The 288,358-nt window shown below is 40.4% G+C and overlaps 1 pseudogene; it reads right to left on the bottom strand.

Moving 5' to 3' along the window:
- Positions 1-113,309: 113,309 nt before the first annotated feature.
- LOC122238061 lies at positions 113,310-224,822 on the bottom strand (annotated as a pseudogene).
- Positions 224,823-288,358: the final 63,536 nt, after the last annotated feature.

A 288,358-nucleotide genomic window follows, 5' to 3' on the forward strand; every position in this document is an offset into this window, starting at 1 on the left:
GGCTCCGTGAACGTGAAACACAAATTAGAAGTAGGCAGATAATCAGTAATCTCAATAGCAATAATTGGTATTTATTGAGTGCTTACTAGGTGCTGAGCACTATGCCAAGACTTCATTGGCTTCTCTCACTTAACCGTCACAACAACCCTCTGAAGTGATGCTGTTATTATGCCCATTTTGTAGAAACAGCAATTGGGCATACAGGCACAGAGGGACCACACACAGCTAGGCAGTCATGGAGTGGAGATATGAATCCAGGAATGGCGGACTCGGGGAGGAATTGACCCTCACCACAACATCACACTGCCTCGAAGCCACCCAATCCATCTTAAAAAATCTTATTTAAAAGCCAACTGTTTAACTGTGAGGTCATGTGACAAAAATCTAGGGCACGCACTATGCGTTCTTTTGTGGTCTTTTTTCCTCCTTCTATACAAATAAGACATTTTAATATTTTCTCAGATGAACAGTATTTCTTGGTGTGTGACTTTATTAAAGATATTAAAAATGACAACTCTGAATTACTTGTCTTTATTATTTTTTTTCTTCTTGGTTAATTTTCTATGGAATATGAAGGGCCTCTAATTCATTCCAGTTCATGGTCTGTGGGTAATATCCCTAATCATTTTATCTATTATTTTATTTGGTATCTGTCATTCGTATTTACATGAGCTTTTGGTTTAGTTTCTAGGAGGTTTTAATTTGTGCTATACATTAATTTATCATCATTATCACTCATTTACTAACATACCTATATATTTATATACATGCAAATAAAAAAGAAAACAAATGGTCATTAGGTATTCACAATTTTTTGTAGATGTCAAATTCTTTAACCTAAATTTGCTTTGAGATCCAGTAATGAGTACTAGAATCTTGGCAGAAGGAATCGCTTGGCCCACAGTCTTTGTCAGGAAAGGTTTACAACGGGGTGGCTGGCAAGGAAGCAGCTTTTAAGATCTATTAAAACAGGGAACAGATAGCCATGAATAATTTTAAGTGAATCTCTTGATCATCTATTTTATATACAAAAATCAGGGTTATGTGACTGTATTTATATAGGTTGCCTGGAGACAAGTCAGCCTGAATCCATTTTCGTTATTTATGGGATAAAATGCTCTGACTCACCCTATTTTCATTTGTATAAATCTGCTTGGCTTCTGCTTTATCAGATGGGGTCATGGAAGAGAATTGTTTCCCATTTTTCCTGAACAAAAGTTGACCTTGAAACAAAATAGCATTTATCCTGTATTAGTCATTAACAATCTGCTTCTGCATTTGGATTACATACAATTATTAGGAAGTGAATGCCTAATGATGAAAATTCTTAGCCACCGTGAGTCGCTTAATCCAATTTGCTGTTTTCTTTTGCTCCCTGTTAGCCTACATGATCCTTTCCTTCTGTCAGGTTCAGTATACCTTGGAAATTTGATGCCTCCTTGGAAACTCCTAAGAGTGACCCTCGAGTGCATCTTGAACACGAGGCACGTTCATGTCACGAAGCCAGTAGGTATTTATCGAGGCTCCCACATCCCATTAGCGAGAACTTTCTGCTTCTGGGTTTCCAGTGTCCTTTGCTTTCCCGTGATCTAGTCTTAGCGAAACTCCAATTCTCCAAATCCTTTCCAGGTTTTCCAAGTACAAATTCTTCCTCAGAGGCTGAAACTCACTGTTTGTGGTCTAGTTAGGTGCTACCACCTGCTGGACATTTAAATAACGTCTCACCACCGACTAAATTTAAAATTCCAAGTGGCGGCTATCAAGTCTTAACACACAGTTGTGTGTCCCTCAAGTCTTAACGCATAGTTGTGTGTCCCACAGTGTTTTACAGATAGTGAGCACCCGATCGCTAGCTGTTGCCTGAATGAGTAAATGAAGTTCTACCTCTTTCCCTAAAAACTTCCTTTCCACAAACACTAGTCTCGTCAATATCAGGCACCGTACCGGACCCTGGAGAATTCTATGAAAGGTACAGTTCCGGCTCGGATGAATGCAGCTTAATGGAGGATTCGGGCAAGCAAAAACATATTTGCTGTGGGGGAAAGTATGGAGCCAGGATCTCTAGCTGTGTGAGAGATCAAGAAAGTGTGTCACGGGAGCACGGAGGATGAGCAGCTCAACCAATTGGTGATGGGGGTGGAAGCACATCAGGGAGAGCTTTCTGGAGGAGGTGACATGTGAGGTAGGTTTTGAAGTATAATAAGTGGGAGGCGAGCAGGTGACGAAAGGAAGAAAGCAGCCAAAGGCATCGAGGTGAGGGTAGGCACAGTGTGCTCAAAGAGATGCCAAGGACTACAATAAGGGGGGCACGTAGTTCCGGGCTGCAGAGGAGTGTCTGTGGCCCAGGAGGGAGAGACGGAATCACGTAGCATGGGCTGGAGACAGAAGGGTGCACTGGAGAGAGGGGAACATGCGGCTGGGGCTAGAAAAAGGGCCTCCAGGCAGGGTCAGTGAGGTAGGAGACCCGTAACGCATGCTGGAAGTGCGTGCAGAGGACAGATCACGGAAGACGGGACCTTTGCACTCGTCTTGTAGCTGACTAGAGGCCAGTTAAAGCATTTCAGAAAAATTTCCGAAAACTCACATCGGAGGAAGGAAGCAAAATAGTTTGGACGACGAAAGGGATTGGAATCAGGGAGATAAATTCAGAGGTGATGGCAATAATCCAGATGAGACTGTGGGAAGGTGTGAACTCAGAAAGGTGGGTGAGGCCAGGCAGGGACCGCAAGAAGAAAGGACAGGATTTGGAGGAACAGGTGATGTCATCCCTTGTATTTGTTCCCGATGGGATGGCCGCTGTAACCAATTACCACAAGCTTGGAGGCTGAACAGAACACGAATGAATTATCTTACAGTTCTGGAGGTCAGAAGTCTAAAATCAGCCTCGGGCTAAAATCAAGGGAGTGACCCAGCTGCCTTCCTTCTGGAAGCTCTGGTGGAGAATATATTTCCTTGTCTTTTCCAGCTTTCTTGGCACACGGCTCCTTCCTCTATTTGCAAAACCGGCAACGGCACGTCTTTTCTCCTCTCTGACCTCTGCTCTATTTCACGTGTCCTTCTTCTCACGCTCTGACCCTTCTGCCTTCTTCTTTTAAGACCCTTGTGATCACATCCCCCGTAATCCAGGATAATCTCCCCGTGGTAGGGTCTGTTTCAGTCTGCTGGGGCCGCCATAACAAAAACCACAGACTGGGCGGCTTACACGACGGACATTTATTTTCTCCTGGTTCTGGAAGCTGGAAGTCTGAGGTCAAAGTGTTGGCAGGTTTGGTTTCTTCTGAGGCCTCTCTCCTGAGCTTGCCGATGGCTGCCTTCTCCTCGCGTCCTCACATGGCCTTCCCTCTGTGTGTGCACGTGGCTGGTCTGGTGTGCCTTTTCTGTGTGCTCGTCTTCTCTTCTTGCAAGGACACTGGTCAGGTTGCGTTAGGGCCCAGCCTAGCAACCCCATTTATTTGAACTTGGTTACCAATTTAAAGGCCCTATCTTGAGGTACTTGGGGTATGAACTTCCATATACGAATCTGAGGAGGACACAATTCAGTCCATGATAGGGTCCTCAAGTTAATCACGTCTGCAAAGTCTCTTTTGCCGTGGAAGGTGATACAGTCACGGGTGCAGGAAATGGGATGAAAGTATGGGGGGAACACCACGTTTGGGGGTTAGGGGAAGTTGGACCACACTGCACATGTATCTCTGAGTTAACTACATGACGAATCTTCAAGGTGGTTGAGTTTCCTTGTCTAGTGGGGAAGGATCTACCCTATAAGACCCATAAGACACCTATAAGGCAAATAGCCACATCAGGTCTCATTTTCTTCATTTGCAACACAGCGATGATGCTGATACCGATTTTTTAACGCGGTCTCGAGGATGAAATGAAATAGTGTACGTAAAGTGCTCAGTAAGTGATATTACTGCCATCATCATGACCATGACTAACGTCACCTCCGTAATGGTTGGTAGATCCGTGGACATGGGGTGGGTACCCCCCCCATGCGGTGGGAAAGATTAAACACAATTGTGTCCCATAACCCTTCCGCGAGGAGTTCAAAGATGTGTCAGAGAGACAAGAATTTGCCCTGGGTAAAAGAGAAGTAAATTGATGTGCTTTAGCTCACCAGGTTTGGCACTAAAAAAGAACTAAGATGATTATAAATCTATTTAAGCAGAATGTTGTCGGGTGCTTGATTTCAGGCAAATAGTTCAATGTCAAGATAACAGAAAAAAAATTATTTTTCCAAATGACTGAGTATGTGGCTGGGTGTAACAAGACATCCCTCCCGCTCCCCAACAACATTTCCTTGCTTAAGGACATGACAGAAAGAGAAAATCGCCTGATTGGGGCAACAGACATAATAAATCATACAGAGGTGATGAGTCTCACGTTGTTCTCTTGGCTTCCACTTCTTATTACTAGTTTTGGGAGCTATGTCTCGACTGTAACTTTGTGAATATGCATGTAGCCTTTAATACAAATTAAATCTTTTTTTTTTTATTACGTTTTTATCTTAATTCCAGTATACTTAACATACAGTGTTATATTCATTTCCGATGTACAATACTATAGTGATTCAATACTTCCATTCATCACCCACCCACCTGCCCTCTGGTACCATCACCTTGCTTTCTATAGTTTTTATAGTTTATTTTATCCTTCGCTTATGTGTTTTGTTTCCTAAATTCCACCTATGGGCGAAATCATTTGGTGTTTGTCTTTCTCTGACTGACTTATTTTGCTTAACGTTACCCTCTCTAGCTCCACCCACGTCCTTGCAAATGGCAAGATTTCATTCTTTTTTATGGCTGAATGATATTGCAAATATCACCTTCTTTACAAATCAAATCTTTTATCTCAGGGCCACCAATGATGTATCTGGCAAAGCGCAAATCAGAAGTTCCATCAATGCAGGTACAGGAGAGGAAGGCTTTTTGTGGGATGAGTTAGGAGAGCCTGGTACTTACCTATAAAACCTAGAGAATCTGGATCTCTGAGTTCAAATCCTACTTTCACCAGTTCCCAGCTGTGTGGATTTAAACATAGCCACAAATTCCTTACATTCATCAGTTTCTTTCTTTTTTTTTTTTTTTTTTAAATTTTTTTTCACGTTTATTTACTTTTGAGACAGAGAGAGACAGAGCATGAACGGGGGCGGGTCAGAGAGAGGGAGACACAGAATCTGAAACAGGCTCCAGGCTCTGAGCTGTCAGCACAGAGCCCGACGCGGGGCTCGAACTCACGGACCTCGAGATCATGACCTGAGCCGAAGTCGGCCGCTTAACCGACCGAGCCACCCAGGCGCCCCTTCATCAGTTTCTTTATCTGTACCGTGGTAGGGATAATACTGGTGTGATCTCACAGAGTTGTCTTAGAGCAGTGTTCAATAAATGGTAGCTACTTTAGATTTGCCCATTCTCCATAGTTAAACTTTAAAAACTTAGGAAGCATTTATTGAGCTCCCATTGGATGCTGGTCATATTTCCATAAACATCTTACTTAATATTCACATCAGCCAGGTGAAATGATACTATACTTTTCTTTTTAAAAACAGGTGAATGAGGGGCCCCCGGGTGGTTCAGTCTGTTAAGTGGCCAACTCTTGGTTTCAGCTCAGGTCATGATCTCACGGTTCATGAGTTCAAGCCCCGTGTCGGCTCTGCACTGGCCTGAGGTGGAGTCTGCTTGGGAGTCTCTGTCTCTCTCTCTCTCTCTCTGCCCCTCCCCTGCTTGTGCTCTCTCTCTCTCTCAAAAATAAAGAAACATTAACAAAACAAAACAAAACAAAACAAAACAGGAGACTGAGACACAGAGAACAGAACCCCCGACTGAGGTCTTTTAGGTGGTGTAGTGAAAAGAATGTCATAGGAGTCTTGTGCTCTTTTCACATCAATCACAGGTGTTGGGTATAATCCATGAAATTTTTTTCAATAGCCCTAAACGCTAATTTCCTTGTTAATACAACAGTTGGATTTTTATCCATTTAGGGTGTTTAAGTTTATGCCTTTCAAGTCTTTTATTTATAGGCAGATCCTATGAATAGGTGGGAATCAGAGAAAGCTTATAAATACATTTGAGCAAAAATAATGTGGGGTGAAAACAGTTATTTATCACAGCATGCTTCATATTAAAATATCTGACAGACAGCTTATTATTTTCTTGGCAAACTGCTAAGCCTCCAGAAAAGGATTAGAGAGTCCTCTTTCCCAAAGTCATTTGTCTAAAATATTAATTGTCAGAACACTCAAAAACCTGTGCTTCCCAGCGTTTTTTTTTTAAATTTTTATAATCAGAAAAAAATACTGTAACGTGCAAATCTGAATGCAAATTGCCTCCTGTTTAATTACATTAAGGGTGTAAATTACCCCCAGTGCCAAACATTTCTGCCCTGGATTCCAGAACTCTGTGTTGCAATTATATCTTCCGGTGCTCCTTGCAATTTTACAGTGGCAACAAATGTATAATAGCAACAATTATGAAAACCACTTGCAGCGTGCAGCTTAATATAAAATCAAGTTTCGTGATTCTATATTTGAAATGTAATATTCAACCCTGTCAAATTTCATCAACATCTAAATCTAGACGATTCTTGTGCTCACAACTTCAGGAATGAGAAGTGACAAAATTGTTACATGCAGAGACTAGGGCTCCGGAATCCGTGGCAGGAGAGCATTGACAGGTCAGGTGACCTTGAACTTGGCTTTAGTTTGCTCATCCGCCAAATGCGGATAATATCTGCTCCACCTGAAAGAGACTATTGTTTCAAAGGATAAATGAAATCTTGCATAAGTTAGGTGAAAAGGCTAAGCTGATGTAACAAGACACCCAATATGAGAGAGACTAAAACAACAGAGAAACTTATTCGTCTTTTCTGTACTCACCTTGGAGGGTAGGTGGCCGGCTCTGCTCCATGTAGTTATTGGGGGGGGGGGGTTCTAGAATTTTTTTTAAATTAGAAACATGGGGCGCCTGGGTGGCTCAGTTGGTTTGACTGTCCGACTTCGGCTCAGGTCATAATCTCACAGTCCGTGAGTTCGAGCTCCGCATCGGGGTCTGTGCTGACAGCTCAGAGCCTGGAGCCTGTTTCGGATTCTGTGTCTCCCTCTCTCTCTGAACCTCCCCCGTTCATGCTCTCTCTCTCTGTCTCAAAAATCAATAAAGGTTAAAAAAATTTAAAAAAATAAAATAAAATTAGAAACAGACTTAATTATTATTATTTTAAGTTTATTTAAATGTTTTTGAAAAAAGAGAGCACAAGTAGGGGAGGGGCAGAGAGAGGGAGAGAGAGAGAGAGAGAGAGAGAGAGAATCCCAAGCAGGCTTTGCACAGTCAGCACAAAGCCCGATGTGAGGCTAGATCTCACGGACTGTGAGATCATGACCAGGCTGAAATCAAGAGTGGGACGGTTTAACCGACTGAGGCACCCAGGTGCCCTGGGGGCGGGTGGGGGGGTGGTTCTAGATTTTTTGTGACTTGTTTCTTTGCTGCACTCCAAGGCAATGCCCTCATCTACCTGGTGGGAGTTGGGTTTCAGGCAAATGTATGTTCCTCCTCCCAGGAAGAAGAAAAAGTGAGAGGCTCTTTTCAAGTCCAGGACCAGAAGAGACACACATCACTCCTGCTTATACGCCACCGGCAGGAACAAAGACACAGACATCAAACAGCTGCCAGGGTTCTGGCAAGTGCAGGCTCTGACTGGCAGCCACGGGCCCAGGTACAACTCTATTACCATAGGAGGAGAGGATACATTTTTGCAAATGAGCAGCAGTCTGCTACAGAGATGACGGACAGATATATTAACGTGCTTCTAAGGTGAAAGTAAACAAATGTTATTTGAGTTTCTTCTAGGAGCTAGCTCTGTGCACACCTTGTTTTATTATCTTGATAGACTTACAAAATGGATAATACTCTCCCCCATGAGAAAATAGAGAAAATAAGTTTTGCAATTTAGCTCAATTCAGAAGGTTCATGGTGGCTGAGCTGGGATTGGAAGTACACCTACCTGATGCCAAAGCAAGGTATTTTCCACCACGTCAGGGTTCCGACTCGTTTTAATGCATTGGGTGGGCCAGAGGGCACAACGGTTGGAATTCTCATATTACAGCATTCTCTTCTTGCTGGATTCGTCATCCATGGTTCAGCTCCTATCCAAATTCTGTCTACCGGACCACAGCTCAATCTCTCCCTTCTCATGACGACTCTGCTGTTCCTTCTCTCCTCTTTAAGTCCCTCCGGCCCTATGGTCGGGATCACAGAATTTAGTGATTATCCTGGCTCCTACTGTTTTATACCGCACATGTGAATAAATTTTGTTCCTGCAGCAGAACTTTCCACTCATTAAAGGCAAAGACCTCTCCTTAATTCTGCTTTGTCCTCCCCATGCCCTCCTTTACCCCTTGCTAGTGCACAAAACAATAGTAGGTGACAGTAACTGCTTTGGAAATAGACAGACTGGATTAAATGAAATCAGAGAGAGTGTCAGAGTTGAGATTTCCTAGACTCCGAGGAGGCAGGGTTTGGACTCTTGTCTTTTTCTGGCCTTTTGATTGGCAAGTTGGTTAAAAGTTTGCTTACATTTAGATTTTGGCTTCTTAATCTTTGGCCATTCACTTGAGAACTCCTTCTTAAAGCCAAGTGTATAGGTCAAGCAAAGTCAAACCAAGTGGGCAAGAGCCAAGAATTATGGCCATTTCAAGATGTCTGGTTTGCGCTAATGACAACTGACAGCAATGGAGCTCCTGGCTTGTCTTCATACTTCTGTTTATCTCCCATATTTATAAGAATGGCATACAGCCACGTCACCCTTCTAAAGGAAATTTTTAAATGAGAACAATGACAGGAATAATCACGCCCTTCAAAATTTTATACACGAAGTAATTGGCCAACGAAGGTTGGTGATCGGGTGGTAAACTGGAAGGTGAGAGGAGAAAAAAAATTCTTCCCCCACTGATCTCTTTTAATCAATGGGTAGAAAATAGTTGATGTTGACCTTTTGGATCCCGAAGGAGAATCCTTTCCTTGAGGTGCCAGATATCCCCCATGCTGGGCACTATCGGCCCATCAATTTCATCGATTGCCCTTTGGATTTTTGCTTGCTGCTGAGTTTCAGTAACAGTCCTGTGCTGAATCTAAGAGGATTTGCACAGAGGAGGAGAAAAGGGAAGAAGAACCCTTTGGTGACTGTCGATGGTGCTCGCTGGGAATAGTTGCTGGGAGCCTGAACCTCTTTCTTCAGAGGAAGGCTAAGAGGAGAGTTCTTCGAAACTAATGTTGTCATTGTTGCTTTTAAAGAAATCTGCTCTATCCCTGAGTGGCAAGGACCATTGTGTTGGGTCCAAATATGTATCGCCTCAGAAATGAAAGCATAGCATTCAACATCTTGGTTTTGATTGCTTCTTGGCTTCCAACTCAGTTATTTCTTAAAAAAAAAAAATGTGTGTGGGTTCTTGTCAGGCAGGTAGTAAAAATAGCAAATGTGTCATGTGTCGTTTTAATAAATTAAGCAATATACCACATTTTCGTTTTCCAAAAGTGATTTGGGAGCACCCAGATTTCGTTGTCAGCGGCAATGCTTCCGTGAGCCCTATTTGTGAAAGTATGGAACTTTGCCTTAGGAGGAAGGGGGTTATTAAATAGTATTTTAAGTGTTGGTGAACAAAGGGCCGGAAATCATTCCTAGGTGCTACTTTTTGTTAGTACCTGATCTGTGGTGATCTCACTGATGGAACAAAATGGTACGATCTGGGGACTGAAAGGTTTTTGAAAGATTCCTTGTCTGGGTCTAATTGCAACAAAATGGTCTTAGGTAAGTGGAAATTAGCTTGCTCTAAAAAACCCTACCAAGAGGAAAGTCCACATTTGAGTTAAAACGAAGTAATTTCTTAAGTGGGTGGATAAAGGCTACTAAACATGTAGGAGCATCTTTTGGGGTCATGCTAAACACCCCATTAAAATTCATAACATAGGAGAGTCATTTCCAGAAATACTGATTTCTTTCTGCCTGGAATGGAATGAAAGGTCCAGAAACACTGTGTAATTTGTTATTTATCCCATTATTTTCCGCCCCGTTTGTAAGAGAATTGTGTACTGCCCTCGTCCCCCCTTTTGGTAATTGTTCACCACATTCACCATATTCTGGGGTAACATGTACTACTTACGATAAAAAATCTCCCTTCTTCCAGATCCCTAGACTCATTCTTTGCCTGACACTAATTAAGTCACTAAAGTAAAGAAAAAATCATCTCTTCAATCCATGGTTATTGGCAATTTGAGCCACATTATTGCTCAAATCATTTCTTAAATGATTTTTTATTAATTTCACCTTCATAAACTGTCTCACAGAGATAGGTTCATTCATTCATTCATTCATTCGACCAGTCAGTTTATCATACACTGGGGTCCTCCAGTGACTAAAATATTGGGCCAGGATCTATGAGTTTTCCCACTGGCCTGAGGGCATAGAACTAGAAATGTGTCCAGCATAGAGCTGAATATTGTCAGACAAATTTCTGATGATAAATGAAGGCTTGCCTCAGAATGTAATAGCGACTAAAAATAGAGTCCTCCCACAGTTCAACTGTGAATCCCATTTTCATTTACAATGTGCCAGACACCGTGGTCTTACTTGGAAAATAAGAAACTTAGGCCCGTGTTCCGAGGCAGTCATAGAGGAGACGTACATTGGAACGATGGCAAACGGAGTTCTCTGTACGCGGAAGGGATCGTGTACAAGGTCAGTCGTACTACGTACATTATGTACATTAGCTTTCATCCTCCAAATGACCCGATACGGTCAGTATTGTTCTCACTGTATGGATTAGGAAAAAACTGAAGCTCTAGGAAGTGTGTGACAGCTAGCAAAGCAAAGAGCTGGAATTGGAACACATGGTCTCTCCAGAACACCTTTTTCCTCAGGGCAGATTCCTCGGGTCCTACCGATCTGGGTGGTACTATCTATCGAGTTCATGAGACAGACAGTAAACAGGGTTGGGATTTTCCCGGAGCCCGAATATGGCTCCAGTAGACGGCTGCGGCCTCAGTCACCTCTTAAGTCTTTCTATCTGGATCAAGTTGGGACTGTGTGTGCTTGGCAAGGGGTGGGTGCGTGGGTGGGTTGGGAAGTGTGTGGGGACTTTACCTGGTTAGTGAACTACGACCTTCACTCATTCCCTTCTCGAAGAATGTTCTTTGCTCTTTTGATGAGGTCGTTTACCTCATCAATCTTTTGTAAAGAATTTTTACCTCTACAGTCTCTGTGCTGCGGTAGGTGGGTAGAAGTATCCTTTGCTTGTTAAGGCGAGAAGCTCAAGTGTAATTTGGCCACCAACCCACGTTGCTTTGTATCTCCAGGTTTGTTCGGGAAATCTGATGGAGTGGTCTTTTACCTGCTGCTTGTGTTGTTATAGGATTATGCCATTTGCCTGAAGGCCACTAGTCCGGGTCATGTGAGAATGCCCAGAGCAAAATAACAATCATTTGATTTTTTTTTTAATTTTTTTTAACGTTTATTTATTTATTTATTTATTTATTTAAAAAAAAATTTTTTTAACGTTTATTTATTTTTGAGACAGAGAGAGACAGAGCATGGACGGGGGAGGAGCAGAGAGAGGGAGACACAGAATCGGAAGCAGGCTCCAGGCTCCGAGCCATCAGCCCAGAGCCCGACGCGGGGCTCGAACTCACCGACCGCGAGATCGTGACCTGAGCCGAAGTCGGTCGCCCAACTGACTGAGCCACTCAGGCGCCCCTACATCGTTATTTTTAATGTCACCATCATTTCCCCAATCTGAGTGTCCTATTCGATGCTTCACTTCCTATTTTTTCCTAATGCCAAATTTGTGGTCTAGTTCTGCCTTAGTTTAGACGAATGAGAGTTCTTCCTGGACTTCACTAAAGACATATTTGTCAGTTCATAAAAACTTCCTCGGCCTCAAGGCAGATTTGAGACCAGCACACTGTGTATAAAGTCCACTCCCTGGCATCTGTGTCTGCAAGGGCAAAGAATGACCTGCCAAGTTCTAGTCTCCTCATTCAAAAGAGAGCCTGACTTCCTGACATTTTTTCTCAGTTGCAGAGTTGGTCGTTTATTGGGGGAAAAAAAACACAACCCCTCAAATTTGTGAAGTTAGCACGACTTCTTCCATTTATGTATTTGATCTCCCTAGAATGTTAGATGCGAGACATAAAAATGGTGGCCAACAAGAAAGCTGTGGTTAGCTTTGTTTTGCCTGGTCATCACATCACAGGTTCTTGGCACTAGAAAAAAAAAACAACAAACGATTGAAGGTCATCTGATCTCAGTTTATACATATGAAAATGCAAAAGTCAAACGACTTTTAAAGAAGTAAACAGGAGGGGCGCCTGGGTGGCTCAGTCGGTTAAGCGTCCGACTTCGGCTCAGGTCATGATCTCACGGTCCGAGAGTTCGAGCCCCGCATCGGGTTCTGTGCTGATGGCTCAGAGCCTGGAGCCTGCTTCCGATTCTGTGTCTCCCTCTCTCTCTGGCCCTCCCCCGTTCATGCTCTGTCTCTCTCTGTCTCAAAAATAAATAAACGTTAAAAAAAAAATTAAAAAAAAAAAAAGAAGGAAACAGGTGATGTAGGCCTCCAATACTTGCCTTCTAACTCCGGAGCTGGGAGGGTTTTGTCTCTTTTACACGGCACTTTTGTCTGCCTTCTGAGTTGTAGTGTAGAAACACGACGGAACGAAGAGTGCCTGCATAAATGTGGTGGGGTAAAAGACAGAAAAAAGACAGCAGGGGTATGGAATTATACTCATCTATTATGTATACTCATCTGTAACACATGTAAATGTAACCTCAAATACCCAATTTGCTCATTTGCAAAAAAAAAAAAAAAAAAAAAGGGGAAAAGAGCCAGGCTTTCTCATAGTAACCCCTGCAGCCATCAATTATTTATTGGCTCAGCTCAGTGCCAAGGCACTGTGGTAAGCACTCAGCTGGAGATGAAACCTTGAGTACAGTTGAGTCTCCACCCTAGGGAGGTCTAAGTCTATTCCACATTCAGACTCATTCAGGAAAGACGAATCTGAAGTTGTAAAAAGACTGATTTATTGAAAAGGATAGTTGGGGCACCTAGGTGGCTCAGTCGGTTAAGGGTCTGACTCCTGGTGTTGACTCAGGTGACAATCTGGCAGTTTCGGGAGTTTGAGCCCCGCATCGGGTTCTGCACCGACAGTGTGGAGCCTGCTTGGGATTCTCTCTCTCTCCCTCTCTCTCTGCCCCTATCTCCCTCTCTCTGCTCTCTCTCGAAACAAATAAACTTAAAAAAAAAAAGAATAGTAAAAATTAAGTGCTGTAGGGGGCCTTAATAAATATGATTTAGACCAACCTTCCTAATTCAGAGATAAGGAAATGGGGCCTAGCAATGTTCTGGCCTTCCAGAAGTTACTTTGCCTCATAGTATTTGAGCCCACACGAGAATCCAGATCCTGATCCCTAGCCATTATTCTTCTGCCACACTCTGCTTGCCTTTAAGTTGGCTGAAAACATTGCCGAATAGTTGCTCTCAGAACCAGGTGGGAACCTTTAAAAAGTGTCTACGCCCGGACCCTAATAGGCAGTGTTAGTTATGGGCACAGCCATCAGTTTCATTTTACTTTTAAAACTTTACCAGAAATTCTACTGCGGGGCATAAGGGTGAGTAAGACATCTCTTGATCTCAAGTGGTTCCATTCTAATTGGTGAAGGGAGATGCCCTTGACAGACTATGGCTATACCATGGCTCTAAAGAAAACGTGTCTTAATGTGTAATTGAGTTGGATCTTATTTATATGCCGATATTACGTCTCAGTATTATTAGTAGACTTAATTAGCTTTCAAGGATATGGTATATTCTGTTTTCCAAATGGATTTACTCTTTTCAGTGTAATTGGAATGTTGGAAAGTTGGATGGCTCTGGGTGAGTATACTTTTCCAATTAAACAAACACCCATATCTCCAAACTATGGGGAAACCAAATCCTAAACACAATTGAGAGCAAACATCTCTCAACCTGATCCACTCATCCCACCTGAACTTAGATAATTTATTCCTTGCAGATAGACCGTGAGTTCAGATTTTGGTGGTTGAGACAGGGTGTTACTTGCTTCACTGTAAGACTCCATCAACTATGTAACGCATGAGGGCGCCTGGGTGGCTCAGTTGGTTAAACATCTGACTTTGGCTCAGGTCATGATCTCAGGGTTTGTGAGTTCGAGCCCAGCGCTGGGTGAGCTGGAGTCCCCCTTTGGGCTCCATGCCGACAGTGCAGAGCCTGCGTGGGATTCTCTCTCTGCCCCTCACTCACTCGCACTCTCTCTCTCTCTCTCTCTCCCAAAAATAAATAAATAAACTTAAAAAAATGTAATGCATGAGCCCCCCTTTCCTGTCATCAACAACCTGACTCCTTCCATTCAGAGTAAGATTTCTCTTTATCGCCCGTATTTCAGACTGTGACCAGCTGCCTTCTGGCTCTTCATTATACTTCTATAGTTTATGTAATTTTATGATCTGTCACAAAAGAAAGCAGTGGTCAAAAAGGTCACCTACGAAGAGTCACAATTTAGAAACTAAAGCCTGTAAGACCTGTGTAAACACTGCAGGGCTGCTTTCGTTAGTTTCTAGGTTAATTGCAGTCTTAACCTCAAATCTGGTCGACTTGTTTAGACAAGCCCGCCCGTGGGCTCAGTGGTAAGCCTGTGCTATTCAGAATTTCTTAGGCTAACAGTTCTGCATGTGGTTTGCTGTCCCCAAATGGCATGGTTTGTGAAACTTAGAGCGGATTCTTACTCGGGAACCCGTCCCTGATGCCTGAAATTGAACCCTGGGTCTTCAAAAGCCTACTGTTAGAAGAAAGCACTTCGGTTAGCTTTAGCACCTTATTAACAGAAAATATTACGAAAGGAAAACAAGGGGAGTTTGTGATGATGTAAAACGACTGAATGAAATAGTGGTGAGAGATATTCTGTCTTGTCAGTAATCTAGCGTCAGTGACTTCTGTAACGGAGTTGGGAACGCATTGGCTCGGTAGGAAAGAGATGAGTTAAACTTTGGGAGCCTGGCAGGAGGCTTGAAACGCAAAAAAGTGGGAACCGTCTGACAGGTGCCATGATATGGAGTCAATGGCAGGACTAAATTCGTTTTAAAAATTACCTAAAATATATTTCTCTGGCATTTCCTTATAGTGATCATTCGCAGTTGCACCATCGTTTATAATTTACAAATAACTCGCGCCATTATTTCACTTCTGGGGGCCATTTCTATGATGTAAGTATTCCTCTTTCATAGATAAGGCGACTGAACCTCAGGCACCTTAAGTGATTCGTCAATTGATACATCTAGATCACTGTCTCCTGAACTGGGGCCAGGGCTGTTCTCTGCAGTCTTTACACTTGGCCACTTCAGGTGGGGCAACTGTGTGCCAGTCTCACTGTGTTCCCTGTAAGGTTGGAAGGTACTGGGGACGGGGGCTATGCTGCCTCTGGAGTCTGGTTCTTGTGCAAGTGTCTCCAGCAGCGGATCTCAGTTGGGGCTGCACAGTAAACTCCCTGAGGCCCCGGCTTCATTCTGAAAAATTCTGATTTAATTTGTCTGCGGCTTGGCCTGGGCATCCATATAATTTGTACAGATCACCTGAGTGACTTTGACGTGCATCCAAGGTGTAGGACGACTGGTCTACAAGAAAGACGCTCGGCGTGCCAGGGGTGGGATCAGGTGTGTGCCAGTGTGCACGTGCGTGTGGGGATGTGGATGTGCGTGCTCATGCCCACCAGGATCATCGGTAGGACTCGTGAATAATCCAAACAAGGCCCACTTCCCCTGCGTGCACCGGAGAGATCTTTGCTTGTTAGGATGCGGCCGAGGGAGTGGAGAAGAGTGTGGGGTACGCGTTTGTGTTACAAAAAAAAATTCTAGGTGGTTTGGCTAACTGTGTCCCTTCTGCATTATAAAAATACTTAGGTTATAGGAGCGTAATGTACTTTCAGTGGCTAATCAACAAACTGACTGACTTCTTTGTTCAGGCGAACCTAGCTAGTGTTCAAAGCGTGTTCAGTTGTCCATAATAAAAGCCAGGAGATGGGGCTGCAGAGAGAGCACAGGTGCCCTATGTCAGGGGCAGAATGAGCAGCAGAATGAATCCTGAGGGAAGGACTCCGTTTCAGGGACCAAAGAGAGGTGATTGCTCCTGTCAAGCCACTCTGGTTCCCTAAACCTTTCAGGAAGGTTGTCTGGTCCAATCATTCATGCAATAATACTTCTCACCTGTCCGGTCTGTGCCAAGCACCTGGCTAGACGCTGAAGAGGCAATGGTGAGCAAAGGCCACAAATCTTAACTTGTGGTTCCAGAAAGCTTGTCTTATGGAGAAAAATGCTGCGGATGGCCTTGCGTGCTTGCAGGTGGCTCAGAGCCCCTCAGCATCTGCGGAGGCAAGATCGAGGTTGAAGATGGCTGGCTGAAGTCAGAAAAGCTAGTAACTAGGTTAGCAGAACAAGGCCAGTTACAGGGGGGCCGTAGCCCGAAAGGCGAGGCAGTGGGACTGAAGGGCAGTGCCTAATTTCTGTGGTTAGCTTGGCCACTTGGCTTTTTTAGCTCAGTGCCAGGGAGACTAAGGCTTAACTATGCAGAGAGTTCCCTCTACTGGGCAGATGCCATTAGTGCAGAGCAAGAGCCAGGAGCCAGGGGACCACCAAGGTGGAAAGGAAGAGGCGCCACTCAACTGTGCTTTCTTACTATTTAGCGGCAGTGTGCGCGCACAGTTGGCGCTTAATAAGTGTTCTGATAGAAATTTATCGACAAAGATGTTTATTGCAGAATTATTTAGAATTTATTTAAAAATGAAAATGAAACATGTTCAGGCCGAGAAATAGGTAAGTAAATAAGGTCATCTCCAGGGTACAGCCCGTTGGATAGTCAAGGAAATTAGGCTTTCGGGGGTTTTCAAACTCACCATGAAAGATTTATCATGTGATGGCAAATTTTAAAAAGGAAGCTGTTTAAAATTTGATCGAATCTGTGCAAAAGAGGGACAGAAAAGGGTATCGGGAGGAAATACTGAAAAAATGTTAACAGTGGATATGTAATTTCCTGTAGGTCTTTTTCCTCTCTATAATGAGAATAGTTTACATCTACTGTCAGAAAAATAGCTAAATTCCGTGATACAATCATTCTGCTTCCAGTTTTCAAGGTCTTTAGAATTCCCTGTTGCATATGGGATGACAACTAAATGGCTTTGTTTGGCAAATGAGAACGGGCTCAGTATTGCCATTTAGCTTTATCTTTCTTTAGCCTTCTCTTTCAGCACACCCCATATTCTGCCCACGTTACATTTCTGAATCCAGCTTGTCTTTTAAAAAAAATATTATGAAAAAAATCCCGTGTACTCAATTGTGGAAAATTTGAAAAACTCAGCAAAGCGTAATAAAACAAAAGTGGCCATCGGGTAGCCAGTCTCGGTATTTGTCAATTTTCTTTCTTTGTGTGTGTGTGTGTGTGTGTGTGTATATATAAATAAATATTAATAAAATATTAATATATTAATATTAATAGAATAATATACACACATATAAATAAATATAAATAAATATTAATATATTAATATTAATAGAATTAGTATATAATATATATTATATATATTGTGTATACACACATAAATAAAATATTAATATATTAATAGAATTAGTATATAATATATATTATATTATATATACATAAATATATATTTATATAAATGAGCTTGTCTTCATGTTTATATTCCCAGATTTTTATATAAAAAATAATTGGCCACATATAGGATATACAGGGCTGTACATTTCTTCTTTCACTCAACAAGCATGTTTTCTGATGCTGTTTCAAATTTGTGGAAAAATTTTTTTGCTGATAATGCTGCATTATTACAGTCTCTTCTTTTTTTAAAATTATTTTTTTAATGTTTATTTATTTTTAAGACGGAGAGAGACAGAGCATGAACGGGGGAGGGGCAGAGAGAGAGGGAGACACAGAATCCGAAGCAGGCGTCAGGCTCCGAGCCATCAGCACAGAGCCCGACGCGGGGCTCGAACTCACGGACCGTGAGATCATGACCTGAGCTGAAGTCGGACGCTCAACCGACTGAGCCACCCAGGCTCCCCCTTTTTTTTTTTAATTATTTTTTTAATGTTTATTTATTTTTGAGACAGAGAGAGACAGAGCATGAACGGGGGAGGGTCAGAGAGAGAGGGGGACACAGAATCCGAAGCAGGCGTATTACAGTCTCTTCTTGACAATCTTATTGATTCCTTTTGAATTTAAGTATTTATTTCTATCCCAAACTTCTCTGCTTCATCCCTTCATATCAGTCATCAACTTGACATCTGCACTCATTGGTATTCTCTAGGTAACATTCTCTAAACTGGACCCAAACTTGCTTCTCCTTCATTCTTTCCAGTTGAGTTGAGTGCCTCCATTGACTAAACTGCTCCTGATAGAAACTCAGAAGTTACACCTGACATCTTTACTGCCTGTAGTGGGTTGGGTTGTGTCCCCCCCACCCCCCGCTCCCGCCGCCCCCAGAAGATAAGTTCAAGTTCTAACCCCCGATACCTATCAATGTGACCTTCTTCAGAAATAGTATCTTCGCTAACATAACCAAGTTAAGATGAGGTCATAATGGGTTCGGGTGGACCTAAATCCAACGACTCGTGTCTCTGTAAGACAAAGAAAGGCAGACTTGGACACAGAGACTCAGAGGGAGACAAAAAGGGAAGAAGGAGACAGAGAATGGAGTGACTCTTCTACACCCGGGGAATGCTGGGGCTATCAGAAGCTACGAAGAGGGAACATCCCTTCCTAGAAACTTTGCAGGGGCCATAGACCCACTGACACATTTTGCAAGGCTAGCCTCCCGAACTGTGAAAGAAACAACTGCTGTTGTGGTAAGCCACCAGGGTTTGGTAATTTATTATGGAAGCCCCAGGAAAAGTATGCACGTCCTTTCCTTCCATGGAACCAAATAGAGTAGGTTTTGATCTCTTCATTTTCACCATCTCCAGTCCAAACGCCCACCAAGTAGGTCTCTGTTACATGACTGCGATAGCCTCTTAATGACCCTTGGCTCAGTCCCACCCCTTAGAGCAACCCCTGTGAGCTTTTAACAAGGCACACACTACCAGTGTCTTTCCCACACCAGGACTTTTCAAGAGCTTTCTATTCCCTCCGGGAGGATACCAAGAATCCCATAAGACCCCAAGGGATCCGTCCTTGCTCTCTCCCCAGTCACACCGACTGCCATTCTCCCTACTCTCTTTCATTATGCGCCAGCCACATGGACCTTCTTTCGGTTCTTTGAATGCCCTGCTCTCCTCAGACCCTCCATGCATGCTGTTCCCTTCCTCCTGCCCTTCCGGGTTAACTCCTAACTCCTGCCGATCGATCGTACATTTCTCAGAGAGACCTCTCTGTCTCCCCTCTCCTTCATATCAATTACATCCCTGTTACAGCCCTTCATGGGCATTCAGTATGTGTCTTCCACAGCCCTATCCCAATTTGCCTTATTTTTGTGACAACTGATCTATTGCCCGTCTCCTCACTGCCCTAGTGCCCTTGCTCCCTATTTCCATTGCATATGCCACAACACAGTTCCTGACACGGAGTAGATGCTTTGTAATTGCATACTGACCGAGATAACGTTCCTTCTGGCTGTGTCTCACGTCTGCCGAGAGGACTCACTAACACACAGCACTAAGCTCCCCTGCGGGCCTCAAGGTGCAGGAGGATGCCTGTGCTTAGAAGAACTTGGCTGTGAGCAAAAGCAAAGCAGGCCAAGTATGGCCCCTCAGAGGTCAATGGCTTAAGAATGAGGGCTTGGAATCCATTGCACTTGGATTTGAATCCCCGTGCTGCCATTTGTAAGGGCATGACCCAGGGCAAACTAACCCCCTCCTTGGAGATTGCGGGTCCTAGCGCGTCTACCTCCTCGAGTTGTGCTAAGGAGCCAATGAGGGGTCAGGTGCTCACAGCCAGTGCTCAGTAGAGCATAGCTGCTTTCATCCTCCTCACCTTTGTCATCAGTACCCTCATTACTAGGGCTGCGCTTTCGCATTTGAAGAGTCGGAAAGGTACCGGGGGAATCCCTTGTCTCGAGCGAGGGTACTGCTGTGCGGGCCTGAACCATTTCCAGCTACGCCACGCCTTTGTCCCACCCACCTGCCCCAGACTGTCTCTGCAGCCAGGTTTCCCCCGCTGTTCCTACCCTCAGCTGCCCGTCTCACCCGGCCAGCTTTTGTGCTGCCGCCGGGACCCTGCGTGTGTCCTGCTTTAGCCTGCTCACCTGAGGGTGGGGACCCCCGGTGAAACACTGGTGATGGGACGGGGTGGGCTTATGGGGAGAGGTGGGGGTGGAGCTCAGATAAGGAGGAGTTAAATCCCCCCCCCCCCCCCCCCCCCGTTCGACTTTATAAAAATTTCCTGCAGGAGGAGGAGCCAGAGGATGGGTTCCCAGAACGACACCGTGGGCTTAATTCCCGCAGAAATAAACTAGAGGGGAGGCAAAATGAATAAAAGCCAGCTCCCGGGCGGGAGTCTGCCCATCACATCCTTCCTTTTCACATTTCATGTTCCTATTGAAAGTTTCCATTCCAAAGACTCATAAAACAACAGTCCCCGCCGGTAATGATTTCCTGCAGGCCCCCTGGAAAGCATTAGAAAAATGTTTCCCTTTAATAGGCTATTCGGGGAAGGCAAAATCAATAATTTCTAGGCAGACATTTTGCAGATGAGAATTTATATTGTCTAAATACTCCTGGTTACTGCCCCATCTCTTCCAAAAAATAGCCACACGGTAATGTTGCATTCTGTAAAGACAGATACCGGTTTGCATTTCTCAATGTGCCTGCAATGAAAGCAAGGCTCCTAGTAATAGCTATCTGGCAAAGACTTTTAATATGGTCTCAGTTGCGTCTAGCTGCCTTTCCTTCTTGCGAGTAAATTCCATCATGTGATTTACAAATGGAATATCTAATAGAATTACTCCTTTTTAAGACCCTGCCAGATTAAACCAGGACCGAATGTGGATGGCTGTACTGCTAATTGAGGCTTGACTAATGGGTCCAAAAAAAAAAAAAAAAAAAAAAAAAAAAAAAAAAAAAAAAAAAACCAAACAAAAAAACCCCGCTATATTTCAAGGATCTGGGGATTGATATGTAATCAGCAAATCAGTTTTCTAAGAATGCTGTTCTTCCATCAAGTTGTGAGTTGCTTTGAATAATTAAATTCATTAGTCGTCGGCCATTGTTCCACGACCTTCTGATGGGGGTGTGGGGGGGGGGTGAAGGGGGGGTTCTTTTCTTGATCTCTGAATGTATTACTCTAATGGGGCTCCATCTGTTCTTTGTCCGGACAAATGGACTCAGCGTCAGAGAATGCAAACCAGAGACAATTGTAAAACAAAGGTGTCTTTCCTTTTTTAACCCTCTCTCCATTTTTTCCTTAATCCTGACCACACCTTGCATCATTAGCCTTTTGTTTCCCCCAGCAGTTTTGAGAAGATCTTGTGTCTTAACGAATGGAAATGTTTTCTGTAAGGTGGAGAATGGGCATTCTGTTGGGGCAATGTGGGGAAGTAAAAAACACCACTGCACCAAAAGTGAAGGGGTCTGACATTTAGTCCTTCCTTTGTTGCTAATCTGCGCGTAATATTGGGCAAGTCACTTAGCCTTCCTAGGCCCTTTGTATTTGTTATCTATTGCTGGGTGACATATGGTCTCAAATTAAGCAGCTTACAACAACAAACATTTATTATCTCACCTAATTTCTGAGGGTGAAGAATCTAGAAGCAGCTTTGCTGTCCGGTTCTGGCTCAGAGTCTCTAATTGCCTTTCCCACTGGTCTGCTGGCCATTCATGTCACTGGCCATTATTTTTAATGATGGCATGGAAAGCTGCTGGAAGGTGAATACATCTTTGGGAGAGGTATTTCGAAGAGGAAGAGGTAACACAATGTATCATTAGCTACCGGCACTCCCTTCCAGACCAGGGAACATGTTTTGACTCCTTCATATGTTTGGCAAAGTAAATGGAACGCACCTGGAATTTGGTGATACACATCCTGACTCCTTCAGTCACCTTGAGAGCTTGACTAAGTTACCCACTGTCTTGGAGCCTCAGTCCCTTATGCATTAAATGGGAGAAGCATCACTTAGTCCACAGAGTTGCTGTGACAATCGAATGAGAGAATTCCTCTTAGGCCTTTAGTACTCTGCTTTCTCTAGCAGGTGCTCGGTCTTTCTGAGCCTTCCTCCTCCCCCCCCCCCCTTTGAAAATAGAGTCTGGAGAAAATTGACTGATAATTGGAAAATCAAAGAAGCATGCCAGAAGAAGAGATGCGATCAGTGACGGTACTGAATGTGCCATTTATGTGATTTTGTTCATTACGGCATCATCAAAGCTTCACATATCAGAGCTGAAAGGCAACCGACCTAGTCCATTTTAGAAATGTTAGACCAGCACCCCAAATGACCTGTCACGGTGGGTCAGGGCGCTCTTCATTTGCTGGGAGGACACAGAGCAGATAGTTTGGGTTTTGCCATTAGCAAGGGCTCTTTCCCCACGAGCCTATGACATCTCACGCGCTTGGCACCTGCAGTCAGATTTTCTTAGTACTGACAGCATGTGTGGTTGGAATGAACGTTGGATTTGGCGTCAGAAGATCTAGGTCAGGGGCACCTTGGGTGGCTCAGTTGGTCAAGCGTCCGACTTCTGCTCAGGTCATGATCTCACGGTTTGTGAGTTCGAGCCCCCACGTCGGGCTCTGGGCTGACAGCTCAGAGCCCGGAGCCTGCTTCAGATTCTGTGTCTCCTTCTCTCTCTGCCCCTCCCCTGCTCATGCTCTGTCTCTCAAAAATAAATAAACATTAAAAAAGAAATTAAAAAAAAAAAGATCTAGGTCAGTATTCTTGCCCCTGTCATATAGTTGATGTTTGTCTTTGGATGAGTCACTGTACCTCTCTGAATAGACTTCTGTCATCTGTACAATAGATGTCCTAAGAATATTCCCTAAATACTTAGGTTGACAAGGTATTGTGAGGATCAAGAGACATAAATAAAGAATGAGGAAAGTTTTTTTTATTAATTTTTTAATGTTTATTCATTTTTTTGAGAGACAGAGCACAAGCAGGGGAGGGGCAGAGACAGAGGGAGACACAGAATCCGAAGCAGGCTCCAGGCTCTGAGCTGTCAGCACAGAGCTGGATATGGGGCTCGAATTCATGAACCGTGAGATCATGACCTGAGCCGAAGTTGGACGCTTAACCGACTGAGCCACCCAGGCGCCCCAAGAATGAGGGAAGTTTATAAACTGATGTCATACCACTGCTATTATTCCTGTAAGCTACGATCCCCCGGGAGAAGGCATCAGCTTTTATCACATAAGTGTGGGATGGTGAGATGCTGGGCATTTCATAGCCTACCAGGCATGATCTAGAACAGGTGGTGTTCTTGGCACCATTTTTGAGTTGACCTTGCTGATCTAATCACACCATGTTAAATAGCCCCTTGCTCAATTAGAAGAGCAATATTGATACTCAGGACAATGCTCACCGGCACTGAGAACTTGACATACATTGTTTCATGACCAAGAGTGCCATGTGAACAATTCCAGGTCCATGCTAATGGTGTCCTCTGGAGTTATGCAGTGCGCAACCTGCTTGGCTGCCCATGGAAGCCCCAATCACAAAAACCCTATGAGGTCTATTTGCGCAGGTTTTTGGAATAACCTCGGTTATGCTAATTTGTGGATAAAAAATATGGTATTTGGAGAAATTAAGTACCATTTTCAAGGTAATAAAGCTAACAAACAAGCAGTTCTGGTCTATGATTTTCTCACTATGCTGAATGTTATTTCATGAGTTTCATGGAATTGGCAATGTCCTCCAGCAAAGGACCACCAGAAGCCGACCTGTAGTGGAACAAGTTGGGATGTTTGCTATTTTGTGATTTGGAAAATATTCATGTATTGTGGGGGATAAGCTTAGGAATCCCCTGGGCTTACACCAATGGGTTAACAAGGCATAAAGAAATACAAAGTCATAAAATGCTCACACTCGAGTTTGGGTAAACCAGATGGGCACTCCAAGAATAGGGGGGTGCAAAGACACCCCGAGAATAGGGAGGAACAAAGGTTCCAGAAATAGGGAGGTGCAAAGGCACCCCAAAATAAAGGGGGTGCAGAGCCTCCAGAATAGAGAGGGAGAGGCACAGGCCTAAAATAGAAACGGTTCAAAGATGCCCAATACCTAGGTATATGAAATAAACAAGATTAGATGTTCAGGGTGAAAGCACCCCAAATTTAGTACTATAGCAGAAAAGCTGCTTTCACAGGAGAATAGGGCCCGGTTAGGTAAATTGGTAAATTGGACTATGGACCACTGTGCTGCAGGCAAAGCAGCCCAGAATGGAGATGGTTAACAAAAGAAGAGGTGCCTTATTAACCCTGAGGTCATTCCCCCTATCGGTCTCATCCCCTAGGCTAGCTGAGATAAACAGGCACGGCGCCTCCTGTCTGCTGTTAACAACCATCTACCCATCTGCCTGGAGCTCGGATTTTTACATTGACCCAAACCTCAAACCCTGTATATCTTCAAAGCCCCCCTTTTCCCTCACGTCCCCAAGTTAATAGTCCCAGTTTCTTTGCCTCTTTGTACACGCCCATCACGTCTGCAAGCCCTCTGAACCGAATAAACATGGGGCGAGGACCCTTATTAGGGGTCTTGTCTTCTTCCCGGACATTAGCCATCTCTCGCCTTAATCCTGCGTCTGCTCTTTGGCTGGCCAAAAGAGAACTTTAGACTTAACGATCTACGGCAAGGTATTGTCCGTATTCAGACATCACCATGGAGTGGTCTTGTTTGTGTCTTCATCTATCACAGTCACAGAACGGCCTGTCTGATGTTGACATTCCGAGAAGTCGTTTATACGCAACAGGGGAACACCGCGGCCTACCTTACGAATGCCCGGCCAGCTCCCAGTGCTGTTTCCTTCCTCGAGGGAAAAGGTCTGGAAGGTCCTGGGGTATATACTGTTTGATACGTGATAAGCCTTCGCTGTGTGGCTCAAAATCGCAGGCCGACGTTTCACAATGGAAGAAGTAGAAGAGAATAGAGTGTGCAGAGGCCATGTAGAGGCATCGCATGTCACCTTACCAAGAGAATGCCTGCTGGTTGGAGGTATTTTTAGCACAGTTTTGTGTAGTTTATTATAACTAATGCTTTTTAATGGTCTGGCCCATATGGCAGTTCCTGTGATAAGGTGCTACGTAATTTCTCTTGAATCATTCAAGTCAACCTTGATGAAAAAAGGCAGCACAATGTGGTGGGAAAAGCATGTATGTTGGTGGGGTCTTGCAGACATAGGGTTGACATCCACCTGTAACCTAAAGGGACTTTGCTGTAACCTAAAGGGACTTTGCTGGGGTCTTGCAGACATAGGGTTGACATCCACCTGTAACCTAAAGGGACTTTGCTGGATTCCTTCCTCTGCTGCTGTAACCTAAAGGGACTTTGCTGGAAATGTGTGGGAGCACTGCAGTGCACTTAACTTTAGAAGGTCGAGAATCAATGACACATCCATACAGACAGGTTGATAAAGCAAGCACTTTTGAGCAGAGAAGCACATTCTAGTGACATACAAAAGTGGCCACAGTGGGGGGCACATGGGTGGCTCAGGCAGTTAAGCATCCTACTCTTGATTTCGGCTCAGGCCATGATCTCATGGTTTGTGGGTTCGAACCCTGAGTTGGGCTCCGTGCTCAGCACTTAGCCTGCCTGGGCTGGGATTCTCTCTCTCCCTCTCTCTCTCTCTCTGCCCCTCACCTTGCTCGTGCGTGCGCGCGCTCTCTGTCTCAAAAATAAATAAATAAACTTTAAAACTAAGCAGCCCCAGTGGTTTCCAAAGTTTGGTTATCATGAAAGCTAAAATATATCTGAAAGAAAGGTGAACCATCTGAGCAAGGGTCTGTCCTATTATGCTGGGGGTTGTGGATGAGACAGAGAGAAATTTTTACAGATGGAGTGGGCAGTAAACTGTGGGCGTAATTTATCTGTGGTTTCAAGACAGTTTGTCTTAGGGAAATGGAGGCAGGCCAGTATCAGTCATGAAATAAATTAAGTGAACTAGGTGAACTCTTGAAATGTGGCAGTCAGACAGGAGTAAGTTTAGGTAGGACTTCACTCTCAAATACTTATCTAGTCTGCTGCTGTGGACACTAAATCCCTAGGGTAATTGTCAGGATTCATCTTGCTGTAAAATATAATTATAGTGATATTTGAAGATTTCTTAAAATTCAGAACTTCAGAAAGATGACAGGAGACACCATGGAAGAAGTTAACAGACAGGTGACAGAATGGGAGAAGATATTCACAGTGTTTGAAACTGACAAGGCATTAATATCTAGAACATAAAGGAACTCCAGACAAATCAGGAAGAAAAGGACAGAAACTCCCCCCCAGGTCAAAGAACACCAGGTAATTCCAAGAACAATATGAATTTGGCTCACAAGCCTGGGAGGAAAAGATCAGTCTCATGAGTACTCAGGTCACCGCAAATGGAAATGATGAAATAATACACAAGATACAAAAGCTAGGCCAAAGTGGACAAATCACACAATACAAAGAGTCGATGAGATGTAGGGAAACAAGAAAAGAAGCACTTCTGGTGGGAGTGCAAATTGAATCAGCCGTTTGGAAGGTGCTCTGGCAGGACTCACGGAAAGGCCGTAGGAATATACTGGAAGATCCGAAATACCCCTGCTCGGTGTTTGCTCCAGAAACACTCACAGGTTCACAGGAGAGCTGTATAAAGATATTAGTGGAAGTGAGCCATCTGATTGTTCATCACTAGTGGGGTGGGTGAGTGAAAAGAGGAGAATGCCTCTTGTAGGATCCTATGCCTTACTCAGAGATAGTGAAATCATCAGCTATGTGGTTACATACACAGATCTTAGAAGCAGTGCTTAGTAAAAAAAAAGAAAAAAGAAAGAAACAAAGAAGAAATGGCAAATAGCAGAACAAGTTACAAAACATAATACCATTTCTTTTTTTTAGTATTTTTTTTTTTTGATGTGTATTTATTTTTGAGAGAGAGACAGACGGAGCGTAAGCAGGAGGGGGGCAGAGAGAGAGGGAGACACAGAATCTGAAACAGGGTCCAGGCTCTGAGCTGTCAGCACAGAGCCCGATGCGGGGCTTGAACTCGCGAATCGTGAGATCATGACCTGAGCCGAAATCAAGAGCCGGGCGCTCAAATGACGGAGCCACCCAGGCGCCCCAGAAGCGCTTACCTTTAAGTAATTAGTGAATACGTTTAATCATATCTGACTGAGGGTCTCACTGGACTCTGTTTCTCTTCCTTTGTTGTCTATGTTCTGTTGATTCCTCCTCTGTGTTTCCATTGCTGTTGTGTGACTTCTGCCCTGATGTTGGGATGATTGCAGAGAACACGGAATGGTCTGAACTTGCAGAGTCCGGTATTCACAGCGTGTGTATCCACTCCACTGTAAAAGGCTTACTTCTTCCCCTCTGTTGTGCAAGACTTCTTCACTCAGGAACTTACCAGATACACGAGAGAGGCATCTATGCATTGCTCAGTACCGTGGGTCTTCCTTGTCGCCAGCGAATTGCTGAAGCTCTGGGAAGGTTTAGTGCCTATTTTTCGAAGGAAGAGGACCTTCTGGATGGGGTCTGAACGCAGAGCTCTCCATTTGTGTAGACTTGCTTTGACTTTCTTCTGTTCTCTGTGACTCTTCTCAACCGCTGTTGTTGGCTCTCGCATCGTGAGGTTACACTGTTTAACTTGATCTGTTCATTATCCCTTAAATTAGTCCTGCATATTTTACCTCGGGGGAAGTGCAAGGCATTCCTGTCTGCTAGGTCTCAGCTACCTGCAGAAAATGAGATTAGCGGGCTTCTTTGGATTGGAGTTTTAGTTTGCCCGATCTGCCTTTTACCATAGGTCTCAGAATGGTGGGCAGGTAGTTTAGAGGGTGTAATCTTAGGTGAATTACTCGCTTGGGGTGCAGGTTACCTGTCAATAAAGTTGGAAAGTGCATAGCACATGAAAGAATAGGAAATTCTCTATTAACGAGCATCAGAGCTAATAGATGCAGCACACTCGTTACATTGTAGACACTTGACAAACGACAGCCAGTGCCGGTATTGGCCAAAACCATGCTTGGCTTTCCCTAATACAACTAACTCAGCTCCATCAGCAGACTGATGCATTTCTTGACAAAGTACAGAAAACACAATACCTGAGTCACTCTTTCTCACCCACTCTGCGGATGGCTTTCATTCTGTGAGTCTTTCTCCGCTTCCAGGGAAAAGCCTATCATTACCGTGGGAGGTGGTGATTTGTTCCCGCCTCAAGAAGCAGCACCGCATTCCCCCCCCCCCCCCCCAACTTGTCAAGGACATCAAACTTTCGTAACTTTCTCTCTGGGGAGAAGATTCTAGATGCAATGGAGGAGTTCCCCCGCTATGAATTTCTATTGTTCCACTCCCGGCCTTGTAGTTCTTACTTGAAATGAGGGGGAGGTTGATGCTTGCACTCTGGGCTGAGGACTCCTTTGAAGAGTTCACCCCCGTGAGGGGTGGGGCAGTCAGGATTGCAGTGATCGTGTAGCGGAATGACTATGGAAAAACAGCCGCTGGTCTCTGAGTGGAGGTATGGGGATATTTCAATTTCACTTATTCAGTGCTCCCTGGTAGATTAAAGAGGGCATGTGATTTGCAACATGGAAAGAATAATTCTCCATCTCTCCCCTGTTCTTGTATTCTTTTCACACCTCACTTTTTTTTTTTTTTTTATTAAATCTGTAAGCTTTCATATGCAAGTTTTCCAGAACAACAGATGCAAGTTCATGATTCACCCTACTGGCCTGCCCAGAGCCACCTGTTTGGAGACAGGCCCCTCCCCCCAGTGTCGACCTCCCTCCGTCTCCAAGTGGACCTCACCAGCTGCCCACAGCATGTGCCTTCTGCCTGGCACAGGTCCCATGTTCATGATATAGAACGCCCCTGAAATAGGAGACAAGGACTTATTCACAGTTAGAGGCACGTCATTCTCTCCGAGACACACAATGTGGGGCTAACGGCCTGCTTCTTTCTTCAGACTGTTATTTACTCCAGTCTGCATTTCTTTAGCACATCGGGATAAGAAATCATGGAGGGCAGAAGGGGGAACAGCCGGGAGGAAACATGGTCAGTAGTGAGTTATAGCTGTAGGAAGACCAAGGAAACAGAATGTCCGGAGAGGAGATCACCTGCAGGCGGGTAATTTACATCAACTCTGTAAGAAATTCATGGGTGATTGTTCTGAGGCAAGAATTCTTAGTTTGTAAGTTTCTCAATAAACCCATCCTCCAGCTTCCCGAGGACAGACATCCAGATTCCCAAACTTGCTGACTGTGGAAAAATACAGAAATGTCTGCAAGCTAGTTGCCTTGCCTTTTTAATGTGCCACTTGCAGTCATTAAGTGCTGTTGGAAGAAGATTAGCATGCAATTTGGGGAGATGCTTGCATCTAACTACTAGTTTAATTAATATGGAGGGACTATAGCAGTAAAAAGATTTATTTCTTCCTCGGCTTGCTCAGGTGAATTGTTGTTTCCTCTTCTCCAAGCTCCGGGAGCTGGGCTTTCAAAGGTAAGCAGGGGGTAAGGTGGGCATGGCTGTCACACGGGAGTTATTCCACTGTGCCCCTTAGAGGTCCCAGGCCATCCCTCTTTCCTGGAGATCTGCCTCTGTTTTTACCCCTTTTGGGCTTATGGGCCTGTCACTTCTCATTGGTGTGCTTCTCAACCCAATTCTGCCTCCTAGGCTTCTGGATTCACTTGCCTTATCCCTCGGCTTCTGTATCTTTCTGTTACTTATGCATTTTCCCTGGTGCTGTGACCATCAGTTCCAGCTCCCAGCCTGATGAGATGTTCAAAAGAGTTGGAGGTCCCTCCTTGATAGGATATGTTATCACATGACTGCCACTGAGAACTTGCAAATGATCTTGGCAGATGAGAACATATTCTAGAAGGATTGGCCTTGAGTCCAGTTGTATACGGGTAATGGTCACCCCTGTGTTGACTGTGTTCCCGTTTCGTCCCTCCCAGCCTTTGGCTTCCCTACTGTGGTTCCCCACTACACTTCTGGGATTTTCTGATTTATCTTTCTTTTTTGTAAAATAAACTTTATTTTTTTAGAGCAGTTTTGGGTCCACAGCAAAACTGAGCAGGGGGTATGGGGAATTACCATAGATTCCCTGCCCCTATGCTTGCGTTGTCCCCCCCACTATCAACATATCCCACCAGCTGCGCATCTGCTAAAACTGATGAACCCGTGCTGACACATCATAATCACCCAAAGATGTAGTTTATATTAGGGTTCATTCTTGGTGTTGTACACTTGCAATCTGGTGACTTGTTGACTGAGGAGAGATAGTCAATAAATGAGAAATGATATACTGTCTCTTATAATTACAAATGCTATTAAAAATGACAGTGAGGATATGATACAGGATGACAGAGGGACTACTTTAGAATAGGATTTCTCAGAAGAGGTGACATTTGAGCTGAGATCTGAAAGACCAAAAGGAGCCATCAAAGACCTAGGGGCAGAAGAAGCAAGTACAAGGGTCCTGCAGTTGGAAGGAACCTGTTGTGCCCAAGGACAGGAAAGAATCCTGGTGTGGGCATGGCTGGAGCTGAGCAAGGGAAGGTATAGTGATATGAGGGGAGGTTAGATGTGGGGCAGGGACCAGATTATGCAGCACCTTGCACACCAAGGTAGGAACCTTAAGAGGGCTTTGAGGCAGAGTATTAACTGATCCAATGTGTACTTTTGGAAGACCAGTCTGTTTTCTGTGTGAAGATCAGAAGATACAGGTGTGAGAGTAGAAGCCAGAGTGCCAGCTGGGAAGCTGTTGTAGTACGTGGTCAAGGTGTAGGATGTTGGTGGGTTGGGATAGGGTATTACCGATGCATAGAAGGGATACACTCTAGGATATATTTCAGAGATAGAGGGGAGAGGATTGATGATAGAGTAGATGTAGAGAATAATGGAAGGAAGGATCAAGGATGACTGTTAGTCGTAGAGCTTGAAGGCTCGGATGCAGGGGGATGGGGAGAATCGGAGTTTTACTTGGCCCCTGAGGTGGGCTTCTGCCATGTTTTAGCCACTCAGCACCGCTGAACATCCTTCCTATGTTTGAGGATTCCCTCTATTTATATATCCATGTTTCTCTAAGATAGAAGTCAGGAACTTGCTTTACCAATAGCCCTTATGCCTGGGCCGAAGCTTGTGACCCTGGCTTAGCCAGACACACATGTCAAACTCCAAATTGGCATCTATTCTGGCCATGGAGTCGGCAACCTTATCCAGTTTCTAGAAGCAGCAGTAGCAGGGATGCGAGGCATAATGTCTGAGCCCAGGGTCAATGGCATGGGCTCGGGTGTCTGTGCCCAGCAATGGTCACAGCAGCATCTCTCTTCAGCAGTGCCACGGTGTGATCTGGGAGTTGTCCCTCAAGGGCTGTGAGCCCTCCGAAGTGGCTCTGTTGTTCTCTCAGAAATTTTCCTCTTGATTCTGGTTCTCTTGCTCTCCTTAATACGCTTTCAAACACTGCAGGTACCTAAATTGTCAGCATAAGATTTTGCTTATTTTCAAGAAGGACCTTGAATGGCGCGGTCATGTTGTATTAACAGTTTCGTACACGATAAGGTAGGATATGGGCTTAGAGGCAGTCACACCTGGGAGTGGGTTACAGTGCTATGATTTACAAATAGCATGACTTGGTGCAACTTCTTTTGTCTGAGGCTGGGCGTTTACATTTGAAAGCGAGAATAATACCGGCTTCAAAAATTGGAGGTAAGAATGAAATCGTTATGCGTTGAATCATGCCTCCAAAAGATGTGTTGGTATCCTAATTTCAGGTACCTGTGGATGCGACCTTATTTGCAAATGGGGTCTTTATGGATTTAATCAAGTTAAGATGAGGTCATCTGGGGGGGCTAATATAATTATGATTGGTGTCCTTATAAAGAGAGGGATATTCGGACACAGACATAGACAGAATACCATGTAGAGACATAGAGTCACTTGGACACGGAGAGAAAATGGCCACGAAGAGATAGAGGCAGAGATTGTCATGATGTTGCCTCAAGCCAAGTAATGCCTGATGGGCCCAGAAGGTGGAAGGAGCAAGGACAGATAGTTCCAGAAGGTGCATGGCCCTGCCAGCCCCCTGACTTTGGATTTCTTGCCTCCAAGATTGTGAGGGAATAAATTTGTGTTGCTTTAAGTCACCCAGTTTGCAATATTTCGTTCGGGAAGCCTGAGGAAACCAATACAGATTTCCATATCGGGAAGTATAGGGCTGCTGTAACCAATGCTTAAAAATGTGGAAGTAGCTTTGGAATTGGGTAATGAGCATACGCTAGAAGAATTTTGAGGTGCTCGATTATAAAAATCCAGGTTGCTCTGAAGAGATTGTTGGTAGAAATATGAACATTAAGGGCAATTCTGGTGTGGGCTCCGGAGAAAGAGAAAGAGAGAGAAAAAGCTGTAGGGAAAGCTTCTATGGTCTTAGATAATACATACATACATACATACATACATACATGTATATATATAATTATGGACAGAATGTGGCTAGAAATATGAATATTAAAGCGTTTCTGATGAGGTCTCAGAGGAAGTGAGGAACCCGTCATTGGACACCAGGGGAAAAGGCAATCCTTCCTGTAAATCGGCAGAGAACATGTTTGACTTATGTTCTGTTGTTGGATGGAAAGTGAAAGACAAATACGGATATTTAGCTGAAGAGATTTTCAAACAAAATGTGGAAAGTGTGGCTTGGTTTGTCCTTGTTACAGATAGTGAAATTCTAGAGGAGAAAGACTGAAGAAGAAATTCTCCCTCAAGACTGTAACATAGAAATCCTGTCTGAGTTCCCAGCCTAACAGGCTGTCCTACTGACTTTGAACTTGTCAGTCACTATGATCACGTAAGCCAATTTCTTAAAATAAATCTCTTTATTATATATATATGTGTATTATGCATGTATATGTATAATAGGCTTCTCATATATATATGTATATGTATATACATATGTATATATGTATATGTATATACATATATATATACGTATATGTATATACGTATATGTATGTATATACATATGTATGATATATGTATATCATATGTATATAAAGAATACATATATATAGGGGCGCCTGGGTGGGTCAGTCGGTTAAGCGGCCGACTTCGGCTCAGGTCATGATCTCGCGGTCCGTGAGTTCGAGCCCCGCGTCAGGCTCTATGCTGACAGCTCAGAGCCTGGAGCCTGCTTCCGATTCTGTGTCTCTCTCTCTCTCTGCCCCTCCCCCGTTCATGCTCTGTCTCTCTCTGTCTCAAAAAATAAATAAACGTTTAAAAAAAATTAAAGAATACATATATATAGACATACACATACATATCCTTTACATATATATCTTATATATACATATATATATCCTACACACACATATATGTATCTTATACACACATATATGTCCCACCCACACACATACTCATATATCCTGTACACACATACATATATATATTCTATCTATCTTTTGGGTTCCGTTGTCTGGAGAAAGCTGATTGATAAAACATTAAATGAGACAATGCATGCAAAACAGCATGGTTCCTGCACTTACCAAGAGGTCCACAAATGATAGTTGGACTTTGTAAGTTATTCAAAAACAAGAAATGAGAGTTGGGCTCCAACTTTCCAGAAAGGCTATGGACTAATTGAACAGCAACCTGCACTCTCAGAAGCCAAACAAAAGAAACCAAATGGAACAAAGGAAAAACATGACAAAAATAACTGTGCAATGTCCATTAACCATTCTTGTCAGGGTTATACAAAGTTTTCTTCCTGCAGGTCAACGGTGGAATGAAAGATAAATCTGAAGCGGGACGAGAAGCTTAGCAGCTCTTATATATTTCATTTGGGGAAGCTAAGTTATTATTTTCTGTTTCTGAGAGACTATCAAAGCCTTTAGGATAGAAAAGACCACTTAGATAGATTAGGTTCTGTTTAGGTTCTGTTTTTTTTTTTTTTTTTCCTGTAAATAGTTTTATTTCTTAGTACTGTATTAAGCCTTCCTTAAGTAATTTTTACCCTAAAATATTAATAACATCTAGGTAGTAAGAGACATTCCCAGGGATATCTGACATCACCACCATGTTTGTTATTCTCAGAAGGTGTAGCCTTCTGTGCTCTACTGTGCACAGTAACGCAAGTAACAGAAATGAGAACTACAAAATTTTCAGAGCAAGAGCTAAACGTATGATTTGCAGATGATACAATTTCCCTTCTAGGTCTAATGCAATAGCAGTAAAACACCAGAGTAAGTTTATAAAGAGTTAACCAAAAAATCTAACAGACTAAACATGAGAAAATGGTAGTAATGGGTGGGAGGGTGTGTCTTATTAGCTATTAAAATGTAGCATAAAACCATAATACATTAAAATAACGTGATACTGGTGTAAGGCTAAGCAGATACGGCTTGAGCAAAATGGAATCAGGAAATAGATCCTAGTGCATGTCACGTTAAGTATATCATAAAGGTAGAATTACGAATCAGTGAGGAAAAGAGAGGTTCAGTTATTCCAAAGAACATTTCCGAGTCACTTCCTTCTGTCTGACACTGTGCGAAGTTTAGGAGATACAGAGATGAATAGGGTAAATCCCAAGATGTCAAGATGCTTATCGTCTCTAGGAAAGCCAGATAGGATAAACTATAAAAATTTGAATCATCCTGTTGGTATAATGGAGCCATCACAAGGAACAAGAAGAAAGATTCTTAACTCGGCCTTGAGGGTTAAGGACGATTTTTGTTGTGGGAGTGGTATCTAAACTGGAGCCCGGAGGTAGGGTAACCTAGGGTAACTAAGTGAAGGGATTGTGAAGGGCGTTGTGGAAGGAGCCAGTAACAGGTGCAGAGGCCTAGGGTCCAGGAAGGGCATAGCAGCAGGAAGGGGGAGCCGGAAGGAGTTCAATCTGGCCCAAATTGGTATTAGAGAGAAAGGTGAAAGAGTGTGGGAAGACAGGCTTGGAGACTAAGGAAGGGCTAAAGTCAGGTCTTTTGCTTGTGAGAAGATTTTAAGGATGGTCCAGAGCACTGGGAAATGGGAGGGTAACCTCTAGAATTCTGACTTGGGTCACTGAGTGGATGCTGATGGGGAGGAGTATGTTTGGAGAGGTAGAAGGAGGTGATGAATTGACTTGAATACATGTTCAGTGTTGAGCTGATATTTGTATATTTTATTATTCGATAAATGTTGCCAGTGAACTATTTGCAAGAATTCATTGGGTGAATACAAAAATGAATCCCCGATGGCCCGGAAAACAAAATAAAACTGAAAGAGCTAGAAAAGAAAACAAAACACAAAACATGTACTGAAATGTGAATATTTACTGCTGCTGGGTGATAACTTATGAAATGACCTTTGTATTTTTTCTTATGTATGGGCCAAATTGTCTACAGAGCACATAGCGCTTATTTCTTTAGAAAAGAAGCTGAGTGGGGCGCCTGGGTGGCTCAGTTGGTTAAGCGGCCGACTTCAGCTCAGGTCATGATCTCACGGTCCGTGAGTTCGAGCCCCGCGTCGGGCTCTGTGCTGACAGCTCAGAGCCTGGAGCCTGTTTCAGATTCTGTGTCTCTCTCTCTCTCTGACCCTCCCCCATTCATGCTCTGTCTCTCTCTGTCTCAAAAATAAATAAACGTTAAAAAAAAATTTAAAAAAAGAAAAGAAGCTGAGTAACAAAAGGCCTTATTTGGCAGTTTCCTATTAATAACAACATACCTTAATATAGTGACATACCTTCCAAGCTGTTCTTAGCGTGTCTGCGAATACAAAAGGGGCTTAGTTTAATATTGTGAGCTGGAAGTCTGGCTTCTCAGGAGACAGATTCATTCATGCATTCCAGAAATACATATGGTATACTGGACACTTTCTAGATACTGGTGATCCCAGCTAGAACTCAAAGGTCCTTGCTGTTTTGGGATTACATGCAAGGTCGGAGGCACCTTCGAGTAGCATGACGGAAAAATAGGTTGAATTGGTGAGCCAAGATAATATACACACTCATATCTCCAAGCTGACAGGGGCCTCGGAATCCATTGTGTTTTATTTTATTTTTTTATTAACAAGTTTTTTTAAATGTTTAATTATTTTTGAAATAAATAAAGAGGGAAGAGAGAAAGAGCGAGAGCGAGAGAGAGAGAGAGAGCGAGCAGGAGTGGGGAAAGGGCAGAGACAGAAGGAGACACAGAATCCGAAGCAGGCTCCAGGCCCCGAGCTGTCAGCACGGAGCCGACGTGGGGTTGGGAACTCATGGGGTTCGAACCACGAGACCATGAGCCAAAGTAAGCCACTTAACCAACTGAGAAGGGTGAGGGCCCTTGTCCACGTCGCTGACTTCTTGCTGGGTCCTCACATGGCAGAATGGGCTAGGTTGCTCTGTAGGGTGGCTTTTATAAGGACACGATTCTCAATCATGAGGGCTCTATCCTCATGACCTAATCACCTCCCCAAGGCCCCACCTTCTTTTACCATTACCTTGGGCGTTAGGTTTTCAACGTATGGATTTGGGAGGGACACAAACATTCAGAGCACAGCAATCAGCATTTGCTAAGAAGGCCAAAAATTTTTACCAAGTTTGTATGTCACGGGGAGATCGAGAGTCCTGGCTTTGCAGGAAAAGGTGCTGAAAGGATACGTCCTTCCTGCTAGAAGATGCTACCCATTTCCACTCACGCAAATCAAAAGCATTCTCAAACTTCTGCTATGTACAAGGCCCTGTACCGGGAATACAGCTGTAATTAAGACGCTGTTTCTGCCCTTTTGGAGTTTACATTCTGTTGAAAGAGAGAAGAAGGGGCGCCTGGGTGCCTCAGTCAGTTAAGCGTCCGACTCCCGATTTCCACTCAAGTCATGATCCCAGGGTCGCGGAACTGAGCCCCAGGCTGGGCTCCGTGCTGAGTGTGGAGCCTGCTTGAGATTCTCTCTCTCTTTCTCTCTCTCCCTCTGCCCCTCTCCCTCCCTCTCTCTCTCTCTCTAAATAAATAAATAAGTAAATAAATAAAGAAAGAATAAAAAGAAAGATTAAAAAAACCCGTAATTGCTGCAGGTTCTTGTTTGCCATGGTAGTTCTGTCCCATGAAGTTGCTGGGAACACTGAATTAATGAAAACTGAATCGTGCTCCTAGGGGAAGTATAGGCTTAGATTCCTGCGAGCCTTTGGTCACAACATTCCAAAAAAAAAAAATGTTTATTTATTTTTGAGAGAGGGACGGCAAGCAGGGGAGGGGCAGAGAGGGGGGGATACAGAAAATCTAAAGGAGGCTCCATGCTGTCGGGGCAGAGCCCGACACAGGGCTCAAACTCGTGCACCGTGAGATTATGACTTGAGCGGAAGTCAGAAGCTTCACCAACTGAGCCACCCAGGTGCCCCACAACATTTTTGTCATAAGTCAATACTCGACCTTATTTCATGCGTGTTTCCATTTGGAGGTACCTTGTTTAATATACAGTGTTGACTCATCCATACTGAACTCATGGCCAGCAATGCCAGAGCTCAGGACTACATGGAACTTACCAGTCACATGGGTTTTCTCTGTAAGGACGTCACAGCCTTTCTGCATGTAGGAACGTTAACATTAGCATTCGACAGTGCTTCGGTGCTGCACAGGGGCCCCTACAACATAGTGAAATCACCAGCACCAAAAAAGTACAAAAATGTGAAAAAAACCGTCAGGAAGTAGACACAAAAAGGACACATTTACGGTATGAGAGCTGAAACAAGAAGGCGGAGCGTCATCTCGTTTGACCCTGGGTGGAAAAAATACGTGTAGGGTGACTCAGATCTTTCTCCACTCTGTGCATGTCCAGGAATGACTGCAATAGCTCTGTGAGTATTGACTTTCAGATACAGCATTGTTACACAGACAATCTGGGGGATCAGAGAAGCTCCCCTGAGAAGACGACATGAACGCTGTGTCCTGAGGATGGGTGTTGGCTGCGCCGAGTGGGGAAGAGGGTAGACCATTTCAGGAAGGGAAAAAAAGCATATGCAAGGTTCCTGAGGTGGGAAGGAGCATTACCTATTTCTAGGACCCTAATGATGTCCTATGTAGGCAGTTCTGGGACTGGTGGGATATGGGGACCGGATCATGGAGCGAAGAGGGATTTGGGGAGGCCAGTTAGAAGCCTATGGGGAGGGGAGACAGGGTGAGGATGAGGGTAAGGGCAAAAGGAGGGCAAAAGCAGGCTTAGGATCCCCAGTGGGTTTCTGGGGTGTGCCACTGAATGAAGGGCGTCCTTCTTCCAGGCAGTCAACAGATAGCTACCAGCTGTCAGTGACTTCAAGGTCTGCTCAACATGTGAGATCTGCCTTATCGGAGGTCATGCACCTCCTGGGGCAGTCCCCATCAGGTGAATAAGTGAGGTGGGGTACTCCGACGAGCAGCGCTTGTTCCAGAGCCCCCTGCTCAGGTGACCCAGGGGACCCTAAAGGCATTTGACTTCTTCCTCAGAGCAGTCTTTCCTCATTCCCTGCAAACGAGTTGACCTCTCAAGAATATCTCACACCCCCACCTCTATGTCTGTGGATGCTTCTAGAGACTCCACCCGGCTGCAGATAGCCCAGTGGAGATGGCAAGTGCGTGGTCTAGAGATGCACATTCACACGCGGTCACTGCACGGGACCTGTGAATGGCTGACTTTGTGGAGACAAGAGAATGGAGAAGAGCGGGAGCCCAGGACTGAGTCTTGACAAACTTTGACTTTTAAGTGTGAGTCAGGGAAGGATACACTAAAAGATGGTTCAGAAAGGCAGGAGGATACCCCAGAGTGGGACTGACCACAGAGGACAAGAGAACAAAGAGCTTGACTCCATAAAATGCTACTGAGAGGCTAGGTGAGTCGAGGTCCAAAAAATATTTGTTAGGAGGCATCGGCCACTTGAGCTCAGTAGTTTGGCTGGCTGATGAGGGCGGAAGCTGGGTTTCAGTGAGTTATGAAAGATGAGGAAATAGACAGTGCTTGCAGACAATTCTTTTCAGAAATGTGGTGGAAGAAAGGAAAGACGGGGTAGAGCTGCAATCAAAAGGTTGCAATCAAAATCAAGATGAAGATCTTCTCAAATAGGATCGGGCATATTTGAATGAGTTGAGAGGACCAAGCGGACATGATGTTAGAAGACATAGAAGAGAGTAGAGATAATTGATAGGATGCAATTCTTGAGGGAATGGGCTGCAGAACAGAGAGGATTGGATCTCAACCGGGAAGAAGAAAGCCGCTTTTAATAAGAATTGAGAAAGAGGGGGTGGGGGGGGGGAGATGTAGACGGGTCGTGCATTTGAAAGCAGGTGGTGGGGCGCTGAGAGCTCCTCTCTGATGGCTTCCCGTTTCTGTGCGAGGTTGGAGGTGAGGCTGTCTGCTGGGGATGAGGGGGCTCTTGGAGGCGGTGGTTTCGTGAGAGATAATCCAGAAGCCTTAATACAATCACCATGGAGAGTGAGAAAATGAGAGGACGAAAGAAATGTGGCAGTAGAATTGTAGACGAGTGTGAAAAGCCCAGTTGAAATTCTGGAGGTAGACCTGAATTCTGGAGGTAGACACCCAGTGAGGTGTCATTTGCGCATTTTGTAATTTAGGAGCACAGAGTTAAAAAAATTTAGGAGCACAGAGTTAAAAACCCATGTTCCTCCTGATTTATTTTCGAGGAATGCAGAAAGCTGAGGTAAAAGTGCTCTGTCACAGAAGTCGATGTTCCTAGACATGTAGAAATCTTTCACCCTTTTCCCCCGTGATACTCCCACTTCCTGGTTTTCAGCTATTTCTTTGATACATTCTTACAATAGATATGTAATCGTATTTGCTGAGTAAGTTATAGGATACGAAAGATGTGGACATTACCTTTTCTCATGTAATCCTCTAACATCCTTCTAAGGTAGATAGTGTTGTGCTCATTTGAGGAAACCAAGCGTTTGCATAGTTATGGGGATGCTCATGGTCACGTGTCGAAACAGGGACACGGGCACAGTTCTTCTCCGTCCAGGGTGCGTGATCTTACCCTGGTTCACATTACTGGATCTCAGACACGGACTCGATTTAGGCTCATTTTTACGGATGTATTTAATTGGTCAGAGATAATTTAATTTCTTATTCTGTTTCGTCCTGTTTCCTTTATAGAACATGTCCCCCTGAGTTTGAGTTTGTGATCCATTATGACAAATTCTTTCTCCCCCCGACCTCCTTAGCAATAGCAGGCTTGGAGGAATAAAGGAAACAAGTGCCTTAAAATAGTTTGCGAATGATAAACCATTTTTCCATGAAGTCATTCTCGTCTGTGCTTTGCCTGAGTTATGGCTACGGTAATGTGGTAACTGGCACAATTTCAGCAGCAAGAATATCATTCAATTACAGCCGCCTGAAAGTTACTTAAAGTTTTAAATGCTTGATGCAGCGAGATCAGGCTGTGGGGAAGAGAGATCAGTCGTATGTATGCTTGTGTTTTAGGGAAGAGGAATTTCCTCGTGCCACTGAAAACTTCAAGAATAGCTGGGGTCACTGTCAAGGCCAAAGAAAGATGAATAGGATTACTTGAAATTGATGATTTGGAACAAATCATGTATTTCAGAGAGTTTTTCAGATCATTAATTTGAAGTCGATGGTTTGGAAACACAATAAAGTGGTCTTGATGGAGTAGTTCGTTCGTTCGTTTATTTAACACACGTTTATTGAACAGCTATTATGGCCTAGTGATTGTGCTTGACATTGGAGGTAAAAAGGGAAATAAGGCACCATCTCCATAGTCAAGGTCAATGTCTTCTAGTGGGTTAGATACACACACTCACACACACACACACACACACACACACACACACACACACACACAATTATAACATCAGTGCAAAGATAAGATGCAAAGGCCAACAGGGACATCTGTTCTCTCATATCCCTCTACGTGTAGCATGGAAGAATATGTTGGAAATAAAAACATGTAAAACTGAAAAATAACTTAAAATTCATTCCTTCTAGGCTATGACTGGGGGGACCTTCACTCTTACTCTATTGCACAGAAATATTTATTTCAATAATGACATAGAGAGACGTCTACTGTATGATTCCACTTTTATGACATACCCAGATTAGTTAGATTCATAGATACAGAAAGTAAAATGGTGGTTGCTAGGGGCTGGGGGTGGGGGGGGGTAATGGGAATTTGTTGTTTGATAGGTACAGAGTTTCAGGGTTTTTTAAAAAAATTTTTTAATGTTTATTTTTGAGAGAGAGAGAGAGAGAGAGAGCGTGCATGAATGGGGGAGGGACAGAGAGAGAGAGAGGGAGACACAGAATCCAAAGCAGGCTCCAGGCTCTGAGCTGTCTGCGCAGGGCGCGACGCGGGGCTCGAACTCCTGAACCGTGAGATCGATGACCTGAGCTGAAGTCAGACGCTTCACTGACTGAGCCACCCAGGCGCCCCTAGAGTTTCAGTTTTGCAAGATGAAAAGAGTTCTGTGAGTGGTGATGATGGTAGCAGCCAACGGTGTCATTGTACTCAAAGCCACTGGAGCGTATGCTTAAAAATGGCTAAGATGGTAAATTTCAGGTTGTGTAGATTTCACCATAACTAAAACAAAACAAAGAAATTGAGAAGCTAGTAAACGAGATCGCTACGTTCCTACCATTGAATGGAAACACGTACAGATGTTTTGTTAGATCCTTTTAAACTTCTCGCTATTAAAAGACATAAAACATTGAGATACATCTAGTGTGTCCCTCCTCTCTGCCTCAGACCTTCCTTTTCTTCGACTGCTTTAGGTATACGTACTTTCCAAAAGTTTGGGTGTTTCGTGCTTACTAAACTACTCTTGGTAGGTTCTCCTTCCAAAGACCACCGGGAGCACATTTACAGTTGAAGGCACACCGTGAGAAAGGTAGGTTAGAGTAGGGATAGAAAGGACTCGGTATAGGATTTAGGTCTTTGTTAGGTGATTCTGGGAAAGATTTAGAGGAGCAGCCTTTGCTCTGGGTTGGATGCTGTCAGGGAGTGGGGGTAATTCCATCTTAGTAAATCTCATCTAGAAGGAGGGAAGCCTTGGAGCAACGTTAGAGTTGTAATTGGTTGAGGAGCCGCAGCCTCTTATATTCGCCAAGATAGGGGAATATTTGGTCATTGGTTAAGGATAACGTGTTCCATGTTTGTTATTCTTCAGATATGACTGTGGAGTAGTCTTACGTTGGTTTTGGTCTACCGTGGTCACAGAATGGCCTTGTCTGACGCTGGTGCTCTGTACAATTGGTGATGCTCAACAGAACATCACAACATAGCTGTGAGTGCAGGACTCTCCCGGATATCAGAAGCTGTTTTCTTTTTCGTCAGTTCACATGTGTGTGTTCCTAAGTGAAATCTGTTATTGTGTGGTGGGTCTTACGTATTTGAATGAACGATAGCCTACCGTATGTATCATTCTGCAACTAGCATTTTTTAGCTCAGTTTTATAGCTTGAGATTAAGTTGATACTGGTAGATCTAGTTCGTGTCTTTTATAGATCATTTTGTATCCAACTGAAGGACAGTCGAATTGCTTTTGTATTTGCTTGTGAAAAAAATAGTACTGATACACCCAGCACACGGATCTAAGTTTCTAAATATCATTCTCCAATGAGAGCAGCCCGGTCTCAAAAAAATGAGGGGGCGGATTAAAAGACACAGAGGCCAGCTGGAAAGGGCTGTCACAACATAATCTGGGACAATTTGAGCAATAACCTAAATAATGGTAATAACGAACTATGATCTGTTGAATTAAAAAAAAAAATCTGGACATTATACTGCTGTAGATAGTACTCAGTTTTCCACTCAGTTTGTGGTTTGCCTTTTTTACTTTGCTTGTGGTATGTACAGTTATGCTTTAAGTTCTAGTTTTAATGTGTCCGTTTTTGTCAAACTTTTCCTTTATAGTTATGTCTCTGTGACATAGCTAAGAAATAGTTCCTTATTCAGAGCATATAACGAAATTTTCCTCCATAGGTTCTAAAGTTTTGTTTTACCCATTTTGGCCTCTAATAAATCTGTAATTTGTTTTTGTGTACGAGGAAGGGAGGAGGGGAATCTCGTGATATCTTTTCTACAAAGACAATTGCCTGTCCCAGCCTCATATACAGCCACCACCATATTAAAAAAATCGGTTGCTGGATTCTTTACTCTGATTTATTGACCCATTTGTTTCTCTGTTGATTAATATCACCTTTTATTAAGATATCTAGTTGGTCAAGCTTCATCAATGTAATTTTTCTCCAATATTATCTTGGCTCCTTTTGGCCCATTATTCTTTCATATGTACTTAAGTTTCCTGTTAAGTTCCATGAAAAATCTTACTGGAGTTTTGATTGGAAATGCATGGAATTTATACATTTTAATTGCCATAGCATCAAGTCACTTCCCCATAATTTTGCAATATCTCTCCATTTATTTGGGTTGTATTATATTTCTTAAATCTATAATTTCCCCATAAATATTTCATACAGCCCTGTATATAAAACACTTGGAACTCACCACTCTGTCCTAACAAGTAAAAAGATGAAGAAACTGGAAAATCAACAATTCTCCTTAGATCCATAAGAGAAGTGAGGTCACAGGGAAAACCCCCAAACTGGAGAGTGACAGGAGACTACAGAGAATCACAACTTACTTGAGTAGAAGTCTGCAGTCATCAACCACCATGGGGGTAACTGAAATGTAGTTAATGCCTTGCTGCTGGCTTGGTGTGGACAAGTCTGAAGGTCAAAAACTCCGGAAGGACCCAGTCATTGGAGAGTCCCCACACTTTTGTAAATTCTACCTCTTGAAGCTCTACCAGGTTCTCACGGTAAATATCAGAGGGAAAAAACATCCCCTCTTGCTTCCAGCACAGAGGAGGGGAAGAGGAAACATTTTGAAATATAACAGAGCATCCTGTCCTTCATAACAGAGTCTGCCTTCAGGAGAAATTGTTTAATCAGAGCCTAACCTGCAGGGGTTTCATCCAAGCCCTGCTGACCTGACAGAAGGGAAATACCCAGCCCCAACCTCCTCTAGTCCTCCTGTTCCATCTAAGAGGGGAGATACTGAGGAGTATGTGTGAAGTTCACAGTTCAGAGATAAAGGGCCACTGTTGTGTTAGATGTATCCCTAGGTGTCCATATTAATTGGGGATTGCCTCGCTGCCCCAAATGTATTTAGCCATGTGTGTCTTAGACATATTAGGGCTCGATCTCTTAAATAATAGAAGCCCTTAGGTAGGTAGTTCCTCTTGTTCTAATAACACAGAATGTTAAGGTTAAGGTCTTTGCACTTCTTTATTCTTTTTTGCATGCTACCCAAATGGTGCATCAAAAGCTACAGTGTCTGATTCTATGCAGTGGGGAAGAGGAAGTAAAAGGGATTCCTAGGAGATTCTGCCTGACATTTTTTGCTCACATATAATTGGCAATCTGTAGATTCAAGGGAAGCTCGAAAACACAGTTTTTCAGATGTGTCTAATGTCACCCTGAAGGTAATCAGTGTTGTCTTACTAAGGAAGAAAAGAAAAAAAAATCAATACAGGGGCAGGGAGCAACGAGCAGTTGCCATCCCAAGACCTTTTCATGTTTGTTAAGTATCTCTTAAAGATTGCAAATTTCAGTTGTTTATTGATATTCCTAAGACTATATTCATTTAAAAAAATTAAAGTATCATTTATATGCAGGAAAATCTGCTCCTTTTAGTGTACATTTCTGCAAGTTTTGACAAACGCGTGCAGTCATTATCTTGTTTGACGAACACATCCAACAGTAAGAAACAGAGTATTACGAGGTTTGGTTCAAGAAGCAGGCAGAAGCGTGCTCCCATGGGGCATTTTAGGTGGTGATACCATATCTGGATTTTAATCCAAGTGCATTAGTAAGTCACCGGAGACAGTGAAGCAGGGCAGGGATGTGATATAATTTATGTTGGAAAGCGCACTCTGTATTTTCTCTGGAGAATGGGTTGTGAGCTGCATGCCGGGGAGAAAAGAGTCCAATTACAAGGCGGTCGCAGGGTCCAGGCAAGTGTTTATGGCTGTTGGGACAGGGTGGTGCAATGTGGATGGAATTGAGACACATTTAGTATTACATGCTAGAATCCACAGGCTTTGCTCTGGGATTTTCATCTTCAACCATTTCTATTACTTGGATGTGATTCCCTTTGGAATCAGATGTTCAGAATAATCACTGTAATTTGTGAATTTCTTTGCATACATACACTGCTAATTTGGCAAAGCTGTTATTTTTTTTTTTTTTTTCTCATTCCCCATTCATGTGCACAAGTGTGATTCACAAGCTGAATGATGTAATTACTTTTCTGGATTAGGCAAAAGAAGGAAGAAAATATTCTTTTTAATAAAAGAATTTCAAACATGCTCAGATGATCGAGTTTTTCCATTCGGGTTTAGAAGCACGTGGAAAAAACTACTGGATGGAGATCTTATCTCTGGAGTTTGGGGAAGGTACTGGCTTCCGGAATCTCTTCCATAAATCGCTTAACTCCGATGAACAATGTTCTTAATTTTGTGCGTGTGTGTGCTAGGCTCCCTGAGAAACTTGGTATATTAAATTCCGAAAGCTGTATTATGTATTCTTCTGTTAATCCACTTTCCTCTTCAATCATTCTTGACCAACTATAGAAGTGGGTGTTTGTAACAACCAGCTTCAATAATTTAAAGTCTTCAATAGGTGAGAAGGGATTGAATCTATTTTATGGCATAAGTTCGTCAATGGAGAAATAGGTGAATAAATGCAATGAACAGACCCAAGGGCCAGTCACTGGGTTGTGGAGTTAAATAAGAACACGTGACACAGAACAGTCATGGGCTGTGCAAAGAAACTGAGAAATAATATAAGGAAAATACAAATAAAAAATGGAAAACCATGATCACATTTAGAAAAAAGGAACATAGGGGCCCCTGGGTGGCTCAATCGGCTAAGCGTCCCACTTTGGCTCAGGTCATGATCTTGTGGTTCGTGAGTTCAAGCCCCATGTCGGGCTCTGTGCTGACGGCTTGGAGATTGGAGCCTGCTTCAGATTCTGTGCTTCCCTCTCTCTGTGTCCTTTCTCCGCTCGCACTCTGTCTCTCTCTCAAAAATAAACATTAAATAAAATTAAAAAAACAAAAAAAGAAGAAAGGAACATAACTTTGAACCATGAAAGACAGCATAGCTAATGTATTTGGACTATCAATTTGGGTTTGGGCTTCCTGGAACCAACGAGAAAAGAGAGACACAATAATTTGCCCGGTTCCCATTATCAGGATAGCAGGATGCCCATGTTGGGCGTAAGAAGGGTTTACCCTAGAAGTGAAGTTTGTCTGGGTCCACAGTGTTTCCCAGTCACATGGTAGCATGAGGCCCTGTGGTGCCTTCTGGAAAAAAGACACCTAAAGGAAGTGTCATATAGTTGATCTGTCTTTAGGGACACCCACTGATGGATGGCGCCACGATGGGGCTTATTCGCGTGTGTAGTCACCCCATAGTCTTCTGGGCCAGTGATCGTATTGGAAACCTAGAGTGCGGATAGAAGTGATGCCAGCTGCAAATGCCAGAGTTGGAAGTCAAACGCCATAGCAGTTTTCCAAACCGGTATATCCTGGAACATTTTCCCGCAGGATGTTAACGGGCATTTTGAAAAACAAATGTCCTGTGGTCCGCTGTGACGTGTTATGTTCAACGTGTTTAAATGGGATCCAGTCTGGCATTTGGGTGCGATTAACAGGGTTACATGAACAGGTGTGAGGCAGATCTCGGTGGCTCTTACTCAACCCTGCTTGGGCTTTCAACAGTCTGCATTCTTTCAAATACTTCTGGGTGTCCCCAGGAGGTTCTGGAGGACTTCCCTGTGACTTCGTTGAGCAGGGCTGTCCATTCTCTTGACTGCCATTGCCTCTGGGGTACACCGCTACCCCGTATTGTTCACACGTTCCCCGCTGGCCCACAATCTCCTGCCGGGGTCGATGGTAGCATATGAGGCCACACATTACTGTTATCCTCGTCAGACATTTCAGTGCCTTCTAGCACCTCCCTGGATACTGCTTCTGCTTTTGCTATTTCCTACTGGACGGGGGTCTTTGGCTAAGAGCTGTTATTCCTTTCACCGCTTCCTCTTGGGCACTGGCATCCTTCCGTCACCTTCTGCCACCAATGCCCTAGAAATTTTAGTGTGCCAAGTTGCTTGCTTAATAATGAAGTGGGGACAGATGTCAACCAAAATGCTAGTATGTCAGCGTGTTACAGGATTTTCATTGGGGCTATTTTAGATGAAGAGAAAAAGTAGAAAGCGAAGCCACATGCTTCAGAGCAACTCCTCAGAAAAGCTCTGTAATTTGTTGAGCACAAGGTACATTGTTTGCCTGGTTGCTGTTTTCCATTTGTCTGTTGTCCGTCCCTTATAGGAAACCCATGGAACTAGAACCCAATGCAAATTATGATTGTCTAGTATGAACCCTGATTATCACAAGCATATGATAAACGAAGAAATGCAAACCAATGGGGAAGGAATGCGTTTTTTAGAATGGGTGACTGGGAAAACGTACTCCCTGCCACAAACTCCGATTACACAAAATCTCACACCAGTATAGACAAAAAGAGAGCAATGTAAAAGGTGAAGTCGCAAAGCTATAAGAATATTTAGGTGACTACTTCATTTGTATTGGGATGGAGAAGGATGTTCTTTGCCTAAACGCCATAAAGGACGCCGGAAAGAGCAAGATCAATAGATTCAGCCACATAAAATATTAGAGGTCTTGTTAAGCCAAAATATACTACGGTGTCTCGAAGGCAGGTTGAACGGTAACTAAGATCACAGATGCCTACGTATTCTCAGAATCTGTTTCGGAAAACAAGAGTTGATGAAATCAATCAATGGCCATTTGGTGATACCTATCAAAGTAAGAAGTGTATCAATCTCTTGACCCAGAAGTTCCACTGTTATGAATTGATTGTACATATAATCAATATGTATTGTAAATGCACAGCAAAAATGCTAATTGCTGCATTGTATGACAATTCCCAAAACTGAAAATAACCCATTTTTCCATCGGCAGTGGCCCTATTTATTATATTTTGTTACATCTATACAAGAAAATGGGATGCAGCTACTAAAAAGAATGAGGTAGCTATGTAAATGTATCTAAAAAGATTTCAAGAGCCACCAGGTGGAAAAATATGAAAGCCTGCTTGCTTTTTGTTTAAAAAAAAAATCTATGTATTGTTATTTGTGTAACTTTTTCTTTTTCTAAGATAACATAAGAAGCCATTGGCAGAGGCTCCTGTTAGGGAATGATAGGATTGGTGTTTGTTGTGAGAGAGAGTTTTATAATTTTATGTTAATTTTTTCACATTTCTCACTATTACCATTATTTAAAACATAAAGGGAAATCCTTTTATATATTTTTTTAAAAACTCATACTGTAGTCTGACAGCCCCTGGGGTAATCCTGTCATAAATCTGGAAAAATCACTTAATTTCTGAGTCTTATTTTGCTCATTTGTAAAGTGAGAAAACTAACAGTATTGACTTCATAGGATTTTTTGGGAGATGAAATGAGGTAGTGTCCCATAGAAAGCACTTGATACATGTTTGTTATTCTTATTATTAATGATCAAAATGTAAGTTGAAATTATCCACGGGTTCTTAAACTATTTTTCTTGGCACTATGATTATTATTTTGAGTGGTATCTCTAGGCATTATTAAAATGCAATTCTTAGTTTTTTAGTAGCCTACTTAGCATTAATATTGTACCGAATCATTGGGGCGCCTGGGTGGCTCAGCTGGTTAAGCATTTGACTTCAGCTCAGGTCATGATCCCACGGTTCATTTCAAGCCTTGCATCAGGCTCTGCACTGACAGCTCAGAGCCTGGAGCTTGCTTCGGATTCTGTGCCTCTCTCTCTCAAAAATAAATAAACATTAAAAAAAACCAGGGCGCCCGGGTGGCTCAGTCGGTTAAGCGTCCGACTACGGCTCAGGTCATGATCTCACAGTTTGTGAGCTCAAGCCCCGCGTTGGGCTCTGTGCTGACAGCTCAGAGCCTGGAGCCTGCTTTGGATTCTGGGTCTCCCTCTCTCTCTGGCCCTTCCCCTCTCGAGCTCTGTCTCTCTCTGTCTCTCTCTCAAAAGTAAATAAACATTAAAAAAAATAAAAAAAAACCCCACATTGTACCAAATCACATAAAACACAGAAACTTTATAACTGTCGGACCTGTTTATCCTTTTTGTCATGTCCTTTATGCAAATGTTGTCGTATATATTAAATCTACACATAAAGCCAACAAGATGATATTGAGATGATATTAAGGTGATATAAACCATGTGAATGTATACAAACATGAAAATGTATGTTTCAACATGTAATGTAGAGCGTGGTGGCTAAATTTTTTTTTTCATTATGTAAAATGATGACCTTCAGATAACATAAAACCAAAAAAAAAAAATGGCACCTTGTTTTAAAGACTCGTGTATATTTTATTTTGTTTATTTATTTTTGAGTCAGGTCTATTTTGAAGAAATTAACAGGAAAATAGTCTTTTCTACTTGACCAGGTATTTATACTCCTGATGCTCTTCGTGTTTTGGTTAAGGTCCATATTTCTATCTGTTACCATTTGCCTTCAGACTAAAGAAAAACTCTTTGCATTTCTTACTATGCAGGTCTGCTTTATTGATCTTTACATATGCACGCGTTGTGCGTATTCAAACATTTTCTTGCATAAACATTGACGTGTCTGATCACGGAGTCTATGGTAGATCCTGCTCGAGGTATGATATTGTGTAACTTGGATATATTCTACGGAAACTAAGGTGCTGACTCAGCAAAACCTGGTGATAGCTTATGGGGTGGGGTTAGTTAGGGAGGAAGAAAGGAGGCAAGACGATTCCCGGGTTTTTGGTTTTTTTGTTTTTGTTTTTTCTGCTTGGGCAGCAAGTATGGGGCCATCTCATGAAAGGTGTAGCAAAATAACCAGTGGGCTGGGAGATTGGGGTGGGGTGAGGGGAGATGCCGTGTTCAGCTTTGTGCAAGGGGTAGTGGCATATCCAAGCATTGCATCTATGTCCAGGGTAGAGGGATACACAGGTCTGGAGCTCAGAAAGAAAGTCTGCGTTAGAGATGTCAAAACAGCAAAAACAGAGGGGAAACCGGTGAATCACCAATGAATCACTGAAGCAGAATTAGTAAAAGTTTATTGTGCACACACCAAAAAGACAGTTTCCAAACCTGGAGCACTCAAACCAAAGCATGGGATGAGGCTCAGGTATGCACCGTAAAGCAGCTTGTATACTGAGAAATCAGGGATTGCTTATTCTTCTCAGTGGTTGGTTATAACTTTAGAATTTTCTTACGCAATCGGGAACCCATCAGTGGTTGTTACCTCATGTCAACCACGGGAACCAGTTTAAGGTTGGCTTCTAATTTTCAGCGGCATAAGAAAGGGCCATGAGAAAGGACCCAGATGAAGTTAGTCTTGCAAAATAAGTTCAATCAAGCTTTAGTTTATATGATTAAGCTAGTTTTACCTGCTCCGGGAATTTTCAAGGCTGGTTTCTGTTTCTGTTTGTTTGTTTTAACAAATGGTTATAATCAAAAAAATTTTTTTTTACATAGGCACAGTATGATATATTAGCGATCACGTGTCTTCGTGATAACTTCAGGACAGGAGAAATAGGATATTTTATTTCAAGAGGCACTGTTGCAGGTAAGCTTTCCCCTAAATTAGGTTCTATGCGATAGGAGGAATCCGGTGATTTAATGAGATGCATTTCTAAGGGGAAAAAAACCCTCCAAAGGTTAATAGTTTGAGAAAATTAGAAATTCGCTTTCTGAGTTTGGAAAGCAACCAGTCGAGGAGCTATCTAGGGGTCGGGTCTAAACATCTTCAGATGGAGCGAAGGCAGGCAGTGGCACTTTGACATATTTCCCTGGTGTGCAGTTTCAGTGTCTCTGGTGACCTTCCGGAGTGGCCACATGGCAATAGGCATGAAGACTGTCCACCTGCGAGCTTCTGTGGTGATTTCTCTGAAATTTACATCAAGCTGTCCAGCTTTCGCTTGCATGGCTTCAGAGGAAAGGGGCAGTTTGAGTTTCATAGTGGTTGGAAGTCAAAAAAGTGGGAGAAAATTGGAAATGTTCATTTGGAGAGTTCTAGCCAAATATTGGGGGGAACTAGAATAATTCAGGATCCAGTCCAGTCTCCGGTAGAAAATGAGACCTCAAAGGCAATTAGCAGCACTAGAATCTGATATCTGCAAAGGTGCATTGCTGAAACATAATTTTTCTCTGTAGAATCAACCCCACGTCTATCAAAGATAATGTCTCTGAGACTAATTTGTTTGCAGGTTAAGCCTAGTTTGGAAAAACTTGGCCCGATTGTTTATGTAAATGCAGCAAGAACGGTGACTGACCATATAGGCTTTTACTTTTTTATTTTGTTGAGTTTTTATTTAAATTCCAGTTAGTTAACATACAGTATAATATTAGCTTCCAGGGTACGATACAGTGATTCAACAACTGCATACATCACCCAGTACTCATCGTGACAAGTGCGCCCCTTAATCCCCATCACTTATTTCACCCACCCCCCATCCCCGCTTCCCCTCTGACAACCATCAGTGTGTTCTCTAGAATTAAGAGTCCGTTTCTTGGCTTGCCTCTTTCTCTCTTTTTTCTCTTTGCTCATTTGTTTCGTTTCTTAAAATCCACATGCGCGCGGAATCATATGGTATTAGTCTTTCCCTGACTTATTTTGCTTAGCATAATACTCTCTAGTAACATCCACACTGTTGCAAATGGCAAGATTTCATTCTTTTTTTATGACTGACTATATCCATTGCAGATATATATACCACAACTTATCCATTGATCGGTTGACGGACCCCTGAGCCGTTTCCATAATTTGGATGTTGTAGATAATGCTGCTATAAACATCGGGGTACATGGATCCCTTTGAATTAATATTTTTGCATTCTTTAGTTAAAAATAGAACTACCCTATGATCTAGCAATTGCACTAGTAGGTATTTACCCAAAGAACACAAAAGACCACACAGGCTTTTAAAAATCTACTTTGCTGGGGTGCCTGGGTGGCTCAGTGGGTTGAGCATCCGACTTCGGCTCAGGTCATGATCTCACCGTCCGTGGGTTCGAGCCCCGTGTCGGGCTCCGTGCTGACAGCTCAGAGCCTGGAGCCTGTTTCAGATTCTGTGTCTCCCTCTCTCTCTGACCCATCCCCGTTCATAAGGAATTTTCATAAGGAATTTCAGATTGGCCTTTCAAAAAGCCTCTTGAGAATCGAAAGCCAAGCCAAGGACTTGTCCAGTTGTGTCCTTTTACAAAGAGAACAGATTCTTATTGAATTTATGGAAATACATATACCGTCATGAAAAGTAAGAATATTTTTAACTCTTTAATAAGAGTTTCTAAATTCTGGAGGTATCAGGGAGAAAAACATAAATATTTCAACGTTTGTTGCAACGATACATTTTACCAAATTGCTGTGAGTTGTAGGTAGCTTAAAAGAGAGAGGAAAAAGAGATCCTTTAAATCTCACAAACAAAATATTGAAGAACCAGGAATGTTTTAAATTTAGTCATAAAAATTCCAATCATCTTCATCAGTTCATTTAGTGCTATGTGATTAATCCTTATTTTGCTTCGTTTTGGGTAGGCAGTTTTATAAATTAATCGGTTTTCCATTATCCGCAGTAGAAATTCTTACCTCCAGTTCCGTGTTACTTGTCAGGGTCTTTTCCATGAATTTCTTTGAGGATGAAGTACTTTCATAGGAACACTTCTTCAAAAGCATCAGAGTAAAATAATTACTGTCCGTGAAGGACAAACAGCTTAAAAATAGCCGTGGTTAGGGGCGTCTGGGTGGCTCGGTCAGTTAAGCGTCTGACTTCGGCCCAGGTCACGATCTCACAGTCCGTGAGTTCGAGCCCCACGTCGGGCTCTGTGCTGACAGCTCAGAGCCTGGAGCCTGTTTCAGATTCTGTGTCTCCCTCTCTCTGACCCTCCCCCGTTCATGCTCTGTCTCTCTCTGTCTCAAAAATAAATAAACGTTAAAAAAAATTAAAAAAAAAATAGCCCTGGTTAAAGATCTGGTGAGAATGTATTGCAATGCAATTGGCAAGTAAATTTCTTTAGCTTATTTTTTCTTTTTGTAAACAATTTAAAAAGTCAAAAAGTAGTCAAACTAATGTCTAGCATTTAATGTTTATCCTATTTGGAAATGATTTAGATACTCAATAAATATCCATTGCTTAGCTTAACTTAGTAAATGCTTAGTTTCCTTTAAACCAGTTAAACAGGGACTCTGAAGACATTTATTTTGATAATATTATCTAGAGGCAGAAGAGCATCACATATTTATAACATACATGCATAAACATACCACCAGACACAGAGATTTCACAGCTTTTGCTTAAAACATTTTAGCCGCATCTCTGGTGCAAGACTCAACATCATGTTGGATCTAAATTGTATTTCTGGCAAATAGACTAAAGTTAAGGGTACCTACTTTGATGCTCCAATTTTTTCTACAGATTTTTTTTGTTTGCTACTTACTCTGAGGATTCTTCCAGAGATGTTTTTAGTCACGTTGTCTTCCAAATCTTTTGCGTGTCAGTGAAAGAATGCATTTCACTGTATCTGAGAGGTGTGGAATCCTCTTTTAAGAGTGCCCCTTAAGGTGGACTTATCTAAGTTAAACGTTCTCCGATGTTGCCACTGCAAGTCCAAAGCTTTACCCATTTTCCAGAAGAAACACAAGATCCTGGTCCCTAGGCTAGAGAGAACCAGGTTCCTTAAGATGTTGTGATTATGAGGGCCGCTGTTTTCCATAGCTATTGGAAAGCACAAGGGACCACATGTTTTCCCCTCTTTTACAGAACAGGGTGACTTATCAAGAAGTTTAAACAAAATGCAGGCATGCAAAATAAAGTTCGAGCACTCAAAACACAAGGAGTGAGGGAGACTTACCCTCAGAAAGTCTTAGTAAGAAAGCAGTGAGTTCAATGGACTCTGGGTACCTAAGCACCTGTTTGTTCAACGCCTTGGGAGTCATGGAGGGTCTTGTCTGGATCCTGCTTCTGACATCAAGAAATGTCAAAAGTTCCAGAATAACAGAGTTAAAGGCAACAAATCACTGAAGTAGTAAATAGTAAAAGGTTAGGTGCACACATCAAAAACACAGTTTGGAAACAGGAAGCACTCAAGCCAAAGCATAGAGTAAGGTTCACGGGGTATATATATATATATATATAAATATATATAAATATATTTATATATAAATATATTTATATTTATAAATATATTTAAGTAAGGTTCACGGGGTATATATATATATATATATATATATATATAAATATATATAAATATATTTATATATATATTTATTTTTAAAGGTTTATTTATTTATTTTGAGAGAGAGAGGGAAATGAAAGAGAGAGCGAAAGAGAGAGAAAGAGAGAGATAGAATGAGTGGGGGAGGGCAGAGAGAGAGAGAGAGGGAGAAAAAGAGAGAGAATCCCAAGCGAACTCCGCACTGTCAGCACAGAGCTGGATACGGGGCTCGACCCACAAACTGTGAGATTATGACCTGAGCCGAAATCAAGAGCCAGATGCTTAATCAACTGAGCCACCCAGGCGCCCCTCACAGATATATTGTTGTAGAGGGAGAAATCAGTCAATCTTCACAGTGATTGGCTGTAATAGTAGGATTTTCTTCAATGATTAGGAAGGAATTAGCCAGCCGTTGCTACCTCGTATCAACCTTGGGAAAAAGTTTAAGTTTTGCTTATGATTTCAGAGACATAATCAGGAAATGACCCAGGTCAAGTTTGCCTCGCAAAATAAGCAAAATTAAGCTTTGTTTGTGACTAAACTGGTTTTGTCTGTTCAGGGAATTTTCAAGGCTGGCTTCCATTTGTGGTTGCTTTGAACAGAGATTAGAGAGACTTGTGTGTCATCAGCAAATAGGTGAACATCAAGGCAATAAGATTGCTTGAGTGTATTTTAAGAAAATGTGGCGAATGAAGAGAGTCAGACCCGGGGCAATACTTAGCATCAGCAGTTTCAGTAGGGTACCGGGGAGAAGACAGATTTCAGTGAGATAAGGAGCTAAGGGAAGGCGACAGTGAGACGACAGAGGCTGCGTCGTGAACAGTTTTGTGGTTTTTCTGCTTTTGCTTTTCTGTGTGTCCAGTATGTGTGCAAAGTGAGCATGTTTTCTTCCTGTTGAGTGGGAAGAGGCCAACAGAAAAAGAGATATAAGGATATTTGATGAAGGAGGGGGTCAGATCTGGAGTACGGGGGAGAAGTGAGCGTTAGGCAGGGAACAGAGCAGCTCTCGCACTGTAAGGAGAAGAAGAGGGACGGGATGGAGATCGGGACCCAACTACAGATGGGGCCGTGCACGGCTGAGAGAATTCCTGCCTGCAGGCTCCCATTTTCTCCGGTGAAATGGAAGATGGCTGTGACAATGAAGTGGACAGATGATTTAAAGAGAGTAGATAAGTATTGAAATAGCCATTGTGGAGACTTAGAGGGAGAGCTACTTAGGGAATGAGGGGATGTGGAGGTGGCTGGTGACTGCGGTCATGACGGTCAGCAGCTTCCTTGCTCACTATGAAAACCAAGGGCATGAGGCATCTGGGTGGCTCAGTCAGTTCAGCCTCTGACTCTGGGTTTCAGCCCAGGGCATGATCTCAAGCTTTGTGAAATCGAGCCCTGAAGGACCCAGGCATTTTCCCAACCATTTTGGCCTTAAACTTTTCCTCTTGAGTCTTGACTCATCAATGGTCACGTGAATACAGCATTATGCAGATCGGAGCATATTCCTATCCGAGAGGTCTAAATATCAGCTGCAGCACACAATGCAAGCAAAGTCATTGTTTGAAAGAAAAATACCCTCCACTCTGGGAACTGTCCCCATGAGACTCACAGCCAAAGCCCATGAGCTCCCCAAAGGTTTCTGCCAAGACTAGCAATGCTTCATTCAGGGATTTCATGCGGGATATTTTTAGTAGCCATTGATTTCCTATAGAAACTATTCACCGTGCTCCCCCGTCCCTTTCATTCAGGTGCTCCTGAAAGCATTTTTGCTGAGCCTTCAGAGGAAAAAAAGTACCACAGGAGGCTCTGAAAGGATATGAAGTTTGAGATCTGTTTGAGTTTTATGGGAATCCCAAAGCACTGTCAGAAAAGGTCTGAATTCTGAATCTACTCCTGGGGTGTAGGTGCCATCAGCGGGAGATCACACTGGGGCAAGCTGTTTGGTAAGACTAGGAAAGGTGTGTTGGAGAGATTGGAGGCATGAGGGCAGCTGGACAAGTGGTGGAGACGTCACCTGACAGAGACCAAAGGTCTGAGTCAAGGGAGTGATCACGGGACTGGAAGGGAGGGGAAACATCGAGCAGTTGCTAAGTGTAGTGATAGCATTTGACAATGACAATAGGTAGGATAGGAGCTATAAGGGACAAAGGGCTCGAGGTTACAAACCCTGGGAACAGGGAGGGTGGTGGTGCACCATCCACCTCGACTAAAAATGGTGCCCAGCCATTTGCCAACACAAATGGCAGAGCGCTTAGTACTGTTCGATCTTTCCTTGGTTTTTAAATCTGCTTTGTTTTGTCTGTCTTTCCCACTAGAAAGTATGTTTCCTGAGAGTAGAGAGATTACCTGTCTTCACCAATGTACTTCTGCCTCCTAGAGCTGGTCCTGTCAAATAATAGCTGCCCAACAAATATTTGTCAAATGACTACAGAATGGTTCCTTTCATAGAAATAGGAAAGGGGGTAGGAAGAATAAGAAGTCTAAGAGAGAAAATAGTTTCAGAAGTTACAATAAATGCTCTAGCCTGGCTCTGTCACTAACCAGCCATGTGAACTTTGGGGCATCCCGTGGTGCCCCTTGCCTCACCTAATAAAATACGGATAATATTCCTTTTCCTCTATTCTGTGACTTGAACATAAAGTGATACAATGGGTTATGAAAGCATTTTGGAACACTAAAAGAGACAATTCGAATATGAGATATTGTGAGGAGAGAAAGCAGAGTTATTGTTTTTAATATCTTCTCCAAAAGAGAATAAAGTTGTTTTGTACTGAATTATCTGTAGAAATTATAAAAGACACTATATTCTTGTTTTCTTCCCTTTTTTTTCTCCCTTGACGTGATATTGTGACTAAGCATTCGTGGGCTGCAGCTGTGATGGGTGAGTCTCAGGAGGCACCCGATAAGCCTTTCGCCAGTTAAATTTTCTTGAGGTAAGCCCTGGATAATTTTTAAATGAGCGCAGCACAATAATAAAAGGTATAATTTCCTGAAAAATGAATCTAACTTTTGTCCGGGAGAAAGTTAAGTAGTCCTGTGCCTCAGGATTTTCATGGAGAGAGAGAGGGTTTCCGCAGAGTTCTAACTAAATATATTATGGTGTTTCTGAAGTCCCTGGGTGACTGCAATTCCCAGCATGATGTGAATCACTGCTTGAGGATTTTTGATGAAAGGAAAAAAAACCCCTTTGCTCTCCAGGGGTCTTTGCACTGCTCTCTCACTGAGAACTTCTTGCAGAGACACTGCTATCCTTTCTGACTTTGGGAAAAGCTGTCTTTCCATCCTGGCTGTGGGTTGTGAGTCAGAGTTGAGTGGTCCTATGGGAATGACCAAGAAGGAAAGGATTTAGAGTAAGAATGCCAAGTAGACGGGCCTTGACAAGGTGGACGTGGATGGAAGGTGAAGGTGATGCTCTACATCTTGTGTGCAGAGGACCCATTCAGATGACCAGGGTGAGAGCCACTAAGGAATCCAAGTGGCAGAGGGCAGGGGGAAGAGCAGAGGGTGATAATGCTAACTATGTACTGCTGCACAACATCCAATGGAAAGGCTATGTAACAAAGAAAAGCAAAGCTTGTACAGTATAATTTTTTAGTGAATAATCACTTTTTTTTTTAAATCATACCCATCCCTTTGGAAGAACACATTTTGTTACAGTGTTGATACCACCCAAAGCAAGCTACATATTCAATGCACTCCCTATCAAAAAAGCACCAGCATTCTCCACAGAGCTAGAACAAACAATCCTAAAAGTTATATGGAACCAGAAAAGACCCCGAATAGCCAAAGCAATCCTGAAAAAGAAAACCAAAGCTGGAGGCATCATAATCCCAGACTTCAAGATGTATTAAAAAGCTGTAATCATCAAGACAGTATGGTACTGCCACAAAAAAAAGACACACAGATCAATGGAAAAGCATAGAGAACCCAGAAATAGACCCACAAGTGCATGTCCATAATCTTTGGCAAAGCAGGAAAGAATATCCCGTGGAATAAAGACAGTCTCTTCAGCAAATGGTGTCGGGAAAACTGGGCAGCGACATGCAGAAGAATGAACCTAGGCCACTTTTTTACACCATACACAAAAATAAACTCCAAAGGGATAAAAGGCCTAGATGTAAGACGGTGAGCCATTGGAATCCTAGAGGAGAAAGCAAGCAAAACCTCTTTGATCTCGGTCACGGCAACTTCTTACTCAACACGTCTCCGGAGGCAAGGGAAGCAAAAGCAAAATTGAACTATTGGGACCTCATCAAGATAAAAAGCTTCTGCACGGGGGGAAGGAAACAATCAACAAAGCTAAAAGGCAACTGACAGAATGGGAGAAGATATTTGGAAATGACATATCATATAAAAGGTTAGTATCCAAAATCTATAAAGAACTTATCAAACTCAACACCCAAAAAACAAATAATCCAGTGAAGAAATGGGCAAAAGACATGAATAGACACTTCTCCAAAGAAGACATCCAGAGGGCCAACCGACACATGAAAAAATGCTCAACATCACTCATCGTCAGGGAAATACAAATCAAAACCACAGTGAGATACCACCTTACACCCGTCAGAATGGCTAAAATTTACAACTCAGACAACAACAGATGTTGGCGAGGATGCAGAGAAAGAGGAACCCTTTGCACTGCTGGTGGGCATACAAACTGGTGTAATCACTCTGGAAAACAGTGTGGGTGGTCCCTCCAATAATTAAAAATAGAACTTCCCTGTGACCCAGCAATCACAGTACTAGGTATTTATCCAAAGGATACAGGTGTGCTGTTTTGAAAGGGCATGTACACCCCAATGTTTATAGAAGCGCTATTGACAATAGCCAAAGTATGGAAAGAGCCCAAATGTCCATCGATGGATGAATGAATAAAGAAAGTGTGGTATATATATACAATGGAGTATTACTCGGCAATCAAAAAGAATGAAATCTTACCATTTGCAAATACGTGGGTGGAACTAGAGGGTATTACGCTAAGCGAAATTAGTCAGAGAAAGACAAATATCCTATGATTTCACTCATATGTGGAATTTAAGATACAAAATGGATGAACATAAGGGAAGGGAAGCAAAAACCATATAAAAACAGGGAAGGGGTCAAAACACAGGAGACTCTTAAATATAGAGAACAAACTGAGGGTTGCTGGAGGAGTTGTGGGTGGGGAGATGGGCTAAATGGGCAAGGGGCATTAAAGAGGGCACTCACTGGGATGGGCACTGCGTGTTATATGTAGGGGATTAATCACTGGATTCTACTCCTGAAATCATTACTGCACTAGATGCTAACTAACTTGGATGTAAATTAAAAAGTAAATAAGAAAAAATCATAGCCATCCTTGAAGTTGCTGGTTGTCTTTCTGTGAAACTGCCCAGGATGGTGATTCCTTTTCTCCTGGTGTGGTGGAAATCACCTGGGCTTTGGAGTCGGACGGTCTTGGGTCCAAATCCTGGCTCTGCCTCTTTAACAGCTGTGTGACCTTGGGCACATTACCTACCCCCTGCCCGCAATGGTTTCTTCTTCTGCAAAATGGTGAATGGCATCCTCCTTAAGAGCTGGTGGAAGGATTCAAATGATCCAGCAAAGCATGTGGCTCATGCCTTGTATGCAACATATAATTGTTATTACTCTCCCCCTCTCCCTTACCTCTGATGGTTCTCTGCTCATTTATTATTTCATTGATCATGTCAATATTTGATGATGACTTTTAGTGTAATTCAACTGTATGAAGTCTTGGAAGCGAAGTAAGGGGTTGGAGAGCTTCCTGGGGGGGGGGGGAAATGTCCCAAATCCAGCGTCTGTTCTCTCTGTGACGTGATTTACTTCTTGCAACTATTAATAAGGAGTCAGCAACAACCCCCGTGCTTGAGAATAAATGAGACAATTCTTATTGTTATTAGCATGTGGGTTTTCTAACAATGAAAGTCGCAGGGGACTCTGCTGTGATTTTCTGTTGCACACCAGCTGTTAAAGAAAGACTTCTCAATCACATTATATTCCAGCTGCATGATTTGTATTCCTTGTACAACTTAAAACAGTGCCTGTTTCCTCCAGGATGACATTACAAAATACCCACTGGCCGCCAGAAAGTGTTGACGTTTGATGCCCAGTTTCTTTACAAATTAGCTCCTTTAATTCCCACAACTAACACATGCTGAGGATACGTTATTATTATTATTATTTTTTTTTTTTTGTAAATGAGGAAATGGACGTTTAGAGAATTCCAGTGCTCTGACTCATGGATACATAATGCACAGGGAACAGCTGGCATTTGCATTTACACCGGTTTGACTCTAAAATCTATGCTCTGTTCAATAAAACTGTTAAAGAAGTCTAACGTGAGTAGGGCTGCTTCCTTTGAGAAGGTTGTTTTTTGTTTTTGTTTTTGTTTTTTTAATTTTTTGTTCATTTTTAGCTCGGTGATAACTGGAAAAAGCACTCGCACAGAATCGTGATTCCTCAGTGATGCTGGATAAATTGAGCCTTTGCTCTGTTCTGCTTGTACACTGTCCTCTTTCTTTGGGCTGCACTGATTTTCACCTTGTTACTTCAGATGCCACTGACCTGGCAAGGAAACCCAGGGCATGCTGTCCCAGTTTCCGAGGCAAGAAAAAAAAAAAAGAAGCTGCTTTATTAAAAAAAAAAAAATCCTGCTGTCTGGAGTTTTCCTAGGGAGTTTCAGCACTCATGAGAGGCGACTGCATGGAATTTCAAACTATGCCTTAGACATAGATATTTACCAAATAAGCGCAAGCATTTGAAGTTTCCATGGGCTTGAAGGCCATCTTCTCTGTAGCAAGTCCTAGAACAAAAGGCATAGGTGACCAAGTCCATATAAAAGCCTCAGACTTCCTTTCTCAGTTCTACCCAGTCCCATTGTTTAAAAAAAAAGAAAAAGAATTCTTTTTTTAAGGTTTATTTATTTTTGAGAGAGAAAGAGACAGAGAGCATGTGGGGAAGGGCAGAGAGAGGGAGACACAGAATCCGAAGCAGGCTCCAGGGTCTGAGCTGTCAGCACAGAGCCTGACTCGGGGCTCAAACCCATGAACCGTGGGATCATCACCTGAGCCGAAGTCAGATGCTTAACTGACTGAGCCACCCAGGTGCCCCACCCAGTCACATCCTGAACTCAATCTGTCCACACCATCTCAAACCACATAATCCGGGCCCTGCTTCAGCCTCCAGTTTCCCCAAAACTAATATGATCTAATGCCACTGTAATTCTGAGTCCCTTGATCAGGATAAGTTTATTTTTCTTGCTTTAAGATCTGTGCATAAGGGATTCCCTCTGTTCTTCTTCCCTTGACCATATTAGCGTCTTAGGTCTTAGCTTAATTGCTCTTTTTCAGAGTGTCTTTCCCCCATCATCTTTAAAGCAGCCATCATGTCACTTTCTACCTCACCTGTCTACTTCCCTCCGCCGTATTTATTATAACTGATTGTTTTGTGTATTTTCTGGTTTGCTATTTCTTGGTTTTCGCCATAACAGAAATAACCTTTTAACTTGTTTCCTCAGCATCTTCAGTACCTTGGATAGTGCCACACACCTAGGGAGACCTGTTACACGTTTGCTGAGTAAACTATATTGACCTTCCCACTTACGTTAAATAGGATTGTTACTCTGAAAGACAAGGAGACAAATAATCAGAAGCGTTTTTTATGAAAAAGATAGATGTGTGTGTGTGTATAAAGCCATATTTATCTATCCATCATCATCACCACCACCATTATTAGCATCATCAGCATCATCCTTGTCTAACTGTAGTTCACAGATCAGATTGGCTCTCTGAAAACATAATCCAGATCCTATCACTCTTATTCTGAAAACCTTTCAAGGCTTAAAAGGCTGTAAATGATTTGCTTCTCCTGCATGCCAGGTACATTATTATCTCTTTTTATTTTCTCTCCTACTCACTCCCTTCCAGCCATCCTGGCCTCCGTGCTGTTTCTCAAACATGCCGGGTACACTTCTATTTTAGCATCCGGCTCTTCATTCTGTGTGTAATGCTCCTCCCTTGCCTCTATCCCTTACCTTCTTCCAGTTTTTCTCAAACATCACCTTTTCAGGCAATATCCCTGCTTTTCAGAAGTTTGCATTATACCACTTTGCCTTTTCCAAAAGACCTACATTAGTATCTGTTTTCACGAACCAAGAGAAATCTGACGAGGATTTTGGCTTTTATGAAAAAAGGCGAAAAGCAAAATTAGCATTCAGCACTTGTGAGTCATTATAGAGGTAGCACACCCCCTGGCAGCGAAGGGGGCACCGCCAAGCTCCCTCCCTGGGAACCACACTCCCTCCCTGGAACCATCGCTTGGAATTTTGTCTGTGAGCATCTGTGTTATAGCGTGACTTATCTTGTGCACCTGTTAGCAAGATCAAGACTAAGAGAGGTTATTTTTAGGATCTGGGAGTGCTCAAAAACGTTTCCATGTAAATGAATGGTAATTGCTTCTTTACTTTATATCAGTCAGGCTTATGAAAGTTTTCATAGGAACATTCTACTTTCGGATAGTGGGGGAAACCCGTAATGCTAATCCCCCACTTGGCAATTTCCATCCACGCTATTGCAGATCATTCATATTCCCAATCTCTCATCATCTGCCCATTATTCTCCACAGCGTTTATCAATTTCTGATATGCTCCACATTTACTTATTTCATATTTTATGCATTTACCCATTTTTATTGTATTTATAATTTATTGTCTGTCTCTCTCTACCGGAATATAAATTTGGGGTTGGGAAGGGCAACTGTCAGATTGTTCCACATCCCTACCAACATGTATCAACTGCTGTTAATTAACCAACATCCAACATTTAGCGCACTTTCAGAACAACGGGTGTTAGTCTTTAATTTTAGCTATTCTAGTAAGTTTGTAGTAGTATTTCACCACGGTTTTAATTTGAATTTCCTTCGTGATTAATGACGTTGAGCGCTTCTTCATGTGCTTATTGGCTGTTTTCATATCTTTCTTTTGGAAATGTCTATTCAAATTTTTTGACCACTTAAAAAATCAGGTTGTCTTTTCACTATTAAGCATAGAGATTCTTAACATATTCTGGAAAATAGTTCTTTATCAGACATATATATATATATTGTGAAAATTGACTGTTTGAGGTTTAAGTGTTCATTCTATTATAGGTGTTTGGTGAGCAGAAGAATTTAATTTTGATGAAGCTGAATATATCAATATTATTTTTATGATTAGTGCTTTCTGTACCCCAAGAAATCTTTGCTTATCCCAAGGTCATGAAGGTATTCTCCCATGTTTTCTTTTCTCAAAAATAATTGTTATTATTGAAGTATAATCGACACACAATGTTATATTAGTTTCAGCTGTTCATAGTGATTTGACAATTTGATACATTATATAATGCTCACAATGATAAGTGTAGTTACCATCCATCACCATACAATGTTATTACAATATTATTGACAATATTTTCTAATCATGATGTACTCTTTATACTCCTGACTTATCTATTTTACAACTGGAAGTTTGTGCCTCTTAATTCCTTATTTTGCCTATACCCCCCCCCCCCCACACCCCCACCCTTCTGGTAACTACTAGTTTGTTCTCTGTATTGATAAGACTGTTTCTATTTGTTTTTTGTTTGTTTGTTTATTTGTTTTGATTTTTAGTTTTTACATATAAGTGAAACCTTGTAATATTTGTTTTTAATTGTCTTACTTATTTCACTTAGCATAATACTCACTAGATCCATCCATATTATCACAAATGGTAAGATCTCATTCCTTCTTATAGCTGAGTAATATTCCATTGTATATGTATACCATATCTTTATTCATTCACTTATCTATGGACACTTCCATGTTTTCTTATAGAAGCTTCACAGTTTTTGCTTTTTCACATGGTCTGTGATCCATCTGAAACTAATTTTTGTATATGGTGTGAGACAGGGATTGAGTTTCAATCATATAGATACCTAGTTTTTTCAGTACAATTTGTTGAAGAACTTTTCTTTCCCCACTGAATTGTTTTTGTGCCTTTACAAATGTGAGTGCATTTTTGTACTTTCTTTTCTGTTCCCTTGATCTATTTTTCAGCCTTCTGCCAATGCCATACTATTTTAATTATTGTGGCTTCATCTTAAGTATTTAGATTTCTTTTTTTTTTTTTTTTAATTCATGTGGGGGCGCCTGGGTTGCTCAGTTGGTTGAACGTTCAACTTCAGCTCAGGTCATGATCTTGCGGTCTGTGGGTTCGAGCCCCATGTCAGGCTCTGTGCTGATAGCTCAGAGCCTGGAGCCTGCTTCAGATTCTGTGTCTCCCTCTCTCTCTGCCCTTCCCCGCTCGTGCTCTGTCTCTCTCTCTCTCTGTCAAAAATAAATAAACATTAAAAAAATAAAAAAAAAATAAAGTCATGTTAAGTATCTAGACATAAGAATGCAAATCTTACAACTAGAAACTTCAATTCCAAGATTGTTTTAACCGTTCTAGGTCCTTTCATTTGCATATCCATTTTATAATCAGCTTGTCAATTTCTATAAAAAGCTTACTGGGATTTTACTGAAAATGTGTTGAATCTAGATATCAATCTGGAGAGAACTGACATCTTAACAATACTGAATCTTCCAAAAGCTAAATCTTTTAAATTTCTCTCAGCAATGTGATATAGTTTTTGATGTAGAAGAATTAGGTATCTTTTATTATATTAGGTCCAAGTATTTTATATTTTTAAATATGTTTTTAAATTAAAAAAATGCTATTTTAAAGTTTCTTTGCCCAATTGTTCTTTGTTTGTTTTACAAACAAATGTTTTTTTTTAATATTATTCAAATATTAAGTCTTTTATGATCTTACTAAATTTATTTGCTAGCCTTATTTTCTACATTTTTAATGATTTTCTACATATCCAATTATGTTGTCTACAAATAAAGCTAGTTTTACTTTTCACTTTCTATCCTGTATGGCTTATGTGTCTTTTTCTTCTTTTAGTGCTAGCTAGGATCTTCAGTATAATATCGAATAGAATTGTAAGAGTAAATATCCTTGCTTTCTTCCTGAGTTTAGGTGGAGAGTATTTAACTTTTTCATTATTAAGCAAGGTGTTAGAGGTAGATTTTTCATGATTTAGGTAATTTTTTAGCATTTTCATTTCACTCTTAAAAAATAGTTTTCAACCTTTTTTGTCAATTCCCCATATATTCATGAATATTTACACCTATTTTTCTAGATACTTTAATACATTCTTCGTTGTTATTTTAAAGAGCCTGTATGATAATTCTAACATCTGGTTGTGTATGTTTTTGTTGCCATTCTTTATCTCTTAAAAATGGGTCATAATATATTTATACATATATGAACTTATGTATAAATATAAATAAAAGTTATTTATACATACACACATATGTAAATACTATATAATATATCGATTTTTTGATGTGTTCTATAATTTTTGATTGAATGCTGGTTATATATGAAAGAACAGGAGAGCGTAATAGAGTGTGCATAGTACTTACCCTCCAAAATAGGCATGTCTTTTCTTTTGTTAGCCCATTAGTGGGGCTGGTTGGGTGGGTCTAGCATGTAGCTAACCTTCGTTTGGCTTTTTCTTTTACTATATAGTACCTCCAATGGATTACGGATGTCAAATTCCTCCAAATTGTGAGCCACTTTGCGTTTAGTGTGTGCCTTGAAATGATAGGGAGTGTTCCTCAATGGTTCCATTCTATCCTCAGATTTTAGCAGATCCAGAAGGCCTATGTCATAGAGAGTGTACCTCCCGAGGCTCTTGTCCCTTACCCAGCAAGAGACTGGAATTGCTTGCTACTGAGTGCGAAATTCATTGTAGTAAACTGGACCTTTCCTTAGATCTCCTGCTCTATCCCTTTTCTTAGGCAGGCACCATGTGTCTAACCGTTAGGGTTGGGACTTTCTCCCACGTCCTGTCCTCTCTTTCCACTCTTCCGTTTGGCAGTCAAATGTCAGTGGGATGTCTTAGAGGAAAACACTTTTTCTCCTTTCACCAATGATAACAGATCTTAACTATGTATTAGGGCAAGATCTCGGGTCCATGGGGTTTTATGGCCCTCCTCCATTGGCAGAGGCTTTTGCTTCTAGGCTTTCTTTCGAGACAGGTGTACCCTTATCTGGGACTGGGGAGAGTGGGTTTCCAACCCACTTCCCAGTGGCAGTTAGCTTTTGCTTCTACCCCTTCCCCAGGGGCAAGGGATCTTTCCTTGATGAGAGGCTTTTCAATTGCTCCCCCAATAACTCAAATGTTTTGTATGAGAGAAGGATCCAGGAAAAGGATGAGATTTGTGCCTGTGCACAATAAGGGGACTCTCTGAGGTCCCACTCTGCCCTCATGTTTCCTGCGAGCACCTAGTAGAAGCCCAAGGAAAAGACCTGGCTAGTGACCATGACTCCTTTTGTAACTGTGAAGGTCTTAGGGATTATAACCATCATGCTACGTCTAACCTTTAAGAACTTGGGAAACTTTCAGTTGTTTTCCTCTTACTTTCTTCATGGTAGGTGCCTCTTCTTGTAGACCGCAAAAAGTCAAGCAGTTCAGGTAAGAGTGTTTCTTAAAGGGCTTGCTAACCCTCTGGAGCTGAGAAGTTGTGTTAAGACTTCACTGCTTTAATAGTTTCAGTAAAAGATATGATTTTGCGGATTGCCTTAATATATTTTTTTTACTGCTAGGGAGTGGCATTCTAATATACTACTTTCTCAGTCGAAATAGGTTACGGTTTTTACCTTTTAAATTGAAGGGCAGCCTCCATTCTGCTTATTTTTTAATGTAATTATTGATGTGGTTAGGTTTAAGTCTACCGTGTTGCTATTTGTTTTCAATTTGTTCCACCTATTCCTTGAGAAATGGGAGTATGACGCACACTCAAGAAAAACAAGTCAATAGAAACAGACCTAGAGATGACCGATTTGGAATTAATGGACAAAGACTTCTAAACAGCTATTATTGTGTCCAAGGACTCACAGGAAAATATTCACAAAATGAGAGAAGAGATGGAGAATCCCAATAAAAAAAAAAAACTATAAAAAAGAATGAAGTAGGGATTTTTGAATTAAAAAATACAATATCTGAAATGAAAATTTTGCTGATGGGCTTAGTGGAAGATTAAAAACTGACTGAGGAAAATGTCACTGATCTTGAGGATAGAATCTGAATCTGAAACATGTGGAGAAAAATACCAACAGGTAAGGTGAACTGAACCAACATCAAGTGAAATATCATGTGGCATAACATGTAATTTTATCTCAAAAGGAGGAAAGACAGAAACAATTAGAAAATATTGACTTCAAAACTTCCATTTAATGAAAAATGTCAACCCTAAGTAGCATATACACACAAAAAAGCCACAACAGGTTAAACTATAGTAAAATATCTGGAAACCAAGGATAAAGAGAAAATCTTAAAAGCCATGTTTCTTATAGGGGAACAATGCCAAAATTACCATCAATGTCTCATCAGAAATAATGCACTGGAAAGCCATAGAATAACATTTTTAAATTGCTTGAAAGAGGAACCAAACTGTCACCTTTGAGTTCTGTATCCATGAAAAAAAATTTTTTTTCAAAAATGAAGGTAGATACTTTCAGATAAATGAAAGCCTAGAGGTTCTATCACCATAGGCTTTCACTACAAGAAATGTGAAGAGAATTGTTTTCAAAATGAAGGAAATTTTATGAGAGGGTATTTGGACCTGCATGAGACAACAAAGAGAAGCCATGACGGTAAATACGTAAGCAAATATAAATGAATTTTAAAATGTATTAATTTATTTAAAAGATGCTTGGTGGTTTGGAGGAAATAAATGGTATTGTAGGGTTTCTAACATATGGAGAAGTAAAATGTATGGCAATGACATTAGTGCAGAGGCAGAAATGGAATTCGCTGTCTGAAAGTTACAACATTATACATGAGGTCGTGCAGAATATGTTTAAGTTAACAGTGCATGTCGTAATCCTTAGAGCAATTAATAAATAATTATATACTACATGATAGCTAAAAGAGCCAACAAAGGAGACAAAATAAAATTATAAAACATGATTAGCTACTGTAAAAAAGAGGGCAGATGAGGAGGGCAAGGGATTTTTGTTCACTTGTTGCCGTAGGAGTACATATCATTTTTTTATTTTGTATTTAAAAATTTTTTTTTGAGTATATTCATTTATTTTGAGAGAGAGAAAGAGAGAAAGTGCCAGCAGCAGAGGGGCAGAGAGTGAGGGAGGGAGAGAATCCCAAGCAGGCTCCATGCTGTCAGTGCAGAGGCCGATGTGGGACTCCCAACTCACGTACCGTGAGACCACGACCTGAGCTGAGGGCCAGAATCAGAGTCTTAATGAACTGAACCACCCAGATACCCCAACACATCCTTTTTTTTTTAAATAGGCCTAATAATAGCTTAAAATTTCTAATGTCTGTTTATTGCTTCTTACTTTTTAGGTGTCAATATGTAGCAAATGCATTTTATTCTCTTTAATTTTTAATTAAAGAATTAAATTTCTTTAATTTTTAAAGAATTAAATTCTCTTTAATTAAAATTTTTTCAAATGTTTATTTATTTTTAAGAGAGAGACAGTGTGTGAGAGAGGGGGAGACACAGAATCTGAAGCAGGCTGCAGGCTCCGAGCTGTCAGCACAGAGCCCGACGCGGGGCTCGAACTCACGGACAGCGAGATCCTGACCTGAGCTGAAGTCGGATGCTCAATCGACTGAGCCACCCAAGTGCCCCATAAATTCTCTTTAATTTTTAAAGAATTAAATTCTCTTTAATTTTCAATCAAAGCATCTTTAATTATCTAAAATAATTTCCATTTTTTCAACTGAAGAACAAGTGGTTAGGTGACTTGATATATGAGCCCAATGATATTTACGTTTCTAGCTTTAAGCCTTTTTCTCTCTAATTCAGATTATTATTTGAGCAGAACTCCAACCTGTCCTTTCTCCCATGAGCAGAACAGGAGCTGGTATAACCCATGTTGTCTGCGTATAATCAGATTTATGTGGGTTCAAGAAAATAGGGACACCTGAGGTTTCATTGGTAGCCTCGTATTGATGAGAATCTGCTTTAATGGTTTCCCTAATTGAGCCACAGAGTGCAGGAATGATAGTTTCCTTCTTCTGAGAGCATCTTGTGATCTCAGTGCCGTTTGTGGCTTCCTGAATAATTAAGCTCGGACTAGGATAAAATTTCTTACTGTAACCTGGTAAGTCCCCTGCGTTACTACTCCGTGGCCACAAAATAGGTTATACTTCCTCTTCTATACCTCTTTTTCCAGCACGGGCCCCCAACAATTTGCTGGAATTATCCCCTACCTGAGCCTGGTGATTTCTGCAAGTCAGGGTGCATCTCAGATATCTTTCTGTTCCTCTCACTTTGTCAACATGTGCTTCTGAAAGCTTTTAATATGGCTGACCTGGTGCTCTCTCTCTCTCTCTCACTCTCTCATTCTGTTTCTCTCTTGCCCTCTTTCCCTCTCACTCTTGCCTTCTCTTGGCCATGAAAGGGATGGAATAGTATTCCTAATCCCCTCAGCATAGCTGAGACCATGACTATGACTTTTCACAAGGCTTAGCGGAAGGTGTGGGGCAATAGAGACGTGCCACAAAGATACAAAGGTGCTGTATGTGAACAATAAAACCACAAGACAGATCTGGCCAAAGTTCCTTAGCAGGTGGGCCACCTATTTACTTCTAGGCCTGCTTTCCCTTGGAAGGGGCACAGTTACCTCCACACCTGGGAATGCTCCAAACATTTCCATTCCTTGGAGTCCAGCTTTCTTTCTTCTCCAGGGTTATTATTATTATTATTATTTGAATTCAGATTATTATTTACATTTTCATTATGCGTCACTAACTATTTAAATTTCACTATAGGATTCATTTGTTTATTTGTTACCGTTTATTTCCTCTCAAGCCCAATTATCCTCTTTTTTAATGACTTTTTCTTTCTTTCTGTTTTTGTTTTTGCTGCACTATGTCTAAGTCATTCTTTTAAGGATGGTGCATGAATGGTCAATTTCTAAATCTCTATAAATCTGAAACTATATTACTCCTTGAATGTTAGTTTGACTGAGTCTAAGATTCTAGCCTCACGTAATTTTCCTGAAGACTTAAGAGTGACACCAATATCTTCTGGCATTCAATGTCACCATATTAATACCTCATGATAGTCTGTTTCTTTTTTTTTAGTGACTAACTTGTCTGTTTGCTTTCTTTTCTTTGGTTTTCTCTTTATCTTTTGGGTTTAGAAATTTTGTTTCTAGGTATCTAATTATGGGGCGTGGGCCCTTTTACATTAATTGCCTGACATTCTTTAAAATAAAGATTCTTCAGCTCTGAGAAATTTTATTCTAGTAGATGTTTAAAAATTTCTTCTTTTCCAACATTTCTATTCTTCTCTTTTGGAATTCCTTTTAGGTAGATTCTGGGACTTCGTCTTTCTTTTATGTCATTTAACTTTTTGGTCATACTGAATCTGTTTTAGCTCTGTTGGATTTGCTCTTGGAATATTCCTCAGCTCAATCATCCAACCTACTAGTTTATTCTTCCGTTGTGTCTCTTGTGTAATTCATCCCCTTTGTACTTTTTCAATTTCTTTTTCTTTTTTTCCACCTATACGTATATTTAAAGTTTGAAAATCATATTTTAAAATTATAAACTCTCTAGTTATTTCTTTTCACTGGTTTGCTCTCCTCTCAAATATGAAGTTGTCAATTATGCTTATTAAAAGTATTGTTTTATCTGCCACATTCATTTTCCCTCACTTTTCGTCCTGCAAGTTGTCGAAGCAGGTTGACTCTAGTTTATAGCACTGTTTTTGCTCAAGATGGCAGTGATTGTTGGCTGTCTGTTCGTCTTTTTTTTTTTAATTTTTTTTTCAACTTTTTAAAATTTATTTTTGGGATAAATAAATAAAGATGGCAGTGATTGTTGGCCGTCTGTTCGTCTTTTTGTTTGGGAACACCCGTCTGCCCATCTAAGGATGAAATCTGGGTCATAGGATGTTATTTGTAGTGATTGTTTCGGAAGGGTCATAGGTTGTTATTTGTAGTGATTGTTTCAGAAGGGTGGGGTTATTATTCTGGTGGAATAGATTAGTAGCTTGTGTTTCTAATATAGGGACTTCTGTTTCCATTATCCGTTGTGCAGGGGGGCAGTGGACAGGTTTCCCAACCACGTTTTAGTTGCTGTTGTAGTGGGGGAATCAATACCTTTGCGGCTAGCTGCTTAGCACAAGCTCAGGACGAGGTAGGAAACATCCTGCTTGCCAACTCTCTTCTTCTAGAACTTCTGCCTCCAACTGCTCCCATCTCCACTCTTGCCTCTGCTACATGTTTTTGGCAATAGTTTTCTTTGTCAGTGTTGTCCTGTGTCTGATTTCTATTTTTCAAGAAGTTTACAGAATTTCTACTTCGCTGATGGTACTCTTTCTTTTTTCCTGGTGTTATACGTTTCTTCTTTTTACAAGTATTTTATTCTATTTCTAAGAATTTAGGATTGGGGGGAATTAGGTTTCTGTGTTCAATTGAGCTCACTCTGTTACTCTTCTGCTCAAACTCATCCAAAGTCTTCCCATCTCCTGTACGGTAAAAATCTCAAGTCCTATCCATGGCCTATTTTGCCCTTCATGATCTGCCCCTCATCTACCCTTCTGGCCTTGTCTCCTACCAATCTTCCATTTGTTCATATGGTTCCAGCCTTGTCATCCTTGAGCTGGTTTACAAAAAGGAGCTATGCTCCTCTGTAGCTCCTTTGCTGAGCACTGAGTGCTTTCTCTGCCTAGAATGCTCTTCCCGCAGAGTTACTTGTCCTCCACAATTTTGACAGGTGCCTCCTCAAACATCACTTTATCAGAGAAAACAGTCCTCACTACCCCCTTAAATATAACACCCCTTTCCTCTCAAACCCATAATTCTCTATCCTTCCTACCTTCCTTGTTTTTCTTTTTTTTTTAAATTTTTTTTTTAACGTTTATTTATTTTTGAGACAGAGAGAGACAGAGCGTGAACAGGGGAGGGGCAGAGAGAGAGGGAGACACAGAATCTGAAACAGGCTCCAGGCTCTGAGCCGTCAGCACAGAGCCCGACGCGGGGCTCGAACTCACGGACCGCGAGATCGTGACCTGAGCCAAAGTCGGCCGCTTAACCGACTGAGCCACCCAGGCGCCCCATCCTTGTTTTTCTTTATAGCACTATCACCTCCTGTGATATTATCCAAATATTCTTTTTGTTTTTTTAATTTCCTCCACTGGAACGATAGCTCCAAAAGGGCCCGTTTTGGTCACCTCTGTGGCACCCAGCACCCCACCAGGGCCTGTCAGAGATGAGGCACTGAATACATACTTGCTGGATGAATCAATAAAATTCATTTTGGTCCATTAAAATCCCCCTGAATTATAGGCAAAGGAAGTATCAGTTCCCTTTCTGAGAATATTTCCAGCCCATTCCACAGGATGCAGCCTGATTACCACGGTAACTTGACTTATTCTTATCACCCATCATGGAAACCTATGTGGCCGGTACTGTTTGCTTTTTGCCCAGCCAGAAACTTATCACGCTCTTTTTCTGGCCCAAGAGAAGAAAAACAGCCCTGGTTGGCCTTCCTATTGTAGCTCCGCTTTAGCGCCAGATCTCCCATTAATAATGGCCTAGATACGGACACAAATACATCTTTTAAAAACAAAAACATAATTTTCATATCAGGTCGAAACCAGGTGTATAGAAAAGACCATATCAGAAAGTGTCTAATCAGTAAGGAAAACTATTAATGCAATCACTTTATTAAAGAGAAAACTCGGGGCGCCTGGGTGGCTCAGTCGGTTAAGCGTCCGACTTCAGCTCAGGTCATGATCTCACGGTCCGTGAGTTCGAGCCCCGCGTCAGGCTCTGGGCTGATGGCTCAGAGCCTGGAGCCTGCTTCCGATTCTGTGTCTCCCTCTCTCTCTGCCCCTCCCCCGTTCATGCTTTGTCTCTCTCTGTCTCAAAAATAAATAAATGTTAAAAAAAAAAGTAAAAAAAAATAAAGAGAAAACTCTATGTATCAATATGAAATTTCTGCGTTGAGACTATTTTTCTGCATTCAGGAAATCTTCCTTGGAACTGTGGGTTAGCACTTTTCTTCTACCTTCTCATCTAAATCATATCCTCATGGCAGTTATTTACTGTTCCAGGGAAGTATGTCCCAGGGACAAATTACAATCCTAATCCTGTGAGGCAGAAACTATTTACAAACCTTCCGAATGGCAGTTGCTCCTATTGAAAATGGACAACGGAAATGAAAATCCTTAAAATCTATAACTTATTGGGTACTCCATCAAATGAGGTTATAAATATTTATTGGTAAATTGTTATCTAGTTAGCTGCTTCTATGGATGTCTTTAGGTTTTCAACTCAAAATATCTGTAGAGACATGGCTGTCCTCTAAGTGTAATAGACAAATTTCATAAAATAGAACGCTGATGGAACTGAATTTAAAAACTCCAACAACTTGGGATCCACATCATGAAACAGAGTCTGAGCTAATGTAGGGATACTTCCAACCCTCATCCCCGCTGTCTGGCCCCTGGTTCAGCCATAAGGGCTTGTACCGGAGAGAAAAGTAATTATGTTATTCCTAGGTTCTGCCCCCGGAGTCTCTGACAATGGGGATAGACGACACCTTTGTTTATGAAAGGGGCACCTAGTAAAAGCCCGCCAGAAATCAAACACTTGACTTGGAATGCAACACAACCACTTGCTTTCCAGTGATGGTTTGACGAAGGTACTCAACAGTTGGTGAAGGAAGGGATAATGGACACAAAGACCAATTCAAATAGTGTCTCTGTTGCTAGCAGTAAATAGGAAAAATTTGTCTCTACTTGAGGGAGAGAATAAACAAAAAGAAAAAAGATCCCAACAACTTTATTCTTATTAAAAATATTTCAGGGGCGGCTGGTGGCTCAGTCCTTTAAACGTCCGACTCTTGATCTCTGCTCAGGTCATGACCTTACAGTCTATGGGATCGAACCCCAACTGGGGCTCTGTGCTGCCAGCCTGGAGCCTGCTTGGGATTCTCTCTCTACCCCCCACTCTCTGCCACTCCCCCCTCAAAATAAATAAATAAACTTAAAAAATTTAAATAAATGAATACAACTAACACCAAGAAGAGGAAGAACATACCTGTGAACATAATTGGCTCTCTGATTTTCAAAAGTATTCAAAAATTATCCCCCTCAACAAAAAATGACCTTTGGAATGGCCTCTCTTGGAAAGGAGAAGTACATTTTGTTGATCTGAGGTGTGGTCTTCAGTCCTGCTACTCTGACCTCTTTGTTCATAAGCACTGAAGGCCGGGATCATGGTTAATATCCACAAAACCAGCCAAGATTAATTTTACATAAACTTTGCATCTAATTATTGAGAACTATTGGCCTGCTTGATGTTATGGCTTGGTTGAAACATTTTTTGTTTGTTTGTTTGTTTGTTTTTTGTTTTTTTAATTTTAATTTTAATTTTTTTCAATATATGAAATTTATTGTCAAATTGGTTTCCATACAGCACCCAGTGCTCATCCCAAAAGATGCCCTCCTCAATACCCATCACCCACCCTCCCCTCCCTCCCACCCCCCATCAACCCTCAGTTTGTTCTCAGTTTTTAAGAGTCTCTTATGCTTTGGCTCTCTCCCACTCTAACCTCTTTTTTTTTCTTTCCCTCCCCCATGGGTTTCTGTTACGTTTCTCAGGATCTACATAAGAGTGAAACCATATGGTATCTGTCTTTCTCTGTATGGCTTATTTCACTTCGCATCACACTCTCCAGTTCCATCCACGTTGCTACAAAGGGCCATATTTCATTCTTTCTCATTGCCACGTAGTACTCCATTGTGTATATAAACCACAATTTCTTTATACATTCATCAGTGGATGGACATTTAGGCTCTTTCCATAATTTGGCTATTGTTTATATTGCTGCTATAAACATGGTTGAAACATTTTTGAATGTATCTTATTCAACGATGCACCTGATACATTGTGAAATAAAAATAGGATGGGCCAAATGTCAAATAATTCCACCATGAAATGGAATAAGGTCAAAACTCCTTTTAGCACTTAAATCCTAAAAGCCCTCACTAAAACTGGTGGGTCACAGTGGTCTTTTGGGTTCCTGGGGAATTAACGCTATCTTAGGACCATCAGCTAACTTCTCAGTGAAGTTAGAAATAGCTAGCCCGCCCCTATAATCTTAATAGTCTTAACTATTTCACTGTTTATGGCAGCTCACATTTGGTCTAAGTCCTGACCTCAAAATACCTGCAATTCAGGGGGCCATGATGGGTAACTATTTAAATTATTATTTGACCCCCTTTTGAAATCTAAACTTAATTTTTTTTTTTTAACGTTTATTCATTTTTTGAGAGACAGAGAGAGACAGAGCATGAGGCGGGAGGGGCATAGAGAGAGGGAGACACAGAATCCGAAGCAGCCTCCAGGCTCCGAGCTGTCAGCACAGAGCCAGATGCGGGGCTCAAACTCACAAACCGTGAGATCATGACCTGAGCCAAAGTTGGATGCTTAACTGACTGAGCCACCCAGGTGCCCCTGAAACCCAAACTTTAAAGCCTTCATTTCAAGAAAGGTGGAAAATAGTTCCAGATTCCTGTCCGTGTTCTGTTGATGGTCATTTTCTCTGGTGCCAAGTTCCTTCTCAGCCCCAGTTCTCTTGCACATAACAGAAACCAGTATTTTACTTATATATAAGGCGCTTAGTGTATTAGGTACTCTAAAAATTGGGGGAAGGGCTGGAGGAGCCGCCTTTATAGAGAGCTTCCAGGAATGAATCCTAGAACAACACTGGGAAAGTGGCTAATTAAGGGAGCTATTGCCTTTTCCAAGTTCAGGATACAAGAATGGTTAGAAAGATGGGTAATTAGGGGGCTGTTAACCCAACTGCTGGGTCCAAGAAACAGGAGGAAGACATTACCAGAATGGTTGACTCCTGGACCACACGATCTGAGCTGTAACCCGTTCTAGAAAAGCGGAAGGTGCATGGTACGTGCTATCCACGTGTGTGAGTTTAGGACCTTGACACTGTGTCCTTTTCTACCACTGGCACAGGAATCTCACAGCTGAGCTTTCCCAAAGAAACAACAGAAATAGGAGTGCTGCTTCTGCCTCACTTTTTCTTCCAAATCCCATAAATATGTAAATGCTTAGTGGTCGCCAGGTAGTGTATCAAACCCAAACTGTACAGGAGACTGGAAAATGCAATCTTAGCTTTCCTGTCTGTGATGTGACTAAGGGACTCTAAGGGACTGTAATGGAGTTGAACAAGCTAATCTATCATGGTCACACCGGTTGTTCTTTTCTTTGTAACGTTTTGTTACCAAAGTGGCAGATTCTTTTCCTACTCCATACTGTTCACCAAATAACCATATGGTATTTGATGGCAATCAGGTAATGTATTTAATGGCCAGAGCATGGAGAAGGGGAGCTCATACTCTGAAGTCATCTTCTCTCTGGTTAGGGTTCCTGGTCAGGCTTTTATGGCGTTAGGGTAATTAAGGGGCTGGTAAGCAAGCTGACTGGAGGAGATTTTGGGAAGTGGGAGGGGTTTTCAGAATCAGAGGGCCATCTCTGTTCTTCCCTCCAACGGGCAGAGTTGGAACAGTCATGGCGCTGGTAAGTATGTTTTTTGTTTCGACATTAGCTGGTATTGATCCGGAGGTCATCCGGAAGGTTAGTACATTTGAGCTGGATCAGACTGGTCAAAAACCGGGTTTGTTTGGAGCTTGTGGTTTCTGGCCTCGGGCTTAGCGTCTTGTGCCAAGCAGCATACATAAGCAGGGCTAGAAAACTGGGCTCTTGTAGCTTGTTTAGAGCTTGTCAGAGACAAGAGTCCTTGGTGGCAATTTGCTGAAAACGCTTTATGTGTGCTTTATGTCTTTTTTATGAAGTTATTTGCAGGGATATTTGAATTTTGATATGGCCAGGTTAGCAACGTTAATCTATAAATTCTGTTTATGTCTTGTTTATGAAGACCTTTTTCTATTTTACCAGAAAACGATATATTCTGTGTTTTCCTTCTAATTCTTTTTATTTATTTATTTTGTGTGTGTCTATGATGTGAGTTAGGACCTAACTTTAAAAAAAATTGGTTTTCAACATTTATTTATTTTTGAGAGACAGAGAGAGACAGAGTATGAGCAGGGGAGGGGCAGAGAGAGAGAGGGAGACACAGAATCCAAAGCAGGCTCCAGGCTCTGAGCTGTCAGCACAGAGCCTGACACGGGGTTCGAACTCACAGACCGAGAGATCATGACCTGAGCCGAAGTCGGATGCTGAACCAACTGAGCCACCCAGGCGCCCCTAACTTTACTTTTAAAGAAGATAATCACTTGTACCAACGCTACTTGGTTAATTCTTCCCTAGTAACTGGAAATGTCACATTTCTAGTATACTAATGTTCCATATACTTACGAACTTATTTCTGGACTCTTTATTCTATTTCAAAAATTTATTTGTCTAGTCCTATGCATTAACTACCATAATATTATAATTGATCTTAATATTTGGTAGGACAAATCAGTCCTCCTTGTTTTCCTTCTTCATAATTATCTTGGCCATTCTTACACGTTTACTTTTCGATATTAATTTTAGAATTAGCTTGTCAAGTTCTATTAAAAAAATTCCTTTGAGACTTTTATTAGAATTGAATTAACTTTATAGATTAGTTTGGAAAGTTTGATGTCTTTATAATGCTGAATCTTCCTACCCAGTAGCATATAATGTCTCTCCATTTATTCTGTACTCCTTTTATGTCCTTCCATAAAGTTTTATAGTACTTTCCATAAAGGTCCTGCATACTTCTTGTAAAGTTCATTTCTAGAAACTTTATAGTGTATGTTCCTTTTATGGTAAATAGGATATTTTTATAGGAAATATATTGATTGTGATATATTACTCCTGTACCTGGTTTTCTTGCTGAAGGTCTTTCTTACTGGTTGAATAGAGTTTATATGAGTTTTACGTGAGGAAAGATTTCTACTAAGACAGTAAGGCAGAAATCATACATGAAAATTTTTGCTGGTTTTGTCTGTATAAAAGGAAATAATTAAGGTGAAAAATCATAAACATAATTGGAAAATAATCTGAGACAATATTTGAAAGGCTAAGACAGAAAAATATGAAGATTATTTACACAAAGAGCTTTATTAGTAAAGGAAAACACAATCACTGTAATAGAAAAATAAACAAAGTTCATGAAAATAGGCAATTTGCACAAAAAAGGAAATATACATCACCAATGAATGTCGAAGAAAGGTCAAGCTCATTAACAAATAGAAAATATTCATTAAAATGTTACAGTTGTCCACCTTTCAAACTGACAAAGGTAAACAAATGACGATCCTCTTTGCTGTCATTAGTCTGGAGAAAGGGACAGTCTTTAACACTGTGGGTCCCTTAGAGAAGACTAAGGGCCCTAAGTAATAGATATCATGAGCTTTTAATTTTTTTTTAATTTATTAAAAAAATATTTATTTAAATTCAAGTTAATTAACCTACAGTATAGTATTTGTTTCAGGAGTAGAGCCCAGTGATTCATCACTTACATACAATACCCAGCGCTCAACCCAACAAGTGCCCTCCTTAACGCCCATCACCCATCTAGCCCATCCCGCCAGCCACCTCCCCACCCTGAGTTTTAAAATGGTCTCACCCTTAAACCGAACAATTTCACTGTGAGGAATTGTAAGATATCCATTTCTGAAGTATATTAACAGCTGCACCTGAATATGAAGGGTTTTCTGTGGCTTAAACAAACAATTTGGCTGGCTTATAAAAGCTTTATAGCTTTTAAGCAAGAGGATTGCTCATAATTTTATTTTATTGTTTATTTTTTTAAGTAGGCTCCATACCCAGCACAGAGTCCGACGTGGGCCTTGAACTCACAACCCTGAGATCAGGACCTGAACTGAGTGGCACTTTGGTGGCTTCGCTGGTTAAGACACCGACTCTTGAGTTTGGCTCAGGTCATGATCTCATGATTCGTGGGACTGAGCCCCACATCGGGCTCTGCACCGACCGTGTGGAGCCTGTTCGGGATTCTCTCTCTTTCTCTCTGTCAAAAATAAATTAATTAAACTTAAAAAAAAAAAAAAAAAGAAAAGATCTGAGCTGAGATCAAGAGTTGGCTGCTGAAACCAGCTGAGCCACCCAGACACCCCAAGCATTTCTCTGTATTTTAAAGTACACTATAACTTCAAGAGAATATCAAAAAAAGTTCTCGTCTAAACTTATTTGACCACAGAACCATTTTAGAAGGCACGGACGTGGAGGGAATAGACCACCACACATATGGTTCGAGAGATATTGACTTAATGACATTATCACGGAAGTTTTGTTTTTTTTTTTTAACTTTTTTAACGTTTATTTATTTTTGAGACAGAGAGACAGAGCATGAACGGGGGAGGGGCAGAGAGAGAGGGAGACACAGAATCGGAAGCAGGCTCCAGGCTCTGAGCCATCAGCCCAGAGCCCGACGCGGGGCTCGAACTCATGGACCGCGAGATCGTGACCTGAGCTGAAGTTGGATGCCCAACCGACTGAGCCACCCAGGCACCCCTATCACGGAAGTTTAAAACTGAACTCTAAGGATGTGCATAACAACATGGGATATGGTAATAAAAGTGGCTAACTCTCTATGAATGTTTGAGAATAGGTACTTTTTAGATAAAGCAAACTACCTCTATTTAATTAAATACCGTAGTCATAAAATAATCTGTAGGAGAATAATTAATGGAGAGAATGTTCCTGGTACTTTAAAATGTAAAAAAATCAGGCCACCAAGCGTTAAGTATAGTATGTAAGCTACTTTGGGCACATAGATGCATAGAAAGAATGTGTGGAAGGAGAATTATCAAAATGTTAATAGGTATAATTGCTATCTCCCATGATACTTAGCTACTCTAATTTTCTTCTTTTTCTCATTTGTTTTTCTTACAATGAACATAAATTACCTCTATTCTAAGAAAAATGTTATTTTTTTCATGTTACTGCCGAAGAAGCGTATTTTATAGCTCCATAAATTAATGTCGATTCTGCCTTTCCTCCCCCCCCCCACACCCCCCCCTCACCTCCGCTACTTTTTTGTGTTTTGTTTTGGTCTCTGTTGAATTCCATTCACAGTGCAAATTGTTTCTCCTCGTGACTGCATAGAATAGTGTGTGCAGCTGTCCTTATGCTTTCAAGGTGACATTTAATACATGAATTCTTAAGTCAGACTTTATCTTTGGTGCAGGAAATAATACCCTTTTAAAGCATCTGTTGCATTTTAAAAGTGTATTCAGATAATATCTTTCCTATGAATTATTAACCTCATAACTGAATAGGTTATATGAAATTTGAACCCTTCCCAGTTCTGAGGACATTATGTCGTACGATGAGCAAGCCAACGAGGGCTTTGACTCTTGGGCAAGACGTATGTTTTGTAATTCTCTTGGCTTCCCAACGTGGTTCACCAAAGTGTGGACATCACTGTGCCACTCTTTGAAGGGATCACCGATCTTATTCTCTCCTTGAACTAGACTCACTTTGCAAAGCCTGTGGTCACTGTGCACTTCTGGTTTCAGACTTCTTGCCCTCATTCTCATCCCAGTTCCTTGTACTTTCCCCATATCCTCATCAGGAGCAACTTCAATTTCAGCCCTCTCCTGCCACGTTTCTCTTCTCTACCTGCGGTTCTGTTCTTTCCCTCGTTATCGTGAAGACTTTCCCTCAATTCTCCCACCCTTCGGGAACCAATCTCATAAGCTTCTCCGTGTTCTAGTCTTAATAAATTATAATGTATAATCTTACTAACTGATAGCTGTCAGGGTAACTGTAAGATTTACTGGTTAGCGTCAGGGCGAAAGGACTGGCCTTCTCCACAGTCATTGAGGATCCAGGCTGCTTCTCTCTCTTTCTTAGTGACCATTAACACTAACCAGGGTGTCGTCACTCCTTAGAACCGAGATGCAGGTGGCAGAGAGGATTTTCCAAGTACAAAGAGTGGCAGGGACAGAGGCACAGAAGAGAGAAACAGCATGGCATTAAAAACATCTGGTTATGGCTGAAGGAAAAATCTAATTTGATTGGTGGTAGGGTATTGCAGTCAAAGGCCCCAGTCAGGAAGAATCCTGTGGCCCATATGGGGAAGTTTGGATCCTAGAAGGATCTTTTACGCTTCTTTATTTTTGAGAGACAGAGAGACAGAGCACAAGGGGGAGGGGCAGAGAGAGAGGAAGACACAGAACCTGAAGAAGGCTCCAGGCTCTGAACTGTCAGCACAGAGCCCGACGTGGGGCTCAAACCCACAAACCGTAAGATCATGACCTGAAGTCAGAAGTCGGATGCTTAATCGACTGAGCCACCCAGGCGCCTCTCGAATGACATTTAAAATGGTCAAATAACTTCGTTGTATTTATATATCGGGACAATCTGGTGAAAGATAATGAAATAAAGGAGATTGAAGACTGAGTGTGAGTGGTACGAAATGGGAGGAAACTGATTAGAAGGATAATAAAGACCTGATGTTTGGACAGAGGAGTGTTAGAGACAAAAAATATTGGTAGGGGGCTAGAGAAATGAGTTGGCAAGGGACAGAAACCCAAATCAAAGTTGCCTAGGCCAAAGAAAAAGGTCACCGGTTCATGGAAACGAATCGATTTTGGATTCCCCATAAATGATTATTGTGTCCTTATATATAATCATTACATAATATTGCATGAGTACTTCCTTAGGATTCTCAAAGTTGTGTCTCAATTTATAAATGTAAAGTTATGTAAAGTTATAAATATTTCAAACTTTTATTATTCAAGATTAGAAATTAGATCATCCTTATCTTCTATATATTAATACTCCAGGGTTCTCCCTTAATTTAAGGGCAGATGGATATGTGTTAAAAACTCCCACTGCTCTGTACTGTTCTGGTTCATCTTGTGTTTGCTTTATATATTTTGGTATTGTTATTCAACTTGCAATATTTCAGCAGTCTTTGCTTTCATCAAACAGAGCAGAAAGACAAATCATAAACAATAGTTTCTTCCGTTTTTCCTCCTCCTTGACGATTCTGCATCCTAAAGGCAACCCACGTTTAACGATTTCTTTTGTTTCGCTTTGAGTTTTGTTGCTTAAACCCGTCTTCTGTCCAATTTGCAGGCGCCTCAAGCTTGCTCTTTCTCCAGATCTCTGTGTTTGTTCACCCTCTGGCTGGAACCCTTCAGCTCAGATCCCCCTTTGGCTGCCTCTTGGTTTTAGTGTCACTCGTTTCTTTAAAGACGCTTCCTTGGGCCCCTCACTCTGAAACGGCCCCTGCTTCTGACCTCCCTTTCTCCTTCTGCCTTGGTTTATTTTCCTTATAGACTATACCATGATCCCAATCACCTTGTTTATCTCCTCATTGGCTTGGCTCTTTGACGTGTATCCCATGAGCGTGTGAGCTTCCGGAGAACTCATACCTTGCCTCTTGTTATGACATCCTGGATCCTCAGACCTAGAAGAATGATAGGAACATTAGTGGTGGTGCTCCGTAGAAATCTGTTGAATGAATGAAATGTTACCCTACACTTATCTCGATCATATGCTGAAGGTGAATGGTCATTTTTAGGTTCTATGTTCAGGTGTGTTTCCATCATTGGACGTTTGCCCTGGCGACTCTCCTCCTTGGAATACTTTTTTTTTTTTTAATTTTTTTTTAACGTTTGTTTATTTATTTTTGAGACAGAGAGAGACAGAGCATGAACGGGGGAGGGTCACAGAGAGAGGGAGACACAGAATCTGAAACAGGCTCCAGGCTCTGAGCTGTCAGCACAGAGCCCGACGCGGGGCTCGAACCTACGGACCGTGAGATCATGACCTGAGCCGAAATCGGACGCCTAACCGACTGAGCCACCCAGGCGCCCCATCCTTGGAATACTTTTGCACTAGATACCCACAAGGCTCACGCAGGCCTCCCTTCAAGCATTTCCCGAAATAAGATCTTCTCAATGAGATATGTCGGAGCACTTCTATCTACATCTATCTAGATGTCCCCTCCTACATCTTGTCATTTCTGATCCAGTCCACCACGTATGCCCTTCTCTCGGAGCTTGTATCATACTTACTTAAATAGCTTAAATAACGTACTTACTTAAATAGCTTAAATAACGTACTTACTATGTTGCCTTAAGTGTCTTTTGCTTGGCCCTCCAGATACACTCCTTGCCTTATATATACCTCTCTACTCTGTACCCCAAAGACTGACTTGCAACGACCTGAGCCCTTTGTGGAGTCATCACACACTGGCCACGTGCCTTGACCCAGGTTCAGCGCTCCTGTAAGGTGACCCTACCCCGTCTCCGAGAGGTTTCTGTGATGTCTCCCCTTATGAATTATTGTCTGTTTCTCTACTCTGTCATGGAGGCATCAGGAGGGCAAGCAGTCAGGTGCGCATTGATGGATCTCGTGTGTCTGGAACAGTGGTTGATACATGATAGGTGTTCAATAAATATTTGTTGAATGTTTAATGATTGTTGACTCTGGGCTCAGAAAGATAAGGATTTAGCCCACCTACGTTACCCCTCACCTCTCCATTCCCCGCCCCCCCTGCCGCCAGGTTTTGATTATATTATTTATTCTCACGGCTGCCTTTATAACTTTAAATAACATTCTTAAATCTTTATGCTCTGTTCTATAATGTTTAGATAGTGTTTTGATTTCCTGCTCTCTAAAGTGGGATCAGAGTTTCTACCAGCTCTCCTCCACCTCTCCTTCCACCTGTTTTATCTCTTTAATTTTTAACAGCAAGCTCAATAATCCATCCCTCGGGTTTTTTTTAAGTTTATTTATTTTGAGAGAGACAGAGACAGCACAAGTCGGGGAGGGAAAGAGAGATTGGGAAAGAGAGAATCCCAAGCAGGCTCTGCGCTACCAACGCAGCGCCTGATGCTGGGCTCAAACTCACGACACCGAGAGATCACGACCTGAGCCTGAGCTGAAACCAAGAGTCGATGCTTAGCCCATTGAGCCACCCAGGCGTCCCTCCATCCTAAATACCATAGGCTGGGAGTGGGGGGATGCTAAACAGCATGAATTTATTTTCTCACCGTTCTGGAGGTTAGAAGTCCAAGATCAGGGTCTCTGCAGGCTTGGTTTCCTCTGAGGCTTCTCTCCCTGGCTTGCTGATGGCTGTCTTCTCAATGTCACATGGCCTTCCCTCTGTGTTTGTGAGTCCCTGGTGTCTGTCTCATGTGTCTGAATCACCTCATCTTACAAGGACACCAGTAATTGGATTAGGACCCACACCGATGACCTCATTTTAACTTAATCCTCCCTTTTAAGGCTCCATCTCCAAATGTAGTGACATTCAGAGGTGCTGGGGGTTAAGGCTTCAACATAGGAACAGGGGGATACAATTCAGTCTGTGATAAGCCCCAATTAATTCTTCTGTATTTTGCATACAGTTTGCTTCTAATAGCTTATGGCCGAACACACGTGGAATTAGATTACAGAGTACGTATTGAATATTTAAATGTATTCTAGGCTTTATCAAGTTGTGTGTTGGAATTACCGTCCCTTCATGTAACCTCTATATTAACGGAAGGGGAATATTCTTAGAGTCATGCTAAAATGGACTGTTTCCTCACATTCCACAATCATGCCATATTTTCGTTCACCTCATGTTTGAAATGACTTTTCTATTCAGTTTTCTGATTTACGTGGAATATAGGATGTATTGCATTCAAAATGCTTTTCCTTCGGTACCTTGTGAGCACGACCCATTGTTTTCTAGTATCCCATTGAGTTTAGGTGGGTTTGCCTTTTGTTGTGAGTGACTGCTTTCTTTTCTCTCTAGAGCTTTAGGATAGTTTGTTCATCTTTGTAGTTCTGAAATTTCTCAAGGTCTTTTTTTCAGTCTTTGTAAAGCCTTGTGTCTTTCGTTAGGAAATTTTATTCCATTCTATTCTCTATTTTTTTCTTGTTAGACACATGTTGCCTTAATGGCCTTTGGCCTTTCCATGTCTTTTTACTTTCTCTCATATTTCATACCACTTTGTGTTTTCACTTTATGTCTTGGTGGATTTTCTTGACTTTATTTGCCAATCTTTCTACTGAATTTTCTATTTTAGATACGACATTTTAAATTTTAAAGAGCTTTTCATACATGGCTGTATCAGTTTGTGGTTACTTTTTTTAATGTTTTATTTATTTTTGAGAGAGCACAAGCAGAGGAGGGGCAGAGAGAGAAGGACAGAGGATCTGAAGTGGGCTCTGTGCTGATAGCAGTGAGCCCAATGTGGGGCTTGAACTCATGAACCACAAGATCATGACCTGAGCCGAAGTCGGACGCTCAACTGACTGAGTCACCCAGGTGCCCTCTGTAGTTACCTTTTTTAAAAGAAAAATATAATTTACATTCTACTACTCTAGCAATATCAAAATCAAATTCCTTGTTTTTTTACGAATATAATTTATTGTCAAATTGGCTTACATACAATACCCAGTGCTCATCCCAACAAGTGCCCTCCTCAATGCCCATTGCCCATTTTCCCTCTCCCCCACTCCCCATCCACCCTCAGTTTGTTCTCTGTATTTAATAGTCCCTTGTGGTTTGCCTCCCTCCCTCTCTGTTTGTATCTATATTTTCCCCCCTTACCTTCCTCCATGGTCTTCAAATTCCTTCTTTTATCACAAAAGTCAATGAGTAAACTACTACCTCTAAGTTTTTCAAATTTATTCTTTTTGATGTCAGAAAAATTTAGAAATTTGGACTGGTTTATTAATATTGCTTTAAAATATTTTTTTAAAAAATGAATACAAGGTCAGCTATTTTCTTCAAATAATATTTATGATACACACAATAAAACACATATATGAGATTTTTGGATTTATTCTATATTTTACCATTTTCAATCTCACTGCCAGTCCTTATAATAGTAAATATTTCCTGATTTTTAGTTTTTCTGTTGGCTTTTTTTCTATTACTTTGAGAATAGATCTTCTTTTTCTCTTTCTTTCTTTCTCTTTGGAAAAATTGTATATAGAGGTTATTTTTCTGTATATAAAGGTAATTGTATATAGAGGTTATGCAGAATACTTGCATATGTGAGTGCCTTCCTCTTGCTTGCACATGTAAATAAGGTGTCTATCTTTAGAATTCTTGGTCATGGTATTTTCACTCACAGCTCTAAAGACGTTAGTATCTTGTTCTTTGTCAATCAGATTTGTTAAAGAGAATTGGGAGTCCAGCTTTCTCTCTCTCTCTCTCTCTCTAATAGCTGCCTGGATGCTTATACCATTATTTCTTCATCCTTGAATTTGACCAAATCACTGGAATAAATCCAAATGTTAGTTTCTTCTATGAGCGTTATTTTTTTAATCATCTGTCCTACAGATTTGCAGGTATAGGTCATAAGCATAAGAAAATTTTTGATGCAGTTAATTTTTGCTTTGTGATATTGATTCCAATGTCACTGAAACACTGTCCGTATTTTAAATTATAAACTATTTTTCATAATCTATTTTCTTCTTTCTGATTGCTTTCATAACATATTTTCTTCCGCATTTTGAAAGCATTTCTCAAGTCCATTTAGGCTGCTATAACAAAATATCATAAACTGACTGGCTTATAAATAACAAATGTATTTCTCAGATTCCTGAAGGCTGGGAATTCCAAGCTAAAGGTACATCTTAGCAGATGTGGTGTCTGGTGAGGAACTGCTTCCAAGATGACCCTTACATGGCCCTTACATGGCCCAAAGGACAAGAGCTGAGGTATGTTTTATAAGAAAACTAATCCCAATCATGAGGGCTCTGCTCTGCCTTTCTGACTTAATCACCTCCCAAAGGCCCTTCCTCTTAATACCATCACCTTGGGAGCTAGATTTTTTTTTAATGTTTATTTATTTTTGAGACAGAGAGAGAGACAGAGCATGAACAGGGGAGGGTCAGAGAGAGAGGGAGACACTGAATCTGAAACAGGCTCCGGGCTCTGAGCTGTCAGCACAGAGCCTGACGCGGGGCTTGAACTCACGAATCGCGAGATCATGACCTGAGCCAAAGTCAGATGCTCAACCGACTGAGCCACTCAGGCACCCCAGGAGCTACATTTTTAACATATGAATTTGGGAAGGGGACACAAGCATTCAGATCACAGCAGGAAATTTACAACTACAACAGAATACAGGCATATGTTGGAAATGCCTGGTCAGTTCCAGACCACCAAAATAAAGTGAATACCGCGATGACTTGAGCTGGAATCAGGACAGACTGCTCTTCATTGCGTCCAGTGTCACCTTAAATCTCATTATGTCGTAGTTTCCCTCTATTCCTGCCTTATAACGCGCTCTCAGTTTTCATTTCAGCCTCTTTGTGTTTCGGATCTTTCATCCTTGGCTTTATGTTCAGTAGTTCTTTACTTTCACTGACAGTATAAAACAGATGTTTGCGAGAGTAAATAATTTAAAAAAAAAAAGTTCTTTCTGTGCCTCGTCTGCTGTGTCCTTCCCTTTTACTCCCCTCCTCTTCTTTTTCAGGCTTCGTTGTTATTTCTGACTTACTCACCTTCCAGTGTGTAAATGTCTGTTCTTGTCTGATATTTGTGCCCGTGTAAGTGAATCTCTTTGGGTTCCAGAAGCGGTCAGATAGAAATTGTTAATGCTATTCTATGCTTTGCTCTGCTGCAAAACTGTGACTCATCTTCCGCGGGGGTCATGGAAGGACCCCGCCTGTGGACAGTTCAGTGGGGAGCTCCATGCTTGCAAATATTCTCCTCCAGGGTGTTGAAATGGCTCTCCCAGGGTTTACGGTTAACCCTGGGGGTAGTTGATTCCGACATTTTATGAGGCAAATTATGAAGCCTCCTCCCCATCTCCCTTCACTCCAGGAGAGGGAGAAGGGAATCTTTTTTTTTTTTTTTCCTCCTTCCTGCTTTCTGGACACTGCAAATATTTCTCAGGAAAAGGAACTACGAATTACCCCATTGGCAATGTCTGTAAGGTTTTCTGCAAGTGGCCAAGAGCTCTCCCCATAGCCTCCACCCCTTGTTTCTGGGGCTGATGCCTGTTTTCCTTACTGCCGTGTTTGTCTTACAAGGAACTAAGGATACGTTTCCAAACTCTTATGAGTCTATGAGTCTTATGAGTCTTTCCAGACTCTTACGAGTCTTACTGATGCTAAGGTCATCAGTAAGTTCTCACCTCTTAAAAGTGGAACTGATTCCGGGATACCTAGACCCGGGAGAAATGTACAATTTATTTATAACTGGGAAAATAACAGTATGCCTCGGAGGTTTGTTGCGACAATCAAATGCGTTAGTCCAGTGTGGCACATGATAACTCCCAGGAAATTCCAGCTCTTACCCACAGGGGGTCCTGTTAATGTTTATTTTTATAGCATTGCAGCCAGCTATATTTAGGGTGAAATGCATGTTAAGGGCGTCTATGTGACATGCTGGAATGTTGCCGGCATTGTGGACAGACCTCTTCTAAATTCATATGTTTTCTAAATAAAGCTTCAAAAACATTGCAAGATTATTTTGGATAGCATGGCCTTCATGAAGGAAGCCAGTGTATTCTTTTATCCACAACTGTCCTGTCCTCCCTGTTTCACATCAGTGACTAATCAATTAAGAGGACTGATGACTACAAATTTATTAAATGACATGCTGCCAACCTCAAGTGCAGCATAAGAGATTCGGAATCTAAACTAAAACTGCTTTCATGTCAGATGGTGATGTTCTGTTTCAATCTTTTTGTTTTCAATCTTTTTGTCTAATAATTTATTAGTTAAAAATATTTTTATGAGTAGATGTTTCTCTGACGTACTCTTTGGTTACCCAGGGTTTGTGTGGAAAAGGCAGGATCAATGCTTGCTTCTTTCCCTTTACCAGTTTTTAAATTTTTTTTTTAACGTTTATTTTATTTTATTTATTTATTTTTTATTTATTTATTTTTGGGACAGAGAGAGACAGAGCATGAACGGGAGAGGGGCAGAGAGAGGGAGACACAGAATTGGAAACAGGCTCCAGGCTTGGAGCCATCAGCCCAGAGCCTGACGCGGGGCTCGAACTCACGGACCGCGAGATCGTGACCTGGCTGAAGTCGGACGCTTAACCGACTGCACCACCCAGGTGCCCCTAACGTTTATTTTATTTTTGAGACAGAAAGAGACAAAGCATGAATGGGGGAGGGTCAGAGAGAGGGAGACACAGAATCTGAAACAGGCTCCAGGCTCTGAGCGGTCAGCACAGAGCCCGACGCGGGGCTCGAACTCACAGACCGCAAGATCATGACCTGGGCCGAAGTGCGCCGCTTAACAGACTGAGCCACCCAGGCGCCCCCTCTCTTTACCAGTTTTTTAAGCTAATGAGTTGGTTCCCTGTCTTCCTCCAAGGGTGACCAATTGATTTTTTCCAATTGATTTTTTTATATCATTATAAACTTCTGGTTTTAAATATAATTTTATGGGCTTAAATGCATTGTTTTGTTTTTTTTTTTAATTTTTATTGATGCTCAAATGGAAAGAACATACCGTGTACCTGAAGATATAGATCTGGAATGATAATTCCAAGACTTATTCTAGTAAAATTACTGGACGTTAGAGATAAACAAACAAAAATCCTGAGGGGATTTAAGAGATCTTAAGAGATCTGTGGAGATCTAAGTAAATAATCTGTGGAGAACTAAGCAAAGGAGCATATGATATTTAAGGAGACTCTTTAGACTTTGTCAGACTTTTCCATTGTGATCTTTTATGCCAGGAGAAAATGGAGTAATATATTTAAGATATTCAAAGAAGAAAAATGTGAGTTAAGGATTTTATATCCAGGGAACCTCAGTTTTCAGTTATAAAGGACACACTGTAATTAACATGCAAACACTAAAGAAACATTGTTTCCATGAGCTTTTTTCTGAGGAATCTACTGGAAATGGTCTGGATGAAAACAAATAATGTCAACTTTAGGACTAAACATCTAGTTGTTTTATGCTTATCGTTAATCATTTGACATATTGCCCTTAGAAAGAAGCCTAAATGAGTAAAAGAGAGAGAGCTTATCATATAATGGCTACATGCTCTGATAATGTTGATAAATTACAACTTTGAAAAATGAAAGGAGTAGGGAAGGAATATGCAAAAAAATTTAATTGGTTTAAATAACGACAATACTAACATTAGTATTATCTTTCTGAGATCATTTTTGCATAATGTGGGGTGGGACAAAGAACTGTGGGGTATTTCTAATTCTATCATGTTCTGTGCCTTGAAGTCCAAGATTCTTATTGTGAATGAAAGAAAATACAGAAGCAATATAAGACAAGGCAAGGAAAATCCCTGCAATATTCATTTGGCAAGGATTCATCAATATGAACTTACTTAAAAAAAACCCTCTCTCTCTGTCCCTCTCTTTGACACCCCCCCCCCCGCCACCCCATCCTTCTACCTAGCTCTGTCCTAGCTCTGTCCTCTGTAAAGGCCCGTAAAACAATGTCCAGCCCAATCAAATTCAGTGTCTCTAGTGCTAGGATTGTTGTCTTGAAATATTGTTTCCTACTAAATTGTCTGTTTTTAGGTCGGGACAAGAAATAAACAAGATGAACCTGAAAACATCTTGTCTTAACAAATAGCAAACAAGCTATTGGAGGCACTAGGTTCATGTCAAAAGGACTCAGGAGCCAAACTGAGGAGATTCACATAGGCCTACAGTTTTTCCAATATTTTATTAGGAAAGGTTTCATACCCACAGCAAAGTATATACACCTTTCCTCCCATCCTTGGATTCTACTGTTAACATTTGGCTGTTACTGGCTTTATCACACATCTATCCAGCTATTCATCCCTCCACCCATACATTAATCTTGTGTTTTGGATGCTTTTTAAAGCAAATTGCATCCTTTTGCACCCCGACTTCTAGATACTTCAGCATGAAAATATCCAGTTTTAACATGTAAAACTGGGAATGAGGCATAAAGGTGACCCTGATAAAGGTCTGAGAGCACCGAGGTAGAGAGATAGAGCTGGGGTAGAAAAGGAAAAGGAAATCTAACAAAGGCAGAGATTAAGGGCAGCTGGAAACAAATTTTTTAACTGTGACCGTTTTGCCTGGGGCCATTCATGGGTGAATGTTTTTCTTCCTTCCCCAATCTAAGCCATTTATCTTCATACACACACTTCTTTCCCTCTGTTACCTCTGACTTTATTGGTATTGGATCCTATGCATAACTGAGTAGGAAATTCTCAATATTGCATTTTTACCTAGGATAAAGTAGCTGCTGTGATGTTAGGCTGTGAGCTTACAACAATGGGAGGAAAAATGATCAGCCAGTGATTCACTGCAACCCATTACGTTCACTTGGGTATGTGGAAGTCACCAGCTTTGTCTCCCACGTTTTAGATACTCAGTACCATTAGAAGCTTCCTCCGTGGATTGTGTTTAGTGCTTTTTTACCTAAGGAACTCGGAGCATGCTGCTACCCGTGCCTGAAAAGTCTGCTCTCTCAGAATCACCTTTGGTTGGCTGATCACCTCAAAGTGTGTATATATAGAGCTATGTGTATGTCAGTTACACGCGTGATGCATTTTATATATACGTAAAATATCCTCTCTGTATATTCTATGTTTAATATAATACACATATATTTATGTATACATATACGCTCACCATATGCATTAACTGTCCATCTACCTAAGCCATTTTCCAGAGCAGCCACAGCTGAAGGGTAGATCGCTTTGAACTGGTCCCTATGTATCTCCTTGTAGATACGGGTTCTTCCAGTTTTGCTGTTGCCTGGATCAAGGATATGAAATGGTGCCTTCTCAATAATTCCGCATTAAGGCAGGGACAATGTTGAGACACTAGCCTATTGTCACTAGCCTACTGTCAGACAGTAGCCATAGCCACTGTCTATTACTATAAAGTAATGTAAACTAACCGCAATTTCGGGGAATCATTATAAGTTTTACTTTACAAGGGACGTACAAAATTCATAAAGCTGAATTGTGTACTTCAGTCTGTGGACTTACTTGTGTACGTCAGTCATGATTGAAATCCTGCCTTCAGAGGTGGGTACCAGTTTCTGGAGCACAGCATGCTAGTGATACTTTTCAACGTTCAAATACGCTTATTATTGAAGGTAATGTTATTATGTATGTCCACAGTAATGGACACTGTGGAGTTAACCATTAGACAAGACTTAGCCCTTGTCATCACTGGCACTTATTTCTGGGGTCCAGAATATTCTGACTTAGCCCTTTTAGTGCAAGCACTTTGGTCACAATGATGCCACAGATAAATTTTTAAGACACTAGTAAATTGTATTAAATCAATTTAATCCAGTGGCTGAGTTTTTTTTTTAAAAGAGCAGTGACACCACTTCCAATGTTCCCATTTTCATTTTTATTTCGGAAATTCAATTTTTTCAAGATCAATTCTCTCCAATTAAAATTTTAAGACTAATATCTGATTCATCAATCAGATGCTATTCACCCTGGCCTTCTGCCACTGCGGGTTTTCTTCGATGGCAATGATTTTTCTCTCAAGTCCCCTACTCTGGTTAGGTTTTGTGGATATAAGTTCACCACGAATATATGATTCTTTGATTCATTTTTACTCAGTTTCCTATATGCAAGTTATAACAGTTAATAACTTTATTTTGGATTTATTTCTGCAGTAATGCTCGCCATGGATTAGTGATGAAATCGACTTATAGGTGGGTGCATATATTAGCTAATTGAAGACAAAATGGGAAGCAATTTTGAGATAGACAGGGAGAGAAACACACGCAAAGAGGTATGGGGAAGTCTAGGGAAAGGGAAGTAGGAAGGAAGAGAGAGAAGAAAGTTGCAGGGAAGGGAAAGGGAGAGGAAAAGAGAGGTGTGAGAGAAGTTAATTTTGGTGTATTGAGGACAAAGCAATGAATCCGAGTGTGGTATGTATGTCGTATAAGGTATTCAAAATACCCTTGGGGCAAGTGTTTTACAGTTTAACCAGTCAATGCAAATGATTTTTGTAAAGATCATCTTTGGACAAAGCTCCTTTTATCCCCAGAAGCTTGCCATCGGGGAAGGGGGAACTGGGCTTGCCCACCTCGGTTTGGGAACAGATGAATTTCTATAGCATAGAATACTTTCGTGGTCTTTTTTAATTAAATTTTTAACGTTTTATTTTATTTTTTGAGAGTCAGAGAGAGACAGAGCGTCAGCAGGGGAGGGGCAGGGAGAGAGGGAGACATAGAATCCAAAGCAGGTTCCAGGCTCTGAGCTGTCAGCACAGAGCTGATGCAGGGCTCAAACCCACGAATGTAAGATCAAGACCTGCGTGGCAGTCGGATGCCCAGCCACTCCACTGACTGAGCCACCCCGGGCCTCCAATATTTTTATGTTCTTGAGACATGTGAGAAGCAGTAACATGGCACAGGGAATAATAAACCATTCAGAGCAAAAGTTTAACATGTTAATCACTTGAAAACTATCGCAAGTAAATCTTCAGTTGAGGTTGCTTATGAATCTCCTCTCTTTCGTGGGGAGGATGGAAGGAACACGTCCTTGATATCCATAACATATTTTATAGGCGGTGCCCTTTCAGATGACCCCTCGCTGGACCCAGCTACAGTTTTGCTAGGAAGTCCTCTGAAATGGGGCGGTGCATGGCACAGGTCGTCGTACCACAGTCTGGACCTACAGTAAGTGGTCTCTCCTCTCTGGGCCCCAGCTTCCTCACGTGCATCCAAGGGATTTGAACTCTGAGGTTTTTGTAGCTCTGGTAAGACAAGATTTCTGTCTTTGGGATGTGTATATCTGTCCCTCTGGACATTCGGTGAGTGACCAGAGCAGTGTCAACACAGCTTTGCCTTTCTACGTGCGTTCTGATGACTGGGACACTGTCATTATCGAGCAGTTGCCGTCCCTTGTTCCATTATCGACCCAGCTTGTGGTAGGTCGGGGCCTGACCCAGCCAGCCCAGGCTGACCCCCGGTTAATGGGAACTGAGCGTAATCACATTAGCTCAGTTGGGAGTTTTGAAAATTACATTAGCTCATCTAGCAAAAGAGAAACTGCCAATAATTTGTGTGATGGATTTGCAATTAGAATGCAGGGTTCTTTTTCCTCTGCCTTCTTTGTGTCTCTTTGGTAAAGACACAAAAAATAAAACCACCCGAAAGAAATGAAAATTCCCAACAGCTTATAGGTTATATTTTAATAGCGCTTCATCCCCCAGCTACTGAACTGGTCCTTTAGGTGAAGGATCATTTTATGGATGATTTTGTTGTCGGTCATTTTACGTCATCTACAGAGGGTTCTTGGTAAAGATCATAGGTAAATAAGTTTGAATAGTTATTAAAAATATTTTTCAGGGCTAAACATTTCAGGAATATTGGTTTGGTTCAAAATTCCCAGAGGAGTATTTCTTCAGAGTATCTTTACATCCCACTTTTTAAAAAAAATTTTTTTTAATGTTTTTATTTATTTTTGAGACAGAGACAGAGCGTGAGCAGGGGAGGGGCAGAGAGAGGGGGAGACGCAGAATCCGAAGCAGGCTCCAGGCTCTGAGCTGTCAGCACAGAGCCCGACGCGGGGCTTGAACTCACGGACCGCGAGATGATGACCTGAGCCGAAGTTGGACGCTCAACCGACTGAGCCACCCAGGCGCCCCTTTACATCCCACTTTATATGAAAAGTATCATAATTGAGAGTATGAGATACTTACATTTGGGAGCCTTTGACTCTGAGTGAGGGGGGTGTTGAAGGTAGAACAGACAGGGTGAGTAAGCATTTCTTTGCAATGATAGAATTTGCTGAGAATCAAATATTAATTTTACGCCAAATATGGTGCTAAATGTTTTACGTGCATCATAGTAATTCGTGTCATCACATTCAGCTCATAGGCGAGAAACTGAAACCCACATTTCCTTAAGCAACTTGCCACATCACACTACTAAATATATATTGAACGAGACTTCCGAGCTTCCAGCGTTGTTCTCAATTCCAGCCTTAGATAAAAAAAATCAGCGAGCTCAGAAACACCTACATCCACAACGGCAATAACTTACTGTTCCTTACTTACTGAATCAGAATCCGTGGGAGAAGGGCCATCTTTAGTTATAAGAAACTCCACAGGTAATTCTTATGTACAGCCAGGACCGTGAGGTGTGGATGAGGCACTTTAGACAGGCCCTAGTTTTAGAAGAACCCTAGCGTATAGGTGGTCATCATAAAACACCGCAACTTTCAGCGGCCTTCCGGAGATATGCTAAACTTGTCTTCTGGGGTAGAGAATTCATGATCAGCTGTATGCGCATGAATTACAAGCTAGTCACCACACTCAGAAAGCTGGGGAAACATCTCCATTGAAGTTTACTGGAAAAACTGGAGTTACCCTCTTCCTTCCCCAAAGGAGAAAGACAGGCGGCAGGAACTGGAACATTGGAGTTCCGTGAAAGGAGAGAGAAGCTCGTCCCCGGTAGGATGAGTTCCAGCCACGTAGGGAAGAGAAAGCATTGCAGCCTCTGGAAAACGATGAGGGTACAAAGGGAGCAAGACGCAGGAGGCAGCAGGAGGGGGGAGAAGTGGGCTGAGAGGCTGCCCCTGAAACCCAGACGATCTTACTCCTTCTCCTCTCAGGAGTTGTAGCTAATACAAGTCCTCGTCCTGCATATCACACCTGAAGAGGCACACGGAAGAACCGGACAGTGTTTTGAGAGAGTGGCAGGAGTGTTAGGAATTCAAAAAAGTCATTTTATAAATTTCTGAAGGGATTTGGATTGCTCTGTATCTCAGAAGGGGGAGCAGTGGATTTAGAGGGAGGGAATGAATTGTAAAATCTTTTAGAATATTTGAAGGTGTAGGGGCACCTGGGTGGCTCAGGCGGTTGAGCGTCCGACTTCGGCTCAGGTCACCATCTCACGGTTCGTGAGTTCAAGCCCCGAGCCGGGCTCTGTGCTGACAGCTCAGAGCCTGGAGCCTGCTTTGGATTCTGTGTCTCCCTTTCTCCCTCTGCCCTTCCTCTGCCTGTGCACGGTCTCTCTCTCTCTCTCTCTCTCTCAAATAAATAAATAAACATTTGAGGGCACCTGGGTGGTTCAGTCAGTTAAGCGGCCGACTTCACCTTGGGTCATGATCCCACGGTTCGTGGGTTCGAGCCCCGCATCGGGCTCTGTGCTGACAGTTCGGGGCCAGGAGCCTGCTTCGGATTCTGTGTCTCCGTCTCTCTGCCCCTCCCCCACTCAGTCTGTCTCTGTCTCTCAAAAATGAATACATGTTAAATAAAGAATAAGTAAACATTTGAAAATAAAATAAAATAAAATAAAATAAAATAAAATAAAATAAAATAAAATATTTGAAGGTACCACGTAGAAGATGGAACAGGCAAATTCTGTTTTGTTCCAAGGGACACAAACACAGGTTATTTAAACATGAGAAAATATTCTCGAACAGCTACCAATAGCCAGTCTAGTTACAAGATGCTGGGCTATGACGCTATTATTGACGATTTAGGGTAAAATTGGACACTGTAGTCTTTTTTAAAGCTTACTTATCTATTTTTGAGAGAAAGAGAGAGAGAGAGAGGATCCCAGGCAGGCTCTACACTGTCAGTGTGGAGCTGGATATGAGGCTCGAACTCAAAAACCTTGAGATCATGACCTGAGCCGAAACCAAGAGTTGGGACGCTTACCCCACGGAGCCACCCAGGCACCCTGACGTTGGTTGTATTTTCAAACTGGGTCACCTTTAATGTGTCTTCTAACATTGTCAGCAACCTCTGGCAGCCCTGGAAGAGGGGTGATCAGTCCCAGGTAACCCAAGCGTGCGTGGCCTCTTATCCGTGTGGCCCACGGGCTTACAGAGCAAATAACAAAATCATATTGTGGGACATGAACGGGGTGGGAATGATACGCTGCAGTAAAGGCGGGATTTGCTAGTTAACCACAGATGCTAGATAAGTAAGCTATAGAGCCAACGGGAGGGGTAATGGAGTAATCAGGAAAACCAGGAGTAAGGAGCAGTTGGGAGTCAGAGATGGCTAGGCGAGTTCCTGTGATAGTGTAGTGCTCATGGCTGTGACAGCCTTTACTCTGACCCAAGGTGCTTTTATGGACGGATGTGGGCTCTTTGAAACTCAGTGGGGTTTAATTTTAATGAGTTTTAATTTAAGTGTCATTCTGCCTTTTCAAGTTGCAGATTTTATGTTGTCAAATGACCACACAGCACTTCGCTCTCAAAACTGTTGTATCCATGGCATCTGGATTAATAAAAATTAGATCAGCGTGGCAAATTAGAAGTCAGGAAACAGAGTTCCGCTAGAAAAATCTGTTTGACCTGACACAGAAAATAAAAATTTGGTTGTGCTTCAATTTTATCATTGGCAAAAGGTCCAGATTAAATCCAACGTCACGGCCAGTTCTTCAGGTTTCAAATGACATGGTTCTATTGTGTACTTACATCCTTTAAACTTTATTGCTATGACCATCACTCGTGTTACTGTCTCAAATGTCATCTCTCAAACAGCCTATGACTCAGGCTTTGCTTCATGAAACTGCCATGGACTAGGATTATAAATCTTGGGTAGAGACAACCTGTCTGAGCCAATTAGATTTGTGACAGTCTAAAAAAAATAGAGCTATGAGCTCAGTGACCCCTGTATTTCTTTGAAGTCCTGCCATAAGATACTTTGCCATTGGTCTTAAAGAGCATGGTGTCTGGAAGAATTTATCATCCTCGTCAACAGACTGCATCGATTGTGTTACCTATCTGTTACCCTGCCATGTGTCTTCCTTTCTAATCAATTATATTATTATGGTAAAATATACCTAACATAATAGGTATCATTTTCACCATTTGTCATTGTACAGTCAATACATTCACAGTGCTGTGTACCCCTCAACATTAATCTCTACCCTTACTTGTTATTTTTTTGGTTTTGTTTTTTTTCTTAATTACAGCCATCGTAATGCCCATGACGTGGTATCTCACCGTAGATTTGATTTGCACTGCTCTAATGGCCAATGATGAGGAACATCTTTTCGTGTGTTTTTTTTTGGCCATTTGTATGTCTTCTTTGAAGAAATGTCTATTCGAATTCTTACGAATTTTTGAATAGCGTTGTTTGATTTTTGTCGTTCAGTTTTAGGAGTTACTTATTCTGGATACTAATCCCTTGTCATATAGATTATATGTGAACATTTTCACCCTTTCAGTAGGTTGTCGTTTCACTTTCTTAATAGTGTCCTTTGAGGAACAAAAGTTCTTAATTTCAATACAGCCCAATCTTTGTGTTTTGAATAGAGAATTTAATTTATTTACATTTATGCAATTACTGGTAAGGGAGGGACTTATTTTTGCCATATGCTCTTTATTTTCTGTATGTTTTAGAGCTTTTTTTGTCCCTCATTTTATTCATTTCTGTCTTCTTTTGTGTTAAGTAATTTTTTCTGTTGTGAAACATTTTGATTCCCTTCTCATTTTCTTCTGCAGAGATTCATATTTTCTTTGTGGTTACCACGAGAATTATATTTAAAGTCTGTTATGGATTGAATTATGTCCCCCCTAAGTTTGCATGTTGGAGATTTAATCTCTAGTGTAACTGTATTTGAAGATAGGGCCCTTTGGGAGGTAATTAAGGTTAAATGAGGTCATTAGGATGGGGCCCTACTCTGATAAAACTGATGTTTTTATAAGAGGAGGAAAAGACACCAGAGATCTCTTTTAGCCTATACAGAGGAGAGGTCATGTGGAGATTCAGCAAGAAAGTAATCTATAAGCCAGGAATAGAAGTCTCACTAGAAACCAAGTCTGATGGCACCTTGATTTTGAACTTCCAGGCTCCAGAAATTAAGAAATTAAATTTCTGTTATTTAATCATCCAGGCTGCGGCATTTTGTTATGGCATGCTGAGCAAGCTAATACAACATCTTAAAGTTATAATAATATAATTTAAATTTTTACCAACATAACTTCAGTAACATACAAAAACTTTGTATAGCTCCATTCTCCTTTGTTGTCGATGTCACAGAGTTTATCTTAATACACTGTGTGCCCGGTAAAATAGATTAATAATGCTTTTTTATGCATTTGTTTTCTAAATCATGTAGAAAATAAAAAGTGGAGTTACAGAGCAATATTGCAATAATACTAACTTCCATAGTTGCTCATGCATTTACCCTTACTGGAGATCTTTATTCTTCTACATAGCTTTGAGTTATAGCACCAAATTTTTATTTCAACTGGGAGGATTCCCTTTAGCATTTCTTGTAGGAGAGGTCTACTGGCAACAAATGTCTTTAGTGTTAACTTTTGTTTCTCTGGGAATATCCCAATTTCTCCCTCATTTTTGAAAGTCACTTTGCCAGATGTAAGATTCTTGGTTGACAGGTGTTTTTCTTTCAGATATTTGAATATATCACCATGCTACTTCTGGCCTCCAAGGTTTCTGTTGAGATATCTGCTGACAGTCTTGTTAAGAATCATTTATATATGGTGATTCATTTCTTACTGTTTTCAAGATTTTCTCTTTGCCTTTATTTTGACAATTTGATCATAATGTGTCATGGTGTGAGTCTCTGGCTTTATTTTACTTGGAATTGAACTTCTTGGATTTGTATCAACTTTGGGAATTTTTTCAGCCATTTTCTTAAAAAAGTCTTCCTGCTCATTTCTCTCTCTTCTCTTTCTTGTATTCCCACCGTGCCTATGTTAGTTGGCTTGATGGTATCTGAAGGTCTCTTAAGCTCTGTTCACTTTTCTTCATTGTTTTTTCTTTGTGTTCCTCAAGCTCAATAATTTCAATTGTCCTATCTTCATGTTTGTGGATTCTTTCTTCTGTTTGCTCAAATTAGCTCTTGAGTCCCTCTAGTGTATTTTTCATTTCAATTAATGTGTTTTCAGTACCATAATTTCTTCTTGGCTCCATTTTATAATCTCTGTCTTTATTGATGTAATTTTGTTCATACATTATCTTTCTGTCTTTGTCCATATCTTTCTTTAGTAACTTGAACATTGTTTTTTAACGTTTATTTATTTTTGAGACAGAGAGAGACAGAGCATGAATGGGGGAGGGTCAGAGAGAGGGAGACACAGAATCGGAAATAGGCTCCAGGCTCTGAGCTGTCAGCACAGAGCCCGACGCGGGGCTCGAACTCACAGACCGCGAGATCATGACCTGAGCTGAAGTCGGCCGCTTAACCGACTGAGCCACCCAGGCGCCCCAACAATTTGAACATTTTTAAGACAATTGTTATGGAGCCTTTGTCCAGGAAGACTACCATTTGGTTTTCCTCAGGTACACATTCTGTTGATTTACCAATTTATTTATTTTATTTCGAATGGGCAATTCTTTCCTGCAAGCCTTCTGATTTTTTTTCCTGAAACTGAAATTTGAATCCTATAATGTTATAATTCTGGAAATCAGATTAATGTAGAATCCTGAAGACTCTGCCAGGTAACTCTGTGTTTGCTTATTTCTTGGTACAGCACAGGTAACAGAACTGCATTTCCTTTAATAAATTATTCTATTAGTGAGACATTTTACAATGTCATAAGACTTTTTTTCCTAAAAAGGAATAAGACAATCTTATTCTTAGGCAAAATTACACAGCCAAAGTGTGAATTTGAAATGACCGTTAAATCGTTAAACAATTGCTTTTGTATAAATTATTCTTCATTATATTAACTTACAAATTTCTTTACTAATGATGTGCATAGCTTACTTTTATTTATTTTTTAAAAAATGTTTATGTTGAGAGAGAGAGAGAGCGTGAGTTGGCGGTGGGGGCAGAGAGAGAGACAGGAGAGAGAGAATCCCAGGCACGCTCCACACTGTCAGTGCAGAGCCTGATGTGGGGCTCGATCTCATAAACCACGAGATCATGACCTGAGCCAAAATCAAGATTTGGATGCTTGACTGACCAGGCCACCCAGGTGTCCCCATAGGTTACTTTTTGTATATACAACATTTACATGTCATTGGCTGATATGTGTTGGCATTCTGGGGCATCCCCATCCCTACTTCCCATCATCCAACCATGGAAGTAATGTGTCTGGTCCAGTAGGTGGCACTGGGATCCTCTTCCTGTGTAGAAGTGTAGGTTTGTGTCTTGGTTGCTGCCTTTACTCTTCTTTAAGTGGAATATTTAAAATGTTCCTCCTTTACATTAATTGGCATGATTTATAATTATTCCATACGTATAAAAGATTGTATGTAGTATGTATGTAGGATATAAAGTATATAAAATAACAGGCATGTACCCAACACTCAGGTTAAGAGGTAAAATAGCACTAGTAACGGAAGCAATTGAATCCTTTTTGCTTGTTCTCTATGCTATTCCTATCGTCTCTCAAAATAATCCTTATTATACATTTTGTATTTATTGTTTGTCTGCTTATTAAATATTAGTGTTATTATATACATGATATATAATATACATTATATAATATATAATAACATACACAATAGATTATTTGTACTATAATCTGTATATTGTGGATAATTAGATAATATGTAATATAACAATATCATATAATATTATAACATATATCATATCATATATATTATATACATATTCTCTAAATCACACATTGATTAGTTTTGATTATCTTTGAATTTTGTAATAGTCTTAGAGTTTTGTTGTTAATACTGTTGAATCTTAGTTTTACACACATGGTATATGTAATCTGTGGACAGCCTTTATCACACAGCGTCGTGTGTCTGAGATTCAACAGTCTTGTTGATTTCATGTATTTTTTATGCAGTGTAGTATTCCACTACGTGAATATTGACACCATTTACTTATTTTCTCCGCTCTGGGTAGGCGTTTCCTATCGATATGGTTTCCTAGTTTTGCTACGATAAACAGTGCTGCAACGAAAGTGTTGTTTTCTGTTGTTAATGAGGGAACACTGGGTTAACAAGAGGGAATGTAATTGTTAGATAATACAATTTGCACATATTCAGTTTTATAATGTAACGTCAAGTGACTTTTCCAAAAGGCTGGTCACGTTATGAGCCCTACACCCTCGTCAACTTTGGGGACACTCAAACTTGTTCATTTTTGCCAATACAGAGATCTAGAATAGTATCTCTTGTAATGCTAATTTTCTTTCCTTGATTACTAACAGATTTGAGCATCGTTTATACGATTCTTGGTAATTTTTATTTCCTTTGCTGTTAAATGCTATTTCTTTCTTTCAGCACTCTTCAGATGTGGTTCCATTGTATTCTGGCCTTTGATGTTTCTGGTGAAAAGTCTCATTCTCTCCTCCTTCTCAGACTCCTATCATATATATGTTTGCCTGTCTGATATTGTCCCACAAGTCTCTGAAGCTTTTCTATTTTTCTGCCATCTTTTTTTTTCAGTTTTTCAGACTGGTTAATTTCTATTGCTGTATCTACAAGAACATTGACTCTTCTGCCATCTCACATATATTGGTAACTCAATCTAGCGATTTCTCAGTTCAGTTGTTGAATTTTGCAGTTCAAAAATGTCTGTTTTTGTAGTTTCTATTTTGAGATATCTCATGTCTTTTCTCATTGAAACTATATTTTAAAATAATGAGGGGAAAATATTTTTCTTTAGTCTTTTGGACACATTTAAAATATCTGCTTTAAAATGTTTCTCTGATAAATTCAACGTCTGGACTCCTAGAGGATCAGTTTATTGACTGCATTTTCCTGGACTTGGATCATATTCTCCTGTTGTTGTTTGTAAAAATTTTTTTTAATGTTTATTCATTTTTGAGAGGCAGAGAGAGACAGAGTGTGGGTGAGGGAGGGGCAGAGAGAGAGGGAAACACAGAATTGGAAGCTGGCTCCAGGCTCTGAGCAGTCAGCACAGAGCCCGACGCGGGGCTTGAACTCATGAATCGTGAGCTCATGACCTGAGTCGAAGTTGGACGCTTAACCAACTGACTCACCCAGGCACTCCTTTCCTGTTTTTTTTTTTACAAAGTTATTTTAAAATTATTTTTCATATGTCTAATAGTTTTTAACGAAGTATCATTGATGTTACCTTATAGAACCTCTGGGGATTCTGTTACTTTCTTCTGAAACATGTCGATTTTTATCAAGCTCATCACCCTGAAATTGTGTGTTTGGCTTTACACTTTCTTAGGACAGCTCTATTCTGTGCGAAAGTTGTTTTCCAAGCCCCTCCAAACTTTGTCTTTTCAATGGGTGTGTCAGCGCTTGGCTTTTGATTTTGCAGAGGCAGGTCTGGATTGGATTTACTCTAGGTGCGCTCTCTGGTTTCTCAGCTGGAATCCTGGGGGGCTGTCAAGTAGAAGTGAAGGTCTCCTCATTCTGCCAGAAGTGTTTCGTCTTTGTGTTCTGTTTAGAACCCGAAAAAGCCACTCTCTGGCAGAGAGTCTATAGACTCTAAGCTGTCTATAGTCTTAGAGTCTAGCGTCTATGGTCTTAGAGTCTAGCGTCTATGGTCTTAGAGTCTAGCGTCTATGGTCTTAGAGTCTAGCGTCTATGGTCTTAGAGTCTAGCGTCTATAGTCTTAGAGTCTAGGACAGTCAAGGACTTACAGGAACCCCAAACAGGGACTTCTCAGATCTCATCTACACAACTCCCTCCCCTCTTCACCCAGTGCCTTGTCCTGAAGATCCTGACCATGTGGGCTTCCCTGAATTCTGACCTCTGCTCAGTGAGGTTGCCATGCTCTGCTTGGACTCCAGCTAACCGTGGCTGGCTTAAGAAATTGTTCCCAGGTCCGGCCAAGTGAGATCCTGCCATGCAATTCACAAGTTACCTTTCTCTCATGAGAATAGTCTTTCATTACCCAGTTTCCATGTTTGAAAACAGTATCTCACATATATTGTTCATGTTTATCTTTATGTTGTTTCAGTTGTAAGAGGGTTAGTTCGATACCACTCTGTCTGTTGGGAGGGAAACTTTCATACCATATTTTTGTATCCCTCTAAATACAGTGAGACCCTGATTCCCTGCAACATGAATATATGTGCTTATCTGCTTTATCTGGTAATACACCAAAAAAAAAAAAAAAAGGTTCAGGATTGACATACTAATACACTATCAGTCCCAACCCTGACAGATAAAGTTAAGATTCCCTTAGAGTTCTTTTGCCTTAGGATATATCCCACAAAAATTATATAGGATACTGTGTTTAAAATTATTATTTAATTTTTTATGTGTTTTTGTTATTAATTTTATACAGATTTACATTATATTTCTTTCTATTTATGGTCAAGTTTTAGATTTTCTTATTTGTTCTTCATGCTTTAATTTTGAGCAGATAAAATATTTATAGGTTTCAAGACTTAAAATATGTCACTCTCATATTTATCCCTTTCAAGGTATCCTTAGTCACATTTATAAATAACTTTTCCCCTTAATTTCTGATTTATCCTGTTTCTTTTTGCAAGCATAAGCAAATGCGTATTTTCTTTTTTTTTCCAGCATGAAACTTTAGATCGTATTTACTTTTCTTTTTCTCTATTTGGTCTATGTTCTTTGCTTAAATTTTTTTTTTTTGCTTAAATTTTTTTTTTCTGAATGTTGGATGGCTTTGTTTTTGTTCTAGTCTTCACTTTTTTTTTAAAAAATTTTTTTACACTTATTTATTTTTGAGAAACAGTGAGACAAAACGTGAGCGGGGGAGGGGCAGAGAGAGAAGGAGACACAGAATCTGAAGCAGGCTCCAGGCAAGAGGTCAGCACAGAACCTGATGCGGGACTAGAACCCACAAACCGTGAGATCATGACCTGAGCCGAAGTCGGAGGCTCAACCACCTGAGCCACCCAGGCACCCCTCTTCACTTTTCTTTATCATGACATCCATTCTTACTTAGGTTGTTACTATTTGGCTTTTCAGCTTTAGGTAATATTTGCTAATTCTCACTGATAATCTAGGGCTAATAAATGAGTTGATTGTACTCTTTTCTTTCTTCTCCCATTATTTTGTTGCATTATTCCCACTTTGTTAGAACATGTCCGTTAAATGCCATTTTTCACTTGTGCTCACCTTGTCTTAATCTTAGATACCCAGTTTTATATATTAGCACTCACTCTCGGTCTTTTCACCAAAAAAGCCTCAAACCCTTGGTGGAATGAAAGTGGTCATGTACAAAATTCCCCAGGAAACGTTTGTAAACAAAATCTTCTCTGAGCTCTTAAACTTAGCGAGTGTTTTTTTTTTTTTTTTACCTTTGATATTTAAAGGACTACTTAACCATATCTAAAGGTATTTCACACTTTTTTCTCCCTTGACATTGAAAAATACTTTCTTCATTTTAGTCTTGTGTGGTGTTATCAAGTTGTCTGACAAGTTAATTCTATTTCCTTTGTCAGTAACTTGGTCTTTTACCTGAAGGCTTGGATTATATTTTTAATTTATTTTTAAGATCTAGTAGTTTCTATTTGGGTGATCACTTTTCATGCTACCCTTTTCTCGTTGATTTCAATATTGAGATTTTGAATATTTGCCTCAAAGAATTATTTTATTTGAAAATTTTTTGAAAAACGTATTTAGCTGAGGGTTGCCTGGGTGGCTCAGTCAGCTCAGCGACTGACTCTTGGTTTCGACTTGGGTCGTGAGCCCAGGGTCATGGGACTGAGCCCCGTGTTTTGCTCCATACTCAGCCTGGAGCCCGTTTGGGATTCTTTCTCTCCCCCTCTCTCTTTGACCTTCTCCCTCACTAGTGCTCTCTCTGTCTCTCAGATAAATAAATACATAAATAAATAAACAGAAGGTATTTAGTGGGTATTGGAGTGTTTGTTACAGTTTTTCTCTGCTTTATGGTTGATTTTTAAGGGGAGACTTGACATTAACTGCCATTTTTTTTTCTCATTTAAAGTTTTCTTCATATAGTGACTTTGCAAGTACTTTTATATCATCTTATTTATTTATTTATTTATTTATTTATTTAAGGTTTATTTATTTTGAGACAGAAAGACAGAGAGAGAGCAAAGTGGAGGAGGAACAAAGAGGGAGGGAGAGAGAATCCCAAGAAGGCTGCCCAGAGCCTGACGTGGGGCTCCAACTCATGAACCCTGAGATCATGACCTGAGCCAGACTCACGAGTCGGGTGCTTACCCGACTGAACCACCCAAGCGCCCCTTTCTCTGCGTCATTAAATGTCTTCTATTTTTCTTAAACAGCGGTAATGGGTGGATGTAAACAGGACTTAGGGGTTTCGTTGTGTTCTACGTTTCTTATATCAGAAGAACCGGCTTCCGTTGGTAAGGTCCAGTTTCTTTAATCAGTGATAACTGGTGTGAACTGATGTGTTTTCTCGTTTGTGATTCTGATGATTGTCAAACATTTTCAACTATTATTCTCTTTCTTGGTCTCCATCTTGCAGCTTCCAAGGTATGTTTCTCCATTCCACATTACTCATCTCTTCCCCGGAAATAATATCCTCCCAAGCCCGCCACGACTTCCATTCACTTAAAGCCCTTGCCTTCCAAAGGTGATTAAAGCGACCTGGCAACTAAATGCAACGTCTAATCCAAAAAACAGCTAGATATTGTCTCGGGGGCAATTGGCGAAACCTGATTATGGCCTGTGGACTATAGCATGGTGTTGTATGGGATAGCAGTGTTACATCTCCTGAGTTTGCAAATCATAATGTGGTTATGTAAGATAATTTTTTCCAAGGTGACACACAGAGATAAAGGAACATGGTGTGTCCCGCTTCTTCTCAAGTGATCCAGAAAAAAAAAATTATATATATCAACCTAAATGTTAACAATTGATTAATTTGGAAGACTGTATGTGAGCACTCCTTGTACCCTCTCTGCCATATTTCTATAAGTTTTTGCTTAGAAGACACAAAAAGTTGAAATAAGAAAACCTCTGCCTTTCAAGTTTTCAGGAGACAGGACTATCATGCCTCAGACCTATCGTTAGTGTTTCATTACACCCAGTGGGATTCTTCACTCCAGGTTTACTGTGTTTGTTTCCAACACCACTGGGCCCCTGCTGTCTTTATCTCTTTTGCCACAAGCCAGTAGGACACTTAAGTGACTATGATGACGAACTGATGGAAGCTGAGGGTGGACTAACATAAGAGAGAGAGAGATAATGCTGGGGGCAACATCCTCAGAGAGTCTCCCACACTTTTGTGGGCCTTACCTCCATGAAGCCTACCAGGTTCTCCTCCTCAATATCTGAGGAAGATATTCTCCAAGGTCTGGCTGGGGGAAGAGAATAATAATCCTTATGAAACACACACACACACAGCCTTCTCCATAACAAATGCCTGCTTTCCAGACTCTTAACTTTAGAGAGCAACCTGATGGTTACCAGAGGGGAAGGAGGGAGGGAAGGGGTGAAACAGGCAATGGGGATTAAGGAGTGTACTTGTGATGGCCCATGAACTCACTTTATTGTATACCTCAACCTAATATAACACCGTATGTTCACTCACTGGAATTAAAATACAAACTTAAAGAAAAAAAAAAAAGCCTGTTCCCCAGAGGAAGACCTTGCCAGAAGCTTATCTTAGTTGGATGAGGGTGTTCCCCCTACTTTAGCCACTCTAGAACTCATTTCTCAGTTATAGGAGAAAAAACAAACAAACAAACATAGTAAACAAAGATCAGGACTTTAAAGAAAATGATTGGGAATGTAGTCGCCTGGGAACAGAATGGGGAACAGGGAGGAAGAAAAGCTGTATCGTATCACTGAAGAGCCACTTGTAAAGTCCACAAACTGGAGACACAGGCCCGCTAAGAGACTGAGACCTAACTATAAGACTGTAGAATGGGGGCGCCTGGGTGGCTCAGTCGGTTAAACGTCCGACTTCAGCTCAGGTCATGATCTCGCGGTCCGTGAGTTCGAGCCCGCATCGGGCTCTGGGCTGATGGCTCAGAGCCTGGAGCCTGCTTCCGATTCTGTGTCTCCCTCTCTCTCTACCCCTCCTCCATTCATGCTCTGTCTCTCTCTGTCTCAAAAATAAATAAAACGTCAAAAAAAAAAAAAAAAAGACTGTAGAATGTTTCTCTCACCCCCACAGCTCATCACCGCGGTAACAGAGCTCTAGTATTACGTTAAATTATAGCGGAAAGGGCTGTAAGACTTAGATTCTCCCCGAGGAGAAGTACTTAGGGAAATCCGAAGTCAACAGGGAGGCAAAAACAAGAACACTAGAGAAAGTTGATGCCTTTGGCTATGAAAAATGTGAAATACAACTAAGGTTAGCCAAATTAATATAAATCCTCACATAGACCAAAGGTCTATTTGCCTCAGTTTCTATTACCTAACATATGAAGTCCAGCTTTCAAGAGAAAATTATAATATTTGCCAAAGGCAGGAAAAATGGCCTCAAAATACAAAGAAATCATCAGGACCGGACTCAGGTTACAAAGATGTTGTAAATATCAGAAATGAAATTTAAAATAACTATGAGGGGCGCCTGGGTGGCTCAGACGGTTGAGCGTCTGACTTCAGCTCAGGTCATGATCTCATGGTTTGTGAGTTCGAGCCCCACGTCGGGCTCTGTGCTGACAGCTCGGAGCCTGGAGCCCGCTTCAAATTCTATGTCTCCTCCTTTCTCTGCCCCTCCCATGCTCATGCTCTGTCTCTGTCTCTCAATAATAAATAAATGTTAAATAATTTAAAATAACTATGAGTAATATGTTAAGGATTCCACTGGTACACGTAGACAACACAAAAGAACAGATGAGTAATGTAAACAGAGATGGAAACTCTAAGAAAAAAGCAAAAGAAAATGTTAGATCAAAAGCATTGTAACCCAACTGAAGAACGTTTTTGAAGGACTCATCAGTGGATTCAACACAATTAAAGAAAGAATCAACGATCTCAGGGCACCTGGGTGGCTCAGTTGGTTAAGCATCCGACTTCGGCTCAGGTCGTGATCTCACGGTTTGTGGGTTCGAGCCCTGCGTCAGGCTTGGTGCTGACAGCTCAGAGCCTGGAGCCTGCTTTGGATTATATGTCTCTCTCTCAATCTGCCCCTTCCCCCATGATGCTCTGTCTCTCTCTGTTTCCAAAATAAATAAACATTAAAATAATTTTTTTTTTAAAAAAAGGAACGAATCAATGATCTTAAAGATAGGTCAATAGAAACTTCCCAAACCAAAATTCAGAAAGAACAGAGAATAAAGAAAAAGATAAAACCAGAATAGAGCACCCAAGGAATGTAGGACCATTTCAAAAGGTGTAACTTAGGCATGATTGGAATACCCAATGGAGAAGAGAGAATGTGGCTGCTGGCTTTCCAAAATATAGACAACAAATCAAAGATCCAAGAAACCCAGAGTATGCTAAGCAGGATAAGTGCCAAAAATAAAGCACTCCTAGGCATGTCATATTCAAGCTGCAGAAGAGGAAAGACAAAGGAACATCTTGAAAGAAACCAGGGGGGGACAACCTCTTACATATGGAGAAGCACGGACAAGAATTACACCAAACTTATCAGAAACTATGCAAGGTAGGAGGGAGTTGTGTGAAATATTTAAAGGGTCGAAAGAGAAGAACTACCTAGGATTCTCCATCCAACACATTCTTCTTCAAAAGTGAGGAAGAAATAAGGACTCCGAAAATTTAAAAAGATGAGAGAATTCGTCACCAGCAGGCTTTCATTGCAAGCGATGTTAAAAGTTCTTCAAGTAGAAGAAAAATGATGTAGGTCAGAAAATTGGATCTACATGAAAAGAAAAAAAAAAAAACATCAGAGAAGAAATAAGCGAAGGCAGAACAAAATCCTTTTTTTAAAATTCCCCATTGATCTAAGTGATAATTATTTATTTAAGTAAATGAGTAACAGTACATTAGGTGAGTATATCATATTGATAAGTGAAATGAATGACAATAATTTCCGAAGGGATAGAAAGGAGGTATTTGGGTTACTTTTTATATGTGAGGGGTATGTGTTATAGTGCTATTTGAAGGAAGACTTAGACTAAAAATTTAGGGGCGCCTGGTTGCCTCAGTTGGTTGAGCGTCCGACTTTGGCTCAGGTCATGAACTCACGGTTTGTGAGTTCGAGCCCCGTGGTGGGCTCTGTGCTGACGGCTTGGAGCCTGGAGCCTGCTTCAGACTCTGTGTCTCCCTCTCTCTCTGCCCCTTCCCCGCTCATGCTCTGTCTCTCAGAAATGAATAAACGTTTAAAAAAATTAAAACATTTATATTGGTAACTCTAGAGCATCACTAGAAACAGCTAAAAAGAGGAGGGTAAGTAACATACTAAGATAAGAGATGGATGGAGTCACACAAAAATGCTTAATACCAGAAAAGTCAGAAAAAGAAGCCATAAAACAAAGAACAAATGCATGAATAGAAAACAGTTACAAACATAGACATTAATCCAATTATATCAATAATCACTTATTTTTTTAATGTGTATTTATTTTTGAGAGAGACAGAGACAGAATGCGAGTGGGTTAGGGGTAGAGAGAGAGGGAGACACAGAATCCAAAGCAGGCTCCAGGTTCTGAGCTGTCAGCACAGAGCCCGACATGGGGCTCGAACTCATGAGCTGTGAGATCATGACCTGAGCCAAAGTCGGGCACTCAACTGACTGACCCACCCAGGTGCTCCTCATTAATCACTTTAAATGTAAATGGTCTAACCACACCTTTTACGATACAGAGGTAAAGGGAATTAAAAAATTATATGTTGTTAATAAGAGACTCACTTTGAATATAAAGTTGAAAATAAAGGAAATGGAGAAAGCTATATCATGCTAATGAAAACCTCAGTAACTACGTTAATTTCAGAGGAAATGCACTTCCGGACCAGGAGGATTATCAGGGAAGCAGAGTGTCCTTACACAGTGATAAAGGAGTCAATTTTTAAAGACATACCAGTCCAAAGTGTTCATGTGACTAACAACACAGCGTCAAAACACGAGGCGAAAACTGATAGAAGTAAAAGGAGAACTAGACAAATGCTCCACTGTTGTTGAAGTTTTCAATATTCTTCTATCAGTGATTGACAGATCCAGTAGGCTGAATGTCAGTAAGGAGACAGATGACCTGAAAAGCACTATTTAATCACATTGACTTAATTGATACTTATAGAATACTCCATCAAATAATGCAAGACTACACATTTCTCTCAAACTCATATGATTCACCAAGATAGACTGCATTCTGGGCTGTAAAACATACCAAATTTAAAGAATAGAGATCATGTAAAATAGGCTTTCGGACTGCAGTGGAATTAAGCTAAAAGTCCATAACAGAAAGATAGCTGGGAAATTCCCAAAATACTTCGGAATTGCCAACACACTTTTATGTAAACATGGGTCAAAGAAGAAGACTCAAAATAAAATTTAAAATATTTTTACTAAAGCAAAATAAAAACATAAGATCAAAATGTGTAGGATATAGCTAAAGAAGTGGTTAGAAATTTATAATTTTATCAAACACATATATTAGAAAACAATACAGGTCTAAGTTTAGGAATCTGATTTTCTACTTTAAGAAATGAAAGAAATCCGGGGTGACTAGGTGGCTCAATCCGGGGCGCCTGGCTGGCTGGTTAAGTGACCGACATCAGCCCAGGTCATGATTTCACGGTTCGTGGGTTTGAGCCCCACATCGGTCTCTGTGCTGATGGCTCAGAGCCTGGAGCCTGCTTCGGATTCTGTGTCTCCCTCTCTCTCTGCCCCTCCCCCACTCATGCTCTGTCTCTCTCTCCTTCAAAAATAAATGTTAAAAAAAATTAAATTCTGGAAATGAAAGAAATCCACAGCAAGCAGCAGAAAAAATATATATAAAAAGTTAGATCAGAAATCAATGAAATTGAAAACAGGAAAACAATAAAAATTACTGGATCAAAACTAGTTATTGAAAAAGATCAAGATGATAAGCTTACAGTGAGACTAATGAAGAAAAAAGAGAAAGAAAGGGCACAAATTACCAATAACAAAACTGAAACAGAGGTCATCACTACTCTTTCGTGGAGATAAAAAGAGTGATATAGGAATATAATGAACAAGTCTATGACTACAAACTGATAACTTAGAGAACATAGACTAATTCATTGAAAGAAATAAACTACCAAAACTCACACAAGGAGAAATAAATAACCTGAGTTATGTTTATGTTTATGTATTTTTTGTTGAGATATTATTAACATATAACATTATGTTAGTTTCAGGTATGCAACATAATGAGTCGTTATTTGTACGTATTGTGAAATAATCACCACAGTAAGTCTAGCTAATATTCATCACCATGCCCAGTTACAAAACTTTTTTTCTTGTGATGAGAACTTCTTTTTATTAAAAAAAAAATTTTTTTTTACATTTATTTATTTTTGAGAAACAGAGTGAGACAAAGTGTGAGCGGGGGAGGGGCAGAGAGAGAAGGAGACACAGAATCTGAAGCAGGCTCCAGGCTCTGAGCCAGCGGTCAGCACAGAGCCTGATGCGGGGCTGATGCGGGGCTTGAACTGTGAGATCATGACCTGAGCCGAAGTCGGACACTCAACCGACTGAGCCACCCAGGCGCCCCTCTTGTGATGAGAAATTTTAAGATCGATAGGCATACCTTGGAGATAGGGCAGGTTCAAATGCAGACCATTACATTAAAGTTAATATCGCAATAAAGTGAGTCAAATGAATTTTTTTAATTTCCCAGTGCATATCAAAGTTATGTTTATAGTATACTATAGTCTATTAAGTGTGTAAAGCATATATGTAACAAGAGTACAGACCTGAATTAAAAATATTTTACTGCAAGGGCGCCTAGGTGGCTCAGTCACTTAAGCGCCGAACTTCAGCCCAGGTCATGATCTCACGGTTTGTGGGTTTGAGCCCCACGTTGGGCTCCGGGCTGACAGCTCAGAGCCTGGAGCCTTCTTCAGATTCTGTGTCTCCCTTTCTCGCTGTCCCTCCACCCCCTCTCAAAAATTATAAATAAACATTACAAAAAATTAAAAAAATATTTTATTGCTAGAAAATGCTAGCCATCCTCTGAACTTTCAGTGAGTTGTGATCTTTCTGCTGGTGGGTCTTGCCTCGATGTCGATGGTTGCTGATTGATCAGGGTGGTGGCTACTGAAGGTTGGGGTGGCTGTGGCAATTTCTTAAAATAACACAACCATGATTTTCTTTTGGTTGAGTATAGCGGGCACACAATGGAACATTAGTTTCAGGTGTACAACTTAGCGATCGGACAAGTTCATAGAGTTGCGATATTCACCATCTGCCCCATTACATTGCTATTACGATATTATTGACCGTATTCCTTATGCTCTACTTTTTATCCCCATGTCTTACTCAATTCTATACCTGGAGACCTGTATCTCCCTCTCCCTTCACCTATTTTGCCCAACTCCCGCTCCTCTCCCCTCTGGCAACCATCAGTCTGTTGTCTGTATTTATAGTTCTGATACAGCTTTTCGTTTGGTCATTTTTAAAAAATTTGAGTGAATCATATGGTATTTGTCTTTTTCGGTCTGAATTATTTCATTTAGCATAATACCATCCAGATCTATCCATGTTGTCTCAAATGGCACGGCCTCATTTTTTAATGACTATGTAATATTCCATTGTGTATATACATACCACAGTTTCCTTATCCATCTGTCTATTGATAGACACGTATATTGCTTCCATAGCTTGGCTATTGTAAATGAAGCTACAATAAACATAGGTGTGGGTATATCTTTTTCAGTTAGTGTCTTCATTTTCCCTAGGTGAATATCCAACAGTGGAATTATTGCATCATATGGTATTTCTATTTTGGATTTTTTGAGGAACTTCCAACGTGGTTTCCATAGTGGTATACCAATTTACATTCCCACCAATGGTGCACGAGGGTTCCTTTTTCTCTACACCCTCGCCAACGCTTGTTTCTTGTATTTTTTAAAAAAAATTTTTAAAAAATGTTTTATTTATTTTTGAGACAGAGAGAGACAGAGCATGAGCAGGGGAGGGGCAGAGAGAGAGGGAGACACAGAATCCGAAGCAGGTTCCAGGCTCTGAGCTGTCAGCATAGAACCTGACATGGGGCTCGAGCTCACGAACTGCGAGATGACCTGAACAGAAGTCGGATGCTTAATCGACTGAGCCACCCAGGTGCCCCTCTTGTCTTAATTTTAGCCATTCCAACAGATATGAGGTGACATCTCATTGTGGTTTTGATTTATATTCCCTGATGATTAGTGATAACGAGCATCTTCTCATGTGTCTGTGTCTTTTCTTTACACAACAATGAATTTTGCTGCATCCCTTGACTCTTCCTTTCATGAACGATTTCTCCCTCGTATGCAGTTCTGTTTAGTAGGATTTTACCCACAGTAGAACTTCTTTCAAAATTAGATTCAATCTTCTTATACCTGCTGCTGCCTTATCAACTAAGTTTATACAATCTTCTAAATCCTTTGTGGTCATTTCAACCATCTTCACAATATCTTCGTCAGGAATAGAACCTATCTCAAGAAACCACTTTCTTTGCTCAGCCATAAGAAGCAAGGCTTCATCCATCAGAGTTTTACTGTGAGACTGCAACAATTCAGTCACATCGTCATGCTGCACTTGTAATTGTAGTTTTCCTGCTATTTCTGCCACATCTGCAATCACTTCTTCTATTGAATTTTTGTACCCCCTAAAGTCAGCCATGAGGGTTGGAGTCAATTTCTTCCAAACTCCTGTTCACGTTGATATTTTGACCTCTTATGGTGAATCATGAATGGTGTAATGGCATCGAGAATGGTGATTCTTTTCCAGAAGATTTTCACTTTACTTTGCCCAACTCCACGAAAAGAATCACTTCAAGAACTGTTCCTTTGCATTCATGACATGGCTAGTTGTTGGGTGCAAGAGGCTTAGCTCTTGGTTTATCTCTGTTTTCAATATGTCTTCCTCACTAAGCTTAATTGTTTCTAGCTTTTGATTTAAAATGAGAGGTATGTGACTCTTCCTTTCATTTGAACGTTTAGAGGCCTTATGTTTATTAAATAATTAAATCAGTTATTAATATTTCAACAAAGAAAGAACCTGGCCTAGATGATTTCACTGGTGATTTCCACCATAAATTAAAAGAAGAAATAATGGCACTCCTCCATAATCCTTCCAGAAAATAGAAGCAGAGGGAACAGCTATTAGAATAGCATTATATTGGCCAACACCAAAATCAAGTACAGAAGACACATCAACAGCAAACTATAAACCTAGATGCAAAAATCTTTCACAAACTGTTAAGGATTGGCAAATTAAAGCCAAAATGTATAAAAAGAATTTTATACCGTGACTCTGTGGGATTTATTCTAGGTATTCAGGCCAGTGTCGTATTTGAAAATTGATGTAATCTATCTTATTTAAAAAAAAACTAAAGAAGAAAAATAACATGAGCAATGACGCAAATAAAGATCAGTGATACAAAGGGCACCTGGGTGGCTCAGTCAGTTAAGTGTGTGACTTCGGCCCAGGTCATGATCTCACGGTTTGTGAGTTCGAGCCTCACATCAGGGTCTGTGCTGACAGCTCAGAGCCTGGAGCCTACTTCAGATTCTGGGTCTCCCTCTCTCTCTCTGCCCCTCCCCCATTGGTGCATGCGCCTGTGTGCTCTCTCTCTCTCTTTCCCTCTCTTAAAAATAAATAAAACACACATACAAAAGATCAATGATACAAAATAAAGCATTTCAAAACTTCTAACACTTGTTAATGATAAAAAACTGTTATCTAAGAGTAGAGGGATAATTCCTAAAGTTGAAAAGAAATATCTGGGAAAATAAAAATCAATAGCTAACCTACTAGTTACTGGTGGTGATACAGAGACCAGACTCTTGGCCTCTTAGATCAAGATCAAGACAAGGATGTCTCCTCCTATCACTCCTTTTCAACATACCTGGAAGTCCTAGGGATTGCAAAGGATAAAAAAAAAAAAATGAAATAAATGACTTAAAGATCAGAAGGGAAGAAATAAAAGCCATCTTTATTCATAGAAAATATGACTGTCTATGTAGAAAATCCCAAAAAGTGACAAAAAAATTCTGAAACTAATAAGCAAGTATGTCGAGATGATCAGATTCAAGGCTATATCCAAAGTCAGTTGCTTTCCTACATACTAGCAATGAGCAATTGTAAATTGAATTCAAAAACCTAATAATACTTACATTAGCATAAAAATGGAGATGTTTAGTTATAAATCTAAAAAAAATATGTAGGACTTTAATGGGAGAACTATAAAATACTGGTAAAAGAAATTAAATAAATGGAAATATATTTTGTGTTCATAGATGAGAAGAATGGATATAGACTGTCAGTTCTTTCTAGTTTGATCCATTGATTCATTGTGATTCTAATCAAAATCTCAACAAACTCTTTTGTAGAAACCAATAACTCATTCTAAAGTTTATGTGGAAAGACAAAATTTACATGGGAAGGTAACAAAATACTGGAGAACAACATTGGAGGACATATACCACCCAATTTTGAGACTTCATATAAAGTTACAGTAATCAAGTGATTTGGTCTTTCTGTAGGATAGATTTCTTGAGGTGAAATAAATTGATGAAATAAAAAACATGGAAATCCAAATTTTGACAGGTTGTGTTAATTTCTATTGTGGCTGTAAACAAATTACCAGAGGTAACCAGACCCCCAAATTTGGGGGCTTAAACAATTCAAATATATTATCTTACAGTTATGGAGATTAGAAATATTAAATCAATTTTACTGGGCTAAAATCAAGGTGTTGGCAGGCATGCGTTTCTTTTGGAGGCTCTAGGGGACAACCCACTTCTTCACCTTGCTCAGTTTCTAGAGGCTGCTTACATTCCTAGCCTCTGACCCCTTCTTGCCTCCTCAAAGCCAGTAGTCTCTTCCTTAATCTTTGTTTCTGCCCTTACATATTCTCTCTCTGACTGTGATCCTCCTTCCTCCATCTTATATGAACCCTTGATTACATTGGAGGCACTCAGAAAATCTGGGATTGTCTCTGGATTGTGTTTGGCATATTTTTACATACAAAGTACACAGTTATGAAAAATACAGGTGAGGTCCATCAAAGAGGACCAAATGTACAGCCTACATTCCATCAAAGAGTTCGATAGAGGTGGGATGGGTTGAAGAGAGGTAAGTAACAAATAAAAGAATGAGATAACTGTCCAAACTTATACGTGGTATTAAAAAAAGATTATGTGACAAAGAGTGATTATAATCTAGTTATTTTAGATTACATAATCAGAGAAAGTTTTACTGGGAAGGTATGGTTTAAGCTTAGAGAAGAAATTTTAAACAACCCATAAAATGAAAGCCCAAATCCAGTGAGCCTAGTACAGATCTGGAAGCAGAGTGAAAAAGGAAAAGAATGACACACCGATAGTCCTAAGATATTTGGTGTATTCAAGGAGACCTAGATCTGTGTGGCTGGAGACGATTGAAAATAATAAATTTGAAGATATAGGCTGGAGCCAGATGAATGGAAAGCTTCTTTGCTCTAAATCCAATGCAAGGCCATGATAAGGTTTTTAGATATAGGTAGGTGAGGACGGCATGTGTGTGTGTGTGTGTGTGTGTGTGTGTGTGTGTGTGTGTGTGTTGGTGGGTGGGAATCTGATTTATGCTTTAGAAAGATGTGGCTGCTCTGTGGAGAATGGGTTTCAAATGAGCAAGAGAAGAGACCAATAATCCACCCTAATCATGGGAGAAAGGAGAGTGGCTTGACAAGGGTTAGCAGTGAAGTGCAAACATTATATAGATTAGGAATATGTGCATGAATTTTATTTTTTATTTTTAAAAATTTACATCCAAATTAGTTAACATATAGTGCAACAATGATTTCAGGAGTAGATTCCTTAGTGCCCCTTACCTATTTAGCCCATCCCCCCTCCCACAACTCTCCAGCCACCCTCAGTTTGTTCTCCATATTTATGAGGCTCTTCTGTTTTGTCCCCCTCCCTGCTTTTATATTATTTTTGTTTCCCTTCCCTTATGTTCATCTGTTTTGTCTCTTAAAGTCCTCATATGAGTGAAGTCATATGATTTTTGTCTTTCTCTGACTGACTAATTTCACTTAGCATAATAGCCTCCAGTTCCATTCACGTGGTTGTAAATGGCAAGATTTCATTCTTCTGATTGCCGAATGATACTCCATTGTATATATATATACCACATCTTTATCCATTCATCCATTGATGGACATTTGGGCTCTTTCCATACTTTGGCTATTGTTGATAGCGCTGCTATAAACATGGGGGTGCATGTGTCCCTTTGAAACAGCACACCTGTATCCCGTGGATAAATGCCTCGTAGTGCAATTGCTGGGTCATGGGGTAGTTCTGTTTTTAGTTTTTTGAGGAACCTCCATAATGTTTTCCAGAGTGGCTGCACCAGCTTGCATTCCCAAGGAATACATTTTAGAGATGAAGTTGCCAAGACTTGCTGATTAATTTAATTTTTGATAGGAGTATTAGGATAAATAAAGACTAACTTCTAGAATTTGGTATTGGGCCACTGTTCATTAGTGATGCCATTTACTAAGATAGGGAAGATGAGAAAAAAACATAACCTTGGATATGGACAGGTGTGTTAAGAATTCTGCTTTGGTTTTATTAATTTTGTAACAACCTTTAGGCTCCGATGAGGAGGTGCAAGAAAGATCTTAGATATACAAAGAGTTGAGTAAATGTGAGGAGAGAAATGCGAACTTGGAAGTTACCAGAGTATATATGGTATTTAAGGACACAGGAATGGAAAAGATCTCTTAAGGCGAGAGTGTCGACAGAGGAGTGGAAGACACAGAACAGAGTCTTGAATCATTTCATGTATCAATGTCAAGCAAAAAAGGAGAAATAAGTGCACAGTAGGGAATCCAGTAGGGAGAATGTAACAGTTTTAGGGTAACAGAATCCAAGAGTAGAGATTATCTTAAGTAGGCAGATGAGGTGAACTCTTGACGGCTGCTGAGCGTTCAAATAAGATGAGGACAGCAAAGCCATTGGCAGAATGGAGTTCATCTATCACTTTAATTTTCATTATCTCAGCCCAGTGGTGGACATGGAAGCATAATGCCTCATAGTTGCTATAAGGAACTAGGTAGCTCATAGGAGTGGGTGTTTTGCTGAGAAAAAGAGCACAGAAATGGGGCGTTAATTGGAGGAGGACATAGGTTTATGGTGTGGGTGTGTCTGTGTTAAAATGGCGGACGCTAGATTAGGTTGGTACCCTAATGAAATGGATCCAACGGAAGGAGAAATCGGTGATGAGAAATTCAGGAGTTAGGTCGTTAAAAACAAAACAAAACACGTGGTGCGGTCCATATTCAAGACTGGCCTTAGATGGGGCTAGGGACACTTTATCCATAGTAACAAAAGGCAAAACGATGGTATAGACGAAGATGCAAATAGGGTGGTTGACGTAGTGGTGCGAACATAGGAATTACTGCCTAACTGCCCATAATTTCTTCATGAAAGGTGAGACGAGATTAGCTATGAAAGAAGTGATTGTAAAGGAGGGTTGGAAAGATCAAAGTTCTGAGAGAAAAGAAACACAAAGCAAATGATATTTTTGGAGCGTGGAAAGGGCAGTGAGATCTTTCGGGCAGTGCTGTGTGCCTCAGAGATTTAGGATCATGAGTCTGAAGTTCGACTTTCAGGGTGATTGTGTATTTTTCTCCTCCAGATCTTTCCACCTGCATACAAGCAGCCAAAGAGCAAGCCGGAAGATGAGTTTAACCAGGATAGACAAATGTGCAAGAAATCCCTTTCTCCACAGTCTCAGTAATTGTAGCTACTACCAGTGTTTAAATTTTGTCATATGGGAGCTAAAAAAACAAAATCTCATTTTGTTTTAGCTTGTATTTCTCTTACCTCTAGTGAGACTGAACATCCTTTTCATATGTATAGCAGTCATTGTATTTCTTCCTCCATAAATTATTGGTTCATATTCTCTACTCTTTTTCTGTTATTTGTTTTTCTTCTTATTGATTTTTAAGATTTGTATAATGAACACAAACATTTTGTTACATATCTTGCATTATTTTCTCTCAGGTTATGATTTTTTTCTTGATTTAGTGTCTTTCACTATATTGACTATATTGACTATATTGACTATATTTCATAGTCAAATATATTCATATTTTCCTTTGGAGTTTCTGGGTTTATGGATTGCTTAGTCTTCTTTTCTTCCACCCCACTCAAAGCTTATAATGTTAGTCCCCTGTATTTTATTATAGTATTTTCCAAACTTTTAAAATATTCGATCATTTCATAATTTGAGTTCAATTTTGTATACAGCATGCGGTAGGGACTCTATTATTTTGATGGATAACCAATGGTCCGATAAATTTTCCCACTGCTTTAAAATGTCAACTTTTCATATTTGATATTTATATATATGCATATATACGTATGCAAATACATAGTCATGTATCTGGATTTTCTTCTCTGTCCCATTGCTTTTTCCTGCTGACACCTGTTACTGTTAGAACTAATATAGTTCCGCATCATGTCTTGATATTTTTTGGACAAGTCCCTCCCTTATTCTTCCTTTAAAACTTCTGTTGGTTATTCTTGCGTATCTCTGGATAAATTTTACAATTTGCTTATCAATGCCAATGGGCCTCACTAGTGTTGAATTTACATATTAGTTTGGGGAAACATTTAAAATTTGCTTTGGGAGAGGAAGAGGAAAGCAGAGAGGAAGACACCCTACGCAGGCTAAGATGAGCTGATCCTGGGGTTCCAAGACACGATTACAGACCCTGTGGGCAGAAGATATCCAAAGGCGGGAGAGGTGGTCAGATAGGGTCAGCTTCATTCTCACCATGTACTGACCAAATGTTAGTCTTGAAGATTCTAAACAGATCAGTTTTGTTTACAACTATCTGCTGAAATGATGTCCAGGAAGCTGTATCACGGCCACTTGTTTTTCCAAACTGATGTGTCTGTCTGTTGAAATAAACTAATATTCTCAAATTACTCGGCTATTTGGTAGGTACAAGTTAAAAAGAAAACAGGAACAGAAAATTGGGGAAAAGAGGCTAGAACTGATGATATGTAGGAGAGGAGCTTGCAATTTATCAAAGTAAGAATACCGCAAAATTAAAAACCAGTTCTATTAGGTGAATGTCTTGGATAGAAGAAACTTCATAAGGGAGTTTATTCAATAAAGGGAAAGATACTAAGTTACGATAATAGTCCCTTCTTCACGGACTAAATGAGAAGCAGGCATCAGAGGCCAAGTCTGAAAATATCACAACCAATCTCCTTCCTACCTAGTTTAACACGAAGAACATTGTATGTGTTATTTTCCTATCTGCAGGAGTTTAAGGAGTGTTCCTATGAAAAAGAAGCATTGCACTCTTGAGCTATCAACTTTTCTTTCATTTTCTTTCCTGTGCTACTTATGTTTCTTTTTTGCTTTCTGCAGAAAGAAAGGAAGGAAGAAGGAAAGCCATAGTTAGAATGAAATTTCCTTCAACAGCAGGCAGAACTGCAGTGTTCTGCAGAACCTCATTCCTGATGGGGCTAATGGCAGGGAGCTATTTATAGACAGGCTCTGAAATTTCCTTGGTAACAAGGGGTGGGGAGAACTCTGTCCCCGCGGCTGCTGGAAATATCCCGGGCCAGTCAGTGGCCTTGCCCCTGATTTCTGAAACTGTGGAGTTCTTCTCAAGTGTTCCAAGGTCCAGGATTATTTTCATTCACATTAACACATATTTCGTGGTTGGAGACTTTTCATGAATATTTACCGATCCAACTGTGTATTATATTTTGCCTTGATGATAATGTGTTCTCTTGAAGGGGAGATATTTCATTTTGATGGCTAAGCTTTGTACTGCAGCAGCTAATGTCTATGCTTAGGCTTCTTATGCTTTGAGATTTATAAGCTTTTTATTATATTTCACTTTTCTGGGTATTGGCCAGAATCTGAACATTTTCTTCCTTCCCTTTATGTTTGTTCTCTTTTTCCTTCCCTCCAGCTTGACCATCTGTCTCCCTACTTTTGCTTCTGTAGAACCACAGACTATGTACCTAGAGGTTAAACAACACATGCCATCAAAGGATTCAGTTTTTGGAAGTCATTTCTGATCTACGTAAGTACAGAGTGACTTCTGCAAAGAGTTTTACATCTTGTTACCATCTGGGCCTATTACCTCACCTAGAGGACCGCTAACAAGGCCAAGGTCATGGATTCAGACCCTGTATGGTCCAGTTTACTTTACACAGGAAAGAACTCTCCTTTGTGAATAGAGTCATCCAGTGCTAGTGCTGGTGGGTTCTTCTTGAAAATGAGCCCACACTGGAGGACCTGGTGAGAGTTGGGTCGGAGCCAGGCACTTACCATTATTCCAGAAAACTTCAAAGCGTATGTTCTACAGCCAGACAATCAGCAGGTCTCCTGTTTCAATGCACTCTTTATATCGAGCTTTAGAATAGATGGGTCGTGAGCAGTGATCTGTTTCTGACATCTGATGTCACACAGAGAAAGACAAGAACCTAAAGCTTAGTCCAGCCCTTTATGTCATTCTGTCCTTCTATTCATTTTCCCCAGTCACCTTCCTATAAAGTGCATCTCCTTGGAGTTAAAATCCTGGCAGTGGAGATTCACGGACTGGCACCATTAAATCTGGTGAGGTGAACTGCCATGCGTAACTGGGAGGAGAGTTGCCATTAGATGCACATGATTTTTGAGGATATTAAAGAGCAGAAAATCTGAGCATCTTCTCCATTTGGGTTTCGTAATACTAGTAAAATATTTCTTGGATGTCTTGAAATTACAAACCATTTCCACATCTTCATTTGGTCCATCACGTGTGAGATTGGCTTGACAGGCATCGTTACATCTTTCAGATCAGATGAATCATACAGAGAAAGGTTGAATGGCTTGCCCAAGGTCACACTGTCTGTAAGGTCTTTGGACACCGATCCAGGGAGCTTTCTATGATATCACTCACACTATATTTTATTTCTTGGCTTGCAGATGCATAAACATCTTAACAGAAATTGATTGTGTTATTGAAACCATTTCTATTTTTGAGTTGATCAGGGAGGGCAGATTTCATACACCTTCTAGAGTCACAATAACATACCTCACCGGATTTATGGAACATTGGATATGGCCTCAAAGGAGATTGAATAGATAATTCCAAAAATCATTGAGAGCCTTCTTAGGGAGACTATGCCAATGTGGAAGTTGATACAGTTGCCAAAATTAGAAAGACTTGCTTTGAAATCCTGGCTCTGCCTTCTTTATTGTTCAAACAATCCTACCCTACATGATTAGGAAATAACCTTGGCAACGGTCTTTCTGAAACTAATTTGCCAAATTGTGTAATAGCCTTGCTCAGAACTGAAATCCAAATGTAAGAAAATTATTAAAGGGATTTCAATTCAGAATCCTGGGAGGAGGAGGAAGCAGGATGCTCTTCATCTTTATACCCCCAAGACCAGGCACTTCAGTTGTGTGACATTTCTCTTCTAATTAAAGGCATGTCTTGTATCCAAAGGGTCTCATTTACATTTTGCTGCTTTGCAAACGCTAGCATCATCTTACCTTATTTTTTTTTTTACTATATTACATAATGCATTATGTCTTGATGCAATTTAATGCCTCCCGCTGACTACTTAAAATTACTAAACAGAAGGTCAGACTAGATCAGTGAACAGCTATTAAAATGCACAGGCAGCAACACAAACAGTAGATAATTAGTACTCAGTGCAAACCAAAGCCATGAGAAATGCGAAGTAAAAAATATAAACATGATGTTCTCTTAATTTTTGACCGTATCTGTCTTCTGTTCACATTGATGTTTGTGGATTTAGTTCCATCATCGATTTGCCTTTTTGAAATTTGCTTTTCTTCTTGTGAAATATGTTATACACCGAGAAGAGTGAATAACACATATATACAGTTTCGAGGGCAATTATAATATCTTATACATAGAGAAGAGTGCGTAACATGTATGTACAGTTTAAAAAACAATTATAGGGGCCCCTGGGTGGCTCAGTCGGTTAAGCATCCGACTTCAGCTCAGGTCACGATCTCGCGGTCCGTGAGTTCGAGCCCCGCGTCGGGCTCTGGGCTGATGGCTCAGAGCCTGGAGCCTGCTTCCGATTCTGTGTCTCCCTCTCTCTCTGCCCCTCCCCCGTTCATGCTCTGTCTCTCTCTGTCCCAAAAATAAATAAAAACGTTAAAAAAATAAAAATAAAAAACAATTATAAAGCAACATCTGTGAACCACTCAGACCAAGCAAAGAATTGCCACATGCCTCTCCATAGTCCAAACAGAATCTCCCTTCACCAGACACAGCAACCAAAGAAATGTTACCATCTGTCTGTCTTGTCTCTATAGATTTATCTTCTTATAGTTTATCCTCTGAGAACTTTAGTTTGATTGTGTTTGGTTTTGAAATTTATGCAAGTGAATTACAGTTTTTTTCTTTTGTGGCTGCTTCTTTTGCTCAATAGCGTATTTGTAAGGCTCATCCACGTCGATGGATGTATGTAAAGTTTATATATTTCTATCGTTGTGTAGTATAGTATTATATTCATAGTTAACAGTTTTTGTACTGATTCTATCCTGATGCACCTTGGATCATTTCCTGTTTGGGAATATTTTGTACAATGTTGCTCTGAATGCCACTGTATCGATCTCCCGGCTATGTACCACAATTTCTCCGTAGCGTATACTTAGGGGTATACATCACTACATCACAGGGAGGGCATACGTACCTCCCACTTTGACAGTGGTAAATTACCTCCAAAGTATTTGTATCATGTTTCACTTCTGAGAGTTCCTATCATTCTACCTCGTGCTAACATTTCAAATTATCCGATAGCTTAACTTTGGCCGAAATAATAAGTATGTAATGGTTTTCTACCACGGTCTTAATGTGCATTTCCTTTTTTACTAATGAGTTGATCATCAATTCTCGGTTTGGCATCCGGTTCCTTTAATGTTTTTAACTTTATTCATTCTGAAGACAGAGGGAGAGCATGAACAGGGGAGGGACAGAGGGAGAGAGAGGGAGAGAATGAACACTGACAGTGCAGAGCCCCATGTGGAGCTAGAACTCATGAAACCGTAAGATCATGACCTGATCCGAGATCCAGAGTCGGTTGCTTCACCGACTGAGCCACCCAGGTGCCCCGATTTTGTTTTTGTTGTTTTTTTTTAGCATTTAACTTTAGTATCATTTGAAAGTTAGGGTTCAACTCTCAAGCGATACTATACTTCACATATAGTGTAAAAATGTACAGAATACACTCACTTCTTTCCTCCTGGACTTTGAGCTCTTTTCAGACATTTTACTTCCGCAAAGGCAACGAGCCTCGCAACACATTGTCATTATTTTCACTTTAAACAGTCAAATACCTTTTACTGAGATTAAAAATGATAAAATTGGGTTTTAAACCCCTTCACACATTTTTTTTCCCTTTCAGCGTTCTTCTTTACGCAGAGCCAACATCTAACTGTTAACGCTTTCCATATTTCTTGAATATTTCTTATAGTGCAGGTCTGATGCTGATGGATTTTCTCATATTCTTGTTTGTTCGAAAAAGTATGTATTTCTCGTTGACTTTTCATTGCAGTGAAACATAGATGACGCACCATTTGCCATTTAAACCACTTTTATGGGTAGAGTTCTATGGCTTTAAGTACATTCATGCTGTCGTATACCTTCCACCTCTATACATCTCCAGATTTTCTGTCTTTGCCGACTGCAAATCTGTACCCATTTAAACACTAACTCCCCATTCTTCTCTCCCCCGCTGCCCCGGTCCCTGGCAACCACATTCTGTTCTGTAACTGTGAATTTGTTCCATGAGCCTCGTGTAAGTGGAATCATACATTATTTGTCTTTTTTTGTGGCTGGCTTATTTCACTTAGTATAATTAATGTCTTTAATGTCCATCCTTGTTGCAGCATGTGTTGAAATCTCTTTCCTTTTTAAGGTCAAATAATATTCCACTTTATGTATATACCACATTTTATTTATCCATGCACCCATCAACCTGTTTTCAACTTTCAACTATTGTGAATAATGCTTCTATGATGAACATGGATGTAACAAATATCTGTTCAGGTACTTGTTTTCATTTCTTTTGGGTATATGTTTAGACGTAGAATTACTAGATCATATAGTGTATTAGTTTTCTAAGGTGGCCATACCACAGCACCACAGGCTGGGTGGCTTCAACAACACATATTTATATTTGTACAATTTGGGGGGCTGGAAGTCTAAGATCAAGGTGTCCGCAAGGTTAGTTTCTTCTGAGGCTCCTCTCCTTGGCTTGTAGAGTGCAGTTTTCTCTCTGTATCTTTCCTTTGTGCCTTTCCATGGCCAACTTTCCTCTTCTTCCAAGGCCGCTGGTCATCCTGGACTAGGGCCACCCTAATGACCTCATTTTAACGCAACTACCCCTTTAAAGACCTATGTCCAAAAGTAATCATACTCTGAGATGCTGGGGGTTAGGACTTCAACTTAGGAATTTTGAAGGAACACAGATTCAACTCACAATACTCTGTCCTCTGGCTCCTCCCAAATTCATTTTCTTCTTGCACACAAAGTACATTCACTCCATCCCAACAACCATTTCCACACCTCCCCGCCCCCCTTCAGTCTCGGACCATTCCTGCAGCAACTCTAGAGTCCAGAATCTCATCTAAATGCCATGCAAATGAGGTATGTGCGAGACTTGAGGTATGATTCTTCCTGAATTCCTCTCCAGTCACGGAAGTGTGAAACCAGACAGCAGACGGCAGGTTGTATACTTCCCAGATACAATGATGGAATCGGCATAGGATAGACATTCCCATTCCAAAAGGAATAAATTATAAAAGGCAAAAGGGTTAAAAAGTTAAAAAGTTATAAAAGAATCTAAAGAGAACCAGAGGGGCGCCTGGGTGGTCCAGTTGATTAAGCGTCCAACTTTGGCTCAGGTCACGATCTTGCCTTTTGTGGGTTCGAGCCCCGCATTGGGCTCTCTGCTGTCAGCACAGATCCTGCTTTGGATCCTCTATCCCCCTCTCTCTCAGCCCCTCACCTGTTTTGTGCACTCTCTCTCTCTCTCTCTGTCTCAAAAATAAATAAATATTGAAAAAAAAATAAAGAGAACCAGAGTTTATTTGCCAAATCCAATGACGTGAAATCTTGGCTAGGACTTTCAATACCATGTTGGATAGAAATGGTGAAAGCAGACATCTTTGTCTTATTTCTGATCTTAAAAAAATGCTTTCAGTCTTTTACTATTGAATACAAGGTTGTATATGGGTTTTTTTTACATAAACCTTTTATTATGTCAAATTAATTTCTTTCTGCTTCTGCTTTTTTAAGTGTTTTGTCATGAAACGATATTAAGTTTTGTTGCATACTTTTCCTGCATCTGTTGAGATCATCATTGGTTTATTCCCCTTTATTCTGTTAATATGGTTTGTTATATTGAGTGATTTTTTTTTTAAGTTGAATCATCTCCTTCATATTTTGAAAGATACATTCATTGGGAATTCATTCCAAGTTAACAAGTTTTTTCCTCCTTTTAGCTCTTTATGCCTGCCATCCCGTTGTCTTCTGGTTTAATAGTTTCTTTTTTTAAATTGAAATGTATCTGACATGTCACATGGTATAAACTTAAGGTGTGCGTGTTGATTTCATACACATATATTGTCATATGATTGTCATTGTAGCAATAATTAGCACCTCTATCAATCACATAATTGCCATTTCCTTTTAGTTTGGGGAATAATTAAGACCTAATCTCATGGCAAGTTTGATGATTATAATCTAATATTGTTGTCTATATTTACTACACTGTGCATTAAATCTCTAGTACTTATTTACCACTTATGTCAAATTTGTACCCTTAAACAACATGTATCCCATCCTCCTGCCATTCCCCTGTAGGAGGAACTCTCTGTTTTTATGAGTTTAGTGTTTTTAGATTCCATGTATAGTTGAGATCATACAATATTTCCCCTTCTCTGTCGGATTTATCTCACTCAGCATAACGTCCTCAAGTTCCCTCCATGCTGTCACAAATGGAAGGATGTCCTTCTTCCTCATGGCTGCATAATTCTGTATCCATTCACCCACTGACAGAAATTTAGGTTGTCTCCATCTCTTGGCTATTGTGAATAATGGTGCCAGGAACAAGGGGGTGTAGATATCTCTTCAAAATGATTTCATTTCCTTTGGGTATATATCCTGAAGTGGAATTGATGAATCATATGGTAGATATAATTTTTTTCGTTTTGGAGGAAACTTCCTATTTTTTTTTTCCCAGAGTAGATGAACCCATTTCCATTTCCATCAGCAGTATACAAGTATTCTCTTTTCTCCACATTCTTGCCAACACTTATCTTTTGTCTTCCTGATGATGGCCATTCTAACAGGTGGGAGGTGATATCTCATTTTGGTTTTGATTTGCATTTCTTGATGATTAATAATATAGAGCTGCTTTCCATGTACCTGTTGGTCATTCAGATGTCTTCTTTGGGAAAATGTCTATTTAGTTCCTCTGCCCATTTTCCAAATCAAATGCTTGGGTTTTGCTGGTTTTCTTGTTTTTGTTTGTTTGTTTTTAATTGTAGGAGTTCTTTACATATTTTGGGTATTAACTCCCTATCTGGTATACGGTTTGCCATGATTTTCTCCATTTCAGGAGGTTGCCTTTTTGTGATTTTTGGTGATTGTTTCTTTTGCTGTGCAGCAGCTTTAAGTTTGATGTAATTCTACTTGTTGATTTTTGCTTTTGTTGTTTTTAATAATTTCTAAGGGGAAATTAACGGTCAGCTTCACATTTATTCCTCTGTATATAATGTATCCTTTTTTGTGTCTGCTTTAAAAATTTTATATTTATCACTGGTTTTTGGAAATTTATGTATCATCTACCCTTGTATCTTTTTCTTTAGGTTTATTCTAAAGGTTATTTCTTGTGGCTCATTGAGGATTATTGGATCTATGGAGTTATAGTTTTGTGATACTTTGTTCTTTAATTCTTCTGTGCTTCATTTTAAATCTTTTGTATTGTTTTCTTTTCAAATTTACTACTCTGTGTGCCTAATCTGTGATTGATCTCACTCATTTTATTTCACATATGTATATTTTTATATTTTCTACAAGTTCATTTTTGGTTTTCTTTAAAAAGTGTATTTTTCTTTCTCCATCATAACTTATGTTTTTTTGCTTTTCTTTTGAATATATGCAGGAAATTTTTAAAGTCTACTTATTTTCAAAGAAAATTCATGTATGCATGAGAGAAAATTGAGAGGAATGAAGACTCATTCATTTATTTATTTTTTAAAGTTTACTTGTTTATTTATTTAGAGAGAGACAGAACAAGAGTTGGGGGGTGCAGCAAGAGGGGGAGAGAGAGAATCCCAACCAGGCCTGTGCTATCAGCATGGAGCCTGATGTGGGGCTCGAACTCAGAAACTATGAAATCATGACCTGAGCTGAAACCAAGAGTCGGCTGATGAACAGACTGAGACACCCAGGCAGTTAAAGGCTCATTAATTTAAAAGCTGAGTTCCATTCCGTGATTACTCTTCTTGTAGTATAGAAGAAGTTACTTTTTAAATAATATATATATTTTTGTTATTAGCTCATTACATTATATTCAATTTTATATGTATTATATTGAATCACATGAAATTATACACACACACACATACTATGTATATTATTTTTAGATAATTGTAGATTCAGTTAGTTGCACAAATAGCACAGAGAAATCCTTTCTCCTCTTTGTCCAGTTTTCTTCAATGGTTATATCTTACATAACTATAGTCCAATATAAAAACTAGGAAACTGAGTGGCGCCTGGGTGGCTCAGTCAGTTAAGCCTCCGACTTCAGCTCAGGTCATGATCTCACAGTTCATGGGTTTGAACCCCATATAGGTCTGTGCTGACAGCTCAGACCCTGGAGCCTGCTTCGGATTCTGTGTCTCCCCCTCTCTCTGCCCCTCCCCCACATGCTCTCTGTGTCTCTCTTAAAACAATAAACATTAAAAAAAATTCATAAAAATTACTAGGAAATTGACATTTATACAATGTGTATGTCATTTCATTACATGTATACATTCATGTAACCACCGCAATCAAGATCCAGAACTATTCCGTTATTACAGAGATCTCCCTTACGTTCTCCCTTTGCACTCACGCTGATCCTCATCTCTCTGCTTTCCCTAATCCCTGGCAACTTCTCATCTGTTCTAGAATTTCACCATTTGAGATAGTTATATAAATAAAATCATAAAGTGTGTGCTCATTTTATTGGCTGTTTTTTTTTCACTCAGCAAAATGCCCTTGAGACTCATCTGTGTTGTTGTATGCATCAATAATCCATTTATCTTTATTACTGAGTAGTATTTCACAGTGTAGATGTCCAACAGTTCAATCATTCATCTATTGAAGGACGTATGGTTGCTTTTAGTTTTTGGCTATTGCAAATAATGCTGCTATGAGATTTGTGTACAGGTTTTTATGTAAAAGCAAGTTTTCCAGATCATATGGTAAGTATGTGTTGACCTTTTAAAAGAAACTTCATAGTTTTTGAGATTGACTCTACTAGCATTTTACGTGAACACAGAAATGTACAAGAATGTATGTATTCTTTCCATTATCTCTCCGTGACCTTAAGCTACGTTTCCTTAATGGGCAATGATATCAAACACCTTTTCCTGTGCTCATTTTCCACTTTGTATACCATTTTAGGAAAGTGCCTATATCTTTTTTTAATTTTCTAATTGGATTGATTGCTTTTTTTCCTGCTGAGCTTTGAGAATTAAAAAAAAAATTTCCAGATAGGGATCCTCGGTCAGAAATGTGGTTTGTAAATGTTTCTTCCAAGTCTGTTACTTCCCATTTCATCATCTAAACAAGGTTTTTCTCACATAAAAAGTTAATTTGGATGAAGTCCATTTTATCGATTTTTTTTTTCTGTTGTGGATCATGCTTTTGGTGTCCTATCTCTTGGTAAAGAACTCTTTGCCAAGCTCTGGGTCCCCAAGGTTTTTTGCTGGGTTTTCCTCTAAAAGTTCTATAGCTCGATGTTTTACATTTAAATGTATGATTCATTTTCAGTTAATTTTGGTATAATGTTTGAAATTTAGATTAATGTTCATTATTTTTGCCTGTGGATGTCCATTCACTCTGTTGAAAATACCCTCCTTCCTCCATTGCTTTTTGCCCCTTTACCAAGACAACTGGTTACACTTGTGTGGTTTTATGCCCGAGTTCTCTATTCTGTTTCTTTTTCGTATCTCTACACAGTCTTGATTATTGTAGCTATAAAGTCTTAAAGTTGAGTAAAATGATTATTTCCACTTCTTCTTCTTAAAAAGGATTTTTAGCTATTCTAGGTCCTTTGTTTTCCCATTTAAATTTTGGAATAATCTTGTCTCTGTAAACACATGGCTGAGATTTTGATAAGATGACAGCTATTTCACTATGTTTTCCTTTTGTTCCATCATCCGTGTCATTCTGGGGTATTTTCTGTACATTTCTTTCTTTTTTTTAGTTTGTGTTCTGCTTTTTTTTGACTTGTTCATATCTGATAATTTTTTTGTTGATGGTTGAATATCGTGAATTTTCCATTATTGGTTGCTACCTTTTATTGTTTCTTTTCAAAGTGTTTACTCTCTCCCTCTCTCTCTACCCCTCCCCTGTTCATGCTCTCTCTCTCTTTCTCTCTCAAAATAAATATACTTTCAATATGTATATATTCAAGTGTTTAATTTTCTTCTGTAACTTAATTAAGTTCCTTGAAGATGGTTTGAAGCTTTTGGGAGCTAGCTTTACACTCTGTTAGGACATGTCCACAGCAGCCTTTAGCGTAGGCATAATTTAGGCCCATTAGTAACATGACAGCCTTCTGAGGATTCGACCTGATGTTCCATATATTATGAAGTCTTTCCACTCTGGGTGATGGAAAATCCAACTATTCCCTATCCTGTGTGAACTTCCCAGGTTGTTCTGCTGACTCCCTCCTGCTGGTAGTTTCCTCTCATCCATGCACAGGGCAGGTCACAGCAAAAGACCTCAGGGACCCTCTACAGGTCTCCAGAGCTCTCTCACTGGTCAGCTCGTCCCTCTGTAGTGCTATGCCCCCCAATTTCCAGATGCCTCAGCTGGCTTAAATCCCAAATTCTGTCTTGTGAACTTGGTGAGAATCCTGGGCCATTTGAGATATCACTCTGCATGCTAAGGGTTGGAAACTCTCCTCCGATTTGACACTGGGTCAGGCATAAACTTCACCTTGTTTTTTTCTCTCCTTCTTTTGGGATTCCCAGGCCTGGACTGACTGTTTCCAATTCTTTAAAAACACTACTTCATGTATGTCTTGTTTTCCAGTTGTCTATGATGGGTGGGTCAATATCATCTCCATTACTTCAACTGGCCGGATGTAAAAGTCTCCCAAGTTCTATGTTTTCTAATTTTCATTACGGTTTCTCCTTTGGCTCAGGGTTTATTTAGACGTATGTGTCATGGTTTTTTGGTTTTTGTTTGTTCATGGTTTTTAACATGAAATTTTAAGTGCACACTACAATACCACTAATTGTGGGCATAATGTATAGTAGATCTCTGTATGGAGGTATATTTCTTAATTTTCAAGCATGTGGTGATTTTGTAGATATGCGTTTAAAATCGCATAACTACATATTTTAATTAGACTTTGACTAAAGCATGTGGTTTTAATGCTTTAAAATGTGTGGAGACTTTCTCTGGGGTCTGTTAGACCACGCATGTCATATTCATTTTCCTAGAGTTTGTTATTTTTTTTCTCTATACTTCTTCTATAACCAAGAGAGGAATGTTGAAATCTTCAAATACAATTATGGGGTTGTCTTTTCCCCCTTTTAATTCTATCAGCTTTTGCTTCATGTATTTTAAAGCTCTGTTATTAGATACAAATTCAGCTGAAACTGTCATGTCTCCTCAATAAATTGGCTGTTTATAAATAAAATTGACTTTCATCCCTGCTAATAGTTCTTCTTCTAAAGTCTGCTTTTTACATATCGAGTCCAATTTTATTTTAATTAGTATTTACATAATCTATATATTCTCCAGTCTTCCACCCATCACTTTTCACTTTCTAAAAAATTTTGAAGACCGTATATAGTTGGATCTTGTTTTTATAATTTAATTCAATTTTTAATTTTTTTTAAGTTTATTTATTTATTTTAGAGAGGGGGAGAAAGAGAGAGAGAGAGAGAGGATCCCGAGCAGGCTCCATGTGGTCAGTCGGGAGCCCAAGGTAGGGCCTGAACTCACACACTGTAAGATCTTGACCTGAGCTGAGACCAGGAGTTGGAGGTTTAACCAACAAAGCCACTCAGGAGCTCCTAATCTTGTTTTGTTTTGTTTGTTTTTAAATCCACTGTGATAAAGTCTTCCTTGTAATGGGAGTGTTTCAAACACTTATATCTCATGTTCATTATAGATTTGTTGCGATTAAATCTACTATTTTGCTATTTTTCTACTAGTGGCATATTTTCTTTGTTTATTTTTGCCCCCTTGTCCTATACTTTGAATAAATGCATTCTTGGAGATACTATTTTATCTTCTCTTGGCTTATTTTAGATCCTTTCTTTTGTTATAGTGTTTAGCGGTTGCTGTAGGACTTGTAATATACATTTTAACTCATCAGTCTACCTTCAAATAATATCGGAAAACGTCATATAAATGTAAGAACAATTACAACATTCCTTCCAATTCCCAAGGGTGATGAAATGTGCCCTGTTTGTCATATACTTTACCTCAACTTTGTATAAACCTACAACACACATTTATTATTTTGCTTTAATCAAGTGTCGAGTAAAATTATAAACTGGGAAAAATATTTTATATTTGCCCACATATATACCATTTCCAGCACTCTTAATTTTTTGTGCAGGTACAATTTCCATTAGTGTTATCTTCCTATGCATGAAGAATTTTGTTTAACCTCTTTTATATTACGGATTTACTGGCAGTTAATTTTATCAGCATTTTATAGGTTTCTAGTTTGGCATGTTCCCTTTGGGTACTTTAAAGATCAATTCAATATCTCCCGGTTTACAAAGTGGCTGAGAATATAACTGCTCCATTCTTATTTTTTATTCTTACTTTTGGGAGTACATCACATACCTTTTCTTCCTTCTAATTTCTCTTAAGATTTTATCTCAACCACTGGGTTTTAGCAATTTCGTTATGATGTTCATTGATGTGATTCTTTTTTAAAATTTTTTGATGTAATTCTTTTAATGTTTATTCTGTTCGGGGTTGGTTGAGCTTCTTGGAACTGTGGTTTTAAAATTTTCACCAAATTTGGAAAAATTTAGTCATTTATCTAAATATTTTTGTGTTCTTCCCTTTCTCTCTGATTCTAATTTCATCTATATGAAGCCACATGATATTGTCCCATGGATCACCCAGGCTTTATTTATTTATTAAAAAAAAATTTTTTTTTTTAACGTTTATTTATTTTTGAGACAGAGAGAGACAGAGCATGAACGGGGGAGGGTCAGAGAGAGGGAGACACAGAATCTGAAACCGGCTCCAGGCTCTGAGCTGTCAGCACAGAGCCCGACGCGGGGCTCGAACTCACAGACCGCGAGATCATGACCTGAGCCGAAGTTGGCCGCTTAACCGACTGAGCCACCCAGCGCCCCTTCCCCAGGCTTTATCTTAAAGTATATTTCCTGACTGTGTTTTCATTTAGATAATTTCTATCACTGTCTTCAAGTTCTTTGATTTTTCTTCTTATACAGTGTATAATTAGTTGTCAATCCTTTCTAAGGTAGTTTGATTTTAGAGTTTACTTTTCATTAACATAAATTTGATTTGGATGTTTTCTACAACTTCTATATTTATAATATTCATGGGGTTTTTTAAACCTTCTTAAGTATATGGAACATATTTATAATTAGTACTTTAATGTATTGTTCTGCCTGTTCCATCACCCTATTATTTCTGGGTCTGTTTCTGTTGACTATGGGACATTTTTTCTGTTTTCCATAAAGATAGTTACTTTTGATTGACTGCTGTATATTTTACATTGCTTAGTGCTGGATTTTGTTTCTTTAAAGAAGATTGACCTTTTATATTGTCAGAGGCAGCTAAATTAAAACATTAAAAGATTTGGTTTGAATCTTTTGGAATTTATTTTTAGCATCTTTTAGGGTAGGTTTAGAGCAGCCATTATTGCAGAGCTAATTTAGCTCCCTTTTCTTTTCTTTTCTTCTTTTCTTTTCTTTTCTTTTCCCTTTCCTTTCCTTTCCTTTTCTTTCTTTTCCTCTTTTCCTCTTTTCTTTTCTTCCCTTTTCTCTTTTCTTTATTTGGGCCTTAATGAGTCTCTACTGAATAGTCCTTATGTTCAATAGAATCTCACCATGTCTCTTAGAGGAAACTCAGATGACTCAATCTCAGGTCTCTAGTCTTCTCAGTAATAGTTCTTCCCTTGAAAGTTGTTTTCCTCCATCCTTATTGGGTTTTACCTTAGGCATGTATACAATGATATTCAACAAAAGACTTAAGGGGACCCCTATGCATTTTTTGGAGCTATTTCTCTGTGTAACTTCCTCTGTTCAGAAATTTTCTTTTGCAACTATACCTGCTTCAGCCTTACCAAACTCCAATTTCTAGATCTCAGGCAAGTTTAGTGAATTGTTTTCCCTCTGCTTGGCCCACATCCAGGATTGCCTTAGGCAGAAAATGTTTTCCTGCCTTTTTAGAAGCACAATCTTGAACTGTCTCTTGTTCAATGTCTAAAAATGGGTATTTTCTATGTTTTGTTAAGTTTTCTAATTGATTTTAGCAGGAGGGAAATTCTTATTTTCTTATATTTGGAAATGCAAGTATCCTGGGTGTTTTTCATTTTTCTCTTCTCTTTTCTTCTTATGAATTACTAATTCGAGCTTCTCTTATTCTGTTCTTTGGCAACAATGTTTTTTCAACAATAGCCAGATTACAGAGAGAGCTTAAATGTTCATCAACTGATGAATGGATAAAGAAGATGTGGTTTATATAGACAAAGGAATACTACTTGGCAATGAGAAAGAATGAAATCTGGCCATTTGCAGCAATGTGGATGGAACTGGAGGGTATTATGCTAAGTGAAATAAGTCAGTCAGAGAAAGACAGATATATGTTTTCACTCATATGTGGAACTTGAGAAACTTAACAGAAGACCATGGGGGAATGGAAGGGGAAAAAATAGAAACAGAGAGGGAGGGAGGCAAACCATAAGAGACTTTTAAATATAGAGAACAAACTTCGGGTTGATGGGGGAGGGGCAGGGGAGAGGGAAAAATGGGAGATGGGCATTGAGGGGGGCACTTGTTGGGATGAGCACTAGGTGTTGTATGTAAGCAATGAATCACGGGAGTCTACCGCCCAAACCAAGAGCACACTGTATACACTGTATGTTAGCCAATTTGACAATAAATTGTATTAAAAACAAACTAACATTTAGGACTTCCAATATATTTCTATGAATGTTTTGTTAGTTTTAAAACATTCTTCTAGCCTGTTGAATTCTTTCTGATTTTGTTATCCATGATGTTAATTTTTTTTTTTTCAGAAATTTTCATCCTCAAACTCTTTTGTTTTTCTAATAATTCAAGTAGTGGCCATAGTGCTATTGAACAATTGCAGAGTCATGAAGTGTAGTGTTTTGGGTAACTGATAGATCAGTAAAATATTTTGTACCTGGTTTAACTACAAATTATCATGTGGTGAAGCAGTTCCCAAACAGCAGGCAGTTACTAGGCTTTCTTGCCACATTTCCATAAATTTCATTGGTAAGAAGGAAGTGAGCCCTAATGGATTTTATATGGTTTATTACCCATGGCCCAGTAGGCAGCATGAGCTTTATCTCCACATCAGTTCTCCCATTAGGAGTGACATAGATTGGGGCCCGGTGAAATGCTATATACTGTGGACCTGTGTCAGACCTGGGGAGCACCCAGTTTAGGAAATTCCTCATGTTACGAGGGACTTCTGGCAAATCTGCCCATTACCACCTCCAGAGACATTATCTTTATTACCCTGGAATATCAATAAATCTACACTAGGGAGAGGGGGAGTGCTTTATTACTCTGGAACATTGCCTTATACAATCATTATTAAATTTACTGCGAATCCCTTTGCTCAAAAGACTTAGAATAGGTAGAGATGCCAGGGACACAGGAAGAATTGTGTCCTAATAGAAACAGAAACCTTTTGTTAACTGCAGTATACCTTATACTCTGTAATGTTAGGACAAAAATCACATAGACTCAAAAGTATTCCTGAATAGTCCTTAAATAATGCGAAAGCATCATTTATAGGGAATTGTATCTAAAAGCCCACATTGCAATGTGGAAGCCAAATATGATGAATGGTGAGACCAGGAGGATGACTCCCGTACATTGTCTGATAATTGGTATTCCTTTCCTTCGATTCCTATCAAATCTATTTTTCTCTTTTGCCTGGCACTGAGTGTGAATAAATTAATTACGCATATGATAAAACTTTGGTGTGTTACATATGTTTTCCTTTTTTTTTTCCTGTAAAGATATCACAAAGGAACAGGCCAATGCTTTTTCTAAAAATCATTTTCTACCACGCCTATCGCATTTCCTGACTTTGCAGTTTGGAGGTCAATAATCAGAATATGCACTTCGTTTTACACGTCTTTGACTTATTTAATTCACGATAATTCCTAAGGGCGATTATTCTTTTCTATAAATACTTAAAAACTGAAAACTTAAGCTATTATCTTTCATATTTTGTGGGACATCTGCTTTAACTTCTTTGACATTTGATTTCTGAGTGTCAAAGGTTTTGTGCCAAAGAGATTGGATTCTGTGCCAGCCAGGTTCCAAAGCAAAAATCCTTAGTAAGACAGTAGGGGTTCCTCCGTTTTCCTACTTCATGCCAAACTGGCAAAAGGGTGCTGGTCACAGGATGAATTTGTGAATAAGAACCAACTATCCTCCGGGTTTTTGAGAAGGTCTAGCCCTGACATCAAATTTTCTTGATTTTTTTCTCCAGTTAATTTTGGAGACATCGAAGAAGAGAAGTAGTAAAAACTCACACGGAAAACTTATTTATGTGATACTAATGCTGCTTCGTATTCTAGTCAAGTAACTTACCTTTTAAACAATTATCATGGCCTTTATATCGTTGCGTATTCGGTGAAAGCCTACTATATTTAAAGGCTAAGTGCTGAGGCATTTAAAAAAAAAAGGAAAATACATGGCAAGTTAAGCAACAGTAAAGTGTTTGAATAATTCAAGACAACAATAAAAGAAATGTCACGATGCATAATAGTCAATGAATTGCTCAGCCAATAATTTCTGCCAGAGCTCAGATGCTTAATGGCTCTGATTTCAGGCAAGAATGGGTTGGGGAGATGTTTACAGAAACAGAGTATGATGAACACAGCATGGGTAGGGGAGGTGTGGAAGGACCTTACTTGTGGGTGCACCATTGTTCATAAAAATATAGAAGGAGGGAAGAACAGGGGCGCCTGGGTGGCTCAGTCCGTTAAGTGTCTGACTTTGGCTCGGGTCATGATCTCACGGTTTGTGAGTTCGAGCCCCGCTCCGGGCTCTGTGCTGACAGCTAGGAGCCTGGAGCCTGCTTCGGATTCTGTTTCTGTCTCTCTGCCCCTCCCCTACTTGCTCTCTGTCTCTCTCTCTCAAATATAAAACATAAGAAAAAAATTTAAAAAAAAAAAAAAGAGGGAAGAACAAAGGGATAGTGACTGAACCCATGTGAGGGACACACGACTCTAGAAGGCAAAACGGGAAGAAAACTTGGAGTCAAATTATTCAGGGCCTTAAAAACTAAACTAGGGAGCAGGAACAAGCAGGTCAACACAGGAGTCTTACCAGGCAGTGGGAAGAGGAGAAAAACTGTGAGAAATCAAGGACAATGACTTTCGTCCTGTCACACAAGCAGCAGAAAAGCCCAGTGTAGTAAAGTGAACATTGTCACAATGGAATCCCCCAAAGCACACTGTTTACCCTCAAGCTTAGGGAGCATTTTTTTTTTAACATTTCTTCTTTTTTTTTTTTTAACGTTTTTTTTTTTATTTTTATTTTTTTAATTTATTTTTGAGACAGAGAGAGACAGAGCATGAACAGGGGAGGGGCAGAGAGAGAGGGAGACACAGAATCGGAAGCAGGCTCCAGGCTCCGAGCCATCAGCCCAGAGCCCGGCGCGGGGCTCGAACTCACGGACCGCGAGATCGTGACTTGGGCTGAAGTCAGACGCTTAACAGACTGAGCCACCCAGGTGCCCCAAACATTTATTCTTTTTTGAGAGAGAGAGAGACACATAGAGTGTGAGTGGGAGAGGAGCAGAGAGAGAGAGAGAGAGACCCAGAACTTGAAGCAGCCTCGGAGCTGTCAGCACAGAGCCCCAGATGTGGGACTTGAACTCAGGAACCGTGAGATCATGACCTGAGCTGAAGTCGGACACTTAACCCACGGAGGCACGCAGGCGCCCCGGGCCCGGTTCTTTATTCCACCCACTAACTTTTGCCAAATTTCCTGAATGCTAGGCTCTTAGGAGCCTGGAGGGAAAGGCGCACAGCTTGAAAACTTAGCCAATAATACTGTTTTGAGTCATTGAGATCTCCCGTTCATTAGTCTTCTGGAAGTCACGACTCAGGTTTAGAAAGCTGTATTGTAGTTGGAGGAGGAGAGCAATAACCATGTCAGAGTGAAGTCTATGTTCAAAAACAGAAGAGCATGAGAAGGTGTTGCCATTTCGGATAAGGCAGTTAGGAAAGCCCTCCCTGAGAAGGGGGCGCTTGAGGAAAGACAAGAACGTGAGAGAGGAAATGGGAGCCCCCCGGAGAATTTCAAGCAGGAAGTTCCTAATTTACCCTACTGTATACTTCACTGCATCTAAGACCTTTCTTTTTTTTTTTTTTTTATAATTCAACTCTTTTGTTATTAATTTTATTTTTTAATTTACATCCAAATTAGTTAGCATAGAGTGCAACAGTGATTTCAGGGGTAGATTCCTTAGTGCCCCTGACCCATTTAGCCCATCCCCCCTCCCACAACCCATCCAGCCACCCTCAGTTTGTTCTCCATATTTAAGAGTCTCTTCTGTTTTGTCCCCCTGCCTGTTTTTATATTCTTTTTGCTTCCCTTCCCTTCTGTTCATCTGTTCTGTGTCTTAAAGTCCTCATATGAGTGAAATCATGAGATATTTGTCTTTCTCTGACTAATTTCGCTTAGCGTAATACCCTCCAGTTCCATCCACGTAGTTGCGAATGGCAAGATTTCTTTCTTTTTGATTGCCGAGTAATACTCCAATGTATATATAGACCACATCTTCTTTATCCACTCATCCATCGATGGACATTTGGGCTCTTTCCATACTTTGGTTATTGTTGATAGTGCTGCTATAAACATCGGGGTGCATGTGTCCCTTCAAAACAGCGCACCTGTATCCCATGGATAAATACCTCGTAGTGCAATTGCTAGGTAAGACCTTTAATTTTAAGACACATCCTTATTTTATGTACTACTCAAAGGAAAAAAAAAGTAGCCACTTAAATGATGGCACAAAGATTTCTTTTTGTTGATTGTAGCCTTCACCCTGATTTCAGAAATCTTCAGAGGGAAAAAAAGAGGTTTTGGAAATATGTAATGCAATACATTTTCAAAATTTCGTTCTGCTTGCCTAATTGGGAAGAGGTTATAGGAGGGGCTATTGTCACAAAACAGGGAAGTAATAATGGTGCTTTGACCAGGTGGATGTATGAGAAATGGCCAGAGTTCAGATATACATGGAGAGAGAGAGAAAGAAGCTGTATAGTTTTCAGTCATGACAACAAGTTATCATTTACTGAGATGGAGGAAACTAGGGAATAGATTTTGTGGGGAACAATCAGAATTTCGTTTTGGACATAGTAAAATTGAGAGTCCTTTTAAAGATCCAAAGGGAGAGGAAAAAAAAAACATCCAGAGGGAGATATTGAGTAAGTAGTTATAATACAAACACACACACACACACACACACACATACACACGCACACACACACACACACACACAGTCAGTCCTAATTATTACTGAATTCTGTATTTTTAAATTTGCCTACTCATTAAAATTTATTTGTAACCCCCAAATTAACGCTCTCTGTGTATTCGTTTTCATGGGCATTTATGGACACGTTGGGAACAGTGGAGAATTTGAGTTGCCTAATGTGCACATTCCAAGCAAAGGTTGAACAAGACAACACTCTGCCTTCTTGTTTCAGCTCTCATACTGTAAACAAATATTTATTTGGATCTATGTAGTGCTACAATTTTTGCATATATGTGTTTTTTGTTGGTGATTTTGCTGTTTTAAAGTTGCTCTCAAGTGTAGTGCTGAAATGTTAAGTATAAGAAGGCTGCAAAGTGCCTTCTGGAGAAAATTCATGTGGTAGGTAGAGAAGCTTGTTCAGACAGGAATGATAATGCTTTTGGTCATTTAACAATATGTGTTAAACAAAGAAACATAAACATGTATAAAACAAGGTTAAGTACTGATCAGTGATTAAAATGCTGTGACCAGAAATTCATAGGAACCTAACTGTGGATTTCTGCTAGGAGCAATGGTTCAGTATTTGCTAATTCAGTGGTTGTGGTGATTTTACAGAACATAATTACCATAAATAATAAGAACTGATTCTTATCTATCTATCTATTTATCTATCTATCATCTCTCTCTCTCTCTCTCTCTCTCTCTCTCTCTCTGTCACTAGGAATTCAAGATGATATTAAGGCTAGATTGGAAATCATTACAATATATCCTTTAAAAAATCCCATTATACCATAATAAACAGATTTTAAAGAAATAATTCACTATCATCTAGATCAGTTTTTCCTAAAATGTGGTCCATGACTGTTCATAGCAATAAGTAAAGAGATACTCACAGAAATTGGGAGGAAGGAGGGCACCTGGGTGGCTCAGTGGGTTAAGCATCCGACTCTTGATTTCAGCTCAGGTCATGATCTCACAGTTTGGGGGATTGAGCCCTGCGTTAGGCTCCATGCTGAGAGTGTGGAGCCTAAATTTTCTCTGTCTCTTGAAATAAATGAGCTTAAAAAAAATTAAGACTAAACTTTTAGAAACTTGTATGGAGACTTGACAAAGCAATGTTGACTACTGGGGGGGAAAATAGTCCTACACCACATACACTTTGAGGAACACTGCCCAGGAAAATGGTTCTGTCTACCCTAGCCCACTTTACTAAATGTCGAGTAGCTCTGAACCAAAGATTAGCATGAGACTTTTTTAAACAATAAATAAAAAGTAAGTTTAGAATAGAAAACTGAAAACCAGTGAGATAAAAGATGAAGCCACGTAAACTAAGATTTACTCTTCAAAATATGGTCTGTAGGCCAGCGGAACTGACATAATCTGGGATGGGAGACTGATGGAAATGCAGAATATCAGTGCTCCCCACCCAGGCCCAGATCTACTGAGTCACAGTGTGTGTCTTAGCAAGATCACTAAGTGATCCACATGCACATTCAATGTGTGGGAGGTGCTGAGTTCGGGGTGTAAGATTACGATCAAGTATAAAACTTACACAGTTCTGTGGAATTTAAGAAGCAAAACAGATGAACACGGGGAGCTTGGGCGGGGGGGAAGTGAGGGAGGCCAAACAAAAGAGACTGTTAACTATAGAGAACAAATTTGCTGGGGAGGTGGGCAGGGGATGGGCTAAACGGGTGATGGGCACTAAGGAGGGCTCTTGTTGGGATGAGACTGAGTGTTATACATAAGTGATCATTATGTATTTCTATACATATAATATGTATTTCATTCTATGCATAGAATCATTAAATTCTACTCCTGAAACCAATATCACACTCTATGTTAACTGACAAGAATTTAAATAAAAACTTGACGCACACGAAAACAAATTACATGGATGTTAGTGGGTCTTAGAAATTTAGAGAAGAGAAAAATGCTCCGTGGCGATCAGGGTGGCAGGTGGCAAGACGTCAAAACACCAGCAAGATCAGAAAAAAAGGGGAGTCACGCGGGTGTTGATGCCTGGCAGCAGTTACATGACTTGTTTTGCTGGTCGGGAACAAGGTGATGATCGCTCAGTCCTCTACGTGTGCAGGGCTGGCCAGACAGACAGCCGCTAAGTTCTCATTGGAACTTCCCTGCCCCGAGCTAAAGGGAAGGGTCTGTGTTCTTTTCATGCTCCAGAGACACCTGGATTTTGTTGGCTGGTAGGATCTTCTTCAGCTTATTCAATGATGCAGCATCTTACCCATCTTATTCACAGGTTTCTTAATACCTCGCCAGAGAGAAAGAAAAATATTCAGATCCTATTAACTTTCTCGTTATGAAAAAACGTGTAGGATTCCTCGTAGCTGGAAACTAAAAATTCTCCTTTTACGTTTTATCTGATACGTTTTATCTTTTTGTCCCACATACCGTTCACTAGAAATAGCCCATTCAGTTCCTGACACAAGACAAAAGGCCTGTGTGTGTGTGTGTGTGTATGTGTGTGTGTGTTTTACAAAACTTTAAAATGATGGTGTGGAAAGAAAAGCATTAGAATGTGGGTCATAAAATAGTGAACTCTGGGTACTACTGTCGGCTAACTGGCTTTGTAGCTGCTAGTCACCTTTATTTTTAACACCTGGAAGACTAAGTGTTGGACCAAATAATCTCTGAAATTTGTGCTGACCTGCTGGGACGTGCTCTCAGGCCACGATCACCGTCTCCTTCTGTTGTGTGTAGAGATGCTCATCTCGTTCCATCCTCAGAATAAAAAGTATTGTTGAATGACCAGGGGATATATAGGACTTAGAGACAATGATATTTAATTTCTGAGACGGGCAAAAAGGGGCAAGTTTCCACTGAAGAACGGTTAGTGATCGTGGTGGTTGGTTTTGAAGAAAGCCTTTCACAGGAGGCCAACACATCTCTGTTCCCAAGGCAGTGGGAAAACAGTTTCAGGACAACTTCTATCATCTATTCTAATCAAGTCTTTGTTGTCTTTGGACAAACATTCTGTCTCAGAGGATCCTGGTTTCTGTCTCCGAGGGGGTGGTGTTATGGGCAATTAAATTACATTCAAATGTACTTATTAAATAATAATACATGCCCGCGGCATCATCTTTTACAATAGTACCTCCTTCACAAGAGTTAAGAAAATCAGAGTGTCTCTGTCAGCAGAATGGTCAAGTTGGATTTACTCAATGTGACATTGATTATCTTAATCAGAAGAAATATATGTTGGCTGAATTCTGGGAAGGATGGCAGGGGGAGCTCAAATGGTCAGACCCCACTCCTCCCCTCCCACCAGAAGTGACTGAAACGAACAAAGAAATACAAAAATAGAAGAAAAGCAGGGTCGGTGAGGTAAACTGAGAGGGGGTGTCATTCATCACCACAAACGACAAAGAGTCTCTGCGGCTTCTCAGGCAAATGGAATCAGGATGAAAGCAGTCGGGTGTTTAATTCACAAGTCTCCTCCATGGAAAATGTTGGAAAGTCACAAGGAGCTAAAGTAGACATAAGACATGGACGTGGGTGGGGAAGGTATGGGAGAGAGAGAGGGAGGGAAGAAGGCAGGGTGGGTGGGGGTGACAGGGAGAGAGAGAGAGAGAGAGAGAGAGACAGACAGACAGACAGACAGAGAGAGAGAGATATTGTTCCATGTGAACATGTTTCCCATCTAGAGATTGCAACACTGGGACCCTTCAGGTGAGGCTGCCAAGCCAAACAGAACTTGTAGAATTCCTCCGGACCCAGTTTCTTCCAGAATGTTTCAGGGCTCAATCTCATGCTGTAGGGGACATTCTTGGATACTGCATGCTATCTCCTGATGAGACAGGCAGTGGTACCAGTCAAGCCACAGAGTGTATCTCAGATGGAGGCTTGGTTTGAAGACCAAAAAACAGACGGAACAACACTCCCTGGTACAATACTTTCAGTAAAACATAGAGAAGAAGCTATGCGGAGACGACGTTTACTTACCGGGGTGATCCCCAGCATCAGGTCCCTCTCTATCCTTCTTGTACTGCTAGGTCATGGATCAGAAGAATTTGAGTAAGCTGACATCATGCGACCTCCAGACAAAGACATGGGGGAATTATAATACAAGATTGGAGGAATAATATGGAGAGACAGAGAGAAACTACCAACCCTTCTTTGAGATAAAAGCCAAGGCAGGCCACACCTAGTTTTATTCCATCATGAAAAGTAGATGCTTATATTTAAAAAATGCATAGTTCAGTAATCCCAGATACTACTTTTTTTAATGTTTATTATATCTGAGAGAGAGAAAGAGAGAGAGAGAGAGAGAGTGAAAGAGAGGAGAGAGAGGCAGAGAGAGAGGGAGACAGAGGATACAAAGCAGGCTCTGTGCTAATAGGAGGGCTTGAACTCACAAACTGTGAGATCGTGACCTGGGCAGAAGACAGACTGCGTCACCCAGGTGCCCCCGCGCCCCCGATACTATTTTTAAAAGAGGTGTTTCTGTGTATGTATGTGCATGCCGGGGGAAGAAGGAGCAGAGTTTGGACAATAGGATAGAAGTAAAAGAATGACGTAAGGGGATGGGAATCGTAACTGGGGTAAGAGGGGAGAAATTGGGAGAGCTAATGATCACAGAAGTGTTGATGGCATTTTTTTCCCCCATGAAGTGCTCAGTGGCAGTAGACAAAAGTGGAAAAGATAATGACATCAACAAGAGAATGAAAGAGAAGCTCTTGGAGTAAGCCTGACCTCCCCCTGGGAGAAGAGCCTTCTAGAAGTGCTGGGTCCCTCATGCATGGAGAGATGGTCAAGACCAAAGTGGTCACTCTTTATCTTGTGCCGGGAGGTGATTGCATCCACCAGCCTCCTAGGCAGCTTTATTGTGAAGCTTGCCTATTGAATCCAGGGAATCCTGGATTGGATTGAATCCTAAGGCAAACAAACAGCCATAGGATTGGAGGATGGAAGCTGGGGGTGAAAGAATGGAGGAGGGAATGTGATGGTGATTACAGGTTGGATGTGCCTTCCAGGTGAGGACACAGTAACAGAGATCCATCAAAATAAAAAAAAACAAAAACAAACGAAAAAGAAGGCAAACAAACAGGTAAACAAACAGAGAATGTTGGACTTGAAAACGTAATTTGTCACGAAATTACAGAAGAATGAAAACAACGAAACCGAAGCAAGTGTAACTTTTGGAATATCAACCTGCTTGAGAGACACCATGATTAGGCAGTTCTTTGACCTGGTTTCACCGAACTATGTGCCTCCTTTGTTAGAACAAGCCCAGAAGAGAAAGAAAGAAAGAAAATGCCTTGGTGTGAATGCGAAACTACAGGAAATCGATTCTTACATGGTGCCCTGTTTATATACCATGACAGTATGCAGTCACTTATCATGGTGTGGAAGAATAGTTAATAAGGGACATTCCACATCGAGTGGAAAGGCACATTATAAAACAATATGCAGTTTTGTGCATGAAAGCTTCACCTGCTCACCCCCTACTCAGTCCTATCCACCTCTACCGACTATCTTTCTCTATCAGGAGAGATACATAGCGTAACATCCAAGGTCTGTTTTAGAGAAATTTCTTAAGCGCTCTGCTTCCGTTGTTTCTTTTTAACATGGAAACATTAATAATATATCCTCGTATGGTTGTTGTAAAGTGGAAATTATTTACCCCGTGTAAACCCTTAGCACAGTACCTAGATATTACACGTGCATATTAAATTAAATATAAATTATAAATTTAATTATATATTACACAAAAATGCATAGAAAGAATTGAATATATGTATGTACATATATATAGTGATTGTATATTGGGGGTGATATTATATGAGTACAATGAATTACGAATACATGAGTTCCTTGATACTTTTTATATTTCCTAAGCTTTCTACAATAAACATGCATTTCTTTATACTAACAAAAGAAAATAGGATGCTAGATGTGGAGAAAAAGGGAAGGATGCCTCACAGATTCTTAGATTCGGTCAAAAATATTATTTATAAGCATACTATTTATAAGAGTCTAAAATTATTGACTCCAAAAGGTTGATTAAAAGTAAAACTTGTAAAAGGACGTATAAACCCAAGGTAGTAAAAAATGCAGTGGTTGCCGCACCAATATCATAACTTTCAAAGATAGGGACGTAGAAAATCTTTTTTTATTTTTAAGTTTTAATTCCAGTATAGCTAATATATAGTGTGATATTAGTTTCAGGCGTACAATATAATGACTCAACAATTCCATACATTACATCATGTATCAAAGTGCTCATCAAGACACGTGCACTATTTAACCCCTATCACCTATTTGACCCATATGCTCACCCACCTCTCCTTTGGTGGCCTTCAGTTTGTTCTTAATAGTGAAGAGTCTATTTCTTATCTTCTCTCTCTCTCTCTCTCTCTCTCTCTCTCGCTCTCTGTGTTCCCTTTGCTCATTTGTTTTCTTTTTTAAAATTCCACATATGAATGAGATCATATGGTATTTGTCTTTCTCTGAGTGATTTATTTCACTTAGCATTATACTCTCAGCAACATTCATGTCCTGGCAACAAGATTTTGTTCCTTTTTATAACTGAGTTCTCTATCAGACTGTCTATTTATCTATCTATCTATCTATCTATCAATCAATCATCTATAAGATAGAGATCTATAGATCTAGATTGATCTATCTTCTATCTATCTATCTATCTATCTATCATCTATCTATCATCTATAAGATAGAGATCTATAGATCTAGATTGATCTATCTTCTATCTATCTATCTATCTATCTATCATCTATCATCTATCTAATCTATCTATCATCTATTTCTACAAATGGATAAAGAAGGAGTGGTATGAATGTATATACACATACATATATACATTCATCTATCAGTGGACACTTGGGCTGCTTTCATAATTCGGCTGTTATAAGTAATGCTGCTATAAACATAGGGGTGCATGTGTCTCTTTGAATTAGTGTTTTGTGTTTTTGGAGATAAATACCCAGTAGGACAATTACTGGATCATAGGGTAGCTCTATTTTTAACTTTGGAGTAACCTCCATACTGTTTTCCACAGTGGCTGTACTAGTTTGCATTCCCACCAACAGTGCAAGAGGGTTCCTTTTTCTCTACATCTTCTCCAACACTTGTTGTTACTTATGTTTTTAATTTCAGCCACTCTGACGGGTATGAGGTGATATCTCATTGTAGTTTTGATTTACATTTCCCTGATGATGAGTGACGTTGAGTATCCTTTCATGTGTCTGTCGGTCATCTGGATATCTTCTTTGGAGAAATGTCTCTTCGTGTCTTCTATCCATTTTTTAATTGGGTTAGTTGTTTTTGGTGCATTTAGTTGCATAAGTTCTTTATTTATTTTTGATGCTAACCCTTTATCAAATATGTCATTTGCAGACATCTTCTCCTGTCTTTTAGTTTTGTTCATTGTTTTCTTCACTGGGCAGAAGCTTTGTATTTTAACATAATCCCCATAGTTTATTTTTGCTTTTGTTTCCCTTGTCTCAGGAGACATAGCTAGAAAAATGTTGCTATGGCAGATGTCAGAAAAATTACTGTCTGTATTCTCTTTTAGGATTTTTATGGTTTCAAGTCCCACATTTAGGTCTTCCATCCATTTTGATTTATTTTTGTGTATAGTGTAGGAAAGTGGTCCAGGTTCATTCTTCTGCATGTAGCTGTCCAGTTTTCCCATCACCATTTGCGGAAGAGGGTGCTTTTTTTCCATTGGATATTCTTTCCTCCTTTGTCAAAGATTGACTGGCCATATATTTGTGGGTCCATTTCTGGGTTCTCTACTCTGTTCCACTGATCTATGTGCCCATTTTTGTGTCAGTTCCATACTGTTTTGATTAGAGCAGACTTGTGATATAATTTGAAGTCTGGAATTGTGATACTTACAGTTTTGCTTTTATTTTTCAAAACTTCCTTGGTTATTTGTAGTCTTTGTAGTTCCATATACATTTTAGGATTATTTGTTCTAGTTCGTTGAAAAAATGCTATTGGTATTTAGGGATTGGATGAGATTGCTTTGGGTAGTATAGACATTTTAACGATATTTGTCCTTCCAATCCGTGAGTATGTAATGACTTTCCATTTCTTTGTATCATCTTCAATTTCTTTCATCAGTCTTTCAGATCATGGCCTTTCACTTCTTTGGTTAGGTTTCACTTCTTTGGTTGATCCTATGGATCTTTTTTGGGGGGGGGTGTAATTGTACATGGAATTATTTTCTTAACGTCTCTTTTGCTCCTTCATTATAAATGTATAGAAGTGCGACAGATTTCTGTATATTGATTTTGTATCCTGGGACTTTATAGAATTCGTTTATCAGTTCTAGTGGCTTTTTGGAGTCTTTAGGGTTTTCTATATAGAGTATTACGTCGTCTGCAAATAGTGAAAGTTTTACTTCTTCCCTATGAATTTGGATGCCTTTTATATCCTTTTGTTGTTTAATTGCTGGGACTAGTATTTTCAGTACTATGTTGAATAAAAGTGGTAAGAGGGGATATCCTTGTCTTGTTCCTGACCTTAGGGAGAAAGCTGCGTTTTTCTCCATTGGGTATGATGTTCGCGGTGGGTTTTTCATATTCAACCTTTATCAGGTTGAAGTATGTTCCCTCTAAACCTGTTTCGTTGAGGGCTTTTATCATGAATGGCTGTTGTGCTTTGTCAAATGCTTTTTCTTCATTTATTGCAATGATCATATGATTTTCATCCTTTCTCTTATTGACGTGATGTAGCATGCCGATTGATTTGCAAATCTTGAACCACTTTTGGTCATGATGAATGGTTTTTTAAAAATGTATTGGTGGATTTGATTGGGTAATATTTGGTTGAGAATTTTTGCATTGATATTCATCAGAGATATTGGCCTATAGTTCTCTTTTTTTTTGTGGTGTCTTTATCTGGTTTTGGTATCAGGGTAATGTTGGCCTCATAGGATGAATTTGGAAGTTTTCTTTCTTCTTCTACTTTTTGCGATAGTTTGAGAATAGATGTTAACTCTTCTTTTAGTGTTGGGTAGAATTTGCCTGTGACACCGTCTGGTCGTGGACTTTTGTTCTTTGGGAGCTTTTTGATTACTAATTCAATCTCCTTGCTGGTAATCAGTCTATTCACAATTTCAATTTTTCCTGCTTCAGTTTTTAAAAAAATTTTTTTTAATGTTTATTTATTTTTGAGAAAGAGAGAGAGAGAGAGAGGGAGAGAATGTGAGCAGGGGAGGACCAGAGAAAGAGGGAGTCCAAAACAGGTTCCAGGCTCTGAGCTGTCAGCACAGAGCCCAAAGCGGGGCTCGAACTCACAAACCATGAGATCATGGCCTGAGCTGAAGCTGGACGCTCAACCGACTGAACCACCCAGGCGCCCCGATTCCTGCTTCAGTTTTGATAGGTTATTATATTTCTAGGAATTTATCGATTTGTTCTAGGTTGTCCAATTTGTTGGTATATAGTTTTTCATATTTTCCCTTACATTTGTTTGTATTTCTATGGTGTTGGTTGTTATTTCATCTGTAATTTTATTTGTTTTAGTCCTTTCTTTGTTTTCTGATGATTCTGGTTAAAGGTTTGTCAACTTTGTTTATCTTTTCAAAGAACCAGTTTCTGGTTTCATTTTTTTTTTAGATGCTGTATAATTTATTTCTGCTCTAATCTTTATTATTTCCTTCCTCCTGCTGGTTTTGGAGTTGTTTTTTTGTTTGTTTATTTGTTTGGTTGTTGTTCTGTTCTTTTTCTACCTTCTTCAGGTGTAAGTTTAGGTTGTTTACTTGAGATTTTTCTGGCTTCTTGGGTTATGCCCGTATTACAATAAACTTCCTTCTCAGAGCTGCTTTTGCTGCAGGAGGCTCTTTTTTCTTATAACAGCTGCAAATATGTCACAATAGTCTTGAAACTTTGTATTTTAGATAACATCATTAGACTATATATAAAATAAACCCTTCCTATATAGAAATACATAAAGAAATCAAATGGCAGGCAAGAGTAGTTGGAGATTTTAACATAGCCATCTCAGCCGTTGATTAAATGATTATGCAAAATATTACTAATAAAGAGGTTCTAGTCTTGGGTTTAGAAATCCAGGCATAAAATTTTGACACGACCACAAATTTGCTACTTTCAGGTCGTTGGTTGTTAACTTCCTAAAACCTCAATTACCCGATTTGTCAAATGAGATTAATATATGTCCTTACATCGCAAAGCTGTTTGCTCTAAGGGTACATGAGAGAACACTGAGTGGGTGTATTACAGTAAGTTGAAGAAATGACCATTAGAGGATTTGTACCTCGAAAAGATACTAGGATTATTCCATGAACATCAGGAGGAAGAAATTCCCTTAGCATAAGAAAAGCTAGCATATGAGAGGCACAGAGTCATGGAAAAGCTGGGTGATATTTGTTGCTGTCATGTTTTCTTTATTATTATTTTTTAGGAGAAAACCCAGCATGTTGCAGATTGGTATAGCTGGAACATACCGACTAGAGTAGGGGGAGAACCTGCTGGGGAGATTCATGGGAGCATCTATAGTGGCTTCCGGTCCTAGACTTGAAGACACCTTCAGGCTTCAAATCCTGTCTTTACCACCAAATACTTGTCTGTCTTTGAAGATGATTACTCAACTCCCACCTACCTCAGTTTTCTTGCTTGCAGAATGGGGTTCTGAATGAAAATTAACCACGTACCATAGATCCTTGAAAATTTTTAAGGAGGAAGTATAACAAGCTCAGAGCGGTCTTCCGTGAGTGTCATTTAGCTGTTATTATTCACTGCTGTTGTTTTTCCTCGAAACAAGAAGCTATGGGCTTATCTTGTAGGTTAAAGGAGCCATTAAAGATGTTGCAAGGCAACACCAGATCAACTGAGTGTTTCACGGAAACAACTCTGGTAACTGTGATGAATGGGTCCCAGGGATATAAGACAGGAGAGCCACTTAGGAGTCAGTTTCCTTTGTGTTTCCTCATGATGGATAATGAGAATTGGGCCCATCTGAGATTTGATTTTGTGTCATTAATTTTCCATCATGGATATGCTGCCTCAGAGTGGCATGAGGGGCCTAATGACTCAGGAGATTTCGAAAAGGCAGGTGAATACCTTGTAGCCTGGTTGAAGTGTTGATATCCCCATTTTTCTTGTCACTACGTTCTCTAGGGAGTGCTCCTGATGAATGCAAACCATCAGCGTTATTTCTGGAAGCTTGGTAAACATTTAAATCTTTGTGGCCTGATCTTGATGGAGCACAGATAAACCAAGTCTCCCAGTCTGCCTGCTAAAAATCAATACCACAGAAGGAAATGAAAAGCACTTAAGTCATGCTTCCTGAATGGATACTCCCAAGCAACGCAGGAATGATTTCTGTCTTCAGAAAGGTTATCTTGGGAATTTGAATCTTTTGTATCGCCGTGACAAATGGTTCAGGAAGGGGGGATTAGCAGAGTCTCTGGGAACGATAAAGATTATAAGGTCACTGCTGAGGCTGACAAAAATAAAAACGTTTCCTTAGAAAAATGTACGTCAGTAAACACATTGTTATTGGTGAAGTATCCAGGCCAGCAGGATTAGGATATTTTATTTGTAATGCAGAGGAGGGAGTTCTTTATTTGATACTCGTGTTTGAATCCCTGACAATACCTCCTCAACTCCTCTCAAATCAGGTGTTAAGAGGGTTATCCGAACCCATAATAAGGCATTTCATTCATTCAGTCAGAACACTGGGCAGGAGTCACTGATATCTCCTTGTTACTAAAACCTGCTTGCACTTTTCGTCCTCACCTTCCTTCACCTACCTTTAGCTTATTTTCAGAGACACGTGACTACCTCCTCCCACCCTCCGAAGCTGGACCATAGGTCCTTATTATGTGCCCCCACAGAACTCTCTACTCCCTACTTTTGAAATTTTATGACACCGTATTGTAATTATCTATTACAAAAAATCCTTCCAAAGGGATGAGCTCCTTGAAGACAGATACTGTTGCCACTAGATTCGCAGCTCTTAGAACAGTTCCAGGCGTATAGCAGGTGCACAAAAAAAATATTTCTGAAAGGGAGAGAGAGAGAGAGAGAGAGAGAGGGAGAGAGGGAGTTTGTGACATTAAAAGGTTTATTAAGTCCTGAGTAATTGAATTTTCAGAGAAGATGGCATTAAGTACATCCTACTGGAGTCTCCAACTGTGCTTAGTCTCTTCTGTGCTATGTTTAGCCCAGAATTAAACACATTAATTATATAAATAAGATTGTTTTAAAAGATATGAGTGAGTCTAAATCTTCTTTGCTATCTGAAAGGGAAAAAGCCTCATCAACCTCAACATATCTAAACCAAACTCTTGTTTCACCCCCGCCCCCCCACTCCCCCAAGATCATTTTACTGCTGTGTCCTCTGGCCCAGAGCAGGCGTTAGCTCCCTGCAGGTACAGAAGAATCACACTCGATCTTCCTCTTCCTCTATGTTTATCACCAACTCCTACTGATTATATCTTCTAAGTATCCACTTGACCTTATACCCACCACAGGATCTTTGTACCTACTGTTCCCCGTTGTTTGGAAAGCATCCCCTCCCCAACTTCTGCTTAACTCCCATGTATCCTTCAATTCTCAGCTCCAGATCTCAGCCTCCTTAGGAGGTTTCATCGAGGTAGAGGTTTCCTCTACCATATGCTCCTACATTTTTTATGAGGATTTTTTAAAGTATAGAAATGTTAGCACACCTATCTGGTCAACCTTCATCTCTTCCACTGTGCTGTAGGTTGTATGAACGTAGAGAATATGTCTCCTGTTCCCCAACAGGTTACCAGTATCTAGAGTATTGCCTAGATCGATATTGCCTAGTATTGCCTGGTATCGATATTTTTTTGAACAGTGAATATGGCCTTAGAGATGAAAACAGGTATGATGATGCAGCTATCAGGGATGCAGAGGGACGTTGCTGTGGCAGTGCATATAGATAATTGATTTAGAATGATGTATCAGTGAATGCTTCCTTGAGGAAGTGACCTCACCCAAGTCAAATCACCCAAGTCTGATTATCCAGAAACGTCAACCCCCCATCCCCCTAATGGAACTCCATCGTGCTATGAGCAATCCTCTTTCTTATTGTGGTTAACATGTCCCTTAGCATCTAGTTGGACGCCAAGATGTTTCAAATATGTTCAGTTATTGGAATGGTTTCAATCTAATGTTTATTACTTGTCTTGCTCATGAGAGAACGCAGTAGCAAACTTGACTCAAAGCTCATTTCTTCCAAGTCCTGCCCACGTCACACAAGGCAGACTAAGCCTATCTCTAACTCCCTTGGTTCGGGGGTGCTGAAGCATGGTGTTTTCTAAGGCTGATTTGGCCAGAAACACCATGCGAATGCAGGAATCTGAGGTAGATCTTAGACTGTGTTTGGTATGCCATTAACAGGGGATTTCAGGTCTCTCCTTTACAAGTTGTCCTTGTTTTTCTGTCCAACGTTATCTGATTGTCCTACCTTCATAAGAGGTGGCATTCAAATGCTGGCATATGTGAGGGTCTTTCAGAGATTCCTTTTATAAATTTTTTTAACGTTTTTCTATTTATTTTTGAGACAGAGAGAGACAGAGCATGAACAGGGGAGGGGCAGAGAGAGAGAGCGAGACACAGAATCGGAAGCAGGCTCCAGGCTCTGAGCCATCAGCCTAGAGCCTGACGCGGGGCTCGAACTCACGGACCGCGAGATCGTGACCTGAGCCAAAGTGGGACGCTCAACCGACTGAGCCACCCAGGCGCCCCCAGAGATTCCTTTTATACATAATTCTGTAATGTGAGAGATTCGGTTCTGGCTCAACCTCTTATACACCTTCTCTAGCTCCTTCCGCCACTAAACAGAGGCATTTGCTGGTGGTGTCTCCTTACTCCGCAAAGTACCAGCAAAAGAATTCAAGCTCAGCTACTTTCTTGGGTGTCCACTCAACCCTGAGGTAACTCTTGTGTTCTCTCCAAACGAAACACTGGACTTGCAGGCTGCTTCATCGTAGACCCTTCTCCTCCTCCCTCCATTTCTCTCCAATTCCCTTTTTGTCTGTTTAAGTAGCACAGGAGCACATTGAAAGGATTGCTGGGTAATTGAATATTTAAAGAAGAAACAAAATCCACATAGTCCTTCTTGCAGGAGATCCTACTCTTCTCAATTTTCTAGGATGTTCCCTTCCTTAGCTTCTCATGGAAATGGAGGGAATAGCGTCTCTCAAGGGACAGTGTTCTTCCCCCAAAGGCTGGCAACCCACTCCTGCCCCTAAACCCTCTTCTTCTATTGGCTAGTGGCGGAAAGCTCTTTCTGTACTGGCGCCTCTCAGTAAACTTTGCTAGGAAGTGGCTGACTCCAGCTGCTGGTAGGTCCTGATCTCAAAATATGAGATCCGTTGTGTCCTTTGATTCCTCAGATCTGGGTCTTAGTCATAATTTAGGGGCCTAGAAATAATTTGTCTCAAGAACGTCTCCGCCCAACATAAATCTCCTTTGGACTATTCAGGACAAGTCTTCAACGTTAAACTTCATATTAATGAAGCCACATTATGGCCTGAGAAACGAATTGGAAAACTGAAGGAGATATATATCATATTTGTATTCCAAGCCAATGAAGTTAATTATATCAGTGATAAATGACTTTTCAGAAGATAATGAGATAAAGGATGACTGAATTCAAAGAGGAACAAAAATAAATGATTTGGCTTCTAAGATATGGCTTGTTGTATTTACTTCTTATGGGAACCAAAGGAAGGAGAGTGGACAGGGGTTGATTTATCTATGGTTGATGTCACTCTACGTTCTTCCTCTCCCATGTGCCACTATTTTTTGGCCCGAATTTCCCATCTCTTTTAATTTTAACTCAAAGTGTCCTGAAAACATCACTGCCTATCACATTCTTTTTTAAAAATTGTTTTATTATTATTATTTTATATATAGAGAGAGCGTGAGCAGGAGTGGGAGAGAGAAAGAGAGAATCTCAAACAGTCTTTGTGCTTAGCATGGACCCAGACATGGGGCTAGACCCCACAACCCTGGGATCATGACCTGAGCTGAAATCAAGAGTCAGACGCTCAACTGACTGAGCCAGCCAGGGGTCCTACTGCCTATCACATTCTTAAATTTGCTAAGACATTTCATTGGGAAATCAAGCTATGGTTGATCCAACGCTGAGCACTAACACTTGAGATTAAAGTTCCTCATGTTCCTAACCACATAAGAAGCCTGATGTACTTTGAACAAAGACTTGGTCCTCTTCAAGGAACAAATGATGCCAGGCAGTCCTATGCTGTTACCAGATGTTGGCTCTTGACGACTGTCTATTCCAAGAAAGTAAGGAAGCACTCCTGATTCTCTTGCCAAGGTCCTGATAGCCTCTCTCCTGTATCTCAGATATCTATGGTCATATAAACCCTTTGTCTGGGACAGTCAAGAGGTATGATGTACTTAACTGGATTTCTTCTTTTACAGGAGGTCAATTTAAAGGGAAAGCAGGGTCCCATACTAAAGAATAAGTGTCCAATAGTATCAGACCTATTTCAAGTGACCTGTAACTTCAGTCTATGCTTAAAGAACGGATCAGGGCTTTGCAACTCCCATCTTGTCCTAAGGGAACTATTTTCTTCCTAACGATTTTGCCTCTAGTAATTCTCAATGGCTTCTACTGTGGCATGGATATTCTAAGTAGGATTCCATTTTCTGGGCTGAACGTCAACAATGTAAGCAAGTTAAATGCTCCAATGGCACTGGAGTTGTTGACCTAATATGGGAAAGACATTGGGGCATTCCTCAGCCCAAAGGGAAAACGTTACAATCTAACAATAGCAAACATGTATTGATTTTGTACTGAATGCCAGGAACTGAACATTTTATAAGCACTGTATTGATTACTTTTCAGAGTCATCCCTATGAGGTGAATTCTATTATTATCTCCATTTCATACATGGAAAAATTGAGAGTAAGAGACACAGTTGCACAAAGTCACACGGTGAGTAGATGTCAGACGTAGGACTGGATTTAGGTCTGTCTGATGCTGAAATTTATGCTCTTACCCACCGTACTGCATTTCCCCCTGGAATCCTGAGAAAGCTGTCTCTGGCTTGACCTCTCTTCTGGAGCCACTTCTAAGTGGCAGTACCTCCAACAGGTCTGGGTATAAAATAACTCTCGCAGAACCTAATCACACCTGCAGGTTATCTGTTTGGGGTATTAAATCAGCATCCGGAGACCCAGGCTCCCCCATCCTCCCTCTTAACTGTGGCAACATAATCCCTGCATCTAGAATAGAGAAGGATCTATCTGAGGAGGAGGTTCCTTCTGTCAACTTTGTAGTAGACTGTCTTAATTTATCCTGATTCCCAAGGGAGTTTTGTAAACATTGAGAGGAATTTTAGCTTTTGTCGCTTTGAACGTCTGTGATCACGGCACGTGGACTGGGAAAGAACTTCCTTTTATGTGGAGTCGGAATCTCTATTTTCTGTTCTAGCTCTCTGAAGTCAAAGATCTCTGCAATTAGCATGACCTTCCTTAGGACAGCAGGGTTCCAGTGTTTTCCTATGGCCTTTTTGTGGCCTGGCTACGACATGAGTTACTTGGTGTGATACGTTATTTCACTTTCTTATGGAAACTTATTTTATTTTTCTTGTGTCAGAGACGAATCAGATTGTCACAAACCAGACACGCGTAAAACTGAAACGCCATTTTTCCTTTATTTCTAATTTCCTTTACTAGCATCCATTCCCGCTCAGAAAAAGAAATTTTAGCTGTCATTACTTACTTTCCATTGAGAAGTCTCTTTTGGATAATATTCCCGTTCAAGCATTATCGTCCTAATTGCTATTCACAGCTCTTTTTATGAGTGTCCTTTTTTTTTCTTATGGTCTCTCTTGTTTTTTTTTTTTCTTCTTCTTGTTTTATTTTTTTAATTTAATAGCAGAATAAAGGGCTTCTCCCTTTGATACCCTTGTTTTATATTGTTATGCTGTTATTGAGTCCATATTCTAAAAATGCTATATTTTACTGCCCCAGAGAAGTAAATAGGACATGATTAGGCCACTCTCTAAAATAAATTTCATAATGTTTACTGTAGCTGCACAGGGACATAGGATAACAGAGTAGCCACCTCCTTGAATGATGGCCCCAGACATATCCCAGAGGGAAAGAACAGGCAAAGCATGCACTGGTTCTTGAAGCTTCTAATAGGGGTGAGTCTCTCATTTTAAATTCAACCACATGACCACTCCCTAGGTAAGCGGATGAAGACAAGCTCTTTGGTGTGCCCAGGAGAAGGACCAGGAATATTTGGGAGAAGAACACTTGATGCTAGGTTGTATGTTTTCTCTTAAGATTGTTGATTCAGCTTCTACTATAGTGTCAGTTTCACAGGGAGGAGGGACAAAGGGAAAATGGGCCTAAATTTTGGATTCAGACTCCCTTACAGTTGATAGGTAGGACTATATCACTTGTGAACTCTGTGAAAAGTTCTTTTAGATCTCTGGCTTAATGCCCCTCCCAGAGGGAGTCCACGAGAGACTCTTTCCCCCATTTCCCTGGCTTGTTTTGTCTCGCTTCATGGGAACACAAGGGAATCTGAGCCCAAGACAGTGCTACAAGAGAATGCCTTTCTTCCTGCAGTCTGGTTTAGAGCTGTTAGAAGCGTCTACAGTTAGGCCTCTGCTTGGTAGGAAGCCAACCAGCATCCCAGCTAGATGGGTGCATACAGATAGAAGACGATCTGAAGACCAAACAATTATGCCACAAGCCATGGTTTTAAGACGCTTTGTTGTAACTCTAAAGATGTCCAAATATGGCCTAAAGGAAAAGATCTTTGTGTCTCTCCTCCTCAAAGCTGGAGCAAAAGGTGAGCGTGGGCTGGAATCCCTCTAAGAGACAACAGTGACTTCAGGTAAGGATCTAGAGCTTCTCCAGTACAGGGAACAACTGGCTTTGTTGCTGGAGAACACTGGCTTTCTGTCTCCCTCACTATTGATTAAAACACAAACCCCTGCCGTGACTCCATTTTCTCAGGAACCCTGATCTCCTCGGCAGTGCTCTCAAGGGTGGCTTGGCCTCCATAAGGGATTACCCACTGGGCAGCCTCCTCTCCCAGTACTGGGTGCTGTGGTGGAGTTACCACCTCCAACCCCCAATCAAGAAGTTCTGGTGTCTGTCAAGATCTGATTTTGCGTCTGTGTGTTTTTAAGTTTCCTTATTTATTTTTGAGAAAGGTAGAGAGAGTGCAGGGGAGGGGCAGAGAGAGGAGCGGGGGGGAGAGAGAAGCCCAAGCATGCTGTCAGCACAGAACCCAACGTGGGGCTTGATCCCACAAGCCATGAGATTATGATTTGAAGCAAAAATCAAGAGTCAAATGCTCAGTCAACTAAGCCACCCAGGTGCCCAAGATCTTGTCTTTTAGACAGATTTTATCATTAAAACGACACAATTAAGCATGATAGTCTGGTAAATTACTGACTACGGCTTGACTGTTAATTTTCATATTCCTCATTAAAATAGCATTATATTCTGTCCGTGTTCATAGCAGGAACTTTCCACTTGAAGGGGGCCACAAGACCTCAAGCTTGGACCCTAATACCCAAGATTTCCTATTTATCACTTAACTAGCAAACTTACCTAACACTGCTGGTTCAAAGGGTCATAGCTCCTTGTTTAACACTTTGTTAAAAACTTTGAGCCAATTTTTGGGAACTATTTAAACTTTGCTCTTTGGTCTATTAGACTCCAGGGCCACACTTAATTCCTGATTCTGTTCAGTCTCATGATATTGATGTCCCTTGGTATCTCCTGGAGGCCACTGCCTAGGCTGATGAAACATGGGGCTGGAGGGAAGGGTTAGAACGATCTGTGCCCTAGGAGGATTTGAAAAAACATAACCATGTCAACTCATTGGCATTACCAGTTTTGGTCCCCGTGGCGGACAAACTATGCCCCCTACCCCCCACCCCCCGCCATTTCCCTGCCTTTCAGTTCACGCTTCTGTTCTTGTGTTTGGGTATGACCTACGACTTGCTTCTAGCCAAAAAAATATGACACCGGTGATCCATGACTAAGTTACTTTTCATAAACCTTTGGCTTGCTAACAGATTCAAGTTTCTCTCTCTCTCTCTCTCTCTCTCTCTCTCTCTCTCTCTCTCTTGCCCCTTGCTAGCTTTGAAGAAGCAAGGTGCCATGGATCACACAGCTGTAAGGAACTGAATGTTGCAAACAACCACACGAACGGGGAAGTGGATGCTTCCCTGGTTGAGCCTCCAGATAAGACCTTTCCTGGCAGACACCTTGTAGGTTTGTGAGAACCTAAGCTGAAGACCCAGCTGAGCCATATCCAGATTCCTGACCTCCCCCCCCCAAACGGTTCGATAATATATGTATATTGTTTTATGCTGTAATTTGTCATGCAGCAACTGAAAACCATTACAGTCCCTGAACGCTCATGAAGACTTTTAAGGGGGCCCCAAATGTGTCTGGCCAGGAGCATCTGTTCTCAGCAGAGTGACAGAGACTGTTATTAAGGAAAGCAAACCCTTGAAGAATCATTCTGAGCCCTGAGGTATATAGATCACTCCCATAAACAACTTTCAAACCCGTATCCACTCCCCGCATTTCAACGTGGGTGACGGATGTAAGAATTAGAGACCATATTCCGTTTTAGGATGAGAACCACTCAAGCAGCCCTTGTGTCTTCTGTGGGCATGAACGTACTTTAGTGGACAGCCTAGAGGGACTCTTTACGCCTGAAAACTTGCTCGCACAACACCGTGCTCCTTATTCTCAGGAGGGTCCTCACTGGGTCGGGGGTGAGCACAGATGCTTGTGGTGATTGCTGGTGGACAGATCTCTCTCTCCCACATACCCTCAAGCTGGACCTTCCGGTCTAACGTACCTCTTCATGTCTCCTGTTTATTCTGAACGGTGTTCGAATTTCCTTTCGATGAAGTCTTGTATTTCTTACAGCTTCCCCCCCCCCCATATAATATACATACATTCAATTTGCCTTGGCTTCCAAGGCTTTTAACATTATACCGATTTTTCGTGCCCCTCTTTCAAGAGTTCCTGTTCTCCCCCTGACAATACTTAGCACAGAATGAGAACTCAGTAGGCACATTGACTGATTGACACATTTTCTCCTTCCTTCACCTCACTGCTGCTGTCCAGCCGGTCAGGGTAGGAGAGGGCAGGAAAGGAAGAATATAGCAGTTAGAATGTGGAAGTTATTGAGGGAAGGGAGGCAGGTTGCTGGATTCGGAGGGTTATTGTACCTGTGGGATAGACAATACTTAACTAAGAGTGGCTCATTGATAAAAGGTGCATCGTTTTGCTCTTTTGGGGTGAATTCAGTGGCGTGACCGTGTACTCAAACACTCAGGTTTCTGGTTTTCTACCCTGCCGCTCTTGGTACATGGATGGCATTTCTCCTCATAGTCACCGTATGGCTGCAACAGCTCTGAATATCAATTATGTCCTCACAGAGAAGGTTCAAATACAGGGAGGGGCAAGTCCCCATCTGTGTTCTTTTCCCCCTAGTGAGGAAACCATCCTCAGAGGTCTTCTGCAGTCTTTTGTCTCGTTGGCCAGATTCCTTGGCATCCACGCATCCACTAGTCACAGTGAGGAGAATGGAAGTATGATACTCGATATTCACCCCTTGAGGCTGGGAAGCAGCCATCTCCCTCGATCTCAGGGGAGACTGACTAGCCAAACGAAACGGGGGTTCTGCCAGCGTGAAGTATGCGGAGGGAATGATATGGCTCTTGGCAGCCGATGATGTCTGCCTCTGAATTCAGACGCGGAGAGGCGACGCGGTCCTTTCTCAGGACGTGGGAAGCTGGTGGCGGGGCTAGGGCTAGGACACCGGCCTCCGTGATGTCTCTCCTGTGTCTTTGTCTCCTCCCTTAGCAAAGCGATTGGGATGGTGCTTGCCTGAGTCCCATGATGATGTATACGCATCATCATAGAAATCCAGAGAAGAAAACCTGCCTCAGGGATTACTTCCATGTGGGACAATGAAATGATCGCCTACAAACCCACGGCTCAGTTTCGCAGATGCTGCCGCCTGGACACAGGGAACACTGCTGAGTTGGCGCACAGCGCTGCTGGGGCTGTTTCCCTGCCCACCTCTGACCAGCTGGTACACCTTGTCCCAAACCTTTCCTCGTGTTTGCTGGCTCTGATGTACATTCCCTGCAGGACAGTGGAAAAAACAAAATCCCTCCCGGGGTTTGTCCTGCAGACCAGTCATTCAGCTCTTTGGCTCCAATACTTGAGCCGAGATGACACCCGCAGTCCGCCCCCCTGCAGGAGGAGGCGGGCACCAAGCGTCTCCCTAGTGCGCTGGGCTCTGAGAAAGGGCCGGGCCGCTCTGGCCTCAAGAATCATCCATCAAAGCAGCTTGACATTCTCCTCTGCCTCTTGCCTTCTAGAAGCTTGTGTGCATATTTTTTAACTCCTTGGGGATTGTAAGAGACAGAAGAGGAGATAGGCACGCAGCCTTTGGTTGGCTCTGGGTAGCCTGACATCATCGGACCAAGCAAATGGGGGAGGAGGATTCACAAAGGAAAAGATGGTCTGCAGTTAAGGCAATGACTGCAGAGCTCTGAGTCAGCACATCTCCTCCTGGACAGCGCTCAGGTGATTCCCGGCCAAGGACACGGCAGGAAGGGCAGTGCCTGTGGTCAGGCGGGAAAATAGATGCGTTGGAAGCAGACCGACATTTGCTTTTTAATTATCTCCTCTTGGCTTCTGGAGGTGATTTTTTTTTTTTTCATAGCAAAGAGCCGGGGAGAGAAGCAAATGTTCTTTCTCATTTCCGCAGAACTAACCATGTCTGTACATTCACCTTTAAGATTAAGATAAATGCCATTTCAACCCTGATGCTTGTCGGTAAGAATTGAGTTCAGCTGTCTGGCTCTCGGCAAGCTTGCCTCAGCTTCTCTTTTACATCCTCAGTCATCTCAGGTGGTCAGAGGAGGCGACAAGGTCCAGTCACCTAGCGTTAGTGTGACCAAGACAAAGGAAGGCTCTGGGGCTCGGGATCTCAGCCCAGTCTCCTGGGTAGTTACTCAGAAACCCCCTGGGAAGGTGTCGTGCTCCGAAGTAGCTGTCAGGCTGTCCATGCAGCAAACCACATGGGTGGGACTGGTCATAAATCTTCCTGCAATTCAGAGTAAAGATTCCCTTCTGCTGAGGTTATCATGGAAGAAATGGACTATTGGACTGGGGAGGTGACGATGTCTAAAATACAATCAAATCCACATGTGGGGGGGGGAGGTGAAAAATGAATAATTCATACAGCTTATTTACTTTAAAAAATGTACAGGAAAAAGCCGCCTCACCCTCCCTGCGGGGCTTTTCTGGGCTCCGAGAGACGGTCCCTTGCTGTCCCCAGATGGGTGGCCCTGGCCAACTGTCTTTCATGAGGGCAGGTGAACAGACGGGCCCACCGGGGAAGAGTTCATTCCTATAGACTCCGACTTTATCTGCTGTTTGTAGAAGTAGTTTTCTGCAGCTGTTAGTAGCTTGAGTTTCTCCTGAGGGTATAGGAAGGGTGACCAAAACTCGCTTGCTCCTGGATTTAATTCTGTCGGGTGTTGGGGGCGTTATGTATTAGTTACTGATGATTTAGCTCATAGCATTAGCACGACATACACTCCTGCGTGAAAGCAACCAAGCTAAAAGGGAAAAGCACAGAGTGCAGGAGAGAGGCAGAGGTCAATGGAGCTGTGTGCTCCCGAGCTGAAATCCCAGACAGGCTCTCTCCCCCTCCTGCATCTGAGGATGCAATCAGTACTCGGCTTTCTTTGCTTCCCAGTCTCCTGCTCCTCCCGGGGGAAGTGTAGGTTTGCATTAAAGGCCAGAGCAGTTGGCTGGGAGGGAGGAAATGAGCAGGATGCTTTTTCACAGGAGCTGGGAGGGACCTGGAGAGGTCGTGGCTCTCCAGTCCCCTTCAGGGTGGATCACGGGGAAATCAGGTCGGGCGGCTGACCTCTCTCGGACTCTTAGAGGACTTTTATCAGAGACCAAGGGGCATCTTTGATGACACCTTGCAGAGAACATTTCATACTCTGAGGGCAGATGTACTTTATTGTTCGTTCACGTTCTGAGGCCAGGGGAAAGCTGGTTCTCACAGACTGCGGCAGTAGTCAGACCAACGGTTGCCTCTCCAGAGGCTCCAAGGTCATCACAGAATAAACAAGAGAGTGCATCTTCAAGGGACAAGCCCTGGATAAAAACTGACTCCCTTGAGACTATGGGGCCAAATGTTCCTCCTCTTTCACTCCTCTTCCTCCCCATTGCTTTGTCTCTTTCATATGGCTTAGCCCCCTCCCTCTTCGTGACTTCTCCTGCTGGCACAGATTCAAGTAACCCCTCATAGGGACTGATGGGGTTTTGGGGTGATGGGATGGGGTCCAGAGGCTACGGCCATGAAAGAATTCTTGAAGACATCTTTGCAAAAAGGTGATTTCATTAAAGCACGGGGACAGGACCCATGGGTAGAAAGAGCCCTGCTGAGGTTATAAAGAGTGACTAAATTATATACTATGGAATTGGGGGAGGTAAAGACAAAAGAGAATTCTGGGTGGGGGGGAGGACTTTGATATGCTACAGAGGATTCCTAACATAAACTGAGGCCTTACTATTGTCAGACTAAGGCTGTTTTTCCTCTACTAAGGCATTAACATTAGGACAGTAGGGGGTCCCTGGAGAAATGTTATACTCTGTATTTGCCACAAGCATTTGTCGATGGGCTGCAGGTTATAAGGAAATTGAATTTTACCTGCCATTTCCTTCTTGCCTTTGTTCCCAAATCACCGTGGAGGTGAAGGGGATACGATGGGCTCCAGGAAATTGAGTCTATAGGTTTCTGGAGATTAGGCTATTGATAAGATTGCCTTTTTTCTTGTAATTTACTAAGATATCTGTAAACTGATGGAGACTCCTGTGTTGTAAGACTGTGATCTCTATCAGTTAACCATTTGTTTTCTTTCCTTTCCTTTGTCTTTGGGCAGCCAGGAGTGCCTGAGGAGTATCACACATATGCCACCTGGAGGGTAGGGTGTGTGCTAGCTTGTACTTTGCCTTCAGCTTGCCTTATGCTCCCTCATCAGGGACTGAGTTTACTTTCCTTCCTGGGGAGTGTGCCTTATTTTCCACTGGAAATGTGAAGATAGCTACTTTTTTCTTCCTGCATTGGAATTACTTCTAACATGACTTTGACTCCCAGCAAGCCTTTTCCAGCCCTGCACAAACTCAGTTTAGCAAATTCTGCTTAAACACACACCCAAGACATGAAACCACATCAAAACCTTTTCTAATTAAGACAATAATGCCCAAACGCCATCTAAGTTGCCTTCAGAAGAAAATCCATCCGAACATCAAAGGTAATATTGCTTTGAATTATTTACACCAATTCAGTTACATAAACATTTACAAATGTAGCAGTGCTGAGGTTTAGTGATGGTGGATGAAAGAGGAATTAACACTGGCTGGAAACATCCTTAATGTGAATGTCTTCTTATACTTGAGCATTAATCTTTCTGCTGATGTTTATCTCTGTCACTTTTACATCTCAGATCCATATTGTCTCTATACACAGAGGAAGATGGCTTGGATGTCTTCAAAAGCATTAGTATGATATTGCATGTTATATAAGTTTAATAATGCATATTGGGTCAGACCCTTAATTTGAGGGCATACTCCCGGGTATCAGTCTAGCAAAGAAAGATCCTGTGAGTTTGTAAAACTAATTATTAAACATGAAATTTCAGAGAGCTTGACATTTTAGATGTTACTATTTTTTAGTTTTTATTTTTATTTTTATTTTTATTTTTTTTAAGTTCATTTCTTTTTGAGAGAGACAGAGACAGTGTAAGTGGGGGAGGAGTAGAGAGGGAGACACAGAATTCCAAGCAGGCTCTGCGCTGTCAGCACAGAGCCCAATGTGGGGCTTGAACTCACAAACCATGAGATTATGACCTGAGCAGAAATCAAGAGTGAACTCCTTAACTGACTGAGCCACCCAGATGCCCCTCCTTTTTAAAATTTATTTATTTATTTTTAGAGACAGAGAGAAAGAGAGAGAGAGAGAGAGAACATGAGCAGGAAAGGGGCAGAGAAAGAATGGGGAGAATCGCAAGCATGGTCCATGCTCTTAACGCAAAGCCCAACGTAGATGTTACCATTTGTTTGTGTCTTGAAAATGAGATGAAACTAAAATAAAGAATAGGAAATTCCAGGAGCTTAGAGTAAGTTTAAAGAAGGAGCAGCTGTCCTCAGCACTCCAGATCATTCTTCAGTTGCCTTATTGGCCTCGCTCCTGGTTACAGGAAAAGCCAGTGCCTTCAACTCAGTGCACCTGCCCAGAGACTTGGACCAGGGTGTCTTTACTACAGTAGCACACCCTGACATTTCCCACCCTACCCCCATCACCTGACTAGGATATATGTTGTGCATTCCAGTCCTTCTGAGCCAAGCCCTAGTGAATTCATCCCGTAGACAAACACACTCAGGGTGTTTGCTAGAAATGCGTGGAGCCACAATGGGACTTTCCCTTTGACACACCTGGGGAGGGAGAACAGAATGTGGATTCTGCAGAATGTGGATTTTGGTAGATAGGAAAGAAAAAAATAAAAGCCGATGTGCTCCTTAGAGTCCCTATCTACTTCCCAATGACTGGCGTCTGGCACACAAATGGGAACTGGCTTTTCAGTTCCCTGGCTTTCTTCTTAAAAGAAGAAAGGTGATTTGTAGGACCATTATACCTAGACAATATGTTAAATTTGCCACTATGCTGAAGATCTTATGCTACTTAACCAGCCAGGTGTTAGAAATGCAAAGATAAATAGATTTGATAGTCTATCATAATTGGAAAGTAGGCGGGTAGCAGGATTTCAGTGATAAGAAAGATATTACTCCCTAAGTAGAGTAGAGATAATAGGCAAATGACAAATTCTGAATCAAGAAGAAGAAACAAAGAAACTATTATGAAAAATAGACAACCATTAAGAAGTTTACAAAGAAGACAAAAACCCTACTAAGAAAAGTAGACAAGCATGAACTGGCAATTCGCAACAGAAAGAATAAATGCTGAATAAGTGTGAAAAGTAATCAAAATACCAGAGGACGAAGCGTGATCATTTTTCTCTTGCAATTTTGGCAGTTGTTTTTTCTTTTTTTAGAGATGACCAATATTGATGAGGATATGACAAAAAGATAAACCCATTTTGTAGTGATAAGCACATATATCTGCACAAATTTCTTAGAGAATAGTTTGGAGCTTTCATTAAAACTGTAAATAATGCTCAGTTCATATTTTTTAGCAACACAATTCAACTTCCAAAAATAATTCCCATGGAATAATTAAAGTTTCATATAAAGGTTTAATATAAATATGTTAAGTGCACATGCACATGCCCACATGTGCATGAGTGGAGAAGGGACAGAGAGAGAGGGAGAAAAGAGAGACTTCCAAGAAGGCTGGGTGCCAGTCTCCAGATGGAACTCATGAACTGTGAGATCATGACCTGAGCTGATATCTAGAGTCTGATGCTTAACCGACTGAGCTACCTAGGTGTCCCCACGCTCCCAAAAATCTTTAAATGGTGGTTATGTTATATTTTTTAGAATCACAAAAATCATTTTCCACTTCCAGTATGATGACATGACTGATAACAATCTTTTTCTCAAAAACCGGAAAATTGAGCATATACACGCAACAGCTATTTGAAGACATTGGAAGGCAAGCAGCACAAGACCGAGATCTTTGAGAGAAGAATAAAAAAACAAGATGAGGCAGAAAATCACCCTGGCTTTCTGTTTGAAAGTACCTTCTGCATTGCAGGTAAGGGGAACCGAAATGGAGGAACGTGATATTCCGGAGGTGAGAGCACAGAGTTTAGAGTTCAGGCAGCCTGAAGCAGCTGGATTATGTGGGAAAGAATGTGGGAGGGTGGGAGTTATGCAAAGAATGAACCCCAGAAATCTGTACAGGGATCCCACAGAGACTTTGTCTGAACACTAGGGTGGGCCCTGTGGACAGAGATTCCATGAGCTCCCAAAGTAGTAGGGTGTATTTCACTTCTGATGGGCCACAGTGGAGATATCTCAAGGAACACTCGAGGAATTCTCTAGATGCCTCAGAAGGATCATGCCTTAGTAGTAGATCTGAGCCCACCCTGGGGTAAAGCCTGCTCCAGATATACCCTAACAAAACTTAAAAGCACAACTTAAAAAGATCAAGCAGACCCGCATATGTCTTTACTTCCTGTGAAAACAAAAGTTGACATATCTTAATTTTTTATTCATTTTTATTTATTTTTTCCTAAATGTTTATTTATTTATTTTGAGAGGGGGTGGAGGGCAGAGAGAGAAGGATAGGGAGACTCCCAAGCAGAGCCTGACATGGGGCTCGATCCCATGAACCGCGAGATCGTGACCAGAGCCAAAATCAAGAGTCAGATGCTTAACCAACTGAGACACCCAGGCGCCCCCAAAACTGACATCTTTTAAACGGAGCCAATAAAAATCCAGAGACTCAGTCACTTTTAGAAATTCTAGCATCCTAAAAAAGACACTAGATATGAAAAGGATTGTGCCAGTGACCAGGAAAAAAACAGGCAGTGAAAATAGGCAAACGTTGTAGAGCTGGTATACAAGAGATTTTAAATGTAGATCTTTTTTTTTTTAATTTTTTTAACGTTTATTTATTTTTGAAACAGAGAGAGACAGAGCATGAACGGGGAAGGGGCAGAGAGAGAGGGAGACACAGAACCGGAAGCAGGCTCCAGGCTCCGAGCCGTCAGCCCAGAGCCCGACGCGGGGCTCGAACTCACGGACCGTGAGATCGTGACCTGAGCTGAAGTCGGACGCTTAACCGACTGAGCCACCCAAGCGCCCCTACAAGAGATTTTAAAAGGGCTATCGTTAAGTATGTTCAAGGATTTAAAGAAAAATGACATAATGAGGAGGGAAAAGAAAGGTACAAAACTAGCTTTAGGTTTGGAAAAGGCAATATCTGAAATTAAAATTTCACTAGATTGGCTTAACAGATTAGGCCCTGAGAAAGAAAAAAACAAATCAGAGAATTTGAAGGCAGTGCAATAAATTTGCCCAACCTGAAACATAGAGATGATACAAGTCTGAAAAATGAAAAGACTCGTTGATCTGGGAAACAATATCAAACCATAACACAGGTAATGACAGAATTGAGGAAGAAGTCAGGCAAAAAGAAAGATTGAAGAAAGAGTACCTGGTCTTTTCTCAAATGTGATGAAAAATATAAACTACAGATCCATGAATCTTTCTCTGTCATAAGCAGGACAAACAGAGAGAAAAACCACAGCAAGGCGCATCATAAGCAAACTGCTGAAAACCAGTGACAAAGCAGAAATCTGAAAAGCGGCCAGAGAAACTGCTTTTCATTTGATTCCATTCAGGACCACAAAGCTAAGAATGGTTCAGAGACAATGCAAGCCAGAAGACAACGAAGCTAACTGCCAACTTAAAGTTGTAGAAGTCAAAATATTTCTCAAAAATGAAGGCAAAGTGAAGGTAACTTTTTTTTTTTCCCCAGACAAAAACAGAGAGAGTTTAATGCTGCGAGATTGGCGACACCCAAGAAAAATTACAAGATGTTCTTTGGGATGACAGAATGTGCAACCAGATGGAAACTCAGGTCTATACACAAAAAAATGAAGACCGCAGCAAATGTGGGGCATGTTAGTAACTGTTCATATTTAAAATATACACATCACAGATCATATAGGATAGACATCAAAATATAATTGACAGATTAAAATAAAAATGATCACAAATGTATTCTGAGAAATAATTTCTATAAAATAAAATAAAATGCATAGCAATACAAGAGACGGGAGAGGAGAAATGGAAGTGTTTTATTGTGTGTAATGTTTTTACATTGTATGTGAAGTGAATTTAGTGGAAAGGAGGACATGAGAAATTAAAGATGCTTATTGTAGACTCCAGAGCAGCCACTGAAAAAGAAGCGAGGGTGGGGCGCCTGAGTGGCTCAATCGGTTAAGCTCCCGTCTCTTGATCTTGGCTCAGGTCAAGATCTCACGGGTAGTGGGATCAAGCCCTGTGTCCAGCTCTGTGCTGACAGTGCAGAGCCTGCTTAGGATTCTCTCCCTCTCTCTTTCTGTCTCTCCCTTTCCCTCTGCCCCTCCCCCCCATGCTCTTTCTCTCTCAAAATAAATAAATAGTTTTTTTATATGAAATTTATTGTCAAATTGGTTTCCATACAACACCCTGTGCTCCTCCCAACAGGTGCCCTCCTCAATACCCATCACCCACCCTCCCCTCCCTCCCACCCCCCATCAACCCTCAGTTTGTTCTCAGTTTTTAACAGTCTCTTATGCTTTGGCTCTCTCCCGCTCTAACCTCTTTTTTTTTTTTTTTTTCCCTTCCCCTCCCCCATGGTCTTCTGTTAAGTTTCTCAGGATCCACATAAGAGTGAAACCATATGGTATCTGTCTTTCTCTGTATGATTTATTTCACTTAGCATCACACTCTCCAGTTCCATCCACGTTGCTACAAAGGGCCATATTTCATCCTTTCTCATTGCCACGTAGTATTCCATTGTGTATATAAACCACAATTTATTTTTTTTGCAATATATGAAATTTATTGTCAAATTGGTTTCCCTACAACACCCAGTGCTCATCCCGAAAGGTGCCCTCCTCAATACCCATCACCCACCCTCCCCTCCCTCCCACCCCCATCAACCCTCAGTTTGTTCTCAGTTTTTAACAGTCTCTTATGCTTTGGCTCTCTCCCACTCTAACCTCTTTTTTTTTTTTCTTCCCCTCCCCCATGGGTTTCTGTTAAGTTTCTCAGGACCCACCTAAGAGTGAAAACATATGGTATCTGTCTTTCTCAATATGGCTTATCTCACTTAGCATCACACTCTCCAGTTCCATCCACGTTGCTACAAAGGGCCATATTTCATTCTTTCTCATTGCCACGTAGCACTCCATTGTGTATATAAACCACAATTTCTTTATCCATTCATCAGTGGATGGACATTTAGGCTCTTTCCAGAATTTGGCTATTGTTGAGAGTGCTGCTATAAACATTGGGGTACAAGTGCCCCTATGCATCAGCACTCCTGTATCCCTTGGGTAAATTCCTAGCAGTGCTACTGCTGGGTCATAGGGTAGGTCTATTTTTAATTTTCTGAGGAAACTCCACACTGCTTTCCAGAGTGGCTGCACCAATTTGCATTCCCACCAACAGTGCAAGAGGGTTCCCGTTTCTCCACATCCTCTCCAGCATCTATAGTCTCCTGATTTGTTCATTTTGGCCACTCTGACTGGCGTGAGATGATATCTGAGTGTGGTTTTGATTTGTATTTCCCTGATGAGGAGCAACGTTGAACATCTTTTCATGTTTCATGTTGGCCATCCGGATGTCTTCTTTAGAGAAGTGTCTATTCATGTTTTCTGCCCATTTTTTCACTGGGTTATTTGTTTTTCGGGTGTGGAGTTTGGCGAGCTCTTTATAGATTTTGGATACTAGCCCTTTGTCCGATAGGTCATTTGCAAATATCTTTTCCCATTCCGTTGGTTGCCTTTTAGTTTTGTTGGTTGTTTCCTTTGCTGTGCAGAAGCTTTTTATCTTCATAAGGTCCCAGTAGTTCATTTTTGCTTTTAATTCCCTTGTCTTTGGGGATGTGTTGAGTAAGAGATTGCTATGGCTGAGGTCAGAGAGGTCTTTTCCTGCTTTCTCCTCTAGGGTTTTGATGGTTTCCTGTCTCACATTCAGGTCCTTTATCCATTTTGAGTTTATATTTGTGAATGGTGCGAGAAAGTGGTCTAGTTTCAATCTTCTGCATGTTGCTGTCCAGTTCTCCCAGCACCATTTGTTAAAGAGACTGTCTTTTTTCCATTAGATGTTCTTTCCTGCTTTGTCAAAGATGAGTTGGCCATATGTTTGTGGGTCCAGTTCTGGGGTTTCTATTCTATTCCATTGGCCTATGTGTCTGTTTTTGTGCCAATACCATGCTGTCTTGATGATTACAGCTTTGTAGTAGAGGCTAAAGTCTGGGATTGTGATGCCTCCTGCTTTGGTCTTCTTCTTCAAAATTACTTTGGCTATTCGGGGCCTTTTGTGGTTCCATAGGAATTTCAGGATTGCTTGTTCTAGTTTCGAGAAGAATGCTGGTGCAATTTTGATTGGGATTGCATTGAATGTGTAGATAGCTTTGGGTAGTATTGACATTTTGACAATATTTATTCTTCCAATCCATGAGCACAGAATGTTTTTCCATTTCTTTATATCTTCTTCAATTTCCTTCATAAGCTTTCTATAGTTTTCAGCATACAGATCTTTTACATCTTTGGTTAGATTTATCCCTAGGTATTTTATGCTTCTTGGTGCAATTGTGAATGGGATCAGTTTCTTTGTTTGTCTTTCTGTTGCTTCATTATTAGTGTATAAGAATGCAACTGATTTCTGTACATTGATTTTGTATCCTGCAACTTTGCTGAATTCATGTATCGGTTCTAGCAGACTTTTGGTGGAGTCTATCGGATTTTCCATGTATAGTATCATGTCATCTGCAAAAAGGAAAACTTGACTTCATCTTTGCCAATTTTGATGCCTTTGATTTCCTTTTGTTGTCTGATTGCTGATGCTAGAACTTCCAGCACTATGTTAAACAACAGCCGTGAGAGTGGACATCCCTGTCGTGTTCTTGATCTCAGGGGAAAAGCTGTCAGTTTTTCCCCATTGAGGATGATGTTAGCTGTGGGCTTTTCATAAATGGCTTTTATGATGTTTAAGTATGTTCCTTCTATCCCGACTTTCTGAAGGGTTTATATTAAGAAAGGGTGCTGAATTTTGTCAAATGCCTTTTCTGCATCGATTGACAGGATCATATGGTTCTTATCTTTTTTTTTTATTAATGTGATGTATCACGTTGGTTGATTTGCGAACCAGCCCTGCATCCCAGGAATGAATCCCACTTGATCATGGTGAATAATTCTTTTTATATGCTGTTGAATTCGATTTGCTAGTACCTTATTGAGAATTTTTGCATCCATATTCATCAGAGATATTGGCCTGTAGTTCTCTTTTTTTACTGGGTCTCTGTCTGGTTTAGGAATCAAAGTAATACTGGCTTCATAGAATGAGTCTGGAAGTTTTCCTTCCCTTTCTATTTCTTGGAATAGCTTGAGAAGGATAGGTATTATGTCTGCTTTAAACGTCTGGTAGAACTCCCCTGGGAAGTCATCTGGTCCTGGACCCTTATTTGTTGGGAGATTTTTGATAACCGTTTCAATTTCTTCGCTGGTTATGGGTCTGTTCAAGCTTTCTATTTCCTCCTGATTGAGTTTTGGAAGTGTGTGGGTGTTTAGGAATTTGTCCATTTCTTCCAGGTTGTCCAGTTTGTTGGCATACAATTTTTCATAGTATTCCCTGATAATTGCTTGTATCTCTGAGGGATTGGTTTAATAATTCCATTTTCATTCATGATTTTATCTATTTGGGTCATCTCCCTTTTCTTTTTGAGAAGCCTGGCTAGAGGTTTATCAATTTTGTTTATTTTTTCAAAAAACCAACTCTTGGTTTCATTGATCTGCTCTACAGTTTTTTATATGCTATATTATTTATTTCTGCTCTGATCTTTATTATTTCTCTTCTTCTGCTGGTTTTAGGCTGTCTTTGCTGTTCTGCTTCTATTTCCTTTACGTGTGCTGTTAGATTTTGTATTTGGGATTTTTCTTGTTTCTTGAGATAGGCCTGGATTACAATGTATTTTCCTCTCAGGACTGCCTTCGCTGCATCCTAGAGCTTTTGGATTGTTGTATTTTCATTTTCGTTTGTTTCCATATATATTTTAATTTCTTCTCTAATTGCCTGGTTGACCCACTCATTCTTTAGTAGGGTGTTCTTTAACCTCCATGCTTTCGGAGGTTTTCCAGACTTTTTCCTGTGGTTGATTTCAAGCTTCATAGCTTTGCAGTCTGAAAGTATGCATGGTATGATTTCAATTCTTGTATACTTATGAAGGGCTGTTTTGTGACCCAGTATGTGATCTATCTTGGAGAATGTTCCATGTGCCCTCGAGAAGAAAGTATATTCTGTTGCTTTGGGATGCAGAGTTCCAAATATATCTGTCAAGTCCATCTGATTCAATGTATCATTCAGGGCCCTTGTTTCTTTATTGACCGTGTGTCTAGATGATCTATCCATTTCTGTAAGTGGGGTCTTAAAGTCCCCTGCAATGACCACATTCTTATCAAAAGGTTGCTTATGTTTGTGAGTAATTGTTTTATATATTTGGGGGCTCCCGTATTCGGCGCATAGACATTTATAATTGTTAGCTTTTCCTGATGGATAGACCCTGTGATTATTATATAATGGCCTTCTTCATCTCTTATTACAGCCTTTAATTTAAAGTCTAGTTTGTCTGATATAAGTATGGCTACTCCAGCTTTCTTTTGACTTCCAGTGGCATGATAAATAGTTCTCCATCCCCTCACTCTCAATCTGAAGGTGTCCTCAGGTCTAAAATGAGTCTCTTGTAGACAGCAAATAGATGGGTCTTGTTTATTTATCCATTCTGATAGCCTATGTCTTTTCGTTGGCGCATTTAGTCCATTTACATTCAGTATTATTACAGAAAGATATGGGTTTAGAGTCATTGTGATGTCTGTATGTTTTATGCTTGTAGCGATGTCTCTGGTACTTTGTCTCACAGGAGCCCCCTTAGGATCTCTCGTAGGGCTGATTTAGTGGTGACGAATTCCTTCAGTTTTTGTTTGTTTGGGAAGACCTTTATCTCTCCTTCTATTCTAAATGACAGACTTTCTGGATAAAGGATTCTCAGCTGCATCTTTTTTCTGTTCATCACATTGAAGATCTCCTGCCATTCCTTTCTGGCCTGCCAAGTTTCAGAAGAGAGATCAGTCACGAGTCTTATAGGTCTCCCTTTATATGTGAGGGCACGTTTATCCCTTGCTGCTTTCAGAATTTTCTCTTTATCCTTGTATTTTGCCAGTTTCACTATGATATGTCATGCAGAAGATCGATTCAAGTTACGTCCGAAGGGAGTTCTCTGTGCCTCTTGGATTTCAATGCTTTTTTCCTTCCCCAGTTCAGGGAAGTTCTTAGCTATTATTTCTTCAAGTACACCTTCAGCACCTTTCACTGTCTCTAAACCACAATTTCTTTATCCATTCATCAGTTAATGGACTTTTAGGCTCTTTCCAGAATTTGGCAATTGTTGAAACTGCTGCTATAAACATTGGGGTACAAGGGCCCCTCTGAAACTTAAAGTGTTTTTAAAAAGAAACAAAATGGCATAGATAATAACCAGGAAAGGAGATAAAAAGAAACACTAAAAAACACTCATTTAATTCCAAAGGTGGCAGGGAAAGAAAGAAGGACAGAATGAGATGAATAGTAAACTAACAGTTTGGTGGCAAAAGCATAGGAAAGGATATGCCAATGGTAATATAAAAAATCTGGAACAGACATATTAATTCAGACAATGTAGACTGCAAGACAAGGACTATTGTTGGATAAATGGCTAATGAAATCATAAGACATAAATGTCCCAAGTGTTTATTACAAATATGAAACTACTGAAAGCAGAATAGACAAATGCACAATTGTAGCTTATATTTATTATATTATATATATATAATATATATTATGTATATTATATTATATATTATATATATATTATAATTATATTTATTTTTGAGACAGAGACAGACAGAGCATGAGCAGGGAAGGGGCAGAGAGAGAGAGGGAGACACAGAATCTGAAGCAGGCTCCAGGCTCTGAGCTGTCAGCACAGAGCCTGAGGCAGGGCTTGAACCCACGAACTGTGAGATCATGACCTGAGCCAAAGTCAGATGCTCAACCGACTGAGCCACCCAGGCGCCCTAAGATTTTACCACTTCTAAGTAGTTGATATGGTAATTGGACAGAAAATCCATAAGTCCATAGAAGGCAGGAACAGCACCACACAGACATGACCTAATTGGCATTTTGAGAACACTACACTCAAAGATAAAAAAACAAACAAAAAAAGTTTTATTTGTAAGTGCACAAAGACCACTCACAAAGATGAAACATATTCTGGTCCATAAAACAGATTTCAATAAAATAAAAAAAAAAACATATCTACAGAACATGCTCTCTCAGTACAACAGAATTAAATTAAGACTCGGTAACAACGATCTACCTAGAAGAACACCAAATATTTGGAAATTAACATAATTCAGAATAACCCACCTGTCAAAACATTAGGAAATATTTTGTACTGTGTGATAGTGAAGACACAACATATTGAAATTTGTAGCATGCACTTTAAAAAAAAAAATTATAACATAGGAAAAAGATCCAGGTGACCATAGGTTTGGTGATGACTTTTTATCTACAGTACCAAAAGAACAATGCGTGAAATAGATGAACAAGTTGGATGTCATTAAAATTAAAAAATTCTGCTCTGTGAAGGTTATCATCTAGAGAACAAAACAGGCCATAAACTGGGAGAAAATATTTCTGAAACACACAGCTGATAAAGGATTGGTATCCAAAACATAGGAAGAACTCTTAAAACTCAACAATATTTTGGGTTTCACCCAATGAAAGCAAAAAGACTTAATTTGAAAAGGTATATGCACCTTTATGTTAATTGCAGTATTATTTACTGTAGCCAAGATAGGAAAGCAACCTGTGTTCATCAATAGATATATGGATAATGAAGATTGGTATATACACAGTGGAATATTACTCAGCCATAAAAAAACCATGAAATCTAGCCATTTAGGAGAGCATGGATGGATCTCGAAGGTATTATCCTAAGTGAAGTAAGTCAGAGAGAGAAAGATAAATAGCATATTCTGTCACTTATATGTGGAATCTAAAAATGAAACAAAGCAAATAAAAAGTAAATATAAAACAAAACAAATGAACAAACAAAACAAAACAGACTCAGAAACACAGAGAGCAAACTGGTGTTGCCACAATTTAAGGGGATTAAAAGGTACAAACTTCCAGTTATAAAGAAGTCGCAGGGATAGAAAGCATGACATAGTAAATATAGTCAATAATATTGTAGTAACTTTGTATGAGGACAGATGGTGACTACCCATATACCATGGTGAGCACTGCGTAATATGTAGAATTGTCAAATTACTATGTTATACACCAGAAATCAATATAACATTGTGTAAAAAAGAAATGCAACAATAAGAAAACAAAATACCCAGTTAAAAAAAATGGGTGAAAGACCTGAACAGACAACTCACCAAAGAAGATATATAGACAGCGAATAAGCATATGAAAAGGTGCTCACCATCACACGTCATTTGGAATTTCAAATTATAACAGCAACGAAATATGACTATACACCTATTAGAAAGGCTAAAATCCAAAGCACGGACAACATCAAATGTCGTATGTGGAAGAAGAGGAACTCTCATTGACTTGCTGGTGGGAATCCTTAATGGTCCAGCCACTTTGAAAGACAGTTTGGCAGTTTCTTACAAAACTACATGTACCATTAGTATGTGATCTATCGATTATGTTTCTAGTTATTTAGCCATATGAGTTGCAAACGTACATCTACATAAAAACCTGCACATATATGTTTATAGTCACTTATTCATAATAAACAAAATTTGAAAGCATCCAAGATGTCCTTCAGCAGAGGAATGGATAAACTGTAATATACCCACACAATGGAATATTTTTCAGTGATTAAAAAAAAAAAAGTTATGTCACAAAAGACAGGGAGAAAACTTAAATACATTTTTCTAAGTGAAAGAAGCCAAAATGAAAAGGCTACCTACTATATGATTCCAATTACACCGAATCCTAAAAAGGGCAACACTACAGAGTAAAAAGATCAGTGGTTACCAGGTGCTTTGAAAGGGACAGGCGTGGGATGAAAAGACAGAGCACAGGGGATGTTTAGGGCAGTGAAATTATTCTCTACGATACTCTAGTGGTGGATACATGCCGTTGAGCGTTTGTCAATACCCACAGAATATACAACACAAAAAGTGAAACCTAATGCAAACTGTGGACTCTAATGAACAATAGTGTGTTAATATTGGTTCATCAATTGTAACATATGTACCACACTAATGCAATATGTTAGTAATAGGGCAAAATAGGGAGGAGGTGATAAGGGCATATATGAGAACTCTGTATTTTCTGTTCATACTGATGTAAACCCAAAATTAATCTAAAAACTAAGTCTATTAGTTTAAAAAAATGCTAAGAGAAAAAATAAATACTTCTATTAGAAAAGAGGAAAGGTCACAAAACAGTGATCTAAACTTCGATCTTGAGACCCCAGGAAGGAAAAGCAAAGTAAACCCAAAATTCATAGAGGAAAGGGAATAATAAAGATAACAGCAGAAATCAGTGAAACGTATAAGAATCAAATAAAGAAGATAAATGAAAGCAAAATGCTTTCTTTTAAGACATTCTGATTGATAAACCTCAAGCTAGACTAATCAGGAAAGGAAGAAGGAAATAATACGTTATCATTATCAAAAGTGATTGAGAGAACATCATTTGATACACTATGGAATTGAAATGCAATTAAGGGAATATTATGAATTGCTTCATGCCAACAGATCTGAAATTCAGTTGAAATTGGAAAATTCTCTGAAAGAGACAAATTGACAAAACAAATACTTTCTAAATTAAAGTGAATAAATTTGTAAGCACAGGCCTTCCTCCAAAGAGTTTTTTAGTTCAGATGATTTCACTGGTGAAAACTTGCAAGGTTTTAAAGGAGAAATAATATAAATTTTACATACACTCTTTAAAAAAAAAGAGGGTAAGAAAAAGTGTCCAACCAATTTCATGAGACCAGCATTATCTTGATATTCAAATCAGACAAAGTAACTGCAAAAAAAAAAACCCCATAAACAAACCATTAGCAAATCAACTCCAGAAATACATAAAAAGTAAGGCACATTATGAGTAGGTAGACTTCATCCCAGGAATGTAAGTTTGGTTTAAAATTCAAAAGGCAGTTAATGTCATTTACCATATTAACAGGATAAATGGGAAAAGAAATAAAAGCATGTCAACAGATGCGGATAAAGCATTTGACAAAATTCAGTATCTATTCCTCATCAAAATTTTTGCACAATTAGAGATAGATAAGAATTTTCTCAACGTGAGACAGGGCATCCATGAAAAACCCACAGCTAACATCATATCATACGTCTAGATCTGGAATTAGCAAGGATATCTTTCAGCACTTTTATTTAAAATTGTACTGGAGATCTAAGCCATTGCAATGAGCCAAGAAAGAGAAATAAAGGGCTCACAGATTGTAAAAGACCGAGTCAAACAGTCTCTACAGTCAACGTGATATTTTTTACCACGGAAAATCCCAAGGCATCTAAAAACTATTATCAGATCTAATAAGTGAATTTATCAAGGTTGAGGAATATAAGATCAACATTCAAAAATTAATTGCTTCTCTGTGTGCCAGCAGTAAACAATTTGAAATCAGTTACAATAGAATAAAATATGCAAATTTTTTAAAAATATGCAATAATTAAGAATAAGTTGAATAGGGGCACCTGGTCGGTTAAGCTCAGTCGGTTAAGCATCCAACTTTGGCTCAGGTCATGATCTCATGGTGGGGTGGGTTCAAACCCCGAGTCAGGCTCTGTGCTGACAGCTCAGAGCCTGGAGCCTGCTTCGGATTCTATGTCTCCCTCACTCTCTCTGCCCCTCTCCCACTTGTGCTCACTCTATCTCTCAAAAATAAATAAATAAACACTTAAAAAAGTTCCATTTAAAAAAAAAAAGAGTTAGTTGAACATAAGATGTTCAAGACTGTCATGCTGAACTATCTAATATTACTGAGTGGAATTAAGTATTGCCAACGTCAATAAATGGAATGATATATGATGTTCAAGAATTGGAAGTCTCAATATTGTTAAATGTCCATTATTCCAAAACTGATCTCTGGATTTCAGTGCAAGTCCAATCAAATTCTCTGCAGGCTTAGTTGTAAAAATGAACAAGCTGATTCCATAATTTATATTAAAATGTAAAAATCGATTAGAATCCCAAAATTTTGAAAAAGGAGGAGTTCCAGTATCCTACAGTCAACTGTATATAGTTATGCAACTATAAAATTGTAGTTTGATAGTGTGACATTAACATATGCCCAGACATATATATCAATGGAATATAACAATCTATAAATAGTTCTTCATGTATATGGTCTATAGGTTTTCATCAAAGGTAATTTAATGGGGGTGGATGGAAAGGAATGGAAAGATTTTTCGAAAATAGTAATAGAACACCTTGATATCTATATGGAAAAAGAATAATCCTTAACCCCCACCTCATACCATTTGTAAAAAGTAACTTGAAAGGCAACAGAGAACCGGATGTAAGATCCAAAGCTGTTTAACTTCTAGATGAATAAACTTTAAGATTGTATTCTGTTTAGCTACTGCTATGTAACAAACCACCCACAAACAGTGGCTTCAAACAATTTTCCACTGTGCCCACAAGTTTGCAGTTCGGGCAGGATGGCTCATCTCTCCTTCACACATCAGGCTGGGATCACTGAACTGGACTAGAGTATCCCATGGCCAGTTGATGGTAACTATCAGTGAAGAACTCAACCACAGGTGACATTTAGTGGCCTCTGTCCCAACCCAGGGGTTTCTCCAAGGGCTGCTTCAGCTTTCTTCCATGGTGAGTGGATTTCAAAAGCCATTATTCAAAGAGACATGAGGTGGATATTTGCTAGCCCCTTAAGGCCTGAGCCGCGCAGAACTTCTGACATACTGTATGGGCCAAGCAGTAATAGAGCCAGTGCAGATTCAAGGAGAGGAAATATAGGCTCTGCCTGTTGATCGGAGGGAAGTCAAAGAATTCGCTCACATTTATACTACTGCAAATGAGCACAAATGTCTCATATAAGACACAAAAGGCACTAATGGTATAAAGGCAATTTGATAAATTGTACCTTCTTGAAGTTAAAAATGTCCTCACTTCCCGCAAGGTCATTAAGAAAATCAAAGGGAGTGACATCTCCAACATGGTGAAATAGGTCGTTCCTGGGTTCAGTCTCCTTCACGAGAACAAGTAACAACTATTCAAGAATAAGACACCACTGACAGAACCCTTGAACATGGGAATGAGGCTAAAGCACCCCCCCTGCATCACAGAGGCCAAGACAAGACTGCACTGGGAGGGTACAGAAGTGACTACGTTGACCACATTCCCCTCCCCCAGACGAGCATAACACTGCACCTTAGAGAGAGGTCTACCCTGAACCTCCAGTTCCTCCAGTGGGAAAAGAGAACCCAGCAGGGGAGATCAACCAGCATCTCCTGCATTGGCATTACTCTGTGGGAGTCCCCATTCTGACCTCACGACATGGGGTTTGCAGGGAATCTGTGGGGGCTCACCACTGGGAGTCCGACTCTCACAGAAAAGGGAGGAAGGGCTTGCCGAAACCAGCACATGGATCTTAGCAGACTGAGTTCACACACGCAACGCCCAAGTGGTGATCCCAATCAGCAGTTTTGCTCATCTACAAGAACCAAATTAGGGACATATTCTGGCCAGGAAACTTAGTGGGGTGCAGATATGCCTGATTTAGATCCCCTAACCAGGAGTTCTGCAGGCCCAAGTGCCTGGTTTCCCATGCCCCCCCACCCCCCAAATGCTGAATTACACTCTACCAATGGAGTATCTCCTGGGCCGATCTCACCAGAAGGGCTGGTGACAACTCCTGAAATCTGTGTGGCCCAGCAGCCCTCCAATGGTCTTTTTTACAGTAGTAGAAAAACCGATCCTGCACTTTCTGTAAAAACACAAAGGTCCCGAATAACCAGAAATCCAGAGAAATAAATACAAAGCAGGAGGTATTATACTTCCTGATTTCAAGCTATACTATATAGCTATAGTCATCCAAAGTAACATGTGGGCCTATCAAACTAAAATACTTGTGCATGGCAAAAACTAAATGATCAACAAGGTGAAAAGACAACCTTTGGATTGGGAACAAACCGTGAAAGCACTCATACAACTCAATAGCAAAAAACCCAAACAACCTAATTAAAAATGGGCAAAGGACCTGAATAGACATTTCGCTAAAGAAAATATATAAAAGTGAACAAGTCAATGTAAAGATGCCTAATATCATTAATCATCAGGGAAATGCAAATTGAAACCACAGTGAGATGCCACCTCTCACCTGTTTGGAACACACATCATCAAAAAGACAAAAGATCACAAATGCCTGCATGGATTTAGAGAAAAAAGGAATCCTTGTACACTGTTGGTCGGCATGTAAATTGGTACGGCCACTGGGGGAAACAGTATGGAGGATCCTCAAAAATGAAAAATAGAGCTACCATAGGATCCAGCCATTTTACTTCTGAGAATATATCTGAAAAAAATGAAGACACTAGCTCAAAAAGATGCTTGGCCCCCATGTTCACAGCAGCATTATTTGCAATAGCCAAGCCATGGTGAACTGATAAAGTTGGTATATATATCCATAATGGCTGCATAATATTTCATTGTATATTAGCCATAAAATAATCAAGAAGTCCTACCATCTGTGATAACATGGACCTTGATGGCGTTATTCTAAGTGCAGTAAGTCAGACAATGACAGACACTATGTGATCTCACTTTTATGTAGAACCTAAAATCGAACAAACACCCAATCCTGAAAAGAAAGCCAAAAAAAACAGCAGGAGGAACAACAACAAGAACAACACAAACTCACACAAAAAAAGGAGATCTGACTTGTGATTATCAGAAATGGAGGGTTGGGGATGGGTGAGAGAATTTGTAGGAAGTTGGCCAAAATGTACAAACTTCCAGGTATCAGATGAGTAAGTCCTAGCGACGTAACGTAGCACATGACGACTACAGCTAAGACTGCTGTATGATAGGATGGTTGTTAAGAAAGTAAATCCTAAGGGTTCTCGTCACAGGGAGAATTGTTCGATTTTTTTTCTTTTCATTGTATTTATATGAGAAGGTAGAAATTAGCTGAATCTGTCGTGATCATTTCACAATATATGTGCAGCAAACCATCATGCTATATGCCTTACAACTTATACAGTGATGTATGCCAATAATTTTTCAAAAATAAAAATAAAGAAATAAATTAATTTCTCAAAAAAAGAAAATATACAAGCATTATACTCAGATTTTTTTTTTTTGGTTAAAAAAAGAAAGAAAAAAAAGGGTAAATGAAAATCTGGGTGTAAACATTCAAAATACATATATCCAATGAAGGACTTGTATCTGGAATATATAAAGAACGTTTACAATTCAATAATATGATGCTAAATAATAACAGATTCTTCACAAAAGAATATGTATGAATGGCCAATGAGTACGTGGAATGAAGCTCTAAATCACTAGCAATCAGGGAAATAAGAATTAAAACCACAATGAAATAGCATTGCACATTCACTAGAATGGGTAGAATTTAAAATACTGGCAATAATAATTGTTGGTGAAGAGGGGCAGTGACAGGAACGCTCACGCATCCCTAGTGGAAGTGTATAATATGATAGCTGTTTCTAAAAATTATAAAAATGCATGTGTATAAAAGATAAAATCCATGTAATATCCCATTAAAAATAATTTTTAGAAGTAGAAGAGAATATATGATGGGAGAACTGGAAGACAAGAAAACTAATATGTACTTATCTGCAAAGAATTTTGTAGGAAGTTTAGGAGGAGATAAACCCAGCACCCATTGTAAGAACCTATTGTCAGGCAAGTAGTATCCAAAGAATATCATCCCCAATCCCTGTGTGCACAGGGACTTCTCTCTCCCATTGCTTTCTTTTCCTGTCTCTAGCCTGACTCAGTGACTCAGCGAAACAGTGTTTCCAAAATCTTACCTCCTTCTGTGCCATTGGTGTATCATATATTGATGCACCATATGACAGCATATAACACATATGACATATAATATGCTAATGGTTGGTGATGGCTACTTGTGTTCCTTGTCCCAGGACTGTTTGCATTTTAACAAACAATGCCATGGGCATTAAAACAAATAACAACATATGTGTTTCAAAAGAAATTTTCCATTATTTTCGTAAATCCACGGGGATGACATCTTGGCATTGATTATGGGGGTGGTTGTAAAACCTTCCTGACATTTCTTTTGTGTGCTATGAAAGTGATCAGATATTCTAACTATGAGCATGACTTCACTTGCTTGAGAGAATTATAAATCTCACAGTGAGAAAGGACCATCAAGAGATGGTCCAGAGATGGACTTTGAGAAAAGTAGGAGGATATGATAAGGTTCTAGAGCCTAGGACTAACTCTAGTAAAGAAATACATTTTAGGTCCATTCTAGCCCATTCAAGACAACTAGTGTTAAAACCACATTCACAGGAAAAAATAAACCATTTGGAGCACTATTTCTTCTTAGTCTATCCTATATTATTTAGTCCTTGTTCGAAAGTCACCTAGCTTCGTGAATTTTGCAGTTTTAAACTTTTAAATAAGTGTTGATGGTCTTCCCAACCTCGCTATTGTTTTGGAGAAAGATGGGGAACCAATGCACATAATTTATTGGCACAGAAATGCATGCATGATTCTAGGATGCTGACCATAATATTTCAAAAGACATCGAGGTAGCTAAAACTTCTGCCATTATATAGATGATCTCATCACAATTTATGCACTTGTCATTTCTTCTTTACCATTCTACGATACGCCCGTGCCAGGCACTGTGGTAAGCACCGGAAATATAGGTGGATAAGGTAAGATCTCTGTCTTCAGTGAGTTGACATGTAATGCATGGCAATGTCAATGTTATCATTGGAATAGGCACAAACTGAACACAACGGATGTGAGGTACCCAGTGGAAGGTTTTGCAGCGAAGATGTTTAAAGTATAAGCTAGAGAACTTCAAACAGAAAAGGAAAGAGGAGGATTTTCAGTGCAAGAGTAGAGCAGGTCAGGTTTAGTTTCTGACAATTTCCGTGTCAACCATTAAGAATGGCTTATGTGTTCACTCGCAAAACGGGTGAAGATTTGCTGGCATTGAAAAAAGATACAGTTTTTATAAAGTTACAGTTTTTACATTTCCATCTGTAGGATTACGTTACGTAGGGCAAATAACATTTGGGGGTCTCAGTTTTTTCATATTTCAGTCACTAGGGCAGATACATTTTTAGCACAGAGTGATTGGTGCTCAGTAGGTGGTGAATATGGAATGTGTCTATCACCTTTTCAGGTGAAAACAACAACAACAACAACAACAACCATCTCCTAACTATTTAAAACATGGTAAGCAATTTCCTCTAAGATGGAAACTTTAGAGAAGACTGCCGTACTGATTTGGGGGAAAAAAAAAACCAAACCTAACCCTTGAAATAACTCTTTCACTTAGGCAAATAAAAACAAAGTTCCCACTTGTTCTCATAGAAGACCTGACTCAATGAAATACTCCAAATATTAATGATTCATTCTGAAAAGGGGAGCATTTTGTAAAGAAACACAAAATGCGTATCTCTTTTAATTTATCCACATTTTTGTAGGTCATATTCGTACTGGGATACTTTCCCCTACATTGAGTTTTGTAAGTTCCTTAAGGAACATGTGGTTCACCATAACCAGTCTTAGTGCCATTTTGTTTCAGAGGACATACAAGCAGGGATGGAGAAAATTCTGAGAAGGACTTGAACGGGTTGACAACACAAGAGATGAAGGAAGACTTCTAAAAGGGAACTGATCTAGAATTTTCTCGGCATAATGTGGAATGCATTGTGAAATTACAGACTTGGTTTCATTTGTGATTCAGCAACTACAACCTTGTAGCAGGGAGTCTGGGGCAACTGGAGGAATCTGGTTCTCCAGTTCTCCCAAAATACGACAGTGGCCTTCAGTGGTTCATTTTCATTTGAAACGAGAGAAAAGGATTTATACTTACAACCTTAAACAATAACTAATTTTGAAAGGATGAAATTGGTCAAACTCTGCGTTAAACACGCGGGGGGGCCTTGGACCACCATGACTTGGTCATTAAAGTGAAGTCAGACCCCACAGACTGGTTAAATTTGTGCTATCTTTACTGTAGCTGAAAAGAGCACTAATTACGTATATTATACATAATATGTAAATAATGGATTATTATTTGATATGGAATATACTGTGAACTATCATTTTATATATGATGGTGAGTAAATGTCATTTTAATGATGATAAGGTAAAATTAGTTAAAACTTGGAGAAATCCAATGTTATTGGCAAAGACATTAGGTGTACTTTATTGTGTAAATCATTTAAAATTTTTAGTTGACAAAATGATATCATTTTTGTGAGGACAGGCCAGATATTTTACCTTAATCGTCGAAAAGGCAAAGCATTTGCTCGTGACACTATCCCCTTATTCATGAGGCAAGTTAACCTCAATTCTAAAACACTGAAGAAAGGGCAAAAGTACATGGAACCCTATTGAAATTCATGCTTAATCTATTTATAAATTCAGTGCAAAATTCAGCATAGACACCTACTTAGACTTCAGATGCATTTATTTCATCCAACTTAGGCGTGGTTAGTAAGATAAAAATAAAAAGTGATATAATAATGTTAGCAACAGCTGTGGGTTCTGAGTTTTATATCCAATTGACTTTGGATGGGATACCAGGAAGCATACATAACACTGAGATCATATAAAAATACACAGGATTAAGATCCTGAACAACGAAGTCCTATTCCAAGTTCCTGTGGTAATGTGTTTTATTGTCAACATTCATCTCTTCATCTTCCTCTTCCTTTTCCGTCGTCATCCATCCCAATACGTTAGCGGGTAACGTCATTTGCAGCAGCCCATGGCTTCTACATTGACATTAACAACAGCACTTTGCAGTTGTCAAGCAGAACTCCAACCTCAATTTATATACTTGGAAAGAGAGAAAGAATGAAACATTTAGCACTTATTAGGTGGCAGATTTTACAGCTTGTAAAAAACATATTTTCCCATTTGACACAGAAGTCTTCGGAGAGGTTCAGTTGTCCAATGACACAGGGCTGGTAAGTGCTGATAAATCAGAGATTTTAAAAAAGTCGTTTAGCCGGGGTGCCTGGGTGGCTCAGCCAGTTGAGCACCCGACTCTTGATTTTGGCTCAGGTCATGATCCCAGGGTGGTGCTGAGCTTGGAGCCTGCTTAAGATTCTCCCTCACACACACTCTCTCTCTCCCCTTCTCTCTGCCTCTCTTCCCTTCTCTCTCTCTCTCTTTTAAATAAATTAAAAAAAAAAGAACGGAAAAAAGTCATCTGCCTAATTCTACAACCTGGGCATTGTCTTTTATATTACCCAGATTTCCATGTGATTTCAATGGCTAGATCAATCTGCATACTCTCCTACATCTCTACATCTGTCTATAGTGGCGAACAACGTTAGTCAGAAAGAAACTACAATAGTCCCCTCATCTGCGATTATGACCCATGGTCAACCAGGGCCGGAAGCAGATGATCCTTCTGACGTACTTTCAAAAGGTCAACGGCAGCCTAACACTATGTCACAATGCCTACATCGTTCACCTCACTTCACTTAATCATGTAGCCAGCTTATCATCTCACATCATCACGAGAAAAAGGAGGAGGACAGTACAACGGGCTGTTTTGAAAGACCACATTCATATAACTTGTTTATGGTATTCTGTTATAGTATTTTATTACTAGGTATTGTTCATCTCTTGCTGTGCCTGACTGATAAATTCAACGTCCTCATAAGTGTTCATAATTAAGAAAATACATGGTCCAGGGAAAATACAAGTACCAGGGTTTGGTACTATTGACACCTTCAGACATCCACATGGGGGTTTTGGAATTTATGTCCTGTGGATAAGGGGGGGATCACTGTATGTGAACTAGCTTCAGCGCCTGCTGCAAACTCATATGCTCAGAACTGCTTTGAAATGCAAGGAAGGACTATGCATTGTTGGAAGCAGAGTATGAAGAGGGTCATGTCTCACATTGTAGACTGGCTCTGAGAGCAAATTCAATACTATAGATTAAGACTCAATGTACCAGGTGGGTTTTCGGTAGAGTAATGCAACTTTCCAGAGCATTTTCACCTATGTTATGTTTTAGTTCTCATAACAATCATGAGACCTAGGTAGGGCAGTTTATTCGTTTCATTTCACCACTGACAATACCAGAATTCAGTATTGTCTGACTTTGGGTATCAGGAGAATGCAGGCCTCATAAAATTGGTTGGAGAGTTTTTCTTCCCCACGTTTTTAAGAGTATATGTAAAATTTATATTATTTCTTCTTTAAAACCTTGCTGGTTTCCCCCAGTGAGGTCATCTGAACTGAGGCACACTTTGAAATCCAGAAGGTTATACATCCAATTAGTTAGCAGCTTTTCTCATATTTCCATACACGTTATTTCTATTACATTATAGAATTCTCATATTTATGGTTTGGGCATTAAATGGGAATAGGATTTTTTGCTCTTTGCCCACCTTGTTGAAGAGAGATGGGAAGTTGGCGAAGATATGTTTGAACTGAGTAAACCTTTTTAGTTAACACAGAATTCTTTATCTTTATCCTTTTTTTTTTTTTTTTTTAATCCCCACTGCCAAAAGAAGCTGACTGGTTGGCACTGGGTATTTCTCTTAGCTAGCATTACCAGATCCTAATTTTGATCAGGAAGCATATATACCAGTCTACTAAAATGAACCTAATAGAAGTATTACAGGAAGAAGGCACTGACATGATGTAACTTATGTTACCTTTCTACCCTCCTTCCCTACTCTCCCATTCATGAATCTGGCATTCAGTTCACATGCCCCCAATGCCCTGAAACTGCTTTGGACTTTCTCGCCTTTCTATGGTCATATTTTGTTGCCCTGAAATAGACTTCTTGCTTCTCGCTGCCTGTTGAAATCTGTCTTTGAGGTCCAGCTGAAATTTCATCTCTCTGAGAAAAACCTGGAGGCAACTAAAGCCGGGAGTGAGTTTTGCCTCCTCTCGGCTGTCGGAGACCTTGGTTGTGCCGTCTGATGGTCACGTGTTGTCTGTTGCTGTTCATTATGTTTTCATTTTTAGTTCGTTTTTGAGGGCAGGGATCATACCTATTAAATTTTATCTCAGTGATAAGCAGAGTGGCACAGAGTGGAGGTTCAATAAACTCTGTTCAAACTCTAGAGGAGAGTGATTAGTGAACAGCTAATTTGGCCCAGATACATACAAGACCGGATTTCACCGATAAGCAGTGTTACCTCGATTTAAGTATGGACAGCACCAGCTGAACTAACAATGTTGCCGAACGGAAGTTCTTCCTGTCCTGCTTGAGTACCATAATACTGACGGTTTGTTTTAGTCCAGTCATTGTATTCCACATGTGGGTATTTATAAAGCCCTCAAGATTTCCATTTTTAAAAAGTAAGGTAAACTTTTCTCCTTTCTGTTTTTGTTAACACTATTTCTTTGCTCACTACCTTTTTATTTCTTTTCCATCGAGTACTAAAGCAATTGCCAGTTGAGCTCCTTGTCAAAACAATCACAAGTGGACTCAGTCTGAACTGATGAGCTTTTATGGGTTTTTTTGCAAATCCTCCTGGTGCGGATTTAAGACATGAATATTTGAGGCTTTGTTTCACAGGAAATCGAAAAACTTGTCTCATGAACCTAGGGCTGAAAATTGAATTTACTGCCAGTAAATAAAGGTAAACTCCCCACCTTCGCCTTATGGCCACCTCCCAGAATGTGAAATACAATATGTGTTTAAGATATGTTTGTTAGGTGAAGTGTAGAAACCTGAGATTTTTTTTTTTTTTTTTAAATGGCAAGATGCCAATCTTTTTTTTTTTTTTTTAATTTTTTTTTTCAACGTTTTTTATTTATTTTTGGGACAGAGAGAGACATAGCATGAACGGGGGAGGGGCAGAGAGAGAGGGAGACACAGAATCGGAAACAGGCTCCAGGCTCCGAGCCATCAGCCCAGAGCCTGACGCGGGGCTCGAACTCACGGACCGCGAGATCGTGACCTGGCTGAAGTCGGATGCTTAACCGACTGCGCCACCCAGGCGCCCCAAACCTGAGATTTTGTAAGTGATTTATCGAACGTCACATCTGCGGAAGATGTGACGTGCTCTCAAAATTCTTTTTCTTCGTTCTTATCTCTTTGTAGGTATATCTTAATAATGAAGCTTAGGCTGGAGGATAACAACCCACTTTTGACAGGTCATTCTAGGCATATGGAATGAAGCCAGTGGTTCAATTACCGAAGTGGAGATGTGTCTAATTAGACTCATTTCGTCTTCAAGGTCCTCAATCATCTTAGATGACTTATGACGTATTGCAGTTGGAACCTCAGAGTTTCCAAAGGTTAAAAGCACTGATGATGTTCAATTAAAACTTCTCATGTTTTAAAAATTGAATAATACACAAATTAAGCTTCTTACAATAATGTGGTAGCACTGCTGAGGAAGCTAATTTAAGCTTCCCAATAATCTTAAAAAAATTTTTTTTAACGTTTATTTATTTTTGAGACAGAGAGAGACAGAGCATGAACGGGGGAGGGGCAGAGAGAGAGGGAGACACAGAATCGGAAACAGGCTCCAGGCTCTGAGCCATCAGCCCGGAGCCTGGCGCGGGGCTCGAACTCACGGACCGCGAGATCGTGACCTGAGCCGAAGTCGGACGCTTAACCGACTGAGCCACCCAGGCGCCCCAAAGCTTCCCAATAATCTTGAATCGGCTGCCTATTGGGGAAGAACCTGAAATTTACAAGTTCGATTAACAAATTAATACAAAGAAATTCGGAATTGTTTCTAATTCACCCTTGTTCCTAAGAAAAGCTAATTATTATGTGACACTTAGAGGACCTCTTTATTTTTGGAAAGCACTTTTATATGCCTTATCTCACTCAACACATCGTAATTGAATGTGGGTCTTATGTATTAAAGTGGAAATGAAATAAGAACATTTTCTTTAGATTTGTAAGACCAAATGTTAAGCAACTCATCAACTGGAAAGGATCTAACACGTTGCTGTGGTGAAATTCTATGTGGATCCTCTCCTTTCATAAAGCAGAAGTTCACATAGGCAATAGTCCGACACAAAGTTAATTTATCCAAAACATGTTTAGAGGGATCTTCTTTCATCGTTTAATTTAAGTAGGATTGATTAGTTTGCTGTAATGTGAATTCTAATGTCTTAGTAGCTTGGCATATTGCCACCCATGAAGTGGTTCCTGATCAGCTGCCCTTCTTTTGGGTCAGTCATTCAAGGATCCAGTTTCCTTCCACCTGTGGCTTTGCCATCCTCTAAGGCCTCAGATCACTTTGGTGTATGGGTGTAAAAGAAGGCAAAGAAAGCCCGTCTACTTCTTAACCGCATTGGCCTCATCATTTCTTCTCCCAGCCCATTATCAAGAACTAGAACATGTAGACATTCTGGGTATCCCAGAAGAAATCAGACTTGGTCAACAGCTAGCCCACATATGCCATATATTATATTATATTATATTATATTATATTATATTATATTATTTTATTTTACTTTATTTTATTTTATTATTTTTAAAAAATATTTATTTTTGAGAGAGAGAGAGAGAGAGAGAGAGAGAGAGAGAGAGACAGAGTCTGAGCAGGGGAGGGGCAGAGAGAGAGGGAGACATAGAATCCGAAGCAGGCTCCAGGCTCTGAGCCGTCAGCACACAGCCTGATGCGGGGTTCGAACTCACGGACAGTGAGATCGTGACCTGAGCTGAAGTCAGATGCTTAAGTGACTGAGCCACCCAGGTGCCCCTGCCATATTTTATTTTGGAGTTACTCAAAAAATATTTTTTATTCCACATAAACCTCTTTTATGTACCATCAGATATCTGAAACTTTCTCAAGTAGAATCAATTTTTGAAAATTTGACTTGAAATTATGGTTGGCAATGAGAACTACAGTCACAGAGGAAGATCAGAGACAGACATGATGCTAGGGGTGTATTGACATAATGAAATATAAGACTATGACTTTGGCTCAACAAGGCAGGCCGACCCCCAAAGTTATTAAAGTGCTACTAAAAAATTAGGACAAACCAACAAACAGCAAACAAGAACAAAACAAAACAAAGCCAAATGGAATTATCTAACAAAGGGCTTGGGTGGTGGACTGTTAGTCGAGAAGATATTTCAACAGTTTTGTGGAAGATGGAAAGAAGGTGGAGGACACATGGCTGATAAAGTAGGGTGAAAAAATTGGGGTCTGAAATATTATGGACGTGATGGGGTCAGTGGAGGCAGGAGCAGCTCTCCTTTGCAGAGCTGTTGAACAGTGATTTTCAAAGTGAGGTTCTCATACCCTCAGCATTATTGTCATATGAGCACTTGCTATAGCAATGCTAACTCTCAGGCTCTGCTTAGACCTATTGAATCAGAAGCTCCGGGGGGGCGGGGGCAGTCTGACTTGCAGCACTGCTTAATAAAGAATTACACACTCTGACACTTATGAGTCCTGGCCACCTGCTAATGGCTCTAAAGTGAAGTCTGATGGTGGATTTTCTGCTTATGTAAACAGATCAATTAGCATGAGGTAAGCTTGGAATATTACAGGTAAAAGGCAAAGAAAAACTTATACAAAAAACTGACCCTAGCAGAAATTAAGATAATTCAACTCTCGATCCGTGAAATAACTCAGTGCTCTCAGAGAGATTTAAGAAGATATCCTTTCTAACAAATAATATCAGATGAACCTTGAAAAATTAGTAAGAGACAAAGAATTAGAGTTTTGCAATTAAAAACAGTAAAAGTGTATCAATTCCAATTTGTAATTGGAATATAAGTTTTGTGAAATTTTACTAGCTACGGAAAAATAGACACGTAGAAAGAGAACATGCATGAAAAAAAAAATGAGAGACATAAAGGATGGAAACCGGAGGTAAACATTTGACTAAGAGGACATACAGAGAAAATAGAAGGGAACTATAGAATAAATACTGAAAGAAATGTAAAGAGCTGAAGTTTAAGAGCCTTCAGATGAAAAGGGTTCAGTGGGGAATGTAGAACAGCACAAATTACAAAAAGATCTACACCTAGACAAATCACTTTGAAATTTTAGAACGCTGAGGTAAAGGAAAGATTCCAGAAGCTCCCAGACGGGGCGCCTGGGTGGCGCAGTCGGTTGGGCGTCCGACTTCAGCCAGGTCACGATCTCGCAGTCCGTGAGTTCGAGCCCCGCGTCAGGCTCTGGGCTGATGGCTCGGAGCCTGGAGCCTGTTTCCGATTCTGTGTCTCCCTCTCTCTCTGCCCCTCCCCCGTTCATGCTCTGTCTCTCTCTGTCCCAAAAATAAATAAATGTTGAAAAAAAAAAATTAAAAAAAAAAAAAAAAGAAGCTCCCAGAGAGGAAAAACCAGATCACAATACAAAAGAATGTTAACTTCACATCTGCAATACTGAATACTACAAGGAAGTGGAGAAGTGCTTTCAAAGCTCTGAGAGAAAATCATTTTCAAAGATGTTTTCAAAATACCAAGTCAGATTCAATCTGGATAAGTAAAAAATAAAGGCATTTATAGAAACTAAGGACTTTACTTCCAAGGCAATGTTTCTTAGGTCGTTACTTCTTGAGGATTTACTTTAGCAAAATGAGGAGAGTACGTATGAGTCAGAAGACATGGAATCCAAGGAAAGGCAGCTTCTGGGTAGGTGAGAAAGGCACGAGTCCCAAGATGGCGGCTTGGCAGCAGTCTGGAGAATGATAATCCGGACAAAAGTAAGAGAACAGAGGCCCCAGGAGGAAAGCATCTAGCAAAAAATGGCATACCATAGATTTGATATTATCCTCAAGAAGACAGAACTACTTAAGAATGTAATAAAGGCAAGCAATGTAAAAGGATAAGAAGACAATTAAAAACTCTGGAAAAATGAAAAGTTACACAAAAGAGCAAAACAAAGCATAATCAATTATTGACTCTGCAGTGAATCGTACCTAGAGAGGAATAACAAACAAAACATGACTCCCTGACTTTCTGCTTCTATAATGAAACTATAAATAAAGCACAGAAAACAGTTATGGCCTTGGAAAGAACGAAAATATTATCAAACTTGACAGCTTAAAGGCAAGAGATGTTGCTACAAAAAGAAATATAATGGTGAACATTTATTTCAAGTTACAAATGCAATTTTAACAGAAAGCCAAAAAGCAGGAAAAGAATCATATTAGCAGGAAGCAGGGAAGGCCTGGGATGAGAAAAGAGAATTAAATCTCATGTCAGCATAAGAAGTCAACAGATGCTATGTCAAATTAATGTATCAAGAAATATAGTAAAAAAGTAGATTATTTAGACTGAAAGTGATCATCACAAATATAATTTTAGAAATAGTAGTGTGCTCCCTGTAAGAAAAACTAGAGACTGAGAGGCATGGGGCAAGAGAGTTTTGTCTTCCATTTGAATCTATTTGATTTGATTTTTCAGGTCATATGAATGCACCCATTTGGTAAAAAATTTAAAACGTGGAAACACTGATTTTTTCTTAGTTTGTGTAAGGGATGCTGTTGGTTGTATACTCACTATTTATTCCCCCACCTTCCTGTAGGTAGAGCTCCAGATTTGTTTGTACAGCTGTTTCCTCCATGCATCTGTGGCTGTAGGAGAGGTGACTTTATCTCCAATCGTAAGGCACATTCTTATTCACCTAAATTACAGCAATTCCATTTCTCTAGTTAGATGACTGGATTGAGGTTATTCATGTGATCTAGTTCTGGCCGAAGAGATAAGAGGTATATATGTTGGCTGCTTTTGCGAAAAGATTCCTTGTCTTCTAAAGGTACAAGGGAAAAAGTATTTTTATTCCTAGATGTGAGCCCTGAAACTGTGCAGGTGAATCTGGAAGCCCCGAGGGCAGCTAGCCTGGAAACGAAACAGAGGTGCTGAGGATGTTCCAACAGAATGACGGAAAGGACCTGGGTCTTTGATGAAATTCCTGAAATAATGAAACCATCTACTCAGCAATTCTCTGAAATTATGGAGCCATTCCTTCCAAGGACTCCTTATCGGATGTAATAATTTTCCTTGTGTTAAGCTATCTTGAATGTGATATTCTGTTAAAGGCCTCCTCCTACATATACCTAGTAGATGCACACTATTAAGACTGGATCTCTTCCTGAGCTATGAAGTTTGGAGATTATATAAGGTGTAGGGGTATGGTTAGTGTATCCATGGATTTTTAGGATGATAAAATAAGAATAAATGTCAAAATGTCCATAAACTCAGAACATCATAGATTTAACGTATCTGCATTTACCATAAACTACATATCCATTATAATTTAAAATGTGCTCAACAAGAATCCTTAGAATTTAACATCTGGGAGAAAGGAAATGATCAATCATTGCCACCTAATATGATTGAAACACCGTAAATTACTTCTGCACACATTATCTCCTTAAAATCCCCATAACAATCCTAGGAATTGGAGTTTTGGTTTAAAACAGCTGACACCCTTTCATATCCATGGCTAAGCTAACGTAATGGAACAGAGAGCATCTGATAGCCAGATGTCAAATTTTATAGGCCTACCTGGGAATCAGGGCATTTGGCTAAGCCACAACTGACTTTGAGACAAGTTTTCTCAAAGATTTCATAAGCTTCAAAACCCACAATACCTTTTCAAGTTCTCTTCTGATTCTTTTACCACCATACGAAATAGGTAATCATCCACATTTTTTAAAAATTTTTTACATTTTATTTATTTTTCATAGGCAGAGAGAGACAGAACACGGGTGGGGGAGGGGCGGAGAGAGAGGGAGACGCGGAATCCGAAGCAGGTTCCAGGTTGTGAGCGGCCAGCACAGAGCCCCACGCGGGACTCGGACTCCCAAACCACGAGATCATGACCTGAGCCACAAGTCGGACGCTTAACCGACTGAGCCACCCAGGTGCCCCGGAAATCATCCACATTTGCATGCAAGGGTAGGAGTGTGTGACACAGAAGAACCTTGCCAGAAAGAAGAGTTTGCTGCTGAAACGTTTCACAGCAGTTCTGAGAAGTTTCTGACCTCTTCTTATTCAATGGCCTCGGCTGGTACTTTGATATCCTCAATGGGCCATGGCCACCATCGTCGGTGTCCTAGGCAAAACTTCAAAAACCCTGGGTGTAGGTAAATTAGCTGTTGAAAGCGTACAGCTGTTCTGGGCATTCAAAGCCCTCCTGCCTTTAGTGAGAGCAAATTAGAGGATAAGATTTTCCTGAATGCTCAGTCCACTTATAAGTATTATCAAACTTGTAACGTGTAAGGTGATAGTGGCCTTGTACTTTTGCACTTTGTAGTTGAAAGTGGGAATAAAGAATTAGCTCCAGTTTAGGAATCAAACCCAAGTTTCCTTACCACCGAAATCCACGTGCTTGCCAGTATCCCACTTTGTGCAAAGTTTCCGTGTGATGAAACCAAACCAGACAAATCGTTTTCGAGGTTTTCGAGGGAGGGAGGAGGCGTGGAGGCTTTCAGGCACAGGTCCCAAGAACGTGCTTTTTCAAGATGTTTTGGAAGAGGTTCAAGAACACGTGGATTGGAATTGGGTTCTAGGGCCTCCCCTAACAATGTGATTGGACGCTTTTAAATGAGGGCCATATTAAAAACACTCTTGGGATTATCAAGGAGGCGACAAGCTCAAATTTTTGCACCCTCTCTTACTGAAAAAACTCAACTTGAACCCAAATTTTGTAGGTCACAGACTTGAGTCTTCATATTAACTCATGCCGACTCCCTAGCAGATTAGCTGCTCCCAAGTATGTTGGTGCTGATGGTTCCGCCATTGTAGGAACAGGGATACTTACCTCTTCCAATGAAAAGTTAGGATCAAAACTGATGACTCAGGAACTTTCAGAAATTCTTTCTTTCTTTCTTGACTTTTTATTGCCTAGGCTGTCACAAAATATTCTCCTCTTCCTACATAGCTAATAGGAACCTGAATAGAAGCCATCTTCCAGATAACAGCCAGAGGAGAGAATTGTAATTTGGCACCAGCATTGATGGAGATAGTCTGAGATTTATGGTTTTGGCAAGTGGAGGCCAAGGAAAAATTAAGATATTTCAGTTTGGGGAAAACAGATTTTTTGGTAAGTTTCCTCAGGCAGTTAATTTGTGTTTGACAGATTGTTCTCAAAGTGATGGAGACGAATAGAAATAACTTTACCCAGAATGGCCTTTTTTTCTGAGGTGTGTTCTTTTTAATGTCTCAGTTTATAGGGCCTGGAATCTTTAGAATTTGGTAAAAGACCTAAGCAGAGATGTTCTGCTGAGTATTCAAGACTCTTGTTTTTACATAGGGTGTCACTTTTCTTGAAGTCAAAGTGCTATCAAATCTCCGGTGTAATGAGTTTTCATAGGCAAGAAATCAATTCCTTGCATAGAGGTGAAAGTATCAATAGGTTTCTTAATTTTTGGATGGGCAAACTGAAGTACCATAACTCAATATCTCACTAATTGTAAGAATTAGAGCCATGTGTAAGATCCCAGTCTCCTCAATTCTGGCTCATACGTGGTTACCCAAGATGGCCGTTTCTTTGTATTTCCAAATCAGACAAGGTCATTGAGCTGCTATATCTAAGGTCACTGCTTCAGCATTCTTTGGAAGACAGGCTTCAGTTATTTGCCATAATGTGTCGAGCCAGGTAGATCTGCGTGTTCAGCCTAATTTTGAAGCTTTCAACCAGAGTGAGAAATTTACCAAAGGGGATTCTCAGGTGTTTTTTACTTCCTACTGGTATCTCCACATTTTCGTTAACCCTCTGTTCTCCAAGTTACTGCCAGCATGGTGGTGGGCACCAAGGTAGGAAAAATAATAAGAGTAACGACATTTGCTCTTGACAACTTTTCTGTTTTTCCGGAACTCTGGCCAGCTGATTTAAATGGAATCTCCTTCTTTTTCTTAGTATTTCTACTACCCCTCTGACTCCCCTTATGTTCTCTGATTGACACACTATGGGTACTAATAGAAAGTGTGAGATGTTTATTTAAAAAACATCTGAAGCTTCTGATTTTTTTTTTTTTGGTTGTTATTTTCCCTTATTCCTCATGTGGCTAGGAAGTCGGAAGGGAAGAAGGATGTTTTCATGGACAGAGAGAATTCCAGTGATGACGCCAAAGCTTACAGCTTATCAGTGAGGCTTACTCTCATACTAATTTTCTCACCTTTGTAGACTGAATTATTGCCTTTTAGCTTGCGCTCTTTAAGAAAATGCTATCTAAGAAGATAACGAATAAATTAAGAGTGGTAGTGGTAATTTGTATTTGGTATGGGCTGCTGTTTGTGTTCCCTCACTATTTGTATGTTGAAATTCTATCCCCTAAGAAGATGGTATTAGGAGGTGGGGGTCTTTGGGAGGTGATTAGGTCATGAGGACAGAGCCCTTATGAATAGGATTAGTAGTGCCCTTCTTAGAAAAGAGGACCCACACAATTTGGGCACCCCTTCCACCACTTAAGGACATAGAGAGTGAGAATGTGCCATCTATGAAGCAGAAAGTTGCTCTCATAGAATCTGCTGGAAACTTGATCTTGGACTTTCTAGCTCCAGAACAGTTGAAAATAAATTTATGTTGTTTATAAGCTACCCAGTCTATGGTATTTTTTAATAGTAGCACAAACGGATTAAGTCAGTATTGTAAAAGACTAAATTTTTTAAGACTAAGACTTGGGCAGAAACAGATAGACAATGAATAAATTTGTTTTCCAAGATGAGGTTGTGTTAGTTCTTAAATAATTAAATATTTAGGAAGACAAGAGTGAGTAGATAATGAAGAATGGTAATATGGCTAAAAAAAACATAGCCAAAAGAAGTGATGAGCTAAGAAAAATCATACCCTTTAAGATAAAGTTTCTTTAAAAAGATAATATAGATTTCCAATAACAACAGCTTTTAACAAATTATTTATTGTTTAATTTACATCCAAGTTAGTTAGCATACGGTGCAACGATGATTTCAGGAGTAGATTCCTTAATGCCCCTTGCCCATTTAGCCCATTCCCCCTCCCACACCCCCTCCAACCACCCTCTTTTTGTTCTCCATATTTAAGAGTCTTCTATGAAAATAACACAGCATTTAAGGACACATTTTAACTAATGAATCAACTGCATATGTTTAGTAAATGTCAATCATGATTTTGCTTTGTGCTGTTCCATGTATTGAGAAGAACACAAAGTAAATGCAAGTTATCAAGCCTTTGAGAAACTTCCATTCTAGCTGAGGAGGCGTGATATTATACAAGCAACAATTAAGGCAAAACAATTAAGGCTGAAGTCCAGGGCTCCATTGTGTAAAACAATTCCCAAGCGCTGTTAGTGTTTCATACATGAAAAGATTAAATCAGTAAGGATCCATTCGAGCATGACAGCCCCATGGAAGAAATAGGAATAAGTTCTTACATTTATTTTAAACTTTGATATTTTAAGGTCAACCAAATCAAGCGAATGGAAACTGTGGATTTCTTTTTTTTTAATTTTATTTATTACTTTTTTAATATACTTTGTTGTCAAATTGGTTTCCATACAACACCCAGTGCTCATCCCAACAGGTGCCCTCCTCAGTGCCCATCACCCACTTTCCCCTCTCTCCCACCCCCCATCAACCCTCAGTTTGTTCTCTGTATTTAAGAGTCTCTTACGGTTGGCCTCCCTCCCTCTCGGTTTTTTTTATTCCCTTCCCCTCCCCCATGGTCTTCTGTTAAATTTCCCAAGATCTACGTATGAGTGAAAACATATGGTCATTGTCTTTCTCTGACTGACTTATTTCACCTAGCATAATACCCTCCAGTCCCATCCACATTGCTGCAAATGGCAGGATTTCATTTTTTCTCATTGCCGAGTAGTATTGAATGGAAACTGGATTTCTATGATAGATGTTCAAATACATGAAGTGAAATGATTTTGTACAGTCTCCTCTTACTTTCGTAGTACGCTTCTTTAGTTTTCGTTTAAAGCGTAGAGGAGAAAGAACCAGATGGGAGATCCGGAGGAATGGAGGAAGAAAGGCCTTTTAAACATCCTGGAGGAATTGTCTATTCGCCTTCAATAATGATCAGACAGAATATACTCTAACGGCAAATCAAAGGATAATTTTCACTCTGTCATTTCCATAAACTCTACTATGTAATTATCTTGCATTCCTTCTGCATATTAAAGTCAAATTTGATTAAAAGAGGAGGCATCAACTGGTTCACAGAGACTGTCCAAGGTATTTTAATGAGGGTTTTTCACAGCTTCCCTCCAATACTTCCTCCTATTATGTATCCCTACTTGACTTCCAAGGAGAGAAAGAAAGAAAGAAAGAAAGAAAGAGGAAAGGAAAGGAAAGAAGGAAAGGAAAGGAAAGAAGGAAAGGAAAGGAAAGGGAAGGGAAGGGAAGGGAAGGGAAGGGAAGGGAAGGGAAGGGAAGGAAAGGAAAAGAAAGGGAAGGAAAGGAAAAGAAAGGAAAGGGAAGGGAAGGAAAGAAAAGAAAGAAATCAGGCTTTTTGGTTTCTTTCTGATCTATCAAAGGCCAACAATGAAACATCAGGACTCTCTGGATGCTATTAACTTTAGAAGGCTTTTGTATGAGGTCATCAGGGATTGATTTTCCTTTTTTGTAAGGTTAGCTCTTACCCAAGGTTTTCTTTACTTCCCACCACACTGTGTTCCTTAAGTCTTTCCATGCACTGGTCTTATCTTCCCTACCAAATTATGAGTGCTTTTAGGGCAGGGACACTTTTCATGTAATTCTCTACCTCCTTTCCTCAGCATCTCAGGGATGGCCCTGTTCATCATAGATACTCGATGGACCTTTGTTAAAGTAATGGGTGATATGAAAGCCAGCTCATATGCCTTCAGGGAGATGTCTAACTAAAATGTAGTTAATGGAGTACAAATAATCGATCATAAGTGAGACACAATAAGTTAGTAATTCCCACCTAAAAACATGTTCCCAAGTCTTATGATTTTGTGATTAATTTTTAGAGCCCTGAGGCATGGCCCTACCCTTGTAAGTGGTGGAGTTTTCTTTCCCCTGAAGGAACAGGGCATTCCCACTGGCTGTCATTCTAAAAATAAGGCAAGAGATGAGGCAAGCCTGGAGATTGAAAGAGGTAAAGAGCTTCCTACACAACTTCTTGGTCCTGGCTCTCTGGTGGAAAGGCCTGGAATCGGTCCTGTGGTAGGAGCTTGCTACCTACCCCTCACCAGAGGGAGGAGAGAAGCATGGCCAAGTCTCCACTGGCGGCAATGATGGTGGTAGTAGAAGCTGTAGTAGCAAGTAGTAAATAGATCTTTTGGAAGCATCAGGAAGCAATGTAGTCCTACAGGAAACTCTGAAGAAACAGGAAGGAGGACCGAACCTCTCAGCTGAAGAGCCGTGTCCTTCCAGGGGGAATGAAAAGACAGCTGGTTTCTGAGCACAGCATTTGGACCTGGGTGTTGACATTGTGTCTTAGGGAAAATGGCCCTGTGCATTTTTGCTTAAGAATGGAATGCTGTGAGGGGTGCCTGGGTGGCTCAGTCGGTTAAACGTCCGACTTCGGCTCAGGTCACGATCGCGGGGTCCGTGAGTTCCAGCCCCGCGCCGGGCTCTGGGCTGATGGCTCAGAGCCTGGAGCCTGCTTCCGATTCTGTGTCTCCCTCTCTCTCTCTGCCCCTCCCCCATTCATGCTCTGTCTCCCTCTGTCTCAAAAAGAAATAAAACGTTAAAAAAAAAAATTAAAAAAAAAAAGAATGGAATGCTGTGATGATTCAGTTTTGTGTCAGCCTGATGGGCTAAGAGATGCCTAGAGAGCTGGTAAAACATTATTTTGGGTGTGTCTGTGAGGGTGTCTCCAGAAGAAATTAACATTTGAATTTCTTAGCAGACTGAATGAAAAAGGTCATCAGCCTGAGTGGACATCATTCAATTCATTGAGGACCCAAATAGAATAAGAAAGTGGAAGGAGGGAAGATTTGCCATCTTTCCTTGATCTTGGAGAGCTACTTTCTCCTGCCTTGGACACCAGAGCTTCTGGATCTCTGGCCTTCAGCCTCGGATTGGGAGTTGGGAGTTACACCATCAGCTTCCCTGTTCTCCAGCTTGCAGACAGCATCTTGTGACGTCTCTCAGCCTTCATAATTGTGTGAGCTGATTCCCATAATAAAGCGCCTGTGATATATATCCTATCGGTTCTGTTTCCCTGGAGAACCCTGACTAATACAGACTAATCCAAATACTAAGAGCTGGATCTCTTAGCCCCTTACCATTTTTCACCTATGATATTTAAGGTGACACAGAAAAGGCCGTTGCTCTTTGTTCCCTGAGGGACTATGGGAGCATTGCAGATTGGGAGATCCTATACGGGCAGTTATAGGAGCAGTGAATGAGGCACAGGGACAGCAGTCAAGGTGCTGGAAATGATCGGAATCATTTCATCAGATGTTCTGGACCGTTTGGATTTCCCAGGCCACATATCTTCAGTAAATCTACTTGAGCTCTAGAATCTGTACTTCATTAAAGTGGTGTTGCTTCCCTAGCATTCACTTGCTTAGGAGCGATTCATTTCATATACACCTGTTATTATTCTGTCAGTCCCTACCTCGCTGAATGAAAAAGTATTTTTTTCACACATGACTCCGGATTCTGTATTCCCTGTGCATGCTGAAGCTCACACTACGCTTTTTCTGAACATGCTATTTCGGGCCTTTGCCACCATGACTTTTCTTGAGGTAAAATGTTCACTGAGCGGGTAAGCATTTTACTTGCGGGTTCATGTGCAGTGGAACATATCCCAATGGCATGGACAGCCCAGGTTCCATTTTGCAGAATCCGAAGCAATTCATTTAGAGCAGTGACTTACTCGTGTGTGGAGCATTTGACTTTTAAAACCATCTGGCTTATAGTTGCAGATATAATGCAGCAGCCTTTCGATTCCCTCATCTCCCATTCTTGGAGAGGCCATGCCATTTAAATTTTTTTTTTTAACGTTTATTTATTTTTGAGACAGAGAGAGACAGAGCATGAACAGGGGAGGGGCAGAGAGAGAGGGAGACACAGAATCTGAAACAGTCTCCAGGCTCTGAGCGGTCAGCACAGAGCCCGACGTGGGGCTCGAACTCACGGACCACGAGATCGTGACCTGAGCCGAAGTCGGCCGCTCAACCGACTGAGCCACCCAGGCGCCCCGAGGCCATGCCATTTAATTTCAGAAATGGAGCGATCTTGACTGACTGCCAAGTATCAGCTTTCAGTGAACTTTTTATAATTCCACACACCTTCCCAGAGATCAGGGTTGCACGGCAAGGTTTACAGTCTTTTTGCTCTGGCTTTGGTGGTAAAACAAAAGAAACAATAGAAACATATCTGCCTAGCTTTGGTCGCTACAGTACTTTTTCTTCCAATTTTCAAAACAGGGCAAAACACAGTGTAAACCAGAAATTCTTCAGATAACTTGGCTCCTAGATCGATACGGATTTCGTTCTCTTTTTACTGCATCTGTGCTTATTTTTCTAATTAGCTTTTGCTATTTGCTCTGACCTAGGGTATGTATTTTTTAATGGGATGGGAAAATTATGTCAACTTATCATCTAAATATCTATGCAGAGGAAAACTTTGGATTGCTTTTTGGAATTATACACAGGAAAGTATTGGGAATACAGCAGAACATATTCTTGTTTTTTAAAATGTTCTGGTGTTTGTTTCGTATTGTTTTCACAGTCCTAGCTAGTTTATGTAGAAAGTTTAGGATCAGTTACACTAAAACTTAATGGGCAAGAGACATCAAATATCTGTTTAATTTCAAATTTGTTTGGTGCTGGGTTCCCATGTAATTTTCCACCTCTGGGAGGCAAGTTGCCTTGACTTACATTGTTAATCTTGCTTCTTGTATTTTCCACATTGTCTCTGTGCTCCCAACAAATGGAACCACTTCCTTTTTCCTATTTTCACACTTTTCCGTTTTGCAAACTTTCCTGCTTTTTTCGCTCCTTCTCACTTCCTCTAGCCCCTCTAAAACAGCACTTCTCACCACCTCGTTTCCACACTCCTTCTTCTTACCCCTTTTGGGATCTTAAACCACAACCTCCCCCTGGTGGCCAAGGAAATTTCTCCCTTGATGACCCATAGCATTTACTTTCCATCTTTTAAATTTTCTTTTCTTTGCTCTTGCATTATATGGTCTCTCTTTTTCTTTGTCATCTATGTATCTATCTGTCTATCTACCATCTACTATCTATATATCCATCTATCTAGGTTCATTGTTTTATCTTCTTTAATAGCTCTCGACTTTTTTACACCCTGAATCATCCTTGTATTCTCTCACTATATCTAACATGCCTTACTTATAACACCTATTCATTAAATATTTAGTGATAAGTCAATGAATGAAAATCCCTGCAGGTCATTGCTGCATAATAAATTTTTTTTCCAATACTTACGAGTTCCTGAACAGGATGCTTATAGCTGCTTCAAATTTTGCCCTTGGTTCAGGTTTTTATTCAATTATTTTCATTATATAAAGTAGGTGGGGAGTGGACTGGAAATAGTTAAGACTGGAGATATAGATGCAGAAAACACCTCTCCTTGCTCTCTCCATTTTCTTCCTTTTCATATTTATTTTATTTCTTTAACAGAACTGAAGACAGAAAATAAACTATTTTTCTGGTGCATTACAAAACTCACATTTTCTTTGCAATGGGATGAGGGTTTTCTTATATTCTAGGTCTTTCTTGAAATTTAAACATAAGACCAGTTTTCTTTGCAGCCGTTGAGCTTCTTTTAAACAAAGTTGTAACTTTGCCAAATTGCCTTAAAACATAATTTGCTTTGTATCTTTTACCACACACCACTGTGTTTGGAAAGGAAATTAGAGGTTTCAAGAGTTATTGTAAATTCTTTTGTCATAGGCGCTGAGGGATATTTTGTAGGAGAACAAGGCGGCATTGGCTTCAGAAGTGTAGGGCAGCATCATGAAATACCACAGTTTCTATTATACAGATATTATATATCAACCACTGGGAATGTCGACAATCATCGCAAAAGAAATTGTATTTTCAGTTGGCACAATCTTCAAAGAAATGAGAGTTATTATTTTAGGATTCACTATATAAGTCTATCTGATGGAAGTTGGTTATGTAGGTTGTATCATTCCAGTTAAAGCTTCATGGGCATCTTGAGGGGTTGTCTATGTACTTATGCTGAACTTTGATTCCAATAGAGGTATGAGAGTCCTTATAAGATAGTAATGCTCTTCATGCTCTGAGGAATGTGGAAGAGAGCAGGATGGGAGAAGAAAGTGTTGGATACTTGGAGAAATAGCTAGGTCAGGAGATAAGGCCCATCTGCAATCGAAAATAGGCAAGTTCACTGAATGTAGCAAGACTCTATTCCATTGTAGTCAAACAATCAGACTAAGATAAAATGAGGCAGGTCTTTGTTATGTTGGGGAATGTTGCCTGCTTTGACATTTCTAATGCTCACTGTTGGTACAGACAAGATCTTTTTGTTAGCGAATTGTATTCAAGGCAAGGAAGGTTGCAGTGGAGAGTTAAGACTCCACAAAAGCCAACTGTTTGCCAGGAACTCCTAAGTGGAAAAGGCCCTGATGGAAGGTGTATTACAAGTATCTCTCTAGACACCGAAGACTCAAACCTACAGATGAACTCCAGAGACCAAGGAAGTCCGCCTTCCCATCTCCAAATGGTTGGGAAGTATATTGAAACACTGCTAGTCATTCATTCATTCATTCATTCATTCATTCATTCTTCATTCATTCATTCTAGCATTTATTGAGCGCTTACTCTTAGCCATTTGCACGTTAAGGGTTTTGCGTACGTGGATGCATAAGACAAAATATCTCTTTGCTTTTAAGGAGCTTAACCTTTGGTGGGAGAGTGGTAGCCCGATTGTGCGAATGACCCCAGTTCTTGATCCTATCTGTATATATAGGCTTTGCCATGAGATTTTGAGTTCGTCTCCCTGAAAACATAGTCTGTTTCTATGCACGTTGATGCTGAACTTTGCCATGTGACTTGCTTTGGTCAATTGAATTTTATTTTATTACAAAGTGTTTATTATTAAAGAATAGCTGGTATGCAATGTTATAGGTGCATAACATAGTGATTCAACAATTCTATACATTACACAATGCTCATCGTAAGTGTAATTATCATCTATTACCATACAATGTTATTATAATAATATCAACTATATTCTCCATGCTATACTTTTTTCATCTCCATGAAATGGAGTTGAAATATAAGCATAATTTATATTTATAGAAAATAAACTTATTTAGGGGCGCCTGGGTGGCTCAGTCCGTTAAGCGTCTGACTTCAGCTCAGGTCATGATCTCGTGGTGAGAGTTCCAGCCCTGCGTCAGGCTCTGTGCTGACAGCTCAGAGCCTGGAGCCTGCTTCAGATTCTGTGTCTCCCTCTCTCTCTCTCTGTCCCTCCCCTGATCACGCTCTGTCTCTCGTTGTCTCAAAAATAAATAAAAACATTAAACATTTTTTTTAACATAAACTTATTTATTTTAAACTGGAAGTTTGTACCTCTTAATCCCCTTGACTTATTACACTCCTCCATTTACCCATTCCTTTCTGCCAACCATCAGTTTGTTCTCTGTATTTATGCGTTTTAGCAGATGTGAGGTACCTTAGATTTGAAAAAGGGTTTGCACTTTTTGCATCCATTTTTGCACCTTTTCCTTCAACTGTGACATTGAATCAGGGTTAGCCTCCTTGAAGGATGTAAGAGCATGTGGAACAGAGCCAAGTAATCTTAGCTGACAAGTGGTCAATTATCAGGCATGCAAATGAGCCCAGCTAAGTGCAGAAGAACTGTCTGTTCCAAGTCACCAATCACCAATCTCCAATCACAGACCAATGACCAAATAAAGGCACATAGTTTTTAATCATTGAGTGTTGATGTGGTTTGTCCCACAGTAGTATTATTGCCATAAGTACTTAATATGAGAGATATGGATAAGCAGACAATTACAGTATAGAGTAATATAGTGATAAAGGATACGACAAAATACACGCAAGGGAGACCTTGCTTCCAGAAAGATGGTGTAGTACATTTCCCTAATTCCTAGGCAAAGTACAACTAAATATTCTGGACGTTAAATAGAAAACGAACATAAGAAGGCTCAGAAAGACACAGAGGTGAAGGCAGTTGGTGATGGATCTCATCACCCCAAGGAATGATATGATGGTGGGTTGTCTGGACCCCCTTTCTGCTTCATGTATCCTGAACTGGGGGCTGAAGAAACTGGCAACCCAGAAATGTCAACAGGTGCAGACAAAAAAGCCTCAACAAAAGTCTGCTCTCCGTCCAAAGCGCCAGGAGACAGGCAGCTTAGCAAGACAGAGAACGTTTTTTAATAATAACTGCTCTACTTGGCCAAATACCGTAGTCCCATTGCCACCACTCCAACAAATCAAAAAGTTTAAACTCAAGAAAATGCACATAGGCTGCTGGGGAGCTTGCCACTGACTTTGAATTTTTCTTATTACTCCCCAGGTATTCTACTGCTTGATGTTGGGACCACAACGAGAGACTCTATCTGGGTGGATTTGGACCAACAAAGAGAGTAGTGAGAAAACATTCCAAGCAGATAGATGGCATGAGAATGTACATGGAGAGTTGGCTGTGAGTATATTTATGAGTTTTCATCCTTCTGGCTTGCTTATGATGTGATTGTTCCAACCGCTCATGTATCTCGAGTCATTCATTTAATCATTCACTTATTTTTTTCCAAGCTTATTGAGAAATAATTGGCATTTAAGAAACAAAACAAATGAACACAGGGGAGAAAAAGAGAGAATCAAACCATAAAACACAATGATAGAGAACAAACCGAGGGGTAGTGCTGGAGGGAAGGGAGGTGGGCGCTAGGCTAGATGGGTGACAGACATTAAAGAGGACACTTGTGATGAGCACTGGGTGTTATATGTAAGTGATGCATCACTAAATTTTACTCCTGAAACTGACGTTAAACGATATGGTGACTAACTGGAATTTAAATAAAAACTTGAAACTAAAAAAAAAAAAAAAAGAAATAATTGGCATTTAACATTGTGTAAATTTAAGAGATGCAACCTGATAATCTGATAATTAGATATACTTCTATATTGCAAAATAATTACTGTAATAGTGTTAGTGCCTTCGTCACTTTACTTTGTTAGCATTCTTTTGTGACGAGAACCTTTAAGATTTACTCTCATAGCACCTTTCAAGTGTGCAACACTGTCATGTCAACTATAGTCACCATGCTGCGCATTAGACTCCCAGAACTCATTTCCCTTACAACTGAAAGCTTATACCCTTCGACCAATATCTTTCCACTTATCCCACCCCCTCGCTTGTGGGAACCACTCTGTTTTTATGAATTTGGCTGTTTTGGATTCCACATATGAGTGAGATCATTTGGTATTTGTCTTTTTCTGTCTGATTTATTTCACACACAATGAACTCAAGTTCTGTCCATGTTATCCTAAATGGCAAGCATTTCTTCTTTTTTATGGCTAAATAATATTCCATTGTATATATTATACACACCACACATTCTTTACCCATTCATCTATTGATGGACACTTGGGCTGCTTCTCTATCTTGGCTATTGTAAATAATGCTGCAACAAACATAGGGATACACGTATCTTTTCGAATTAGTGTTTTGTCTTTCATTAAAAAAAATTTTTTAATGTTTATTTATTTTTGACAGAGAGAGAGGCAGAGAATGAGCCGGGGAGGGGCAGAGAGAGAGGGAGACACAGAATCCGAAGCAGGCTCCAGGCTCTGAGTTGTCAGCACAGAGCCCGACGCGGGGCTCGAACTCATGAGCTGTGAGATCATGACCTGAGCTGAAGTCGGACGCTCAACCGACTGAGCCACCCAGGCGCCCCTTGTCTTTCATTTTTGATAAAATAGTGCAATTACTGGGTTGTAGCATAGTTCTCTCTAATTTTTTGAGGAAACTCCATACTGTTATCCATAGTAGCTGCAACCATTACATGCCCAACAACAGTGCACAAAAGATTCCCTTACTCCACATTGTCATCAACGCTTGTTATTTCTTGACTGTTTGATAGTCACCATTGTTAACAGGTTTGAGGTGATAGCTTACCCCGGTTTTGATTTGCATTTCTCTGACAATTAGTGACCTTGAGCACCTTTTCATGTACTTGTCGGCCATTTTTGTTTTCTTCGGAAAAATGTCTATTCGGATCCTTTGCCCACTTTTTAACTGGGGTACTATTATTATTTGTATTTCTCCTATTGAGTTGTATAAGTTCCTTACATATGGTGGATATCATTTCCTTTTAAGATCTATAATTTGCAAATATTTCCTCCCATGCCATAGTTTACCTTCTCATTTTGTTGACTTTTATTCTGGGCAAAAGCTTTTGTAGTTTGAGGTAGTACCACCTGTTTATTTTTGCTTTTGTTGTCACATCCAAAATATCATTGCAAAGATATGACCAAATCTTGACCATATGTGTGTCAAATCTTGACCATATGTGTGTGGGTTTATTCCTGGGCTCTGGATTATGCTCCATCGGTCTATGTGTCGATTTTTACGCCAGTGCTATTCTGTTTTGATTGTGTCACTTTGTAGTATAGTTTGGAACGAGACAGTGTGAGGCCTCTAGCTTCGTTCTTTCTCAAGATTCCTTTTGTCATTTGGGGTATTTTGCGTTCCGTGTGAATTTGAGGGGTCTTTTGGTATTTGTTTGAAAAATGCCAATTTTTTACATAAATACAAAAATGCAATTTTGATAGGGACTACATTGAATCTATAGATGGCTTTGGTTCGTATGGACATTTTAGCAATATTAAGTCATCTGATCCATGAACACAGAATATCTTTCCAGATATTTGTGTTTTTTTCAAATTTTTTGGTCAATGTCATAATTTTTGGTGTCATGATCTTCATTTCTTTAGTTAAGTTTTTTCTTAATTACATATATATATATACATACATATATATATATATATATATATACATAATTTCTATTTACCCCCTTCTCCCCCTGCCTATGATTTCAATTACCTAATTTACTACCTAATACTAAAAATTTAGGAAGCCTGCAGAGGCATGGGCTACAGGGGTTATAAGAAGGCTCTATATCTAGAATGATAAGGACTGGAAAGGTAAGTTAGAACATATAAAGCTGTTCATACTCTCTTTAAGCATTTTTTCACTGAAATAAAATTTGCATACATTGCAATGCATAGAACATAAGTATACAATTTGATGAGACCAGCATAGAATAATTTCATCACCCCAGAAATTTCCCTCATTACCCCTTCCAGCCAGTTCTTACCTGACATATATAATTACCCTCCTGATATCTTTTACCATAGGCTAGTTTTGCCTTTTCCTACACACGGAAATCATATAACTGGAATCAATGAAAATGTAGGGTTTTGTGTGTGTGTGTGTGTGTGTGTGTGTCTGACTAGAGGTTGTACCAGTTTACCTTCCCACTGACAATGTTTTGTGTTCATTCCATGTTATAGAGAAAAGAACACATTTTCAAAAGAGACTTGTCTTCCAGAAAAGAAGTTTATTCCATGCAGTAGCTGATTTTTCTCTTTGCAGCTGACCATCATCTCTTGAATGTCCTTCCAAACATTCCCACGCTGTGAGCCCCGGCTCTCCAGCATGTAATTCAAAACTCAAATTCCCAGCTCCTTGGATGCTCAGGCACTAACATTGACTAAGGCTCCACCAAACAAAAATTCTCTCAGGGAATTTTAATTCAGAAGCGAGTAATGTGAATAGGATTAGCAACAAGCTCTCATTTTGTTGGCAAACGTATCTATTTTGTGGTTTTGGAATAATGTTCTGAAAAATTTAGCCTTGACTCTGTTATTCCAGGTCGCTTAGTGATTCCGTGATTCATTCCATACCCTGTGATATTCAGCTTTAACTATCTGGGAACTATCCAAGTTACTTGCAGGCAAGAACCCTAAGTAGGGTAGTACATGTGCCATGGAATTCACATGTCTTGGCTCACTCTTTCCCGCCCCTAGTATAAGCTATTATTTACTGCAATTATGCTGAGCCACAAGAACATTTTAACGTGTCTTCCAAATTATTGCAGAAGACAGATTTTGGTTTGGTAGGTGCTTTGAGTTAGACATATTTTGATACGCTTTAATTCTTTGAAAGCTGCTTATTCCTAATACGGTTTAGAATTTATTTGAGTGGTGTTACAGTCACCAAGAGAGGCAAGACTGTCTATCACAGTGCAATCTAGTAGAAATGTAATGCAAACCACATATGTAATTTACCATTTTCTAGTAGTCACACTGAAAAAATTCTTTAACTGCTGATGAATTTATATTAATAATATATTTTATTTAACCCAGTAACACGAAATGTCTCAACATATAATCAACATCAAAACTTGCGAATGAGATAATTCACGTTATTTATTTGTACAAGTTTTCAGAGCCCAGTGTGTGTTTTATACTTATGGCACATCTCCAAGTAGACCAGCCGCGTTTCAACTGCTCAATAAGCCTACCAGGGAACTGGCTGCCATACCGGATAATGCAGGGGTATCACACAGAGCATGAGCCAAGAGATTTCTAGAAGAATACTTCAGAACAGAGTAGAACTCAAGAAAGCTATGCTTTATGAAAACGCTAAGCCAAATTGGGTGGATTGGACATTATAGAATCCAGTATTTTATCCAGGGGTGGAACTAAACCCCAAAATGAGGTTTATATCAAGAATAAGGAGTTGACATTCTAGGCATGATAGTGTATATTGCTGACGGAATAGTCATTCTGTAGGCAAGTCATTTATCATAGTGTTTCATTCTTGATTTTTGTAACCCGTACCTTTATTCACGTGGTACCTGTCTTACAACGATCGCACTCCTCCGCTTGGTTGCCGACTGATAAATATTTAGATATTTTTGCAATCGAATGTTTGCGTAACTAAAGCCCGCATTCTCTAGCTCTGCTAAATAACAGTGTCGACCGCACTTTTATTTGTTCCAACAAATCGTGCCTCACCTACAGCAGGCGTTCAAAAAATCTTAGTTCCCTCTCTTTCCTTACTTGTCCATGCCACTTGCCCAAGCCCAGCAAAACTGCAACTCATGCCAGTTAGACGAGATTCTACAAGATATTACCTATTAGGTGACATAATTGCATCAAGGTGGCTTTGTTCTGCTTCTTGCGAAACAGAAATATATCTTTCTTATCTATCTCATGGGATTGTGGACCAGATGAAATGAGACCGAATATGAGAAATTTAAAAAATTTATTGTGCAAGAATTCATTGGAAAACAATTGTACGACACACTATCCGTGTCCCCGTCCTGTGTTTTCATTAGCTATTTGTTTAAGAAAATATATTTCCATTTAAAAAATTTTTGAAACTCAAATTCAGATTATGGGTCCTTAAAAATAGAGCAGTTATTAACTTTAGCTCTTTTATAAATAATTAATCCAAATTCTGGTCACTGCAACTTGATTTTATCTGAAACATTCTAAATTCAAAATGAAAATGCTGCTGCTAAATGCTTGCATGCTCTTGGGTTAATCGTGTGGCGATCTATAGCGGGAAATAGGTACCTTCCAAAAACATTGAAGGGGGTTCTAGTAAACTCGCTGAAGAAACGGGAAAAGGTCATGAAAAATAGTGCAGTGGATTGCGTTGAACAGAGTTTCATTGTAGTTGCAGACCTCATTTTCCAAGGCTACATTGACACTGACGTGGGGGGAGAAGGGAAAGGAAATGAGATGTCATTTAGCTTTGCTAACAAACACCGAGGTGATGTAGATAAGCATGGCACTCACCAACCTGGAGAGAAAAGTGAGGGGCCAAGAAACCCCAGGGACGTGCGTCTCATCGTACTACGAGCGTAGCGTATTTTCTAAGAATGGTCTTCCCCTTTCGCGCTCTGCCACTACCATTGCGCGGAACCGAGCATTTCTGCTCTTGACTCTCCGTTGCTGGTGTTGCCACTTTCACCTTCGTTAGTTTTCTTTGTTTAGAGGCAAATGGAATAGACCTTGTATTATTTAGATCCTTGTTATTCTCTCTCTCTGTCCCTCTTCACACACACACACACACACACACACACACACACACTTAACTACTTGATTAATCAAGTAATCAAGTGCGGGAAATTAAAGTCTCTCACTACTATTTTAGTTTCCTCTGTATTTCCATGTTTCTCATAATTTTGGCTTTGCTTTGATGCTGTGCTGTGTGGTGCTTAAGTGTCCATGGTTGACATATATTCTCATTTTGGGTGTGATCCAAAATGGATGGTTGGATCCATTATCAAAGGCATAATTGCAGACTTCAATTTTTTTTTTTTTTTTTTTTTTTGTGGTTTGAATTCTACTTTGTCTGACTTAATATTCCACCCCTGCTTCCATTTTTTTTTCCTACTGCTTGGAATACCCTTGCCATTTTTTTTTTATTCTTACAATCTTTGTCACTTTATTTTAGATGCGTCTCATGTACAAGCATATATGCACTTATAATCCAACTGAGAGGCTTAATTTTTTCATGAGATAATTAATACATTTGGTTTTATTTCTGTCACAGTTCCTAATACTTTTTAATGATTCCCGCTCTTCCATTAAGAATAACATATGTTATACTATCTTCTTTCAGTAACTTAGAAGGTATCGATCCATTTTAATGTATCTACTCATTTAATCCTTACTATTAATACAAGCAATATCTAGGTTCTTCCCCATGTAATATGAAATGGTACAATTTCATTTCGTACCAGCTTTTCCTCTCCCATTTTCTCATTTCCAGCACTACAGTCTAGAATTTTATACCAATTTTAATTATTATTTATTAGGAGTCTCTTGGCTGGCAAGACTATGTTGTAGAGACTCTTTTTAATCTCTGGTTTATATATATATATATATATATATATATATATATATATGTATATATATGTATATGTATATATATGTATGTATATATATGTACATATGTACATGTATATATATGTATGTATATATATGTATATATATGTATGTATATATATGTATATATATACATGTATATAAATACACACACACATACACACACACACACACACATATATATATATTTGCAAGGGTCTTCAGTGGTACATTTTTTGATGTTCTGCATTTGTGAGAATGTCTTCCTTAAGCTTCCACATTTGGTCAATCATTTGGAGTGCTATAACTTTAGAATCACAACTTCTTCCATGAAAAACTCTGTCACTTATAATGTATTTGGTTTAATAACACAATACTTAAGTATAGCGTAGAACTGAAGCAATGATGCTATCCACTTCCGTGCAGTGAATTTTATAAAGTACTCTTTGCTACCTGACTCTGCTTGTTATGTCCTGTTCATTATCATAGACTTCTCACTTTCTCGGAATGTTACTAACGGCACAAAACACTGTTAACAAATGTTCTATTTTACTTTTCAAAAACGGTATTTCTTATCTTTCTTATCTTCTTGGGTATACCATTCTCTTTCTATTCGTGATTGATTTTTTTTGTTAATATGCTCTGCTGGCTTTGCCGTGCTCACTTGTCTTTTAGGCGAGCTCTCCCACAGCCTGAAACCGGACCAAAATGCAAGGTGGTTGGATCGGTGCCTTGTCGTGCTCTTGGAATCCCCTCACGTCCCGCTCCGTAGAAGGCTGTACTCAGCCATCCGGTGATCCCGCTGCCCGAGGGAGTAGAGAGACAGCCAGCCTCATGGGTGAACGGCTCAGTTTCTTTTCTGTGGTGATGAAGCTGTTGAGTGAGGAGCCAGCCTTCTGCTTCTAGGTTTTAATTCATCTTGGCCTACAGTTCAGCTTCAATGGTTCTTAGACTTGGTTGCGCCAATTAAATCAGAATGTCTGGGGCAAAGGACCCAGCCATCAATACTCTGAAAGGCCCTCAATGATTTTATCATGCGGGCAGGCTTGAGAATCACTGCTTTTAGTGTGGCTGTGAATGGATTCCTGCTAGAAGCTACTGCACTAGAGGCTTCACCACCTGCCGACTTCTCCTTACATCCCCCAGAATAATTGCTTTTGTGTGTTTTTGTTCAGTAGTAGGGAAAGTGGCATTAAGTGGAGGGCTCTCCGTTTTTCTCAGAGGCTCCATTTGTCTTTAGGTGTGTGTGTGTGTGTGTGTGTGTGTGTGCGTGCGTGTGCGTTGCCCCTTCGGATAAATGGATATTCCCAATAGTTTGCAAATATCTTTTCTATTTGGCAAAATATCTGTCGACTGGATGGTACTTTTGTCTATCTTTTCATTACTGATTGTAGGATTCTCTATATTTTTATGTCCCTTTGGGTATTGTAGTCATCAGCTAAGGGAGAGAAAGACATTTATGCCTCATAATCATTATTATCATTATGACGATTACAACTGTTGTATAACAAGTACATCGTATTATCAGACACCATAACTATAAACCATACGTAAATTATTACATTTTTCTTTCACGACAGTTTTGAGAGGTAGATAGAGTATCTCTATTTTATAAATAATTCTCTAGTTGTCATTTTACCCGAAAACATTCAGCTGAATTGTGAAAAATGACAAAAAGCACTCTACCCAATGATTCAGTAGTGATGGATTCCAGGGGAAAGAAGAGATTGGAATGGAATGGGAATGGAATGGAATGGAAAGAGATTAATGCAAGGCATTTTACTCCTGCTAATTTAGGCCTACCCAGGACCAGGCTCCATGAGAACCAAGCCTGGGGGTACAAGTGGAAACTACTCTCCAGCCAATATTATCTAGAATTAGCCTAATTAGCCCACTTCCCTTTTTTCTCCCAGCAGTAATTCCCAGCATTCCTAGTGTCATGGACCTGATGACAAATTTGGAATTTGGTATCCATGCGAGCATTGAAAGCTACCCATGGAATCTTCCCTCACCATGAGGGGGCCACTTTGTTTGAACGGTCCTTAACTCAACTGTCTTGTGTCAGGCTCTCCTACCATTCCCTTCAAGAAATGCAGCCTCAATTTGAATCCCTGAGAAGTGACTAAGAGCCATGATCTCATTTTATCTTTACCAGTACTTGTCTAGGGGCCTGGATACTGCTTCAGAGCTCTTTCGTTCCATCTTTTCAAAATATTTTAATTTGGTATATTTTAACATTTTAAGAATTTTTTCTTATTTTTTTTTTTTAAATTTACTTATTTATTTTGAGAGGGAGGGAGGGAGGGAGAGAGGGAGAGAGAGAGAGAGAGAGTGAGAATCCCAAGTAGGCTTCATGTTGTCAGTGTGGAGACCAATGCAGGGTTTGATCTCACGATTTGTTTTTTTTTTTTTTTTTTTTTTTTTTAATTTTTTTTTTTTTAACGTTTATTTATTTTTGAGACAGAGAGAGACACAGCATGAATGGGGGAGGGGCAGAGAGAGAGGGAGACACAGAATTGGAAGCAGGCTCCAGGCTCTGAGCCATCAGCCCAGAGCCTGACGCGGGGCTCGAACTCGCGGACAGCGAGATCGTGACCTGAGCTGAAGTCGGACGCTTAACCGACTGAGCCACCCAGGCGCCCCTGATCTCACGATTTGTGAGATCATGACCTGAGCTGGCCATTTAACCGACTGAGCCATCCAGGTGAACTTCTTGTTTTTTTTTATTTATTGAGATAATTGATATATACTGTTATATTAGTTTTAGGGGTACCACATAGTGATTTGACATTTGTATACATTGCTGAATTGTCACCACAATAAGTCTAGTTACCATGCATCACCTTACGAACTTAATATAATGTTATTGACCACATTCCCCATGCTGCACATTACATCACCATGACTTACTTATTTTACAAATGGAAATTCATATTTCTTAATCCGCTCCTCCCCTCCCCCGTCCCTCTCCCCTCTGGCAGTCACCAAACTGTTTTCTATAAGTCTAGGTTATGTTTTGTTTTGTTTGGTTGGTTTTTAGATTCCACATAGAAATGAAATAATGTGGTATTGGTCTTTCTCTTGTGACTTATTTCACTTAGCATAATACTTTCAAGGTCCATCCATGCTGTCACAAATGGTAAGGTTGCATTTTTTTTTATGGCCAAGTAGTATTCCATTGTATATGTATCCCACACTTTTATCCATTCATATGTTGCTGGGTGGTCTCATGTTTTATTACAGAAGCTTTATAGTTTTGCAGGTTTTCATTTCTTTTTCAGAGGGAAATGATCCATATGTAGTTGCAGACTCGTGTCCATGGAAGGAAGTGAGTTCAGAATCTTCCTATGCTGCCATCTTGGACTTCTCTTCAATATTAATCGTTTTTATTCTTAGATTTATTGATATATACTTGACAATTAAAAATTGTATATATTTAAGGCATACAACATGTTTTTTTTAATGTTTATTTATTTTTGACAGAGAGAGAGAGACAGAGAATGAGCAGGGGAGGGGCAGAGAGAGAGGGGGACACAGAATCTGAAGCAGGCTCCAGGCTCTGAGCTGTGAGCACAGAGAGCCCGTTGCGGGGCTCGAACTCACAGACCGCAAGATCATGACCTGAGCCAGAGTCGGACGCTCAACCGACTGAGCCACCCAGGTGCCCCAACATGATGTTTTGATATACATGTACTTTGTGAAATGATCACCACAGTTAAGCTAATGATTATATTCATCACCTCACATTGTTACCTTTTGTTTTTGTGGTAAGAACCATTAAGATCAATTCTCTTAGCAAGTTTCAAGTGTGTAATACGGTGGTATTAGCTATAGTCACCCTGCCGTACGTTAAATCCTCAGAACTTATTCATCCTGCGTAAAAGTCTGGATCCTTTGACCAATATCCCCCCATTTCCTTTACTCTTAGCCCCTGGAAACTACCATTTTACTTTCTGCTTCTAAAAGTTACACTTTTTTAGGTTCTGTATGTAACTGATGTCATGAAGTGTTTGTCTATCTGTGTCTCATTTATTTTATTTGGCATAACGTCTCCAGGTTTATCAATATTGTTGCACATGATGGGATTTCCTTCTTTTTTTTTAAGGTTGAATAATATTCCATTGTATATATGTGTATATATGACATTTTCTTTATCCATTTATCTGCTGATGGACAATTAGCTTGTTTTCATGTCTTCCCTTGTTCCATCTTAAAACTTAAAAAAAAAGTTTATTTATTTTTAGAGAGAGAGAAAGAGTGTAAGCAGGGGAGGGACAGGGAGAGAGGGAGAGAGAGGATCCCAGGCAGGATCTGCGCTGTCGCATGCAACCTGACATGGGTCTTGATTCTACAAACCGTGAGATCGTGAGTTGAGCTGAGATCAAGCATCAGACACTCAATGGCCTGAGCCACCCAGGTGCCTCCCTTATTCCATCTTAAAAGAGCTTATCTTGTTGAAAATGCCATCCCCCCAAGGTCTAGATGTGGCCTCACTTAATTCTCTTTAACTGGACTCCATCTTTCTCCTTGAGTTTTGCTTACATTGATTGTTCTTTTTCATCACTCTCTTAGTTGTACATCTGTGCTGCTGTTCCCAGGAAGAAAATGCTTCCGCTGCGGGATGGGTTTTTTTAGTTTCTTATCTTGTGTTGTTAGAAGCCTGCTAGGCTTTTCTCTGAAATAAGGCATTCCCCACATTATGTGGCCGGGAGAGGATTCCTTCTGACACTTGTGTTTGTCTGACTTGAATTTCTCATCATTGTTTCTGCAAGGAAGCTTCTCTGACAACCATGCGACTGGGATTGTTTGGTTGGTTCTTAGATTCCACACAGAAATGAAATAATGTGGTATTAGTCTTTCTCTTGTGACTTATTTCACTTAGCATAATACTTTCAAGGTCCATCCATGCTGTCACAAATGGTAAGGTTGCATTTTTGAGGTAAACATGATACCCTTGGACATTGGTGATATAAAATTTAGAGCGGCCCCCAAAATATTAGTCTGTCATTTGAATAGTTTCTATCTTGGAAAGGAGAAATTTCAACCATAACTGAAGATCACCTATCTTTGGTTATAAAGGCAGGAGAGCATAAAGTCTTTGGAGACTGAAAAAGTTCTCCTTACCTGGGCACATCACATTAAGAGGAATATATTTGGGTTGGCACCAGAAGCTTGGCCAAAAGTATTAAACTGTTATTCCTTTTTAATTATTGTGTGCCCTTCTCCTGAATACCAGAAGTTTGCAGTATACTGATGAGCTCACTCTATTATTTTTCCGTTTTATCTCACCAGGAGCTTCTCACCCAGGTGTTCAAAAATGTCAGTCTTTGAAATTTCGACAGCGTTCTCAATTCCAGAGAGACCACACTTAACTGGGGAATTGATTGGAAGCTTTGAACAAGAAGGTCAGGTTGTTGAAGAATAGAGCTCCCCAGCCGAGACAGTAATGAGAAAAATAGTGTTTGCAAAAGTTTGTTTTGAGTCATTGGCTGACTTCCTTCTCATGATGTGCAGAGATTGGTAGGGGAAAGAGCTTACGGCCTGATAATTTGGGATGTCAGCTCTTCTCAAAGACATTTCTCTTTTCAGGTGTTTGCTGAGCCCTGGCATGGAAACAAGGCCCCACGCTGTGACAGGCAAGACACAATCCAGCAACAAAGACACTTTTTTTCCCAGATAGATTTGAACAGAAAATTGCCCTTGCCCTGAAGGCTTGGAGTTGGAGGCCCTTGGGAGTGAGTGACAAAAAGGAATTAATCAGCAGGTTTTTTCGATTACTTAAGGTCAGTCAGGGATGTGATTTTTTTAGTTTCCGTTTTTCACCCCTAGTAGTTACAAATAACACCCCTCCCCAATCTGCTTTCTAAAAATCTTGTGGTCAAATCCATGATCCCCATTAATTATTTCTAGGTTAAGTACTTTCATTCGTCTCTTAGTTTTCGAACAAGACAAATCTTTTCTGTCTTGGAGGCTAGTGCATTTTTTTTTTTAACGTTTTTATTTATTTTTGAGACAGAGAGACAGAGCATGAAGGAGGGGAGGGGCAGAGAGAGAGGGAGACACAGAATCGGAAGCAGGCTCCAGGCTCTGAGCCATCAGCCCAGAGTCTGATGCGGGGCTCGAACTCACGGACCGCGAGATCGTGACCTGAGCTGAAGTCGGACGCTTAACCGACTGAGCCACTCAGGCGCCCCAAGGCTAGTGCATTTTTAATCAGGGCATGATGTAACTGATATACTCTATGTCTACAGTGAACATACCTGGAGGAAAGAATTCCATTCATTCATTTATGGATCTTTTAGGAGACAATTGACTTCTTCATGAGTTTTTTAAATTTATTTTTTACTCCTGGAACAGAAACAAATCTCTTTGGGCCACCAATGCAAGGGCAAACTATCTTTCTTCCTCTTGCCTTCTAAGCAAATCTTTGTTCTCAGCATGGAATAGGTATTTCTTTTACAATACCAATTGTTTGCCTTGAAATAAAATTAGCTGGAAACACAAAAAAAGACTTTTCCAGAAATTTGTCGTAAAATAATGGAAACAGAAAACATTTACTGAGTGCATAAAATATGCTAGGCCCAGCACTGAGTTCGTTTTGTACAATATGTTTTCAATTATCACAAAAAAATTATGAAAAAACATCATTCCAGTTTCACAGGTAAGGAACTAAGAAAGTTTCATTGATAGCATATAACTTAAGGCTGCATTAGCTAATAAATGGCAGACCCTGGTTTTAAACTTGGGATCATCTGATTTTAGAATTCTATTTCATGGCCATCAAATAATAGTTCCTCTCAGTATGGAATTACCTGGTAATACTGATAGAAATGTATTCTATTCCGTAATAAATTTCAGGTATTACTCAAGCAGGCAGAGTGTTTATTTAGTATTTACAGAGTTTTGTGACCACTGCTATATCAGGCATCTATTGTATTGTCCTAAAATCTAAGCAGAATGAAAATCGTGAAGTTTCTGATATTTGAAACCACAGGCAGCAATGAATAGAATGAGTGGAATGAGTATAGGCACACCTCAGAGATAGAGCGGGTTTGCCTCCAGACCACTACAATAGAATGAATGTCACAAAGAAGTGTGTCCAATGATTTTTTTTTTTTGGTGTCCCAGTGCATATAAAAGTTGTGTCTACACTATATTGTAGTCCATTAAGTGTACAATAACATTATGTCTAAGAAAGAGTGTACATGCCTCAATTAAAAATATTTTATTGCTAAAGAACGCTAACCATCACCCGAGCCTTTAGTGAGTTGTATCTTTTTGCTGAGGGAGGGTCTTGCCTCCATGTTGATGGCTGCTGACTGATCAGATTAGTGGGGGCTGAAGGTTGAGAGGGCTGTGGCAACTTCCTAAAATAAGACAACAGTGAAGTAGGCAACACTGATTGACTCTTCCTTTCACGAATGCTCTCTCTTAGCATGGGATGCTGTTCGATAGCATTTTCCCCACAGCATAACTTTCAAAATTGGAGTCAATCCTCTCAACGTCTGCTGCTGTTTTGTCAACGAATCCTATGTCATACACTATTTTTTGTTGTCATTTCAGCAGTCCTCACAGCATCTTCTCCGGGAGTAGATTCCATTTCAAGAGACCATTTCCACCTGTTCGTCCATAAGGAGCAACTCCTCGTTCATCAAAGTGTGATCATGAGATTGCAGTCACTCAGTCCCATCTTCAGGCTCCACTCCTAATTCTATGTCTCTTGCTCTTTCTGCCATATCTGCAGTTTCTTCTTCCACTGAAATCTTAAGTCCCACAAAGTCACCATGAAGGTTGGAATCCACTTCTTCCAAAGTCCTGCTCATGTTGATATTTTGACCTCTTCCCATGAATCCCAAATGTGCTTAATGGCAAATAGAATGGTGACTCCTTGCCAGAAGGTTTTCCATTTACGTTGCCCAAATCCATCAGAAGAATCCCTGTCTGTGACAGCTGTAGGCCTAGAACATATATTTCCTCCTCCTCCTTCTTCTTCTTCTTCTTCTTCTTCTTCTTCTTCTTTTAATTTTAGAAAGAGAGAGAGAGAACGCAGGGGAAGGGCAGAGAGAGAAGGATTCATAGAATCCCAAGCAGGCTCCACACTGTCAGCACAGAGCCCACTGTGGGGCTCAAACTCTTGAACCGTGAGATCATGACCCGAGCTGAAACCAAGAGTCAGACGCTTAACTGACTGAGCCACTCAGGTGCCCCAGAAATGTATTTCTTAAATAATAAGACTTGAAAGCTGAAACGATCCATAGGCTGCAGAATGGATGTTGTGTCAGCAGGCACGAAAGTCACATTCATCTTGTTCACCTCCGTCAAGAGTGAAAGGTGCATTGTCAGTGAGCAGGATTATTTTGAGAAGAATCTTTTTCTGAGAAGTAGGGCTCAACAGGGGGCTTAAAATGGTCAGTACCCATGTTGTAAACAGATGTGCTGTCATCTCGTCTTTGTTTTTGCACTTAGAGAGCACAGGCAGAGTAGATTTAGCATCGTTCTTGAGGCCCCCTAGGGTTTTTGGAATGGCAAATGAACATTGGCTTCCACTTAAAGTCACCAGCTGCATTAGCCCCTAGCAAGAGAGTCAGCCTGTCCTTTGAAGCTTTGAAGCCAGGCATTGACTTTGCCTCTGTAGCTGTGAAAGTCCTAGGTGGCATCTTCTTCCAACAGAGGCTGCTTCACTACGTTGTAAACCTGTTGTTCAGTGTCGCCGTCCTCATGAATTATCTGAGCCGGATCTTCTGGAGAACCCGCGGCAGCTTCCACATCAGCTCCTGCTGCTTCGCCTTGCACCTTGATGTCACGGAGACGGCTTCCGTCCTCAGACCTCGTCAACCAACCTCTGCCAGCCTCAGACTTTTCTCCTGCAGCTTCCTCACCTCTCTCAGCCTTCACGGAATTGAAGAGAGTCAGGGCGTGCTGGATTAGGCTTTGGTTTAACAGGACGTTGTGGCTGGTTTGATCTTCTATGCAGACCACCCGCACTTTCTCGATAACAGCAATAAGGCTGCTTTGCTGTCTTACCATTCCTGTGTTCACCGGGAAGCACTCTTAATTTCCTTCAAGAACTTTTCCTTTGCACTCCCAACTTTGCTAACTGGTGCAAGACGCCTAGGTTTTGGCCTCTCTGGCTTTTGCCGGGCCTTCGTCACTAAGCTCATTTCTAGCCTTTGATTTAAACTGAGACACGCATGACCCTTCCTTTCATTTGAACACTTAGAGGCTATTATAGGGTTAGTAACTGGTGTAATTTGAATATTGTGTCTTAGGGTTAGGGACGCCCAAGGAAGGGAAGGGAGATACGAGAACAGGTGCTATGTAAAGCAGTCAGAACACACACATTTGCTGATTAAGTTACTGTCCTATGTGGGTGCAGTTGGTGGCGCCCCAAAACAATGACAAGAGCAACCCCAAAGACCATTGATCACAGATCACCGCAACAAATTAGCGATAATTAGAAAGTTTGAGATATGTGAGGATTACCAAAATGTGACACAGAGATGCGGAGTGAGCAAATGCTGTTGGAAAAATGGCGCTGGGGCTCCAATGAGCTGGTGGCTCGGTCACTTAAGCATCTGACTTGGGCTCAGGTCACGATCTCATGGTTCATGGGTTCGAGCCCCGCATCAGACTCTGTGCTGACAGCTCAGAGCCTGGAACCCGCTTCAGATTCTGTGTCTCCCTCTCTCTCTGCCCCACCCTCACTCGTGCTCTGTTTCTGTCTCAAAAATAAATAAACATTAAAAAAAAAACCTTTAAAAAAGAAATCGCGCTGATGCACTTGCTCGAAGCAGAATTGCCACAAAAAACATCAACTTGTTAAAAAAAAGACAGTCCTCAGATTTGTAGAAAAGTCTGTGAAGTCCAATGAAGTGAAGCACAATAAAAGCACCCCAAAATCCATAGTTTACCTTAAGGTACATTCTTGTGTTGTGCATGTCATTAATCTGTTCAGCTTCCGTTTCCCCAGGTACAAACTACTCGCTTGTATTTGTAACATATGTGGTTGACAAAAAATTTCTCTTTAAGACATTTTCTTTTTTTTTTTTTTATTTTTATTTTTTAATATATGAAATTTACTGTCAAATTGGTTTCCATACAACACCCAGTGCTCATCCCAAAAGGTGCCCTCCTCAATACCCATCACCCACCCTGCCCTCCCTCCCACCCCCCATCAACCCTCAGTTTGTTCTCAGTTTTTAACAGTCTCTTATGCTTTGGCTCTCTCCCACTCTAACCTCTTTTTTTTTTTTCCTTCCCCTCCCCCATGGGTTTCTGTTACGTTTTAAGACATTTTCTTATCTGAATATAACCAGAAGCAGGTAAAAATGACGCAAGTCTCCTAATTTTACAGATGAGAAAACAAAGAGGCCAAGTGGCTCGCCTAAAGTCAAAGACTACTAAGTTAGCGGTTAAGTGAATGTCAATTCTCATGGAAAATCAAGTTCCTTATACGTTTGACAAGATGGTGAAGAGCAAGTAACCTAAAGTATGTGACAGTGTTTTGCAGTTTGTAAAACCCTATAAATTGAAGCCATAAGATTATCCAGTCGTTGACTATTTAGTCTGGATTATTATTGGAGATCTACCCCTTTGGTACGTACCCAGGATGTTTGTAATAGGGACAAGAGAAAAGGACAGAAGAGAAGGTTTTCTGGCTCAAACACCTACCCATTGTTAACTCAGAGATCTACACAGCACCCACCACTGCTTCGAAGCATTTTATATTCAGGAGAGGAGGATATTTCATGCACAGGAAGCAATTCTGCAATGTGCACAATGCCTCTGAATGTTCCACAGTGGTTCAGCCTCTTTGAATATCATTGATTCTATCCCTTCTAGGCATTTGAAAAGGGGAAGTCTTTTTGTCATCAAGGTGCTTATAGTTTGTGCCACGGCCTTCTGATCAGTGCTGCACGTCTGGAACCAAGTCAGCTGGGGAGCCTCCCTTGACTTTCCTGACAGACAATCTCAGTGCCTCCTTCTTCCGTATCCCAGGTGCCCACCGCAATTCCCGAACACCTCCTTTTCCCTTAGTCCTCAGAGTGAAACTCTTTTCTCCCTCTCTGGAGATGCCATCAGTTTTTTGTTAATTCATCCTGTAGACCAAACCCTTCAAAGAATGTGAAACATAAATAACCAAGTTCATAATAAAATGTGGAAAAGATCCATTCATAGCCTCTGGGTACAAAAATGTGTGTTTGTGTAAAAGGGAAAGAGAGGGAGAGAGGAAGGGAAGTTGGGAGAGACAGAACTAATAGGTGAGGAAAAATCAAAATCATAGTTTCTAAGCACAGCTGGAGAGAGACATAGGACTTCAGCAGAGACAGAAAAGGAGCAATTCCTTCATTCACCTGTGTAGGTTCACTAATTGCCTGATGATTCTGTGTGAGTGGTAATTTGTTGGGGTACAAGAGGAAGGCAAACGAGGAATAGACCAGAAAATTCAGAGTACCAGAGGTCCCAGAAATACAAAAGCATGGGAAATCCTAGAATATATTAGGCTCTGTTTAGACCAAAAGTTCTCAACTTTAACGCTATTGATACTTTGCGTTGGATAGCTTTTTGTTGTGGGAGGCTGTCCTGTCCATTGCAGAATGTTAGAAGCATCCCCGGCCTCTGTCCACTAGACGCACTCTTCTCTAAGTTGTGACAACCAAAAAGTCTCCAGATGTTGTCAAATATCACTTGAGGTGGAGGTGGGGACCAGGAAAATCACCCCTGGTTGAGAACCACTGGTAGAACTCTTTGACCTAAAGGCACCTAAGTTAGAAAAAAAAATGTAGAATCAATATAGAATATTATAGAATGTTAACAGTGAAAATCGTTTGTGTCGAAGATATAGATCATTTACAAGTGTAAGTTGGTTTGTCCTCTACATTTTAAAATATTCTGTGAAGAACATGCATTACTCATGTAATCGGAAGAAAGGACTGTTAAGGATGTTCTTAAAGGTGAGGATATGTGAGTTACCTTTATGAGTGCTCTGGTGAGTGACGGTGTATTCTGAAGAAAAGCAAAGCAAAACAAAACAAAAACAGAGACTCATAGTGTTATAATCAAATGAAATAAGGAAGACAATCAGATCTGACCAGGAGAGGGAGAACATTCACCAAAAAGAAGGAAGGAGGAAGAAGGCAAAGAATCAGTAAACAACAACAACAACAACAACAACAAGAACTCCCAAGAATTAAACACCCCTTCCAAGCATGTGCTTAGGCATGAAGTTGACTTCAAAGCACTGAAGCATGGGATGGTGACATTTGGTTATGTCATACGGAAATGCATAGTGCAGTCTTTTAAGGAGAGAGTGAACATCAGCGTTTATGAATGATTACACGTGGTTGAGGGTGTCTCTAAATGCTTAGATATACATTATCTTCTGGTTTAGGACTCAGAGATACTGCAGTCTGTTGGGCTGTTGCCACACCACTTAGGTCCTCAGCAGAGACCCCCCTTAACGAGGGAAAACTCCTAAGAACACAAGGTGGTAGGAGGAACACAAAGGCCAATCATTCCATTAAGAGGGTCGTTGTTCCAGGATCTTTCCTTCATTTCCATGAAGGTTTTCATTATAGCAGGATTAAAGCTTTTGAATGTAAAATGTGGTTCCCTTGGACAGGGGAATAATATTTAGCCTTAGAATTTTTCCTCTAAAGAATGACTTTTAATGATTAGGCATTGCTAGGTTTTGTTTTCTTTCAACCATTTATTTGTTTCACAGACATATTTTGAACGACCCACTCTGAACACTCTGCTATCTTAAACAAGCATCTTATGTCCTTTTACTATCATGTGGCTCCCACTAAGGTCTTCTACTTGGGTCACACCTGTCTCTCAAAATACCCAAATGTCTCAAATATATCTTCAATCTGCCTTTTGTCCCAATCAAAACGCATGTTGGCTCACAGAGAAGAAGACGAGCCAGGCCATGAAAGGCGAAAAATTCCGATTCTGACACCAATTCTAATAGGTATGCTTTTTTCACACCATGAAGCAATTGACTCAACTTGGATGCTAGGTACCTGGGGAAAAACATCAGGTTTCGCGGGTTAAGGGCTTGGTGTCTAAGGGATCACACACTCCCCATCCCGACCCCCTCCAGACCCCAAGTTGTCACCTGGGCTTCTGAACTACCAGCTATAGATTGGATGCTCCCACAACATCTTCCCTAAGGAGGGATTAATTTGTTACAGTGGTTCATAGAACTCAGAGAGAAAGTTCTATGGGAAAGGATGTGGAGATTCCGTGCCCTCTCTGAGTCCATCGCTCTCCCAGCACCTCCCTGTGCTCACTAACCTGAACGATCTCCCGAAGCCTGTGATGTTGGGTTTCATGGTGGCTTCATTACCCAGCATCATTAATTAAATCACTGGCCGTTGCTAATTGAACTCAGGCTCCAGCTTCCCTCCCCTCTCCAGAGATGGAAGGGTGCAACTGAAAATGCCAGCCCTGTAATCACATTCTTAGGTTACCTAGGACTTCCCCAAAGTCACCTCATCACCGGAACGAAAGACCTACTTGCCATCTCCACTTTAGGAAATTCCAAGGGTTTTAGGAGCTTTGTGTCAGGAATGGGGAGGAAGACTAAATACGTATTTCTTACCATAAATCACAGTATCACGAAGGTACACATACAGGATGGTGAGAAGAAGGATACGGAGCGAGGAGAGAGGACACTGTGAACACCAGAAAATGCATAGTATGGTGAAGAAATTGTAACTAAGGCCAACAACACTGAGTGTTTTAAATGATAGGGCGTACATTCATATGAGTGATTGCCACAGAAAGAGATGAGAGGAATTGTATAAAACCACCAATCTTTCCATTTAAGCCATATAATTTACTGAGGAGAAGGTTGGAGTTCAAAGAACTTTGGAGATGGGGTCTAAGTCATCAGTCCTGGCACAGGACAAGGGGCCTTCTGAGCACAAATGGACTATAGGCATGGGCTTTGGAACCAAAGAGACTTGAGACCGAGGTCAGGCTCCAGCACTACTCAACCATATGACTTTGGGGTGGTTTCCTAACATCTCAGTGCCTGTGTCCTTATTCATGAAGAGGGAGTAATAACAGAGCTCCTCCCCAGGAGGGTGCTGGTAAAGGTTTAACAACCAGCTCTCTGGAGGAAAAAAAAAATTGCCCAATTGTTGCATTTGCTGATTGCCCTGAAACACATAGTCCCAGCATGGCTGATTTCAGGCTAGCCCTGTGAGGTCACTGAATGTGGACGTGGGAAGAGATGCAAATAACAAAGAGATATTCTCGTAAACGGGTACAAGCTGGCTCTACCAGGACGACTGCCCATCACAGAGGGTGCTGGGAGGGTGGCACGAATACTGTGGTCAAGCACTTAGCACAGTGTCTGCAAAACAGCAGGTGCTCAGTACTGTTTTCAGGGACTTCCCGGTGCTCCTGGCTCCAAGCACAATCCCCTTTTCCCAGTACCAGGCTGCTTTTCTCGAAGCTGTGCGCAGTCTTATGAATCACGTCTCCAGTAGGAACGGGGCTGGATTGATTAATGCAAGTGCTGTGTTGCTTACCCCTAGATGCTGCCAGCACCCACTGATGCATTCCTGTTGTTTTGGAAGCACACTTGAAAATCATTTATCAAAGTCTGGCTGCCGGTAGATTTTTCTCTCCACTTGAATGGCATCACTCCATTCTTTATCTCCTGAGCTCCAAGGTCCGCCTTTGGGCCGACCCCCTTCCCTGAGGGTTTCAATAGTTTTTGGCAAGGAGCATCCGTTCTGCCTTCAAGGAGCCATCCAGATTTCCGGAGCCATTGTGTCCCATGAGTTGGAGGGCAGCCTGAGCGGGCTTGTGTGCCCCTGGCCGACTGGTGTTTACAGTCATACAGCACTTCTCTTCTGGCTAAGGGGCTATCTCCTCCAATCAATCTTAGGTCATGATACAGAATCTTTTCCGAATATCCACTCTAGTTGAGAGAGCCTGCGATTTTCTGATTCCTTGTTCTTTTTTTTTTTTAATTTTTTTTTTAACGTTTTATTTATTTTTGAGACAGAGAGAGACAGAGCATGAACGGTGGAGGGGCAGAGAGAGAGGGAGACAGAATCGGAAGCAGGCTCCAGGCTCTGAGCCATTAGCCCAGAGCCCGACGCGGGGCTCGAACTCACGGACCGCGAGATCGTGACCTGAGCTGAAGTCGGCCGCTTAACCGACTGAGCCACCCAGGCGCCCCTCCTTGTTCTTTAAATCATGTTATGTTTACCCACCTTAGAATGCACTTACGTCTTAGGGGAGATTATAAAGCAAAATAAGTTTGTGCGTCTGCTTCTACCCTTTCAGGCTTTTCTCCCATGTCTTTTAGAATACCTGTCCTTTTTGTATAAGGTGCTGAAAGCCCTACTCCAGATCTTTCGCTCTCACTCCTGCTGGGTCTTCTCATCATTTCCAAGCTCCTGTTTGTTAGGTGATAAAGAACGGTTCTGAGTTAATCAGATAAAGCGACCTCTGCTGATTTGGGTTCCCGGTATGTAATTCCTTCTAGGCCTTGGCAATTTAGATCGTTGGGACTATTAATGTACCTACTTCCCAAAGGTCCCACGGAGTGATACCAAGAGGTAATTACCAACGTTGTAGTAGGGGTTTACAGAATGACGGGGGCTCTGCTCCGTTGGAAGGTAGGAATTTGTGGTCCTGAAATAGTGCAACGCCGTGCGATGTCACTTACTGTGACAAGGTAAGTTTTTTTCCTAACTCCAGTGGGCAGTTATACCAATCAGGCAATGATTTTCTAAAAATCTCTCTTAAACTTTTATTAATTAATTAGTTAATTAATTAATAATTCTTCATGTTTATTTATTTATTTTGAAAAAGAGAGAGAGCACAAGCTGGGGAGAGGCAGAGAGAGAGGGAGAGAAATTGCCAGCAGGCTCCGTGCTATCGGCTCCACTCAGGGCTCCACCTGAGCCATCAGTGAGATCATGACCTCAGCCAAAATCAAAGGTCTGACACCAAACAGACTGAGCCACCCAGGTGCCCTCTCCCAAACTTTTACATTTAAAGTGATCGAATCTTTAGCTCCCTTAATACGTAGGGCTTAATGAAGTTGCCATATGTGGAAGGAAAAGGGGTATGTTTTGCTGGGAACAATATCCTAGATTCCAAGTGTAATAAGATTCTGTATCATATTTCTTTGGAAAAAACTGGGGCTGCTAGAACAAACTACCATATACGAAATAGGTCGTAATTCCTATGGGCTTGGGCGAGCTAGCTAACAGGGGTATTCCTTGTATGTGCTATCTTTTATGGGATTCTAGATTCTTAGATATATTGTATCTTTGTAACTTTCTTGTAACTTTCTTAGCTGTCCGGGCTGACAGCTCAGAGCCTGGAGCCTGCTTTGGATTCTGTGTCTCCCTCCCCCTTTGCCTCTCCTCGACTTGGGCTCTGTCTCTCTCTCTCTCTCAAAAAAAAAAAAAAAAAAAAAAAAAAAAAAAAAAAAAAAAAAAAAAAAAACAATAAAAAAATAAATAAAATGTAAAAAAAATCTTTAACGGAGATTCTGCTGAATTCATTTTATCGCAGCTATTTCTGATTGCAGATTTCTCACATGGACACCTGCAATTGCTCAACCAATCTATCAACCAAAGGTATTGATTGAGCACCTCTGTTTACAAGGCACAGGCTGGGGTTAGTTCCAAAAACAATAATGCGTTATATATATGTCAAAGACCTTTCTGGCAAAGGAAAGCTCTGAGCACACAATCTTATTTTATTCCCTCCGAGAAAGATTAATGGAAAATAGATTTCATTCCATCTTTGCATCTCTTCACACAAACCAAAAGATATTTCCTGTCTTGCTCAAGGTCATACCGAGAATGAGAGTGTAAAACTGACATCTTATGTCACAAAGACGTAAATTAAGTGTTCACAGAGGACTTCCAAGTCACTGGCCAATGGAGTACCCAGGATTTCCTTTCTGCATATTCTTCAGAACTGGTTTCAGCCAAAACCAATTTGTGTAGGAGGTAATCTGATTATTGACACTATCAATCTGCAGAATGCAGGGTCAGCATTGACTTTCCACTTGGCCATTCTCAACAGCTGGGCAAGGTAAGCATAATCACAGGCAAATTTCAACTGTTCCCCTTGTTCAATTTGTGCTTGCCTCCACGGGTTCTTCAAATACAACAATCTGCTGTCTCAGAACCTCTCAAGCATATCATAATTTTCACTTCTCAGAGCTGAGATCTTCTGATTAGGACTTGACAAGAGTAAGCCTTTGACCTTCAATTCGTGGGGGTGGTGGGGGAGGGAAATGCATGTCTGCATTCATTTTTAGAATGCCGAAATAGAGGTTGTTAGCAACCACTGACCTTGAGGAAGTGTCGAGATCTCGTCATCCTCTTATCCTAAAGAGGCGATCTTAAATCACAAAGAAACCCAAATCGAACCAAACATTGCAATCCTTACTTATAAATATCAATTTAATTATTTGGTTTGGGTAACAATAAATGCCAGTTGCCATGGTTCTGTGGGAGAGCTATGTGTGACGAGATTAGGACGGTATTAGCCCTCTCATTACGGGGTTTTACTTTTCTGCTTCCTTGCATGACTGATGATCTTTGATTGGATGCCCACATTGTGCATTTTACCTCACTGGGTGCTGGATATTTTTCTATCGCTCTAAATATTCTGCATCCTTGTTTTGGCACGCAGTTAAGTTACTTGGAAATGGATTCATTCGTTGGATTCTTGCTTTAAAACTTTTTAGGTGGGATCAGACCAGCCCCATTTCCCAATACTGAGGCAAAATGATTCTGAGCACTCTACCCAGTACCCCAGGAATGGATGAGGTTTTTCCGGTCTGTCCGGTGAGAACAAAAACTACCCTTAGACCGCTGGGTGCTGCTTTCTCTGCTCCTTCAAAGAGTTCTTCCTTTTGGCCTTGGGTAATTTCTTCACATGCATATGCTGGAGTGATGAATAGTCAGATAGGAGTCTGCAGATCTCTGGGGTTCTTATGTAGCGTCTCCTCTTTGGTACTGTCTCCGGACAGCTCTAGTTGCCTTGCTCTCCCCAGAGTCTTAGTTCCGTCTCCTCAATTCAGGGGTCCACTGGCCTCTTCCTGGCTTTCCTGCCCCCCTGCATTGTAGCCTAGAAACTCTCGAGGCAGGAAGTCGGGCAAATCACAGGGCTTTACCTCATGTGTTTTCCATCTCTCAGAGATCCAGTGTCCTTTGTTGCCTGATGTCTACTGTCTTAACACTGTTTTCTTATATTTTGTCTTTTGTTTTTTTTAAGTTTGTTTGTTTATAGATTTACCTCCAAGTTAGTTAGCATGTAATGCCATAATGATTTCAGGAGTATAATCCAGTGATTCATCCCCTATATATAACACCCAGTGCTCATTCCAACAAGTATCCTCCTTAATGCCTCTTACCCATTTAGCCTATCCCCCCTCCCATAACCCCTCCAGCAACTCTCACTTTGTTCTCTGTATGTAAGTCTCTTATGTTTTGTGCCCCTCCCTGTTTTTATATTATTTTTGCTTCCCTTCCGTCCTGTTCATCTGTTTTGTCTCTTAAATTCCACATGAGTGAAGCCATATGATAGTTGTCTTTATCTGACTAATTTTGCTTAGTATAATACCCTCTAGTTCCATCCACAGAGTTCCAAATGGCAAGATTTAATTCTTTTTAATTGTCAAGTAATACTTCGGTATATATATATATATATATATATATATGTATACACATACATATATATATAGATATATAGATATAGATAGATAGATATATCTTTATATATATCTATATATCTATCTTTATATATCTATATATCTGTATCTATATCTATATATCTATATATCTATCTATATATCTATATATCTATATATCTATATCTATCTTTATCCATTCATCCGTCAGTGGACATTTGGGCTCTTTCCATACTTTGGCTATTGTTGATAGTGCTGCTATAAACATGGGGGTGCATGTGCCCCTTCGAAACATCACACCTGTATCCCTTGGATAAATACCTAGTAGTGCAATTGCTGGGTTGTAGGGTAGTTCTATTTTTAATTTTTTTGAGGAACCTCCATACTGTTTTCCAGAGTGGCTGCACCAGTTTGCATTCCCACCAGCAGTGCAGAAGAGATCCTCTTTCTCCGCATCCTTGCCAACATCTGTTGTTGCCTGAGTTGTTAACGTTAGCCATTCTGACACGTGTCAGGTGGTATCTCATTGTGGTTTTGATTTGCATTTCTCCGATGATGAGTGATGTTGAGCATTTTTTCATGTGTCAGTTGGCCATCTGGATGTCTTCTTTGGAAAAGTGTCTATTCATGTCTTTTGCCCATTTCTTCACTGGATTATTTGGGTTTTTGGATGTTTAGTTTGATCAGTTCTTTACAGATTTTGGATACTAACCCTTTATCTGACATGTCCTTTTCAAATATCTTCTCCCATTCTGTTGGTTGCCTTTTAGTTTTGCTGATTGTTTCCTTTGCTGTGCAGAAGTCTCTTATCTTGATGTGGTCCCAATAGTTCATTTTTATTTTTGTTTCCCTTGCCTCCAGAGACATGTTGAGGAAGAAGTTGCTGTAACCGAGGTCAAAGAGGTTTTTCTTGCTTTCTCCTTTAGGGTTTTGATGGCTTCTAGTCTTATGTTTAGGTCTTTCATCCACTTTGAGTTTATTTTTGGGTATGGTGTAAGAAAGTGGTCCACGTTCATTTTCTGCATGTCGCTGCCCAGTTTTCCCAGCACCATTTGCTGAAGAAACAGTTTTTATTCTATTGGATATTCTCTCCTGCTTTGTCAAAGATTAGGTGGCCATATGTTTGTGGGTCCATTTCTGGGTTCTCTATTCTGTTCCATTGATCTGAGTGTCTGTTCTTGTGCCAGTACCATACTGTCTTGATGATTACAGCTTTGTAATACATCTTGAAGTCAGTGGTTGTGATGCCTCCAGTTTTGGTTTTCTTTTCCAGGATTGCTTTGGCTGTTAGGGTCTTTTCTGGTCCCGTACAAATTTTAGGACTCATTGTTCTAGCTTTGTGAAGAATTCTGGTATTGCATTGAATATGTAGATTGCTTTGGGTAGTATCGACATTTTAGCAATATTTGTTCTTCCAATCCAAGAGCATGGGATATTTTTCCATTTTTTGTGTCTTCTTCAATTTCTTTCACAAGCTTTCTGTAGTTTTCAGTGTATTATTTTGTCTTTTCAAATTGTGGTTTGGTCGTTTGAAATGGCAACATAAATCCAGCTCCTGGTGTCACGTCTCAGCAGAAGTAGAAGTTCTTGTTGAGTATGTGAGTGGTAGAAACTGCAGCTAATAAATCAAGTAAAATTATTGTCAAAAGCCGATAGACACTGGGCCAGGAGAAATGTCATTTCATGACAGCTAGCTCTGGTGCCAGCCAGATCAGATGTGGGCCAAGGCAAAGCAATAGGTGTCCAGACGCTTGAGGACTCTCTAAAAATGGAGTGTGTATAACGTTTCTTCCATGATCATGCCTTTTTCCTTTCTTTAAAGTGACAGTGTTCTTGAGTTACCCACCATTTATCATTCATCCATGTAAACATTAATACAGTGCAATTCTGGAGCCTGGGTGGCTCAGTCAGTTAAGTACCCAACTCGTGATTTCAGCTCAGGTCATGATCTCACAGTTGTGAGATTGAGTCCCGTGTTGGGGTCTGTGCAGAGCCTGCTTGGGATTCTGTCTCTCCCTCTCTCTGCCCCTCCCCTGCTCACTCTCCTTCTTTCTCTCTCAAAATAAATAAATAAACTTAAAAAATACAATGTAATTTTTTTGCAAAATACCAATAGCTAGCATAAGAGGACATTTTCTCCATCCTTACAAAAAAGCTTCTTCCTATTTAGGGGAACCACTCTTTTATATCTAATGCAGGAAAATGGCAGATCCATTTTGTACTTAATACAGAAAACTCCTGTCCAGAAGTTTTTGAGAGATTGTTGTAGTGTTCCCTTACTCTTCGTGGGATTTGATTCTCACTCATCAGTCAAGAGCCTAAAAGTTTTTTTCCTTTAATTTCTATCAGTTTTTGCTTTATGTATTTTGATGTTTTGTTGTTTGGTGCATACACATTTAAGATTGCTAAGTGAATTTGTCTCTTTATTATTATGTAATAATACTCTTTGTCTCTAATAATTTTCTTTGCTCTGAATCCCACTGTATCTCATATTAATGTAGCCTCTTCTGCTTTTATTTAATGCTTGCACACTATATGTTTTCACATCCTTTTACTCCCAACCTACTATTTGTGTTTAAAGTGAATTTCTTGTAGACAGCATACAGTTGGGCTACACTTTCTTATCCACTCTAACAATTTCTGACTGCTTGTGCTCTCTTCTAGGATTTTTATGATTTCAGGTCTTACATTTCAGGTTAATCCATTTTGAGTTTGTTTTTGTGTATGGTGTAAGAAAGTGGTCCACTGTTATTCTTTTGCATTCAGGTGTTCTGTTTTCCCAACACCATTTGTTGAAGAGACTGCCTTTGCCATTGCATATTCATGCCTCTTTTGTTGAAGATTAAATGACGATATAATGGTGGGTTTGTTTCTGGGCTTTCTATCCTGTTCTATTGATATATTTATGTGCCAGTACCATACTATTTTGATTACTACAGCTTTGAAGTCTGGAATTGTGATACCTTCCATTGTGTGGTTTTTCCCCCCAATGTTCCTTTGGTTATTTAGGGTCTTTTTAAATTTTAGAATTGTTTGTCCTAGTTCTGTGAAAAATGCTGTTTGTATTTTGATAGGGATTGCATTAAATGTGTACATTGCTTTGGGTAGTATAGACATTGGTACAACATTTGTTCTTCCAATCCATGAACATGGAATATCTTTCCATTTGTTCGTGCTGTCTTCAATTTCTTTCATCAATGTTTTACAGAGTACAGGTCTTTCGCCTCCTTGGTTGCAACCAAGAAAACAAATAATCCAATTAAAAATCGGCAGGGCACCTGAATACATATTTCTCCAAAGAAGACCTACAGATAACCAAAAGACACATGAAAATATGCTCACCATCACTCATCATCAGGGAAATACAAATCCAAACTTCAATGAGACATCACATCACACCTGTCAGAATGGCTAGAATTCAAACCACAAGAAACCACACGTGTTGTCAAGGATGTGGAGAAAAAGGATCCTTCAGGCACTATTGATGGGAATGTAAACTGGTGCATCCACTGTGGAAAGCAGTATGGAGGTTCCTCAAAAAATTAAAAAAAGAACTACTCAACAATCCAGAAATCTCACTACTGGGTATTCATTCCCCAAATACAAAAATGCTAATCTGAAAGGGTATATTCACTCTTATGTTTATTGTGACATTATTTACAATAACCAAATTATGGAAGCAGCTCAAGTGTCCATCAGCAGATGAATAAAGAAGATATGGCATGTATATAATGGAATATTATTCAGGCGTACAAGAGAATAAAATCTTGCCATTCACAACAACATGGATGGATCTAGAGAGTATAATGCTAAGTGAAAGAAGTCAGAGAAAGACACATACCATATGATTTCATTCTACGTGGAGTTTAAGAAACAAAACAAATGAATAAAGGAACAAAGAGAGAGACAAACCAAGAAACAGACATTTAACTTTAGAGAACAAACAGATGGCTACCTGAGGGGTGGGGGATGGTTGAAATAGGTGATGGGGATTAAGGAGTGCACTTGTTGTATTGAGCACTGAGTAATGCATAGAATTGTTGAATCACTATATTGTACACTTAAAACTAATATAACACTCTCTGTTAACTATATTGGAATTAAAATAAATTTTTTAAATGGGACTTAAAAAATAAAGTGTAATATCTTAAATACTTATTTCCTTTACATACATTGAACATCACATTGGATCTAAAAGCTCATGAGGAGCAAGATAGTCAATTTTATTTACCCCGACATTTACCCGTTCCATTGATCTTTCTTCCTTTTCAGATATTCAAGTCTCTTCTGTTATAATTTTTTTTTTTTTTGGTTTGGAGAACTTCCCAGAGCCATTCTTACTTGATGATAACAAATTCTTTAAGCTTTCCTACATCTGAGAATGTCTTTCTTTCCTCCTCATTGCTAAAGGATATTTTTGCTGGATATAGAATTCAAAGTTAGTGGTTCTTTTCTTTTAGCATTTGAAAAATGTGCTTCTTTTTGACTGCATAGTTTCTTTCTTTTCTTTTTTTTTATTCAGAGAGAGAGAGAGCGAGGGAGGGAGGGGCAGAGGGAGAGGGAGAGAGAATCTTAAGCAGACTCCACACATAGTGGGGAATCCCATGCTGGGTTAGATCTCACGACCATGAGATTGTGACTTGAGTGGAAATCAAGAGTCCAACCCTTAACCAACTGAGCCATCTGGGTGCCCCTTGGCTGTATAGTTGCAAACGACATTTCCACTACCATTCCGATCAGTGTTCTCCTGTATATGTCATTTCTTTCTAGGTGCTTTCAAGATTTTTCCTTTGTCTTTGATTATTAGAAGTTTGATTATGATGTGTGTTCACAAGGATTTCTTGGAGTGTTTGGAACTTCCTCAACTTCTTGAATTTGTAGGTTTAAGTTGTTCACAAACTGGGGACATTTATTATTATAATTATTATTATTATTATTATTATTATTATTTCATGCATGTTTTTTTAGTTCCACACTTTTTCCCTGTCATTCTTTGACCCTGATGACATAAATGTTAAGTGCCTTGTCGCAGTCCCACAGGACTCTGAAACTCTGTTCATTTCTTTTTTTTTATTAAATTTTTTTTTAACATTTATTCACTTTTTGGAGACAGAGACAGAGTGTGAGCAGGGCAGAGGCAGAGAGAGAGGGAAACACAGAATCTGAAACAGAATCCAGGCTCTGAGCTGTCAGCACAGAGTTTGACGCAGAGCCCAAACTCGTCAACCATGAGATCATGACCTGAGCCCAAGTCAGACGCTCAGCTGACTGAGCCACCCAGGCACCCCTGTTCATTTCTTTCAGTCTACCTTCTCTGTGTTCTTCCAGCTGGGCAAATTCTATTCATTTGTCCTCAGGTTCCGTGATTCTTTACTCTGCGGTTTCTACCTTACTTTTGAATCTGTCTAGTGAAGTTAGATAGGTAGATAATAAACCAGATTTATTACTCACAGGTCCCAGAATGTGCCAGGAAGGCCTCAGGGCCACACAGTGAGGCCGCGGGTAGAGAGACAGAGGAGAGAGAGAGAAAGAGGAAAGGAGAGAGTGAGGGAGAATGGATCTGAAGCTCTGCCCTTTTTAGGGTCCAAGGGTAAGTGTTCTAATGTTTTGCGGGTTTATTCTTTATTGGCTAATTTAAAGCAGAAGAGCAGGAATCAGGGTGCAGGAGGGAAGAAGTGGGGTCACCCAAGCAGCTAGTTATCTAGGTTACCCAAGGCTTTCTGACAGAGGGGACTTCATGAGTGGGGAAGGGGCAGCCTTATTCCCTATCTAGTTGTTTGGCTACTAACTGTGTCACACAGCGGGCAATATGTTTGTTCAGGATGTACATCTTTTGACACGGATGCTCCGGCAATCAAAAGCTGAACGTCAGTCACTTACCCTACGAGGGCATTCTGGACCCCTGAGTGGAATTTCAGGCTGTAGTTCAATTCTCAAATCTTTCTGTGTGCTGATTCTGGCCAGTTTCGTGTTTGACTTGGTCAGACCTTCCTATGCAGGGTGTAGGAATCTCTTTCTCCAGTTGTCTCTCCTCCTAGATCCTGCGCCCACTCTCTACTTTGGAGGGTGGTGGGTGCTGCCTGGTGCCACTGGGCAAGGGTGGAAGTCCATACTTTCTAGTCTGCCTCCACTAATAAGGCTGGGAGATTAGGGGGTGCTGCTCTGGCTCCCCTTGCTGGGAAATAGAATATCCAGTTCTCGGCCTGCTCTCTACTGGTACCACCAGCAGGGAAGCAAGGTACTTCTCCTGACCTGCCTGCTGTCACCAGGCGGCAACAGAAGATGGGGCTCCTCGTTCAGCCTTTGCTGGCTCCCAAATGGTAGGTAGTTTATGGTGTTTGACCAGCATAGGGCTGATGACCAAAAGATTCTGTCCTGCCGATATGTTCCTTTCCTCATCCTTCAGCTAGAGAGAACAGACTTTTCTTGGGCCTTTGGTTTGTTTGGTTTATGCCTATTGGAGGCTCCGGGTTGAAAGCCTCTTCAGCAGTCTGGGATATATTTGGCGGATAACAGGAAAATCTACGGCACTCACCACCATGTCATTCTTCAGTCCCAGGTCCCTAGCCATTCTGCCTTCTTCCCACCTTTTGGTGTTCTTTTATGAGTGTCTGTTAGATTATTTCCAGGATTTTTAGTCGTACTTCGAGGAGAGGAGCAGAGAAAAGCAAGTCTATACTTTCTTCTCCAGAACTGGAAGGACCATTGAAAAACCCTTGGTTTACTCTGTTCCTGGCTTAGATTGATGATTTAACCATTCATTTAAAGGCATAGCCTGTATGGAAACCAATTTGACAATAAACTTCATATAGTGAAAAAAAAAATAAATGTCTTCTTGCTTACAAAAAAAAAATAATAAATAAAGGCATAGCCTGAGGGGCGCCTGGGTGGCTTAGTCGGTTAAGCGGCCGACTTTGGCTCAGGTCATGATCTCGCCGTCCGTGAGTTCGAGCCCCGTGTCGGGCTCTGTGCTGACAGCTCAGAGCCTGGAGCCTGTTTCAGATTCTGTGTCTCCCTCTCTCTGCCCCTCCCCTGTTCATGCTCTGTCTCTCCCTGTCTCAAAAATAAATAAAACGTTAAAAAAATTAAAAAAAAAAATAAAGGCATAGCCTGAGAAGACAAACACCCATGGCACATAATGTGGATGCACCCAGACATTACGCAAGGCATTAAGATTTCAACATTTAGAAGAAAAACCACCTCACATTCTAGACGGGGAGACAGACATGATGACAAACAGCACCAGGTCATAGAGTTGACTGGACTTGAGTTGAAGGTTGTATAAAATGTGACAGGAAAACAGATGTGGGAGCAGTAATAGTGCCTAGTTAGGAAGGAAGGAGCCAGAGATTAGTCCGGAAAATGGGAACTATGACATGGGCCTTGATGGATATATAGGTATTCATCTGAGAGTAAAATCAGGGAGTTGAACATTCTGCAGAGAAAGCCAGATTCTGCACAGCATGAGCCAAAGCGTAGAATGTACTGGTAACTGGCAGTGTGGAAACAGTCGAGTAGCCAGTTTTTCCAAAAGTAAAGGGCTTAGTGGCTTAAAATGGCTCCAATGTAGAGAGCATCAGCCACATTGCAAAGGGCCTACCATTCTATATTTGGGGGTTGGCAGCTGTTTCCTAAGAAATAGGAAGCTGGAAGGCTTGTAAGTGGAAACTTCACAGGATCACGGGAGCATTTTAGAAAGATTCTGATACCAATGTGGAAAATAAAAAGGATACAGGAGTGCGGATGCATGGGGGCACATGTACCCCAATGTTTAGAGCAGCACTTTCAACCATAGCCAAATTATGGAAAGAGCCTAAATATCCATCAACTGATGAATGGATAAAGAAGATGTGGTTTATATATACAATGGAATACTACTTGGCAATGAGAAAGAATGAAATCATGCCATTTGCAGCAATGTGGATGGAACTGGAGGGTATTATGCTAAGTGAAATAAGCCAGGCAGAGAAGGGCAGATACCATATGTTCACTCATATGTGGATCTTGAGAAATGTAACAGAAGGCCATGGGGGAGGGGAAGGGGGGAAAAAAGTTACAGAGAGGGAGGAAGGCAAACCATAAGAGACTCTTAAGGACTGAGAACAAACTAAGGGTAGATGAGGGGTGGGGGAGAGGGGAAAGTGGGTGATGGGCAGGGAGGACGGGCACTTGTTGGGACGAGCACTGGGTGTTGTATGGAAACCAATTTGACAATAAATCATATCAAAGAAAAGAAAATGAGATCTTTCCGCCCCCCCCCCCCCCAAAATCATTGGAGATGAAATTGAGAGAGAGGAATTAAGAAGTTAATTTTTTCAAAAACATAATTATTCAAATAGATGCCACACAGACCTGAGGTAAAAATTCAAACAATGCAGAAAGCATAAAATGAAAGTCTCCCTTTCCCCTGTCCCAGTTAACCCCCAATCTCCCTCCAAAGGTAACCATGACTGAAATTATTGCATAATTTTAGAAAAAAATGAATTCCTCTATCAAAGCACACATGGGTGCCCAGATGCACACATAATACGCACACACACACACACACATACACACACACCTTTTTAATTCCATTTCTTTCCATTTTTGTTTTCTGAATTTCCGAAACAGAGGGTTAAATTAATCACTCCCGGGGCGCCTGGGTGGCTCAGTCGGTTAAGCGTCCGACTTCGGCTCAGGTCACGATCTCGTGGTCCGTGAGTTCGAGCCCCGCGTGGGGCTCTGGGCTGATGGCCCAGAGCCTGGAGCCTGCTTCCGATTCTGTATCTCCCTCTCTCTCTGCCCCTCCCCCATTCATGCTCTGTCTCTCTCTGTCTCAAAAATAAATAAAAACTTTAAAAAAAAATTAATCACTCCCCTCATATTATGGCATACTATCCTTATCACTGGACTGTATAATGGACCTTTTCGATAGATTTTTCTCCATTAAATCCCTGCTCCCATTTCGTCCCCATAGCCACAGGCTCCATCTTTGATACATGCCTTAAATTTGTATGCCCCATTATGAAATATTTAGTACTGTTTTTCACGTGTATTCGGCATATAGAAAGGATATCTATAGGTTTCTCTTTCTTACAATAAACTACACTTGTTCCGTGTACATTTGCTATTTGCGTCTTTTCATAGCTGCACAGAATCCCACGGAATACGTCCACTCCATTTTATTTAGTGACGGGCAGTGGGGACATTCACCTCCCTTATAATAAGGGACACTGCTACAGGTGGGTGGGGGAGACGCTGGCCCTCGTCTCACAGATAGGAGTAATGCATCTCACAGACATCAGAGAGTGAGGAAAGCAGCAGAGTTTATTGAGTGTCAGTACAAGACTCTAAAGATTGAGAGGGGTCCACACTGGGTTGCCGCCAAGGATTTTTACCCCTGACTTTTCACTGGGACCTTAACAGGAGCTGGATACCAGTTTGGGAGGCTCGATTCATGGTACCTAGCACAGGCAGGGCTGGAATGCATTCATCTGTTCCCCGCCCCCCCCCCCCAAAAAAAAAAACTCCTCTGCTGCAGCAGGCTCCTGAGTCAGCCTCCCCCAGGGTCCCTTATCTATCCCTGCCTACCGTTAACCCTTTCCCTACCCAACACTGCAATGATTCTTCTCATTTGGGTTTCTTTATGGACTGAGATGAGAATTTCTCTGGGATATATACCCAAGGTTGGGATGTCTGGGGGCCATGCATATATGTGTACATACTCAGTGTCAAAAGGATTGATGGAGGGGCGCCTGGGTGGCGCAGTCGGTTAAGCGTCCGACTTCAGCCAGGTCACAATCTCACGGTCCGTGAGTTCGAGCCCCGCGTCGGGCTCTGGGCTGACGGCTCAGAGCCTGGAGCCTGTTTTCGATTCTGTGTCTCCCTCTCTCTCTGCCCCTCCCCCGTTCATGCTCTGTCTCTCTCTGTCCCCCAAAAAAAAAAAGGTTAAAAAAAAAAAAAGGATTGATGGAGTGCTTTCCCAAATGCCTGCCTCAGTTTGTTCTCTCTCACACAGTGTAGCAGATTCCTGTCTAAACACTCCTTGCCAAACTTTGTTATTACCTAATGGACCTAAAAATTATTTTATTTTGCGTTTTTCTGATTGCTACAGAATTTGAGCATTTCTTCTCATTCCGGCTAGACCAAGCCTTAAAAAAAGTCAAGAGAAATCTGTTAACGAGTCTCTAAGGCACGTGTGTTTTACATAGTTAATACTCATCCGTTTGTGCTGAAGGCATTATTGTTATTCTCATTTTCAACATGAAAAATGAGATGATAATATCACCGGTCTAATTTCACACAGAGCCCCTTTGTAATCTGGCCTGTCTGACCCTAAAGCTCATGATTAATAAACTTTGCCACACCGGGCACTAGAATGTTTATTGAAGAGGTTGAACTGGGTTTTTTTTTTTTTTTTTTTTTTTTATGTAAGCAGAAGTAAGGGAATTAGGTCGGGGAAACAAGTGCAACCTCAGAGTTGTGCAATTTCCCTTAAGTAAAGCAGAAACCATCCACGTGGGTCCAAGGGCAGGCAAGTCTGGCCAGGCTGACATCTCACTTCTGGGCTTGGAGTCATTAAAATTCATTCTCAAACATTCATTGTACTGCCGTAGGCATGGTATTGTGGAGACGGTGAAGGCTGGTGAAATGAATTAGAAATGGATCTTGCTTTCAAGGCACTTTCTATCTAGAGAGGGCAGAGGAGGATTAAATGTAAATAAACACAATTCTAAGTAGACTGCAGTAAGGTGGAGACAGCTACTTGATCATTCTTTTTTAAATTTTTTTTTAATATTTATTTTTGAGACAGAGAGAGACAGAGCATGAACAAGGGAGGGGCAGAGAGAGAGGGAGACACAGAATCTGAAACAGGCTCCAGGCTCTGAGCTGTCAGCACAGAGCCTGACGTGGGGCTCGAACTCACGGACCGCGAGATCCTGACCTGAGCCGAAGTCGGACGCTTAACCCACCGAGCCACCCAGGCGCCCCGTTACTTGATCCTTCTATAGGAATCAGGTATCTGACACCGGACACGTTTGGCCCAGTGTGTGCAAGATCAGGTACAAATTAACTTCAGCTCTCTCTGTTGCTTTTAGTATCTCTGAGGGGAAGAAACTTTCCGATGTTGTAGGAAACTCATGCAACCGATATTGGAGAGGGTGGAATTTTTATGACTATTTTCACGAAAATTTTAGGGCCCCAAATATGCTGAAAACGAATTTAGAAAACCAAGGCTGTCATGCATTGAAGGCAGCTTCATATTAAGGCATAAAATTAATTTGAACTCCCCCCCAAAAAGTGTTCGGAGGCCAGCATGGTGCCCTAACCCAGACTGCATGAGGGTTCTGTGACAACCAGAAATTGACAGAAGCCTCACTGAAAAAGCCTAATTTGGTCCTCCAGTTCACCATCCTTCCCACCCCTCCCTCTGAGTCTCCCTCTGTGCAGCCCAGTTCACCTGCCCCTGGTAAGGATCACCTGGGACAGTCCAGAAGGGAGGAATTATTGCAGATTCGGCACCTGGCAAATTAGCAAACTACTCTGATACTTGGTTCCCCGCCCCCTTTCTCTTCCCTTCCCTAATGACTCACAGAGATGTTAAAGCAGGAGTCAGAAAAGAGAGACAGTTTCAAAAATCCCCTGAGAGCTACATGCTCTGTATGAGCAGCTTTCAATTACAGAGCATTGCACCTGTGCCCAACACAAACGATTTTGTACATGTTCACTGGTTAGTTGTCACACAAGCTGGAAAAGTAGACATTATTATTTTTTTATTTTACAGATGAGAAAACTAATGCTTAGAGAGGCTGTTACTTGACTGAATTCACCAAGAGGCTTAGTGGCACATCTAGTGGCTGAAACGAAAGCCCATGATTTTTAATCTGTCATTTTAATAGCAAGTATGGAAAAGAGGGGAATATTGGACTTTATTTCAAATTCATGTTTATGATGCCAGGAAAATACATAAAATCGTACATGAAAAAAAAAAACATAATAAAAATGGCCCTAAAAATGAAAACGAGGGATATCACAAAGGAAAGCTTACCCATCCTCTTTTTCTCTTAAACCTTTAATAAACTGTTCTGGGTTGGTACAAATGGCTTTTCCATCCCAGGGAGGTAGAGTAAGGGTTTGGTTTAAAAAAAAAAAAAGCTATTATTAGCTTAATGGATGAAATACACTGCAGTCCTAAATAGCTCTCATCATTTCATTATTTACAAATACAGAGAGGTTCTGCATTGCCAGCTTCACGACACAGGTTCTGTTGCCAGGAACTGTGGTCTCTTGGGTCAGCCCGGTAATGGCTTCGGGTGCCTCCAAGCCAATCCATCTTGGGCACTGGGATGACATTTATAGGAAAGATCAACGAACCTCTGGCCCACTTGAACAAAAGGAGAAAATGTTGCTTAGATATACAGCTGCAAGGGAAACTAGAAACAAGTTAAGAAGATGCACAAATACCATTCTCAGAGGAGGAAATTAAAGGATTTCCTGGCACCATTGGTTAAGATCTTTAGAAGTAGAAGTGGTCAGAATTTTTGTTTGGGGAGAACAAATGATGATCCTGGGTCCAGAGAAAATGGAACTTTGAGGCTAGATCGCATGATTTTGTTGATCAGATCAAGCTGATGAAAGTTGCAAATGGGAAGAAAAGAGCAAGACAGGTGAAGGGCAGAGTGGTCACAGCTGTAGTCAGCAAAAGGGTGAAATTAATTGCAATTGAAGCCTGTCTCCAAGGCATGAGGTATTTGAAGAAGTGAAATGTTTGCATACCTCAATCTGTACATAGGATAAAGGTTAATAAATAGAGAGTGATGCAGTCTTCTGGAAGTGAACCAGCTCCTGCTATAATCAGCCAATTTATCTCCTCTGGATTGGGAGAGAGAGGGGCCGGCTTGCTTTCTTGCATCTAAGCAGTTTCGAAGTGTCCTCAAGAATGCTTTGCTTCGGGGCGCCTGGGTGGCTCAGTCGGTTGAGCGGCCGACTTCGGCTCAGGTCACGATCTCGCGGTCCGTGAGTTCGAGCCCCGTGTCGGGCTCTGGGCTGATGGCTCAGAGCCTGGAGCCTGCTTCCCATTCTGTATCTCCCTCTCTCTCTGCCCCTCCCCCGTTCATGCTCTGTCTCAAAAATAAATAAAACGTTAAAAAAAAAATGCTTTGTTTCTCCCTTTCTTTTATCTTCTTCTTTTTTTCGTGCAGATCTTTTTTTTTTTTTACTTTAAAAAATGTATTCACACAGTAGCGACAAATTTACAGCACTGACTCAGCCTTTTCACATCAAATTCATTAAAAAAAGAGGGCTCCCCAATACTATGCATATTAAAGAGCAACCCTGTGTAATATGGAGGAAAGAAATCAAGACCATCTCTCCTTCCCTTCTTCCTTTCTTCCTCCCCCTCCCTCTCTTCCTTCCCTCCTTGCTGCCTTCTTCCCTTCCTTTCTCCTCCCTTCCCCCCCTTCCTCTACACCAGGCACTGGGAGCTCAATGCCTACGTTTCCACGTTTCTACAGTAAAGAAGCTGATAGTCCGTGGGGAGAGAAGGCGGTAGACCAAAATGATGATCTGTTGTGTGAGTGTTACAATGAGAAGAGTGTGCAAGTTCTGCGGAAGCACAGAGGAAAGAATGATCATTGCCCCCTGTGGGGAAGCAGCATTTAAAAAGCACGAGAACGAGTTAGCCACACAGATAAAGAGAAAAGAATATTGCAGTTTGACACAAAACCGGGGAAGGCCGATGAAGCAACCTTGACGTTCAGTTTTCGCATTTGTTTTGCTTTCCCTTTCACACCTCCGCCACGAAAACCTAAGAGGCAAGTAGAGAGTAGTCGTGGAGAGGCTGCCTGGGTTCAGAGCTCAGCTCCACTCCTCACAGGGGCATGATTTAGAAACATGGCTTAAGGTTTTCCTTGGGCTTTGGTTTTTCTGACCCACGAAATGAAAGTTCATGGGAACCGCTTCGCCGGATCACGACTGTCATACATGAAGCACTTACTATTGGTACCCGGCACGGAGGTAAGCTGTGGTTATTGTAAGAGTTTAATGACAAAGTCAGCGGTGAAGTACGTGCAATGCAGCCCTGATTAAATCTGATTATTATTTTTACTGTCTGGCACTTGCTGGAATGAGAGCTTATGCGCTGCTATTAATCAGCCCTAATGTATCTGCCAAAGTCGTCAAGTTATTAAAATTGAGAAAGGATGTCAAACAATTCGTGCCATCTCTAAAAACATGATGAATATGAATTCCACAGAGTTATTTGTGTTGCAAAAGCGAGTGGGCCTCAAGATGTTACATCTCTGAACCCTGAGCTAGACAACCAAGAGCAAGAAATTTGTAATCCACCAACTCTGATGTCTCGGCCTCAGGTCCGCAGAAGGTGGATCAAATGTAAAGTGATTTTCCTGCAATCATGGCTTTGAGTGTTGGCGGTCTCTCCAATGACAAAGGAATGTCCTGCCCTGGCCTTTTATTTTCTTATTTGGCTAAACTCCTCCGATTCCTTATCGCTTTATTTTTCTAGCATTTTTTTTACTTAGATTGTCTTTACGTGTAGAGAAAGATTATTTTTGCACTCACACTTTTTTGTCACCTGGCAATACGAATACTCTCAAAGCACTTTATTTGTTTGCTTATTTATTTATTATTTATTTAACATTTTAAAACGTTTACTCATTTTTGTCAGAGGCAGAGTGACAGGGCATGAGCAGGGGAGGGGCAAGAGAGAGAGGGAGACACAGAATCCGAAGCGGGCTCCAGGCTCTGAGCTGTCAGCACAGAGCCCAACGTGGGGCTCGAACTCACCGCGAGATCGTGACCTGAGCCGAAGTTGGACGCCTAACCGACTGAGCCACCCAGGTGTCCACCCCGCTGTCCCAAAGCATTTTTTACATACATTAATGTCCTTTGGGTTTATTTTACCACAAACCTATGAGATGGCCAATTTTATGACTTGCATCTGTCCAATGTTGCGAATTACAGGGCCTATGTGACTTTACTTTTTGGGTCCTTTTCTTGCAGGGAAATTTGATCCAAATTTGGTAGTGAACAAAATGATTTTTCACGACTAACCTATTTTTAGTGGAGATTCAGTACAGGGAAGGGGTTGAGACAGCTAAAGAATTCAAAGGGTGTCTAGGATTTAGTATCTTGTTACATTCAAGAAATGCTGGCTGTTAATATGTACCATTCTCAAAATTATTATAAGTGGCTTATAATAAAACACACATGTAAAACGAGATTAAGGGGCACCTGCGTGACTTAGTGGGTTGAGTGTCCGTTGCTTGACTTTGGCTCAAGTCATCATCCCAGGGTCATGGGATTGAGTCCCATCTCGGGCTCCATGCTGGTCATGGAGATTGTTTGGGATTCTCTCTCTCTGCCTTCCCTTCCCATTCTCTCTCTCTCTCTCAAATAAAATAAAATAAAATAAAATAAAATAAAATAAAATAAAATAAAATTAGATAAAATTAAATAAGATGAAAATAAAACATATGAAAAATATTGAGTACCACGTCCAAGGTATTGGGAATAAATGTTTTACATAGCTTTTCTTATTGAATCTTAACAAAACCCCATGAGGCAGGTATTATTGTAATTCCCACTTTATAAATAAAGAAACTGATAGAACAGCTCTGTAAACTGCCAAAGGTCATAGCTGGTAAGTGGCAGAGCTCCAATCTGAGATCAGGCAGTGTGATTCGATACAGCTCATTCTTAGCCACTACGTTATTTTACTTTTCCAATAAAAAAAGAAAGGCACATTGACCAGAGTATGTATTAACAATTATTTTCTAGTTCTGTTGGGAAATAATTGACCTACATCACTGTATGAGTTTAAGGCATACCACATGATGGTTTGATGTACACGTGTCGTGAAACGATTACCGCAATAGGTTTAGTTAACGTCTATCATCTCGTAGAGAGAAAATAACAAGAAAGAAAAAAATTGTCCCCTGGTGATATGAACTCTGAGGATCTACCCTGTTAACTTCCCGATAGGTCACACAGCAGTGGTCGCTGTAGTCCTCACGTTGTACATTACATCCCTGGTACTTAATTACCTTATCACTGGAAGTTTGTGCTTTGGACCACTTTCCTCTGAATCCCCTTCTCCCCACCCCCCTGCCCCTGGCAGCCACAAGTCTGATCCCTTTTCCTCTGAATCTGATACGTTAGTTTGATTTTAGAATCTACGTACAAGTGAAATCATACAGAATTTGTCTTTCTCTGACTCATTTCAGCTGGCATCACGTCTTCAAGGTCCATCCGTGTTGTCACAAATGGTAGAAATTTCCATGTTTTTTTTTTTAATGGCTGAATAATATTCCACAGTAGATATATATACCACAACTTCTTTATCATTCATACCCTTAGGTTGTTTCCACGGCTATTGTAAATAATGCTGCTATAAACATGGGGATGCAGATGCCTTTTTGAGTTCATGTTTTATTGCTTTTGGATATATTCCCAGAAATGAAATTGCTGGATTATAGGATAGTTCCCTTTTTACTTTTTGAGGATCGTCCGTATTGCTTTCCACAGTAGCTGCACCAACTTATAATCTCACCAACAGTGCACTAGGGTTCCCTTTTCTCCATATTCACATAGGCATTTTTTAAAAAATCTCTTATCTTCTTGATGATGGACATTATAAGAGGCTTGAGGTGATACCTCACTGTGGTTTTAATTTGCTTTTCACTAACGACTAGTAATGATGAGCATCTTTCCATGTACCTGTTGGCCTTTCATGTATCCTCTTCGAAGAAATGTCTATTCAGTTCCTTTGTACATTTTTTAATTGGGTTATTTGTGGCTTTTTGCTATGGAGTTGTGTGACTTGTTTATATGTGTTGGATACTCACCCATTTTCAGATACATGGCTTGTAAATATTTTTGTCCATTCCCTAAGTTGTCTTTTCACTTTGTTAATGGTTTCTTTTGCTGTGCCGAAACTTTTTAATTTGAGGTAGTCCTGCTTGTTTACTTATCATTTTGCTGTTTGTGCGTTAGGTGTCGTATCCAAACAGTCTTTCCCAAGACCCATGCCAAGGAGATTTGTTCCTATGCCTTCATCTAGGAGTTTTATGATTTTAAATATTACATTGACGTCTGCAATCCATTTTGAGTTACTTCTTAATTTTTGTGAGCCGTGTAAGATACAGGTCCAGTTTCATTGAAGTATATCGATGTTATAATACAGAGTTATATTAGTATCAGGTATATAATATATTGGTTTGACAATTCTATACATTACTCAGTTCTCACTACAGTTAAGTGTAGTCACCATCCATCACCATGCATTTTTAAAATATTATCGACTCGATTTCCCATGCTGTACTTTTCATCTCTGTGACTTATTTATTTTATAACTGGAAGTTTGTACTTCTTAAACTCCTATATCCATTTCACTCATCACCCACATCCCCACTGGCAACCACCTGTTCTTTGTACTTGAGTCTGTTTTTTGTGTGTTTGTTCATTTGTTTTGTTTCTTAGGGTTTACATGTAAGGAAAATCGTATGGCATTTGTCTCTGTCTGACTTATTTCGCTTATATGTCATACCATCTAGGTCCATCCATGTTTTTGCAAACGGCAGGATTTCATTCTCTTTTATGGCTAATACTGCATCTTCCATATATTCCAACATCACATCTTTATTCCTCTATCAATGAATGGTTGCTTTCACATCTTGGCTATTGTAGATAATGCCGCAATAAACATGGGGTGCATGTATCTTTTCAAATTAGTGTTTTCATCTTCTTTGGGTAAATACCTACTTGTAAAATTACTGGATCATATGGTCATTGTATTTTTATTTTTATTTTTTTTAATTTTTTTTTTAATTTTTAACGTTTATTTATTTTTGAGACAGAGGGAGACACAGCATGAACGGGGGAGGGTCAGAGAGAGGGAGACACAGAATCCGAAGCAGGCTCCAGGCTCTGAGCTGTCAGCACAGAGCCCGACGTGGGGCTCGAACTCACGGACCGCGAGATCATGACCTGAGCCGAAGTCGGCCGCTTAACCGACTGAGCCACCCAGGCGCCCCAGGTCATTGTATTTTTAATAGAATAACTCCACACTCCTGTCCACAGTGGTTGTACCAGTTCACATACTTACCAACGGTGCATGAGGGTTCTATTACCTCCATTTCCTCACCAAAACTTGTTATTTCTTATGTTTTGTTATTTTAGCCATTTTGACAGGTGTGAGGTGGTATCTCATTGTAGTTTGATTTGTATTTCCCTGATGACGAGTGACGTTGAGCATCTTTTCACATACCTGTTGGTCATTTGTATGTCCTCTTTGAAAAATGTCGATTCAGGTCCTCTGCTGATTTTTTAATTGAATTTGTTTGTTTGTTTGTTTGTTTTGGTTGCTGTTGTTATTGAGTTATATATGTTTTTTTTTAATATTTTGGATGTTAACTTCTTATCAGACATAGCATCTGCAAATATTTTCTTTCATTATGTTGCATTTTCATTTTGGTGATGTTTACCTTTCCTGCGCAAAAGCTTTTTGTTTTGATGCAGTCCCAATAGTTTATTTTTGCTTTTGTTTCCCTTGCATGAGGAGACATATGCATTAATATTTTGCTAAGGTGATGTCCCAGACATTACTGCCTGTGTTTTCCTTTAGGAATTTTATGGTTTGAAGTCTCAGATTAGGTCTTTAACCAATTTGAGTTTGTGTGTGTGTGTGTGTGTGTGTGTGTGTGTGTGTGTATGGTATAAGAAAGTAGTCCCTTTGCATCTTTTTGCATGTGACTGTTCAGTTTTTCCCAACACCATTTATTGAAGAGACTTTCTCTTTCTTTCCCATTGTATACTCTTGCCTCCGTTGTCAGAGATTATTGACCATATAGGTGTGGGTTTATTTATGGGCTCTTTATACAGTTCTGTTGATCTATGTGTCTGTATTTGTGCCAGTTATACTAATACACATATTAGTGTACATATATGTATACTATACATGTATACATGTATACATATATGTATAATGTACATATAGTGACAGTTTTACTTCTTCTTTACCAATTTGGATGCTTTTTATTTCTTTTTCTTGTCCTATTGCTGTGACTAGGACTTCCAGTACTGTGTTGTTTAAAGGTGGTGACAATAGACAACATTGTCTTGTTCATAATGTTAGAGGAAAAGCTCTCCATTTTTCACCATGGAGTATTATGTTAGCTGTGGGTTTTTCATATATGACTTTATGGTATTATGACATGTTTTCTCTAAACTCTCTTTGTTGAGAGTTTTTCTCATGAACAGATGTTATATTTTGTCAAATCTTTTCCTGCATCGATTGAGATGATTATATGGTTTTTATCATTCCTCTTGTTAACACGGTGAATCACAATGATTGATTCATAGTGAATTGCTCTTGCATCTCTGAAGTAAATCCTATTTGATTGTGGTGAATGATCCTTTTACTATATTGTTAAATTTCATTTTCTAATATTTTGTTGAGAAGTATTGCATCAGTGTTCTTCAGGGATATTGACTTGTAGATCCCTTCCCTTCCCTTCCCTTCCCTTCCCTTCCCTTCCCTTCCCTTCCCCTCCTTCCCCTCCCTTCCCTCCCTTCCCTCCCTTCCCTCCCTCCCCCTCCCCTCCCCTCCCCTCCCCTCCCCTCTCCTCCCCTCCCCTCCCCTCTCCTTTCTTTCTTTCTTTCTTTCTTTCTTTCTTTCTTTCTTTCTTTCTTATCAGGATTTTTGTCTGGTTTTGGTATTAAGGTAATGCTGGCCTCATAGAGTAAATTTGGAAGTTTCTCTTCCTTTTCTGTTTTGTGGAACAGTTTGGGAAGAATAGGTATTAACTCTACTTTCAATGTTCGACAGAATTCATCTGTGAAGGCAACTGGTCCTGGACTTTTGTTTCTTGAGAGTTTCTTGATTATTGATTCAATTTCATTACAAGTAATTGGTCTGTACATATTTTTCATTTCTTCTTGGTTCAGTTTTAGAATTATGTATGTTTTTAGAAATTTAATTCTTTCAGGTTGTCCAATTTGTTGGCACACAATTTTTTATTTAAAAATTTTTTTTTAACGCTTATTTTTTTTTGAGACAGAGAGAGACAGAGCATGAACGGGGGAGGGTCAGAGAGAGGGAGACACAGAGTCAGAAGCAGCTCCAGGCTCCGAGCCGTCAGCCCAGAGCCCGACGTGGGGCTCGAACTCACAGACCGCGAGATCGTGACCTGAGTTGAAGTCGGACGCTTAACCAACTGAGCCACCCAGGCGCCCCGGCACACAATTTTTTAATAAAAATCTCACGATTCTTGGTATTTCTGTTGTGTCAGTTGTTATTCCTCCTCCTTCATTTCTGATTTTGTTTATTTGTGTCCTCTCTCTTTTTTTTTGTGTGTGTCTTGATGAGTCTGGCTAAAGGTTCATGCAATTTGTTTATCTTTCAAAGGACAAGCTATTGATTTCATTGACCTTTTCTAGTAGTAGTACTAATAGATCTAGTAGTAGATCTTTTCTAAGAGTTCAAACCATTAGTTTGAACTGTTTTTGTTTCTATACTCTCTATTTAGATTATTTCGACCTTAATCTTTATTATTTTATTTTCTTCTACTAGCTTGGACTTTGTTTTTCTCTTCCTAGTACCTTTAGTTTCAGCTTAGGTTGTTTACTTAAAATTATTCTTATTTCTTAAGATAGGCCTGTGCCGTTATAAATTTCCCTCTTAGAACTGCTGTTGCTGTGTCCCAAAGATTTGGGGCCACGGTGTTTGCATTTTCATTTGTCTCCATATATTTCCCCTTTGCCTTGCTGTTGACTCATTGATTGCTTAGTAGCATGCTATTTAGTCTTCATGTATTTGTGTTGTTTTCCAGTTTCTCCTTGTAATTGATTTCTAGTTTTATACCATTGTGGTCAGGAAAGATGCTTGATGTGCTTTCAGTCTTCTTAGATTTACGTTCAAAGTAACTATTGATAGGTAGGTACATATTGCCATTTTGTGAATTATTTTCTAGTGGTTTTGTAGTTTTTCCCTGTTCCTTACTTCTTCTCTTGTTATTTTCCCTTGTACTTTGATGGCTTTATGCTTGGTGTTATGCTTGGTTTCCTTTCTCTTTATTTTTGTGTATCTATTTTAGGTTTTTAATTTGTGGTTACTATTGGGGTCATATTTAATATCCTATGTGGATAGCCATCCATATTAGGTTGAAGGTTGCTTAAGTTTGAAAATATTCCAAAAGTATTAAATTTTTACTCTTTTCAAAATTTTATGTGTATGGTGTCATATTTTTAAATTTTTTTATTTTGTATATCCCTTGACTAATTTGTGTAGATATAATTAATTTTACTACTTTTGTGTAATTAATCTATTATCTTTATGTTCGCTTTTATCTGTGCAATTTTTTCCTTTCATAATTTTCTTCTGGTTATGGCTTTTTTTTTCCACTTAAAGAATTCCCTTTAACATTTCTTGTAAGGCTGGTTTAGTGGTGATGGACTTCCTTAACTTTTATTTGTCTAGGAAATTCTTTATTTCTGTCTCAATTTTGAATGAGAATCTTGCTTGGTACATACTTTTGTTTGTAAGATTTTTCCTTTCGGCACTTTGAATATATCATGCCACTGACTTCTGTCCTGCAAAGTTTCTGCTGAAAACTTACCTGATAGCCATAGGGGTTTTCCCTTGTATATAACTCTTTTCTTTTCTCTTGCTATTTTTAAAATTCTCTGTTTATCATTACCTTTTACCATTTTAATTATCATGTGTCTTTGTGTGGACCCTGTTGGGTTAAGCTTGTTAGGGACTTTCTGTGCCTCGTCGATCTGGATGTCTGTTTTCTTCCCCAGATGAGGGAAGTTTTCAGGTATTATTTCTTTAAAAAAGTTTTCTGATCCCTTCCCTCTCTTATCTCCTTCTGGGATTCCTATAATGTGAAGGTTGTTATAATGTCACAGAGTTCCCTTAACCCATTCTCTCTTTTTTTATTTATTATTATTATTGTTATTATTCTTTTCTCTCTTTACTGTTCAGTTTGGTTGCTTTCAATTACCTTCTAGTCTTCTAGATTGCTGATCCATTCTGCCTCCTCTAATCTGCTGTTTATTCCCTCTAGTGTATTTTTTTAGTTCAGTTATTGAGTTCTTCAGTTCTGGTTGGTCCTTTTTTATATTTTCTATCTCTTTGATGAAATAAACACTAAATTATTTCACCCATCTTTTGAGTCCAGTGAGTGTCTTTATGACCATTAGTTTCAACTCTTTATAAGTCATTTTGCTTATTTCCAATTCATTTAGCTCTTTCACTCTGATTTTGTCTTGTTCTTTCATTAGGGACATATTCCTCTCTTTCCTCATTTTGTCTAACTCTGTGTTTGTTTCTATGTATTACTTGGTGAGCTATGTCTCCTGTTCTTGAGAGCAGTGGCCTTGTGTAGAAGAGGTCCCGTGGTGGCCTGTAGCACAATACGCCCCCCCCACCCCCCCCGCATACCAGATCCAGGCACTCCAGTGGTGCCCCTGTATGGGCTGCATGCATCCTCCTATTGTGGCTGAGTCACAATTTCCTTAAGCTCAGCTGGCTGCAATGTCTGGCTTTATTTTCTATGGGCACACCAGGAAGGGTTTGCTCCCCATGCTGCTGAGAGGCCCAGCTGTGGCTGTTGTGGGCTCATGGGTGGGTGGGACCAGCGGTCGGCCTGGCTATCTACAATTAGAATCTCTGCCACAGTTGTAAATGCACTAAAGGGCAGGGTTTGCTTCCTGTACAGCCAGCTAAGAGGCTGCAGAAACTGTATATACACTGGCGTGGGGGATTATCTCCCTTCTCTCCAGAGCAGGAGTTTGCTTTGCAATAGCCATGGACCTGGCTGGTACTGCATGTCATGTGTGGTAGGGCAGGAACTGCTTTGGAAGAACACATGCTGAGATGGGCAGGTTGGTGGGGCCGGTCTGCAGGTGAACATGTAGGCAGGGCATATGGTAATAGCAAGGTGGATGAAGAAGGTTAGCCCTGGCTCCCTCAAGCAACTGACTCTCTAGGCTTGGGGAGGGGGGTGGAGACAAATGGCTCCCACCAGCACTTTTATTCCCAGAGAAATCTCCTAAAGATCCCTGTCCCTCCAGCATATGTTCTAAGATTAGTCAAAAAATCTCCTTCCCATATCCCTCAGGTGCTTTTCAAACTGCTGGTTCAGTGCTACCTCTTGGGCTGAGATGTCTAGTAATCTGCCTCTTTGAGGGTAGGGGCCCCATTTCCCATCACACTCCTGGTCTCCAGAGTTAAGCCCATTGGTTTTATTTATTTGTATGTTTTTTAATGTTTATTCATTTATTTTGAGAGAGAGAGAGAGAGAGAGAGAGAGAGAGAGAGGCACAGAGCCAGACGTGGGGCTCAATCTCATGATCTGTGAGATCATGACCTGAGCCGAAATCAAGAGCTGGATGCTTAACTGACTAAGCCACCCAGGTGCCCCAAGCCCATTGATTTGAAAGCTCCCAGAATTAAGCCCCGGCAATTTTAAAAGTTCCTGGATTTAAAAGCCAGATGTTACGGGGACTTGTCTTCCCAGTGCAGGTCCCCATTGCTGAGGGTGCCTGGTGTGGAATATGTTCTCTTTTCACTGTGCTTGTGGTATCCCTCCTGTTCGTGGTTAGTTGTGCCAGGGATTTGGCTCCCCACTGTGTCTTCACCTCTCCTCCCCTTTTCAATGTGGTCTTCTGTTTCTGACCAGCTATGGAACATCTGTTCTGCCAGGCCTCAGGGCATCTTCCGAGATGGCTGTGTAGATACAGTTATTATCTCGATGTGTCCCTGGTATGACACGAACTCAGGATCGTCCTATTCCACCCACTCCACCATCTTCCTGCTTCTTCCCTGTGATTCTATTTTTATGCGCCTACCATTTTACGTGTTCTTACATACATGCATAAATCCTTTTTCTACTATCCTCAATTCTATTCAGAAGCTCATCATGAGGTGGGGAATATTTTTTTTTTTTTTTAACCTCGTAAGTAATGATGGAGGTAACTCAATAGTGGCAAAGCAGTTGTTTGGGGATGAGGTCTTATCCCAGGCCAAAGTCAAGGACAGGAAAACACTAGGTTAGAGGGGATGGAGAACAGAGCATAGGCCCTTCCCAGGATGCTTACGACTTTCCTTTGTTCTTAGGAGGCAGCAGGCAACAGGGGCAGATGGGCAGGCTTTATCGTCAGAAACGCTTGGGCCGGAATCTTCATACTGTTCTTTGTTTGATGTGGGTTTGGGAGAAATCACTTTTTTATGGACCACGGTAAGATTATATGGAAACTGGAAGTAATATGGAGCTGAAACTAACCACTTCTCAGGTTTGTTGGGAAATTCATTGAAATAATGTATATAAATCATGAGGCATAGAACAGACATCACAGGCATTATACTTCCTAGCCCAGCCCCCACTTTCTGTATCAGTTACATTCTTTATCTGAGCAAATACCATTTCAAAGATTATCTTAATTAATCTATACCTCTAAAAATATACTTAAAAAATTTTTTTTAATGTTTATTTATCTTTGAGAGAGAGGCAGGGTGCAAGCAGGGAAGGGGCAGAGACAGAGGGAGACACAGAATCCGAAGTGGGCTCCAGGCTCTGGACTGTCAGCACAGAGCCCAATGCAGGGCTCGAACCCATGAACTGTGAGATCGTGACCTGAGCTGAAGTCGAACGCCCAACTGACTGCACCACCCAGGCACCCCTCTAAAAATATCGTTTTTTAAGAAAATTATTTTCCTTTTAATACAAGGCGATAATGCTGAACACATAAAGAAAGTTGATGTTATACCATTGTGAGTCTTCAATTGATAAATTATGAAGTTTGAACAATTCATCATTTTAAATGCAAATTAAGAATTTTTAATTTTAGTTAAGACAGCATGCTTGTTGTATGTATGTCCCGTCCCCTCTTTCTACTTCCCCTTTGCTGTTCACTTGATAGTTGACTCAATTTTGAGAATATTCACAATGTAGCAAATGCTAAGAGGCTTTCTCATATCTAACCTCAGTGGTCTCAACAGTGTTCCTTGGTGTGGGAAACAGAGGCAAAGGAAGAATTAAATTTCCGTACTGCCTACAGTCCGTTGACAAGTGCTTGAGACAGGCAGAGTGACCTTCCTCTGGGAGCTCAGCTGCCTCAATGGTGACACTTCGCTCAGGGCAAAAGGCAGTCTCAGCTTAACATGATCCCAAAACCTCGGGATCCCATAAGTCTACTTTAACATATAAAAATTCCTTTTGAATTTTTATCTCTACACCTCCCACCCCCCGCCCCCGGCCCCACCAAGATATATGTTGGCAATCGTACTCCAAGCTCGTGGCCCGCTGATATACATCTGAAGGGTCTCATGGCTGACTTTTTACTAACCAGTAATAAATGCCCTTTTCCCAATAGCAGCTAGGGCTCAAGGTCCTGGAAACGTTCTTTCCAAAATACCTCGGAGGCTTGAACTATCCCTAACTCCCTCCCAACTTGAAAGTAGATAATCGGTCACTGGCCACAACCCCAGTGCACCAATTTCTGCCCACAGGTCATGTCCCCATGCTTTAATGAAACCACCTTTTTGCACCAAAGACAACTCAAGAATTCTTTCTTGAGCACCGGCTCCGAACCCCAACATTTTCTACCTCATTGCTTAACTATTGAAGATTTTTGCTGACTCTAGAGTAGAAATCATAAAAAATAGAGAACATCTGTGAAAGTCAAGGACTGCATTTGCTCATATATCCAAAAAAGAAACAACAACAACAACAGAAAGCAAAGCAAAACAAAACCGGAACACCGAATCACTTGTGAATTAAAAGTGTTCAAATACAAAATAAAATATTTAGAACCTAACTCTTTACAACCAGTACTAAATGTTTAGGTGAAATAAAGAGCAAAACACTGCTTTGGGTGCTGAAGAAAGATTTTCAATTAATTTTTATGACTGCTGTGAAAAACACACACATACAGTGTATGTGAATCATCCACTCCTTGGGGCCATAAAGCTATGCTTTCTAATTAGGTCTGTAAATTTCGGCTTGCTTAGAATCTGTTTTGGCTTCAAAGCAACTGATCTACAGCAGCTGGGAGTTTCCAGCTTTCTGTGCTGTTGTTAGAACTGCTAACCTACTACCTGGAACCGGGCCCTAGGGCGTGTTCTCAATCTTTCTTGTTTTGATGGCTCTAGGTTGGGTTGTTTGACAATTGTTGAAGGGAAATACAGGATGCCTTGGAGGATCCAAACGCAGTATTTATTGAGCACCTACTTGATGAGTGCTTTAGAGGAGATAGTTCCTTGAATGAGCATAAAAGTCATTTGAGTTAGGTCAAAGCTCACATATAGAACCACTGCCTCCCCTACAGACACAGGGGTCGCTGCCTCACTGCCACCACACCCCAAAGGAGAAAAAGTATTCCTATATCGCAGAAGATATTTTCTAATTTTATACGCATGAAGAGTTATCGCAGGTGAGAAGTGAGGGAGACAGTCAGTGACTTGTAAATACTCACAGGGCCCTTCTTATGTTAATTGTCATTCACGCTTGTAAGCCTTTGCTCTCAGTCCCAGCCCAGAGCTTCCTCTCCATGTTTCCCTGTCTGCTGAAGTGGCAGGACTGGGCTCACGTTCCGCATCCTTCTGACAAACTTGTTCATGGGATTCTAGGTCGTTCCTCCCATTCACAGACATCCTTGGCACGTAGAGCTTGTTTTGTTTAGAGACAGACGCATAAAGTGAGAAGGGCATTGGATGTGGGACTGGAAGAACTGTGTCTAAGATTCAGCTCAAAGCCTTATTTGCTGGGTGACCTTCACCGGATCACAAGCTGAGACACACTTTTTCCTGTTGGTTTTAACGAGACAAAGATTTACCTTTGCAAAAGGCAAACTTTATCTGAGGGTCAGTCAAGATTACAAATTTAAAAGTGACAACCCACTCTATGATATATACTATGGTGTCATTCCAATCTCTTTTTTTCTTAGCTCTCAAAACAAAGGAGAAACTTTTAGGGAGAAAAGTTGGCAATTTTAACACATTTATGTTTTCTTTAACTTTGAGCTTAGTGTCTTGAATAGAGTGGGTGCTCAATAAACATTGCTGATTCGTGTGCAGACGAGGGTGATTTTTTTTTTCCAGGAACTATTTTTTTTTTGGTTCTTTATATCCAGTTTATCTGCCTTGACAGATCGTTTCCTCAAGTCAAACTTTTAATATGTATTTCCTCCTTTTTTTCATCTTGCACCTCCATTCCAGGAGTATATACTTTCAAATGGCAGAGGCATACGTATGTGAATTTCTCGTTTTTGCAAAGTTGAAGATGTGACCAGAGGGGAAAATGAAAGGGTAAGGCATAAACTATAGAAAAAAAAAATTCAAGATTGGTTTCATGTTTTGGTCATTGAGAAGCAGCAAAAGAAGAGAAAAATTAAGTGTGGGAAGCATATTGATAGCGGTGGATGAGACGGTGTTGACTAGCTCCCCAAATTCTTTGTTTTCTGAGCAAAGAGGCACATTATAGGTATTTCGGTACCTTTCATTTGGTTGGGATGGAGATTTCATGGGTCTCTGTGGGGAGTGTACTTAATCCTGCCTATAGGATGCAGCCAACATATGGCCAGCTCCCCCTCCAAGGTCCAGGGTGGCCCCCTCTCCTTATTGTGGGAGAGTGCCTGATCTTGTTCTTGCAAAGGAAGGGGGGGCGGTGGGCTCATATTTCCCAAAACTGGCTGTGCCTTTGAGCTGCCTTAGAAGCTATGGCTAAGGTGTTTCCCATTCTTTCAATTCCCCGCTGCCGCCTGGGTTCCTGTGGGACATCCCAGAGCAACAGAAGGATGGGCTGATGGGCGGGCAGCTAGATTACATCTCAGCCTCACCACCTGGCTCCGTAGCCTTCTCCACCTGTCAGTTGTTCCGGGTGACTGAAGGGTCCAGCAGTTCAAATCACTACTTTAGGCTGCTTCTGAGCATTTCTGTACTCTCCAAGGACCTGATATTCTGGCCGTGAAGAAGGGAAAGGATCCAAGTGCTTCTTATCCTGGTAGTCTAGGGTGGATGGGGTTGGCAACCACACGGTTCCAGGCGGTCCTGCTCCTTAGGAATTTGAATCAGAATTATTGTGCTTGTTCCTGTGCATTTACCTTCTTCTTTCTTCGTGATCCGTGTGTGTGAAGTTTGGAATGGTGTTTACAATTTAAGACCTGCTCAGGCATGAAGTTAACGGTGGGGGCGGGGGGCAATATTTCATTAACTGTACAGAGAAGAAAGCTAAGCGTTTAGCTCGTAAATCTGGCAGAAAGAAAACATTATCAGTGTCCGAGGATGGTTAGCATAGCAGATCCCGGGAGGCCCCTTGCTGGAGGATTTCGAAATAGGACTTGACACTTAGTCTGTCCATTGTCAAATCCATCTTGTCAAGTTTTAAAGATTAGGATTACCAATCTTAATATGGTAGCATATGAGACAGAGGAGCAAATGAGGTTCTTATATTTATTTTCTATTCGTGCATAACAAACTACCACAAACTTAGCTGCTTCAAACAACACACATTTATGATCTCACAGGCTCTGTGGTTTAGGAATCCAGGCTCAACTTAGCTGGGTCCTCAGTTCAGGGTCTCACCAGGCTGGACTGTGTTTTCATCTGAAGGCTCAGTTGGGGGAAGGATCTGCTTTTAAGCTCATTCATGCTGTTGATGAAATTTATTCCCTTGTAGCTGCTAGAGTTAGGGGCTTAGTTTCTTGCAGACTTTCTCTCAGCCTCTGGAACCACCTCAGTACCTTGCCTCTTGGTCTTCCCCATTGGCCCTCTCATAACAAAGCCAGAAATAGAGAAAGAGTGGATTTTAAGGCAGAGTTTTATATAATGTAACATAGTCAATGAAGTAACATTCTATCACCTTTGCCACATTTTACTGATCAGATTAAGTCCTGCCTCTAGTCAAAGAGAGAGGATTCCTCAAAGGGGGGAAACACCCAGGAGGTGGGGAGCACGACAGCTGCCTTAGAGTCTGTGCTTACAATCCCTGTTGCAGAATCCATTCTCACATGGGCTAGTTAGCTCTGGTTTGTTTACGGACAGAAATTAGGCTTTGGTTCCCACACAACCCTGGTATAAATGTGCAATTAGACGTGACCATGAAACCAAGTTCTGGCTTACGAAACGTGAGCGGAACTGACATTTTTCTCTTGCCAGCCTGACCTTCCAACATCTCCATTATAAAGTCTCTACATTCTATTCCTGAGTAGAGTGGACTGTGAGTGGACCTATGAGAGGGAAGAGACACAAAAGATGGAGAGAGATCCTTGAAAGACTGTGTAGAACAGAGTAGTACTTTGTCTATCGGCATTGGACAGTGACCTGATAAAAAAAAATGAACGATTACTGTGTCCAGTAAATGATTTTTTTTAAGGTTTATTTATTTTGAGAGAGAGAGAGAGAGAGCACGAGTCGGGGAGGAGCAGAGAGAGAGGGAGACACAGAGGCCAAAGCAGGCTCCAGGCTCTGAGCTGTCAGCACAGAGCCCGACACAGGGCTCGAACTCATGACCTGAACCGAAGTCGGACGCTCAAATGACTGAGCCACCCAGGCGCCCCTGTGTTCAGTAGATGATTTTTTAAAAAGAATTTCCATGTGGGGTGCCTGGGTGGCTCAGTCGGTTAGGCGACTGACTTTGGCTCAGGTCATGATCTGACAATTGGTGAGTTCAAGCTCTGCATCGGGCTTTCATCTGTCAGAAGAACCCACTTCGGATCCTCTGTCCCCTTCTCTTTCCACCCCTGCCCCACTGCATTCTCTGTCTCTCAAAAATAAATAAACATTAAAAAAAAAAAACCTCCAGTTAGCATTCATCGCACAAGTTGTGTTTTACATATTCTGATTCCAAGATCTGTGCGAAGACCCTCATCTCAAAGCAGTTCCAGTAGAGAGAAATGCCTAAAATTCCATCGTTACTATCCATTTAAGTATGCCCTATGGCTTTTCCCATAGCATCTTTCAAAACAAAAGTGCTCTAAGAAGAAGGAACACATATATCTTTAAAACTCAGTGTGTCTGACAAGCAAAATGGGATGTCAACACCTGCAAGAAAAGAAGGATGAAAGAGACAGAAGAGGGGCAGATACTGATTTATTTTATAAATGTTGAGTATCTGCCTGTGGCAGGCACTGTGCTGGGCTTGGAATGTAAAGAATCCTGTTGCCTCAGGATGTTAACCTTTCAGCCTCTCAGAAGTGAAGTCACACGTATATGAAATGCGTACATGTAGGTGGTCATGATTCTTTATTCCCCCACAAAGCTGTTGTTAAATCGATGTGTCTTTTCATCCGTACTGTCTTAGAATCAAGGTAATATGGCGTGCCTGAAGCTTTTCAGTTACTCCTGTCCATGATATTAACCCCACTTAACTCTTACTCACCCTTCAACACTCACTTTAATTATCTGGAAAATTGATCCCATCACCCACATGAGATCTTCTTCCCTTCTTTTTTTTTTTTTTTTAATTGTTTTTTTCTAACGTTTATTTATTTTTGAGACAGAGAGAGACAGAGCATGAACGGGGGAGGGGCAGAGAGAGAGGGAGACACAGAATCCGAAGCAGGCTCCAGGCTCTGAGCCATCAGCCCAGAGCCCGACTCGGGGCTCGAACTCACGGACCGCGAGATCGTGACCTGAGTTGAAGTCGGACACTTAACCGACTGAGCCACCCAGGCACCCCTCTTCTTCCCTTCTTAATGACTCTTGTAGCGGTATGTGACCCATCTCCCTACAACCCCAAAAAGTTGTAATTGGATTTGTGGGACTGTTCAATTTACTTTTATCTTCCTACTACACTGCAAGATTCATGAGGACAAGGACTGTGGCTGTTTTTCTCTCCCTTTTGTAATTCATTACACACAGGCTACCATTGTCTTATCGTCCATATTTGTTGAATGGATGAATAAATAGGTATTTGAGTTATCAGGTTTCTAATAGTGTGGGAAAAGGAAAGCTGTCCTTGCACGACACCAGAATCAGTTCCCCCAGCTGCCTCTTTATTTACATCTTTGTCTTGTAGACCGCTGTCTCCCGACTCAAACCATGGTGTGAACTTCTCTGACACCATGATGCTTCGTGGAGAAACTCATGAAAAGAGCTCACGCTTCCCTTCAGCTACTCATTCTTTAATTACTGTTATATCTCCTGTAGACAAGTCAGGTTTTAGAGAGGTTCCAGAGCGAGGGCATTTTCATACTAGCAGCCACACAAACAAATGAGAATCTACTAACCACTCAGGTCTTACAAGTCTCTCTATCGCTGTTCAGAATTTTTCCCTGGTCATCTTCTCTCGTAAGTGCTCATGTCTTGAAAAGTCGCGGTGCCTCTCCCCTACGCACTCCCTTCCTGTCTTGTTTGTTTCTCTGGCATATCAATGCATCCATTTCTTTATGGCTTCATTTCATTCTTTTTCCAAGCCCTCTGGATCCTGTCCTGTGCTTCCTAGGGAGAGAATTTTTAATAAAACTCTGTCGCCTACCAAGGGGACTCTTGTGCGGATAATACTTTGATTTCCTCCTCGTACACATGCTTTACACCTTTCTCCTCCACCAGAGCACTCCCAGATTGCATCCCCGAGGTCTACGTGTGCTCCCCGCGCGGTCCATGGCCGTTTGTGCCGGAATCGTTTGAGAGCCTTATGGATACAGATTCCTGGGCTCCACTGCATAACTACTGACTCCACGTCCGGAGGTGATCTTAGACTCTTCCTTTTTAACAGGCCCTCTAGCGACTATTACTCACCGCGAAGTGGGATTTAAACAAACAAATGAACAAACAAGTAAACTGACTTTGGAGATTGCTGGCTTGCTTTCACGCCACTGAAACCTGCGGGCTGTCCCACGATCATATCCATCTTCTGATACGTTATTGACAAAGTTTGCCTCCATGTACATGAGAGATATTGGTCTGTACTTTCCCTTTTCTTACTGTATTGGCCTCGTTTTGGTGGTGGAATAATGCTGGCATCACGGCCTAAGTCAGGAATTAGTCCCACCATTTCTACTTTATGAAACATGTTATGGAGAATTGATGTGTTACATGTTTGGTAGGATTCACCAGTGAAACCATCTCAGCCAACGCTGTTTGGTTTTTGTTTTTTTTGGTTTTTTTTTGGAAAGGTTATTAATTGTTGATTCGATTTCTTTAACATGTCTTATTTTTCTTGGAAGCCAGACTTTGGGTAACAGAAACTGAGATAAATAGTCTTTTAGTCAGAGGTTTTACATCAATCTGCATAGGACTTGGGCTGTGTTTAAAGTTTGTGGCAGCTACAGGTGCCTGAAACGTCAGGTTCCTCTAAAGTCTTTTTTCTTTGTTTCCCCTGTTGTCTCAGGGTATCCTGAAGGACTTTTCCTGATGTTTTTTTTTTAAGTAATTTTTTAACTTTGAATTTTCAGTAATTTTTGTTCACCACTATTTGCCTTTTTTCTTAGCTTTATTTATTTATTTTGAGAGAGAGAGTGAGCATGAGCCAAGGAAGGGGAGAGAGAGAGGAAGACAGAATCCCAAGCAGGACCTGCACAGTCAGCACAGAGCCAGATGTAGGGCTTGAAATCATGAATCATGAGATCGTGGACTGAGTTGAAGCCAGATGCTTAACTGACTGAGCTATCCAGGTACCCCCTGAAGGACAGAGTCTGTGCCTTGTCGCTTTTCCAGCTGTTGTTAACTGTTATTATGTTAGGGTCCTGTTAATGTGGTGGTAAGGTATACGGGGAGGGAAGCATTCCATAATCTTACTAGACTCCAAACTTCCAAAATCTCAGTTTTCTAGTGGGTCTATATCCCCCAGACCCTGACCTTTCTTAGCCTCCCCACGCACTTCCAGCCTTATGGAAGACAAGAAGGCTAGGGGTGGCTGGAATGGGGTCAATGTCCTAGGTTGGATAAACTGGAGAATAGGCCTTCCTTATGGAGAATCATCTTTATGTACTTCAAAATGTTTTTTTTCCCCTTCCCTTTTCAGAAACAAGGGGGGATTTTTCTTGGCTCTTTGCTGGGAGAGTAACCTAAGTTTCATCAGAGGCGAAAACCATGAAAGGGTAGAGGTTACCGAAGACTGCAGCCCCCAGGAGCTTCTAGCTTTCATGCTAATCCTCATTCAGCCACCAGCAATTTGTCAAAATTACCAGTTAGGGCTTCCTACCAGTTTATGGCTCCAGTGACATCAGCTTAGGAGAAGCTGATCTCTGCTATGAGTCTCTGTTTGCTTGTGTCTGGTTTTGCAGTAATAATTTACCCTATGATCTCAAGTCTCTGATGGGTTCAATGATTTCAGTGTGCCCAACTTCTCTTGTAAAGGTGGGGGCACTAACTTCTAACCTCTGTGCGTGTGGGAAACTGCCCCCATGTTTTTAGTATTTATTTGCTAACCAGATTCCATTTTATGCCCTAAGTTCTTTTTTTTTTTAAGTTTATTTTATTTATTTATTTATTTATTTATAATACGAAATTTATTGTCAAATTGGTTTCCATACAACACCCAGTGCTCATCCTGACAGGTGCCCTCCTCAATGCCCAACACCCATTTTTAATTTTTAATTTTTTTGAGGAACCTCCACACTGTGTTCCAGAGCGACTTCATCAGTTTGCATTCCCAGCAACAGTGCGAGACGGTTCCCGGTTCTCCACATCCTCGCCAGCATCTACAGTCTCCTGATTCGTTCATTTTAGCCACTCTGACTGCATGCCCTAAGTTCTTACTATTGCTTCTTGGAAAGAAAACACTTGGCTTGCAATAGATAAATATGCAAAATAAATGTGCATAACATTAGAAATTCAGATTAAAAATTTAATTATATAAGTCCATTAACAGGGGAGTACTTAAATAAATCATGGATTAGTCACATAAAGTAATGCCATGCAGCTGTGAAAATGTGAGACAGATTTGTATGTTGATAAGGAAAGATCACAAGGTGCACAGTTAAGGAAAAAAAGGAGAAAAAGATTTGGTAGTATAATTTGCCCCTGTTTGTGCATTATAAAAGGGAATGTATGTACATTTTATTGTAGTAGAATGAATTTTGTCCGCGAGAATAAATATGAAAAGAGTTATGAGGGTTGATTTTGGGTAGAGGACAGGGGAACTAAGGGTTTAAATTTGGATGAAGACCTGTTTTTCCTGGTGAACCCTTTTGTGTCATTTGATTTTAACATATTGCTTTAAAGATACAATTAATAAAAAGTAACGAAAAACAACTCGTCTAAGCTGCCCTTAACATTTTTATATGGTTTCTTCATTTTGTTCATGAAACTTAGCCCCCTGGCCATTTCTTAGTATAAGAGATAAAATAACAAAACCTTTCTGGAAAGGAGAAAGCATCTGTCAAGTGATCCGAGAGAACCTGACCAGGGTTTGTAAAGAAAGAGAGCCACACTCGGGGCGCCTGGGTGGCTCAGTCGGTTAAGCGTCCGACTTCGGCTCAGGTCATGATCTCACGGCCTGTGAGTTCGAGCCCCACGTCAGGCTCTGTGCTGACCGCTCAGAGCCTGGAGCCTGTTTCAGATTCTGTGTCTCCCTCTCTCTCTGCCCCTCCCCTGTTCATGCTCTGTCTCAAAAATAAATAAACGTTAAAAAAAAAATAAAAAAAAAAAAAAGAAAGAGAGCCACACATAGGCAGTGAGACATTAAAAACACAGATGTGGAGAAATGTTAAAGCGTTATGTTCTTATTTTACAAGGAAACATAAGCGGGTAAAGCTTGCCAGCAACAAAGCAGTATTGATTAGAGCAGTTTTAGATAAAAGCGAGCTTGACTAGAGTAGGTGTTAAATGACAAATATAATTAATTAGGAGGCCTTGTCTTCCAGGGAGGTGTTTGTTTATACCCCGTAGCGAGTTGTAGCAGAGCTTTAGACAGTTCTCATTGTCTGACTGCAAGAGCTTATCCCTTTCCTTTTTCAAAATGCTTCTGGAACTTTTTTCTCCACTGACATCTTTGGTGATCAGAGGCAACGTGTGGTACTCTCATTTTCAAAATACATTTGTAATAACACTATCGATGCCTTAAGAGAAGCTTTAGAAATCTCCCAAATCATGCATTAATGGTGAAAACCTGCAACTTTGCAGAATACTGAATCCAAAGCTCTCCATACATAATCCTCCAAAACATGAAATAAGACCACATAGACAACAGAGACTACGACGTCAGCCTTACGCTAGTAGAAGACAGAGAATACTATGAACTTCAGATAACCTCTAAGAAAAACAAACTCCATATTGCAGCCAAGATACCCCGGCCCTTTGAGCGTGTGAATATGAAAAGCAGTAAATGGAAGCTTTAAGAAATTCCATCAGAAGTTGGAGAGGACAGAGGATTTAGATGAAACACAGACAGAATCATCCCAGAAAGAAAAATTTCCATATTGGACGACAAATTGTACGTGGTACTGAAGATGCCCATGTCCTAATCACCAGGAATCTGAATGAGCTACTTTACTTGATGAAAGGGATTTTGCAGATGTGATTAAAAGTGAGGACTGTGTGGGGCGCCTGGGTGGCTCAGTCGGTTAAGCGTCCGACTTCGGCTCAGGTCATGATCTCGCGGTCCGTGAGTTTGAGCCCCGTGTCGGGCTCTGTGCCGACTTCTCAGAGCCTGGAGCCTGTTTCATATTCTGTGTCTCCCTCTCTCTCTGCCCCTCCCCTGTTCATGCTCTGTCTCTCTCTGTCTCAAAAATAAACGTTAAAAAAAAAAAAGTGAGGACTGTGGATGGGGAGGTTTTCCTGGATTATCTGAGTGGGTCCAGTGTAACCATGTGAGTCCTTAAAAGTGAAGAAACCTTTCTACATGCAGTTTTATATATGGAAAGAGAGTCATGGGCTGAAAAAGGACGAGAGAGCTATGATGCTGCTGGCTTTGAAGATGGAGGAAGAGGGTCATGTGTGATCCAAGGAATTCAGGAGACATCTAAGAAGCTGGAAAAGATTTTCCCCTGGAGCCTCCAGAAGGAACACAGCCTTCTCTATACCTTGATGTTAGCCCAGCAAACGTCAGTTTTGGACTTCTGATTTGCAGCAGTATAAAAGAATAACTCAATTAAGGGTGTTGATAAGGATGTGGGAAACAAGGCACTTGCCCACATTGCTGGAAGGAATGGAAATTGGCACAACCCTCATGGATGGGATTTGGCAATATTTGAGAAAGCCTAAATATTACATTTATGTTTTGACCCAGCAAGACAATTTCTGGTATTCTAGTATTCTACTATTTTAACTTCAACCTACATCTCCAACAACGTGAAAATACATTTGCATAAGGATATTTATTGCCGTATTTTTATAATGGAACATCATGAATGGCCATATGTAGAAGAGTAGTTGAGCCGGCTGGAACATGTCTACACGATAGGATACTCTGCAGCTGCCGTAAAAGAATGATAGAGATCTCTGTGATTGGATATAGAGTTTATTTTGCAAGGAAAGACCTAGACTGACAATGCAGACATGAGGATGGGAGTGAAGTGGAAAGAGGGGATGGCATTTCCTAAATGTGCCCTTTAGATAGTTTTGACTTTTTGGAGACGTAATAATGTTGTACATACTCAAAAGAACCATAAGTTTAAAAGTTAATGAAAAGAATTGAATATAACCATGCTTGAAATGAGTAACATTGTCACACGGAATGCAGAGGAAGCTTACTTAATCGAGGTTAAGTTTGAACTCAGTATTTTTTTAAACTTTATTTACTTATTTTGAGAGACAGTGGAAGAACAAGCGCACAGGTTGGAGAGGGGCTGAGAGAAGGAGAGACAGAATCCCAAGCAGCTTCCACACCAATAACACAACGCCCGATGCGGGACTTGAACTCATGAGCCCTGAGATCATGACCTGAGCCAAGATCAAGAGTTGGATGCTTAACCAACCGTGCCACCCAGGTACCCTGAACTCAGTATTTTAACTTGATGCCCTCAGATTATAAAAGGCTGTAAATATTGTAAACAGTACTACAATAAACATAGGGGTGTGAATCCTTTTGAACTAGTGTTTTCGTTTTCTTTGGGCAAATACCCAGTAGTGGAAATAACAGTGTAGTTCTATTTTTAAATTTTTGAGGAACCTCCATACTGTTTCCCACAATGGCTTCCCCAGTTTGCATTCCCACCAACTGTGCATGAGGGTCCCTTTTCCTTTACATCCTCACCAATACCTGTTGTTTCTTGTGCTAATTTTAGTCATTCTGACAGGTGTGAGGTGATATCTCATTGTGTTATATGTGGAATTTTTCCAACAAAGGGAAAAAAGGAGACAAACCAAAAAAACAGAGAACTGTATCAAATAGTTGACTATAGAGAACAAACAGATAATTAATTATAGAGAACAAATAAATGGTTACCATTTGGGGGATAGATGGAGGGATGGGAGAAATAGGTGAAGGGGATTAAAAAGTACACTTCTCTTGATTACCACTGAGTGATGTGGAGAATTGTTGAATCACCATATTGTATACGTGCATCTAATTTAACACCGTATGTTAAGTGTACTGAAATTAAACATTTTAAAAAAACTATGAATAAATACTGAGCTCTAGTTAGTAGGTTTTTTTGTTGTTTGTGGGTGTGCAGTGCTATGAGTCAACAATTGTAAAGTACTTCCTGTGTATTTTATGACTGGGCGATCAAGTAAATCTACTGAGTGTAATGTGAGCTAGATTTCTCACTGTCAGAGAAGGGAGTCAGGTATAGAAAGGGGGAGGACTGAACCTTCTGTTGTTGGTAGTTTGTCATTGGAAGTTATGGTATGAATTCATTTTTGTGTACATGTGTGTATGATAAATCCATTATATATGTATAAGTATGTTTGCATATACTTTATTTGAATAACTTACTTATTTCTATCAATCTAGTTTCGATTATTCATACAGTTGGAAGGAAGTAGGAAAAGGTATCTGTACATATGACACATATAGATTATGTCTTTTACTAATTACTTCCTAATTACATTTTTGAAGCCAAGATTCACATTCACTTGTGTTCCTTGATTAGGGTAATATAATCTGAAGTGTGGTCAGAGAAAGGAAGAAATGATTTTAGGATTAAAAAAATTCCATGATGATCTGAGTGAGTAATTGAGTATTGGTTTCATGCATTTGTGATCTCTGATATTACAGAGAATTAATCCTAGCTATAGTGCCTAGGGGGTATGATTTTAAAATGCCCAACAACATTCACAAAGTCCAGTTTTTCATAATTTGCTGGGGAAACTCATTACATCTGGCCAAATATGATTACCCCCAAATTGTACGACTAATAACTAAAAATGATCAAGAAAAGTAATGTTTGCAAGGAGCCTGCATTTATGATAACCAGTTGTGAGACCATATTTCATTAGGAGACAAGATTCAATATTAGTTTATGGATTCTACCATAAAACACTAAAATGTGGAAGTGCTTTGGGCATGGAACCAGGAGTCACCTGGGGTCTCCGTGTGTCTTTTATGAAGCCTTTAATCTTTCTGCACCTTAAATTCTTCAAGACAGAAATAACCTGTCTCAGGTGCTTGGCGATGATTTAAAACTGTTAATACATGTGAAAATGCATCATGACATAAGGTAGTACACAAATACTAATTGCCATGACTGTGTTTGTCTGGTATATTGTAAGTGAGAATTTGGCAACTCAAATCCCCACAACCCTCTCACACATTTTACTGCTTGCATAGTTGACTCATAAAAAACCAGAACAGCTTCTCACTGCTGTGCTTGCTGATTCATTTCCTGAACATGCAAGGAGATAAAAAGATAATTGATTCTACTTTTATTGATTGCTGGATGTCTCAGAGTTTTTAAAAAATAAAAATTTAGAAAAAGATTAATGCATGCTTCAATGCCCGGTAAATTCTATCCGACCTGCTTAAATGATGAGGAGTTAAATCTGAATAGCGTAAGATTTAAAACCATGACGCTGGAAAACCCGAAGACGTTACATATAACGAAGCTGGTTGAACATTCCAGGGGTCCCAATCAGTTGTAGTTTCATTTCAAGCTTGTTTTAGAAATACAGCCATTACCTGTCTGTTACTGTAACAAAACACTTGGAAACAACTGGATGTTGAGTCATTCTAGAGGTCAATCAGTATGTCAGAGCCAGCACTAAAGATTTGATCATGAAAAATGTCACGGGACTCCGTTGTGCAGCAGATCTCTGAAAGTACTCACCTTGTAGAGCTGTTGCTTTATACCCATTGAACAATTCTCCATCTCCCCACCCCCCAGGCCTGGTAACCACCTTTCTATTGTCCACTTATATACCTTTTACTATTTTAGAAGCCCCGTAGAAGAGGAATCATGATGGCCCTTCTGAAATTGACTTATTTAACTGAGCATTATGTCTTCTAGGCTCACCCATGTTGGCACAAATGGCAGGACTTCCTTCCTTTTCGAGGTTGATCAATATTCCATTGTATGTACCACATTTTCTTTATCCACTTATCTGTGGATAGACCTTTAAGTATCTATTATGTCCTGGCCATTTTGTGAATATTGTTGCAGTGCACACGAGAGTGCAGATATTTCTTCAAGATCCTAATTTCAACTCTTTTGGACATACACCCGGGAGTAGTATTGCTGAATCATATGGTAGTTCTGTTCTTAATTTTTTGAGAAACTTCCATGCTGTTTCCATACACAGTGGTTATAGTTAGCAATCGGGTATTGTGTACTTAAAAACTTGTTAAGAGAGTCGATTTCACGTGAAGTGTTCTGATCACAAAAAATAAAAAGACAAAACAAAAAACAGAGGGACATGAGGCACCTTGTGGAGGTGATGAATATATTTAACTTGGATTGTGGTGATGGTAACCTAAGTGCATATATTATGTCAAACTCATGGAATTATATATATTAATTATGTGCAATATTTTGTATACTAATAATATATCAATAAAGCTGGAAAAAATGTCATGGAAGTCAGCTTTTTAAATGTTTATATTCTCAATATTCAGATTTCCCTAGTGATGCTGTAATCATGAATATGTATTTTTGTGAGACCCTGAGTCCCCAGAGGCTATTACCCAAAGTGACCCAGCTCTGAAGAAAGCCATAGAGGGCCTTAATAACCTTACATTCCATTATGTTAGGCTGTCACATAGCATTTAGAAACAGAGTTATTTTCTTTTTATTTGCTTAAATCAGAGAAGAAGTTTTTTTGGGTTTTAGGACATGATTTTTATATGACTCTGAATATATCAGTATTTTTCAAAAAGACAGGCTACCTGAGTGAGATAAGGGATTATCTTGTCAGACTGTCTTTCCATTGTTCCTGGGAATGAATCTTTTACAATTAAAAGGGATGCAGGAGGGATCATGAATAAGGAAACTTGGCCTTATCAGGTCAGGAATGTCAAGACCTATAGAGGTAGATAAAATCCCATCTCCTTTAGTAATTTTCAGGATGACTACCGTTTTTGTCCTAAGAATGTTGATGGCATAATTTCAATAAGAATTATTACAATCTCCATGATTTGGGGATGCTTTTCTTGAAATGAGAAAGAATGCGCATGCTTGCCCAGACAAAGAGGGCTGTACATGAAGATAATTGATCCTCTCTGGGTGTGTTTGGCTTAGGTGTTCTTAAATCACATTGATGACACTGAGGCAACTTAGCAGATCTTCAAGGACAATAATTTCCTAATAAAATTTTCCCTTATTCTCTCTAAATATTTCATTTTCTTAGACTTAAATAATCATAGAATTGTCATGAGGATTAAATGGAATGATGCATGTTAAGGCACTTAGAGCAGGACTTGTTAAATAATTAGTGTTTAGAGATTATTATTATTATTATTATCCAACCCTTTTATAACAATGTTTCTCATTGTAAGTTAATACATTAGCATTCGTGTTTACGTTTCAGTTCCTGTAAACTTGATGTGAAGTGCAATCCTGGTATCCTGATGGGGTCAACTTTGTGAGCTTGTGAGTTTCAGGACTCTATTCCACTCCAGGACCCAGAGATTGACCAAGACAGACAATGGGCATGTTGTGAATCTTCACAGCAACAAATAATTGAGTCATTCCTGGACAACTCCTGAATTTGCTGTGTCAGATTCCTTTTAATTTCTACAATAGTGTCAACCTTAAAAATAAATTAGTCAGTTATTTTACCAGCAAAAGGAGTTTATTCAGGAATAGCGGAGCAGTCGAGGACAAGAAAGCTATGGTAAACCATAGACACCTCTGAAGAGGCCAAGGGAAGGTCAGATTTTATTAGGTGTTAACAGGAAATTGGGGAGGGTTATTTTGAACAAAAGTTTATCGAAGAAAAGGCAGAGTTTGAGGTTGTGGCAGTTTCTTTTAGATTCAAGAGGTGGTTAGTATGATGTTGCTGGGGCGAGGGGGCAATATTTTTTCTTCCTGTTGGCTTGCAGGCTGCACAAAGGGGTGCCTGTATGAGTGCTCCTCCTTTAGGGTTTCCTGACTCCATTTTAAATGAGGTTTCCTTTACTCATTTTCACAATAACAACAACAACAACAAAAAGAATCAGATATTTTATTAACCAATGTTTAGCACGTACAATGTGCTGGGCACTATGGAATTATTTATTTTAACACGAGTTACAGTAATTTGCAAAAGAAAATTTTAGGAAATTCTTTTGTGTCTCAGTGGCAGAGATAAAAACTCCATGAAAAAAAAGGCTAAAATTGTAAGTAGGAAACAAGGTGTAGAGACAAAAGAAAAATAAAAAGGATGATGAGCTGGAAAGAAAAATGAATGAAATAAAGAAAGACTGAAAGGAAACAACACAACAGCAGAAGTATAATCCTTGTGACGGTGGTGAGGATAAGGAATGTTCTTGTGATCTTGAGATCTCTGAGGACTGGAGAGCTGTGTATTTCAATCCACTAAGTAATCCAGCTGAACACAAATAAGCCAGGGTGATGACAATATAGGCAGAAAGATGGGACGATATTCTGGAATAAGCAACATGAGGCCAATAAGGACATCATTTTGTTTTGTTTTGTTTTGTTTTGTTTTTTAAATCAAAAAATTATTTAATGAGGTAAAATTCACATAATATTTACTATTTTAGCAATTTTAGAGTGTACAATTCAGTAGTTTTTACTATATTCAGAATGTAGGTAACCACCACCACTATCAAATTCCAGAATATTTTTATTACTCAATCAGGAAACTGCATACCTCCCAGTTTGCCCTCCTCCCATCCCATGCCAACAACTAATTTTACTTTCTGTTTCCATGAATTCATCTCTTCTGGACTTTTTTTTTTTTTTTCTTCTGGACTTTTAATATAAATAGAATTGTACAGTACTTTTTTTGCGTAATTTTGCATCTGGCTTCTTTCCCATAGCATGTTTCAAGATTCATCTATGTTGTAACAAGTATCAGTACTCCATTCTTCTTTATGGCTGAATAATATTCCATTGTGTGAGTAGACCACATTTTGTTCATTCATTCACAGTTGATGGGTATGTGGGTTGTTTCTGGTCTTTGGCTAGAATGAATAATGCTGCTATAAACATTGCTGTATGTCTTTGTGTGAACATATGTCTCAATTCTCTTAGGTATATACCCAAGAGTGGAGTTACTGGGTCACATGGTAATTCTGTTCAGCTTTTTGAGGGACTGTCAAACAGTTTTCCATAGTGACTTCATCATTTTATAGTCCTGCCAGCTATGCATGAGGCTTTGTTTCTCCACATCCTTGCCAACATTGTTATTATTTATGACCATCCTGGTGGATGTGAAGTGGTATCTCCTTGTGATTTTGGTGGCATTTTTCTGCTGAATAATGATGTTGAGCATCTTTTCATGTGCTTATTGGCCATATATGGCTTCTTTGGAGCCACGTCTATTCAGATCCTTTGCCCATTTTTGAATTGGATTGCTCATCTTTTTATTGTTGAGTTGTGACTACTCCTAGTATATTCTGGACACACTAGGCCCCTATCGTGTATGATTTAAAATATTTTCTTCCATTTTGTGGGTTTCCATTTGCCGTTTCTTAACAGTGAAACCAATGTCTGATCCAAGGTCACAAAGATTTATACCTAACTTTCCTTCTAAAAGTTTTATAGTTTTAGCTCTTATATTTAGCTCTTTGATCCATTTTGAGTTAATTGTTACATATGACATGAGCCATGGGTCCAAAATCATTCTTTTCATGTGACTATTCAATGGCCCCAGCACCACTTGCTAAAACCATTCTTTCCCCATTGAACAATCTTGGCAGAATTGTTGACATCAATTGGCATGCACGTGCATGCACCCATCCACCCACCCACCCACCCACAAACACATTTCTGGAGTCTCAATTCTATTCCATTAATACATGCGTACTCTAATGCCAGTATCACACTGCTTTGATTACTGTAGCTTTGTGGTAGTTTTGAAATTAGGAACTGTGAGTAGTCCAACTTTGTTCTTTTTCAAGATTGTTTCGGCTATTCAGAAAAATTTACATTTCATATGAATTTTAGCATCAGATTGCCCATTTCTACAAAAAGGGCAGCTGGAATTTTGATAGGGATTGCATTGAATCTATAGATCAAATGGGCAATTTTCCATTTAACAATATTTAGTCTTCCATTCAATATACATGGGATATTTTCCAATTTATTTTGGTCTTTATTTCAACAAAGTTTTCTTTTTTTCTATGTAGAAAACATGCATATCCTTGGTTAAATTTATTCCTAAATATTTTATTCTTTTAAACTATTATATATAGAATTATTTTCTTAATTTCATTTTCAATTGTTCATTGCTAATATATGGAAAGATAATTTATTTTTGTGTATCGATTGTGTATCTTGAAACTTTCCTAAACTTGTTTTTATTAACTCTAAGTTTTGTGTATATGAATTTTTTAGGATTTTTCACAAATAAGATTATGTCACCTAGAAATAGAGATAGTTTTACTTCTTTCCCAATCCAGATGCCTTTTATTTCCTTTTCTTGCTTAATTGCCCTGGCTAGAACTTTTAATAATACATTGATAGAAATGGTGAAAAAAGTCATCCTTATTTTGTTTCATATCTTGTGGAATAAATTTTCAGTCTTTCACTATCTGGTATCATGTCCTTTATTAAATTGAGGAAGTTTTGTTCTATTCCTGTTCTATTAAAATGGTCATGTGAATTATTTTTTTTCCCTTAATTCTATTAATATGTTGTATTACATTGATTATATGTTATACCAACATTTTATTCCCAGGATAAATCCTGCCTGATCATGGTGTATAATCATGTTAATGTGAGGCTGCATTTGACTTCCAAGTATTTTGTTTAGGATTTTATATCTATACTCACAAGGGATATTGATCTGTAGTTTGGGCTGTTTTTGTCTGCTTTTGATATCAGAGTAATATTGGCCTCATAGAACAAACTAAGAAGTGTTTCCTTCTATTTTTGGAAGAAACTTAGAAATACTGGTTTTAAATTTTTAAAGTTTGCTTAATTCATTAGGAAGTTATCTGTTCCTCATCTTTTCTTTGTTGGAAGTTTTTGATTGGTGATTAATTTATTTTCCTCTTGAGCCTGTTTTAGTAGTTTTGTGTGTGTGTGTGTGAGAATTTGCTCATTTCATGAAGGTTACCTAACTTGTTGGCATACAATTGTTTATAGTATTTTCTTATAATTCTTTTTATCTCTGTAAGATAGGTTGGAATGTCTCCACTTTGATTTCTTTTTTTTTCTTTTTTTTTTTCTCTTGGCCAGTTTGACTAAAGCTTTCTTATTTTTGTCGATTTTTTCAAAGAACCAGTTTTTGGATTTGTTGATTTTTTTTCTATTTTTAAAATTCTCTATTTTGTTTATTTCCTCTTGAGTTTTTATTAATTCCCATCTTCTTGTTGTGAATTTAATTTGTTCTTTTTTTCCATTTCTAAGGTGGAAATTTAAGTATTTATTTGAAATGTCGATTCTTTTTTAAATATAAAAATGTTACTAGTAGTGATTGCCTGTTAGCATTGTTTTTTGTGCATCCTAAAGTTTTTGTCTGCTGTGTTTTTACTTTCGTTCATCTCCACGTATTTGCTAATTGGGTTGTGATATTTTTGACTCATTAGTTATTTCAGAATGTGTTGTTCAATTTCACCATATTTGTGAATTTTCCAAATTTCCCTAGGTTATCTATGTCTAATTGCATTGTTTATATGCTTTTAATCTTATGAAATTTATTGATATGTGTTTTGTGGACTCATTTACGGTGTATTTTGGATAATGTTTCATGTGCACTTAAGAAGAATGTGTATTTTGTTGTCATTAGGTGGAATGATCTATAGATGTCTAATAGATTTAGTTGGGGTACAGTGTTATTCAATTCTTTTATTTCCTTCATCTCTGCCTTGTTTTCTGTCCATTACTGAAGTAGGGTGTTGAAGTCTCCAACTATTATTTGTGCACTGTTTTTTATTCCTTTATTTGGTCAGATTTGACTCATGTATTTTAGGACTTTGTTGTTAGGGGTATGTATATTTATAACTACTATAACTTCTCGATGGATTGACCTTTTTATACTTCTATAATGTCCTTCTTTATGTCTCATATAAATTTTTGTCTTAAAGTCTATTTTGTCTGCTCTTTCTTGGTTACTATTTGTATGGGATTTCTTTTCTTATCCTTTAATTCATTCATGTCTTTGAGTTTAGAATGAGTCTCCAATATGAGAGAACATATTGTTGGATCATGGTTTTTTATCCATTCTGTTAACCCAAGCTTCTTAATTGAAGAGTTTAACCCATTTACATTTAATATAATTACTGATAAAGACAGACTTAATTCTGTAATTTTGGTATTTGTTTCCTATATGTCATATATTTTCCTCAGTTTCTTCATTTCTGTCTTCTTTTGTGTTGAATAGATATTTTGTAGTGTACTCATATGAGTTCCCTTGTTGTTTCTTTTACTATATGTATTTTAGTTATTTTCTTAGTGGTTTCTTAATTAAAATTAGCATCTTAATTTATGTCTATGCAGTTCAGATTAAGATAAACTTTACTTTCATTGTATATAAAACTTTGCTCCTATAGTTCTATAGCTCCTGCACCTCTCCATGATATTATCATCACAAAATATGTCCTTTTACTCTGTGTCTTCCAACATAGATTTACAGTTATTGCTTTGTACATCTGTCTTTTTAAAATTTTTTTTTAACATTTATTTGTTTTTGAGAGACAGAGAGAGACAGAGCATGAGCAGGGGAGGAGCAGAGACAGAGGGAGACACAGAATCCAAAGCAGGCTCCAGGCTCTGAGCTGTCCGCACAGAGCCTGATGTGGGGCTCAAACCCATGAACGGTAAGATCATGACCTGAACTGAAGTCAGATGCTTAACCAACTGAGCCACCCAGGTGCCCCTGTACATCTGTCTTTTAAATTAGATATGAAAAAGGACTCACAAACAAAAAGTACATTAATACTGACACACACACACACACACACACACACACACACACACGTTTTGGTGTTTTTTTGCTTTGCGTAGATTCATGTTAGTCTTTAGTTTCATTTCATTTCATTTCATCTTCAAAGACTTCCTTTAGCATTTCTTATAAGGCAGGTTTATCGGAAACAAATTCTCTTTCTTTTTATTTATTTTGTAAGAACTTAATTTCTCCTTCATTTTTGAAGGCCAATTTTGCTAGTCTGACTATAATATTTTCTATTCACTGCCTTCTGGCATCTGTGGTATCTGATGAAAAAAATCAGTTGTTAATTTCACTGAGGATCTCTTACACATGATTAGCCATTGTGTCTCGCTGATTTCAAGACTCTCTCTTTGTCTTTGCTTTTTGATATTTTGAATATGATGTGTCTCAGTGTGGATCTTTTTTGAGTTTTTTCCTAGAGTTTTTCAGTTTTTTGACTATTTTTCTTCTAATATTCTTGTCCCCTTTCTATCTTTCCTCTCCTTCTGAGAGTCCCATTATATGTGTTCTAATACACTTGATAGTATCCTACAGGTCTCCTTGGCTCTGTTTATTTTTGTTTATTATTTTTTCTTTCTGTTTCTCAGAATGGATAATCTCAGTTGATCTATCATCACTTTTATTGATCCTTTCTTCTGCCTGCCTAAATGTGTTGTGAAGCCTTACTAGTGAAGTTTTCATTTAAGTTATCATACTTTTCAAACCCAGAATTTCTCTTTGATTTCATTTTATAATTTATATTTCTTTATGGATATTCTCTATTTGGTGAGATATTTTTAGGCTTTCCTTTAGTTCTTTGGATATCATTTCCTTTAGCTCCTTGGATATATTTAAAATACTGATTTAAAATATTTGTTAAGTAAGTCCAATGTGGGTTCCCTCAGGGACTGTTTCCAATGATTGTTTTTATTCCTTTGTATGGGACATGTTTGTTTGTTTTTTGTTTAGCATGCCTCATAATATTTTGTTGCAAACTGGGTATTTTGAATATTACAGTGTGGCATCTCTGAAAATCAGATTCTTTCCTCCCCAGGGATTTGTTACTGGTCCTTCCTGTAGTAGTTTTTGTTTCATGATTTTTGAACTAATTTTGTAAAGTTTGTATTCTTTATTATGTGTTGCCACTGAAGTCTCTGTTCCATTAGCTCAGTGGTCATCTATTGATTGGATAGAGATTTCCTTTAAAGCCTAGGACTGAGAAAATCTCCAGGCTTGCAAAGAGGACCTGCATGTGGGTTGGGCATGCCTTCTAAACATAGCTAAGCATTTCATAACTCTACCTTCCTGCTTGTTCAGAAACTCAAAGTCAACCAGACGTGTTAAGGCCTTCATAGGTCTTCTTGAGCATTCAGACAGCTCTGGACATGTATGTTGCCTTCAAGATTCCTAGAAATATGTTAGGGTTTTTCAAGACCCTTGTTCCCTAAAGTATGTAATTCCCTAGGCTTTCCTCCAAAATGTTTTGTTTAGTTTATTTTTCCCCCTAAGTATTATCCATTGCCTGTGTCAGCAGTAATGAAAATGTTTGCCTGTCAATGTTTTCTACGAACACATTCAATATAGTGGTTTTTAGGACTGAGTGAGTTCCATGTCAGGAAGATAAAGTCTAACTTTTTGATTTTCTAGGGAGCCACCAGACAGGTAAAGACATGATTTCAAATCTTTGCAAATGAGTTCCTTTCTTCTCCCTCTGTTACTGATACTGGGACTGTGGGTTTTTAGTTTCAATCCTACTGCTGAGCTGGAGTGAGGGATGGGATTAGAATAAATTAAAAAGCAAAAAAAAACTTGCCGTCCTTACCAAGATTTAGCTTTTGTTTTTGTTTTCAACTAAGCCTTTTCTGGGGTTTTCAATATTTTAGTTAGTTCCTAGAGTTAGGAAAAGTTAACTCTAATAATTTTGCCAGGTTTTTTTTTTTTTTTTTTATTGCTTTTTGGAGGGATGGGCTTTCAGAGTTCTTTACTGTGCCATTTTTGCTGACATCATGTTATATATTTTTTCAGTTTGGTTATTTTTTCATTCTGTTGAGCATGCAAAATGGTTTTCCTTTATTTCCCACCAGTAATCAATAATAGATTATTTTCAGAATTATGCTTTTTTTCTATGTCATTTCAATTCATTTTTCTTATTGTACAATATGTTCTCCTAGGTAACTTTGTTTTACTTTGATATCTTTTCATCCATCATTGAATTAGCTGAAGTAGGTCCAAATTTAGTGTCTATCAATAGGACCTGGAAATTTTCCTTCTCATTGATTTTGCTTGCTTCCTTTTTCTGTATGCTTGTATGAGATGGTTGAATCTCATTTCCTGTTCCACAACGAGAGTGCAGGCTGGTATGCGTAACTCCTTAAATAATATATCAGTAATATTTGGGGGAAGATAATGTAGTTTGAAAAATCGAAATCCGCCCCATCTATATGCAACTTAGATTTGTCATGGGGAATTCATGCTTGGGATATTTTAGCACTGATTTGTTTTGTTGACTACATAACACCCATACCACACAATGAGCTTGTTTTTGCTCAACATTCCTGTCTTTTCCCCCAAACGTGAACACAAATTCCAAGATCTGCAGTCAGTTTGAGTCTGAGTATAGTCTTCAAGTAACAGTCTTTTTTTTTTTTTTACATTTTATTTATTTTTGATAGAGAGAGACAGAGCACAAGTGGGGGAGGGGCAGAGAGAGAGAGGGAGACACAGAATCTGAAGCAGGCTCCAGGCTCCGAGCTGTCAGCACAGAGCCCCATGCGGGGCTGGAACTCACAAACCGCGAGATCATGTCCTGAGCCGAAGTCGGACGCTTAACCGACTGAGCCACCCAGGCACCCCAAGGTAATGGTCTTAATCATCACCCAGACAGGTTATTATGAGTCGATTTGAAGCGTATGTGGGGAGCAGGATAAGATGAAACAATTGGGCCTACAAGCTGGACTTTGGGACCCACGGCCAACTGGGTGGATTTTCTCTCTCCTATATGAGTTTGACAGGCAACCTGATGTCAACACTCACATCGATCTTCGAGGGACTAGATTCATCTCAAGGTGACTCAGGTCACCTAATATACTATCAGTGGACGCTTAAATTTCTTACTGGATCACATTATAAAGTTCCACGTTGGTTCATGAAATGGTAAAACTGGAACTGCAGGTGGACCCATGAGGGGGAAGTATTAGAAATTGATACGCATCCTCCAGCATTGCCGTGTCCATTTATAATGTTTTCTCTTTTCTTTTCTTTTCTTTCCTTTTTTCTTTTTTCTTTTTTCTGTATAACTCTGGGGTCGCTGCCGGTTTTTCTTTTGATAAAAAAGAGAATATTAATTATAAAATAATAAAAAGTATATTCAAAACCAAGAAAAAAAAAACCCACGTAAGTGCTATCTCAGAAGAGTAAAGCCCGTTATACTGAAGAGAGTTTGCGTTGAGAATCCTGATGGTTTCATCCAGGAATGTGGAGGCAGAGGTGCATTGGGAAGAAAGGGCCTGGTGAAAGGAAACAGTGATGCATCTAGGGTAGGGAAAAAGTGGAAAAGGAGAGAGGAATAGGAGCCATGATATTGGAATGCTATTTGTGATTTGTTGGTGAAATCTCTCCAGAGGTAAGAAGGAGCTAAAGGATATTAACAGAACAGAGTCTAATTTTCAATTGGAAGTTATTTGCATTTCCGTCAGAGAGACCCCATTTCTGCTTCCCAATTCTTCATTAAAGTCTATCCTGCCTTTTATAAAAGGGACTTTTCTGTGCGTTTTTCTGTAAGTCAAGGAACGGGCTGAGTACGTGGTTTAGAAGGTGCAACGGGGATAATAGGAGTAGGTAGGAGACACTTCCTAAATGGAAATTATTTGACAGAAAGAGGATCTCAGAGCTAGATTTGACCGTTAGAACTCATATCTCACCTCCTTCTCTTTAAAAATTGGCAATCAGTGCACATCACACTGTGCATATTCTTCCCAACTGATCTCAGTCCACGGCACTTTTTGTTCGTAGACCACTTTTCTTATTTTTGTTTATCAAAATTTTGCGGAGGTCAAACTAGAGCTCAGTGTTACTTTCCACTTGAAATGTTTCCTGGTACTCACTGTAATGTGCCGATCACAATAATGCTACACTCGTCAACACCTCCCTGTGTCCAAAGCCTTGGGGAGTCTCATCCTATGCTAACTTCGGGCCAAGACATGTGACTTGCTTGGCCAGTGGGACAGTGGCAACTTTGATGCAACTCCTGACTTGAAAGTGGCTACTGTTTGGGGGTTTGTTCTCTTGCTGCTTCCGAAACCCTTGGACTGCTCTGTGCGCAAGCCTGGCCTTGCTTGTTGGAAGGTTAGAGGCCATGGGGACAAAGATCCCAGGAGACTTGACTATCCAAGAACAGATAGCGGCAAAGTAGCCAGCAGCAGGCAACCCACCAACTGACAGTAAGCCGTGAGCAAACCCAGCTGAAATCTGTTGAGAACCAGCCCAGAAGAACGGCTCAATGGAGTGCAACTTACATTGTCAGTATGCAAAGGTTTGTGCTAAACATGGCTATCGTTTTGGGGCGCCTGGGCGCTCTGTCGGTTGAGCCTCCGACTTCGGCTCAGGTCGTGATCCCGCGGTCTGTGAGTTCGAGCCCCGCGTTGGGCTCTGCGCTGACGGCTCAGAGCCTGGAGCCTGTTTCAGATTCTGTGTCTCCCTCTCTCTCTGACCCTCCCCCCGCTCATGCTCTGTCTCTCTCTGTCTCAAAAATAAATAAACGTTAAAAATATTTTTTTAAAAAAATGGCTATTGTTTTAAGTCGCTATTGGATGGGAGGATGATTTGTTACACAGCAAATGGTAACTGATAAAGTCCCATGAAGAACCAATGGCTCCTTCATTTGAGCTTTATTTAAACCCATCCCTTGAGAGTTAGAATTAAATCATATAGATCTTCTACCCTTTCAGCTCTCTCCTCAGTTCCTTGCACATTATAATGATTATACATAACATCTTTTAAAGTTTATTTTATTTTGAGAGACAGAGAGAGAAAGAGAGAGAGAGAGATGACCAGTGCGGGAGGGGCAGAGAGAGAAAGGGACAGAAGATCTGAAGCAGGCTCTGTGCTGACAGCAGAGAGCCTGATGTGGGGCTCGAACTCAGAAACCATGAGATCATGACCCGAGCTGAAGTCGGACACTTAACTGACTCAGCCATCTAGGTGCCCCGTAGCATATTTATATACTTACTTTGTGTGAGATATTTTCTAATGGCTTTATATATAACAATAAACTAAATACTCAGAAAAACTCAACAACATAGACTATTATCTTTATTGTATAAATGAAAAGAATGAGGTCCAAAAAGGATGAATACCTGCCAATTTCATAAATCCAATCACTGGTCGGGTGGGCATTTGCACCAGAGTCTTTCCAGGTCCAAACTATGCGCTTTTAATCCTTATAGTAGACTATTTTTGCTGCACTAAATTGCACATTCTGTAAGTAGGTGTGAGTCAGTTGACTAAGTTCTCACAGACTTCATTTTTCAGAAAGCGGTAACTTAGTGGAAAACATCTAACATTTTTTCCAGCAAACCTTTTACTCTGGAACGGGCTAGTGGAATGAGTCATAGCTTTGTTCATTAAGGGTTAGTGCCTCAGGAACGCTGCTGAGACTAAATGGCAGGCTTTAAGGGATGTAAACCATTGTGTGGAAGAGAACATAGAGAACACTGAGGCTGTGGAAATATATCTCCCTGTGAATCTTCCCTTCTGGTTTTCTCCTGAGGAACATGTCCTCAGTTCACTTCCAGAACAGAGTACCATTCAGGAGGATTTGTTACATAATCCCCTCATGTTTCCTGCTTCTTCTCTCAGGCTTTAACCACCTCAGTCCCCTGTGAGGCACCAGGCACATGAGGACTATTTCATATCAGATCCAGAAATATATATCAATATCTAGCACACATCCCTTGACCTCAAGAACCATGACTCTAGATGAGGAGAGGTTGGTTTGATTTCAGGGAAGGATCTGTGACCGACGGGCTAGATTTTAGCCAGGCTGGGCCATAAGCTACCCGTATAACCTTAGGTAAATCTTTTAGGGAATCCTCAACCGGCAGCCTTTGTTGGTGAACGACATCCAAGTATTTGCTCTTTGGATTTTATCAAAAGTTGGCTAAGTGAAATAATTCTTTTTTTTTTTTAATTTTTTTTAACGTTTTATTTATTTTTGAGACAGAGAGAGACAGAGCATGAACAGGGGAGGGGCAGAGAGAGAGGGAGACACAGAATCGGAAGTAGGCTCCAGGCTCTGAGCCATCAGCCCAGAGCCCGACGCGGGGCTCGAACCCACGGACCGTGAGATCGTGACCTGAGCTGAAGTCGGCCGCTTAACCGACTGAGCCACCCAGGCGCCCCAATAATTCTTTTTTTTTAATTAAAAAAAAATTTAATGTTTATTTAGTCTTGAGAGAGAGAGAGAGAGACAGAGAGACAGAGAGACAGAGTGTGAGTGGGGGGAGGGGCAGAGAGAGAGGGAGACACAGAATCCGAAGCAGGCTCCAGGCTCTGAACTGTCAGCACAGAGCCCGATGCGGGGCTTGAACTCACCGACCGCAAGATCATGACCTGAGCCGAAGTTAGACACTTAACTGACTGAGTCACCCAGGGCCCCTAAGTGAAATACTTCTTAGAGAAAGTAATTTGTCACATGTTGCCCATTCACTCATTGGATCTAAGTTTTACTGTTGGCTCCAGTCAGACCACTGGAAGAATCCAGTTTGGACAATTTGCCAAATTGCCTTTATGTAATTGCACTTTAGCGTCTTTTCCATAGAATTTAAGATGTCAAATCTGGGCTTAAACCCAGCTCTGTCAATTAAGGACTACGTGATGTTGATGTCGGAAGAGCTATTTAATCACTTTTACGTCTTTATTTCTTAATTTGGTTGGGTAATGTGATAATAAATGCTTCATAGAATTTTTGTGAGACTTTCACAATACAGCTCATGTGAAGAAAATAGACGTCTCTATAGCTTTAAAATAATTTGGAGCTTTAAAAAAGCCGTCTGCAATTCATTTTGGTGTATTTGCTATAAAATCTGTTGTGAAGTCTGTTGTCAAGGTCATTGCCAATTTTCAACATCTCCTATAGAGAATTCCATTTAGGGTTTACTACCAGATTGAAAAGGGCTCTGCTTCTCTGAAAAAGTGGCATTTTCTCCCTTTCCCCATATCTCCCCCCCCCCCCTTCCAGTGATAACAATAAGCTAATTTCCCATGGTTACTTTTTTGTCCTGGCTGCAGAGAAACTCAGGGTAATATTTTCACTTCACTGCAAGTATAGCAGCTTGCCTGGTTGGATTATCCACCTTCCTTCTCTTTCTTGTGGCTGTGATTTTCAAATTCCTATTTGACTGCCAGCATTGTTTGTCTTATTTTAAGCCATCTTGAATCCTTTTGGACAGAGGAGCGATCTGAATTAAGTCAAGATGTCCCCAGGACTCTCAAGGTCTCTATCTTCTCACCTGACAAAATGCTTACTTTGGAAGGCTGACAAAATCAGGTAATGTGGTTGAGTGCATCTTGGCAAACCAGACGCTGCAAAAGTCAGCCGTGTCCAGCCATCGTGGGCCAGCCGCCGCCAATGTGACCTTAATGGTCTGTAGTACAACCTCCATTTTTGAGTAGAATTCATTCCGTAATACACTTTGAAAGGGAATTTGCACTTGGAGTGATGCCAGCGCTGCGACTCAGTGACCCTAGATGAAAGGGAAGATCATTTCCATTTGGATCCTGCTAAATCTAGTCTGAGAGCGTGAGGAAACAAGGAAGGCAGCAGGAGAAGCTCCCTGAGACCAGAGTGATGGCTTAATCCATTTCCCCTCTGAATATCAACTCCTGTCCCACTGGGCGCTGCCCATGCTTACGTTGCTTTCCCCCTCCTTTCTTCCTCCTCTGTTCTTTTTGTTTTGTTCTCTCATATCTGCTTCAAGGCCCCAGAGCTCAAAGTGGAGAAATCTTAGGGCAGGCCATGTTCACGGAGGGTGCTTCCCTGTGTCTGTGCTCCTCACAGCCTGCCTCATATTTAGAGGCCCCCAGGAATAGAGGGGAGAGTTTTCCAGAAGGAAGACTAAAATGCTGGCTCAGAAGCTTACTACCAATGTTCCCATGAGCAGCTCTAGCCTCTGAATTTTTGTTTGTCTGTTTATTCTCTTTAGATATTCTTCACTAATTTAAAAGATAATACATGATCACTGCAGATGTTTAAGTGGGGGCAGAAAGAAATAAAGGATAAATCTGCTGGGATTCACAATTCTGTCGTGTAGAAATAATGACGGTTATCCTGTTTCCTTCTCATGATACATATTGTGATTTTACTGCATATATAATTTTGTTTTGTTTGCTCTTAAAAGTGCATAATATTATACCATATTGAGTCTCGGTATTTTCATTTGTCAATTGAATAAGCTAATACCTATCTAATAACTTATGTAAGGAATAAATGGAATATTTGGACAGCCTGAAGTATAGTAAATGCTAAGTAAATGTTAATTGAATTGAATCAGTATTTGGCCTTGAAATTGCATCTTTTGGCCTCGTTCCATTAAATGTCCTATTTCTTCTCCTGAAGTCATGACCCAGGTGAATGAAAACACAATTACTCACTAAGAAACATCTGGGGCTAAGGACAACCGGAATCTGCTGCCTGATTGATTAGCCAAACGGGAACGGAAAAAATAGGAAAAAATAAGAGCAGTGACAGATTTCCCTAAGACTTACTATTTTGGCAACTCAACCAAGAAAGCCAACCCTTCAAGTAAAGTGGCCTCACAATAAAGCCAGGCACAATTATTTTCCTCTGCAAAAGGAATGAATGATAGGAAATATGAGGCGGCCAGTGTCAGGCATGGAGCGTTATTATGCTCTTTATCTAGAAAACCCTACAAAGTCTAAAATGCTGGATGAAAGCCATGTGTCTCCATGCACAGCTTCTCACCTTCCCTGGGGAACTCGTTTCCCAGCCCCTGTGCAATGACAGTGGAGATCAGAGCACCTGCTCCCAGATTTAGTCTTGACATCACTATGTCTTAAAGTGATTTTTGTCAGCTCTGGCCAAATCATGCTGCGCATGAACAGGGGGAGAAATATAGACCAGCAAAAAACCCAAAACATACCCCCAAAG

Source organism: Panthera tigris, chromosome B1 (genome assembly GCF_018350195.1).
Source record: "Panthera tigris isolate Pti1 chromosome B1, P.tigris_Pti1_mat1.1, whole genome shotgun sequence".
Taxonomy (NCBI): domain Eukaryota; kingdom Metazoa; phylum Chordata; class Mammalia; order Carnivora; family Felidae; genus Panthera; species Panthera tigris.